The sequence below is a fragment of the Oncorhynchus gorbuscha genome, linkage group LG10 (genome assembly GCF_021184085.1).
Source record: "Oncorhynchus gorbuscha isolate QuinsamMale2020 ecotype Even-year linkage group LG10, OgorEven_v1.0, whole genome shotgun sequence".
NCBI lineage: Eukaryota > Metazoa > Chordata > Actinopteri > Salmoniformes > Salmonidae > Oncorhynchus > Oncorhynchus gorbuscha.
This window is the reverse complement of record NC_060182.1, coordinates 28,318,840-28,606,219: the sequence shown is the minus strand read 5'-3', so window position 1 is coordinate 28,606,219 and position 287,380 is coordinate 28,318,840. Positions and strand designations below refer to the sequence as shown.

Here is a 287,380-nt window from a genome sequence, read left to right as displayed (position 1 = left end):
AGAGGAAACTGCATGAATCAGGCCTTCATGGTTGAATTTCTGCAAAGAAACCACTACTAAGGGACACCAATAAAAAGAAGAGCCAAGAAACATGAGCAATGGACATTAGACCGGTGGAAATCTGTTTTTTGGTCTGATTGAGTCCAAATTTGAGATTTTTGGTTCCAACCTCCATGTCTTTGTAAGACACAGAGTATGTGAACGGATGATCTCCACATGTGTGGTTCCCACCGTGAAGCACGGAGGAGGTGGTGTGATGGTGCTTTGCTGGTTACACTGCCTGGGATTTATTTAAAATCCAAGGCACACTTATCCATCATGGCTACCACAGCATTCTGCAGCAACATGCCATCCCATCCGATTTGCACTTAGTAGGACTATCATTTGTTTTTCAACAGGACAATCCCCCAAAACACACCTCCAGGCTGTGTAAGGGCTACTTGACCAAGAAGGAGAGTGATGGAGTGATGCATCATATGACCTGACTTCCAAAATCACCTGACCTCAACACAATTGAGATGGTTTGGGATGAGTTTGACAGCAGAGTGAAGGAAAAGCAGCCAAAGGTGCTCAGCATATGTGGGAACTCCTTCAAGACTGTTGGAAAAGCATTCTTCATGAAGCTGGTTGATAGAATGCCAAGAGTGTGCAAATCTGTCATCAAGGCAAAGAGTGGCTACTTTGAAGAATCTCAAATATAAAATATATTGTGATTTGTCTCACACTTTTTTGGTTACTACATGATTCCATATGTGTTATTTCATAGTTTTGATGTCTCACTATTATTCTACAATGTAGAAAATAGTACAAATGAAGGAAAACCCTGAAAAACCCTGAGTAGGTGTGTCCAAACTTTTGACTAGTACTGTATTTGTGAATGGTGTGTATAGACAGTATGTGAATAGAAAAGGTGTGTATAGAAGTAGTTATATAGGATAAGCCATGACTAGAATACAGTATATACATATAAAGTGGATAAAACAGTATGTAAACATTATAAAAGTGACCCTTGTTCAATGGCTCTATGTACATATGGCTGCAGACGCTAAGGTGCATGGTAGAGTACCGGATGGTGGACGGCTATTGACAGTGTCTGAACTTTAGGGCAGGGTACTGGGCGGCGGCCGGTTAGTCGTGACTGTTTAACAGTCTGATGACCTGTAGATAGATGTTATTCAGTCTCACAGTCCCAGCTTTGATACACCGGTACTGTCTCTACCTTGTAGATGGTAGTGGGGGGAACAGGCCATGGATCCAGGAGCCAATCCGAATTTCAGCCTCCTGAGGTTGAAGAGGCGCTTCACCATGCTGTCAGTGCAATGGGACCATTTGAGGTCCTCCTCAGTGATGTACACCCTGACGAACTTTAATCTTTTGACTCTCTCCACTGCATCCCTGTCAATGTGGATGGGGGCGTGCTCTCTTTGCTGTCTCCTACAGGGCATGATCAGCTCCTTAGTTTTGTTGACATTGAGAGAGAGGTTATTTTCCTGGCACCACTCCGCCAGGGCTCTCACCTTCTCCCTGTAGGCGGTCTCGTCGTTGTTAGGAATCAGGCCTACCACTGTTGTCGTCAGCAAACTTGATGATTGAGTTGGAGACGTGCGTGGCCACGTAGTCATGGGTGAACAGGGAGTACAGTAGGAGACTGAGCACGCACCTCTGTGGGGCCCCTGTGTTGAGGATCAGCGTGGCGGAGATGTTGTTGCCTACCTTCATCACTTGGGGTCAGCCCGTCAGGAAGTCTAGGACCCAGTTGCACAGGGAGGGGTTCAGACACAGGGCCCTGAGCTTAGTGATGAGTTTGGAGGGCACTGGTGTTGCGTCATCTGTGGATCTGTTGGGGTGTTATGCAAATTGTAGTGGATCTAGGGTGTTGGGTAAGGTGGAGGTGATATGATCCTTAACTAGCCTCTCAAAGCACTTCATGATGAAAGAAGAGCGTGCTATGGGTAGATAGTCATTTAGTTCAGATATCTTTGCTTTCTTGGGTACAGGAACAATTGTGGATATTTTGAAGCAAGTGGGGACAATATACTGATTGAGAGATTGAATATGTCCGTAAATACCATTAGTGGCTGTGATAGTAGAGAGGTCAGTGTGCAGGTGTCATTGTGCTATTTTGTGTTTTTTAATCTTCATATCACCGAAAAGAGGTTCTGAACATCAGAGCAACAGCTGATGTGCGAAGTTTCAAGGATCTGCTCGCCTGTGTTAGAATACCTCATGATAACTTCATGATAAGACTATATTATTTACCAAGAGAGTTTTCATCTATATTTTTCGAAGCTGTCTATTTACCACCACAAAACAATGCTGGCACTAAGACCACACTCAAAAAGCTGTATAGGGCCAGAAGCAAACAAGAAAATATTCACAAAGAGTCGGCACTCCTAGTGGCAGTGATTTTAATGCAGCAGAACTGAAATCCTTTTTACCTCATTTCTACCAGTAGGTCACCTATGCAACTAAAAACCTCTAGAAGCCATGGATTACAGGCAACATCCTCACTAAGATAAAGACTAGAGCTGCCACTTTCAAGGAGCAGGAAACTAATCTGGACACTTATAATAAATCCTGCTATGCCCTCTGACGAACCATCAAACAGGCAAAGCGTCAATACAGGACTAAGATCGAATCTTACTACACAGGCTCTGACCCTTGTTAGATGTGGCAGGGCTTACAAACTATCCCGGATTAGAACCAGAAACCCAGCCACGAGCTACCCAGTGACCCAAGATGAGGTAAATGCCTTCTATTCTTGTTTTGAGGCTCGCAAAACAGAACCATGCATGAGATTACTAGCTGTTCTGGACAGCTGTGTAATCACTCTCTCCATAGCCGATGTGAGTAAGATCTTTAAACAGTTTAACATTCAGACTGATTACTCAGATGCATGCTCAGAGCATGCGCTGACCAGTTGGAAAGTGTATTCACTGACATTTTAAATCTCTCCCTGACCCAGTTTGTAATACCTACATGTTTCAAGCAGACGACCATGGTCCCTGTGCCAAAGAACACCAATGTAACCTGTCTAAATGACTATCCCCTTAGCACTCACATCTGTATGCACCAATTTGTAAGTCGCTCTGGATAAGAGCGTCTGCTAAATGACTTAAATGTAATGTAATGTAATGTATCCATGAAATGCTTTGAAAGAATAGTCATGGCTCACATCAACACAGACACCCTGGACCCCCTCCAATTCTCATACCACCCCAACAGATCCACAAATTATGCAACCCACACTGCCCCAACTGGACATAAGGAACACCTACATGAGAATGCTGTTCATTGACTACAGCTCAGCGTTCAACACCATAGTGCCCTCCAAGCTCATACTTAAGCTAAGGACCCTGGGACTGAACACCTCCCTCTGCAACTGGATCCTGGACTTCCTGATGGGCAGCCCCCATATGGTGAGGGTAGGCAACAACACATCTGCCACGCTGACCCTCAGCACAGTCCCCTCCTGTACTCCCTGTTCACCCACGACTGTGTGGCTGCACATGACTCCAACACCTTCATTAAGTTTGCAGAAGACAAGAAGGGGGTAAGCCTGATCACTGACGAAGATGAGACGGCCTATAGGGAGGAGGTCAGAGACCTGGCAGTGTGGTGCCAGGACAACAACCTCTCCCTCAACATCAGCAAGGTAAAGGAGCTGATTGTGGACTAAAGAAAATGAAGGGTCGAGCAGGCCCCCATTCACATCGACAGGGCTGTAGTGGAGCGGGTTTGTGAGCTTCCTCTGTGTCATCAAATCAATCAATCAAATGTATTTATATAGCCCTTCTTACATCAGCTGGTATATCAAAGTGCTGTACAGAAACCCAGCCTAAAAAGACAAACAACAAGAAATGCAGGTGTAGAAGCACGGTGTCTAGGAAAAACTCCCTGGAAAGGCCAAAACCTAGGAAGAAACCTAGAGAGGAACCAGGCTATGAGGGGTGACCTCTTCTGGCTGTGCCGGGTGGAGATTATAACAGAACATGGCCAAGATGTTCAAATGTTCATAAATGACCAGCATGGTCAAATAATAATAATCACAGTAGTTGTCGAGGGTGCAACAAGTTAGCACCTCAGGAGTAAATGTCAGTTGGCTTTTCATAGCCGATCATTGAGAGTATCTCTACCGCTCCTGCTGTCCCTAGAGAGTTGAAAACAGCAGGTCTGGGACAGGTAGCACGTCCGGTGAACAGGTCAGGGTTCCATAGCCGCAGGCAGAACAGTTGAAACTGGAGCAGCAGCACGGCCAGATGGACTGGGGACAGCAAGGAGTCATCATGCCAGGTAGTCACGAGGCATGGTCCTAGGGCTCAGGTCCTCCGAGAGAGAGAAAGAAAGAGAGAAAAAGAGAATTAGAGAGCATACTTAAATTCACACAGGACACCGGAAAAGACAGGAGAAATACTCAAGATATAACAGATTAACCCTCCTAGCACCCCGACACAAACTACTGCAGCATAAAAACTGGAGGCTGAGACAGGAGGGGTCAGGAGACACTGTGGCCCCATCCGATGATACCCCCGGACAGGGCCAAAAAGGCAGGATATAACCCCACCCACTTTGCCAAAGCACAGCCCCCACACCACTAGAGGGATATCTTCAACCACCAACTTACCATCCTGAGACAAGGCCGAGTATAGCCCACAAAGATCTCCGCCACGGCACAACCCAAGGGGGGAGGGGAACCAACCCAGTGTCCACATCCCTAAGGATCTATCATGGTCCAAACACACTAATACAGTCGTGAAGAGGGCACGATAATGCAGCTTCCTCTCAGGAGCCTGAAAAGATTTAGCATTGGCCCTCAGATCCTCAAAAGGTTCTACAGCTGCACCATTGAGAAGATCTTGACTGGCTGCATCACTGCTTGGTATGGCAACTGCTTGGCATCTGACCGTAAGGCACTACAGAGGGTAGCGTGTACGGCCCATTACATCACTGGGGCCGAGCTCCCTGCCATCCAGGACCTCTAAATTAGACATAGTCAGAGGAAGGACCTAAAAATGGCCAAATATTCCAGCCACCCAAGTCATAGACTGTTCTCTCTGCTATCGCACGGCAAGCAGTAACGGAGCGCCAAGTCTAGGACTAAAATGCTACTGAACAGCTTCTACCCCCGAGCCATAAGACTGCTGAACAGTTAATCAAATAGCTGCCCTGACTATTTGCATTGACCCCCCCTATGTATTCATGTTTTTCTGACTCTCTTGCACCGGCTCAATGCACACTCACTGGGCTCTACTCACACATACTTACACTGACACACATACACACACAAAACACACACGCATATTGATGTCACACATTCACACACGGACACGCTTTCACACTCTAACATATACAGAGTAACAACAGTGTATGTGAACTCTGTATATTATCTATCATGATTGCCTATTCATTACCCCTACGTACATATTACCTACATTACCCCTGCACATTGACTCGGTACCGGTACTCCTTGTATACTGTATATTCTCGTTATTTTGTGTTACTATTTACTTTTTTATTTTATTCAAATGTATTTTACTTTTTAGCTCTGAATTGTTGGGAAAGGGCTCATAAGTAAGCATTTAACAGTAAAGTCTACACCTGTTTTATTCAGCGCATGTGACAAATAACATTTGATTTGACCTGGTAGAAGGGCTGTGCTTGCCAATGTAACACACACACACAATCCTCACCTGTAACAGGACTCTAGAGAATTCTGATGCATGGGTAGGATGACATTTTAAATTCTCAGAGTTAGTATAGCTTTACATGATTATAATTGCTGTCTCGAGCTACTAGCAAAAAATGTATTTTAAAATTGACTAGAATGAAGCATTTGCAAATGAAATTCTCCTGTCTGCAATGCACAGCAGACATATCCCAGAGACCGGTTAGGGTAGTAGACAATGCCTGGTTATACAGAATTATTGTTGATCTTAATGAACTTCAGCTCCTGGAGAGGGATATGTTGATGCTCCTGTCTCCCCGCCGGAGGGTCACACTGTGGGAGGGCAGAGGCTCTCTCTCTTTCTCCCCTGGGTAATGGACGAGGGGATATTGTGTTCCAGGTCTCTAAGTAACGTCTTAACCCACTGAGCATCAGCCCTTCCTCTGAGCGCTATCACACACACAAGCTGCTGCCTGCTGGTGATAATGAGTAGATGGATATTTTCCCCTACAGACAGAGCTGGGATAGCTAGGTCCCCTGACAATTTTTGTTTTCACTGGTACTTCTGTTTTCTCTATTAAAGTTCACAGGGTAAATTGAGGACTTTTGTGTGTTTATCGTGAACCGTGAACATATGAATTTGCCTAGGTCATGATGACCAACACCTGTAGAGCTACTTTGGATAACAAATGTGGAGGTGGTGAGCCTCCACTAATCTAGGCCCTATCAGATAACAGCTATCCAAGTCCAACCCAACACAAATCAAATGTTATTTGTCACATGTGCCACGTGTAGACTCTACTGTGAAATGCTAACTTACGAGCCCTTTCCCAACAATGTAGAGTTAAAAAGTAAGAAAATTAGCAAATAAGAAAAACACGAAAGGATATAGTAACACATTAAAATAACAATGATGAGGCTATATACAAGGAGTACTAGTACAGAGTCAATGTGCAGGGGTACGAGGTGGTTGAGGCAATACAATGAGCTCCAAAAGTATTTGGACAGTGACAAATGCTTTGATGTTTTGGCTCTGTACTCCAGCACTTTGGATGATACAATGACTATGTGGTTAAAGTGCAGACTGTCAGCTTTCATTTTAGGGTATTTCCATCGATATCAGGTGAACTGTTAAGAAATTACAGCACTTTATGTACATAGTCTCCCCATTTTAGGGGACCAAAAGTATTGGGACAAATTCACTTACAGTGCATTTGGATGGTATTCAGACCCCTTGACTTTTTCCACATTTTGTTACGTTACAGCCTTATTCTGAAAGTGATTAGGAAAACAACGTTTTAATCCATCTACACATAATGACAAAGCAAATTCTTTGCTAATTTATATATATTTTTTAACTGAAATATCACATTTCACATAAGTATTCAGACCCTTTACTCAGTACTTTGTTGAAAGACCTTTGGCAGCGATTACAGCCTTGAGTATTATTGGGTATTACGCTTCAAGCTTGGCACACCTGTATCTGGGGAGTTTCTCCCATTCTTCTCTACAGATCCTCTCAAGCTCTGTCAGGTTGGATGGGGAGCGTCGCTAGACAGCTCGCTGACCAAGGCCCTTCTCCCCCGATTGATAAGTTTGGCCGGGCGACCAGCTCGAGGAAGAGTCTTAGCAGGTCCGGATTCTCTGTACTTTGCCCGTTCATACTTCCCTCGAGAAGTCTTCCAGTCATCCCACAGCATGATGCTGCCACCACCATGCTTCACCGTAGGGATGGTGCTAGGTTGCCTGGTTCCAAACTTCTTCCTTTTAAGAATGATTTAGGCCACTGTGTTCTTGGGGACCTTCAATGCTGCAGAAATGTTTTGGTACCCTTCCCCAGATCTGTGCCTCAACAGAATCCTGTCTCGGAGCTCTACGGACAATTCCTTCGACCTCATGGCTTGGTTTTTGCTCTGACATGCACTGTCAACTGTGGGACCTTCTATAGACGGGTGTGTGCCTTTCCAAATCATGTCCAATCAATTGCATTTACCACAGGTGGACTCCAATCAAGATGTATTAACATCCCAAGGATAACAGGATGAACCTGAGCTTAATTTCGAGTCTCATAACAAAAGGTTTGAATACTTATAAAAATAAGGTATACCTTTTTTATTTTTGTAAATTTGAAAAAATGCCTAACCCTGTTTTTGCTTTGTTATGATGGGGTATTGTGTGTAGATTGAGGATTTTTTTTGTGATTTTAAACATTTTTGGGATGCATTTGCTGTTTGTTTTGGTTGTGTTACAGATTATTTTGTGACCACTAGAAATAAGTGGTAAATAATGTATTGTCATTTTGGAGTCACTTTTATTGTAAATAAGAATGTTTCTAAACACTTCTACATTAATGTGAAGGCTACAATTTTTACAGATAATCCTGAATGATTTGTAAATGATGAGTGAGAAAGTTACAGAAGCAGAAATATCATACCCCCAAGACATGCTAGCCTCTCACCATTACAATAACAGGCGAGGTTGGCATTTTTAAGGGGGTATGATATTTATGCCTCTAACTTTCTCATTCAATGTGGCGGTGTTGAAAGCTGAACTGTAGTCAATGAACAGCATTCTCACGTAGGTGTTCCCTTTGTCCAGGCGGGAAATTGCAGTGTGACAGAGATTGCGTCATCTGTGAATCTGTTGCGGCATTATGAGAATTGGGGTGGGTCTGGAATGATGGTGTTGATGTGAGCCATGACCAGCCTTTCCAAGCATTTCATGGCTACAGATGTGAGTGCAATGGGGCGATAGTCATTTAGACAGGTTACCTTGGCATTCTTGGGAAAAGGGACTATGGTGGTCTTCCTGAAACATGTAGGTAATACAGACTGGGTCGGGGAGAGAGTGAAAATATAAGTGAAGAGACTTGCCCACTGGTCAGCGCATGCTCGGATTACGCATCCTGATAATCCGTCTGACCCTGCAGCCTTGTAAATGTTAACCTGTTTAAAGGTCATACTCACATCGGCTATGGAGAGCGAGATCCCACAGTCATCCGGAACAGCTGGTGCTCTCGTGCATGGTTCATCAAAGCGAGCATAGAAGGTATTTAGCTTGTCTGGTAGGCTTACATCGCTGGACAGCTCACGGCCGGATTTCCCTTTGTAATCCATGATAGTTTGCAAGACGTGCCACATCAGACGAGCACCAGAGCTGGTGCAGTAGGATTCGAACTTGGTCCTGTATTGACCCGTTGCCTGTTTGATGGTTCATTGGGCGGTGTAGCAGGATTTCTTATAAGTGTCTGGATTAGTGTCCCGCTCATTGAAAGCGTCAGCTCAGTGCGGATGTTGCCTGTAATCCATGGCTTCTGGTTGGGATATAAACATATGGTCACTGTGGGGATGATGTTGTTGATGCACATGGTAATGAAGCTTGTGACTGATGTGGTAAATTCCTCAATTCCATCAGATGAATCTCTGAACATATTCCAGTCTGTGCTAGCGAAACAGTCCTGTATCTTAGCATCCGCTTCATCAGACCACTTCCTTATTGAGCTTGCCACTGGTACTTCCTGTTTTAGTTTTTTGTGGGTAAACAGGAATCAGGAGGATAGTTATGGTCAGATTTGCCAAATGGAGAGCTCTGTATGCACAACTATATTGCTGAAATCAGAATACTAGAACATTTAGAATACCAGCAAATCATGAAAACACAATTTGTTGTCCAGCCTGCCTGACCAGCCAGAGCCTTTATTGACTACTTCCCTAAATTGCCCAGCTGTACCGTCTTACTTTAGCTAGAGTAGACTGGTGGTTGTCAAGTAGTAGTCTATCTTGTTTGTTTTATCACAAAAATGCTATAAGGTTCATGAATGGAATTTCAGGGGAGTACAAACTAAAATATGAAAATACAATATTTTGAAGCGGGATATTCTTCTCGTATTAAACTACATCAATTTTGTACCAAATCCACCAAATGATCAGAATTTTTAATCGACGACGACCCTTTGTCGTACGCTATGACGTAGCCGTAACGTGGGGTTTCCTAGAGCTGAGAGCAGGGTTACCGCGCCCATCTCTGCTGTTTGATGGCCGGGGGAAGCGTTTGAGATACTGGTGGTGTGAAGAGAGAACAGGGGAACTACGGTGGGAAAGACCAGAAGGATAGTTAGAAGATTGGAACGAGACTGTTGTGAAATACAAGACCACCCATAGACTCTCAAACGCAGTATTTTTCCACAAAGCGTTGGTTTAGTAGGGTGAACATTTCCTCATCTTTGTACCGGTGTGTCTCCTCTTGGCGGATCGAAACCTCTGTTCGGGGAGTGCCACTCCTCGATAGCTTGCTAGATCTAGTCTGTGTATTAGCTAGGTGGAGAGGAGTAGATCTTCGCTGTTTCCAGTCAATGCGATATAAACAACGGATACCCTCGACTGAAACGGGTAAGTAAGTTATGAGTTGGGACGCATTAATGTCAACTTATTTTTCTAAACACGTAGCTAACTTCTGTAGCTAACATTGTCTGGGGTGTCTAGCTAGGAAGCTAGGCGGAAGGGGTTAAATTGAGTTGAGTGACTCGCTGGTTGAAGCTAACGGGGTGTGGGTAGGTAGGTAGTTGGAAAAGCACAAAACACACTTTCAATTATTCGATTTTGTACTTATTTGAGTTGTGGTTGTAGGTAGTCACAATATAACTAACTTTATGCAAAGTTTTTATTATGGTGTTGCTTAGCTATTTGCCATGGCTTAGGTTTTGCAATACCAGTGAGTGGGCTAGCTAGCTGGCAGCTAAATGTAAGCCTCAAAGCTAGTGGAACTTAGCTTCTTTCGTAAGATCACTAGCTAAAGCTAGTTAACAAAACTGTCAACGTCTGAATTTGAGTTGCACTGTTTTTTACGCATCTAACAAAATGGCAAACGTAGCTAGTTAACTAATATTCAGTCTAATTGGCTTTTGTAAATGAAGATGATTGTGTTAGACGTTTCCTGACATTCCTAGATAACGAGCTTGCTAGCAAATTAGCTACATCCAACCACCTTAAATACTAATTTAGTTAACTAAGTTATACCAAATGTCATAGATGGTGATGCATAATGTTTTAATGCATCTGACATTTTACCAATGATTAAGTGGTCATATAATGCATAGAGGATTTGTGCGTTATAATACAACTGTAGCAAGTAACGTTAGGTGGTAATAGGAGACGAAAAATGGCTATTTCAACATCACTGGAGCCGAAAGCTAACTAGTTAGCTATCAGTGCACCCCCACACACACTTTTTCGTAGTCCATAACACAGGCGGAGACGGTATAGAAAGCCATACTACTTCCTACGTTTGCAATTAGCAAGAAGCTTGACATGTTTCCGATTGTGCGTGTGAGCCTGCAACAGTAGCCAACCAAGATGGAGCTGCTGCTGTTGGGTTTAGGCTGGACACATTCGACACCTATCGCCTAGTTTGCTAGCTATCTGTTTACGTTGTCATTCGCTGAACAGCCATTATGTCAGCCAGCCACCAAATGATCTTGCGTTACAGTTAGCTATCATATCTGGCGTGATAATTATGGTGGTACAAGATTATGGCCTTAATACACCTAAAATCAGCAACAAGCTTGTCTATTAATGTATGACGAGCTAGCTATTGCATAAATCAGCCACCTAACGTTATATTGCTAACTACATTTACATTTAAGTCATTTAGCAGACGCTCTTATCCAGAGCGACTTACAAATTGGTGCATTCACCTTATGACATCCAGTGGAAACTAGTAAGCAGTATGTTTAGCCAGCTTGCTACTTTACGAGTGTACGGGCTGGCAGCATTTGATTGGCCTTAATTTGATATACAGAGGAAGTAAATTAACGTTAATTGGATTTCTACAATCCGTTCAACCTGGCCATAGGTTTTACTGTACAAGTGGTTACACCGAATAGCCATACCTCTGTCCGCTCCAGTGTGTATGGTCTTTCATGGAGTAGACTAGAGGAAATGGGTAACGAGGAAGCAGCTAATCCTGTTACTTTCTAGAACTGAAAAGAAAGTGTAGGGAGGGGATTTTTTTATGTCAACATTACAAGCGGTAAATATTCTAAACGGGGCTTTTAGTTTTGTCGAACCAGAAATTGTCGTCATGTTGAGAACGAGTAACAACAATGTTGCCATTTGTCAATCGCTGGTTGAAAGAACTCGCATATTTGTTACATTTTGAGACAAAATAGGACGCCACCAGGTTCAGTTTTCCAACGTAGTTATTTGATGTTCCATAATATCTTTGTCACGTTAAACATTTTCCGTTTTTCAAAAGGGATATTTGTAATTTCTGGTTCACAAAGATGAATTAATCTTGCTAGTTCGCTTCCCTCCTTGAATGAATGGGTTCCTGTATTCAGGGCCCAAGCAGCTGCAACGTACAAGATGGCGTTCAAAGCCCATTTCCACACTGCTTTTTTTTCTGGCTGAAAGACATCAGCCCAGCTTCGGCTGGATTCAGGGGTACCATAATATATATCGATAATTGTGATTAATAAACAAACATTTGAGTAAATATATTAGTTTCTGAATCATGTGTAAATTATACAAATGATATAAAACACAGGTGTTTTTCAACTGGGATGTGGGACAACATTTAGGTGGACGGTTAGTACATCTCGAATATTAGCCAGTGAGCAGCTCAATTCAGGAATCTACAAATATGTATTAAAATCTTATTTTGCTTGGTACACAAAAGCACTTGCGCTTTAGCTGTTTCATTTTGATGTAAACTATTAAGGTAGTACGAGTATATGGCAGCTTATATTCAAGTGTATGTATGTATCAAGGTAACAATTTAAGATATAAAGATTCATGTATTTTGTACTGATCAGCGAGCTTGTAGTTCAGGAACCTTGTTTTTATCTTGTATTTTTTATTTTATTTTATTCTTTACATGTATCCAAATGGAACCATAATACTTGCGGTTTCTGTGTACTTTAAATGTCAGTTTACTGGGGCTGGTCCTTTACCATTGTCACATTTTGAGTATAGGCTACCCACACTTACATTACATTACATTACATTTAAGTCATTTAGCAGACGCTCTTATCCAGAGCGACTTACAAATTGGTGCATTCACCTTATGACATCCAGTGGAACAGCCACTTTACAATAGTGCATCTACATATTTTAAGGGGGGAGGGGGGGAGAAGGATTACTTTATCCTATCCTAGGTATTCCTTAAAGAGGTGGGGTTTCAGGTGTCTCCGGAAGGTGGTGATTGACTCCGCTGTCCTGGCGTCGTGAGGGAGTTTGTTCCACCATTGGGGAGCCAGAGCAGCAAACAGTTTTGACTGGGCTGAGCGGGAACTGTACTTCCTCAGTGGTAGGGAGGCGAGCAGGCCAGAGGTGGATGAACGCAGTGCCCTTATTTGGGTGTAGGGCCTGATCAGAGCCTGGAGGTACTGAGGTGCCGTTCCCCTCACAGCTCCGTAGGCAAGCACCATGGTCTTGTAGCGGATGCGAGCTTCAACTGGAAGCCAGTGGAGAGAGCGGAGGAGCGGGGTGACGTGAGAGAACTTGGGAAGGTTGAACACTAGACGGGCTGCGGCGTTCTGGATGAGTTGTAGGGGTTTAATGGCACAGGCAGGGAGCCCAGCCAACAGCGAGTTGCAGTAATCCAGACGGAAGATGACAAGTGCCTGGATTAGGACCTGCGCCGCTTCCTGTGTGAGGCAGGGTCGTACTCTGCGGATGTTGTAGAGCATGAACCTACAGGAACGGGCCACCGCCTTGATGTTAGTTGAGAACGACAGGGTGTTGTCCAGGATCACGCCAAGGTTCTTAGCGCTCTGGGAGGAGGACACAATGGAGTTGTCAACCGTGATGGCGAGATCATGGAACGGGCAGTCCTTCCCCGGGAGGAAGAGCAGCTCCGTCTTGCCGAAGTTCAGCTTGAGGTGGTGATCCGTCATCCACACTGATATGTCTGCCAGACATGCAGAGATGCGATTCGCCACCTGGTCATCAGAAGGGGGAAAGGAGAAGATTAATTGTGTGTCGTCTGCATAGCAATGATAGGAGAGACCATGTGAGGTTATGACAGAGCCAAGTGACTTGGTGTATAGCGAGAATAGGAGAGGGCCTAGAACAGAGCCCTGGGGGACACCAGTGGTGAGCGCATGGTGAGGAGACAGATTCTCGCCACGCCACCTGGTAGGAGCGACCTGTCAGGTAGGACGCAATCCAAGCGTGGGCCACGCCGGAGATGCCCAACTCGGAGAGGGTGGAGAGGAGGATCTGATGGTTCACAGTATCGAAGGCAGCCGATAGGTCTAGAAGGATGAGAGCAGAAAAAAAAAAGATACTTCATATCTTTTTTACTTAAAGAACTTAATGTGACTTGGAGCAAAACAAGCTGTGTTGGCACTCGCCATGGATGAAAAGGGCATTGTAAGGATTTGTGGACACTTGATTTATAAAATATCATATTACTTTCAATAGAGGGATTGGCCCAATTGCCAACTCCATAACTAACCCTTTTTTAGCAGTTCTGAGTGCCTGTCTCTCAAAGTTGTAGGACATTATTTGCTGAACGTGGATGCGTTTTTCATTTGTTTTTGTGCACTTGAACATAAATTCATGAATCCTCCCCACATGTCTACACCTTTACACAGTACTGGCCATCCAGCAGATTGAAGAATGTATTCACTTTTATGGCTGTGCCAGGAGATTAAGTGATTTAACTGTAGTCCTGGAATAGTCGTCACCTAATTTCTCAGTCTTACTCACAGGAATCTGAGCTCCACTGTGGTTTCTCTCATCATGCAAGTGTGATTGAGTCTAATCAGTGACTACAGTATTCAGGCCTGCAGGCTCTCTCATCGCATAGCTCTCATCCCATTACTTGCTTACAGGTCAGAACACCACACTACACACAACACACCGGCAGTAGAACATAAGATTCTTTGCACACATCCACACACTACTGCCCCCTATTCAGTGTCAGTCTCAAGTAAGCTGTTGACAAAAATATTTTCACTCATGTCAATGTGCACATTTCATTTAAACTGTGACCCCACTGCCTCGTGTTGACATCTGGCAGGAACTGGGCCACTCTGTAACACATGACATCTCACAATGTCCAGGAGGGTGAACAGGGAGTATGTCTATACATATAGTGCCATTCATGGAGACTTCAGTCAGTGTCTCCCAGACTAGCAGAGTTGACACTTCAGATGACGGTCATACTCACTAACATTCACCTTTACAATCAGGTTCCAGAAGCACAATCAGAATGTGGCATTTGGCCCCCTGGCCAAACTTGTTCACCTGAGAGATGACACTAGAATGAGCATCACTATCAGGGGATGAGCTGAATTATCTGTCCTTTGTGAAGGAGGGATATTTAGTTTTGTTTTATACAGATTTTCATCCCCCTGGATTTCTGTGAGCGCATGGTATGAATGGGATTAAAATCTTAGTTTTTGGATTTCAGCTTTTGGGATTATGGGGCTTGGTCAGTGATAGTGCTGATTTTCCTCTTTTCCTGTGATCCTGCTTTTAGCCATATGGAATTTCTTACTATTACAATAACATGCCTTCCCTGTTATGACTGGGGCTGCCACAACCAGACTAGTTGGGATCATCTCTCGGTGAAATGTTGGTTTCTTACTTATTTACACCCTTCATTTGACCATACAGTTGTTGATTTAGGATATCTGCTTTGCATAGCTATATTGTGAGTTGTCATATCATTTGTGTTCTTTGTGCTTTATAACAATGATGACACTCATTACATTAAAAGATAAACATACAAGTCTTGGTATGATTTGTTTATATTAAAGGTAGACTCGGCGATATGACGTACTTTATATGCAGAAAGTAAACAGCGTAGTGGGTCAATTTCCGCAACATCTAAAAGCTTTGAAGCGCGAGGCTCAACTTCTCCACTGTTTTGGTCCCATGGTTGCCATGCTGTAACGGCGTGAAACGAACCCGTGCACATGCGCAGATACTGTGTGACTTTGTGAGTGAAGTCTCATCTCGCTCGTTTCGATATCTGCGGTGCTGTTCACGGCAATGTTATTTAGCTGAGTCTACCTTTAAGAATATGTTCTTATTGGGGAAATATTTAAGGGCCCAGTGCAGTACCTTTTTTCTTCCTGTGTTTTATATATATTTCTACACTGAGGTTTGGAAAAATTACCAGGTGGTAATTTAGTTAATAGACCAATAAGAAAGTTCCAAACCCCTCTGTCAATAACAGCCAGTTTTCAGTTTCCCCCAGACCACCCCCACACTGTCCTAGCAAAGATTTGCTTGAGAAATGTATCTTTGCTAAGAAGCTATTTTTGTTTGTTTTCAATTAAAATTGTGAAAAATAATCAAATTAAAGTACTTGATTCTTACCCAGAACTGATTTTATATTAAGATAAAGACTCCATTGGACCTTTAATTTAGCAGCACAGTACTTGGGATTGAGAAACTCCAATGGACATTAACATCCCTCGGTAGGCAGGACACCGCTCATGAGCAGAGATTTCCTGTCAGACTAGACTATTCTCTCCTGCTGTGTCTTTCTGTCCTCCATGTTCCTCACTCCATCATTTTAGCACAGTCGAACAAGATCACCCAGGACAGGCAGCAGCTGTTTGACTGCTAATATTGGGCTCACTTTCTTCAGCGGCCAAACTGCCAGAACCATGTAATTCCAATAGATTTCCCAGACAAATCCTTTTCTTTGCTTGTGGCCTTACCCCCTCCTCAACCCCACCTGCAGTGCAGGTTGACAGCCCGTCTTTACTTTAGGGTTCAAAGGTGAGCTGCCTTGTCCTGTTTGGCCAAATCTGATCCATTTACACCGGTGCTGATGATTCTGAGATTCTATGCAGTCGAATATCTCAAGTACCACCCAGTCTTTTGCACTCACTTCCTGAATCCATCTCCTCCCTCCATTCCCCGAAGGGTCACAACACGGCCAACCTAACGTAGCAGGCGTAAAAGAAACGCCTGAGCAGAGTTAATTTCTCTTTCTGTTCCTGACTAGAGGGGAAAAAACTGTCGGGGGGGTACTCTTCAAACAAGCTCTCGCTCTCCTCTTTTCTCTCTCTCTCCTGCCTCTCTTCTCTCTGCTGTATGACGTGGCCGGTTCTGTAGGGTGTGCCCAGAGAAAGGGACAGCCTGGTTATTCTGGGCAACCCAGGTGTCTTGTTGTGACAGCTGATTTATGGAATGTCCAGTGACTGAAAACAAACATGGATTTACTAGATTGACTAGTGTGACAACTACGTTGTGTTATATCGTTTTAGTTGTCAGCAACATAATCTGCAATTCTGTCCTATGTTTTACCCAAGGACTAACATGTCCTTTGTCAATATGTTTCCTCTTCTATTTGTATTGCTAGTGCTCCCACTGTGTCTGATAACCTCTAGCAAATCCAAGCCACGTAGTTTCGATTAGCCGTACACCAGTAGAACTGTTGTGGTAACTGTTCCGCTCAAAGCTAGTTTGGTTGAAGGTCCACGCTGTATGGCCCTGGCTTATCAGGGATGACTGCACGGCTGAGGGCCACTATGTTTTGAATAGTCAAAGTGAGTGGCGACAGGACTGTTATTGACCCCTCTACTCCTATGTCGTTGGTCGTTCCACTGCTATGGAGTCCTGTCAACCTGAAACAGCACTTTGCATGGGGAACCTCAGGGCTCTGCTTCTTTGAATAAAGGCCTCTTGCTTTCTATTTACATTCAGCCCCATAGATTTGACTGCCGGGGGGAAATGTCACCAAACCAGAATTCTGAGCCTTTGATAGGAAGGCGGGGAGTGAGTTTTTATATGACAAAGAGACACAGTAAGTCGCTGGAATAAAAAGGACTGGCTGGCTGTCATGTGACACTTCACACATACACTTGTTCCTCTCTTTTTGGGAGAATCTGGGAGAGCGAGCGGGAGGAGGGGTAAATGTATTCATGCAATCAAAGGAGTATATTTTTCTTTTTAAACAGTCATGCTTTTGGCTTTGGGCAAGCTTGACCTGATTTTTTTGTTTTTCTGATATGGAAAAGCAAGTTGGGCATGTGTCACAAGCACAAACTACACATTTTTTGTTTATGTATGTTTGGATGTAAAAAGTGGTTGAGTTGTGTTTTTTTGTCTTTATCAGACCGGTCTGGCTGTTACCATGAGCATTTGACTGTTTTCCCCTAATCCTCCCTTAATGACTGCCTTCACGCCATGGCATTTGGAGTATGTCTGCCAGCACGGGCGCTATCCTGTGGAACCTGTTTGACTCCAGCCTCATGCTCAGGGACGATGCTGCAAGGTGGGGGGAGGGCTGGGAGGCCAAGGATGGGCCTGCCAGGCTGCAGAGGTGAGGGGTGCCTGAGAATTTAGGTGCTAGATGGCAGGTGAAGGGTTACGTACACTCCCAACAGCTCCATTTCTCACAAAGGAAGGGGTAACATATTTTTTATGTTTTTCTTTGCTTCTCAAGGCGTTGTTATATTGTTTCCCTGTGTTATTTAATGTATTCTTTTGTATTTGAACTATTTGCTGTTCAAGCAGGCAGAAATACAACCAGTATGAAACTTGTCATACTAGATGTTCACTGTATATACAAAAGAATGTATATACAGAAGACAACCCATCAAATAGTGAGTTTGGCCACATCTGTTGCGGACAGGTGTAGAAAATCGAGCACACCGCCGTGCAATCTCCATTGACAAACATTGGCAGTAGAATGGCCTTACTGAAGAGCTCAGTGACTTTCAACGTGGCATAGTCATAGGATTCCACCTTTCCAACAAGTATGTTTGTCAAATTTCTGCGCTGCTAGAGCTGCCCCGGTCAACTGGAAGTGCTTTTATTGTGAAGTGGAAATGTCTAGCCACAACGGTTCAGCTGAAAGTTACAGATTGTAATGCAACAAAATAGGAAAAACGGCAAGGGGGGTGGGTACTTTTGCAAGGCACTGTATCTGCCTGCTTGAATGGCAATAGCACACCTACCATTTCCTCCTGCCCCAGCCTCCCTTCCTAGAAACGTGTGGCATCATGGTATGTTTCACGAATCAGTCAATTAAACTTTACTGCCACTCCCATCAACGTGGTGTACACCTTCAGGTGTTTTCCACAGAAAGCAGAGGTTTGCATTGATAGCTAAAAACATAATTGTATACCATTGCTTATCTGCATTTAGGCGATTTCAAAAGCCATTAGTATTTTTAGGCCTAATGAAGATAATGCCAACCTTCCAGCCAACTGACTGAGGATGGACAGCTTTTCTATGCACGTGCATCATATAACAAACATGTGCCTAAGTATACAGTATGTGTGCTGTCATATGTTGGACCTCCTAATGCTTTAATTGAATTGCTTTAATTGAATTGCGTTATCCTCCCCAGATCTGTTCTGAAGTCAGCCCCACGGTTCAACAGCAGAGGATGCTTGTTTATCGAAGCCACAATTCTAACCGTAGTGGGGTTCTTCGGCCCAGTTGTCAGGGAATTTGCAAGGGCATGAATTGCTGTACACGTGTAGCTGCTGAGGTGGAAATGCTTTTGTGTAGACTGTATGGGGTCCTGATGCTAGTGTCCCCTGTGAATGGGACCTTATATGATGGCCAACCCATCCCCTCTATCCCCATCAGTCAATCAACCCTGAGGTCCTGACTTACTGACTTCAATGGGACTCATTTCACATGTATTATTATTATAATATGTTCAAAGGATACTTGTGCTGGGCCCTTGTATCAACGTGCACACAAGTAAAAGCATTGTGTGACCATCTTTAATGTTATGCTCTCAATTGTACCAAGACTCTCGGTCAATTAATTATTAAGTGAATGAGAAAAGTTATATTTGGTGCAAACAGTCACAAAACTCTGAATCACCATTAGTGAGGCTACCAGCATTGGTAGAAGTGCTGATACTGTAGTCTAGGCCTAGTATATATTGCAGAGGCAGGCCATAAGACTGATTAACACTAACACAACTCTGAATATATAGATTTATACAATCAACATCCCAAAAAGAGGAACCCTGTCACAAAATGTATACATTTAAATACAGCTATATTATTTTGGATGCTATATCGATATTTTGAGTCAAAGTATTGGTTAACATTTTTTAAATATATACTACCAGTCACAAGTTTGGACACCTACTCATTTAAGGTGTTTTTCTTTATTTTTACTATTTTATACATTGTAGAATAAGAGTTTGTCTTCTATGAAATAACACATGGAATCATGTAGTAACCAGTGTGTTAAACAAATCCAAATATTTTATATTTGACATTCTTCAAAGTAGCAACCCTTTGCCTTGATGACAGCTTTGCACTCTTGGCATTCTCTCAACAAGCTTCATGGGGTCGTCACCTGGAATGCATATCAATTAACTTATGACTACAATCCCGTTAACGGGAGCGATATGACAACAGCCAGTGAAAGTGCATGGCGCCAATTTCAAAACATCAAATCTCATGATTAAAATTTCTCAAACATACATGTATCTCATACCATTTTAAAGTTAATCTTGTTGTTAATCCCACCACAGTGTCCGATTTTGAAAATATGCTTTACAGCAAAAGCACCGCAAATGATTGTTAGGTCACCACATAGCCACAGAAAAACACAGCCATTTTTCCAGCCAAAGATTTTCCAACCAGTCACAACCACAAATAGAGAAAATGAATCACTAACCTTTGATCGTCTTCATCAGATGACACTCATAGGACTTAATGTTACACAATACATGTATGTTTTGTTTGATAAAGTTCATATTTATCAAAATATGAGTTTTGGCGCATTTACATTCACTAGTTCCAAAAACATCCAGTGATTTTTGCAAAGCCACATCATTCAACAGAAATACTCATCATAAATGTAGATGATAATACACATGGAATTATATATATATATACCTCTCTCTCAATCGCTCTCAGATTTTTAAAAAACTTTAGGGATAAAGAAACGCATGCAATAATCTGAGACGGCGCTCAAGAAGTAAAAATCACTCGCCGCAATGATTTCGTCAACATAAACAAGAAATTACATGATAAATATTCCCTTTGATGATCTACATCAGAAAGCACTCCAGGAATCCCAGGCCCACAATAAATGTTTGATTTGTTCGATAATGTCTGTTATGTCCAAATACCTTCTTTTGTTAGCGCGTTTGGTATACATATCCAAACGCTCATTCTGGTCAGTGTTACATCGGACAAAAACTTTTACAAATATTTCAAACTAAGTACAGAATCAATCATTAGGATGTTTTAACATATAGCTTCAATAAAGTTCCAACCGGAGTATTCCTTTGTGTCTTCATGAGTAATGGAACGCAAGTGGATACCATGAGTAATAAGCGCGATCAGAAAATTGCTGACTGCCAGACACCTGACAGATTCTGCACTCATTCACTCCCACAACACCATAGAAGTCTTATTCAAGTTTCTATTGATGGTTGACATCTAGTGGAACCCCTAGGCAGTGCAACATTCATATCTCAAGGGGATTTCATTGGGAACTCTGGTGAATACATGCAAAGCTCAGATTTCTCACTTCCTGTTTTAATTTCTCCTCAGGATTTTGCCTGCCATATGAGTTCTATTAGCGCGCACCCCGCTAACTAGCTAGCCATTTCACATCAGTTACACCATCCTAATCTCGGGAGTTGATAGGCTTGAAGTCATAAACAGCTCAATGCTTGAAGCACAGCGACGAGCTGCTGGCAAAGCGCACGAAAGTGCTGTTTGAATGAATGCTTACGAGCCTGCTGGTGCCTACCACCGCTCAGTCACACTGCTCTATCAAATCATAGACCTAATTATAACATAACCCACAGAAATACGAGCCATAGGTCATTAATATGGTAGAATCTGGAAACCATCATCTCAAACGAGACGTTTATTCTTTCAGTGAAATACAGAACCGTTCCGTAGTTTATCTAACGGGTGGCATCCATAAGTCTAAATATTCCTGTTACATTGAACAACCTAAAATGTTATGTCATAATTACGTAAAATTCTGGCAAATTAGGCAGCCCAAACTGTTGCATATACCCTGACTCGGAGTGCAATGAACGCAAGAGAAGTAACACAATTTCACCTGTTTAATATTGCCTGCTAACCTGGATTTGTTTGAGCAAAATATGCAGGTTTAAAAAATATATACTTCTGTGTTTTTATTTTATGAGAGACATTGATGTTTATGGTTTCGTACAGTCGTGCAAAGATTGTGCTTTTTCACAAATGCTCTTTTGTTAAATCATCCCCCATTTGGCGAAGTTGGCTGTCTTTGTTGGGAAGAAATAGTCTTCAGAGTTCGCAGGCAATTTTAACTAAAAATGTAGGTTTAAAAATATATACTTGTGTATTGATTTTAAGAAAGGCATTGATGTTTATGGTTAGGTACACATTGGAGCAAGACAGTCGTTTTTTGCAAATACGCACCACATCGATTGTATGCAACGCAGGACACGCTCGATAAACTAGTAATGTCATCAACCATGTGTAGTTAGTGATTATGATTGTTTTTTATAAGATAAGTTTAATGCTAGCTAGCAACTTACCTTGGCTTCTTACTGCATTTGCGTAACAGGCAGTCTCCCCGTGGAGTGCAATGTAATCAGGTGGTTAGAGCGTTGGAATAGTTAACTGTAAGGTTGCAAGATTGAATCCCGGAGCTGACAAGGTAAAATTCCTTAATTCTGCCCCTGAACAAGGCAATTAACCCACCGTTCCTAGGCAGTCATTGAAAATAAGAATGTGTTAACTGTCTTGCCTAGTTAAATAAAGGATCAATAATTATGAAGACCTAGTGGCTATTCATTTCAGTATATAGTTTCCTATAGAATCTGGAGTTCACCCTTTCCTCTGACATGTTGTAGTCAATCGGTCTCTTCCCAGTCCAGTCCCATAGTGCAAAATTGTGAAATGTGTTGCCTCACATGTAAGCATGCCAATGACTATATGTAGTTTAGGTCCAGGCTGTAGTGTGTGTGTGCTGTCTCCAGAGTGAGTTTCAGCAACAATCATGCATGTCAGTTTCTGCTAATGTCTCCAGTCATAGCATGTAGTAGAATTGCAATGCGTTTATAAAAAGGACAACATTTTCCTGTGCAAAGAAATAAATGTAGCCTCTATAGCCTACCCAGTGTTTTTTGCTAACAGTGGGTGATTTAATATTAGCCTAAATTGACTATCCAATAATCACATTTGGAATAGTAGGCCATCTTGCATAAGTTTGCAAATGTGAGGGTGCATGGAAATTTGTTTCCCAAACCTGGAACCCACATGCCGTCTGTTAGAATAAATACCCACATGAACTTTTTTTCAGCCAACAAGACAAGTAACGAAGAGCTAAATCACTAGCCTGTCAATCTACTATCCCACATAGTAGAAAAGTTGACCTATTCTATTGGTCAGCTTGTCGTTCTGTGCGAGACAGAAATAGCCTATTCCAAACAGACTGTTGGACAGTTGAGGGACGATCAATCCCAAATTCATACAACCAGTAGGCCAAGGATAAAGCAATGAGGCTCATGCAATACATCAGAACGTTTAGCATAAAATGTTGATAACCTATTATTTCTTTACATTGTATGCGTACAAGGCAGTAGGCTACACCCAAATGTTCATCCATAATGCAATTAGCGGGAGAACACCCTTGAGCGGTTTCATGTGACCAAGATAAAAAATCATCGGCAACACATTTTTCAATTGATTATATGACTAAGATATTGCCTTTACCCGGTAGCCAATGAAAGAAAGTTGATTTGAAAACCAATAGAACATGAGAGAGCGAGGTTACTGGTTTCAATTGCATATGGAAGTCTTTATAAAATGTCCTGTACGTTTGTTTGATTTTGGCTAGGGTACTTAGAATGTAGGTAGCCCAAGACATGCCTCATATGTAGTAAAACATTCAAGTTTCAAACAATTAAGTAAACTCAGCAAAAATAGAAACGTCCCTTTTTCAGGACTGTCTTTCAAAGATGATTTGTTGTTCAATTACATTTACATTTACATTTAAGTCATTTAGCAGACGCTCTTATCCAGAGCGACTTACAAATTGGTTCATTCACCTTATGACATCCAGTGGAACAGTCACTTTACAATAGTGCATCTAAATCTTAAAGGGGGGGGTGAGTTATTACTTATCCTATCCTAGGTATTCCTTAAAGAGGTGGTTTCAGGTGTCTCCGGAAGGTGGTGATTGACTCCGCTGTCCTGGCGTCGTGAGGGAGTTTGTTCCACCATTGGGGGGCCAGAGCAGCGAACAGTTTTGACTGGGCTGAGCGGGAGCTGTACTTCCTCAGTGGTAGGGAGGCGAGCAGGCCAGAGGTGGATGAACGCAGTGCCCTTGTTTGGGTGTAGGGCCTGATCAGAGCCTGGAGGTACTGAGGTGCCGTTCCCCTCACAGCTCCGTAGGCAAGCACCATGGTCTTGTAGCGGATGCGAGCTTCAACTGGAAGCCAGTGGAGAGAGCGGAGGAGCGGGGTGACGTGAGAGAACTTGGGAAGGTTGAACACCAGACGGGCTGCGGCGTTCTGGATGAGTTGTAGGGGTTTAATGGCACAAGCAGGGAGCCCAGCCAACAGCGAGTTGCAGTAATCCAGACGGGAGATGACAAGTGCCTGGATTAGGACCTGCGCCGCTTCCTGTGTGAGGCAGGGTCGTACTCTGCAGATGTTGTAGAGCATGAACCTACAGGAACGGGCCACCGCCTTGATGTTAGTTGAGAACGACAGGGTGTTGTCCAGGATCACGCCAAGGTTCTTAGCGCTCTGGGAGGAGGACACAACGGAGTTGTCAACCGTGATGGCGAAATCATGGAACGGGCAGTCCTTCCCCGGGAGGAAGAGCAGCTCCGTCTTGCCGAGGTTCAGCTTCAGGTGGTGATCCGTCATCCACACTGATATGTCTGCCAGACATGCAGAGATGCGATTCGCCACCTGGTCATCAGAAGGGGGAAAGGAGAAGATTAATTGTGTGTCGTCTGCATAGCAATGATAGGAGAGACCATGTGAGGTTATGACAGAGCCAAGTGACTTGGTGTATAGCGATAATAGGAGAGGGCCTAGAACAGAGCCCTGGGGGACACCAGTGGTGAGAGCTCGTGGTGAGGAGACAGATTCTCGCCACGCCACCTGGTAGGAGCGACCTGTCAGGTAGGACGCAATCCAAGCGTGGGCCGCGCCGGAGATGCCCAACTCGGAGAGGGTGGAGAGGAGGATCTGATGGTTCACAGTATCGAAGGCAGCCGATAGATCTAGAAGGATCAGAGGAGAGAGAGTTAGCTTTAGCAGTGCGGAGCGCCTCCGTGATACAGAGGAGAGCAGTCTCAGTTGATTGAGTAGTCTTGAAACCTGACTGATTTGGATCAAGAAGGTCATTCAGAGAGATAGCGGGAGAGCTGGCCAAGGACGGCACGTTCAAGAGTTTTGGAGAGAAAAGAAAGAAGGGATACTGGTCTGTAGTTGTTGACATCGGAGGGATCGAGTGTAGGTTTTTTCAGAAGGGGTGCAACTCTCGCTCTCTTGAAGACGGAAGGGACGTAGCCAGCGGTCAGGGATGAGTTGATGAGCGAGGTGAGGTAAGGGAGAAGGTCTCCGGAAATGGTCTGGAGAAGAGAGGAGGGGATAGGGTCAAGCGGGCAGGTTGTTGGCCGGCCGGCCGTCACAAGACGCGAGATTTCATCTGGAGAGAGAGGGGAGAAAGAGGTCAGAGCACAGGGTAGGGCAGTGTGAGCAGAACCAGCGGTGTCGTTTGACTTAGCAAACGAGGATCGGATGTCGTCGACCTTCTTTTCAAAATGGTTGACGAAGTCATCTGCAGAGAGGGGGAGGATTCAGGAGGGAGGAGAAGGTGGCAAAGAGCTTCCTAGGGTTAGAGGCAGATGCTTGGAATTTAGAGTGGTAGAAAGTGGCTTTAGCAGCAGAGACAGAGGAGGAAAATGTAGAGAGGAGGGAGTGAAAGGATGCCAGGTCCGCAGGGAGGCGAGTTTTCCTCTATTTCCGCTCGGCCGCCCGGAGCCCTGTTCTGTGAGCTCGCAATGAGTCATCGAGCCACGGAGTGGGAGGGGAGGACCGAGCCGGCCTGGAGGATAGGGGACATAGAGAGTCAAAGGATGCAGAGAGGGAGGAGAGGAGGGTTGAGGAGGCAGAATCAGGAGATAGGTTGGAGAAGGTTTGAGCAGAGGGAAGAGATGATAGGATGGAAGAGGACAGAGAGCGAAGGTTGGGACTGCGCGATACCATCCGAGTAGGGGCAGTGTGGGAGGTGTTGGATGAGAGCGAGAGGGAAAAGGATACAAGGTAGTGGTCGGAGACTTGGAGGGGAGTTGCAATGAGGTTAGTGGAAGAACAGCATCTAGTAAAGATGAGGTCGAGCGTATTGCCTGCCTTGTGAGTAGGGGGGAAGGTGAGAGGGTGAGGTCAAAAGAGGAGAGGAGTGGAAAAGGAGGCAGAGAGGAATGAGTCAAAGGTAGACGTGGGGAGGTTAAAGTCGCCCAGAACTGTGAGAGGTGAGCCGTCCTCAGGAAAGGAGCTTATCGAGGCATCAAGCTCATTGATGAACTCTCCGAGGGAACCTGGAGGGCGATAAATGATAAGGATGTTAAGCTTGAAAGGGCTGGTAACTGTGACAGCATGGAATTCAAAGGAGGCGATAGACAGATGGGTAAGGGGAGAAAGAGAGAATGACCACTTGGGAGAGATGAGGATCCCGGTGCCACCACCCCTCTGACCAGAAGCTCTCGGGGTGTGCGAGAACACGTGGGCGGACGAAGAGAGAGCAGTAGGAGTAGCAGTGTTGTCTGTGGTGATCCATGTTTCCGTCAGTGCCAAGAAGTCGAGGGACTGGAGGGAGGCATAGGCTGAGATGAACTCTGCCTTGTTGGCCGCAGATCGGCAGTTCCAGAGGCTACCGGAGACCTGGAACTCCACGTGGGTCGTGCGCGCTGTGACCACCAGATTAGGGTGGCCGAGGCCATGCGGTGTGGAGCGTTTGTATGGTCTGTTCAGAGAGGAGAGAACAGGGATAGACAGACACATAGTTGACAGGCTACAGAAGAGGCTACGCTAATGCAAAGGAGATTGGAATGACAAGTGGACTACACGTCTCGAATGTTCAGAATGTTAAGCTACGTAGCAAGAATCTTATTGACTAAAATGATTAAAATGATACAGTACTGCTGAAGTAGGCTAGCTGGCAGTGGGTGCGTTGTTGACACTACACTAATCAAGTCGTTCCGTTGAGTGTAATAGTTTCGACAGTGCTGCTATTCGGGGGCTAGCTGGCTAGCTAGCAGTGTTGATTACGTTACGTTGTTTTAAAAGAACGACAATAGCTGGCTAGCTAACCTAGAAAATCGCTCTAGACTACACAATTATCTTTGATACAAAGACGGCTATGTAGCTAGCTATGTAGCTAGCTACGATCAAACAAATCAAACCGTTGTACTGTAATGAAATGAAAATGTGATACTACCTGTGAATGCGACCGGGTTGTTGAGTTCTATTCAGAAGACGTTGGCTAGCTGTTGGCTAGCTAGCAGAGTCTCCTACGTTAAGGACGACAAATAGCTGGCTAGCTAACCTCGGTAAATTAAAATAATCACTCTAAGACTACATACACACTCTAGACTACATACACACTCTAGACTACATACACACTCTAGACTACATACACACTCTAGACTACACAATTATCTTGGATACGAAGACAGCAAAGACAGCTATGTAGCTAGCTAACACTACACTATTCAAGTCGTTCAGTTGAGTGTAATAGTTTCTACAGTGCAGCTAATCGGTGGACGTTAGCTAGCTGGCTAGCTGCTGGGCAGAGCAGTGAAGACTACGTTAGGACGGCGAAATACGATAATTACGCAATTATCTTTGATACAAAGACGGCTATGTAGCTAGCTAAGAAGAAATTGCTAAGATTAGACAAATCAAACCGTTGTGCTATAATGAAATGTAATGAGAAAGTTATACTATCGGCGAAGTGCCGATGCGACTGCACCATAAACAATTAATGAACATGCACCTGTGGAACGGTCGTTAAGACACAGCTTACAGACGGTAGGCAATTAAGGTCACAGTTATGTAAACTTAGGACACCAAAGAAGGCCTTCTACTGACTCTGGAAAAACACCAAAGGAAAGTTGACAGTGAGAGGACTGGTCAGATAGTCGTCTAGTCACCTGTGAGACTCTTTTGGGAGGATGCGCTGTCGCCTCTTCTGGATGTTTCGACAAGGAGAGCCAAGTGCAGCAAATGAAACACCCTTTGAGAGGAAACGCTTGTTTTAGAAACTCAACACTGCACTTCCTGGGGTAGAGGCAGTGTGCTGACATGCAACAAATCAGTGGCTGCATAATCAATGCTTGGAGTTTGTCAATTTGTGGGTTTTTGTTTGTCCACCCGCCTCTTTAGGATTGACCAAGTTCTCAATGGGATTGTTTGGGGAGTTTCCTGGCCATGTATTGATTATTTGTTCTCCGAGCCACGTAGTTATCACTTTTGCCTTATGGCAAGGTGCTACATCATGCTGGAAAAAGGCATTGTTCATCACCAAACTGTTCCTGGGTGATTGGGAGAAATTTATCTCGGAGGATGTGTTGGTGCCATTCTTTATTCATGGCTGTGTTCTTAGGCAAAATTGTGAATGAGCCCACTCCCTTGGCAGAGAAGCAATCCCACACATGAATGGTCTCAGGATGCTTTACTGTTGGCATGACACAGGACTGATGGTAGCGCTCACCTTGTCTTCTCCAGACTAGCTTTTTTCCGGATGCCCCAAACAATCGGAAAAGGGATTCGGAGAAAATGACTTTACCCCAGTCCTCAGCAGTCCAATCCCTGTACCTTTTGCAGAATATTAGCCTCTACCTGAGAGAAGTGGCTTCTTTGCTGTCCTTCTTGACACCAGGCCATCCTTCAAAATTCTTTGCCTCACTGTGCGTGCAGATGCACTCACACCTCTCTGCTGCCATTCTTGAGCAAGCTCTGTACTGGTGGTGCCCCGATCGCGCAGCTAAATCAACTTTAGGAGACTGTCCTGGAGCTTGCTGGGCTTTCTTGGGTGCCCTGAAGGCTTCTTCACAACAATTGAACCGCTTGAAGTTCTTGATGATCTGATAAATGGTTGATTTAGGTGCAATCTTACTGGCAGCAATGTCCTTAACTCACCAGGCAAGGAGGTCATTAATCAGAGAGGCAACAAAAAGACCAAAGATAATCCTAAAGGTGTAAAGCTCCACAGTGGAGATTGGAGTATCTGTCCGTAGGACCACTTTGAGCCGTATACTCCACAGAGCTGGGCTTAACGGAAGAGTGGCCAGGGAAAAAAAAAGAAAAAAGAAAAAAAATAAGCGAACACGTCTGGTGTTTGCCAAAAGGCACGTGGGAGATTCCCCAAACGTGTGGAAGGAAGGTACTCTGGTCAAATGAGACAAATCGAGCTTTTTGGCCATCAAGGAAAACGCTATGTTTGGCGCAAACCCAACACCTCTCATCATCCCGAGAACACCATCAACAAGGTGAAGAATGGTGGTGGCAGCATCATGCTGTGGGTATGTTTTTCATTCGCAGGGACTGGGAAACTGGTCAGAATTGAAGGAATGATGGATGGCGCTAAATACAGGGAACTTCTTGAGGGAAACATGTTTGTCTTCCAGAGATTTGACTGGGATGGGGGTTCACCTACTAGCAGGACAGTGACCCGAAGCATACTGCTAAAGCAACACTCGGGTGGTGTAAGGGGAAATGTTTAAAGGTTCGGAATGGCCTCGTCAAAGCCCAGACCTCAGTCCAACAAAGTTGTGATCCTTAAAATTCAGAAAATCCCTGAACAATTTTTTTTACAATTAAAATCCCAATTCAGTTATTATGAAACTTATTTTCTGTGTTATAGCTGATAGGCTGTAAAGGATTGGGGAAGATGTGTAATTCAAATAAAACCAGAAAGTAAGAGGCAAACTTTAGGTTTCCTTGGTGAATTTGCAAGACTTGGCGAGATGCAGATTACCAAAACATATGAGCATGCTTCTGCCCCGCTCTCCCTAACGCTAGCTGACAGGGGAAAAAATGCAGAATATTTTACGCCTGAGCAGAATTCTGTCGAAGGGTGAAAACCTGATGTGGCACTTTGTTTAACAGTCTGAAATGTTATCTATTGTCACTATCGTCACGTTACTGTACCTGCGTTCTATGTCTGTAAAGGATTGTGGTACACTACCGTCTGGCCATGGAGTGCTGCAGAGATTGTTGTCCTTCTGGAAGTTTCTCCCATCTGAGAGGAGCTCTGTCAGAGTGACCTTCTGGTTCTTGGTCACCCTGACCAAGGCCCTTCTCCCCCGATTGCTCAGTTTGGCCGTTCGGCCAGCTCTAGTAAGAGTCTTGGTGGTTCCACACTACTTCCATTTAAGAATGATGGAGGCCACTGTGTTCTTGGGGACCTTCAATGCTGCAGAATTGTTTTGCTACCCTTTTCCAGTTGGATCTCTACAGAAGTTTTGGCTTGGTTTTTGCTCTGACATGCACTGTCAACTGTTGGACCTTTTATAGACAAGTGTGCCTTTCCAAATCATGTCCAATCAATTGAATTTACCACAGATGGACTCCCAAGTTGTAGAAACATCTCAATAGAAACAGGATACATCTAAGCTCAATTTTGAGTCTCATGGCAAAGGGTCTGAATACTTATGTAAATAAGGTATTTGTTTTAATTTGTAATACATTTGTAAACATTTCTAAAAACCTGTGTTCACTTTATCATTGTGGGGTATTATGTGTAGATTGAGGAAATTACAAATGTAATCCATTTTAGAATAAGGCTGTAATGTAACAAAATGTGGAAAAGGTGAAGGGGTCTGAATTCTTCCCAAATCCACTGTATAGCTGGCAAACAGTTGTGAACTTCAAACAAGTGTAACTTGATCAGCTCACATAAAAACGATTTGGGATCGTTGTCCCTTCCACGGGGCGGTTGAGCTAACGTAGGCTAATGCGATTAGCATGAGGTAGTAAGTAACAAGAAAATTTCCCAGGACATAGACATCTGATATTAGCAGAAGGCTTAAATTCTTGTTAATCGAACTGCACTGTCCAATTTACAGTAGTGATTACAGTGAAATAATACCATGCTATTGTTTGAGGAGAGTGCACAATTTTGAACGTGAAATTAAGAACAAATTCGTACTTACAAATGATGCCCTACCAAAAGGCCTCCTGCGGGATGGGGGCCGGGATTAAAAAATAAATAAAAATGTAGCACATAATACACATCACGATGAGAGACAACACTACATAAAGAGAGACCGAAGACTACAACATGGCAGCAACACATGGTACTAACATTTTTGGGCACAGACAACAGCACAAACGGCAAGAAGGTAAACAATACATCATGCAAACCAGCTACAACTGTCAGTACGAGTGTCCATGATTGAGTCTTTGAATGAAGAGATTGAGAGAGAACTGTATACAGGTAAGCATAGAGGGCAGTGGTGTGTCCTGTAAGGAGCAATGGTGGCAAATCTGATGGCCGAATGGTATAGAACATCTAGCCGCTCGAGAGCAACCTTACCTGCCGATCTATAAAATACATCTCCGTAATCTAGCATGGGAAGGATGGTCATCTGAATCAGTGTTAGTTTGGCAGCTGGGGTGAAAGAGGAGCGACTACGACAGAAGAAACCACGTCTAGATTTAACTTCAGCCTGCAGCTTTGATATGTGCTAACCATACTCCTAATTACTTGTATGAGGTGACTACCTCAAGTGCTAAACCCTCATAGGTAGTAATCACACCTGTGGGGAGAGGTGCATTCTTCTTACCAAACCACATGCCCTTAGTTTTGGAGATGTTTAGAACAAGGTTAAGGGCAGAGAAAGCTTTGTTGTAGAGCATTTAACACAAAATCCGGGGAGGGGCCAGCTGAGTATAAGCCTGTATCATCTGCATATAAATGGATGAGAGCGCTTCCTACTGCCTGAGCTATGTTGATGTAAATTGAGAAGAACGTGGGGCCTAGGATCAAGCACTGGGGTACACCCTTGGTTACAGGCATTGGCTGAGACAGCATATGTTCTGACTTTATACACTGCATTCTTTGAGAGAGGTAGTTAGCAAGCCAGGCCAAAGACCACTCTGAGACGACACCAATACCCCACAAGAATAGAATGGTCTACCATATCAAAAGCTTTGGCCAAGTCAATAAAAATAGCTGCAAAACATTGCTTAAAATCAAGGGCAATGGTGACTTCATTGAGGACCTTAAAGGTTGCAGTGACACAGCCATTACCACTGTGGAAACCAGATTGCATACCAGAGAGAATAACTACTATAGACATCAAGAAAGCCAGTCAGTTGATTATTGGTAAGTTTTTCCAACGCTTTTGATAAACAGGCAAAATAGAAATAGGATCAGCTTGATCTCCCCCTTTAAATAAAGGATGAACCTTGGCTGCCTTCCAAGCAATGGGAACCTCCCTAGGGAGAAGAGACAGGCTTAGCGGTGATATGGGCAGTGACCTTAAAGAAGAAATGGTCTAAACCATCTGACCCAGATGTTTTTTTGGGGGGGTCAAGTTTAAGGAGCTTCTATAGCACCTTGGACTCAGTGACCGCTTGCAGGGAGGAACTTTGTAGCGGGGCAGGGTAAAAAGAGGGAGGAGCATTGGGGGTTGTCGCATTAGAAGGTGTGGAAGATAAGGAAATGTTGGACAGGTTAGGAGGCATGGCTGAGTCAAATAGGAATCCTGACTTAATGAAGTGGTGATTTTATAAAGCGCATCCATGTGCTTAAGAGTAACAACCACATCAAAATGAAGGGACATGGGCAGCTGTGAGGAGGGTTTGTTCCCCACGTCTTTAACCGTTTTCTAGAACATTTTGGGGTTAGACCCACAGTGAACTGCTCCTTAAAGTAACTAACTTTGACCTTCCGTATAGCCGGAGTACACTTTCTCATTTGCCTGAACTAGAGGCAGTCAGCCTGGGTGTGTGTGCCAAGCCTTTCGCCAAATGCAACTCTTGAGCTGGAGTAACTCTGCAAGATCACGGTCAAACCAGGGGTTAAACCTGTTTTTTTTCATGGTGTGTTTGTTAACAATATGACTGAAAATTTCTAAAAATAAGGTCCAAGCGTCTTCGACAGAGGAGATCAAGCTGATTCTATACCAATTTACAGAGGCCAGGTCATGAAGGAAGGATTTCTCATTAAAGCTTTTTAGCAAACGTCTGACAAATCAGGACCGGTCATTTCATAGAGCAGCCATTACAAACACAGGCTGTAAAACAGTGATCACTAAGGTCATTACAGAAAACACCAGACTGAGACCTTTCAGAATTATTTGTGAGGATAACATCGAGGAGTTAGCCTTTTCTATGTGTTTGAAGTCGAACCTTGTGGTATTGGTAATAATATGAGAAAATGTCGGGAGTCCCATTGCTTTAGGGCTTGGTCGGGTGGTTTAAAAATTCCCCAGTTTGTCACCTAGCAGGACGAATCCAGACTTAGTGTCAGGGACCAGGAGAGAGCTTAGGGCAGGTAGGGTACAGGCCGGTGCTGATGGAGGATGGTAACACCCAGCAACAGTCAACAAAGAGCTGTTTGAAAGTTTTTAATGCTTAAAACAAGCAAATCAAATTTTTGGGGGACAGACTTGGTGGAGACAACTAAGCACTGAAGGTGGTCCTTGGTAAAGATTGCCACTCCCCCACCTTTGGAAGATCTGTCTTGCCGAAAAAGGTTATAACCAGAACGGTTTTCAAAACACTCTTTCTTAACCATGTCTCAGTTATGACCAACGCATCTGGAATGGAGCTGTGAACCCACACTTTCAATTCATCCATTTAGGTAATAAGCTTCTAGTGTTAAAACCTCTCTGGGATCTGTGAGACGGTAGCGTCCCACCTGGCCAAAAGCCAGAGAAAATGCAGTGCGCCACATTCAAATAAATCACTATAAAAAATCAAACTTTCATGAAATCACACAAGCAAGATAGCAAATTAAAGCTACACTTGTTGTGAATCCAGCCAACATGTCAGATTTCAAAAAGGCTTTTCGGCAAAAGCAAACAATGATATTATCTGAGGATAGCACCATAGTAAACAAAGAGAGAAAAGCATATTTCAACCCTGCAGGCATGACACAAAACGCAGAAATAGAAATATAATTCATGCCTTTGAGCTTCTTTTGTTGGCACTCCAATATGTCCTATAAACTTAACAAATGGTTCTTTTGGTCGATTAATTCAGTCAATTATATATCCAAAATGTCCATTTATTTAGCGTGTTTGATCCAGAAAAACACCGGTTCCAACTTGTGCAATGTGACTACAAAATATCTCAAAAGTTACCAGTAAACTTTGCCAAAACATTTCTAACTACTTTTGTAATACAACTTTAGGTATATTTTAATGTAAATAATCAAAAGAAAATTGAAGACTGGATGATCTGTGTTCAATACAGGAGGAAAACTAACTGTAGCATGCTTTCTGGTCACGCGCCTCTAACAGTACACTTCAAGTTACCCTCGTTCAAGATGGCCGTACTTCATTACACAAAGGAAAAACCTCAGCCAATTTCGAAAGACTGGCATCCAGTGGAAGCGATAGGAACTGCAAGAAGGTCCCTTAGAAATCTGGATTCCCAATGAAAACCCATTGTAAATAGTGACCTAAAAAAAAAACATCTCAATGGTTTTCCTCTGTGGTTCGCCTGCTAAATAAGTTCTGTTATACTCAGACGTGATTTAAACCATTTTAGAAACTTCAGTGTGTTTTCTATCCTAATACTATGCATATCTTCTGGAGATGAGTAGCAGGCAGTTGAATTTGGGCATGCATTTCATCCGGACTTGAAAATAATGCCCCGTCACCAAGAAGTTAATGTGCAAAAAACCCAGGCTTTTATGAGAGCAAATATCAGAGCACAAATCAGAATTGGGGCTAGCAACAGTAGACGGGCCAGGGTGTACATGCACTATTCCAGATATCATCAAACGTAATACAATTCATGCACGGCATAGGACAGGGAGAGCTCTGCAGTGTTGATTTATGACTTTTGAATGTGCATCAGATGGCAGAAAGATCATATAGAGCAATTTCATCAGGTAACATGAATACAAAGCCGGCGAAAGGTGGTTAGATAGGGAGGCCAAGAGTCCGTGTAACCAATAAAGAGTCCCGAGTGTGGGAAGAGTCCATCCCACGGGTTGGGTAAACATCTACTGTGTGAAATGATGGACGCAATCTGCTTTATTGCCTAGTGCACAAATTGAATGCATGTGTTTATTTACAAAGTACTAATATTCAAAGCCCAAAAAATGTCACTTAACAGAATGTAACAAAATGCTAACTAGTTCTAATGAATCATCAGAATGCTAATGAAATGCTAACGAGCGCATTGGGAACATTTTGTACAGTTTCTGACCTAAACTATACAAGTAACTCATTCTACTCAGTTTGCTGCAGGCACAAATGAATATTCGCCAGCAAAGCTCTTGATCCAGGGTGTGATCTTCTGCTGTTACCAAGCAAATGCTTGATTTTTGTTAGAAGCTAACCACTTAGATAGATAGCTAACTAGCTACTTATTTAGCAAACCAAACTACGGAGCTTTTAGCACATTTTAGACAGTGAATTTAGTAGTTATAAGATAACTAGCTGGCAAACATTTAGTTGTGAATTCCATACTGTAATTAGATAACCTGGTGCATGCTGCTCGACAGTGTGAGTGACTCACACGCCTATGGTCTCTCGTGGTTGTGTGCTTGTAAACAAACACAGCGTGACTGGGGACAACCGTAAGCTACATATTGTGACTGGTGAAATGAAGAACGCAATGTTCTTTTATCTCCTAACGTAATTGCGCAAGTGGACTGCAGGTATTTGCTTCAAGTATCTACAAATATTCAAATGTATTAGATTTCAAATAAATAGGTTCAACGGTATTGAAAAATCATCCTGTGGATTTATCCATATAACCCTGTATACTGCCAAAGCCTAAATAAAATCACAGCTAGCCAAACAAGTCTCTTGCTTGGTGCACATTTTAAAGAGCAACTACCCCCTCCAAATTATTTATTTATTATCTGACCTGAAAAGTGGTCTCCTGATTAGGTTAAGAATTGTTGTGGGCTTTTGTAGGTTTTCCATTAAAGTAAATGATATTGTCAAGTTAAAATGTAATTATTATTTGTGTATGTAGGGTAGGTCATTATAGGGTGGTGCTGGGCGGTATACCGTAATGTATGATATACCGGTATTGATACACGGACCAGTTTTTACTTTACCTTATATAACAGTATTTTAATGTTTGGTTTGTAAATGTGATACGCCATGTGTAACATCCATTTTTATAGTTCACTACTTGAGTCATCTCTCTCTCGTGCCTCTTTCCACACAGACCTAGCCCTGCTCCCTGTAACTCAATGAGAGTGCTTGTGGTTCTTCTACCACGACACACTTGCGTTCAGTCTGCATGGACAATGCAGCATATGCAACAATGTTAATGACAACGTTGCTTTTTTCACTTTGCTTCTTAATATATATCCACTAGCGTTGTAATATTACACAGTTTGTCTTTTCTTAACAAGTTCGACCTAAATCATGTTAGCTGCTAATGCTAATCACTAGTTTTTAATAATAATAATAATAATAAGTTTTTCAGAGCAAACGTAATTAGCTGTACAGCCTGATAATACCAGTGATGGTGAACCAGTATCTTCTAAATCGAATTGGAATACGTGAAGCATGAATGTTAGCTATATGAAGTAGCTAAGAGAACATTCAATTTAGCTAAAGATTATAGTCCCCTAGGAAACGCGTATCCACACTTGGTTCCTACCCAGTTACAATAACATTTTCATTAGTGACCATGTCAAATAAAACGGTCTTCAAAGTGCCCGCAATTATATTTCAATGCAAGAATTATAATAATAGTTTCCATGATTCCAACAGTTCACCAGAAGGTTTTGCTCTAAACTTTTGGTTAAAAATGAACCTAGATTGTTTTCCCATACCGTGCAAACGTAAGTGGCGGTGTGGAAATTCTCAAATGATTGCAGAAATTGATGAAAATGTGTGAAGTATTTTTGCTTCATTTGAACAGTATAAAACAGTCAACGACCTATTGAAATCACTTAGAATTTGTGTTGCCACCCTAGGGTCACGCACTACTCATAAAGCAAATTTTTGATCTTTTGTATTTCAAAACATAAAACACCATCATACCATCCAATTAAAAAAAAATATATATATATATATATATATAATAATAAATGCTGTGATATGATATTTGTCATTTTGCCCAGCTCCATTATAGTCTAAAGGCTATTTGCTCAGCCCACAAATTTAAAGAACATTTAAATAATCCCCCACCATCCGCTTTCCCTGGCCAGTATTCTTTTCATTCGTATGCCACTGCCAAATTTACCTGAATGCCAAGCCCTGCAAGAGCATGCTCATTTAAAAGATGGCTAATCATTATTAGCTTGGTTCTGTATGGAATGCAAGTACATTATGGGACACAGGTCAAGTCATTATCGCCGGGCAGAAGCGAAACATTGGTGCGACCAAATCATGTGCTGGGGCCATCAACTGAAGATGTTTGTGCCACCAGTGGATTAACTTACTCTACAGCCTTACATGGTCCAGTATTATTATTTTTTATTTTTTTAATTCACCTTCTATTTAACTAGGTAGGCTAGTTGGAAACAAGTTCTCATTTACAACTGCGACCTGGCCAATATAATGCAAAGCATGCGACACAAACAACAGTTACACATGGAATACAACGAACATAGTCAATAACACAATAGAAAAAGTATATAGTGTGTGCAAATGAGGTAAAGGCAATACATTTCCTACAACGATTTTAACCAGAACAGAACCAATTCTAGTTTGTTGAAAAACATGGATAAGAAGTAGCATAGGCGAGATCTAATAGTTGTGGCTATGATATTTTCTTTCAGACCTAGCTAATTTTGTTATTTTCTTAGAATACAGTTTTTGTTCCCCTACAATCAAAATACATTGACTACAACCAATGTATAATATTTTTTATGTAATTGCAATTAATGGTAATTATTTTGAGAACCATGCGATTAACTCAACAAGAGAAAATATTTTTGGACAGCCATGTCTTGAATTGATCCATATCAGGTGAGCGCAAACCTTTCAAACCCTGAAATTGAAATTCACTGAAATTTAATTTCACCTTTATTTAACCAGGTAGGCTAGTTGAGATCAAACCCATAGAAATCATTGGCTATGTCCGCGTAACTTATTTATGAGCATTTGGTTGAATCTCTGTTTATAGTCTATAATAAAGGATGTATGCCAAGATAAACTTTGGAGTCAATGACTGCAAGGCAAATGGAGTTATGTCATGGCTGGTTTTGGGTTAAGTGAATGGCCACAGTGTGTGGCTCATCTGTAGTAGCACCGATCTCTTAGGCTGCGAACTTAAGAGGCTCCCAGCAGCAGCAAGGTGACTGGGTGTGTGCGTCTGCTCCACCGGGCTCTTAATGCCTTGAAGGTTACCACACCCTGTTCCCCTTCACCAAGGGGTTAATTAGCCACTCTCCTCCCTATCATCCTCTGCTTGTTCACTCTCATTAGGTTAATCTGTCTCTGTCCTTCACCTCCCTTCCCTGTATCTTCCTGTGCACTAGAACATCTCCCTGCCTACCCGCCCGGCCTGCCTCAGTCCTCTACCTCATGCCATGGGGAGGAGCTTCCCTCTTCTTCCCGCCCCTCTGCGGTTTACACCACAATAGCCCACCAACCTCCCACATCAATTCATGTTGAGTCGAGCCTTGTTTTACATTTACGTTATTTTAACAGACACTCTTATCCAGAGCGACTTACAAGGGCATTTAGGTTTAATTGCCTTGCTCAGGGGCATACCGGCAGATTCCCCCCCCCACCCACCTCGTCCGCTCGGGATTCTAACCAGCGGCCTTTTGGTTACTGGCCTAATAATTTCATGCCACCTTTTCATGTGTATGTATGGGTTCTGATTCATTTTTCCATTTAGAATAAATCAGGTCTGTTTTTAATGGTATTGTTAATATGAATAACGTTAACATACATATTGGGGGTAGGAGGAATTGGGTTCTGAAAGATCAATTCATTTGACTGCTTTGTCTCTGAGCCAATAATGTGATTGAAAAGGAGGCCTAATAATATCTTATTCACTTTTACTCTGATCAAATCTATAGCTGTTATGCTATGGAAGTAATCAATTGCTACTAGATGCTTTTGAAAATGAAGGCATTCCTCAGCGTTTTAAGATTTTTAGGCTTCCCTGTGTCAAATGGCCGTACAATGTGAAGTCAGGGCTTGATACAGAACTAAATGTTGTTTTGCTTTATAGGAAGAAATGTCTTTAAAGCTCTGGTGCAGAGTCTAATTTCACTTCCCTCTCCTCTTGTCACTGCGTGTGCTTGAGATGATGGAACTGATAGGACTGGCTGGAAAATATGAAGTCTGCTTCCCTCGTCCTCCACCTCTCTAAAAATAGCTGGCTGAGAGTGAAGGCAGCAGTGTAGAGACACACTATCAGTGGGGCTGCCAGATGTTTCAACACACTCCCACCACCGGAACAGAAAAAACCCTCCTGAATTAGGCTTGGGCGATATACCGGGGTATTTTGAAATGCCTACGTAGTTTTTCAATACCAAAAATAATGTATTATTTTGGGGTTGGTGGCACCACTGCCTCGCCGGGGCTGCAGTGGTATGTGCTATGCTTACTGCTTGTGGATAAGATTCTTGGTTACAGCAGATGCATTCAATCCCCTTCTGGATCAAGATCCCTGTTGCTTTAATTGTTTGGTGTGCCATTTATAGAGCCCCACTCATATTTCTGCCACCATGGTTGGGTTAATTGCTGTCAGTTCGACTAATTTTGCTGGTACTTATTCCATCTCAATTTGAATATTAACGGCACTTTGTTTGCATTTATCGGACTATTGTAAGAGGATTTACAAATGTATTTTGTCCACCAGCTTCCAATATGGTCCAATTACTGCAGCCTAGATATCCCTAAGCCTATTCAAGGCATCATGTAGTTTAGAATACTCACCGTAGGCCCTACTACTCACTCCACTGTTTCTTGTAAGTGTATTTAGTTAAAATAGCGACAGGTTTTTATGTAGATTTTGGAGGCCCATGTCTGTATAGCATTGGTTCTGTGAAAAGGCCACACGCAGTTCCTGCTAACTGGCTCTGACACCAAGGCTCTCGTCAAGGAAAATACTAGAAGAATTAGAGATATTACCATGACACATTTTTATCAACAAGATTAGTGGGCTAAGTCGCATTGCTTAGAATCAGACGTAGTTAGCCCCACAGGCCAATCAGGTGGCAGGTAGCTGATGAGATGTCAGGTGTTTAAAGGAAAAGGTCTTGTCATTCAGAAGGTCTCCAAGCTCTTAGGACCCGCAACCTGTACGGAAAAGACAGAGCAAAAGGGAGGTAAGGAAAATCCAGACAGGATGGTAAATGTTTTGTACAACTGTGATAGTCTACACCAGCAATACTCAATAGGTGGACCGCAGTCCATATCCGGACCTAGAATTGGGCCAATACGGGCCGGGCTGCCCCCCCACAAAAAAAAAAAATTAGGGTTGGTGTTGCTTGGGTCGCTTGGTGGGATTTTGTTACAATGCCGATGAATTATAATATCTATCCAGACTTTTGCCACCTAGGAAGTTTTGTGACCGGTCCTTCTCAATTAGAATTTGAGTACCGGTGGTCTACATACAATTCAGAAATGTGGATATTAATAGTGTTTAGCCAAGTGTTTCTTTAACTGTGAGTTGTTAATGACAAAGGTGGATGTAATGGTTGGCACAAAAGTTTAAAGGAATGCTCTACTTTATATCTTTTACCTACGAACATTGGAGATTGTCAGCAATTTCCTCCATTGGCTGAATTCATTTACCCATATCGAAGTCAAACCTGTGACTCGTAAAGCTGGAAGGAAGCCTGTCATTGTACGAACACAGAAGACTAGAATTTGTCTTGTAAAAATCAATGGCAACTGGTTGATATTGACAATGATCTCTTTTATTTTTGTGAACCGTTTGGTAGAAATGTAAGATGAGCATTGTTGTGTAGTGCTCGTGGTAGCATTAGTGGTTAGCAGTCTCCATCAGCCAATAATGATCTTCAACCCAGACAGTCAATATGCAGAACTTTCAACTTGCAGCATTTATACCTACACTAATTAGCCTATACGTTTGTTTTTGTATTTCCTGTTCTTTCTCCGGAGAATGTGTCAGGGATAAGCCCGTTGACCAAAGGATTGGGGTCAGCGGGATAGCCACTGCTTTTAGGATCATCAGCAGGTTTTGTCTTAACCGGATTTAGCTGGAGGAGCTGAATCAACTGTGTCCCAGGATTATAGGGATGACATTGGAAGGAGAGTTCTGAGCCCAATGACCAGGGCCAGAGCATCTGAGCGCTGCACTAGTGCCTGCCCTTCTTACCTGAGCACCTCTGGGCTAGAACTAACTCACAGAACCCACTCGGCTCCTCTCGTTTCACGCTCCAGCACTCTCTCCGTTCGGCAAGCCACAGGAGGGGTATGTTCTCAAGGGTTTCGCAGACTGAATGGATTTCCGCCAATGGATTTTAATTTAGCCTTAGTTGTCCAGGAATGGCTACCGGCCGCCAAGTGCCAGATGTTTGCCTTGGGTTGGCCAGTGTATAGAGAGGGGGAGAGATTTTGCATAATAAAAAAAAGTGATCTTTAGCACAAACTAGCTGCAGAATCCTGTTGCTAGGTAACTGTTTCAGGCTGGCAAGGACACATCTTGGGTTCTCTAGAAAGGGTTGCGATTCTGTGATTCACAGTGAGTTTGTGTGTGCCTTATGGATCTTTCAGAGGGATGTTGTGTGATTCTGAGCAGGAATATGCTTTGCTGTGTATTTTACTGAAGCTCGTGTTTGCCGAGTCCAAATGGTGAACAATTTCTTCTCTGCAGTTATTTTCTTGGATGTTACATGAACATCGCTTCAGTTTCTCCTATCTTTCACAGCACTAAGGTATTAGCTTGAACATCTAAAGGCTACTATTTAGAACATTCAACCCTACTTTCTCTGAGCTTGTCCTTGCTGTTTCAGGAATTGCGTCTCAATCATATTGAGCCTGTCTCAGGGATTTGGACCGTCACTTTGAACTGATGGCCGTGTTAGGGCCCCTGTAACAGCTGTTTATTGAGCTGCCTGTGTGTACCAGACCTGGGTTCAGAGAGCATGAGCTTGTACTTTTTAGGGCTTTATCAGATTTCATATACAGTTTGAACCCTGATCTGGTGAGTACCTCTAATTGCTAATAGGAGAAACTGTGTGTGACCAAGGTGTTGAGTTTGTTCCTCTTTCTTGCCCCTCAGATCAGCAGGAGTCCCGGCGGCGGAGCGAGGCACACCATTAGCAGAGGAAAATGAGCGAACTGGACCAGCTACGCCAGGAGGCCGATCAGCTCAAGAACCAGATCAAAGTATGTCCTCCCCAATCGTCCTCTCCCTGCTTTCTTCTCATAAATGCATTGGGAATGTCTGTGCAGTGATTTTACATGGCACCACTAGAGGGAACTACAATTCACCAGCTGTCCCGAAAGTCTAACAAAAACATTGTTCTCAGTTGAACAATACGATTTAACATTTCTGCACTTTAAAATGCTTCAAACTATAACTACTACTGCACCTATTTTAGTCACAGCCAATTCTCTCATAACTCGCTAGCTGCTGTGAAATCTCTCTGCAAGATACTAGTAGCAAGCTGGATGGCAAAAGTGAGTACGGTTTAATGTATTTTTGCGATTCAGTACTGTGGTTTTATTGCAGTTCCATGGTCCAATCATATTGCTCACTATGTCTGCTGCAAAGGGGCAATAGAGCCTTGAGGAAATACATCTTGATCATTCATGGAAAATAAAAGTGGCGTAAACAAATTGGCTTCCTATTTAAAATGCAGATGGTGAACAACCTATGAAGGAAGAAGTCTGGAGTTTTGGTGCAGGAACAGTCAACTAGCGCAAAATTAGTATTGCAATATTGTCAAACCGTGTCAAACTCACATTGTTTTCATATTGTATCCTAATTCAGCCGAATGAACATAAAGTTAAACTCACAGGGCCTTGTGCCCCACCTTCCTTGCTTTTCTCATGCGATTGGCCCCACCTTCCATACAGAGTGATGACAGCACTATGCATGTTTGATCAAAGAATAAGGAATTAGAATACTAATTTAGTTAGAGCTGTGTTTGAGGCTGTAGTATGTTTGGCTTAGCTCTTACCTCCCTGCCTTTTTCCTTATCCCACTAGGATTCAAGGATACAACAATGCAAACACAGATTCAGCATGTGTGTGTATATATCTAGATTTGGGTAGTGTGCTGTGGGTAGATTTAACAGTGAGTTTGTTGAACAAGTTGGAGGAATGTATATTATGATTTTTCAATGCCGATACCGATTATTGGAGGTCCAAAAAAGCCGATACCGATTAATCGACAGATTTTAAAATATATATATGTTTGTGTAATAATGACAATTACAACAATACTGAATTAACACTTATTTAAACTTAATATAATACATCAATAAAATCAATTTAGCCTCAAGTAGATCATGAAACATGTTCAATTTGGTTTAAATAATGCAAAAACAAAGTGTTGGAGAAGAACGTAAAAGTGCAATATGTGCTATGTTAGAAAGCTAACGTTTCAGTTCCTTGCTCAGAACATGAGAACATTTGAAAGCTGGTGGTTCCTTTTAACATGAGTCTTCAATATTCCCAGGTAAGAAGTTTTAGGTTGTAGTTATTATAGGACTATTTCCCTCTACCATTTTGTATTTCATTAACCTTTGACTATTGGATGTTCTTATAGGCACTTTACTATTGCCAGTGTAACAGTATAGCTTCCGTCCCTTTCCTCACTCCTTCCTGGGCCCGAACCAGCAACACGACAACAGCCACCACATCGAAGCAGCGTTACCATTGCAGAGCAAGGGAAACAACCTCCAAGCGAGTGAAGTTTGAAACGCTATTAGCGTGCGCTAACTAGCCAGCTGTTTTGACACACTGAATCACCGAATCGCAACCCTTTCTAGAGAACCCAGCCTCATGTCGGGAGTTGATAGGTTTGAAGTCATTAATAGCGCAATGCTTGACGCACAACGAAGAGCTGCTGGCAAAATGCACGAAAGTGCTGTTTGAATGAATGTTTACGTGCCTGCTTCTGCCTACCACCGCTCAGTCAGATACTTAGATACTTGTATGCTCAGTCAGATTATATGCAACACAGGACACGCTAGGTAATATCTAGTAATATCATCAACCATGTGTAGTTAACTATTGATTGTTTTTTTATAAGATAAGTTTAATGCTAGCTAGCAACTTGCCTTGGCTTACTGCATTTGTGTAACAGGCAGTCTCCTTGTGGAGTGCAACGAGAGAGAGGCAGGTCGTTATTGCATTGGACTAGTTAACTGTACGGTTGCAAGATTGGATCCCCCGAGCTGACAAGGTGAAAATCTGTCTTTCTGCCCCTGAACGCGGCAGTTAACCATTGAAAATAAAAATGTGGGGTTTTTTTGCAAATCGGCGCCCAAAAATACAGATTTCCGATTGTTATGAAAACTTGAAATCGGCCCTAATTAATCGGCCTTTCCGATTAATCGTTCGACCTCTGTGTAGTATGTTCCTGAGATTTATGTAAATGTTTGCTGAGCGTGGTCTGTTCAAGTATTGCATGTTTGTATCCTTGAGGTGCTTTTCCGTTGTGTGTCTCATGAATCATGCAATAGCTTGAAATATGTAGCCTTTAGCTAGCTAGTGTTCTTTTGTACACTAAGTGTACAAAACATGAACACCTGCTCTTTCCATGACACGGAATGACCAGGAGAATCCAGGTGGAAGCTATGATCCCTTATTGATGTCACTTATTAAATCCACTTAAGTCCGTGATTTCAGCATCGAGTCTTTTGGGGTATGATGCTACAAGCTTGGCACACGTGTATTTGGGGAGTTTCTCACAATCTTCTCTGCATATCCTCTCAAGCTCTGTAAGGTTGGATGGGGAACGTCGCTGCACAGCTATTTTCAGCTCTCTCCAGAGATGTTCGATCGGATTCAAGGCTCTGGCTGGGCCCCTCAAGGACATTCAGAGGCTTGTCCAGAAGCCACTCCTGCATTGTCTTGGCTGTGTGCTTAGGGTTGTTGTCCTGTTGGAAAGTGAACCTTCGCCCCAGTCTGAGGTCCTGAGCTCTTTGGAGCAGGTTTTCATAAAGGACTTCTCTGTACTTTACTACGGTCATCTTTGCCTCAATCCTGACCAGTCTCCCAGTCCCTGCTGCTGGAAACATACCCACAGCATGATGCTGCCACCATGCTTCACTGTAGGGATGGTTCCAGGTGTCTTCGACCTCATGGTTTGGGTTATTCTCTGACATGCACTGCCAGCTGTGGGACCTTCTATAGACAGGTGTGTGCCTTTCCAAATCATGTTCCATCAATTGAATTTACCACTGGTGGACTTCCAAGTTGTAGAAAAATCTCCAGGATGATCAGTGGGAAAAATGATGCACCTGAGCTCAATTTCTAGTCTCATAGCAAAGGGTCTGAATAGTTAGGTAAATATTTTATATTTGTTTCAATAATCTAATCCTGTTTTTGCTCTGTTATTATGGGGTACTGTGTAGGTTACTGGAAAAAATATTTAATCCATGTAAGAATACGGAGGTAACCTAAATGTGGGAAAAGTCAAGGAGTCTGAGTACTTTCCGAAGACACTATATTCAAAGGTATGTGGACATACCCGTTGCTGACAGGTGTATACATTTGAGCACACCGCCATGCAATCTCCGTAGACAAACATTGGCAGTAGAATGGCCTTACTGAAGAGCTCAGTGACTTTCAATGCGGTACCGTCATAGCGTTCCACTTTTCCAACAAGTCAGTTCGTCAAATGTCTGCCCTGCTAGAGCTTCCCCGGGCAACTGTAAGTGCTGTTATTGTGAAGTGGAAAGGTCTCAAGGAGCAACAACATGAAATTGGTTTTCATGGCTTAGCAGCCGCACACCATCCTGAGATCACCATGCGCAATGCCAAGCGTCGACTGAAGTGGTATAAAGCTCGCTGCCATTGTACTCTGAGCAGGGGAAACACGTTTTCTGCCGTGATGAATCACACTTCACCATCTGGCAGTCCAACGGACACATCAGGGTTTGGCAACTGCCAGGAGAACGCTACCTGCCCGACTGCATAATACCAACTGTAAAGTTTTGTGGAGAAGGAATAATGGTCTGGGGCTGCTTTTCATGGTTTGGGCTAGGCCCCTTAGTTTCAGTGAACGGAAATCTTAACACTATAGCATAAAATTGCATTCTAGATGATTCTGTGCTTACAACTTTGTGGCAACAGTTTAGGGAAGGCCCTTTCCTGTTTCAGCATGACATTGCCCCCGTGCACCAAGCGAGGTGCATACGGAAATGGTTTGTCGATCAGTGTGGCCTGCACAGAGCCCTGACCTCAACCCCATCAAACAATTTTGGGGTGAATTAGAATGCCTACTGCGAACCAGGCCTAATCACTCAACATCAGTGCCTGACCTCATTAATGCTCTTGTGGCTGAATGGAAGCTAGTCCTCGCAGCAGTGTTTCAACATCTAGTGGAAAGCCTTCCCATTAGAGTGGAGAAAGTTATTCCGTCAAAAGGGGGGACCAACTACACATGATTTTGGATTGAGATGTTCATCGAGCAGGTGGCCACGTACTTTTGGTTGTGTAGTGTTAGTAAGTAGTAATGTTTATCCGGTCAGTGGGAATGGTAATTGTCTCCGTGGTCACTGAAATTATTGGCTCACCACTTTGATTATTGAGGTGGATTTTATTTTATTTTAAATGTAAATATTGTTACACTATCAAAAGCGTTTATGGGATAAAATTAAGACTTGGCAATTTCGTTTTTTTGAAAATGAAATGTAACTTTTTCTTTCTTAACCTCCAGGATGCCAGGAAAGCGTGTGCGGATGCTACCCTGTCTCAGGTAAGAAACCTTTCCACCTTCATCACTCTGTTGAAACAAACAGATCCCTTAGAGTGCAGTTCAGACACGGGATGGGGCACCACTGAAGTCAACTTCATTATTCAGGATACAGGTAACGTGTCATGTTAAACGTTTTGTCAAAGCTGAGTAATGTTTAAATTGCGATAGGCGAGATGCACTGGGGTTCAATGAGTCTACAGCTCAAAGGCTGAGCGTAACTAGAAGCAGAGATAGCTCACAAGAATAGAGACTGCTCTCGCTTGGCTCCATATGTGTCATCCAGCCAACAAATCCTGGAAGCAGCAGCACCCACTCTATATTTCTGTAAATGCAACATCATGGGAGCTGATAAAGGCAATGGTTTCACAGTATAGAACCTAGTAAAGGGCATCCCCATTTCCCATGGAGATACACAGCCTATTGTGTCGTGGTCATTGACTGTTTCTCTCTCCCTTCCCTTCAGATCACAGCAAACATCGACCCAGTTGGCCGAATTCAGATGCGCACTAGACGGACACTGAGGGGGCATCTGGCAAAAATCTATGCCATGCACTGGGGCACTGACTCGAGGTAATCTTATTTAGCCACTTTCTGCCACTAAATACCCCCCCCCCCAAATCCAGGAAGTGACCATAAAAGGTTGTCTCTTGTAGTTTTCCTGTATAAAACTATTCCAAGATGCCCCCCCCCCCCCCCCCCCCCAAAAAAAATAACATTTGTAATGGTGTTTTTTGTGGAAAAAAGTTCTTACATGTCTTTGTGTGCGTACTCTACAGTCACCTCTGAATATGGTCACAGGTGTGTTTTTGTGTGCGCTTCTATGTTTGTGTCGCATGTTTGTGCCGGTACCATTGTGTGTGTATGGGGTGGGATATGTGGGTAGGGAAAACATTCAAAATGGAGTCGTCCTTTGTACGTGATGTTGCTGGCTACTCTTCCCTGAGTGCCAGTCAGTACTGGTGACTCCCGTGTTCCTGAGCATAGGGGAGCGTCCTAGGAGCCCCCAGCCCAGTCCTGCAGCTTTCACCTCACCTCAGTAACCAGCAAACTAATTACAATACCGCAGGTGTGCCGCTTCGCTCCGCAGAGATGCCACACCCCACACACCAAACTGCTTTGTCATCTCGCTTTGTTGCTCCAATTCATTTTTATCGCCCCACCCTAATTAAAAGAATAGACCATTCTTAACCGGTGAGCTCACAATGATGCAACAGAAAAATTAGTAAAATAATTAGTCCCCAACAGTCACCCCTCCATTTCATATTAACGTGTATTATGGCTGTGACTGTCATGTAATTTTGGATGATGGTAATTCACCGTAATAACAGTTAGAATAGCAAAAAATGTAAATGTACGCACAGTGTCTCCTCTCCTGTCTGCATGTGCTGCCATAGAAATATGAGTAGAACGGGATTCTCATTCAAGTCAATGATGGCATAATGGGTGGACTGGCGGTCATTGCAAGTGTACCCATAGGAGCAAAGCAGAAAGTAAAATATGTGCTGTGATTTGTTGACTCAACTGACATTGCAAAAAAAATAAAAAATCCATTGCATGATTCACATTGAAATTAACATTCTACATTACCACAAAGTATTGCATCACAATACCAGGCAGCCATTGCGAGTGTACCCATGAGTTTACCAGTGAAATTGCCAGGGTTAGAGGTACCCAGACCTATTCTTCTATTCATTCTTGTTCTGTGCTGCTGCTGCTGCTGCGTTGTCGGGAGCATTGCCCAGGCAACAGAAGACTCATTTGCTTATTTCAGCAAGGAGTAACAAGGGAAAGTTTCACGTTGTTGAAAAGTCAATGTTATTGCAGAAACGGACTCAACCTCACAAATGCCCAGTTGGCTGTTCGTTCCACACACACATTTTTCATGACCGTCAGTTATACGTTAATTGTGCCAGCCCTAATGTTTGTCTTTGCTTTGGTGGGTTAAATAATCTAATTAGTCTACCTGTAGCGAAGTGCAGCTGTCCAAAGAGAAGGCATAATGAAAAGAAGTATTGACCCGGAGTCGGGTGCTATTCATGCACATGGTCTGTGTTCCTCCCACTGCTATTTATAGCCCCGTGCCCTGTGGCTCTCATTTAATTGACTCAGTTTATAAAGAGGGGGGGGGGGGATTCCGACTCTCGTTATGCATGCGTAAATGGAACGTAATTTCCTTTTTTTTAAATGCATCTTTCTCTCAATGCGTATTCTGACCTTGAAGTTAAGCATGAGAATAGTATGCTATTCACCTGCTATTCGTTGGGGGGTGGAGATGTGTCTACAGATACGCCGTAATCTGACCTTGACTTAACACCTTTACGCGTGACAAAACCATAAATAAGGTCGTGCGAACCTGTTGTTCCAAGTTTAAAGCGCGTCTACTTTATTTTTTCCGATAATCTCCATGCACTGAAATTTATAAATTGATAAGAGCTAGCTACGTAAGTAGTCTGTTAGAAAGGAATTTTAAATATACACAGTAATTATTTTAGATTTTACCTTTATGATCCCTATAGATGAATGTGTCATATGGAATCAAACCGAAAATCGTAACATGACATGTTGGCCTATCCGGAGCCACCGTCAGCAATACCCACATACATTTATAACTGTCATGTTAGTGTTCGCTTCCTTCAATATATAGTCTTTACCTTTCCTCTGTGATGTCCGTGTAGTTGTTCCTGAGGGTTGCTAACAATAATGGATCATATTAGACAGGGCATAACTTTTTTTTTTGTACACTTTCCTGTTTGCGTCAGGTAGTTTTTAAAAATCTACCAGCCACTCTTTTTTTACCAGACAAAGTATTTATCCCCCTCTAAAATTACACCATCAAAACACAGGGAAAAAAACAGATGCGCAACCCTTGTAATGTTTCTAAAAGAAATGTATTACTAGTCAGAAGTAATGTGTGACTTTCAAAATACAGAAATCGTACAGGGATGATTTCTGTATTTTGAAAGTTACATATAGTATCTTTAAACTTGAGTGCTGACAAGCAAAACATTTTGTGACTATGTCAACAGCGGACTAATGAAACAAATACCAAAATATAGTTTTTGGGTGGAGTTTTCCTTTAAGATAAATGTGCTGAAAACACTATTCAATGCAAACTCCAAGATAAAATCGGTTGGCCAGCAAGTGGGAGGGTTTTCAGAGTTTTAATTACATTTATTCAGCACACACAAGGGAACCACGCCTGTAAAACCTGTTACACAACGATATAAGGTAAGTCTGAATACGAACTACTGAGAAGTACGTAGCAAAGGCGTACATTTCCTAAGTCTGAATTGTGTTTGTCAGAGTGGGAGTGCTGATCTAGGATCAGGTCAACTTGTCTGTTATTGTTTTCATTGTACGTTTCATTGGTCTGAAAAGGCCAAACTGATCCTAAGTCAGCACTCCTACTCTGAGGGTTTATGAATATGAGCCCAGGACTCCTTCAGGTTTACACCATAGATTTATAAACCATAGACTTGGTGAAGAGGAACGCCTTCTAAAGCGAGAGTCCGTCTCTCACCCATCCCCCTCAATGATGACCCTCAATGAGACAATCTGTCAATCACCAAACCATCTCATTTCCAGTTACCTACTATAAGGATTATCTTGGACAGTGAGTTTTAACTGCTGCCTTTCAGGTTGTGCAATGCAGCAGACAATATTTAGTATTTGTCAAACTGCGTCAACAAGGTACATCTCTGATTCCATTTGTTTGTTTTTCATTCACAACAAAGCCTCAACAGTCACTTGAAATGCCTCCATTTGCGTCGAGGTGCGGTAGCCTAATGGAAAAGCAGAAGTAATCCAAATGCCAATGTATAATAAGTAAATACAAGTGAACGAACCGGCGCTAAGCTAGCAGAAGAGAGCTAGTTAATGTTTTCCACTTATTGCAGGTGTGTTTAAAAGGTTAGATAATGCGCTGCAATCTCGGTTAAGCATTTTACTCACTCTGGAGAAACAGAGTGGACACTGACACACACAACTTGGTTCAAAGTCAACATTCTTTCACAACCCTCCCAAAAGCAAAAAATAAATCGACACGAGCTTAATTAATTTAGACATGAACATAATCTCCCCCCAAACGCACTACTTCGACAAGCAGTCAACAGTTTAGTGTGCAAGAGTTGTAAGGCAAGTGTACCGGAGGTTCACGAAGGCTGTGTTGTCACTGTTACATAAGATGTAAGATGGATTTCATCGGCCTCCACTAACAGCACATGATTTCTAACCACATAGACAGGAAGTGTATGACTCTAATTACTGCCAGAGCTAAAGCTAGCAGCTTTCTCTTTTTTAACCCACTTGCATTTTGACATCCACCACATCCATAATATAGGCGTTAATACATTTTTACACCGTATAACTTCAATTAAATGCACTCTCTCAAATAGCCGCCTGTCCCTTTTTTTAATACCCAGACAACATCCCAGATTTCAGCAAATAAATTCCAGTTTCAAATAAGTGCCGGGTCAAAATGAATTGTTTCCAAAGTTGCCATGTCCTATTATGATGATGGGGATGTTGTAGAGTACAGTGGTGGGTGTCTGTCTGTGTGTGTTTGTGTTTGTGCATTGGCATGTGTGTGTTAGCATGTGTTTATTACTGTGCGCCTCAGGTAGGTAGGATTTGCATAAGCTGAGCAGGTCCAAAGGGAGCCAATGTGCCCCAACCTCTGTGCATCGGGTGCTGGCTTCCGTGGCGACTCTGTTTTTGATTTGCCCAGAAAGCAGCAAGATGCTCCCCGGCCATAAAAGCGCCTGGAAACCACACCGCGCCTAAAATGCAACACGTTTCCACTCTGTGTTCACTGGTTTAATCATTGCTATCCTTTTTCCCCATAGGCTTTTAGTCAGTGCCTCCCAGGATGGTAAACTCATTATTTGGGATAGCTACACCACAAACAAGGTAAGGCTGGCCACATCTTGAAGAATTAAAAGGAATCTATCACATTTGAATGCATGTTCTTTTTAGCCTTAAGACAAAAAAAATGAAGTTTTCCACCATTTGTTTCATGACTGTGACATAGGATGTATGTGGACACGCCTTCAAATTAGTGGATTCTGCTATTTCAGCTACACCCGTTGCTGACAGGTGTATAAAAATTGAGCACACAGCCATGCAAACGCCGTAGAAAAACATTGGCAGTAGAATGGCCTTACTGAAGAGCTCAGTGACTTTCAGTGCTGCACCACCATATGGTGCCATGTTTCCAACATGTTAGTTATTCACTAGGTTGACAATGCCCCTGTGTACAAAGTGAGGTCCGTACAGAAATTGCTTGTCGTGATCGGTGTGGAAGCCCTGACCTCAATCCCATCAAACAACTTTGGGGTCAATTAGAACGCCCACTGCGAGCCAGGCCTAATCGCTCAACATCAGTGCCTGACCTCACTAATGTTCTTGTGGCTGAATGCATGTCCTCGCAGCAATGTTCCAACATCTAGTGGAAAGCCTTCCCAGAAGAGTGGAGGCTGTTATAGCAGCAAATGGGGGGGGGGGGGGGGGGGACCAGCTCCAGTATTAATGCCAATCATTTTGGATTGAGATGTTCGAGCAGGTGTCCAAATACTTTGGGTCATGTAGTGTATGATATAAGCTTGGATACCTAGTAAATGTAGTCCTTGCGAGAGTCAATTAGACCCAGAGCCATGCTCCCTCTAACTCTCTGCCCGCCTGGTCTCCCTCAGGTCCACGCCATCCCGCTGCGCTCCTCCTGGGTGATGACTTGCGCTTACGCCCCCTCTGGGAACTACGTGGCCTGTGGTGGCCTGGACAACGTCTGCTCCATCTACAACCTCAAGACCCGCGAGGGGAACGTGCGTGTCAGCCGTGAGCTGGCCGGACACACAGGTACGATAGTCACCCCTTGTTTCCACAAGGCTACCTGTGTGTGTGTGCGCACACACACACACACACACACACACACACACACACACACACACACACACACACACACACACACACACACACACACACACACACACACACACACACACACACACACACACACACACACAGCCTACAAAGTACATACCCCTTGATTTAGTCCACATTGTTGATACAGCCTGTATTCAAAATGGTTCAAATGTATATATATTTTTCCCTCACCCATCTACACGCAATAACCCATAGTGACAAAGTGAAAACATATTTTTACAGAAATGTTTTGCTAATTTATTGAAAACTACATTTTAAAAAAATATCTCATTTACGAAAGTTTTCACACTTTTTGTAGAAGCACCTTTTGGCAACGTTTACAGCTGTTAGTCTTTCTGGGTAAGTCGTTGCCTTTTCCACACCTGGATTGTGCAGTATTTGCCTATTATTCTTTTCAAAATTCTACAAGATCAACAACCAATTTAACAGATCATTGCTAGACATCTATTTTCAGGTCTTGCCATAGATTTTCAAGTAGATTTAAGACAAAATTGTAATCGGACACTTAGGAACATTCACTGTCTCTTTAGGAAGCAACTGCACGGCCTTGGGTTTTAGGTTATTGTCCTGCTGAAAGGTTAATTCATTTCCCAGTGTCTGGTGGAATGCAGACTGAACTAGGTTTTCCTCTAGGGTTTTGCCTGTGCTTGACTCTATTCCGTTTATTTTCTATCCTGAAAAACGACCCAGTCCTTAACGATTACAAGCATACCCAAAACATGATGCAGCCGCCACCACTATACTTGAAAATATGGTGAGCGGTAGTCAGTAATGTGTTGTATTGGATCTGCCCCAAACAACACTTTTTGTTTTAAGGACAAAAATGTAATAGCGTATTTATTAAAAAAAATGTTTAAAAAATGTCACCCCCTTTTCTCCCCCATTTTGTGATATCCAATTGGTGGTTAGTCTTGTCCCATCGCTGCAACTTCCCTATGGACTCAGCAGAGGAGAAGGTCGAGAGCTGTGCGTCCTACAAAAAACACAACCCAACCAAGCCGCACTGCTTCTTGACACAATGCTGCTTATGCCGGAAGCCAGCCGCACCAATGTGTCGGAGGAAACACTGTACACCTGGCGACCGTGTCAGCGTTCATTGCGCCCGGCCTGCCACAGGAGTTGCTAGTGACAAGAACATCCCTGCCCGCCAAACACTCCCCTAACCCGGACGACGCTGGGCTAATTGTGCGCCGCCCCATGGGTCTTCCAATCGCGGCCGGCTGTGACAGAGCCTGGACTCGAACCAGAATCTCGAGTGGCATAGCTAGCACTGCAATGCAGTGCCTTAGACCACTGTGCCACTCAGGAGGCCTAAAAAGTTAATTTCTTTGCCACATTTTTAGCAGGATTACTTAACTGCCTTATTTTTACTGTCAATTAGGTTATGACTGGAGTAACTGCAATGTTGTTGATCTGTCAGGTTTCTCTTATGCCAGCCATTAAACTGTGTAACTGTTTTAAAGTCTCTATTGGCCTCTTGTTGAAATCCCTGAGCGGTGTTCTTCCTCTCTGGCAACTGAGTTAGGAAGTGCGCCTTTGGTGACTGGGTGTATTGATACACAATGCTCAAAGGGAAATTCAATGTCTGCTTTAAAAAATATATATATTTAACCTATCTTCCAATAGATGTCCTTTGCGAGGCATTGGAGAACCTCCCTGGTCTTTGGTTGAATCTGTTTGAAATTCACTGCTCGACTGCGGGGCCTTACAGACAATTGTATATGTGAGGTACAGAGATGAGGTAGTCATTAAAAAACCATGTTAAACACTTATTGCACACAGTGAGTCCATGAAACTTATGTGACTTGTTAAGCACATTTTTACTCCTAAACTTAGTGCATTTGGAAAGTATTCAGCCCCCTTTTCCAAATTTGGTTACGTTACAACCTTGTTCTAAAAAAGGATTGAAATGTTTTTTCCCCTCATCAATCTATGCATAATACACCATAATGACCAATCAAAAAATTCTTAGACATTTTTGCAATTTTTTTTTTTTTAAATCTAAAACTGATTTACATAAGTATTCAGACCCTTTACTCAGTACTTTGTTGACGCACTTTTGGCAGTGATTAAAACCTCGGTCTCTTGGGTATGATGCTTCGAACTTGGCACACCTGTATTTTGGGAGTTTCTCCCATTCTTCTCTGCAGATCCTCTCAAGCTCTGTCAGGTTGGATGGGGAGAATCGCTGCACAGCTATTTTTAGGTCTCCAGAGATATTCGATCAAGTTCAAGTCAGGGTTCTGGCTGGGCCATTCGAGGACATTCAAAGACATATCCCTAAGCCACTCTTGCCTTGTCTTGGCTGTGTGCTTAGGGTTGTTGTCCTGTTGGAAGGTGAACCTTCGCCCCAGTCTGAGAACCTGCTCCAAAGAGCTCAGGACTTCATCAAGGATCTCTGTACTTTGCTATGTTACGCATTCCCTCGATCCTGACTAGTCTCACAGTCCTTGCCGCTGAAAAACATCCCAACAGCATGATGCTGCCACCACCATGCTTCACCGTAGGGATTGTGCCAGATTTCCTCCAGATGTGATGCTTTGCATTCAGGCCAAAGGGTTTCATCAGACCTGAGAATCTTATTTCTCATGGTCAGAGTATTTAGGTGCGTTTTGAGAAACTCCAAGCGTGCTGTCCTGCCTTTTTACTGAGGAGTGGCTTCTGTCTTGCCACTCTACCATAAAGGCCTGATTGGTGAAGTGCTGCAGAGATGGAAGTCCTTCTGGAAGGTTCTCCCATCTCCACAGAGGAACTCTGGATCTCTGTCAGTGACCATCGGGTTCTTGGTCCCCTCTGTGACCAATGCCCTTCTCCCCCTATTGCTCAGTTTTGCTGGGCAGCCAGCTCTAGGAAGAGTCTTGGTTGTTCCAAACTTCTTCCATTTAAGAATGATCGATTCCACTGTTTTCTTGGACCTTAAATACTGCATAAATATTTTAGTACCCTCCCTCAGATCTGTGCCTCGGCAATATCCTGTCTCGGAGCTCTACGGACAATTCCTTCGACCTCATGGCTTGGTTTTTCCTCTGACGTGCACTGTCAACTGTGGGGCCTTAAATAGACACGTGTGTGCCTTTCTAGATCATGTCCAATCAATTGAATTTACCACAGGTGGACTCCAAGTTGTTGAAGGGGTCTGAATGCTTTCCGAATACACTGTATTTAGACTTACCTTGACAAAGGGATTGAATACTGATTGACTCAAAACATTTCAGCGTTTTCATTTTTAATTGATTTGTAAAAATGTTGACAAACATAATTCCACTTTGACATTATGGGGTAGGCCAGGGACAACAAATATCTAAATATAATCCATTTTAAATTCGGGCTCGAACAACACTGTGGTAAAAGTCGAGGGGTGTGAGTATTTTCTAAAGGCGCTGTACATGCAAACGCACACAGCTAGCGCACCTGTGACACATGATAGACCATGGTTAACCACCACTTTACAAGACAGGTATTGTTTATGCACACTATTTTTTTTTTATTAACCAGTGCCTTGGAAGTCTTGAATGCTTTCAATACCACTGATTTTAGTCTCACATGACAGGACCCATGTCTGTCAGCTCACTGTGAAAAGTTGTTTGTGTTATTGAGTGGGTTCTGTTGTACTTGCACACGTTCATTTCCTATAGTCTTCATTTATATTGTACCATTTTGGTGGTAAGGCTAATATAATGTACATACTGGGTCAAGGCCTGTAATGTAGTTCCTCCTTGTATCTTTAGATCATTTCCCCTGTTTTGTGACTGCTTCTCAGTGCTGACTGTCTCAAATCAAATCATGTCTGATGACTGACTTAATTCTGCTGTGGCCTCCAGGTTACCTGTCCTGCTGTCGCTTCGTGGATGACACCAAGATCGTCACCAGCTCTGGAGATACCACATGGTGAGTGGGGGAACTGTGCCTGCCTGCCTCCCCCTTCCCATGTTCACTGAGTGGATATGCCACCTCTACACTGTTTGTTAAAATTGAGGTTAAACGCAACGGCGAATATCTGAATGCATCCCAAGAGTATGGCGGAAAACAGTCACTCCAAACGCCTCAAACTTTTTTTTTTTTTCTGCCTCTCCTTCCCCCAGTGCTCTCTGGGACATTGAGACGGGCATGCAGACGACCACGTTCGCCGGCCACACCGGCGATGTCATGAGCCTGTCGCTTGCGCCCGACACGCAGCTGTTTGTGTCCGGGGGCGTGCGACGCTTCCGCCAAGCTCTGGGACGTCAGAGAAGGAATGTGCCGACAAACCTTCACCGGGCACGAGTCGGACATTAATGCCATCTGCGTAAGCCAATCACACGATCAGACCACCGGTCAACCTGTGTAGCTACACTTCCATTCAAAATGGAGCCGCACACTCTAACCTACGGCGTCAGTATCTTTTGTCACTAGCTTTTCGGCAGAAAGCCTACCACGTCAGCGGTTTTCTTTTGCAATGAGACATAGACTTCAATATGGACATTGTATATACACTAGCATGCTTTAAGGGATGATTCTGTGATACGTGTAGAAGCGTGAATGTGGACATGCTACATCTGTATCTATTGTCCCTTGTGTATTTTGTATGGATGGTCACTTGGTCAATACCAAGCACTTTACATTATGAAAGGGTGAAGTCACTACCAATGTGTAGCACCCACCTTGATAATGCCATGGCAACCATTATGCACTAGCTCATTACACACTGACACATACACTGCACGTAGAGTGATGAGGAAGATCTTATCGGACCTAGCCTCATACCATCTCTCCCCTCTTTCCCATCCCTCCCAGTTCTTCCCCAATGGTAACGCCTTTGCCACGGGCTCAGACGACGCAACCTGCAGGCTCTTTGACCTGCGCGCCGACCAGGAGCTGATGGTCTACTCCCATGACAACATTATCTGTGGCATCACCTCAGTGGCGTTCTCCAAGAGCGGCCGCCTGCTGCTCGCCGGCTACGACGACTTCAACTGCAACGTGTGGGATAGCCTAAAGGCCGACCGTGCAGGTGACCAGCGGGCGGGTGTGAGGGTTTTTTTTTTTTTACGCCCAAATCACAGGTCTAGGATCAGAGCACAGTACTCCCAAACCTTAATGGTTAATAACTGACCCTAAATCTATGGGCCACCTCATCATTGGGGCGGCAGCGTAAGCCTAGTGGTTAGAGCGTTGGACTAGTAACCGAAAGGTTGCAGGTTCAAATCCCCCGAGCTGACAAGGTACAAATCTGTCGTTCTGCCCCTGAACAAGGCAGTTCCTAGGCCGTCATTGAAAATAAGAATTTGTTCTTAACTGACTTGCCTAGTTAAATAAAGGTAAAATAAATTTAATACACATTTTTTAAAATCATACTTTGAGGCCACCATGATGATGACGACAGTACAGTGGAGTACAGTACAGTGGTCAAGCTAGGTTCCTGATGTTATTGCGAAGGCTATACACATATATTTGACGTCATCAGCCAAAACGCTGTAGGCCTGTACAGCTCCCTGTAGTGGAACAGGGTGGAATGTAGCTAGAGGAGCCAGGGCTTGGTGGAGGGGGGTGGGTTGAAATGGACTAGATGTGGGGAGTCCCTGGGGGACATTGATTTAGAGCACCTAGTGGTCTCTTGTGGTACAGAAATTACTGGGGTTCAATGGGTATCAGATGACAGCAGGGTTACTTTAGTTGAGCACATCGGCGGTACCGTCTGCAGCCACGCATTTGATCAGTTTTGTAGCCAGGCTAGTTCCTCAAGCACAGCAGGGATACTTCATACATGCAGCATTACTAGACAAGATATAAAGCAGATTGAACAGGAGAATTCCCAATTATCCACCCTTTTCCAGAATTGAGCACTTAGACTTCCTGTCATCGATTCAAAAGCATAGGACTGATGTAAGCATTGGCTAGAGGGAGTTTTCACTGTTAAATCCATGACAGCCATTGTACACGTGAAGGCTAGTTTGTACAGCAGCAGGGTTTGTGGATATAGCCCCTGCTGTTTTGCTTGCTCCAGCAGTTGATCTGGTCCCACAGGGGCATGAATTGCTGAGTTCTATTGATTACATATGTGGTCTGGATAAGAGATGGGTCTGCCACACACACACACACTTGTACTAGCAACATTTTCTATTAACTGAGTTTACCGATGTACAACAGAATAGAACTGGTACACAGCCACGTCTTTAATGGAATCTTTTATAGAGTGGCGTTGGCTAAGCGTGTTGTGATATATCATGGCCTGACTTCTAACCGCTGACCCTGCTCTGTCCCTAGGTGTCCTGGCTGGACATGACAACCGTGTCAGCTGCTTGGGTGTGACTGATGACGGCATGGCCGTGTCAACAGGGTCCTGGGACAGCTTCCTCAAGATCTGGAACTAGAGTCTGAAGGTAACTGCACAGCGTAGCCGCCCTTCCACCACAAGTGTGCCCGACATGCCATGGCACTCTAAGATGAATTTCTGATTTGCTCCACACTTATTTATTGATGCTTAAAGGGATACTTCTGTATTTTTTCATGTACACTCTATATACGAAAGTATGTGGACACCCCTTCAAATTAGTGGGATTTGCTCTTTCAGCCACACCCATTGCTGACAGGTGTATAAAACCAAGCACACAGCCATGCAATCTCCATAGACAAACATTGGCAAAATGGCCCATACTGAAGAGCTCAGTGACTTTCAATGTGTCACCTTTGTAGGATGCCACCTTTCCATCAAGTCAGCATGTCAAATTTCTGCCCTGCTAGAGCTTCCCTGGTCAACTGTAGGTGCTGTTATTGTGAAGTGGAAATGACTAGGAGTAACAAGGGCTCAGCCGCGAAGTGGTAGGCCACACAAGCTCACAGAACGTCTGTCCTCCGTTGCAACACACTACCGAGTTCCAAACTGCCACTGGAAGCAACGTCAGCACTGTAACTGTTTGTCGGGAGCTTCATGAAATGGGTTTCCATGGCCAAGCAGCCGCACCACAAGCCTAAGATCACCATGCGCAATGCCAAGCGTCGGCTGGAGTGGTGTAAAGCTCACCGCCATTGGACTCTGGAGAAGTGAAATCACGTTCTCTGGAGTGATTAATCACGCGTCACCATCTGCGTAGTGCCAACTGTAAAGTTTGGTGGATGAGGAATAATGTTCTCGGGCTGTTTTTTATGATTCGGGCTAGGCCCGTAAGTTCCAGTGACTAGAAATCAACACTACAGCATACAATGACATTCTTTGACATTTCTGTGCTTCCAACTTTGTGGGAAGGCCCTTTCCTGTTTCAGCATGACAATGCCCCCGTGCATTTTTTTTGTCAAGATTGGTGTTGAAGAACTTGACTGGCCTGCACAGAGCCCTGACCTCAACCCCATCGAACACCTTTGGGATGAATTGGAACACCGACTGCGAGCCAGGCCTAATCGCCCAAAATCAGTGCCCGGCCTCACTAATGCTCTTGTGGCTGAATAGATGCAAGTCCCTGCAGCAATGCTCCAACATCTAGTGGAAACACTTCCCAGAAGAGTGGAGGATGTTATAGCAGCAAAGGGGGGACCAACTCCTCGAAGGTGTCCACATACATTTGGTCATGTAGTGTATGTCTCGGTGTCCAGTATGAAGGAAGTTAGAAGTAGTTTTGCTAGCCAATGCTAACTAGCATTAGCTCAATGACTGGAAGTTAATGGGTATATGCTAGCATGCTAGCAGATATCCATGGACTTCCAGTCTGCGCTAACATTAGTTAACAATTGAGCTGGTGCTAGTTAGCAACTTCCTTCAAACTGCACGCAAAGACATAACTGTATCCACAAGTTAATCTGACTCAGGTGAAGTAAATAAAGGGCTTCATTGCCAAGTATCCCTTTAAATGTAATATGTGTATATTGCTGTGGTTCTACTCTGGATATCATTTTTCAACTGGAAAGGTTCCAAAATATCTGGAGGGGGACTTACTTCAGTGCATATAAACATCTCTATGATTTACAGTAACATAGACACCGTAAAGTAAGGCATGAATGCATGGTTGAGTTGAATACTAATGTATTTGTACTTGCTCTGTTTCTCCTGGTTGTTTCATTATGTCCTATAGTTCCTCTATAAATGCCATCTAGTTCCTGTACAGCTATGTCAGTAACCAGAATGAGATAATTACTCCGCTGAACACTATGCAGATACGCTATATGAAACTATAAATATACTGAATGTAAACTGGACAAAGTAGCCTGTGGTTTCAAATGAGTTACTTTGTATTCACATGTAACACCAACAAGTAAAGATGCCATGTAGTTGCACTTCATAAAGTGGGAATGCAGTCTGAGAATGCAGTCTGTCAGTTGATGGATAAAATGGGTTTCTCTATAGGGAACCATTTACCAGTTTAACTTGGATGAAGATAGCTGAGGAACTGTCAGCTCTGTTATATCGAGGCGAAGTTGAGTTTTGATAACTGGTCATGGGATTTGGTAGCAACAACATTGAGTCACAATCAGTTGACTCTTGTAAAAATTTCAATTCTATAACCGCTTACTGTACCTATGTTTGTTTGTCCTGTACAACTGTGGTCCTTCATACTTTTAATAAAAGCTTTTAGTGAATGTATGTGTGTGTGATATCTATATATATTTAACCATTTAACCAGGCAAGTCTGTTAAGATATTCTTATCCGGTTGTGATACAGCCTGGAATCGAACCAGGGTCTGTAGTGACGCCTCTAGCACTGAGATGCAGTGCCTTAGACCGCTGCGCCACTCGGGAGCCCAATACATCCACCAACGTCTTCCTCATTTGGGTTGCTTTTACTCCGTATGCTGAGATTCAATTGGGTCCGTGCCATCCGGGATCCTTAGGACGTCCCAATTCCATTTAAATTTAAAATTGTCATGGTAAGGGTTAAGGTTTAGGGTAGGGACTAGAGGCCGACCGATTATGATTTTTCAACGCCTATACCGATTATTGGAGGACAAAAAAAAGCCAATACCAATTAATCGGAAGATTGATTAATTTTTTATATATATTTTTGTAATCACAATTACAGCAATACTGAATGAACAATGAACACTTATTTTAACTTATATAAATTTAGTCTCAAATGAATTAATGAAACATGTTCAACATGTTCAATTTGGTTTAAATAATTGATTGATTATATGCAACGCAAAACAAGCTAGTTAACCTAGTAATATCATCAACCATGTGTAGTTAACTAGTGATTATGTGAAGATTGATAGTTTTTGTATAAGAAGTTTAATGTTAGCTAGCAACTTACCTTGGCTCCTTGCATACACAAGGTAATTTTGATGCTGCACTCGCTTAACGGGTGGTCAGCCTGCCACGCAGTCTCCCCGTGGATTGCGACGAAATCGTCCATAATCGGCATCCAAAAAGGCTGATTACCGATTTGTTATATGAACTTGAGATTGGCCCTAATTAGTTGGCCGTGCTACTTTTAATCGGTCGACCTCTTCTAGTAGGGACGTCCCAAGGACCCCAGATAGAACGGACCGATTTAAGTCTGCACATTCGCCCTGAGATGAGTTGGTGGTTGTATTCGATTAAAAAAATATTATAAGTATAGATTTCAGCACCCACACACAGGAACAGCAGTTGTACCAGACAAACATAGGTACAGTGCTTTCAGAAAGTATTCATACCCCTTGACTTATTCCAAATTTTGTTACAATCTGAATTCAAATGGGATAGATTTGTATTTTACACATATACAAATCAAATTCAAATCAAATGTATTTATAAAGCCCTTCTTACATCAGCTGATGTCACAAAGTGCTGTACAGAAACCCAGCCTAAAACAGCAAGCAGTGCAGGTGTAGAAGCACGATTGCTAGGAAAACTCCCTAGAAAGGCCAGAAACCTAGAGAGGAACCAGGCTATGAGGGGTGGCCAGTCCTCTTCTGGCTGTGCCGGGTGGAGATTATAACAGAACATGGCCAACATGTTCAAATGTTCATAAATGATCAGCATGGTCAAATAATAATAATCACAGTAGTTGTCAAGGGTGCAACAAGTCAGCACCTCAGGAGAAAATGTCAGTTGGCTTTTCATCACCTATCATTCAGAGTATCTCTACCGCTCCTGCTGTCCCTAGAGAGTTGAAAACAGCAGGTCTGGGACAGGTAGCACGTCCGGTGAACAGGTCAGGGTTCCATAGCCGCAGGAAGAACAGTTGAAACTGGAGCAGCAACATGGCCAGGTGGACTGAGGACAGCAAGGAGTCATCATGCCAGGTAGTCCTGAGGCATGGTCCTAGGGTTCAGGTCCTCCGAGAGAGAGAGCATACTTAAATTCACACAGGACACCGGATAAGACAGGAGAAATACTCCAGATATAAGACTGACCCTAGTCCCCTGACACATAAACTACTGCAGTGTAAATACTGGAGGCTGAGAAAGGAGGGGTCGGGAGACACTGTGGCCCCGCCCGACGATACCCCCGGACAGGGCCAAACAGGCAGGATATAACCCCACCTACTTTGCCAAAGCACAGCCCCCACACCACTAGAGGGATATCTTCAACCACCAATTTACCATCACGAGACGAGGCCGAGTATTGCCCACAAAGATCTCTGCCACGGCACAACCCAAGGGGGAGCGCCAAACCGGACAGGAAGATCACGTGACTCCACCCACTCAAGTGACGCACCCCTCCTAGGGACAGCATGGAAGAGCACCAGTAAGCCAGTGACAGCCTCTGTAATAGGGTTAGAGGCAGAGAATCCCAGTGGAGAGGGGAACAGGCCAGGCAGAGACAGCAAGGGCGGTTCATTGCTCCAGTGCCTTTCCGTTCACCTTCACACTCCTGGGTCAGACTACACTCAATCATATGACCTACTGAAGAGATGAGTCGTCAATGAAGACTTAAAGGTTGAGACAGAGTCTGCGTCTCTCACATGGGTAGGCAGACCATTCCATAAAAATGGAGCTCTATAGGAGAAAGCCCTGCCTCCAGCTGTTTGCTTAGAAATTATAGGGACGGTAAGGAGGCCTGCGTCTTGTGACCGTAGCGTACGTGTAGGTATGTACGGCAGGACCAAATCGGAAAGCTGGGTAGGAGCAAGCCCGTGTAATTCTTTGTAGGTTAGCAGTAAAACCTTACCAGCCCTTGCCTAAACGGAAAGCCAGTGTAGAGGCTAGTGCTGGAGTAATATGATCACATTTTTTGGTTCTAGTCATTCTAGCAGCTGTGTTTAGCACCAACTGAAGTTTATTTAGTGCTTTATCCGGGTAGCTGGAAAGTAGAGCATTGCAGTAGTCTAACCTAGAACTGACAAAAGCATGTATTAATTTTTCTGCATAATTTTTGGACAAAGTTTCTGATTTTTGCAATTTTACATAGTTGGAAAAAAGCTGTCCTTCAAACAGTCTTGATATGTTTGTCAAAAGAGAGATCAAGGTACAGAGTAACGCCGAGGTCCTTCATAGTTTTTATTTTAGACGACTGTACACCAAGATTAATTGTCAGATTCAACAGAATATCTCTTTGTTTCTTGGGACCTAGAACAAGCATCTCTGTTTTGTCTGACTTTAAAAGTATATTTGTCACCACTTCCTTATGTCTGAAACACAGGCTTCCAGGGAGGGCAATTTGGGGGCTTCACCATGTTTCATCAATGTACAGCTGTGTCATCCACATAGCAGTGAAAGTTGTCATTCGGAAACATAATGTTATCACCAAGAGGTACAATATATAGTGAAAACAGTAGTGGTCCTAAAACGGAACCTTGAGGAACACCGAAATGTACAGTTGATTTGTCAGAGGACAAACCATCCACAGAGACAAATTGATATCTTTCCGACAGATAAGATCTAAACCAGGCCAGAACTTGTCCGTGTAGACCAATTTGGGCTTCCAATCTCTCCAAAAGAATGTGGTGGTCGACGGTATCAAAAGCAGCACTAAGGTCCAGGAGCACGATGACAGATGCAGAGCCTCGGTCTGACGCCATTAAAAGATCATACACACATAATACCCCATAATAACAAAGTGAAAACATGTTTTTAGAAATGTTTGCTAATATTTTGAAAATTAAACACAGAAACATCTCATTTACATAAGTGTTCAAGACTTTGTAAGAGCACCTTTGGTGGCGATTACAGCTTCTTTTTTTTTGAGTGTCTGTTTATCAGCTTTGCACATCTGGATGTGGGGATTTTCTCCCATTCTTCCTTGCAGATTTGATCAAACTCTTAAGTTCAAAGGGAGCGGTGGTGAAAAGCAGTCTTCAATGGGATTCAAGTCAAGGACTTGGGGCGGCAGGGTAGCCTAGTGGTTAGAGCGTTGGACTAGTCACCGGAAGGTTGCAAGTACAAACCCCTGAGCTGACAAGGTACAAATCTGTCTTTCTGCCCCTGAACAGGCAGTTAACCCACTGTTCCTAGGCTGTCATTGAAAATAAGAATTTGTTTTTAACTGACTTGCCTAGTTAAATAAAGGTAAAATAATATAAAAAGGACTTCAACATTTTTGTTCTGAAGCCATTCCCGCATTGCTTTGGCTGTATGCTTGTCCTCTTGGAATGTAAATCTTTGCCTCAGTCTAAGGTCCGTTGCACTCTGAGGCAGGTTCTCATCAAGGATTTGCCTGTATTTGTCTCCATTCATTGTTCTCTCAGTTCTTACCAGTCTCCCAGTCCCTGCTGCTGAAAAGCATCCCCATAGCATGATGCTGCCACCATGCGGTAGGATTGGTTTTAGACGGGTGATACGCTGTGCCATTTTTTTTTCTAGACATAGTGCTTTGCAAAAAGGACCGTTTATTTTTTGTCATCAACCCACATATTTTGCCTTATGCTTATGAGTCTTTCACAGGCCTTTTTGTAAACTCCAGGTGTGCTGTCATTTGCCTTTTTCTCCTGGGTGGCTTCAGTCTGGCCGCTCTCCCATACTGGGTTCTTGGCTACATCCCTAACCAGTCCTTCTTGCCCGGTTGCTCAGTTTGGTCAGATGGCCAGAGCCAGAGTCTGGGTAGTTCCATATTTTTACGACTAGGACTCAAAGTTGCAAAAAAGGCATTGTTTCTTATGCTGGTCATCATTCAAAAGTGATAAGCTTATATTGTCACCCATCAGACAATTTTTTTAAATGTATTATTGTCTTTACATATACTAAATAATGTGTGAAATTTGTTTTAATTTAGAATGGACCATTATCATGCACTTGTATCAAAACGGGGACAGAGGGACAAATACATGTCATCTGTGCACTTAAATAGCAAATGGATGCTTTCCCTGTAGTTTATTTTCATGCCATAGGCTATACCCCTGTAAATATAAGCAATGTGCTTAATTAAAATTTTAAAAAGATGAGCTATAGTAGGCCTAGCCTATAGAAAGCTGACCCTATTTTTAGTAGAGGCCATCATTCTGTTTTCTCATGCAATTGCATAGCCTATTGAAATGTTGCACAAGTGTTTGATTAGATTTCCAAATACTTTTGCATTCATGTCAGTGATAATAGATTACTAATGACCATGAGCAACACCAGAGCTTGGAGAAGCCTAATTACCGTGACTGCCTTCATGACTTGTGACCACCGCTGTGGCAGTAATACGGTCACCGCAACAGCCCTAGCCCCAGGTAGACACCCAATATCTCAAGGATGATCAAAGGAAATTGGATGCACCTGTGCTCAATTTGGAGTGTCATAGCAACGGGGTGTGAATACTTATATAAATTAGATTTCTTTATTACATTTTAGTACATTTGTCAAAATATCTAAACACATTTTCACTGTCAAGGTATTGTGTGTAGATGGGTGAGAGGAAAAAAAATTGATATCCATTTTGAATTTAGGTTGTTTCCTTTCTGAAGGCACTGTGTTTCCAGAATTGACATTTTTTTACAGGAAACGACTGATGGTGACTCAATGTTATTGCTAGCAAATCCCACGACCAGTTATCAAAACTCAACTCCGCCTCGATACAAGAAGCGGAGTTGATCGTTTCTCAGCTAGGATATAGATTGATCTCATCACCCTTGCCAAATGTATTTCAGAGGGGAGTGTATATATTTAGTAGAACTGAATATTATGTTCTCTACAGTCGTGGCCAAAGGTTTTGAGAATGACACAAATATTAATTTCCACAATATTGGCTGCTTCAGTGTCTAGATATTTTTGTCAGATGTTACTATGGAATACTGAAGTATAATTACAAGCATTTCATAAGTGTCAAAGGTTTTTATTGACAATTACATGAAGTTGATGCAAAGAGTCGATATTTGCAGTGTTGACTCTTCTTTTTCAAGACCTCTGCAATCCGCCCTGGCGTGCTGTCAATTAACTGCTGGGCCACATCCTTACTGATGGCAGCCCATTCTTGCATAATCAATGCTTGGAGTTTGTCAGAATTTGTAGGGTTTTGTTTGTCCACCTGCCTTGTGGATTGATCACAAGTTTTCAATGGTATTAAGGTCTGGGGAGTTTCCTGGCCCTGGACCCAAAATATCAATGTTTTGTTCCCTGAACCACTTGGTTATCACTATTGCCTTATGGCAACGGGCTCCACCAAACTGTTCCTAGATGGTTGGGAGAAGTTGCTCTCGGAAGAATGTCAGCTGGTCTTTTTTTTGTGGCAGGGCTGAAATGTGGTGGATTGTTTTGGGGGGGGGGGGGGTTCAGTTCATTTGCATGGCAAAGAGGGACTTTGCAATGAATTGCGATTCATCTGATCACTCTTCATAACATTCTGGAGTATGTCAATTGCCATCATACAACCTTAGGCTGCAGACTAATATTAATATATGTGTAATCCTAAAAACTTTTGGCCACGATTGTAGTCTGAATGTGTCTGCTGCATCCTGGAGGTGAACATGGGAGTTGGCCAACAATGAATTGTAGCTCACCATTGACGACGAAGTTTGGAAATTTAAGAGGTTAATTGTCTACAATTACTATGCACTTTTAGGAGGTACATTTGTTGCAAATAACAATAATGCACATTTTCTTCTTTGTGTCCCGCCTTTTTTCAGATGGCATCTGGACTCCGAAGTTGAGTGGAAGACTATTCCAAAATGTTCAATTTTATTGCATATCCAATCTTCTCAAAACCATGAAACTGACTCCAACCCCCAAAAACTACCAAGGGAAAAATTATCTCCTTCTCATTTAAAAGAAGAGCACAATTGTTTCACTCAACTAAAAAGATGAGGAATTTCAGTGGAATGGAATGGGGGAGAGAATTGTGCATTCGTCCTGGGACCATTTTCTGATATTGTGTCATAAGAAAATACATTCACCCCATGCAAATGTGTAATCCATCTTCAATACACAGGTTTGAGTGAAGGTAATCTACACATCGGTGATTTAACTCTTGATAGCTTTTTGGTCATGTTTATTTTTCCCCCACCTTTATTTTTGGTTCAGGGAACTAGATCAGTGACCTGTTGGTAAAATGAGGATTGAGAGCTTTGTTTTGTCAGTCTTGATATAGTTTAGAGTCAAGTTTTGTAGGTTGGAAATAAAAATGACAAATTATCGTCATCTTAATCACATCAGAAAAAAAGGCAAGAGAATTGAGCTTCAGCAGGGAGTCGAGTCCATGAGCCACCAACAGGAGGATCTGGCCATTCTGTATATTTAGTCCCAAGATACTTCACTATTTGTTTATTTTTTTCTGTTTAGTCACAAATGTTTGTTTGCACAAATTTAAACTTTGCATGTATAGAATAATGTTTCAAGAAAAGTTAACTAACCAAGCATATTCTGTTTATGATAATGAATGCTCATTTTCAAAATGAAAACAAACAACATTTTAACCATTCTCTTCACCTTTTGTTGGGCGACAATGTAGAATAATTAAATGAAGATTAACCCATTGGTTCACTTTCTTCGTTTTATTTCTGTTTTGTTACCCTTTTGATGACCGTGGTTGCGACCGGAGAAGTGATTTCGTTGGGTAGGGAGGCCTCTACTTATTACCCCGGTTTCATTCAACAGAGGTGCCCATTCCGTGCTTGGAAATGCAGTGACTACTCTATGAATGACATGTTGTATAAATCAATGTTTGAAAATAATGATAATGAAGCTTTTTAAGTTAAAAAATAAAATAAAAAAATATTTTGGCTTTCTGCCATGGGTGGGTTAACTCTTAGAATCGCATGCTGTAGAATTGCTTAAAAAGAGGTGCATATAGAACTAAGTCCTTTTGATGTTTTTCTTTAAGAAAATAACCTGTTAAATATATCATTACAATGGTATTTATCTTGTTTTTGGCTACTCTGTGCATACATAATTCAATTAAAATGTCAATCCTATGCACTTGAGAGAAGCAAACACCACAGCATAACAAATGGTTACCTGGTCTTACAATATCCATTATTGGGATGGATTCCTTGATAAAAGTAATGTAAACATTTAAAACATATGCACACACAAATGGAACAAATACATTTTCATTCCTTCTGTAGCAAACAAATTCCAGGGACAAAGAAAATAAACATTTTGTAACAAACAGGTTTTTCTCTGTCCTTTAATAATAAAAAAGAAAAAACTTGCAGCATTTGAATGACAGAATTTTCTGTTCCCCTCCTTGTGTAAACACTTTCTTTAGCAGTAGTGGCATTTTTACCCCCATTCTGTTTTTTCTTTGCAAAATTCTGTACAAAAATGTGCTGTATTTGTGCGTTAGGCCTGGAGTTGGCAACAAAGAAAATCAATACAGAAATATTAAATAAAATTCCTTTTTCTTTTCTTGCCATGAAATAACTGTAGATCTCTGCACCCAGCTGTTCCCTTCTCACCTTTTGTATTTAAAGTCAGTCAGTGTACAACCGAAAGCTGGCTGCAAGATAGAAATTATATTAAAATGTACTGTTATTTAAGATTAAATAAAAAGCAGTTTGAGATCTGTTGTGTTCTGAGTTTAATTCTGCAAATGTGTGATTATGCAAGTAAAAATGTTAGTTATTGTAATTACATTGAAGTCTTGTCATTTCTACTTTTAAAATACACTGTCATTATAGTTATTGAGGCCTAGCAGTTAGAGCATTGGGCCAGTAACCAAAAGGTTGCTGATTCGAATACCTGAGCAGACAAGGTGAAAAATCTGTTCTCTGTGCCCTTGAGCAAGGCATTTAACCCTAATTTGCTAAAGTGGTGGCGTCCAACTATGGCTGACCCTGTAAAACAATACATTTCACTGCACCCTATCCGGTGTATGTGGCAATAAAACATATATTTAAATATATATATATATATATTTACTATAGCAAACACATGCAGAATAATTTATAGTAAGTGCATTAAACTAAGGACAAATTTGTTGAACCACCTACAATCCCAACTCAGGAGATGCGCATTTCACTTATTAGAACATGGCAACTGATTTCGGAAGGGCGCCTCTCCTTGTTGTGGCTGGCTGCATTGATACACCATCCAAAGTGTAATTCATTACTACACTATGCTCAAAGGTAAATTCAATGTCAACTTTTGTTTACCATCTACCAAAACAGGTGCCCTTTGTGAACCATGGAAAACCTCTCTAGTCTATGTAGTTAAATCTGTGCTTGAAATTCACTGCTCGACCGTGTGGGGTGTAGTGATGAGGTAGCCATTTCAAAATTGTTAAACACTTATTGTACAAAGTGAGTCCATGCAATTTGTGACTTTAAGCACATTTTTATTCATAACTAACTTAGGCTTGCCATAACAAATGCAGTGAATATTAATATTCATTTTTTTATTCTGTTTTTAGAAATGCCTATAAATTAACTCCACTTTGACACTATTGAATATTGTGTGTAGATCAGTGACACAATTGCAAATTAATCCATTTTAAATTCCGGCTGTAACAAAACAATGTAGAGAAAGTCTAGGGGTCTGAAGTCACTATGTGGTATGGATTAACCAATGATGTATATAAACCCTGACTTGCTGATGCTATGTATGGGCTACTGAGATGCTTTGAAGCAACCAGCCAGACATTGGCACTCTCCTGAAGAAGCAGTCCTTCGTGTAGATTGGTTAGCTGACAATGTCATGAAAACAAAGTGTACGTTTATGTGTTGTGATTCTGGATGGCCAGATAACCCACATGGCAGTTTCTTGTCATTGTTGCTATCTTAAGTGGCTCATTTCATCTTGTTCATGATACCATGCCTTGTTTTGAGGTGTTTTTACTGATTTCATGTCAATATGGCTAAAATTCACTAGCTAGCTAACCAACAACTGTATCAATGTATTTGAGAGAAAAGTGCTCTATGCCAACCCTTTCTGTTTTGCTGCTAAACAACCAACCACTCTATTCATGTATGTGGTAAGGATTAACCAATGAATATAAACCCTGGATTGCTGACCTTATGTATTGGCCAATGAAAAGCTTTGAAGCCACTCGTCGGCCATTTTGGCACTCCATCAAAAAAGCAGTCTCCCTGTCAGTCTAGTCAGTGTATATACAAATTATGACAGCGCCACAGTATGAGTCGTAATACCTAAAAACCTAGCGGTCAAACGGAAATGTTCCAATTGTTTTTCCACCATTCCCCATAGGGGATTTTGAAAACTATTAAAATAAGGGCTGTGTTTCATGTAGACTTACCCTGGTGTGATATTTTGATAACCATGTAAATATCTCTAGGACAAGGTAAGTTTTATCAGTATATTCACCTCCCAAAAATGAAATGCTGATTTCCTGCTAATGTGGCTATCATAAAGAACTACAAATGCCATGATGATCTGGACGAGCGTGCCAAATCAAGGCAAAGTTAAGAATCTCTGGATGAACTATCTAATGTTAGGTAAATGTAGTATTGAATACATTGGCAACATTTCTTTAGTAGACAATTCTGTGAACTGTCTTGTGCAAGTTTTAAATTGACACAATACATGTTAGCAAAGGCGTCAGCTAGAGATGGCGTGCAGGGATTTTGTAGTTTTGCATGATGTCTACTTTGATGCTAAGCATTTTCCAGTCAGAGTACATTTAAAAATATATATATCATTTTTATTTAACCTTTAACAAGGCAAATTAACTAAAAAGCGCAGAATATATTGATAAAAATCACCATTTTCGAAAGAGATTTACATGCCTATCAAAACCTCACGCCAGGGTAAGCCTACACGAAACAGCCCTGATTTAAAGTTTTTCTAAAATCCCATATGGGAAAAACTATTTGAACCATATTCCTGTTCAACCGCTAGAGTAGTTGAGGACTTGGTGGACTGTATATTCATTTGGGTTACGTATTACTTGGCACTATGTGTTCTCTCCCAGGTGCTCTCTCAGAGTACAGATGACAGACCGGTAGGATTCCAGTTGAGGTGGTTTAATGATGCTGATTCACATAGAGCAGCACAGTGTATGGCTTGACAATTGTGTTAACCAAGGGGGTGTGGTTTTGAAAAGGGGGAAATTAAATACAATAGTAAATGGCAGGTATAGGCTTAATACAAACTCAAATTACATAAGCTATACATAATATGGCTACAATAGGTTATCTGCTGCACAGGGCAACACTAATATCTACTCTAACTAATATTTACTCTCAATAGTCTTTCGTACAGCCGCCCCCAAATTGCGACGTCAATTTTCTCCTGAGAAAGGCTAATGGCTTTTGAGACTACAGGCGTACTGTCATCGTCCTTTATGTCCGGGAGAGCTGGGAGGTCTACCAACCGGACAACAGGAAGGGTGTATGTTCTATCCTTGATCTTGACCTCGGCAGTACTCACATGACCATCTGCGCTTGGGTGAACTTTAATGATCCGTCCGATAGGCCAGAGGGCTCTCAGAAGCTGGGAGTCCAACAACATAACCACCACATCCCTTTTGAGGTCGGCAGGTATGGCATGCCACTTCTGGCAGGCTTGCAGGCTGGTTAGGTAGTGCCTGATGTAGCTGGCCCAGAAGTGATCCATCAGGATCTGGCAGTATCTCCATTGACGTCTGCTGAGGAGCTCAGTCTCCGTGTACACCACTTACGGCAGGGATTTGTCTGGCTGCCCCATCAACAGGAGGTTAAGAGTCACGGGGTCCAGGTCTGCGATACTGCAGTACATGTAGCCCAAGGGCTTCGAATTCAGGATACCCTTCACTTCAATGAGGACAGTTCTGAGCACTTCTTTGGTCACTGACTAGGCACCCACTGTAGTTATGAGGGTAGTGGTAACGGAGCCAATCTCTCTCTCCAAAACTACTCCGAAATGTGGACTGCAGGGAGGTTAAAGCGAACGTTTTGAGAATGACACAAATATTAATTTCCACAAAGTTTGCTGCTTCACTGTCATTACATATTTTTATCAGATGTTACTATGGAATACTGAAGTATAGTTTCAAGCATTTCATAAGTGTCAAAGGCTTTTATTGACAATTACATGAAGTTGATGCAAAGAGTCAATATTTGCAGTGTTGACCCTTCTTATTCAAGACCTCTGCCATGGCATGCTGTCAATTAACTTCTGGGCCACATCTTGATTGATGGCAGCCCATTCTTGCATAATCAATGCTTGGAGTTTGTCCAAATTTGTGGGTTTTCGTTTGTCCACCCGCCTCTTTAGGATTGACCAAGTTCTCAATGGGATTAAGGTGTGGGGAGTTTCCTGGCCATGGACCCAAAATATAGATGTTTTGTTCCCCAAGCCACTTAGTTATCACTATTGCTTCATGGCAAGGGGCTCCACCAAACTGTTCCTGGGTGGTTGGGAGAAGTTGCTCTCGGAAGATGTGTTGGTACCAATCTTTATTCATGGCTGTTCTTAGGTAAAATTGTGAGTGAGCCCACTCCCTTGGCTGAGAAGCAACCTCACACATGAATGGTCTCAGGATGCTTTACTGTTGGCATGACACAGGACTGATGCTAGCACTCACCTTGTCTTCTCCGGACAAGCTTTTTTCCGGATGCCCCAAACAATCGGAAAAGGGATTCATCAGAGAAAATGACTTTACCCCAGTCCTCAGCAGTCCAATCCCTGTACCTTTTGCAGAATATCAGTCTGTCCCAGATGTTTTTTCCTGGAGAGAAGTGTCTTCTTTGCTGCACTTCTTGACACCAGGCCATCCTCCAAAAGTCTTCGCCTCACTGTGCGTGCAGATGCACTCACGCCTGCCTGCTGCCATTCCTGAGCAAGGTCTGTACTGGTGGTGCCCCGATCCCGCAGCTTAATCAACTTTAGGAGACGGTCCTGGCGCTTGCTGGACTTTCTTTGGCGCCCTGAAGCCTTCTTCACAACAATTGAACCGCTCTCCTTGAAGTTCTTGATGATCCGATAAATTATTAATTTAGGTGCAATCTTACTGGCAGCAATATCCTTGGCTGTGAAGCACTTTTTGTGCAAAGCAATGATGACTGCACGAGTTTCGTTGCACATAACCATGGTTGGCAGAGGAAGAACAATGATTCCAAGCACCATCCTCCTTTTGACGCTTCCAATCTGTTAATCGAACTCAATCAGCATGACAGAGTGATCTCCAGCCTTGACCTTGTCAACACTCACACCTGTGTTAATGAGAGAATCACTGACATGATGTCAGTTGGTCCTTTTGTGGCAGGGCTGAAATGCAGTGGAAATGTTTTTTTTGGGGGGGGGGGTTTCAGTTCATTTGCATGGGAAAGAGGGACTTTGTAATTAATTTTAATTCATCTGATCACTCTTCATAACATTCTGGAGTATATGCACATTGCCATCATGCAATCTGAGGCAGCAGACTTTGAAAATTAATATTTGTGTCATTCTCAAAACCTTTGGCCACGACTGTACACCCCTCATGGTGAGACACTTGAAGATTATCCCCCTCTCTTCTCGTCACGCCATGTGGTATACTGGCTCACATCTGGGTCTTGGGGACCAGCAACTGCAGTGACACGACAGAAGGTGGGCTTCTGGAGTTCAGACGTGTTCTCTTTACAATGAACGTTTGGCTTAGCTGGCCACTCGTCTGGACTTTGAATGAGAAACGATGGTCCTTGGCTCCATCTGTTGGGCTCCGCAAGGTCTTTCAGAGTCTTGCCTCTTGTGATGTCATCTGCGGGATTCCTCGCCAAATCCACATAGAGCCATGCACGGAGGTCTGTAAGTTCTTGAATCTCAGCCACCTGTGTGCCTAAAAAAACTTGAAAGCGGTAGGATTTCCACTGCAACCACATCAGCAATGTTGTGGAATATGTCCACAGCGTGGTCGGGTCTATCTTCAAGGTAAGCTCTTTCTCTAGCAGCTTTGCAAGCTGGGTTCCAGTGACGGCTGCACAGAGCTCCAGTCTTGGCATGGAATGTAGTCGCTAAGGAGAAACTCTGGACCTGGCCATCAGGAATGACAGGTAGGTCTTGTTGTGACTCATCTGTCCTCAGCTACGCACCAAACCTGTAGGCCTTCTCACAGAACATCACAGAACACATGGACCTCTCTGGTGACACTCGACTGGTAGACATCTGCAGGTACGTAACACCTAGGTAGAGTGATGCGTGGCAGGATCTGTAGCTCTCCTTCCCAATTGTTCCAAGCCTGGAGAAGATCTTGAATGAGAAAAGGGTCATCCCAGTCCCAATGTTTATGCCAGAGGTGCTGGACCAACACTTTGGCTCAGGTGGTGTACACCAGGAGGATCCAACCTCACTGGTTTGATGGGAAGATCAAATGAGGATGATCTTCACCAATGAGGACTAGAGGGTTGGCTTTGATGAACAACTGTAGGGGGAGACCAACCAAGTGCTTGTACCTCTTCTGAAGTTGGTCTTGGATTGCGAGGCAGGAGAGTTTCAAAGGGTCACTGATGCACCACAGAGGGTTTGGATGTCCAGGCGAATGGTTCTGAGGGCTAGTTATTCTGTGTTCCCCTGTAACCCAAGCTTCTGTGCAACATCTGGAAGGAGCATGGTTTGCTCGGACCCGTCGTCCAGAATATTGTAGGTGTCTAGGGTACACTCTCCATGGTGTAGGAGCACCCCGATCACCTTCAGTAGGACGTGATTACAATCAGCTGGTCTGTCCAAGTAGAGCACCTCTGTGACTGCTTACCAGGCAACTCTCCTCTTTTGGTGCCACTTTCGGGGTTCTGGCAGTGACCTTGTGAAAGACTTGTAGATGTGTTTCCTTGCAGAGACCGCAGGGCTTGTTGTGGGTGCACTAGGACGCCTGATGGCCCCTTCCACAATGCCAGCACTTCTTGTTGGTCTTGATCATCCACTCTGTTACTTGCTACTTGGTGAGCGTCTGGATGGCTGAGCACTGGTTGAGATAGTGCTCAGGGTTGTTGCAATAAGGACAGTATATTTCTTCTTGCAGCCAAACTTTGAGATGCTGAGGCAGCGGATCCATTCTCCGGGTTGTCTTTAGCTCCGTGAAGGATGGATGTTGCACGTTTCGCCCTTCTGACTTCTGCCCAAGTCTGTCCTTATGCACTTTTCTTGATGACTGGCCATCATATTATTGACACCAGGACATACTGTAACCACTCTGAGAACTCAAGTAAGGTGTATGTAGTACCTGGCTGATGAAACATGTGACAGTGGAAGTTTGACCTCATCTCGGATGGTAGCTTGCTGAGTAGGCATGCCACATGAGACTCACACATCAGCTCTATGTCGCCATCTGGACCCAGTGTCCGGAGCATGCCCACTGAGGATTAGACCTGTAGTTCAAACTTCTTGAAGGCAGCTGTATCTCCAAGGCATACATCGGGAGAGTCCATGACACTGGCTATCTTCTTCAGAGTGACATGGTGTGGCTGTCCAAACTTGAGTTGAGATATGAATCTACCACGAGGCAGGCTTCTTCTTGCTTTAGGTGATCCACTAGGATCTGATACGTGAAGAGCTTGTTCCCGTCAGCTGGCAGGATCTGACTTGGGTCTCGGCTGTTGAAATTAGTTGGTTGGCCTAGGCCCACTGCTGCTGCGGCAGTGGAGCCTCTAGAGGGCTGCGGATGGAGTTGAGATTATGGCCCAGGTATCCATGGAACTTGACCTGTTCAGTGACCTGGTGGGTGCTCTGGTTGCCTTTGGCTGGCATCGCTTCATGGCTCATAGGCTGCTGCATGAGGGTGAGCCCTTGGATGAAAAGGGTCACTGTACCGACGTTACGCTGTGAGGGTGCAGCACTGGCCTGATGAGGAGGTTGGCTATAGTCCACATCTGGGTGGTAGCTTGACTCTCTGGGACACGGCAAAGGTGTAGCCACTCTTTGAGGGTGGCCTGGAGTCTTGACTACTGATGATGGTCTGCTCTGCTTAGCAGCAGCAGAAGTAGCCTGATCCCTAATGACTTTGAGCTCACTCATCATCTTATTCCCTCGTCTACCAGCAAGCTCCTCGCGCAGTGGCAAGGGCTGAACCTAATCGGGAGGAAGATGGGCCCGGTGACGGACGAGGTGCTGCACCCGGACAAGGGTAAGGAGAAGCAAACCTACCATGTGAACCTTCCGGTTACTAGTCCAACGCTCTAACCACTAGGCTACGCTGCCGCCCCGGCCTTCATGGGGCCCCTGCAACTTTCCAGAGGCTGATGGACAAGGTCCTCCAGGACTGTGACGATTGCTGTGCTGGCCACTTGGACAACGTGGTGATCTACAGCCATTCCTGGGAGGGGCACATACAGCATCTTAGCAGACTCCTGGAGAAGATCCATGATGCGGGCCTCATGCTTAACCTCCTGAAGTGTCAGTGGGCAAACCAGGTATTCAAAAATCAAGAAGGAGTGCCTGGCTATAAAGTGGGCACCAGATAGCCTCTGGTACTACCTTCTTGGGATAACTGTTTACCTGCACATGGACCACAGAGCCCTGACCTGGATCCAGACCATGAAGGACCGGAATTCTCGCGTGACCAGGTGGTATCTGGAGCTCTGGCCCTTCCAGTGCTGTGTCCATCAAAAGGGAGGAAAATAAAATGTCAAGGTGGACTATCTACATTTACATTTAAGTCATTTAGCAGACGCTCTTATCCAGAGCGACTTACAAATTGGTGCATTCACCTTATGACATCCAGTGGAACAGTCACTTTACAATAGTGCATCTAAATCTTAAAGGGGGGGGGTGAGAGGGATACTTATCCTATCCTAGGTATTCCTTGAAGAGGTGGGGTTTCAGGTGTATCTATCCCGGCTCCCGAACTTGGCCGCTTCACGAGTGGAGGAAGGTAATGTGACGGAGAAGTCTGTCACTGACCGCGAGCAGCATTTGGTAAGCTAACACAGCCACACACACTCATCTCCCCGTCCTTGCTCCGTTTTCAGCTACATTAGCAATGTGGGTCGACACACAAGTTAACTTAGCGATCTTAGTTCATACATTACACACATTATTCTTACCTCCCTTCAGTAACAAAGTAAGCTTTAATTTTTAATTTAAGTGCCGTTTATTGTACTTATCAATGTTATGGATGAGCGAGCTGTTTGTTTGTATCTGTTCCTCTGTCTTTGTAGATTCCGGGTATGCTGAAATAAGGATTTGAACTATCAGCAATCGGGCTGGCTTTGTAGTGCCTGTCCCGAATGCCATTCATGTGAATGGGCGTATAAGATGCCACCATGTCAGTAGTGATGGGATTCTGTAAGTGTGTTATTGTGCTATATTGTATTATGATAAACCGATTGCAACGGTTCAATTAAGATAATTCCTGATATGTTTAGCTGGGTGGAAAATGTAGGCTACAAGATTACGAGGTAGGCTATGTGAGCCATAGACGGCACTCTTCACCACACCATAGCACAGCGTGGTATGATGTACAATATTACTAAGACATCAAAACTATGAAATAACACATATGGAATCATCTAGTAACCAAAAAAGTGTTAAACAAATAAAAAAAAATATATTTTAGATTCTTCAAAGTAGTCAACCTTCGACTTGACAGCTTTGCACACTCTTGGCATTCTCTCAACCAGCTTCACCTGGAATGCTTTTCCAACAGTCTTGAAGGAGTTCCCACATATGCTGAGCACTTGTTGGCTGCTTTTCCTTCACTCTGCGGTCCAACTCATCCCAAACCATCTCAATTGGGTTGAGATTGGGTGATTGTGGAGGCCACGTAATCTGATGTAGCACTCCATCACTTTCCTTCTGGGTCAAATAGCCTGTACACAGCCGAGAGGTGTGTTGGGTCATTGTCCTATTGAAAAACTAATTCTAGTCTCACTAAGAGCAAAACAGATGGGATGGTGTATCGCTGCAGAATGCTGTGGTAGCCATGCTAGTTCAGTGTTTCTTGAATTCTAAATAAATCACTGACCATGTCAGTTGGTAGAGCATGGCGCTTGTAACGCCAGGGTAGTGGGTTCGATCCCCGGGACCACCCATACGTAGAATGTATGCACACATGACTGTAAGTCGCTTTGGATAAAAGCGTCTGCTAAATGGCATATATTATTATTATATTATATTACACCACCTCCTCCGTGCTTCACAGTGGGAACCACACATGTGGAGATCATCCGTTCACTTACTCTGCGTCTCACAAAGACATGGCGGTTGGAACCAAAAATCTCAAACTTGTACACATCAGACCAAAGGACAGATTTCCACCGGTCTAATGTTCACTGCTCATGTTTCTTGGCCCAAGCAAGTTTCTTCTTATTGGTGTTCTTTAGTAGTGGCTTCTTTGCAGCAATTCGACCATGATGTTCTGATTCACACAGTCTCCCCTGAACAGTTGATGTTGAGATGTGTTTGTTACTTGAACTCTGTGAAGCATTTATTTGGACTGCAATTTCTGAGGCTCGTAACTCTAATGAACTTATTCTCTGCAGCACAGGTAACTCTGGGTCTTCCTTTCCTGTGGTGGTCCTCATGAGATCCAGTTTCATTTTGGTGCTTGATAGTTTTTGCGACTGCACTTGAAGAAACGTTCAAAGTTCTTGAAATGTTCCGTGTGACTGACCTTCATGTCTTAAAGTAATGATGGACTGTTGTTTCTCTGCTTATTTGAGTTGTTCTTGCCATAATATGGACTTGGTCTTTTGCCAAATAGGGCTATCTTCTCTATACCACCCCTACCTTGTCACAACACAACTGATTGGCTCAAACGCATTAAGAAGTATAGAGATTTCACAAATTAACTTTTAACAAGGCACCTGTTAATTGAAATGCATTCCAGGTGATTAGCTCATGAAGCTGGTTGAGAGAATTGCAAGAGTGTGCAAAGCTGTCATCAAGGCAAAGGGTGGCTACTTTGAAACATTTCAAATATATTTAGATTTGTTTAATGCTTATTTGGTTACTACATGATTCCATGTGTTGTTTCATAGTTTTGATGTCTTCACTATTATTCTACAATGTAGAAAATAATCAAATAAAGAAAACCCTTGAATGAGGTGTGTCCGAACTTTCGAGTGATACTGTGCATAGATAATCGGTTTTATTTGTTTTTATGTACAGATGGTTCAAAGGATCCATGCAGTGATAAGGTGGGGGCAGGGAAGTATATACACAAACAACAAGGTGTAATGGGTTCACACTCAAAAAGATGTCACATAAAGCTTACTTCATTATTCGATGTTAAAGATCATGTTGAATATTGGACCCACTATATAGACGATTGCTTTATGATCTGGACGGGTTCCTAAATTAAATTAATTTCTTAATTACATTAACTCTAGAGTACAATCAATTTCCTTAACTATGGAAAATAACTATACATTTCTTAGATTTGTTACAAAGGGACAATATCTAAGTACTAGAGTTTACAGAAAACCTACAGGTAAAAAATACTATATTGACAGCTGATAGTTATCACCCTCCCCTAAAAATAGGTTTACTAGTAAACCAACTTCATAGACTGCGTCGCATTTGTGACACAGAGGAAGAATGTGATAGACAATCAGATTCTCTCCTTGAGCGTTTTGGCTTGAGAGGATACCTGATACCTGGATTAATAAAGCTCAAAAACAACTTAAGCTTGAACAGAAGCCAGTTACTTAATAAATCCCAACAAAAACACACTTTTCTCTATAAACTGTATATTTACTCTCAATGATCGCCGTCATAGCATTATCTATTATCAATAAACATTGGCACATATTATCAACAGACTCCTCTTTAAATTCTGCATTCCAGAATCCACCTTTACTTATAAAGTATCAAGAAATCTATCAAATATATTGGTTAAATCCAATGTGGTCAGAGACAGAAAAGAGGTATTCAGAAAAGGATGCTTCCCCTGTAGATCTTGTACCTTTTGTAGCACCATAAGGAAATGTTCTAACTTGTGGATAAGTGCTGTGAGGAGAGAGAGGAGAGAGAGGGAAGATATTCAGGTCCCGCTGGGCCGCATGGAAGTCAAATCCTTGATCTAGGCAGAAGCGATTGATCTTTGACAAACAGACTAGGAAGTTAGTTGTGAGGGGAGGCAATTTTATCAGGTGCACAGGTCAGTAAAGGAAGAGATAAGGAGTATGGGATTTAGGAGAGAGGAAGTTGTGTGGAGTAGACTATGGGTTGGGCACACAGGTTTGAATGGCACGTTGTGAATGATGAGACATGAAACATGTCTGTGTGATGAGTGGTTGGTGGAGGAAACAGTGTGTTGATATTTTGTGAACTGTATGATGTAGAAAGGGTTATAGAGGCTGGTTTGTGTGGTGTAGTGGGGGAATGGAAGTGGTGTCTTGGACTTTTTTACTTAGAGGAACAGGACTAATGAAGATATTTTAATGTTGGTTGGTCGTGGCTGGCCTCACACTCCAGTACAGTAGGTGGCGGTGTATGCACCTTAAAAGTTGGATGCGAACTGCCAATCCAATCCCAAAGAAGAAGAACTACGGCCAGTAGATGGCGAAAGCATTGTTGTTAATGACAGGGTAGTTTTCATCACAGGCTGGGAGAACAGACAGCTGTTGTAAAGATGGCGTTGGAGAGGTTGCACAGGGAGAAATGTTTGGTGAACATGAGTGATTGGAGAAGGTGGCGGAAAAGGAAATAAGGAAAGAAAGTGGAGCATATTATGAGTAATCATGTGTGGGATTACACAGGCCTTCTGAAAGATCTGGTGAAGGAGAAGATGCTGGACAAGAAAAAAGGAGGACAGTGGAAATGGTTATGAGGGAATTTGGAATGATGGATTTCACAGAACTCTTGGAAGAACTTGAGGAAATTGAGTGACGAGAGTGAGGATGAATTAGATGTGGTGGCAGATGCAGTGATGACTGTTGAGAAGAAGTTGAGTGTAGAGGGAAGCAATATGGTGAGGAAGGTTGGTGTCTAGTGCAAAAAGAGGGATACGTGTTCCAGTAGCTCAGCTATGGAACCTGACAGGAGTGTGGATGAAGTTCCTGCAGTGAGGACCGCTGAGTTCGGGCCTCGGTCCGAGGATGTAAAGGATGATTCTGACCAGAGTTTGATTTCTAAACCATATTATTTGTCATAGTAATTGCCCAATACCAGGGCTGGGAATTTCCAGGAAGTAAGATTTGTGGAGAGAATGGACCCTTGCATTTTGGCTGATCCATAAATGGTGGTAGGTTGGGTGGAGAAGAGGTTTGGGACGATTTATTGTGTTTTTTCAGTCCAGAGGGAATGGGCACCACGGATCGCACGATTTGGGACAATAAATGTGACTTGCTTTGCTCTCCAGCGCAGGGCACCATTAAAAGGAGTGATAACTGGGGTGGCATTAAATGTTTAGGAAGATCAGCTGAAAGTGAAGATTTCCGGTGTCTGTGATGCTTGCCGTTTGATCCGGTGGAGAGTGTGGGGAAACGGAGAAGACATTGTCTGTCGTGTTGAGGTTTGATGTAAGGTCTTAACAGCAGGTAGCCTCGTGGTTCGAGCATTGGGCCAGTACCCAAAAGGTTTCTAGATCGAATCCCGAGCTGACAAGGTAAAAATATGTCGTTCTGCCCCTGAACACTGTTCCTAGGTCTTCATTGTAAATAAGAATTTGTTCTTAACTGACTTGCCAGGTTAAATATATGTAGGCCGTGAATGGCCTCACACTCCAGTACAGTAGGTGGCGGCGTAAGCAACTTAAATTTGATGCGATCAGCCAACACTATCCCGAAGAAGAAGTCACAGGCTGCTGCGGGGATACAGCTGGATACTATTGAACGCCGAAGACCGTATTTTTGCCAGGCAAGTCATAGACCGTATAAGTGGAGAAGAGGCAGTTCGAGGCAACAGTAATGGAGAAGCTTTGATCCAACGTTTTTCACGCCACTTCGATACGAAGTGATTTTCATAGCAGGTTAAGAGAGCCTTTTCGGTAGTGCGGCCCCAATTTTTGTGGCAAATCATAACGACGTGTTACCTCAAACGGTGAGCTGCCTTGAAGGCGTTGACGTAAAGTAGATAGCTAGGCTATTTTGCTTGCTAGCCATCAAACTCGCTAGCTAGCGCTTAAAAGTTGGCTTGGACAGCTAGTCCGGGTTTCTCTGTTGAAGCTGGTTAGTTAGCTACATTTTTAGCCTGACAGATTTGCTATCAGATAGCTCACGAGATAGTTATCTTGATAACTAGTTAGGTAGCATGCTTAGCTAGGTACCTGTTGTGTTGCTGTTAATTGAACTAACATTTAGGTAAATACAGTAGGTTGAAAGCCGACGCCGAAAACATTGGTTGCTCGACCTACGCCGAGGAAGGAGAGTAACTGTTTTGTCATCGACAATGAAATATTCTTATGGTTACTGTTGAATTTGTTGGCACCTTTAAATTATTGCACATTTTCTCATAATAAGTAACTGTTTCAACACTGTCTGCTCAGGCAAAAACGTCTAAACTTGGAACCAATCAGTACTCCTGTACGTACCTCTCATGATGAACGCAGCCAATGATCTGCTTCTACCTAGCTAAAATGTAAATACAGCCTCACATGAAATGGTGATCCGAATGTCTGTGTGTTAAGTCAGAGGGACTAACCTAACTTTAGCTCCGAAAGACTGAATGACGTAAGATAAATATTACTTTGAGTGCACTTGAAATATGCAGCATCCTATACGAATGGTCTTGATGTGCCTGCTTAGGATGCTAGTGTTTCATGAGCTATTTCTCAGTGAATTCAATTTTGAATCATGTTTTGGCATGATTGTTTAATTTCAATTAACTAGTTGCAAGCTTAAACAGTCAATCATATAAGTTTAATATTAGTCCAAACAAAATAATGTAGATAGGAAGATGGATGCTAGAATGGAGGTTTAAAAACGACAGCTGCATATGTATATTAGCCAATACATATGGCATAACATAAGCGTACCTTACAATGCGAACTTCTCTAAAAACAGTTGTACAATGTGCTCTGCAATTAAATGACCAGAGTTTGATTTCTAAACCAGATTATTTGTCATAGTAATTGCCCAATACCAGGGCTGGGAATTTCCAGGAAGCTCATGATATAAACACTGCAAAAAAAAGAAACTGTCCTCTCACTGTCAACTGCGTTTATTTTCAGCAAACTTAACATGTAAATATTTGTATGAACATGATTCAACAACTGAGACATAAACTGAACAAGTTCCACAGACATGTGACTTACCGAAATGGAATAATGTGTCCCTGAACAAAGGGGAGCGGGGGTCAAAAGTAAGTCAGAAGTACTGCAGTGCATCTCCTCGTGTTGCTGTGAGATGTTACCCCACTCTTCTACCAAGGCACCTGCAAGTTCCCGGACGTTTCTGGGGGGGAATGGCCCTAGCCCTCACCCTCCGATCTAACAGGTCCCCGAGGTGCTCAATGGGATTGAGATCCGTGCTTGTCGTTGGCCATGGCAGAACACTGACATTCCTGTCTTGCAGGAAATCATGCACAGAACGAGCAGTATGGCTGGTGGCATTGTCATGCTGGAGGGACATGTCAGGATGAGCCTACAGGAAAGGTAGCACATGAGTGAGGAGGATGTCTTCCCTGTAACACACAGCGTTGAGATTGCCTGCTATAACAACAAGCTCAGTCCGATTATGCTGTGACACACCGCTCCAAACCTTGATGGACCCTCCACTTCCAAATCGATCCCGCTCTGGAATACAGGCCTCTGTGTAATGCTCATTCCTTCAACGATGAGTGCAAATCCGACCATCAAAAAAAGTGAAGAGCACTTTTTGCCAGTCCTGTCTGGTCCAGCGATGGTGGGTTTGTGCCCATAGGCGACGTTGTAGCCAGTGATGTCTGAGGACCTGCCTTACAACAGGCCTACAAGCCCTCAGTCCAGCCTCTCTCAGCCTATTGCAGACAGTCTGAGCACTGATGGAGGGATTGTGCGTTCCTGGTGTAACTCAGGCAGTTGTTGACATCCTGTACCTGTCCTGCTGGTGTGATATTTGGATGTACCGTTCCTGTGCAGGTGATGGTACACATGGTCTGCCACTGCGAGGAGGATCAGCTGTCCGTCCTGTCCGGCAAAATAAATACAATATAGCAAGTAAAATACTGGAATGGTAGATTTGCAGTGGACTAATGTGCAAAGTAGAAATATAAATAATGGGGTGCAAAGGAGCAAAATAAATACAGTAGGGGGAGAGGTAGTTGTTTGGGCTAAATTATAGATGAGCTATGTACAGGTGAAGTAATCTGTGAGCTGCTCTGACCGCTGGTGCTTAAAGCTAGTGAGGGAGATAAGGGAGATTTTTATAGTTCGTTCCAGTCATTGACATCAGAGAACTGTAAGGAGAGGCGGCCAACGGAATAATTGGTTTTGGAGATGACCAGAGAGATACCTGGTGACCAGCGAGCTGAGATAAGGGGGGACTTAACCTAGCAGGGTCTTGTAGATGACCTAGAGCCAGTGGGTTTGGCGACGAGTATGAAGCGAGGGCCAGCCAATCAATCCACCTACAATAGATCAATCCACCAACAATAGGTGATTGTAGCCCAGGAGTGGCTGATGGAACTCTTCAGCTGGCTAGCTCTGGAATAATTAATGTTTGCTCCGAGATCGACGTAAGCCAATAGTCACACGGACAGCAGCTAGCTAGCTGCGAGATCCAGGTGTAAATGTCCAGAGCTTGTGGTTGAAATCCGGGGATATGGAGAGAGAGAGAGGTCCCGTATGTTCTGGTCATGTTGTATAAAACTGGCTATCACTTTTCGAGCTAAAGGATATCTGATGACCATCAACTGTGGTTAGCTGAATACTAACGCTAGCCAGTAAGCTGGCTAACTTCTGAGCTTCTGGCTAGCTTCTATTGTGGATTTCAGATTTGAGGTAAATACATTTTTTTTTAAATTGGTGAGGTGGGTTGCAGGAGAGTGTTTTGAAGTTGAGTTTTTGGAAAATAAAATATTTATAAGATATGCGAAGAAAGATGTAAATGTATATATACACGGGACACAACAAGACGTTGTATATCATTATGTATTTAATTAGTGATTCCTGCCTTGATGACTGTATTAGCTTTACAATACATGTCCTATAGATTTTTGTAGTCTTAAATTATTACTTGGAATAAACTGATAGCTAAAATGCTCCTTGTCCCGGAATGACATGCTAGCTAGTGATAAAACTATCTTCTCTTGCTAGCTAGCAACATATCTACTTGTTGTAATTAGCTAGCTAACTAGCAAGATAGTAAAGTAGCTAAGGTTGTTTGGAGTCATTTTACAGCTTGCATTGATGTTATAATGATTCTGTAACTACAACTAAATAAAATACTTTACCTGATAGAGCAATTTGTCAGACGGAGATCTCTCGAGCTGTCACCAACTGTCTACTGCCTTTGGTATGGATCATGTCATTGGCAGACGTGATTAGCAACAACCGTTCCATGGATAGTACAGGTGTTGTGATTGGTTTACAGTGTAGTACTCTGCAGTGTTTGTCTGTCCAGCTAGCTAACATAAAATGTACCTACATTTAGGAAAAATTTGGAAGAGTTGACATTGTCAACCAACAAATGTTTTCAGAAGAAATAAATATACACTATGTAAAAACCAGCTCCTCTGTCGACAGTGATCAATCATCTCAAAAACTAAAGCAGATGGCTTGTGCGGCCCACCACCTAGATTAATTGCCATTCGAGCCGGGTTTAATAACCTTGCCGTAGTAGGCTCCATGACAAGAGAATTACTAGCCAAGTTACTTGTCATACTAGCAGTGGTTAGACTATTTTGGAAAAGTGAGCTAGCTAACTTAGCTGTAACAGATAGCTAGCAAGGTAGTTATTGACTGGCTTGCAATCACACTTGTCTTTATATGTAACTAGCTAGATATCTAGCTAACGTAATGCTGACAGCATGATCAACGCAATATGATATGTAGCTAGTAATACTTCATGGGTAATGTAATTTGCACAGTCGGTGTTCCTATGCAATTTCTTGAGCCTCCATACATACATACAGATACAAGTTAAAGGTCTTTTCAAAGTGTGTCATATGCCACTGACTAGCTAGATACTTTGTATGCTAAATGTTGCACATACATGCTATAACTTTACCAAAAAGACAACATGCTTAAGTTTATCTTACTAGGTACTAGTTACGCTGACCTTGCGTTCTAAGCTAGCAACTGTATCATTTGGCATTTGTCAACAGTAGTCCAAAGCTGAAGCTTATAGACTCATATCATATAAGGTTAAACTCTGGGCTATGTAAACCGTAAAAGAGACACACTTTTGAAGGCAACCTGTTACCCTGCCTTGTTGACTGTGTAGACCTGACGCCTCCCTTTTTGTCCCTTCGTGGCCTGTTTCCTATCAGACTGTGAGCTGAGATGGAAACTGGAGAGCAGGTTGGAGTGGAGGCTGTCCCCTACTGCTGTTCTGACTTTGATAGTGGGGAGACCCCCGCCCGTGGCCTGGCCATCCGCACCAGAAAGACCCGCAGTCTGAGCACCTCTTCTGCCACTGCCTGCGACTACAGGTACCGTATTACATTTACATTTAAGTCATTTAGCAGACGCTCTTATCCAGAGCGACTTACAAATTGGTGCATTCACCTTATGACCTCCAGTGGAACAGCCACTTTACAATAGTGCATCTAAATCTTTTAAGGGGGGGGGGGGGTAGAAGGATTACTTTATCCTATCCTAGGTATTCCTTAAAGAGGTGGGGTTTTAGGTGTCTCCGGAAGGTGGTGATTGACTCCGCTGTCCTGGCTTTGTGAGGGAGTTTGTTCCACCATTGGGGGGCCAGAGCAGCGAACAGTTTTGACTGGGCTGAGCGGGAGCTGTACTTCCTCAGTGGTAGGGAGGCGAGCAGGCCAGAGGTGGATGAACGCAGTGCCCTTGTTTGGGTGTAGGGCCTGATCAGAGCCTGGAGGTACTGAGGTGCCGTTCCCTTCACAGCTCCGTAGGCAAGCACCCCGTTTTCACTTCACCGTGTGGAATACTAAAATAAACGATGGAACAATCAAATTTAAAGTCACTCTTGGTTTTCTCACTACCCTATTTTTTTGTTATTCACATGAACTTTTTCATTTTCAATGTGTATGTTCAAATTGTATATGCACACTTCTGGGAGTACCAGGTTTCTCCCCAGAGAATGTAACTGTGGTACTGCGCCACCCTGTGGATTGGCTACGCCACTATGTGATAAAAAAATATATACATCTCAAGTTGAGGGAGCGTGTAATTGGCATTCTGACAGCAGGAACGTCCACCAGAGCTGTTGCCAGAGAATGTTACTTTCTCTACCATAAGCTGCCTCCAACATTGTTTTAAAGAATTTGACAGTACGTCCAACCGGCCTCACAACCGTGGACCACGCCACCCCAGGACCTCCACATCCAGGCTGCTTGACCTGCAGGATCGTCTGAGACCAGCCACTCGGACAGCTGACGAAACTAAGGAGTGTTTCTGTCAGTTGTAAAGCCCTTTTGTGGGGGGAAAAACTCATTCGGATTGGCTGGGCCTGGCTCCCCAGTGGGTGGGCCTATGCCCACCCATGGCTGCACCGCAGCCAAGTCATGTGAAATCCATAGATTCGGGCCTAATGAATTTTAAATTGACTGATTTCCTTGTCTAAACTGTAACAAATTTTGTTTTGAGGACATTTTTGTACTTTTTATTTTAGGCCAGGCACCATATCCCAATAGGGTAAAAAAAAATGCTCAAGAATGCACAAAATACCAGTTACAAACTTTTATCCCTCCCCTGTGCCGTACTCAGCAGCACCATTACCTTGTTGGAGAATCCTGCATGCTTCAACCATGATTATGAACATCTGGTGTTGAGGTCGACCGATTTATGATTTTTCAACGCCGATACCGATTATTGGAGGGCCAAAAACGCCGATACCGATTAATCGGCCTTTAAATATTTTATTTTATTTGTTATAATGACAACCATACTGAATGAGCACTTATTTTAACTTAATTTAATACATCAATAAAATCAATTTAGCCTCAAATAAATAATGAAACATGTTCAATTTGGTTTAAATAATGCAAAAACAAAGTGTTGGAGAAGAAAGTAAAAGTGCAATATGTGCCATGTAAGAAAGCTAACGTTTCAGTTCCTTGCTCAGAACATGAGAACATATGAAAGCTGGTGGTTCCTTTTAACATGAGTCTTCAATATTCCCAGTTAAGTTTTAGGTTGTAGTTATTATAGGAATTATCGGACTATTTCCCTCAATACCATTTTGTATTCCAATAACCTTTGACTATTGGATGTTCTTATAGGCACTTTAGTATTGCCAGTGTAACATTATAGCTTCCGTCCCTTTCCTCGCTCCTCCCTGGGCTCAAACCGGTAACACAACGACAACAGCCACCATCGAAGCAGCGTTACCCATGCAGAGCAACGGGAACAATAACTAGAAGGCTCAGAGCGAGTGACGTTTGAAACGCTATTAGTGCAAGCTAACTAGCTAGCCATTTTACTTTGGTTACACCAGCCTCATCTCGGGAGTTGATAGGCTTGAAGTCATAAACAGCGCAATGCTTGACGCACAACGAAGAGCTGCCGGCAAAACGCACGAAAGTGCTGTTTGAATGAATGTTTACGCGCCTGCTTCTGCCTACCACCGCTCAGTTAGATACTTAGATACTTGTATGCTCAGTCAGATTATATGCAACGCAGGACACGCTAGATAATATCTATTAATATCATCAACCATGTGTAGTTAACTAGTGATTATGATTGATTGTTTTTTATAAGATAAGTTTAATGCTAGCTAGCTACTTACCTTGGCTTACTGCATTCGTGTAACAGGCAGTCTCCTTGTGGAGTGCATCGAGAGAGGCAGGTCGTTATTGCATTGGACTAGTTAACTGTAAGGTTGCAAGATTGGATCCCCCGAGCTGATAAGGTGAAAATGCCAATTTCCGATTGTTATGAAAACTTGAAATTTGCCCTAATTAATCGGCCATTCCGATTAATCGGTCGACCTCTAATCTGGTGTTGGCAAAAGGGTACTGTGTTTTAGCGACTGAGAAGGAGGCATCTGTCGTATGGTAGAGTATGACAGTTGAATCAACATAAGATATTTCCTGGTGAGCAATGCTTTTCAGATAACACACAGACCCATAATTGCCACTTTCACACTTAATTTATTCCGTTTTGGTAGGCCTAAATGTGCTAGCCTCTCCTTTGCAGTGTGGTTTGAGGTTGACAGAGAGTATATATACACAGCCCATTACGACATGTCCGTGGTTTGAAATTCCACCATCTCAAATGTGAAATACTGTACAGTCCCTCAGACAACCAGAGCAGGAAACGACACATCAAGTGTGTTTCCCCACGGTGGATGATGCAGGAAGTGGAGGGAGTGTGTGTGATGGCAACTACCAGCTGAGCCCTCCATAAATTATCATCGTCTTAAGCATCACACACACAAACACATTGTGTTTGTCTGCAGCCTGTAGTGTAGTAACAGATAGCAAACTTTTAGAACCAGACCGCTAATAGGATTTGCTAACCTGAGTCACATGACCTGATTGACCAGAGGGCCTTCTGAGAGGGGAGGAGAGGCAGTCCTCTTATCCAGCAGCGTCAGAGCAGGTGAACTCATTTAGCCCAATTGGAAATGGCCTTTCACCCCTAATACAATCTAAGTTCTAAAACAAGTACTGATATTTTAATTTTAATGAAGAAGCTGGCTTTCTATCTGTATTTGAGAACTTAGAAGATAACAGGTCACTGTGTGTGAAACTGAATGTTTCTTTGTTGCAGCCTAATTTATTATGTTCCTATTTCATTATTTGCTGTTGTAGTATTTCCAAAGCTGAGGTTGGACATAAAATTTTAATCAGATGAATAGTATTTCTCAATTGGTTAAGCTTAAATTTCAGATGGGTGATGAGGGTGTTGCATAATATCATATTTAATTTGACTTCCTTGCAAAATAATTTCTATTACCAGCCCTAAAAATGAATCATACCTATATCTGAAGACATGTTAATAGCTTCCAACGTCTCCTGAAAATTGCAGTAGAATTGTCAAAATATAATAATTAGTGCGGCAATTATTTTGCAACCTCTCATTGTAAATGAGGGGATATTGAAAATGTAGGCCTAGCCTATGCAGGATGGGTACTTTGTTTCATACCAAACGAACAGACCCAGGGCTTAGTATTCATTCTTCTCATGGTTTGAGGTTTCATAAATGATTTTGAAAAGGCATCCTGAGGTGTCTCAACACATTTATACTACCGTGCGAAAGTTAACACATACTCACCTACTTATTCAAGAGTTTTTCTTTTCTACATTGCAGAATAATAGTGAGGACATCAAAACTATGAAGTAACACACGGAATCATGTAGTAACCAAAAAAATGTTCAACAAATCAAAATATTTGAGGTTCTTCAAATACACTGCACCTGTACATAGCCCAAACAACTACCTCTTCCCCCACTGTATTTATTTATTTTGCTCCTTTGCACCCCAGTATTTCTACTTTGCACACTCAAATCTACCATTCATGTCTGAATTGCTATATTGTATTTACTTCACCACCATGGCCTATTTATTGCCTTCTCACCTCATTTGCTCATATTGTATAGACTTATTTTTCTACTGTATTATTGACTGTATGTTTGTTTTACTCCATGTGTAACTCTGTTATGTGTCAAACTGCTTTGCTTTATCTTGGCCAGGTAGCAGTTGTAAATGAGAACTTGTTCTCAACTTGCCTACCTGGTTAAATAAAGATGAAATAAAAAATAGCCACCCTTTGTCTAAATGGCAGCTTTGCTCACTTTTGGAATTCTCCCAACCAGTTTCATGGGGTAGTCACCTGGAATGCATTTCAGTTGATAGGTGTGCCTTGTTAAGTTGTGGAATGCCTTAATGCGTTTGATCCAGTCAGTTGTGTTGTGACAAGATGGAGGGGGGGGGGTATACAGGGAGAGCCCTATTTTGTAAAAGACCAAGTCCATATTGTGGCAAGAACAGCCCAAATAAGCAAAGAGAATCGACCGCCCATCATTACTTTAAGAGATGAAGGTCAGTTATACGGAACATTTCAAGAACTTTGACACTGGATGAAACTGGATATCATGAGGACCCCCATAGGAAAGGAAGACCCAGAGTTAATTCTGCTGCAGAGGATAAGTTGACAATCTCAAAAATTGCAGCCCAAATAAGTGCTTCAGAGTTCAAGTAACAGACACATCTCAACATCAACTGTTCAGAGGAGACCGCATGAATCAGGCCTTCATGGTCGAATTGCTACGAAGAAAGCACTACTAAAGAACACTAAAAAGAAGACTTGCTTTGGCCAAGAAACATGAGCAATGGACATTTTAAAAATTTGAGATTTCTGATTTCAACCTCCGTGTGTCTGTGTCTGTGTATTTCCCACCCTAAAGCATGGTGGAGGTTTTATGGTGTGCGGTGCTTTGCTGATGACACTGATTTATTTGACCAAGAAGGAGAGTGATGGAGTGCTGCATCAGATGACCTGGCCTCCACAATCACCAGACCTCAACCCAATTGAGATGTTCTGGGATGAGTTGGACTACAGAGTGAAGAAAAAGCAGCCAAGAAGTGCTCAGCATATGTGGGAACTCCTTCAAGAATGTTTGAATAAGTGAAGCTTTTATATTTAAATTTTTTACTTGAACTCTAAATGGTTCTCAAGAAAAGCTCATCCATTGTTTAATAATTGCCTTTTTGCCTTTGTACAGATTACCATGTCTTATTTTCAATAAATTGAAAATTATATACTTTGAAAAAAGTATTTTTCAAACAAGCTTCGCAGACCTGGCTCCAATTTTCAATTTCATCCCCCTGAAAAGAGAACAAAAACGTCCCTTTTGTTAGTCTTTCAAAGATAATATTTGTAAAAATCCAAATAACTTCACAGATCTTCATTGTAAACAATGTTTCCCATGCTTGTTCAATGAACCATAAACAATTAATGAACATGCATGGCTAGGGCCATCCCCCCCCCCCCCCCCATAAATGTCCGGGAACTTGCAGGTGCCTTGATGGAAGAGTGTGGTAACATCTCACAGCAAGAAATGGCAAATCAGGTGCAGTCCATGAGGAAGAGATGCACTGCAGTACATAATGCAGCTGGTGGCCACACCAGATACTGACTGACTTGATTTTGACCCCCCCCCCCCCCTTTGTTCAGGGACACATTATTCCATTTCTGTTAGTCACATGTCTGTGGAACTTGTTCAGTTTGTCTCAGGTGTTGAATCTTGTGTAAATATTTGTATGAATATAACATGTTAAGTTTGTTGAAAATAAACGCAGTTGACAGTGAGGGGACATTCCTTTTTTTGCTGAGTTTATTATGGCTCAACTCAAATGTGCTGGTTGACAACTGTGCCATACAGATTGCAAAATATTTGGGAAGAGATTTGATGTACGTAGTCCATGATACAGGGTGTATGAGTTGATATATAATACAACGCAAGATTCAAGACTTTGTGCTTTTCAGCTAAAATTATTACATAGAATTCTTGCCGCCAACAAAATGTTTAATATTTGGGGCATAAAATCATCGAAGCTCTGCAGATTTTGTTGTGAGGGTACAAAATCTATAGACCATTCATTTTGGTATTGCCCCCAGGTAGCCTGTTTCTGGTCTCAGGTTAAAAAAATTGACCCTAGAAATCGTACTGTTAGGAGATCTGGAGAGATCGGGTCAGTCAATTACTAATATTCTTAGTAAAAGTATTTATCTTCAACTCGCAATCTGTGGATTCGATTAGATTGGAATTGTACGTTAAACATCATAGCATAGTTGAAAGGTATGTGTTGCGTATAAATCTTAAGGTGGCCAGCAGAGAGAGGTGGGTTGGGACGTGGATTTGGAGACAAGTGGGAGTGGAGTTGCAGAGCTGGAGATGGAATGAACAAATATTTAATGTAAAGAATTACGTCAAAATAAAACAATTTTATGTTTGAATGACACTGAGGGGCAGTGTTTTTACAGCTAATGCCGGTTTGTCTGAGGCTTGATGCCGTGCAGGTGTTTGTACACATGCAAATACACACACACTCATTCAAATAAACTCATATTAGAACACACTGCATGTAAAAGTGCCAGACATGCACACAAACATAGAGTTGGCATTGCTATTATGATTTTAGTTGTCCTTGATGTTCTTTGTTATAAATGTTTTATATATACATTTTCTTTGCATTGTTTGCTGTTTTCTTCTGTCTCTTTCTTTTTTCTCTGTAGTTCATTTTCTTGGTTGTTGGTGCATTTGGGGGTTCTTGGGGGTGGGGAATGGATATTCTTATTTTTTTCTTCTTGGGGGGGCTGTGGGAGGGGTCTTGAATGGTTGAGGGACAGTTATTGGGGAACTCTGGGGGGATCTTGGGGGGTTAGGGTTAAAGTGTTTTGTCCTGGTGGGAGATCTTTCAACGTGCCCTTGAGCAGGGCATTGACCCTGGATGCTTCTGTGTGTCGCTCTGAATGGGAATCTGTTGGATGACTGGTATGGTGTAGTTGTTGAGCGGCTTCACTGCAAGTATATTGTATGTTTCGGATAATCAATATATAGAATTTAAACTCCAAGACAGTTGGAAAAGCATTCCAGGTGAAGCTGGTTTAGAGAATGCCACGAGTGTGCAAAGCTGTCAAGGCAAAGGGGGGCTACTTTGAAGAATCTCTTTTTATTTAGCACTTTTTTGGGTACTACATGATTCCATATGTGCTATTTCTTAGTTTTGATGTCTTCACTATTCTACAATGTCAAAAATAAAGGAACCCTTGAATGAGTAGGTGTTCTAAAACTTTTGACTGGTAGTGTATAGCTATTACTTTCTGACCTTTTTTTAAAAGTAGCTATTCTCACCTAAACACAGGGGAGGAACCAGAAGGGTTTGAATTGAGAAAGACCAGACTACTGGAATTATTTTCATTTAGGTTGTTATCGGTATAAAACTAATCACCTGTTTCTCTTTGTCATTCAAATGTTTCAGGAGAAATCAGTCTCTACATGGACCAAGTCCTGTGACCACTTTTGGACCGAAAGCATGTATGCTGCAGAATCCACACGCAGTCATGTAAGTCCCTAACAACGGATGTTTTTAAATTACACATGGTGCTTGTGATTCTTACCAACTTTTGTGGGGGAAGAGTCACTTATTTTCCACACAGTTAATTAGAATGTATTGAGTAATTGTTTTGTGCATGCTTTTTCGAGCAGTAGTTAAATCAATTATTAGCCATAAAAATCTAAAATTGACTACACTCCACCCTGACTTGATATTTCATTAACAATATTTTATATATTCTGGATAAAATCTCTTCCAGCTAAATAGTTATTGAAGGAAGTTGCCTTAGAAGGAAGTCAGAACCATGCCATGCTTTTGTCTGCTGCTATTGATTGGCGCAAGTTCCTGTGCTTAAGATTTATGATGTATAACATAATTGAATCCAAACCATAACTCAATATAAATTGCCTGATGTAAGAAACTTGGATCACTGAGGGTCAAAATAGTTTGAATCTCCCCATTGTCGGGAATGACTCCTAAATGGTATTTGGACTCAAGTGGAAACCTTTTTCATTTCTAATTACACTGAACCAGTCAGACAACATGGACTGTTCACCTGCATCCAATAAGTAAAGTCTTCTCCATTCCATTGGGGTCAAGCTAGGCTTTGTTTGTCAACCGACATAACATGGTTAAGGCTATACTCTGCAGCTTTCCCATGCTGAAGATGGATCTATGACAGAACAGAGAGCCGGTCAAGTGATTAGCCCGCTTCTATATAGATCTGGCCCTTCTTTGGCCATGGTTAATTAACAAACCTCCAAACGAGCTTCAATGCCATACAACACTCCTTCCGTGGCCTCCAACTGCTCTTAAATGCTAGTAAAACGAAATGCATGCTCTTCAAACGATCGCTGCCCGCACCTGCCCGCCCGCCCGACTAGCATCACTACTCTGGTTCTGACTTAAAATGTGTGGACAACTATAAATACCTAGGTGTCTGGCTAGACTGTAAACTCTCCTTCCAGACTCACATTACGTATCTCCAATCCAAAATGAAATCTAGAATCGGCTTCCTATTTCGCATCAAAGCCTCCTTCACTCATGCTGCCAAACATACCCTCGTAAAACTGACTATCCTACCGATCCCCTACCGATCCTTGACTTCGGCGATGTAATTTACAAAATTGCCTCCAACACTCCACTCAGCAAATTGTATGCAGTCTATCACGGTGCCATCCGTTCTGTCACCAAAGCCCCATATATTACCCACCACGACCTGTATGCTCTCGCTGTATACAGTGTGTGCAAATGGCGTGAGGTAGGCAATAAATAGGCCATAGTAGCGAACTAATTACATTTTAGCAGATTAACACTGGAGTGATAAATGAGCAGATGATGATGTGCAAGTAGAAATACTGGTGTGCAAAAGAGCAGAAAGGTAAATAAAAACAATATGGGGATGTGGTAGGTAGATTGGGTGGGCTATTTACAGATGGACTATGTACAGCTGTAGCGATTGGTTAGCTGCTCAGATAGCTGATGTTTAAAGTTAGTGAGGGAAAGGTAAGTCTCCATCTTCAGTGATTTTTGCAATTCGTTCCAGTCACTGGCAGCAGAGAACTGAAAGGAAAGGTGGCAAAAGGAGATGTTGGCTTTGGGGATAACCAGTGAGATATACCTGCTGGAGCGCGTGCTACGTGTGGGTGTTATCGTTAGCTGAGATGAGGCGGAGCTTTACCTAGAAAAATCTTATAGATGACCTGGAGCCAGTGGGTCTGGGGACGAATATGTAGCGAGGGCCAGCTGACTAGAGCATACAGGTCGCAGTGGTGGGTGGTATAAGGGGCTTTGGTAACAAAACGGGTGGCACTGTGATAGACTGCATCCAGTTTGCTGAGTAGAGTATTGGAAGCTATTTTGTAGATAACATCGCAGAGGTCGGATCGGTAGGATAGTCAGTTTTACTAGGGTAATTTTGGCGGCGTGAGTGAAGGAGGCTTTGTTGTGAAATAGGAAGCCGATTCTAGATTTAATTTTGGATTGGAGATGTTTAATATGAGTCTGGAAGGAGAGTTTACAGTCTAGCCAACCACCTAGGTATTTGTGGTTGTCCACATATTCTAGGTCAGAACCGTCCAGGGTTGTGATGCTAGTCGTGTGGGTGGTCTGGTGCCGGCAGCGAACGGTTGAAAAGCATGCATTTGGTTTTACTAGCGTTTAAGAGCAGTTGGAGGCCACGGAAGGAGTGTTGTATGGCATTGAAGCTCGTTTGGAGGTTAGTTAACAGTGTCCAAAGAAGGGACAGATGTCTATTCAAACAGCTCTTAAGTATCACAGTATTATTCCAACCTCAGTGTGGAAATATACACTGAACAAAAAATATAAACACAACATGTAAAGTGTTGGTCCCATGGGTCATGATCTGAAATAAAACATCCCAGAAATGTTCCATACGCACAAAAAGCTTATTTCTCTACAATTCTGTGCAGAAATTTGTGTAAATCCCTGTTAGTGGGCTTTCCTCCTTTGCCAAGAGATTCCATCCACCTGACAGGTGTGGCTTATCAATAAGCTGATAAAACAGCATGATCATTACACAGGTGCACCTTGCGCATGGAGACAATAAATATCCACTAAAATGTACTTTTTTCACACAACACAATGCCACAGATGTCTCAAGCTTTGAGGGAGCGTGCAGTTGGCGTACTGACTGTTGGATTGTCCACCAGAATTGTTGCCGGATTGATTGTTAATTTCTCTGCCATTAGCTGCCACCAATGTTTTAAAGAATTTGGCAGTATTTTTAACAGGCCTCAAACACAGACCACGTGTATGGTGTCGTCTGAGCCAATGGTTTGCTCATGTCAACATTGTGAACAGAGTGCCCCATGGTGGTGGTCGGGTTATGGGCAGGCATAAGCTACGGACACAATTGCATTTTATAGATGGCAATTTTAATCCACAGAGATACTGTGACGAGGTCCTGATACCAGAGTTCGACCGATTATGATTTTTCAACGCCGATACCGATTATTGAAGGACAAAAGAAGCCGATGCCGATTTAATCGGACGATTTAATTTTTTTTTTTTTGTAATCATGACAATTACAACAATACTGAATTAACACTTATTTTAACTTAATATAATACATCAATAAAATCAATTTAGCCTCAAATAAATAATGAAACATGTTAAATTTGGTTTAAATAATGCAAAAACAAAGTGTTGGAGAAGAAAGTAAAAGTGCAATATGTGCCATGTAAGAAAGCTAACGTTTCAGTTCCTTGCTCAACATGAGAACATATGAAAGCTGGTGGTTCCTTTTAACATGAGTCTTCAATATTCCCATTGTAATAAGTTTTAGGTTGTAGTTATTATATGAATTACAGGACTATTTCTCTCTCTACCATTTGTATTTCCTATACCTTTGACTATTGGATGTTCTTATAGGCACTTTAGTATTGCCAGTGTAACAGTATAGCTTCCGTACTGCTGCTCGCTCCTCCCTGGGCTCCAGCCAGGAACACAATGACAACAGCCACCCTCGAAGCAGCGTTACCCATGCAGAGCAAGGGGAACAACTACTCCAAGTCTCAGAGCGAGTGACGTTTGAAACGCTATTAGCGCGCACCCTGCTAACTAGCTAGCCCTTTCACATTGGTTACACGAGCCTAATCTCGGGAGTTGATAGGCTTGAAGTCATAAACAGCAGAGCTGCAGCAAAACGCACAAAAGTGCTGTTTAAATGAATTCTTATGAGCCTGCTGGTGCCTACCATCGCTCAGTCAGACTGCTCTATCAAATCATAGACTTAATTATAACACACAGAAATGCGAACCTTCGGTCATTAATATGGTCGAATCCAGAAACTATCATCTCGAAAACAAGACGTTTATTCTTTCAGTGAAATACGGAACCGTTCCGTATTTTATCTAACGGGTGGCATCCATCAATCGAAATATTCCTGTGACATTGCACAACCTTCAATGTTATGTCATAATTACGTAAAATTCTGGCAAATTAGTTCGCAATGAGCCAGGCGGCCCAAACTGTTGCATATACCCTGACTCTGCGTGCAACGAACGCAAGAGGAGTGACAATTTCACCTGGTTAATATTGCCTGCTAACCTGGATTTTTTTTAGCTAAATATGCAGGTTTAAAAATATACTTCTGTGTATTGATTTTAAGAAAGGCATTGGTGTTTATGGTTAGGTACACGTTGGAGCAACGACGGTCCTTTTTTGCGAATGCGCACTGCATCGATTATATGCAACGCAGGACACGCAATATAAACTAGTAATATCATCAACCATGTGTAGTTATAACTAGTGATTATGATTGATTAAGTTTAATGCTAGCTAGCAACTTACCTTGACTTCTTACTACATTCGCGTGAAGCAGGTGGTTAGTGTTGGACTAGTTAACCGTAAGGTTGCAATTTTGAATCCCTCAGCTGACAAGGTAAAAATCTGTCGTTCTGCCCCTGAACAAGGCAGTTAACCTACCGTTCTTAGGCCGTCATTGAAAATAAGAATGTGTTCTTAACTGACTTGCCTAGTTAAATAAAGATTAAATAAAGGTGTAAAAAAAAAAAACTCAAAAAATCTGCGTCCAAGTTACCAATTTCCAATTGTTATGAAAACTTTAAATCTGCCTTAATTAATCGGTCATTGCGATTACAACTTTAACTCTGTACAATCTTTAACTGTTTATTTTTGGTGTGTTTGTATGTGTATAGTTGAAGTCTGATGTTTACATACACTTTAGGTTGGAGTCATTAAATCATTTTTCAACCACTCCACAAATTTCATGTTAACAAAATATAGTTCTGGCAAGTCATTAAGGACATCTACTTTGTGCATGACACAAGTCATTTTTCCAACAATTGTTTACAGACAGATTATTTCACTTGTCATTCTCTGTATCACAATTCCAGTGGGTCAGAAGTTCACATACACAAAGTTGACTGAGCCTTTAAACAGCTTGGAAAATTCCAGCAAATTATGTTATGGCTTTAGAAGCTTCTGATTGGCTAATTTACATCATTTGAGTCAATTGGAGGTGTACCTGTGGATGTATTTCAAGGCCTACCTTCAAACTCAGTGCCTCTTTGCTTGACATCATTGGAAATTCAAAAATCAGCCAAGACATCAGATTTTTTTTGGGTAGATCTCGACAGGTCTGGTTCATCCTTGGGAGAAATTTCCAAACACCTGAAGGTACCACGTTCATCTGTACAAACAATAGTACGCAAGTAAAACACCATGGGACCACGCAGCCGTCATACCGCTCAGGAAGTAGAGGCGTTCTGTCTCCTGGTGCAAAAAGTGCAAATCAATCCCAGAACAAGAGCAAAGGACCTTGTGATGATGCTGGAGGAAACGGGTTCAAAAGTATCTATATCCACAGTAAAACAAGTCATATATCGACAACCTGAAAGGCTGCTCAGTAAGGAAGAGGCCACTGCTCAAAAAATGCCATAAAGCCAGACTACGGTTTGAAACTGCACATGGGGACAAAGATTGTGCAAAAAGTACCATGGTCTGATGAAGCAAAAATAGAACTGTTTGGCCATAATGACCGTCGTTCTGTTTGGAGGAAATAGGGGGAAGTTAAAGCTTGGTCGCAAATGGGTCTTCCAAATGGACAATGACCCCAAGCATACTTCCAAAGTTGTGGCAGAATGTATTCAGGACAACAAAGTCAAGGTATTGGAGTGGCCATCACAAAGCCTTGACCTCAATCCTATAGAAAATGTGTGGGCAGAACTGAAAAGGCCTGTGTGAGCAAGGAGGCCTACAAACCTGACTCTGTTACACCAGCTCTGTCAGGAGGAATGGGCCAAAATTCACCCAACTTATTGTGGGAAGCTTGTGGAAGGCTACCTGAAACGCTTGACCCAAGTTAAACAATGTAAAGGCAATGCTACCAAATACTGCTAAATGACTTAAATGTAAATGTAAATGTACTAATTGAGTGCATGTAAACTTCTCACCCACTGGGAATGTGATGAAAGAAATAAAAGCTGAAATAAATCATTTTCTCTATTCTGACATTTCACGTTCTTATAATAATAATAATAATAATAATAATAATAATAATAATATATGCCATTTAGCAGACGCTTTTATCCAAAGCGACTTACAGTCATGTGTGCATACATTCTAATAAAGTTGTGATCCCAACTGACTTGAGACATGACATTTTTACTAGGATTAAATGTGAGGAATTGCAAAACTGAGTTTAAATGTATTTGGCTAAGGTGTATGTAAACTTCTGACTTCAACTTTTATTTGTACACACACACACACACACACACACACACACACACACACACACACACACACACACACACACACACACACACACACACACACACACACACACACACACACACACACACACACACACACACACACACACACACACACACACACACACACACACACACACACACACACACACACACACACACACACACACACACAGTACCTTCGTGAAGTATTCAGACCCCTTGACTTTTTCCACGTTTTGTTAGGTTACAGCCTTATTCTAAAATGGATTAAATACATGTTTTCCCCTCAAGCGACACACAATACCCCATAATGACAAAGCAAAAATGTTTTAAAAAAAAATGTTTTTGCTATTTTATACAAAATAGTAAATTGAAATTACGTTTACATAGGTAGTCATACCCCTTACTCAGTAATTTGTTGAAGCACCTTTGGCAGTGATTACACCCTCGACTCTTCCTGGTTATAACACCACAAGCTTGGCACTCCTATATTTGGGGAGTTTCTCCCATTCTTCACTGCAGATCTTCTCAAGCTCTATCAGGTTGGATGGGGAGCGTCGCTACTCAGCTATTTTCAGGTCTCTAAGATGTTCGATCGGGTTCAAATCCCTCCCCTGGCTGGGTCACTCAAGGATATTCAGAGACTTGTCCTGAAGCCACTCCTGCGTTGTCTTGGCTGTGTGCTTAGGGTTGTTGTATTGTTGGAAGGTGAACCTTTGCCTCAGTCTGAGGTCCTGAGAGCTCTGTAGTAGGTTTTCAACAAGGATCTCTCTGTACTTTGTTCCATTCATCTTTGCCTCGATCCTGACTAGTCTACCAGTCCCTGCCACTGAAAAACATCCCCACCGCATGATTCTGCCACCACCATGCTTCACCGTAAGGATGGTGCTAGGTTCCCTCCAGATGTGACGTGTGGCATTCAGGCCAAAGAGTTAAATCTTGGTTTCATCAGACCAGAGAATCTTGTTTCTCATGGTCAGTCTTTAGATGCCTTTTGGCAAACTGTAAGCTGGCTGTCATGTGCCTTTTTACTGAGGAGTGGCTTCCGTCTAGCCACTACCATAAAGGCCTGATTGGTGGAGTGCTGCAGAGATGGCTGTCATTCTGGAAGGTTCTCCCATCTCCACAGAGGAGCTGTGTCGGTGTGACCATCGGGTTCTTTGTCACCTCCCTGACCAAGGCCTTTCTCCCCCTATTGCTCAGTTTGGCCGGGCGGCCAGCTCTACGGACAGTTCCTTCGACCTCATGGCTTGGTTTTTGCTCTGACATGCACTGTCAACTGATCTTTATATAGACAGGTGTGCCTTTCCAAATTATGCCCAATCAGTTGAATTTACCACAAGTGGACTCCTATCAAGTTGTAATAACATCTCGAGTATGATCAATGGATACAGGATGCACTTGAGCTTAATTTCGAGTGTCTTATCAAAGGGTCAGATTTGTTTTTTACATTTGCAAAGATTTCTAAACCTGTTTTTGCTTTCTCATTATTGGGTATTGTGTGTAGATTGCTGAGGATTTTTATTTATTTAATTCATTTTAGAATAAGGCTGTAAAGTAGCAATGTAGAAAATCAAGGGGTAGGAATACTTTTCCGAAGGCACTGTATACCGAAGTATGTGGACAACCCTTCAAATTAGTGGATTCGGCTATTTCAGCCACACCCGTTGCTGACCGGTGTCTAAAATTGAGCATCCAGCCATACAATCCCCATAGACAAACATTTTGGCAGTAGAATGGCCTTACTAAAGAGCTCAGTGACTTTCAACGTGGCATCCTATACCTTTCCAACAAGTCAGTTCGTCAAATTTCTGCCCTGTTAGAGCTTCCCTGTTCAACTGTAAGTGCTGTTATTGTGAATTGGAAATGTTGTTGCACCTAGACATCTCTGCTGCATCGTGGTCAGCCACACAGGCTCGAAGAATGGGACCACTGTGCTGAAGCAGTGCTAAAAATAGTTTGTCCTCGGTTGCAACACTCACTACCAAGTTCCATGCAAGGTTCATACAGAAATGTTTTGTCAAGATGTTTTGTGTAGAAGATCTTGACTAGCCTGCACAGAGCCCTGACCTCAACTCCATCGAACACCTTTGGGATGAACTGGAAAGTCGACTGCAAGCCAGGCCGAATCGCCCCCGACCTCACTAATGCTCTTGTGGCTGCTGTGGGGACCTGCCTCCATTCCAACATCTAGTGGGAAAGCCTTATCAGAAGAGTGGAGGCTGTTATAGCAGCAAAGGGGGGTGCAACTCCATAATAATGCCTGTGATTTTGCAATGAGATGTTCGAGGAGCATGTGTCCACTTACTTTTGGTCATGTAGTGTAAAACACAGGACAATTACTTTTTTGACTACACTGGGCCTTTAAGACACTGGTCAGACACTCGGAGTAAGAATCTATTCTTTAAAGTTTCTCAGCTGGTGAACAAGACAATTTGAGATTGTGGAAAATATTATTATGCTTTGACATTGGTTATTCCCCATAATTTGCAACAATCGTGAGGAGTCATCGCCGGCTGTAGATTTTGTGATTTTACGTTCCAAAGGGACAACATGGAATAGTGATACATGGTGTAGTTGAATTAAATCATTTACATTTACATTTAAGTCATTTAGCAGATGCTCTTATCCAGAGCGACTTACAAATTGTTGCGTTCACCTATATCATGTGAAATATACCTTCAATTCATTGTCAAAAGTGTGGGATATTATGTTGCATGTACACTACCGTTACAAAGTTTGGGGTCACATAGATATTTCCTTTTATGGGTTGATCATACAGAAATATACAGATATTATTCCAAATCAATTGCCTGTATGGTGTGTGAAACGATCACTTACTGCCTTATCGATAATCAAGAATTCTGCTGGTAACTCTTAATGGACAGCTCATGAGGGCTCCTCAATGTCTGCCGAATAGGCTTCAGGCTTAGTTTTTATTTTTACCCATAAGAGTATAATTAAAATATCTCTTCTCAGCACTTACGACTGGTTTTCAACTCTCAGGTGCTTTGTGGATACAGGCAAAGATCACACATTATGGGATAGTCTGCGTACAGCTCATGAAAGACTCTTATCAAAGCAGTTTGGCAGCCCCTTAGATTGGCCAGAGCCTTCCTTGACTCGGGCCATCATGTAACTTGGTTATTATACCGTCTGCTTTAAGCAACAATAATGGATGAAATGTGACTACGTACGTTCACACACACACATGCATATTGACTCCACACACTTACATATATACACTTTCACACTCTTTACGTACCATGCTGCTGCACTGTTTATCTATCCTGATTGCCTAGTCACTTTTATCCCTACCTACATCTACATATTACCTCAACTACCTTGTACCACTTCACATTGACTAGGTACCGGTACTCTTTGTATTTCGTCTCATTATTGTTATTTTATTGTTACTATTTACTTATTTTGTAGCAAATTTGTCTAAATGTTCTTAACTCTGCATTGTTGGGAGAAGGCTCGTAAGTAAGCGTTTCAAGATAGTCTACACCTGTTGTATTCGTCGCATGTGACAAATAGAATTAGATTGGATCAGCATCCTCAGGTGCAAAGCCTCTAGGCTGGCTATAAGTAGCAGAGAGCCTATAAAACTCATACAGCCTGCCTATCAGCAGTGTTGGGAAAAGTACTCAATTGTCATACTTGAGTAAAATTATAATTTACCTTGAGTAACTTTCTATTAAAAAGTTGAGTCACCAAGTAAAATACTACTTAAGTAAAAGTCTAAAAGGATTTGGTTTTACATTTACTTAAGTATCAAAAGTAAAAGTATACATTTCAAATTCCATATATTAAGCGAACCAGACTTCCATCATTTTCTTATTTTTACTTATAGCCAGGGGCACACTCCAACACTCAGACCATTATTTACAAAAGATGCATTTGTGTTTAGTTTGTCCGCCAGGCCATAGGCAGTAGGGATGACCACGTGTTCTCTTGATAAGTGCATCAATTTCAGTTTCTTGTCTTGCTAAGCGTTCAAGATGTAACTAGTACTTTGAGTTGTTATGGAAAATGTATGGAGTAAAAAGTACAATATTTTCTTTAGGAATGTAGTAAAAAATATAAATGAAGTACATATACCCCCCCAAAAAACTACTTAAGTAGTAGTTTTACTGAAATACTTTACACCACTGCCTACCAGTACTCCTTGATAAATACATAACTGAGTAGCAGTGTAGGTTTGATAGTGTGCTTTAGAGGGAAGACATACAAACATGAACATCAACCGTGCGCAGGTGGTCATCCTTTCTCCTCTGACCACAGAACATCGGCCTGCATTTTCTATTCATTTCCCGGCGATTCTACATGTTGATTAAACTCAAAATATGCTATTCTGTTATTTCGAAATACATTTTATTAGCATAATAATGTTTCTTACTTTATGATGGTGTAGGCCTATATTTAAATTGAATCATAAGATACTCCAAGGGTGTGGCTATTGAACTCGTTTAGGCCTGGCTATTCTAGTGTTAATTGGTTCTTCAGCCATGACTGGGAATGAAGAGGGGTTTTCTCTTGGAGAGGTGTGTGTGTGTGTGTGTGTGTGTGTGTGTGTGTGTGTGTGTGTGTGTGTGTGTGTGTGTGTGTGTGTGTGTGTGTGTGTGTGTGTGTGTGTGTGTGTGTGTGTGTGTGTGTGTGTGTGTGGTTTCTTCATTCACTATTTGACAATTGATTGTCACCCGTCAGACTTATTAAGGTAATCTTGTCTATAGATAACATCTGTTATTAAATGTGTGAAATTTGTTTAGGTTTAGTTTCGATGGGCCATTATCAGCTGGGCAGGCAACTGACTTCCTCCTAAAAATGTTTAACACATTCTGTTTGTTATTGAAATTCTTACAATGTCAGTGTGTTAAATAGACTTATTTAGGAAAAGTCCAGGACTGGGGGGAGATATGACTTAAAAAATGGCAGAGAAATTACATTTTAAAAATGGCATGAAGTTCAGAAGACGGTGGGTCTAGGATTAATTAGTCTGTTCATGACTCAATGCTATAAGCAATAACACCTTTATAACATTTCCCTGGTAAGCCATTTCCTTGTCTGGGTGGGTGTGTCCATTTAAACTACCCAACCCTAATTGGAAGGGCATTTTTCTTTGTGTGTGTGTAAGAGAGACCGACGGAGACACTGGGGACTGTGTAGTGATGGACTATAGAGAGAATCCACACCCTTAATATATCTGGTATGACAAAGAGCAGTCTTTGACAGGCTCTTGTTTTAGGATGGCTCCTTTTTCTTGTATTTAACAAAATACCAGTATGTGGTAGTTGAAAGTATTTAGCTCTTACTGTATATGCCCTAGGAAACCTTTTAGGTTGGCCTACCTGGGGAAAATCCGCTTGAACATTGTTCTATATCATAACACAGCTAGCCAATGAGAGGGTAGTCTTCCCTTAAAGGGGCAGGTCTGTAGTGGTTGTGGGCGTTACTTGTGGTGATGTCATCTTTCAGGTCTGTCTTAAGATGAGTGAGCGGTTTGGATGACTGGCAGAATAGAGATTTAACTTTTAGACGTTGTTGTGTGTACAGCAATCCAAGAAGAATTAGTGACTAGTTTGGCTTTCCTGGTGTTTTAATGAGGGGAAGAGATTGAATACAGCTCATGGGAAGACTACAGAGCAGAATGAATTGTTTTGCTTTAGATTGTGGAATCGGTAGACTGAAGAGCAGGTAGCAAGGCAACCTGGCCGTTAGTGCCTTCCACTCATCTCTACTAGAAGAAGCCTCATCACATGCAGGCAAACATGAAATTCAACCAGTGTGTGCAACAGCAAGCTCTGGAGAACAGCGACAACAAAGTGTGGAAATGGTAAGAATATTCTCGTTCCTCTCTGTCTCTCGGTCTGCTGACAGCGTTTCTCAACAGGAACATGGTGGTGCCAGCAATGTTTGACTGAATTTTTAACCTGCATTGTCTTCTATTGTTGGCAGTAAGTTTTGTTTTAACACATTTTCTATGTGAAACATTTATCTCAAAAGAACACTTTGATCTTACACAAGGTCAACAGACAGCCTAACCACAGAAAAATTGTAATTCACTGGCTGTGTAAATGTGAAGCATCCGCTTGGCGTTTTCACTTACTACCAAATATGGTAGTGAGAGGAAGCCCAGTGGTTGAAAATGGAAGGAGATGGATTTTGGCTGACCTATGGATGCATCAACTTAAACATTTTATCTTAATAGTTTTCTGTTCCCAAAGCTAGAATCTGTTATGAGCAGTGTGGACTAAGTTTTTTTTTTTGTAGGAGTGCAAAGGTGAATTGAGTTGTATCACACACGTACATCAGAGTAGTCATTCCCTAACAGAAATATGCAGTTGCATGCTAGAACGGGCCAACAGGATCTCGCTAGCTCATCCACCTCGTTTGTTCTGCACACTGACTAATTTGTTCCCATTGGAAACGACAGGCTGTGGTCTATCTTGGCTTAGTTATAAAAACATCTTTGGCCTAACTATGGTTTTCCCTAAATTAGGCTACTTGTGGATTAGTTTGGGTTTTTGTTTGAATTGGCCATTTGAGTTTTCACTTAAGGTAATGTCTAAACAGCTCATAAAGTCTACAATGACTGATAAAGCCAATCACAGGCAAGTGTAATGATACATTACAAGTAGCCTTACTTTGAATAAATGGCAAGTGCAAGTTCTACCGTGTAACAATTGATAAAGTATTTAAGTGCATCTGTAAACCTTCATAAATGTACACGACTTTGTAAATATGAAACGAATACAACAGTGGAAGTTGACAAGAAAAATACTTCCTTATTATGTAGTGATGGGAGAATAATTTTGACTATCGCAATATTATTTTTTAGCTTGTTGTCTGTACCTGCTCAAACTCCAGTATTTGTCCTTCATAGCTTGTTCTCCATTTTATTTTTTAAATAGGAAGCCTATTTGTTTTCAGCACTTATTTCCATTACTGATCAAAACTCGTTTTCATGGCTCTCTTGTCTCTCTGCAGCAGACATATGGTGCGCAATATGTTTGGACCATCGTATAGCAATATATATTGTATCAGCACCTTAGTATTGTGATAATATTGTATCGTGAGGGCCCTGGCAATTCCCAGCCCTAGAATTATGACACCAAAGCATTTACAATCTGTACCCTTAATCGGGGTGATATTCCTGCACCTTGGTTGGAACGCGAGGTCCCTGTGATGAGTATGTAAATGTACTGGTCCCTGTCTTGACCCTTTTGAACTCTGATGTTGCTAGACTAAGCCCTGGCCAATAATAGGATAGGTGTTAAGCAGCCTTGCCTCTTATCCAACTGGGCAAACACAAACCGTATGAAGTAACACTGAGCCAACAAGAGCTCAAAACATGGCTATTGAGAGCTCACCGTGCCCAAACCAGAAATGTTCCACAGCCACAACGCTTACATGTTACAGTAGTGAGCAACCATGATATAATTACAAATGTGTAAACTATTTATTTACATACTGTACCTCAAGATGTCAAGGTGAGCAATGACTTGTCAACTATTGCTCTTAGCTGTATGTTTACAAATGGTGCTCCACCAAAATGGTATAATTTTGGAAACCCCGATTGGGTCAATGAGTCATGCATGTCTCTATATTAAGGAACAACATTTCAATGTTTCTCTTTATTGCTGCAATCCCTTTGATCAAATAATGAGTGATCAAATTGTCCAGTCAAATATGACCATTTTGAAAAGGTATTGATTTAAATGTGGTCGTTCTCGCCATCCAGGCACATTCAGGACCCAGCCAGTCAGAGGCTGACGTGGAACAAGCCTCCCAAAAGTGTCCTTGTCGTCAAGAAGATCCAGGATGCCAGTCTACTGCAGCCTTTCAAAGAGCTGTGTGTTTTTCTCACAGAGGTAGGACTTTTGCACCTTTTTTTGCTGAGTCCATCTATTCTCATATTATAGCTTTCTGCACCTTAGCGACCTGTGTAGTATATTACTTCCGTTTCATTAGTCTGCAATGAAGTCCTTGAAAACAGAGGTTTTAGTGACTGAAAATTTGTACTTTTTTTTTTTTTACCCAATCCTGTCGACCCGTTCGACTTCTAAAGGGTGATTACATGTGCATGTTGCTAATGCATATGTTTATACTTGTGCGTTGTTCTAGCAGAAAAACATGATTGTTTATGTGGAGAGCAAGGTCCTGGCGGACACAGCCATTGCGGGTGATGAGAGCTTTGGGGCCGTCATCCAGAAGTTCTGTACCTTCAGAGAAGGTGAGGAGACCACTAGCCATCAGAGGACTGGGTTGTATTGATTAGTGCACACCGTAGCACTTTTCTTTACATCAGAAAACAAGTATGCATTATCTTATGGGAGAGGTTTAGTGGCGGCAAGTAGCCTAGTGGTTAAGAGTGGGCCAGTAACCAAAAGGTCGCTGGTTCGAATCCCTGGGCTGGCAAGGTGGAAAAATCTGGGTGTTGATTTAAGGCACCTCTGATTCAAAGGGGTTGGGTTAAATGCGAAGACACATTTCTGTTGAATGCATTCAGCCGTCCAACTGACTAGGTATGCCCTTTCCTTAGTTCCTCCCTATTTTAGTTTGTTTTCTTCCATTTGGTGCCTAGTGAATACAATCCTTATTGATGATAGATTGATCTGTGTCTCTCTAGTTAGTGATGTAGTGTCAGGATTGTCTATGGAACTCTAACTTTAAGTAGTATTGCTTTCTCTTACGGACATGATCCTAATGTGTTTGTATGCACTGTTCAGATCTCGATGACATTTCCAATCGAGTGGATTTCATCATCTGTCTTGGTGGAGATGGGACCTTACTTTACGCATCGTCACTCTTCCAGGTATACATTTACAATATTAACATCTTGTGGTATAGTAAACACATTGATTTATACATTTTTGAGTGTACTCTGTGTGAATTGTACTAAAATAATTTCTCAACTTGGTTGTGTATTGATTTGTCTCAATTTAGCTTATTCCATAGCGTGCATATGCTCCTATGTTTTCAGGAGAGCGTTCCACCTGTTATGGCCTTCCACCTGGGTTCTCTGGGCTTCCTCACACCTTTCAAATTTGACACATACCAGTCTCAGGTCACCCAAATCATTGAGGGTACGTTGTGTTTTCCTTTAGCCTCTGCCTTATCTAATTTCAATAACAGGAGCCGTGCTCTCATTTCTAGCAGCTAGGTTAACCTCTGTGCTCCTTTTGGTTTAACGTGTGTGTGTTATCACTTTTGGGGTGTGTGTTTCTGCTGAGCAGGTAACACCGCCATCATCCTGCGCAGTCGCCTGCGGGTGAGAGTGGTGAAGAAGGGCATCATCGTGACGAACGGTGACAGTGAGGGCAGCCGCAAATCCATGCAGTACCAGGTGAGCTCTACACCATACACCTGGCTGGTTATGTCATCCTAGTATTATGGTTCGTACCACAATAGGTTGCAAGCATCATGATGACTTGGCACATCTCATGCTTATTGTCTTTACTGTGTGGTCACTGGGTGTTCACCTATTGTTGCGACGTGTTGAACAAACATGCAGTCATCGGGTGCATGTAGCGGACATGAGGCGTTTCCTCTGGTAATATTCCCACTGCCACAGGCCTTGACCACAGATCCCAGTGGGGTGATGAAACACCAGGAAGTTTGAAATGTACCACCTTTTCTGGGGTGTGTAGGGTGGCAGCAATCGTTCAGGGCTTGTTTCAATTCCTCCTTAATTGCTTGATGTAATCCTTCACAAGGATTGGTTTCCCTGTTTTTCTGAAGGTTCTAACAATCCACGCTATTTGCTTCCATTTTGGCCTATCACACCATGGAGTTAATGTACGTGAGCTGCGTGGGATGTTTGAGTTGTGTCATCATACTTCCTACTGAGTAGACTTTGACAAGTCATAACATATGGCTGTGTTCAAAAAGGGTTCCCAAAGTGACTAACAACTTGGCTAGTGCAGTATCTCTGGTTAACATGGCTCTGGGTGTTTTGGTCCAACAGGTGCTAAATGAGGTGGTGGTGGACAGAGGCCCGTCGTCCTACCTTTCCAACGTGGACCTCTTCCTAGACGGACACCTCATCACCACGGTACAGGGAGACGGTGAGTAGTAAACTCCTCAACCTGCTGCTACTGGTTTAAAGGATTACACCCCATCTGTTTTGGCTGCTTCACTTTTATTTCCCACTTAGATGTTTCACTAATATAATACACTTTTATTGTTCATGCAGCTCTGATTTTAAGTATTAGAGTTTAGATGCTGTAACTGGTCGTCATACTGTTTGTGCTACTGCTCACTGCATGTGTACAAGCCCAGAGTGCAAACAAGCACCAGTGGTACTGATGGTCTATTTGTGCTGCAGACTGTTGGACTGCAGCTCGCCTTGTTAGTAGAGCATAGACCAAACTCTCCCATCTGTCCTTCACCACTGCCTAGTAATTCCCTCTCTGGAAGCCTCTCAAGGTCTGATGTATTTCCCTTGTCTTCGGTAATGGTTTACTGAGTTTTGGAAATGCTTTCAGCTTGTTGGTGTTTGTAGGCGTGTGTCACTTGAGTGTTTTTGGGGTTGTGCTCAAAGTAGTGTCTGTGTGTTGTCTCAGGTGTGATAGTGTCCACTCCCACGGGCAGCACGGCGTACGCGGTGGCGGCCGGAGCCTCCATGATCCACCCCAACGTGCCGGCCATCATGATCACTCCCATCTGCCCCCACTCATTGTCCTTCAGACCCATCGTAGTACCTGCTGGGGTGGAACTCAAGGTAAACACACACACACATACATACAGAACCAGTCAAGAGTTTATTTTTACTGTTTTCTTTATTGTAAAATAATTGTGAAGACATCAACTATTAAATAACACTTTTGAAATCATGTAATGACCAAAAGTGTTAAACAAATCAAAATATATTTAAGATTCTTCAAAGTTGCCCCCCTTTGTCTTGATGACAGCTTTGCACACACTTGGCATTCTCTCAACCAGCTTCACCTGGAATGCTTTTCCAACAGTCTTGGAGTTCCCACATATGCTGAGCATTTGTTGGCTGCTTTTCCTTCACTCTGTGGTCCAACTCATCCCAAACCATCTCAATTGGGTTGAGGTCAGGGGATTTTGGAGGCCAAGTCATCTGATGCAGCACTCATCACTCTCCTTCTTGGTCAAATAGACCTTACACAGCCTGGAGGTGTGTTGGGTCATTGTCCTGTTGAAAATAAATGATAGTTGGGATGGCGTATCGCTACAGAATGCTGTGGTAGCCGTGCTGGATAAGTGTGCCTTGAATTTTAAATAAATCAGACTGTCACCAGCAAAGCATCATCACACCACCACCTCAATGCTTCACAGTTGCAACCACACATGCAGAGATCATCCGTTCACCTACTCTGCGTCTCACAAAGACACCACGTTTAGAACCAAAAATCTAAAATTTGGACTCATCAGACCAAAGGACAGATTTCCACCGGTCTAATGTCCGTTGCTCGTGCTTGGGCCAAGAAACAAGTCTCCTTCTTATTGGTGTCATTTAGTAGTGGTTTCTTTGCAGCAATTCGACCATGAAGGCCTGATTCATGCAGTCTCTTCTGAGCAGTGGATGTTGAGATGTGTCTGTTATTTGAACTCTGAAGCATTTATTTGGCCTGCAATTTCTGAGGCTGATAACTCCAATGAACTTATCCTCTGCAGAGGTAACTCTGGGGCTTCTCTGTGGAGGTCCTCATGAGAGCTGTTTTCATCATAGCGCTTGATGGTTTTTGCGATCGCACTTGAATAAACTTTTAAAGTTCTTGACATTTTCTGGATTGACTGACCTTCATGTCTTAAAGTATTGGACTGTTTTTCTTTGCTTATTTGAGCTGTTCTTGCCATAATATGAACTTAGCCCTATTTGGTAAAAGACTATCTTCTGTATACAACCCCTACCTTGTCACAACACATCTTAATGCATTTGAGCCAATCAGAAGGAAAGCAATTCCACAAATGAACTTTAAAAAGCCACACCCGTTAATTGAAATGCATTCCAGGTGACTAGCTCATGAAGCTGGTTGAGAGAATGCCAAGGGTGGCTACATTGAAGAACCGCAAATATAAAATATATTTTCATTTAACACTTTTTTGATTACTACATGATTCCATATTTTATTTTTTATTTCACCTTTATTTAACCAGGTAGGCTAGTTGAGAACAAGTTCTCATTTGCAACTGCGACCTGGCCAAGATAAAGCAAAGCAGTGTGACACAGACAACAACAGAGTTACACATGGGGTAAACAATAAACAAGTCAATAACACAAACAAATCAATGACACAGTAGAAAAAAGAGTCTATATACAGTGTGTGCAAAAGGCATGAGGAGGTAGGCAATAAATAGGCCATAGGAGCGAATAGTTACAATTTAGCAGATTAGCACTGGAGTGATAAAGGAGCAGATGATGGTGTGCAAAAGGGCAGAAAAGTAAATCAAATAAAAACAGTATGGGTATGAGGAAGGTTGATTGGGTGGGCTATTTACAGATGGACTATGTACAGCTGCAGCGATCGGTTAGCTGCTCAGATAGTTGATGTTTAAAGTTGGTGAGGGAAATAAGTCTCCAACTTCAGTTTTTTTTTTTTGTTGTTTCTTTGTTGTAATTCGTTCCAGTCACTGGCAGCAGAGAACTGGAAGGAAAGGCAGCCAAATGAGGTGTTGGCTTTGGGGATGATCAGTGAGATATACCTGCTGGAACGTGTGCTACGGGTGGGTGTTGTTATCGTGAACTGAGATAAGGTGGAGCCTTATAGATGACCTGGAGCCAGTGGGTCTGGCGACGAACATGTAGCGAGGGCCAGCCAACTAGAGCATACAGGTCGCAGTGGTGGGTGGTATAAGGTGATTTGGTAACAAAAAGGATGGCACTGTGATAGACTGCATCCAGCTTGCTGAGTAGAGTGTTGGAAGTTATTTTGTAGATGACGTCGTCGAGGATAGTTATGATGTCTTCACTATTATTCTACAATGTAGAAAATGGTAAAAATAAAAACCTTTGAATGAGTAGGTGTCCAAACTTTTGACTGGTACTGTACATTCACGCAAATTCATACAGACACATTCAACAAAGACATGATCTATTTACCAGTCCTCTCCACAATCAATTAGCATTTACTACTCCTCTCCAGAACACATTTGCGTAAGACAACACAGGCAATGACCGGTAAGAAATGATCAGTCTGACACACAGCTAGCACAATGCATACCCTTCAGTTGTCACAGGTGATGGGAATTGCTTGTAATACACACACACACTTTAACAGAGCATTTCCTGCTGAAGACTTTTTGTTGTCTTTGACTGGTCGTTCTTCTGCTCCGTTTGTCACGCTCAGATCATGCTGTCACGTGACGCCAGAAATACGGCCTGGGTGTCGTTTGACGGGAGGAAGAGACAAGAGATCTGCCATGGAGACAGGTGGGCAACCTTTTGACCCCACAATCACTGCAACCCCTTAATTAAATCACCACCGAACATCAAATGCTGATGAACAGGGAAGATGGCCTGACACACTTCCGCAAGTCGCCTGAATACACACAGTTATGTAATTATATTGACCCGTTTCATGGACTCAAGCCAAGAAGGTCATGTCACACGATGTTCAGTACAGGGTTTCCTTTATGTAGGCAGAGAGAATTATTCCTTGTTGCTGAAATGCTTGCAGCCCATGTCATTGATTTAGAGATCCTTCTGTAGCTCAGTTGGTAGAGCATGGCGCTTGTAACGCCAGGGTAGTGGGTTCGATCCCTGGGACCACCCATACGTAGAATGTATGCACACATGACTGTAAGTCGCTTTGGATAAAAGCGTCTTCTAAATGGCATTTATTATTATTATTATTTACTAGTAACATTTTCAAGTAATTATTTGGATGATTGTGAATACCTGGCATGCCTCCCACTCAAGACTTGCGACTTGACGGTCTTTGCTCTTTATCTCCCCATTGTCATCTCCAGCATTACCATCACTACTTCCTGTTTCCCTGTTCCCTCCATCTGTTTCCGGGACCCCGTGAACGACTGGTTTGAGAGCCTGAGCCAATGTTTACACTGGAATGTGAGGAAGAAGCAGAACTACCTCAGCTCAGAGGAGGAAGAATTCTGAGGCCAACAAACTCGCCTCCCGGTGACGCTATGTTGACCCTTTGGGTGCGTTCCAGATATACAGATTCTGCACAGTTCACTGATGAAATCCGATCTTTATAATACCTGGACAAGTGTTTTAACATACTAGGATACGACGTCAACATGATATTTTGATATCCTATATCTGGAATGCACCCATTGATTTCAGTTGGATTCCATCAGGTAAATTTGCAACTAATATCCTCCAGAGATGGTTTGCATTATTTTGTTTTGGTTCTAGAATGAATCATCCCTTACTGTTAAGAATTTCACGCCCTTTGAAAAAGATTGTCGAAATTGCCTTTTTATGCCAACAAACAGTCTCACGGGTTAACTTAAACCTTGATTGTTTTCAGTCAGACATGAGACAAAGTAATACTGAGCTAGGGATCAAAACCATGATATCAATCCTCCTGATAATGATTGTTAAAGTTGGCCCATGAGATATGTGGTCTGTTTTAGCACTTTGTCTATTGTTTCGTGGCGTCTACAGGCTATCAGGGACAAACCTCGGCTCCTCTTAAACCATGGACGTTGTTTTGTTTAGCTTGAGCGACGTGAATGCTAAGGGGCTGCCAAGCTCCTCAACATAGAAAACAGATGTCGTGACTATTGTCAGTGTGGTTGTTCCAAGAACCAATGTTCTTGGAGATAATGAGGATAAGGAATTAAATGTATTTGTTTTTTATACAATCCCTAACAGAAAATGAGGTATTATTATTACTACTTCAGGAAAAGCAGAATAATTGCGTCTACTCTGCAATAACGAACTAAATGTGTAGATTGTGCCTTCAACTTGTAACTATTACATAGATAATTGCTTATTAAGGTTTACATAACTTTAATTTTCTTAATCATATTTACAGCTTAGTGCAAGTGTAGCATAATCATATCTTCAGTATTCCTCTCTCCGCAGTTTGTCTGCAGTACAAGCCATTTGAGAAGCTTCTGTACATGTTCATCTTACGTTAACTACTCTGTCTACAACAACGTTGTAGTGTCTGACCATGTAAAATGCCAGAACAGTATGGAACAAACGTTAATAACTAAAGTCCATTCCAGGTGAGATGAGACCACAACTTGATTGTATTCATTGCCTTTCACTGTAAAGCCATAGATCTACTATGTCATTCATTTCAAGGTAATTTCGTTGTTCACAATGAAGGCAGTTGTGATTCTACAGGGTTTTACCACCCAAGGCAGGGGTAGGGCAACCCTGGTCCCGGAGTGCCGTGGATACCTCAGGTTTTTATAGTTTACGTATTTATATTTGCTTTAGACTTGGGAGGACAGAGATGGAATTTAGCCCATCAATGATATTTAATAATTAGCTCAGTTGGTGAGATGATGAGTCTGGTGTGGTGCCTGGATGGACTTAAACCCTGCTGTGCCTGTGGCACTCCAGGACCAGGGTTGTCCGCCCCTGACCTATGGTGTCAGACTTTTTGCAGTATGATGAGAGATTGAAGGCATTCATATACCAGTTGTAGGTGTTGGCCTACCTTACCAAATGAGAATAATTCTCACCCCCTCTGACGGACCAGCTCTGAAATATCGACTTGATAATATAATAAAATATATGATGGTTTGAGGGTTTTTCTTCTTTCCTAATTGGCTTTTCGGGGGAGATACGATGTGATAAAATGTACATGTTTTTCATATAACATTTTATCAAGGAGTTATAATATAGTCTTTAACTATCAGATGTTCATTTTAGAGACAACTAATTATAGTTTATATGAATTTAATACTTTATGAATTTGCGTGTTAAATGTACTTGTTCGATGGGCAAGTGACATTTCCCCCAATGGAAAAAGTGGTTTACGCTCTGGATACCAGCGCACCACACTCTGCAAGAGGACCAGCTCACTCTAACTAGTCAATCAATCATTCCTTTATTTTCTCATTTATCATGCTTCAATAAGATGTTTTTTATATAGCCTATATGTTTATTAACCAGTTTGCACTGTATCATTGCTGAAATATAATTATCTTTGCTACTTTTTCTATATTGATATTGTCTTAAGGCTTCAGTGCAGGTTAGTTTCACAATCTATTCTTTTAAAGTAGAAAAATATTAATTTCCTCTAACAGTTGAGTTTGGAGTAGAGTCTGTTCATCAAGATTGAATGACAGTCCCTTCAGTTGTTAGGGGATATCGTTTTATAAGAGCAAACATTTGAAAGAAATGTGTTTATTTGCTACTATACTTTGTTTTTCAGTGAGTACAGTGTATCCTCTACTGAAGTAATGGCAGTCGTGGACTTTGCCTTACAAACCAGCCGATAGATAACGAAAGAACCAAGATTTTTACACTGAAATCATTTAAGCTTCCCCAATGTGATACCTTTATGGTTCCTTTTGGATGAAGGACCTTATTCCTATGATGCTTTCTATGTCAAGTCTAATCTTCAAGTGCTTCTCACTTTGTTTTGTAGACTTCTACAGCTCTGTGGTCCTATAACTCTTTTGTAATGGTACGTTTTGTAAATATTGTTTCTGAAATGAATTCTGCTATTTTTCCAGAGCACTTTAATAAACAGAGAGCCAATGAATTGTCGGGCAAGTGTGAATTTATTTGTTTGGTATTATTGGTATGCCTTGTTGAGACAATCAATTTGCTGCATGTTGGTTTCATCTGATGAATTTGAACCCTTTTGTAGGTGTCTAGGAACAAGGAAATAGACAACACAACCTATGATTTTATTACCCATTGAATATTTGAGGAAGTAATCTCTTTCCCAACAGTGCACTCCTCTTCCTGTATTTATTTTCAAAATGAAGCAACAAAGGAGTTTTACTGCAATGATTTTGTTTTGTAATTTTGAGAACCTGTAGTTTACAAGAACACAATGGGTGGTCAACCAAATCATTATCATAGTGCAGCAAAAAACCTAGATAGATCACGTCAACGGGCTATCAACAATGTGAGCAACTTTTAATTGATATAAGGATTAATCAACTTCAATTAAGATATTTCCTTTAAGTGCGTAGAAAATTGAAATGTCAAATAGTTAATACATTAATGTATATAAAAGAATAGGTCTTATTTACAAAGGATACATCTCAAATGCTAATAAAAAGTTGGCAGTATAAAACGTATCAGTCAATTACATAGATGGGGCTGTATTACAATACCACTGAATACTTGTTAATTATATTACTACAAGCATTACTAAGGTAAGTGATCATTTGCTAAAAGGTTTATGGTAAAAGCAGCAGACCCTAAAAATCAAATAATTGTGCTGAATAACTGCATTGATTTAGTATTTCTGTAATTCTTTCAGTGATCAAAAGTTGGATTGTGCATGCTGTGGCCGAGCGTCTCACTGTATGTGTTGTAGGCACACTGAAGGGTAAGCATCGGCCACAGTACTCCAGAAGTAGGCAAAATGTGGTGAAAAAGTAATCCTGTGTAGTACACTAGACTCGCGTAATAAATTATAACCAGTGGTGATGCTCAACAGCTATTATAAAATAATCAGTTTACAATGTTTTGCATGGCATTCTTATGTCTGACACAGGCAGTGGAATCATCCAGTAAAAACAGACCAGTCAGATGGCCATTTGAGTGCATTTCTCTCCAGTTCCTAACTTCAAACATTGGTTAGAACCAGAGTTGTTACAAAATTATTGGGAAATTGTTACAAACAGCTAATCCATCCTGTGTAACCGTAGCCATTACCTTCTCACAAAAACAATGTACTGCTTGTCTGTTAACACTGGAGAGAGAAACATAAGTACCCTGATTAGTTAGTCACACAATCCATTTTTCATACCCCAAATTTAAAAAATCACCACTGCTGTGAAGGAAACAGGAAGTGTCGGTACAATTTTCTAAATGTTGACAGAATTTGTTGTCCCATGAACATTGTGTAATTTACTGATGGTAACTTGTCACATAGGGATATCGAATAAATCAAATCAAATTGACCATGGGCATTACAATCGGATTGTGTGCAGCTGCACGCCGATTTTGATTATTACTTGGGTGCTGTGGACATGTGGAAAGGGTTGGAAGAAACTCAACCCAAGGAAAACTTACTTTACCCTTCATTCCGTGACCATTGTTTTTCCCATCTCTGTTTTGGACAAGACTGACTTTATGATCCAAATGATCTCATTTACACTTTGTGGTCAATTTTCACACTATTAAATGTTAATGACTCCAATTGATGCCATATAGACTGTTTTCAAAAAGAAGTTGCTTTTTAGGGGCAGTCGCTGTAAGCCAGAAGTGTTTATGTGCACAGCCTTTTATCTGCCACAAGTCAGTTTGATGGAAATAAACCAAAACAATCTGTTGCAAATTGGATGGAAACCTTCCAACAAAAACAAGTACTTGGTCCATTTTTCGATTTCAGTCAGAGGTTCTTGGAATGACTGTTATACTGTGCCCATAACAAAAATGTGTTTCTACAAATGATCCTTAAATGTGTCAAAATGATTGTTTGAAATCATGTTTGTGTGTCAACTATGAGCCTTGTTCTTGTCTAGCCTGAATATCCTGGACTTCCAGTGACTCCTCGTAAACAAGCAATGGAACAGGTGAAGGAAAAATAAGCTATACTCTACTCACTCCTGTCCAGGGCCTGGACAGAGCTGCGCGCCAATCAGAAGAGCACGTCCTTGATCAGCACTGAGATCACTGCTCCTGTCACAGCAGCGGTCTCCAGTGTGTACGTCTTGTCCTGCCACCAATGTGTACTGATCTGAAGTCAGAAGACTGGTCATTTGAAGTGGATCTCTGAAACAACCACATTTCCTCCAAAGACCTGATTTGGGATCAGGTCAACCATTGGCTTTACTCGCCATGTACATCAGGTACAGGAAGTAGGCTACCTCTGGCACATTCTAAAACTTGGAACAAAGGATGGATAAACCTGTTATTGCGCCAAACCTGTTTTACATGAAGTATGCGCCTCAAGTGAAACTCCAGTCTCCTTTTCACCTCTTAACACCTGATTTACTTAACAAAAGGCACATCTTAATAGGTGGTCCAGGTAAGTCATGACATTGCACAAGTGTGGGGGGTGGGGCTTTCCTCTTCTGTTCTCTATAGTGCTTCTATTGTTCCTCAAGCAAGGGAGGAGGCCGATGACATCATGGATTCCCATCAGACCAACTCCTTGAATCCCCTACTCCTTGAAGTTGCCTAAACACTTTTGCTCAAAATGTTTTTTTTAAACTCTTTAGTGGGTGTACTTTACTGTGTATATACTTGGAATATCACTGGAGGACATCTTTAAAGGTTAACATTCTTTTCACTACCCTTCCTTCTATTGAGTTCACATGCTTTATGCATAGTATTGCGTAATCTTGTATTGAGTTATTTCTGTACTGTTCTTTACATACTCACTGTTTATGCAATTGTAGCTACTCATAATATGTTCAATGCACGTACACCAATGATTAAATGTTTTTATTTTTTATTTTCTTGATACTTGTTACTCACTGCGAAAGCCCCCCATGACTGCGGTAAGGCAGGCCCAGACCACTCCAAAACCCAGGATGTGGTTTGTGAGGGACATGGTTGTGCCTGACATCATGATCAGGATGCAAAGGCACAGCTGACAGACAAATGTCAAAACCAGCCAAAGGTTAAACCAACTACCGATCCAGTACACCTCCATCCCAAATACCCAGCTATCCTGAAGTCAATCATATACATCTGCACCACAGATCAAGTCCACACCTCGTTAGAATGACACCATCTGTTGGAAGACAATGGCTATCGGGTGCCAGATGTGTTATGATTCATGTGGAATGTGGCAGTACCTGAGCCTGTAGTTAAAATGTAACCATGGAGGAGCACAGATTGAGCAGGAAGTACTGCTGCTGGATGGTCTCGAGAGCTCCGCCCACCCGGCAGACCATCATGTTGGGCCTCTGGATGAGCAGCGTGGCACACAGGACATGGACCACCACGACCACACACAAGATGCATACAAACCGCACCTTCCACAAAAGTGCACACACAGGCCTTTTCTTAATTGCATACTCCTTGAGTCATCACTCCTCGTCTCCTCAAAACCTATTGGAGGAAAAGGTAAGAGGGGCGGTACCTCTGGCTTTCTCATCCAATGAGTTTTTCAGAAGGAGATGAGAGGCCATCGAGTGACAACTGCCGCTACCAAAACAGTACCTGTGGCATAAAGACTTGCACAGTCGTATATCTGGTCATAATTGAACCATGTTCAGTAGGGAGAAACGTTTTGAAACAAGAAGTTACTACCTGAACTTGTCCAATGAGAGCTCAGATTGTTATTTTCTGTTGCAAAATGTTTTGCTATGGTGTACTGTACTGAACATGACCCTTTAAAAAGAGGTTGGTTTAATTTTGTACGTACACATGCAACATACCACAAGCAAGTTCTTTCTATCCTGGACTGGAAGCACAATGAAGTTGACCACAGAGTGCATCATGACCATCAACACACTGAGGACAAACACTATCAGCTCCTGCCTGTTATCCTGCAGGATGCCCCTGGTGATGTATATATGCAGAACGTTGGAGGAACGGAAAGAAGTCTATCACACAGTCTTTGGTGTTGGTGGCATAATCAGGATTTCACCATAGCACACAATGTTGACATGGGGGATGATCTGAGTCGGGGGTTGCATTTATTTTCCCTGGACTTTTCATCATGTGTTCATGTCTGCACACTTCTGCTTTCAGGAGGGGCGTAGGTGGCTGTTGATTAGGTCATAAGTTTCCAATCTGTTGCTATTGCCACTAATGTAAGTCACGCCACTTACAAATTCCAACCAGTTGGATGAGGGATACAGTGAAGTCGTCCTCATAGTTGTACTTTTCCTGTAGATGTTTGTCAGTGTGAGGGCCGGAGTGCCATCAAAGAGGCGATGAGGAGGGGAAGTAAAACTTCAAGCATGAGAGCTCTGACCAAGGCTTTATCTCTAGGGTCAAGAGAAAGCAAAGCATATTGGCTTTGGTCCCCTCGCCCCTACCCGGGCTCGAACCAGGGACCCTCTGCACACACAGACAATCGACACCCACGAAGTTACAGTACAAGAAGTTACAGTACAAGATGGTAACAAGTCCACATGTTTATTGTATGGCTGATGTATAATAATATGCTAATTGAACCACGATATTACTTAAATAAACATATGACTGTATGCTTTTATTTTGGTTTTGGAGAAATGTGCACTGATTTGCCCAATTTTGGGGGATTTTACTAATTAGCAACCCTAGAGCATAATGTGTTGCGGAATACACCTTCAAGGCCTTGATTACATCGTTAGTGTGTTTGTGCAAAATAGTACTCAGCATCATCTGGATATTTGTGCAACAAAAGTTCAACATTCACCTTCCACCATTTATGTCAAGCCGTCTACCATAGTTTGGCGCATACGTTCGATAAATCCAACATATGCCCCACACAGAGCGCGCAACAACTGTCTCTGCAACGCAATGCTGCAAGGCAAACGCAGGGTTCCTTTGGAAACGAATGTACCTCCGATGATCGAGGCTAACTCCGCAGTTTACATAGGGGTACGCGCCTTGTAAATAAAGCACACCTGTGTGCACATGACTGCAGTACTGTATGGAGGTGTAAAAAAAACTGTTGTGACTTGAGGACGCTGGACACAATTGCATAGATGTGATGTTAGTTTCATGTTGATAAGATGAGTATCGTCCATTTTTAAGTGAAACAGCAGCTAGAAAATCTTATCTTGTTCTTGATGTTTCTATGTCTCTGCAAGCACTCAGGCCCACATTTTCTTCTGAATAAAAATACATTTTTGGGGGGTGCTGTAGCACCCTCAGCACCGCTAGTACCCTCGGCTATGGGTGGGGGGACCACAACAACATTTGAACTCATCATGGAAGCTGCATTGGTTTGCAGGTCTGCATACCCACAACTATACCCACACATATATTTTGCCATGAGGCAGAGAAAAATGCAGCAATGTTATAACTAATTTCATGCAGTTCTACGAATTTTGCCATGGTGCAGAGAGAAAAATGTTCCATTTTACAGTAAATTTCCTGCAATTCTACATATTTTGTCATAGGGTGGAAAGAAAGGTTTGCAGTTTGTATTATGATATCTGACTGAGAGTGACTAACAAAATCAATGAGGGCCTCCTGGTTGGTAACTCGACCATGATTACAGCAAGTTTAGATAGCTGGCTACAAGATTAATTTACAATCTAAAAAATGTTAGCTGACATGGGCTAATTGTGTGACTAAGTGACTGACAAGGAAAAAACTGCTGAAGCACAACCAAATGTTGAAATTACATCTTGTGTATTCTTCTATTCTAACTCTCAATAAAAACTCCACTTTGTCCATGACAGCCAACAGATGCTCATCATAACACACCCCTTCTTACATGTGTCTCATGGATCAATGGACCTACAAAATGGGGGTCGGCCGACAGTACAATATATTTTTTTTTAGCACAACCACTTTGCTCTGTTCATCTTTCCTTCGATTCTGACTAGTCTCCCAAAATAAAATAAAAACTCCACAGCATGATTCTGCTACCACCATGCTTAACCATAGGGATGGTGCCAGGTTTCCTCCAGACGTGATGCTTGGCATTCAGGCCAAAGAGTTCAATCCTGGTTTCATCAGACCAGAGAATTCAGAGACCTGCATCTTGTTTCTCATGGACTGAGTCCTTTATATGGCTTTTGGCAAACTCCAAGCGGGCTGTCATGTGCCTTTTACTGAGGAGTGGCTTCAATCTGGTCACTCTACCATAAAGGCCTGATTGGTGGAGAGCAGCAGAGATGGTTGTCCTTCCGGAAGTTTCTCCCATCTCCACAGAGAAACTCTGGACCCTGTCAGCGTTACCATTGGGTTCTTGGTCACCACCCTGACCAGGGTCCTTCTCCCCCAATTGCTCAATTTGGCCAGGTGGACTCCAATCAAGTTGTAGAAACATCTCAATGATGATCAATGGAAACAGGATGCACCTGAGCTCAATTTCGATTATCATAGCAAAAGGTCTGAATACTTATGTAAATAAGGTATTTCTGTTTTTAACTTTTAATAAATTTGCAAAAAGGTCTAAATACATGTTTAGGTTTTGTCATTATTGGGTATTGTGTGTAGATAGATTAGGATGTTTATCTATTTAATTGGGGTGGCAGCGTAGCCTAGTGGTTAGAGTGTTGGACTAGTAACCGAAAGGTTGCAAGATTGAATCCCTGAGTTGACAAGGTACAAATCTGTCGTTCTGCCCCTGAACAAGGCAGTTAACCCACTGTTCCTAGGCAGTCATTGAAAATACAAATTTGTTCTTAACTGACTTGCCTAGTTAAATAAAGGAAATAAATGAATCCATTTTAGAATAAGACTGTAACATAACAAAATGTGGAATAAGTCAAGTTGTCTGAATACTTTCTGAATACACTGTATATATTTGTTGACAGAACGTAACATATCATACTTAATGGATGATGTTGTACAATAGAGAAGGATAGAGGCCTATAGTGGCCAAAAGGGGGTGTTAGTATGGGCAGCTTCCACCACTTTAAGGCAGTCAACTGGGTGGGACTTCCAATGACTTCCTGTTGGAGTCATGTCCAACCTGGTCATCAGGAGGGATCAGCCAATTTTGAAGAAGAAAATTGATTACTTAAAAAATGGTATCACCTTAATGGCGCTGCCTATGCTGTCACAGACACAAAGATGAGTCCTCGCTATCTCTGTGTGTTACACACTTTCTGGGGACCAGTTTTGAGTGGTAATTTCAAAACTACTGGCTGAAATTATATAAAACCTTTGTATTGTCTTTGTTTACATTGTCCAATGCACTGATCAGTGCATTGGGGAGTCATTATGCCCCCTTGTGGTCAAACATTTCCAGTGGAACCTCATCAGAGTTGTGTTCAAGATTAAACCAAAGCTTTATAACTAAACCAAGATAGACCACCGCCTGTCGTTTCTAATGGGCAGAACAAGTCTGTGTTTGCATATTTCATTAAGGAACGTCTACTCTGTGAAGTGCGCGTGTGTAGTAATATGTGTAGTAATAACTAAATTCGCCTTTGCACTCCTTCTACACAGCGCTTTTTTTAAACAACTTAGTTGAACATAGTTGATTCGAGTTTTGGGAACTGACAGCAAATGTTTCATCGATGAGAAAATGTGCAGAATGTCGGCCAAAATCCATCTCGTTCCATCTCCTCCCACCATATTTGGTAGTGAGTGGAAACGCCAAGCGGATGTTTCTTATTTATTCGTCCAGTGAATTATCTGTCTAATCGTTCTGTGATTAAACGTTTCGGAAATTGAGATGAATGCAGTTTGCAAATGCACGTTATTAACATAGAACACTTCCACTATTAACATGCAATTTCGCGGTGGTCCTTGTATTATCTATTCAAAACGATATTTTGGGGACACCTTTGTTATTTTTAAGGTTGGAAATGCTGCAACGGGAGTTGTGGTCTCGACAGTCGACTCGAACCAACGCTAAACTCCGTGAAAGTAATTGGAAGTCCAACAAGCCGGGGGTGGTGTTGGTTTCCACTAGATACCACAGCCACAAGTCAGATCCACAGCCAAAAAGTCAAAATTAGCTACAAAAGTAGCCTTGTGGTCTTCATTTAATGTTAGGCATAAGGTTAGCATTGTGGTTAAGATTATTTAAAAATATTTTAAGAAGATCAATTGTAGAAATGGGCTGGGTCTAGCCATAATTAGTACTTTGTCGCTGTGTTAACTAGTGACGACCGGTGGTGTCCTCATGCTAGCGATTGTTTTGAACTTACAGAAGCAACTGCAAATCGGAGTTGCCTAGGTGTGACCACTTGGTAAGGTAATTCCTAATTCTCATATTTACTGCATCTACAAGCTGATTTTTAATTATTATTTTTCCAATGAAGTACGCGTTCATTTAATGAATGAGTATGTTCACGAGCTGGCTATTTGACAGGCACAAGCGCATTCATATTTAAGCTAACGTTAGCTAGCATTAGCCAACTGGTTAATTTTGCTTGTCAACTATACTGAACAAAAATATAAACGCAACAATTTCAAAGATTTTGCTGAGTTACAGTTCATTTAAGGGAATCAGTCAATTGAAATAAATAAATTAGGCCTAATCTATACATTTCACATGACCGGGCAGGGGCGCAGCCATGTGTGCGTGCGTCTACCGTGGTTTGCGAAAGTATTCACCCCCTTGGCATTTTTCCTATTTTGTTGTTTTACAATCCGGAATTATTCTTTTTTGGGGAGGGGGGGGTTTGATTTACACAACATGTCTACAACTTTGAAGGTGCAAAATATTTTTTTGTGATACAAACAAGAAATAAGACAAAAAAATAGATAACTTGAGCATGCATGACTATTCACCCCCCCAAAGTCAATAGAGCCACCTTTTGTTAGAGCCACCTTTCGAAAGAATTATAGCTGCATAGCTCTTGGGGTATGATGCAGCCACTGGGATTTTTGCCCATTCTTGAAGGCAAAACTGCTCCAACTCCTTCAAGTTGGATGGGTTCCACTGGTGTACAGCAATCTTTAAGTCATACCACAGATTCTGAACTGGATTGAGGTCTGGGCTTTGGCAAGGCCATTTAAATGTTTCCCCTTAAACCACTCTAGTGTTGCTTTAGCAGTATGCTTAGGGTCATTGTCCTACTGGAAGGTGAACCTCCGTCCCAGTTTCAAATCTCTGGAAGACAAACAGGTTTTCCTCAAGAATTTCCCTGTAGTGCCATCCATTATTCTTTCAATTCTGACCAGTTTCCCAGTCCCTGCCGATGGAAAAACACCTCCACAGGATGATGCTACACTGTGGGGATGTTGTTCTCGGGGTGATGAGAGGTCTTGGGTTTGCGCCAGATATAGCATTTTCCTTGATGACCAAAAAGCTCAATTTTAGTCTCATCTGACCAGAGTACCTTCTTCCATATGTTTGGGGAGTCTTCCACATGCCTTTTGGCAAACACAATGTGTTTGCTTATTTTTATCTTTAAGCAATGCCTTTTTTTCTGGCCACTCTTCAGTAAAGCACAGCTCTGTGGAGTGTACGGCTTAAGGTGGTCCTATGGACAGATACTCCAATCTCTTATGGATTTGATGGTGCTCTGTGGGATGTTCAAAGTTTCTGTTATTTTTTTTATAACCAAACCCTTATCCGTACTTCTCCACAACTTTGTCCTTGACCTGTTTGGAGAGCTCCTTGGTCTTCATGGTGCTGCTGGCTTGGTGGTGTTGCAGACTCTGGGGCCTTTCAGAACAGGTGTATATATACTGAGATCATGTGACAGATCATTTGACACTTAGATTGCACACAGGTGGACTTTAAATAATTATGTGACTTCTGAAGGTAATTTGTTGCACTAGGTTTTATTTAGGGGCTTCATAGTAAAGGGGGTGAATACATATGCACGCACCACTTTTACATTTGTAGAATTCTTTTTAAAAGTTTTTCATTTTATTTTTTAATTTCACCAATTTGGACTATTTAACATGACATAAAATCCAAATAGAAATCTTTTTAAAATACAGGTTTAATGCAACAAAATAGGAAAAATGCAAAGGGGGATGAATACTTTCGCACTGCGCTGTGGGGTTATGTTGCTTCACAGTCCCCACTGTTCCTTAAGGTGTATTTTTATCAGGGTTTTAAAAAATCTAATTTTACTGCTTGCATCGGTTACTTGATGTGGAATAGAGTTCCATGTAGTCATGGCTCTATGTAGTACTGTGCGCCTCCCATAGTCTGTTCTGGATTTGGGGACTGTGAAGAGACCTCTTGTCGGGGTATGCATGGGTTTCCATGCAGTAGTTCAAACAGACAGCTCGGTCCATTCAACATGTCAATACCTCTCATAAATAGAAGTAGTTAAGAAGTCTATCTCTCCTCCACTTTGAACGAGGAGAGATTCACGTGCATATTATTGATGTTAGCTGTCTGTGTACATCCAAGGGCCTGTTGTGCTGCCCTGTTCTGAGCCAATTGCAATTTTCCTAAGTACCTTTTTGTGACACCTGACCACACGACTGAACAGTAGTCCGGGTGCGACAAAACGAGGGCCTGTAGGACCTGCCTTGTGGATAGTGCTGTAAAGAAGGTAGAGCAATGCTTTATTATGGACAGACTTCTCCCCATCTTAGCTATTGTTGTATCAATATGTTTTGACCATGACAGTTTACAATCCAGGATTACTCCAAGCAGTTTAGTCACCTCAACTTGCTCAATTTCCACATGATTTATTACAAGATTCAGTTGAGGTTTAGTGAAAGATTTGTCACAAATACAATGCTGTTAGTTTTAGAAATATTTAGGACCAATGTATTCCTTGCCACCCACTTTGAAACTAACTGCAGCTCTTTGTTAAGTGTTGCAGTCAGTTCAGTAACTGTAGTAGCTGATGTGTATTGTATTGATTTGATGTGTATAGTCATTCGCATACATAGACATACTGGCTTTACTCAAAGACAGTGGCATGTCATTAGTAAAGATTGAAAAAAAGGTAAGGGGCCGAGAGAGCTGCCCTGGGGAACTCCTGATTCTACCTGGATCATGTTTGAGAGGCTTCCATTAAAGAACAACCTATGTGTTCTGTTAGACAGGTTATGATCGACAATGGCAAAAGCCGCAATGAAGTAAAACCCCACAATCCTTTTTCTCATCAATTTCTCCCTGCCAATCATCAGTCATTTGTGCAAGTGCTTGTTGAATGTCCTTTCCTATAAGCGTGCTGAAAGTATTTTGTCAATTTGTTTACTGTAAAATAGCATTGTAACTGGTCAAACACAATGTTTTCGAAACATTTACTATGGGTTGGTAACAGGCTGGTTGGTCGACTATTTGAGCCAGTAAAGGGTGCTTTACTATTCTTAGGTAGCGGAAGGACTTTTGCTTCCCTCCAGGCCTGGGGGCACACACTTTCTAGTACAGTGGTTTCTCCTTTAAAAGTTGAGAGCTTGCACCGCGGGACTTAGAGGGTCCCAGTGTCACAGCTTCATTGCTCCAGACCACCACAAGGGGGAGTTGGAGCACTCATTATGCATTTGGGTCCCAAGGTTTTATATGACCAATCATATGGAGTGGTTCCAATGATAAATTTTGACACGAGCCACCCGTCTCTGGGTGAAGATGGCTGACAAAATGTACAATTGAGAGGAATATGTCAGTTAATGTAGAGACAAACGTTTGTGCATATTGTTTTTGTCATAAAGTTAATTTACGAAAATCGCTATTTAGCAAGTTCTCTGACTAGCTAACATTAGCCAGCTAGCTAGTGTTGGGAGAATTAATTTGTAATTCTTGTTGTTTAATGTTTTAGGGACTCCTGAGAACCAGCAAACCAGGCTGTCGTCTTGTCAAACAGTGGTTGTAAATAATCTAGCTAGCCAAAGCAGTTACTGCAAATTGAATGTACAATTGTGTAAACTTGCCTTGCAATGCAGCTGAAGTAACATAGCTAACTATGTATTTGCTTATTGTGTAGTGGAGGATAAAAATAACTGTATGCCTACAGCATGTAGCCAATCTGTGTATGGACTAGAGGTCGACCGATTATGATTTTTCAATGCTGTTACCGATTATTGGAGGACCAAAAAAAAGTTGATACCGATTAATCGGCCTATTATTTTATTTATTTATTTATTTATTTGTAATAATAACAATTACAACAATACTGAATTAACACTTATTTTAACTTAATAAAATACATAAATAAAATCAATTTAGGTTCAAATAAATAATGAAACATGTTCAATTTGGTTTAAATTAATAAAAAAGTGTTGGAGAAGAACGTAAAAGTACAATATGTGCCATGTAAAAAAGCTAACGTTTAAGTTCCTTGCTCAGAACATGAGAACATATGAAAGCTGGTGGTTCCTTTTAACATGAGTCTTATTCCCAGTTAAGAAGTTTTAGGTTGTAGTTACAGTGACTTGCGAAAGTATTCGGGCCTCGAACTATGTGACCTTTTGCCACATTTCAGGCTTCAAACATAAAGATATAAAACTGTATTTTTTTGTGAAGAATCAACAACAAGTGGGACACAATCATGAAGTGGAACGACATTTATTGGATATTTCAAACTTTTTAAACAAATCAAAAACTAAAAAATTGGGCGTGCAAAATTATTCAGCCCCTTTACTTTCAGTGCAGCAAACTCTCTCCAGAAGTTCAGTGAGGATCTCTGAATGATCCAATGTTGACCTAAATTACTAATGATGAAAAATACAATCCACCTGTGTGTAATCAAGTCTCCGTATAAATGCACCTGCACTGTGATAGTCTCAGAGGTCCGTTAAAAGCGCAGAGAGCATCATGAAGAACAAGGAACACACCAGGCAGGTCCGAGATACTGTTGTGATGAAGTTTAAAGCCGGATTTGGATACAAAAAGTTTTCCCAAGCTTTAAACATCCCAAGGAGCACTGTGCAAGCGATAATATTGAAATGGAAGGAGTATCAGACCACTGCAAATCTACCAAGACCTGGCCGTCCCTCTAAACTTTCAGCTCATACAAGGAGAAGACTGATCAGAGATGCAGCCAAGAGGCCCATGATCACTCTGGATGAACTGCAGAGATCTACAGCTGAGGTGGGAGACTCTGTCCATAGGACAACAATCAGTCGTATATTGCACAAATCTGGCCTTTATGGAAGAGTGGCAAGAAGAAAGTCATTTCTTAAAGATATCCATAAAAAGTGTCGTTTAAAGTTTGCCACAAGCCACCTGGGAGACACACCAAACATGTGGAAGAAGGTGCTCTGGTCAGATGAAACCAAAATTGAACTTTTTTGCAACAATGCAAAACGTTATGTTTGGCGTAAAAGCCACACCATCCCCACTGTCAAACATGGTGGTGGCAGCATCATGGTTTGGGCCTGCTCTTCTTCAGCAGGGACAGGGAAGATGGTTAAAATTGATGGGAAGATGGATGGAGCCAAATACAGGACCATTCTGGAAGAAAACCTGATGGAGTCTGCAAAAGACCTGAGACTGGGACGAAGATTTGTCTTCCAACAAGACAATGATCCAAAACATAAAGCAAAATCTACAATGGAATGGTTCAAAAATAAACATATCCAGGTGTTAGAATGGCCAAGTCAAAGTCAATACCTGAATCCAATCGAGAATCTGTGGAAAGAACTGAAAACTGCTGTTCACAAATGCTCTCCATCCAACCTCACTGAGCTCGAGCTGTTTTACAAGGAGGAATGGGAAATAATTTCAGTCTCTCTATGTGCAAAACTGATAGAGACATACCCCAAGCGACTTACAGCTGTAATCGCAGCAAAAGGTTGCGCTACAAAGTATTAACTTAAGGGGGCTGAATAATTTTGCACGCCCAATTTTTCAGTTTTTGATTTGTTAAAAAAGTTTGAAATATCCAATAAATGTTGTTCCACTTCATGATTGTGTCCCACTTGTTGTTGATTCTTCACAAAAAAATACAATTTTATATCTTTATGTTTGAAGCCTGAAATGTGGCAAAAGGTCGCAAAGTTCAAGGGGGCCGAATACTTTCGCAAGGCACTGTATTATATAGGACTATTTCTCTCTATACCATTTCTATTTCATTTACCTTTGACTATTGGATGTTCTTATAGTCACTATAGTATTGCCAGCCTTATCTCGGGAGTTGATAGGCTTGAAGTCATAAACAGCACTGTGCTTCAAGCATTGCGAAGAGCTGCTGGCAAACGCAGGAAAGTGCTGTTTGAATGAATGCTTACGAGTCTGCTGCTGCCTACAACTGCTTAGTCAGACTGCTCTATCAAATATCATAGACTTAATTATAATACACTGCTCAAAAAAAGAAAGGGAACACTAAAATAACACATCCTAGATCTGAATGAATGAACTATTCTTATTAAATACTTTTTTCTTTACATAGTTGAATGTGCTGACAACGAAATCACACAAATTATCAATGGAAATCAAATTTATCAACCCATGGAGGTCTGAATTTGGAGTCACACTCAAAATTAAAGTGGAAAACCACACTACAGGCTGATCCAACTTTGATGTAATGTCCTTAAAACAAGTCAAAATGAGGCTCAGTAGTGTGTGTGGCCTCCATGTGCCTGTATGACCTCCCTACAACGCCTGGGCATGCTCCTGATGAGGTGGCGGATGGTCTCCTGAGGGATCTCCTCTCAGACCTGGACTAAAGCATCCGCCCACTCCTGGACAGTCTGTGGTGCAACGTGGCGTTGGTGGATGGAGCGAGACATGATGTCCCAGATGTGCTCAATTGGATTCAGGTCTGGGGAACGAGCGGGCCAGTTCATAGCATCAATGCCTTCCTCTTGCAGGAACTGCTGACACACTCCAGCCACATGAGGTCTAGCATTGTCTTGCATTAGGAGGAACCCAGGGCCAACCACATCAGCATATGGTCTCACAAGGGGTCTGAGGATCTCATCTCGGTACCTAATGGTAGTCAGGCTACCTCTGGCGAGAACATGGAGGGCTGTGCGGCCCCCCAAAGAAATGCCACCCCACACCATGACTGACCCACCGCCAAACCGGTCATGCTGGAGGATGTTGCAGGCAGCAGAACGTCCTCCACGGCGTCTCCAGACTGTCACGTCTGTCACGTGCTCAGTGTGAACTTGCTTTCATCTGTGAAGAGCACAGAGTGCCTGTGGCAAATTTGCCAATCTTGGTGTTCTCTGGCAAATGCCAAACGTCCTGCACAGTGTTGGGCTGTAAGCACAATCCCCACCTGTGGATGTCGGGCCCTCATACCACCCTCATGGAGTCTGTTTCTGACCGTTTGAGCAGACACATGCACATTTGTGGCCTGCTGGTGGTCATTTTGCAGGGCTCTAGCAGTGCTCCTCCTGCTCCTCCTTGCACAAAGGCGGAGGTAGCGGTCCTGCTGCTGGGTTGTTGCCCTCCTACTGAGAACTGAGAAGTGGTCTGTGGTCACCACCTGCAGAACCACTCCTTTATTGGGGGTGTCTTGCTAATTGCCTATAATTTCCAACTGTTGTCTATTCCATTTGCACAACAGCATGTGAAATGTATTGTCAATCAGTGTTGCTTCCTAGGTGGACAGTTTGATTTCACGGAAGTGTGATTGACTTGGAGTTACATTGTGTTGTTTAAGTGTTCCCTTTACTTTTTTGAGCAGTGTATAATAAACACAGAAATACGAGCCTTCGGTCATTAATATGGTCACTTATGTCATAATTATGTAAAATTCTGGCAAATTCATTAGTCTTTGTCTTCACACAGTTCGCAAAGAGCCAGGCGGCCCAAACTGCTGCATATACCTTGACTCTGCTTGCACAGAACGCAAGAGAAGTGACACAATTTCCCTAGTTAATATTGCCTGCTAACATGAATTTCTTTTAACTAAATATGCAGGTTTAAAAAAATATACTTGTGTATTGATTTTAAGAAAGGCATTGATGTTTATGGTTAGGTACATTGGTGCAACAACAGTGCTTTTTTTGCAAATACGCTTGTTAAATCATCACCCGTTTGGCGAAGTAGGCTGTGATTCGATAAATTAACAGGCACCGCATGGATTATATGCAACGCAGGACAAGCTAACAGAAAGCAGAAAGCTCCACTCCATCCTGTCAAACGCCTTCTCAGCATCCAGTGAAGCCAGCAGGACAGGGGTCTTTTGTGCGTTTACTTGATCAATAATATCAAAAAGACTGTGAATGTTATCAGAAGAGTATCTGTCTCTAATAAATCCAGTTTGGTCCGCTTTTATTATTTTGGGAAGAAGAGTGTTTAGTCTTTTGGCGAGCAATTTGGTAATTATTTTATAGTCGAAATCCAACAAGCTTATGGGCCAGAAGGACGAGCAGGATAGGGGGTCCTTGTCCTTTTTTAGCAACACTAATGCGAGCTGTGTGCATTGAGTCTGGGAGAACTCCGTTTTTGCAAAAATCCTCCAGCATTGGCATGAAGATAGGGCTGAGCTGGGGCCAAAAAGCTTTGTAGAACTCTCTGGGGAATCCATCTGGGCCTGGGGACTTATTAGGTGGCATGGAGGTAATTGCCTCCAGGATCTCCTCATGAGTGAAGGGGGAGTTGAGATCTTCCTGGTCGGTCTCTGATAGTTTAGGTAGCGAGATTCCCTCTAGGAAAGAGTGGAGTTCTGCCTCTGTATGTTTTCTCTCAGAGGTATATAGTTTGCAGTAAAAATCATGAAAAGTTAAATTGATCTTTTTTGGGTCATATGTGACCTCGTCCTCTGCTGTTCGGATAGCCATGATTGTACGCTCTGACTGCTCCTTTTTTAATTGGTAAGCAAGCAATCTACTGGGCCTATTGCTATACTCATGGTATTTCTGTTTAGTAAAGAAAACTTATTTTTTTATCTCCCGAGTGTAGTCCAAATTCAGTTTGGCTTTGGCTGCTTTAAGATGACTCCAGAAGGTGCTGTCTAGGGATTGTTTATGTATTTTTTTCACAGCATTCCAGCTCCCTCTCAAGATCTAGCCTGTGTGCTTCCATTGCTTTTTTCTTAGAGGAAGCATATGCAATTAGATGACCTCTTAGTGTGGCTTTAGCAGCGTCCCACATTGTGGCCGGAGAAACAGGAGAATCTTTATTGTCTTGTGTGTAGTTGTCTATCCATGTAGTTACCAATGTATGGAACTCGTCATTTGATAGCATGGAGGTGTTGAATTTCCAGCTCTTTGACCTCGGGATGTTTTTGCAGAGGTCAAAGCGGAGGTGGACAAAGGCGTGATCTGATAGTGCTATGGGCCCGATTGTACAAGTGGCTGAATTTATGAAACTCTTTGGGATAAAAATGTAATCTATACGGGAGTAGGTGTTATGGACATTAGAGTAGTATGTATAGTCCATAGATGAGCCATTATTCTCTCTCCAGATATCTATCAGTCCCATCTCTTTAGTAAGAGAGTTCAACATCTTTGCAGATCTAGGATTTGTGGTGGGGACTTGAGATGATTTGTCTAGGGTTGGGTTAAGGGTACAATTAAAATCTCCGGCCACCACGCCAAAGGAGACACAATGCTCATTGAACAGGGTTATAATTTTTGACATGAAGGCAGGAGTATCTGTGTTAGGGGCGTATATGTTTAGTATAGTAATTGGTTGACCATACAGTGACCCAGTTATCAAAATAAATCTCCCCTCCGGATCAGATATGTTTTTGTCTATTATGAATGGAACATTTTTATGGATAAGTATGGCTGTGCCTCTACTGTTTGATTTGAAAGATGAGAAATACACCTGTCCCACCCAAGCTCTGCGGAGTTTGGCATGTTCAGCATCACAGACGTGTGTCTCTTGTAATAGCGCAATGTCTGCTTTTTCCTTTTTTAGAGCACATAGTATCTTTTTTCGTTTTATTGCATGCCCTAGACCATGGCAGTTCCATGTCAATAGATTTAAGGTACTAGTCATCGTCATCGAGCAGTAATCAAACTTTAGTGCAAGTCATCGCTGGGTAAAAGTGGATAGTAATTACAGCTGCGTTCACATAAAAGGAAAATAAATGGTGTACATAAAATAATAATCTCTGAACACCCCAGCCGAGTTCCCAAACAACTCAACACATCCCGTTGGATCTATTACCCCCCCGCTCAGTCTCAATTCTGTGTTCCGAATAAAACAAAAACCGGGAACAGTTAGCAACGCACAACGTCTCCCTCTCCCCACCAAAGAAATGCCTCATCCTCTCCACCCCGCATTGAGTAAATAACACAGTTGCCCTCGTCCAGACCACAGTAAAAGAGGGGAGAAAAATAAAATCAATAGCCCAGCCTACATATACCTCCCCCAAGGGACATAGGGAACCCCAAGTAATAATAGCCACAACAAAAAAACAGGGAAATAAAAGTAGGCTGAAACATTAGTAGGCCTAGGTTAGGCTATACAGCCCATCCCTCTCAGTTAAAGGAAAATAAATATAAATTGGACGGCTATAATGACATTTAGGGGGTGGGTCTCTGGATATCGGCTATATGTCGTCTTACCTCCTTTAGTAATGGCATTAATCACATTTAGTCATTGGTCTGTTTCTCATTGGCCAGGATTGTCTTTCAAAAAACGTTTTGCCTCTTCGGGAGTTTTGAAGTGTCGCAAGGCTCTTTGGTGAAGAATCCTGAGCTCGTTTGGGTATTTGAATCCCCTGAAGATGCCTCGGTCAATGGAGTATTTCTTCGCTTCGTCAAATTCTCGGCGCTTTCGGTGTATTCCAGCTGACAGGTCCTGGTGTAAAGCGAGTTTGGCGTTTCCCACTGTGATGGTGTTGTTTTTCGCCGCCTGTAGGACTCGTTCCTTGTCGGTGAATCTCAGGAAACGTATGGTGATTGGGCGCGGTGGTTGTCTGGCTGCTGGTGGGGGCCTCTGTGCTCGGTGAGCTCTCTCGAGTTCTATGGGCCTGTCGGTGGGCAGGTGGAGCCACTCGGGAAGTTTGTCTTGCAGGTAGCGGATCAGTGGCATGTTTCCCTCTTCTTTTTCGCCCAGATTGAATAGAACACAATTATTCCTTTGCCCCCTGTTTTCCAGGTCCTCTGTTTTCTCTTCCAGATGCTTGATTTTCTTTTTAGCATATGCTATTGTTTCCATGGCATCTGTCAATAAGTTTTCCATGGATAGGATTCGCCCCTCTGCCTCGTCCAGGCGCCCCGCGTTTATGGTTATCTTGTTGTTGATGTCAGGCAAAGCGTTTTCCAGGATTGTCACCTTGCCCCCTATCGCGCTGAGCTGAGAGTTAATGGCATCTAATTTGGTGTTTAGTTCTGTACGTCGAGATCTCAACTCAGAAAGGATGTCTTCGACAGAGTGCGAGGTTGGCATTCTCTGTGCCTCGTGGGGGAGCGGGTTCTCTTGCTCCTGGCTAATGGCGCTAGTTTTTTCTGAAGCTAGCTTCTTCTTGGAGGCTTTTTCCGTCGCTAATACTCGAGTCCGGGTAAAAATGTCACCTGTAGTGTCGCCTTTTGTAGCCGCCATGACTTTTTCTTACTAAAGCTAAATGCGTGTGAACTTGGAGTGGAGGTAAGATTAGGAATTGGAAACTACTTGTGCGGAGCTCTTAGTTCATGCGGCCATCTCGTTCAAGGGTCACGTGATCCCATCCGTGAAACGCTTTATTGAAAGAAGTTCATTATCCAGGTGTTATAAATGCATTATAATTATGATAATTGGTATATTATAAATACAAGTTCAATCTGTACTTCAATGCACATATAAATTGAGGAAGAAAGACGAGGTGGGGAGAGGGGTGTAGAAGACAGAAAGGGAAAGAGTTAAGAACAGCGGTAGACAGCATATGATTAATGAATTACAGTGCTACCCTAATATTCTCTCAGTTCTTCACAATTGCGGTGTCTCCTAACCAGCCTTGGGCCCCCAGTTGGCCCGAAGGTTATTTTAAGAGCAGGTGAGGTGGCGATGATGGGACTGGCTTTCTCTCGCACATCAAAACATACCTGCAGACAAGTGACAGATGAATACAGAGAGAGCATGATTTAAGCTTTGTTTTTATATTCTAACACGGTCAGTCACTCGGACTACTACATCTCTGTCTGTATTTCAATGTAAAGCATTTCTTTAATAATATTCCTGTTGACCCGACCAAGTGACATCTCACCTATGATCATGCTGTGCCGTCTGTGTCAGACAGTTCAGATGCGGGAGGGGATCACCAAAACAGCTGATAAAACCTAGAGGATTTAGGGAGAAGGGGGAGAGGGATGAAGTGAAGAAGAGAGACTGTGTGTGTGTGTGTGTGTGTGTGTGTGTGTGTGTGTGTGTGTGTGTGTGTGTGTGTGTGTGTGTGTGTGTGTGTGTGTGTGTGTGTGTGTGTGTGTGTGTGTGTGTGTGTGTGGTCTCACCTGGTGTCCACACTGAGTGGCTACAGAGTACTTTATGTTGAAAAACAGATAATGTCAATAGGTGTCTGCGTCGCATACAGTATCTTCTATCTGAGTGTACCTGAAACATTTAAATATAGAGGGCTATGTGTCTCACCACTTGGTTATTACAAGGCTAACCCCCAGGGAAATCATGACCTGGCAGCAACAGATAGCAGCAGATAGTCCAGTGAAAATGGCTGTGTTTGTGGTGTTAGCTGCTAATTTTCAGATTTACATCTTAAGGTTTTTTAAATGAATGCATGTGAGACAGGTTCCATGTACAACAAGACAGGCAGAGATGGGGAAAAAGAACACAGAGCAGTTATGGACACTTTGGCCAGCGATAAAGCTTCCACGGCCTGTTCCTCAGACAGTGAACATCTGGCAATATCTACATGTTCCACCTCTTGATCATCTCGCTCTCTGAAAGTAAAGAAAACAGCCTATTTATTTATAGATATGAAAACAATAACTGAGATATGACTGTTCAGTCTAAAGCAGCAGATGTCAATTTTAGAATATATCAAAACAGCCCAGTGCTGCTTCTCCTTTGTGTCGGAGAAAAGTTGCTTTCATAACAATTATTTGTGATTGGAAAAAAATAAAACTTTTTTTTGCTCTTGACAAAAATACACAAATGTACCTCTATAGCATATAACAATTTGCCTGTGAATAACCACATCTTCATACAAACGTGCTACTGTATGTAGAATTCTTGACGCACAACCGAAGATGCTGCCATATCCTGCCAGCACACCCGCAACGAGCCACTGAATGATGACGAGTAAAAGAGGGAAAGGAATGAGATGGGAACAACAATTTGTTGCAAATTGGGGTGGGGGGCTAAATAATTGAACAATAGACTATTCAACCTTTTACTAAAGAATAGTCTAATAGCTGAGCTAGGTGTGAAACCCCCCTCCCCCTATCACAGACCAGATTTGCCCTAACGACCAAGGGGTAGCTTGCTACTCAATGTAATAAAGTAATGACTTTTCAAATAAGTTACCTTACACGTTATGTTTGCTGTCAATTTGTTAGCTACGCTGTCCTTTCAAACCACATAGCATATTATTACAGCAGTATGTACCAGTATGTTAGCTAGCTACCTAACGTTAGTAGTTATACATCAAACTTACCAGTATACTAACTACAGGCTAACTAACTACCCAACGTTTATTGACGTGATTACTTTCGTTAATAAAATAAAGATAAAAAAATACTCTTTCAAAATGCAGATGTTGATTTAGTTATGGATCCATAACAAATTACTATGGGAATAAATGTCACTGATTTACAGAAATATTGGAACAAAGTTGTCTCATGAAGGTAAACCATTTAGAATCCTCCAATCCTGTAGCCTACTCCCGACAATCACGTTGTACAGGGCCATATTTTACCATTCTATCCTAACGGAAACCCTCAGGGTTTCGTTTTTTTCTCTGAATGGAAACACCATAATATGAATCAAATTAATTAAGCCACATTTCTTAAAATCAATCCCAAACTATGTTATTACAAAAAAGGTTTTACATTCTCTGGTAATGCCAATAAAAAATACTATCAAATGCTTCTCAAAGATGCCCTCTGGTGGTCAAACTAGCAATATATTGCAGTAACAGAAGAAATGGCTGAGAATGAAATGACGTGCCACAGAATGCTGCTGCAGCAGAACTCCGGGTGCGCCGCGGTATGACACAACTTTTAAAGGAGGAACCACTGTAGACTTAAATTGAAAATATGGCAAATAGGAGTGGTAATATTGTTCGCTATTATCCTAATTTTCAGATCCCAGTGGCTTGTAGACAACAGTTATTTCTTCACCTCTTCCACACGCACTTAAACAGAATTCAAAATTCCAATGCTTTGGTCAGATATACTTGGATTTGTAATGTAAGCGTTTGTTGCTGGCATGTCATGCCTATGTTTGCTAATCTTGCCAATGAAAAAATCATTAAAGTAGTTGGAAATATCAGCCAGTTTTGTGATGAATGAGCCATCTGATTCAATGAATAATGGAGCTGAGTTTGCTTTTTTCCCCAGAATTTCATTTAAGGTGCTCCAAAACTTTTTACTATCATTCTTTGTCATTTATCTTGGTTTCATTGTGTAGTTTCTTCTTTTTATTCAGTTTATTTTAGATGATTTCTCAATTTGCAATATGTTTGCCAAACATTTGTACAGCCAGGCTTATTTGCCATTCCTTTTGCCTCATCCCTCTCAACCACACCATTTTTCAATTTCTCATCAATCCACAGGGATTTAAACCATTTTCCACAACTTTGGAAGTATGCTTGGGGTCATTGTCCATTTGGAAGACCCATTTGCGACCAAGCTTTAACTTCCTGACTGATGTCTTGAGATGTTGCTTAAATATATCCACATACTCTTCCTTTCTCATGATGCTATCTATTTTGTGAAGTGCACCAGTCCCTTCTGCAGCAAATCACCCCCACAACATGATGCTGCCACCCCAGTGCTTCACGGTTGGGATGGTGTTCTTCGACTTGCAAGCCTACCCATTTTGATTCCAAACATAACGATTGTCATTATGACCAAACAGTTCTATTTTTGTATTATCAGACAAGAGGACATTACTCCAAAAAGTACAATCTTTGTCCCCATGTGCAGTTCCTCCATTGAGTAAAAAAAAACTTACAGGAGGACCATTAGCTGTTACTATCGATAAGGTGTCTGATTCATCATTTTCACCTCGAATAGATGTAGACTGACTTTTATCAGAGGTTGCTTGTTGTGAGCGTTGAGGGAACTTTATGCACTTGGCCTGATGATTCCACATCTTTGTTGCATTCTTCACATATGCTTTGGCCCAGTATCTGCAAATATACACCGCTTTTCCTTCTACATTAGCTGCAGTGAAATGTCTCCATACATCAGATAGAGACCCGTGGCGTTTTCCTATGAAGATTGGAAAAGTTTGATTAAACAACTCCTTTGTCAGATGCATGTTTTACAATGAAAAATGTATGGAAACAGGTGAATTAACACTCCTCAGTTAGCAGGCTCAAGCAAGCTAAAAACCCACATGGTAGCAAAAACTAACTAGCAGAAATTGTTAACAAATGAGGAATTATTTAAACACACTTTGCTGTAGGCTACAATTTACTAGTTAACAAAAAAATCATGTATGTCCTATAAAATATATTCACCCCAGCCAGTATTGTAATCAAAACTAACCAGAAAGCATGTAGTCCTTGGCTCAGACAGTGTAGTAGTGTGGGCTCAATAGCATCTCATTAGTGTGCAAGATCTTGAGAGTGCACTGCACATGCATAGGGTTGCAATTCCATTGAATTGGGGATAATTTAACCAAATTATGCCACAAGACCTAGAATTGCCTTAAATTTTTCGAAATATGTCCGACCCTTTGCAACCCTACTCACCACTCATGGCTTTTAATAGCCATGTCTTGTGGATCTGACTCTTGGTTTGCGCTGTTAGAAGTTTGTGCCCAGCAGTATTGCCTTCAATGTCTAGTGTATCGTTTAGAAAATCAGTAAAGACTGCATATGGGTTAAGTAACTTTGATCCCTTTTAGGATTATTTAAAAATGGCATAATGCTAGAAGACTGTCAACTATATTCATTCCTTGTGTTTTAGCTGTGTTGCAGAGACCACCAGTTCTACAGTCATGCTGAACACACCGTTGGATAGACTGACGATGGACTGACCGGTCCTCTCCACCAGTCCCCTCCCCCTCCTCTCTGTATTTGTGCCTGCTGGATCCTGGTCAGTGGATCCTCGGGCGCTGTGCTTCATGGCGTCCAACGGTTGGGCTGGGAGACATTCCCTGTGGCGGTTCCTTTCGCCGTTTCGAAGCAGGCAGGAGCGTGTGGTGCTGGCACGCAGCGAGAGCATGCCGGGAGAACACGTGCTGAAGATCACCATCACAGAGACCACGATAATAGAGGCAGATTCAGGGGTGTGGAACTCCAAGTCGCTGGTCTACCTGGGCCTGTGGTATTTCTTCAGCTTCTGCACACTTTTCCTCAACAAGTACATCCTATCTCTGCTAGAGGGGGAGCCAAGCATGCTGGGTAAGGAACAGGCATCCACACACATATATATACACACATACACACACACTCAATTTCAAATTGTCAATACTCCAATCAATAGAGGATAGTTGGTTAATTCTAATCAGTGTACTAAGGGCCTCAGGGGTAGATGACTCAATTCCTACATGTTGTTGTACCATGGTTTATTGGTTTTAACTGATTTGTAGGCGCTGTTCAAATGGTCTCCACCACCATCATAGGCTTTCTGAAGATGTATGTGCCTTGCTGCCTATACCAGCACAAGTCCAGGACTGAGTACCCCCCCAACTTCCTCATGATCATGCTGTTTGTGGGGCTCATGAGGTGGGTCTGTATGCCAATGACTCTATTTTCAGCTGCATTGTTTAAGTTATTTGGTTGGTTTGTTTCCTTTTGTTAAGTTGGACTAATACATAACTAGCTTTTATTTCCGTAATGGCTAATGTTAATTGATCAATGTTTATTTTGAGATCATTTGAGTGTTGTTTCCATAGTAGAAGTATCAGTGCTGCCAAAATGGTTGTTGAACTTAAATTGGCACTAAATGGGTATATTTTAGGGAAGTGAGATGCTGCACCTCAATATCAGCTCCTATCATTACAGGTAAACAGTTTGACAATCTGGAAAATTGAAACAGACTTTGTAGCAGAGGTTCAGGTTCAGAGTGGATGTAGTGTGTCATTGTCTTCTGGTCTGAATGCCACTGACCTGTTCCATTCTGTAGGTTCACCAGTGTGGTGCTGGGTCTGGTGAGCCTGAAGAATGTGGCCGTTTCCTTTGCCGAGACGGTGAAGAGCTCTGCGCCCATCTTCACTGTCATCATGTCAAGGCTGATCTTGGGGGAATACACAGGTAAAGGACATACACACACAGTGAAGTGCCTGGCTGAGTTCCAATCCAGAAAACCCTTCACTATCCCCTTATATGCACACTTCATTATGTTCTTAGGATTCTGTCAGGGTTTCATTCTGTAAACATTCCTTTCTCTAGTATCAAATTGTATTTGTCACGTTTCGTAAACAATTGGTATAGACCAACAGTGAAATGCTTACTTACGGGCCCTTCCCAACAATGCAGAGAGAGAAATTAAAAAAGACAATAACACAAGGAATAAATACACAATGAGTAAGGATAACTTTTCTATATACGAGGTACCAGTACCGAGTTGATGTTCAGGGGTACGAGGTAATAGAGGTAGATGCAGTGCATTTGACTTTTTCCACATTTTGTTACATTACAGCCTTATTATAAAATGGATTATATAAAAAAAAGCCTTATCAATGTACACACAATACCCCATAATGACAAAGCGAAAACAGGTTTTTAGAAATGTTAGCAAATGTATTAAAAATAATAAACATACCTTATTTGCATAAGTATTCAGACCCTTTGCTATGAGACTTGAAATTGAGCTCAGGTGCATCCTGTTTCCATTGATCATCCTTGATGTGTTTCTACAACTTTATTGGAGTCCACCTGTGGTAAATTTAAATTGATTGGACATGAACTGGAAAGGCACACACCTGTCTATATAAGGTCCCACAGTTGACAGTGCATGTCAGAGCAAAAACCAAGCCATGAGGTCGAAGGAATTGTCTGTAGAGCTCCGGGACAGGATTGTGTTCAGGCACAGATCCGGGGAAGAGTACCACAAAATGCAGCATTGAAGGTGCCCAAGAACACAGTAGCCTCCATCATTCTTAAATGGAAGAAGTTTGGAACCACCAAGACTCTTCCTAGAGCTGGCCGCCCTTCCAAACTGAGCAATTGTGGGAGAAGGGCCTAGGTCAGGGAGATGACCAAGAACCGGATGGTCACTCTGACAGCGCTCTAGAGTTTCTCTGTGGAGATAGAATCTTCCAGAAGGACAACCATCTCTGCAGCACTCCACCAATCAGGCCTTTATGGTAGAGTGGCCAGACAGAAGCCACTCCTCAGTAAAAGGCACATGACAGCCCACTTGGAGTTTGCCAAAAGGTACCTAAAGACTCTCAGACCATGAGAAACAAGATTCTCTGGTCTGATGAAACCAAGATTTAACTCTTTGGCCTGAATGCCAAGCAATACATCTGTAGGAAACCTGGCATCATCCCTACGGTGAAACATGGTGGTGTCAGCATCATGCTGTGGGGATGTTTTTCAGCAGCAGGGACTGGGAGACTAGTCAGGATCGAGGGAAAGATTAACGGAGCAACGCACAGAGCAGTCCTTGATGAAAACCTGCTCCACATCGCTCAGGATCTCAGACTGAAGAACACAGCCAAGAGAACGCAGGAGTGGCTTTGGGTCAAGTCTCTGAATGTCCTTGAGTGGCCCAGCCAGAGCCTGGACTTAAACCCAATCTAACAATTCTGGAGAGCCCTGAAAATAGCTGTGCAGCAACGCTCCCCATCCAACCTGACGGCGCTTGAGAAGATCTGCAGAGAATGGGAGAAACTCCCCAAATACAGGTGTGTCTAGCTTGTAGCGTCATACCCAAGAAGACTCAAGGCTGTAATCGCTGCCAAAGGTCTTTCAACAAAGTACTGAGTAAAGGATCTGAATACTTATGTAAATGTAATTTTTCTGTTTTTTTTATTTGAAATAAATTAGGGTTATTGTGGGTAGATTGGGGAAGGGAAGAAACAATTTAATACATTTTAGAATAAGGCTGTAACGTAACAAAAATGTGGAAAAGGTCAAGGAGTCTGAATACTTTCCGAAGGCTGTGTGTGGGTACACACACACACACACACACACACACACACACACACACACACACACACACACACACACACACACACACACACACACACACAGTGGGGAGACAAGTATTTGATACTCTGACGATTTTGCAGGTTTTCCTACTTACAAAGCATGTAGAGGTCTGTCATTTTTATCATGGGTACACTTCAACCGTGAGAGACAGAATCTAAAACAAAAATCCAGAAATTCACATTGAATGATTTTTAATGAATTAATTTGCATTTTATTGCATGACATAACTATTTGATCACCTACCAACCAGTAAGAATTCCGGCTCTCACAGACCTGTTAGTTTTTCTTTAAGAATCCCTCCTGTTCTCCACTCATTACCTGTATTAACTGCACCTGTTTGAACTCGTTACCTGTATAAAAGACACCTGTCCACACACTCAATCAAACAGACTTCAATCTCTCCACAATGGCCAAGACCAGATAGCTGTGTAAGGACATCAGGGATATAATTGTAGGCCTGCACAAGGCTGGGATGGGCTACAGGACAATAGGCAAGCAGCTTGGTGAGAAGGCAACAACTGTTGGCGCAATTATTAGAAAATGGAAGAAGTTCAAGATGACGGTCAATCACCGTCGTTCTGTGGCTCCATGCAAGATCTCACCTTGTGGGGCATCAATGATCATGAGGAAGGTGAAGGATCAGCCCAGAACTACACGGCAGGACCTGGTCAATGACCTGAAGAGAGCTGGGACCACAGTCTCAAACAAAACCATTAGTAACACACTACGCCGTCATGGATTAACATCCTGCAGCGCACGCAAGGTCCCCCTGCTCAAGCCAGCGCATGTCCAGGCCCGTCTGAAGTCTGCCAATGACCATCTGGATGATCCAGAGGAGGAATGGGAGAAGGTCATGTGGTGTGATGAGACAAATAGAGCTTTTTGGTCTAAAGTCCATTCGCCGTGTTTGGAGGAAGAAGAAGGATGAGTACAACCCCAAGAACACCATCCCAACCGTGAAGCATGGAGGTGGAAACATCATTCTTTCGGGATGCTTTTCTGCAAAGGGGACAGGACGACTGCACCATATTGAGGGGAGGATGGATGGGGCCATGTATCGCGAGATCTTGGACAACAACCTCCTTCCCTCAGTAAGAGCATTGAAGATGGGTCGTGGCTGGGTCTTCCAGCATGACAATGACCCGAAACACACAGCCAGGGCAACTAAGGATTGGCTCCGTAAGAAGCATCTCAAGGTCCTGGAGTGGCCTAGCCAGTCTCCAGACCTGAACCCAATAGAAAATCGTTGGAGGGACCTGAAAGTCCGTATTGCCCAGCGACAGACCCGAAACCTGAAGGGTATGGATGAGTGGGCCAAAATCCCTGCTGCAGTGTGTCCAAACCTGGTCAAGAACTCCAGGAACGTATGATCTCTGTAATTGCAAACAAAGGTTTCTGTATCAATATTAAGTTCTGCTTTTCTGATGTATCAAATACTTATGTCATGCAATAAAATGCAAATTAATTACTTAAAAATCATACAATGTGATTTTCTGTATTTTTGTTTTAGATTCCGTCTCTCACAGTTGAAGTGTTCCTATGACAAATATTACAGACCTCTACATGCTTTGTAAGTTAGAAAACCTGCCAAATCAGCAGTGTATCAAATACTTGTTCTCCCCACTGTATATACACACACACACACACACACACACACACACACACACACACACACACACACACACACACACACACACACACACACACACACACACACACACACACACACACACACACACACACACACACACACTACCGTTCAAAAGTTTGGAGTCACTTTGAAAGAAAAGCAAAAAATGTTGTCCATTAAAATAACATCAAATTGATCAGAAATACTGTGTAGACATTGTTAATGTTGTAAATGACTATTGTAGATGAAAACATATGATTTTAATGGAATATCTACATAGGCGTTGTTAGGTTATTATTTTTAGACTAAGTAACTCGACGGACACTAGAAAAGCTTAACAAGTTTAATTCTTCCCAAAGGGTCGATACAGCTGCATTCAGACATCACATTTCCACCACTCCAATTTAAACACTCCTCCTTCTCTCCAATCCTTATGTTTTATGGTCTGACAGGAAGATGAAGTGATAGAGTAATAAACTGTTCTGTCTCCCTTAAGGTGACCTGACCTCAACCCCCTTGATGTCTAATCCAAAGCTCTCCACCCGTATCACCTATAGCACTCCTGTGACTTCTTTCCGTCCACCCAGCACATTCCAAAGCCATCTGTCTCCTACAGATAACCATTAACTTCTGATGTAACAACCATGCTCTATCACCCCGCAGATACTATAGTATTACTTCTGATCTATCATGTCTCTGGTATAGTAATGTTCAAAGTTTACCCAGAATCCAACAGCGTACAGAGGCCCATTATTAGCAACCATCACTCCTGTATTCCAATGGCTCCCTGTGTTAGCTAATCCAAGTTTATCATTTTAAAAGGCTAATTGATCATTAAAAAACCCTTTTGCAATTATGTTAGCACAGCTGAAAACTGTTGCGGTGATTTAAAGAAGCAATACATTTGGCCTTCTTTAGACTATTTGAGTATCTGGAGCATCAGCATTTGTGGGTTCAATTACAGGCTCAAAATGGCCAGAAACAAAGAACTTTCTTCTGAACCTCATCAGTCTATTCTTGTTCGGAGAAATTTAAGGCTATTCCAAACGAGAAATTGCAAAAAAAAACCTGAAGATCTTTGAAAATTGCCAGGCGAGCCATTTAGCTCGTCTGGTTGGCTCGCATCACCGGGCTGCTGGGTTTCCCTTTGTATTCCTTGATAGTTTGCTATCCCTGCCACATCCGACGAGTGTAAGACTAGCACCACTACTCAAGACGGTTCTGACCTAGAATACGTGGACAACTACAAATACCTAGGTGTCTGGCTAGACTGTAAACTCTCCTTCCAGACTCATATCAAACATCTCCAATCCAAAATCAAATCTAGAATCTTCTTTTTATTTCGCAACAAATCCTCCTTCTCTCACGCCGCCAAACGTACCCTAGTAAAACTGACTATCCTACCGATCCTCGACTTCGGCAATGTCATCTCCAAAATAGCTTCCAATACTCTACTCAGCAACTTGGATGCAGTCTCACAGTGCCATCCGTTTTGTTATCAAAGCGCCTTATACCACCCACCACTGCGACCTGTATGCTCTAGTCGGCTGGTCCTCGCTACATATTCGTCGCCAGACCCACTGGCTCCAGGTCATCTACAAGTCTATGCTAGGTAAAGCGCCGCCTCATCTCAGCTCACTGGTCACGATAACAACACCCACCCGTAGCACGCACTCCAGCAGGTATATCTCACTTGTCATCCCCAAAGCCAACACTTCCTTTGGCCGCCTTTCCTTACAGTTCTCTGCTGCCAGTAACTGGAACGAATAGCAAAAATCACTGGAGCTGGAGACTTACATTTCCCTCACTAACTTTAAACATCAGCTATCTGAGCAGCTAACCGATCGCTACAGCTATACATAGTTCATCTGTAAATAGCCCACCCAATCTACCTTCCTCATCCCCATATTGTTTTTATTTACTTTTCTGCTCTTTTGCACACCATCTGCTCATCTATCACTCCAGTGTTAATCTGCTAAATTGTAATTACTTTGCTACTATGGCCTATGTATTGCCATACCTCCTCATGGCATTTGTACACACTGTATATACACTATTTTTTTCTATTGTGTTATTGACTGTACACTAGTTTATTCCATGTAACTCTGTGTTGTTGTTTCTGTCGCATTGCTTTACTTTATCTTGGCCAGGTTGCAGCTGTAAATGAGAACTTGTTCTCAACTAGCTTACCTGGTTAAATAAAGATTTTAAAGAGCCAACTTTGCAGGATTCGATCTTAGTCCGTTACTGATGCTTTGCCTGTTTGATGGCTCATCGGAGTTCGTAACGGGATTTCTTAAAAGCGTCCAGATTAGTGTCCCACTCCTTGAAAGCGGCAGCTCTAGCCTTTAGCTCAGTGTGAATTCTGCCAGTAATCCATGGCTTTTGATTGGGATATGTATGTTCGGTTAATGTGGGGATGACGTCATCGATGCACTTATTAATGAAGTATGACTATGTCCTTAAGTGTTGTGCAGATAGCTGACTGTGTGTGTGTGTGTGTGTGTGTGTGTGTGTGTGTGTGTGCGTGTGCGTAAACTACTGTAGGTATGTGGGTGAACCTGTCCCTCTTTCCTGTCATGGCTGGTCTGGCCCTCTGCACTGCAACAGAGATCAGTTTCAACATGCTGGGCTTCTCCGCAGCCCTCTCCACCAACATCATGGACTGGTAGACACACACACACACACACACACACAGTAACACAATAGTACCCACGTGCAGCCCTCTCCACCAACATCATGGACTGGTAGAGACACACACACACACACGCACACAATGGTACCAGCATTGATAACTTTTCTCACATTTCACAGTTTTGTCTTTTCTAAGGCAATGTAACACCACATGTTTTCATTGATCTCTTCATATTCCTATTTCAGTTTACAGAATGTTTTTTCAAAGAAGCTACTAAGTGGAGACACCTACAAATTCAGGTAAGTTGTTTTTAGTTCCTCCATATTTTAGTAAATGAATGTAGGCCTGTTATGCCAGTTGTATATCCTGTACTAGATTAAAATACCTGTTTAATTGTATCATAGGAATAAAAAAGCACAATACATCAGTGTGTATTAACAGATGTGTAAATAATGTGAGGAGTTGAGGAATTTGATGTTTACTGTAGATTATAGTATGTGAAACTGTACTGAATAAAATACTTGTTCCTGTGTCCTGTTTAGCCCTCCAGATCTGCAGTTCTACACCAGTGCAGCTGCAGTCATTATGCTCATTCCTGCCTGGGTCTTCCTCATGGTCAGTCACATATACAGTACAGTGCCTTCAGAAAGTATTCACATCCCTTGACTTTTTCCACATTTGGTTGTTACATCCTGAATTTAAAATGGATTACATTGAGATGTTGTGTCACTGGCCTTCACATAATTACCCCATAATGTCAAAGTGGAATTTTGTTTTTAGAATTGTTTACAAATTAATAAAAAATGAAAAGCTGAAATGTCTAGAGTGAATAAGCATTCAACCCTTTTGTGATGGCAAGCCTAAATAAATTCAGGAGTAAAAATGTTCTTAATACGTCACATACTAAGTTGCATGATTACCTCATCTCTGTACCCCACACACACACAATTATCTGTAAGGTCCCTCAGTCGAGCAGTGAATTTCAAACACAGATACAACCACAAAGAACAGGGAGGTTTTACAATCCCTCGCAAAGAAAGGCACCTAATTTGTAGATGGGTACAAACATTTAAAAGCAAACATTGAATATCTCTTTGATCATGGTGAAGTTGTTATTCCACTTTTGATGGTGTATAAATACACCCTGTCACTACAAAGACACACCTAACTCAGTTGCCGGAGAGAAAGGAAACCGCTCAGCAATTTCACAATGAGACCAATGGTGACTTTAAAACAGTTACAAAGTTTAATGGCTGTGATAGGAGAACACTGAGGTTAGATCAACAACATTGTATTTACTCCACAATACTAACCTACATGACAAAGTGAAAAGGAAGCTTGTACAGAATAAAAATATTACAAAACATGCATCCTTTTTGCAAATAAGGCACTAAAATAAAACTGCAAAACATGTGGCAAAGAAATTAACTTTATGTAATCGCTGCCAACGGTGACTCTAACATGTATTGACTCAGGGGTGTGAATACTTAAGAAGTGAATTAGATATTTCATTTTCAATAAATCTGCTAAAATGTGTAAAAACATGTTTTCACTTTGTCATTATGGGTACTGTGTGTAAATGGGTGAGGAAAAATATATTTAATTAATTTCGATTTCAGGCTGTAACACAACAAAATGTGGAATAAGGGGTATGAATACTTTCTGAAGGCACTATACTAATGTACTGTTGAGTATATTACATTTGTAAATGGCCTAATATAGAAGCTTGTCTGTTCTACGAAATATATTCCCAAATGTATTCTCAAATATTTTATTTTTTCTGTTACGCTGTGTGCTCTGAACTGATATGCATAATTGTTGCTGACACTCCGATGTTCAGAAGAGGAATTAGTCTATAATGCGCATCACCGCGCGACGCTCAACTCAACAGTGGTGTGTAGCTGCTGGCAAAGCAGTTCAAAGCCTATACTTCATCACTCAGAATGCAACTTTCCAGTGCTACTATTTTTCGCATGTAGCCTATTGTTATTAAAACTAAATCAGACAACTCCATAGTAGAATAGTTGACCTATTTACCTGGTCAGCCTGTGTGTTCTATGTGAGAGAAATACTCCAAGGCGGAGGAAAACATGTATTTTGACAAGCGGTCAATGCACAACAATTCTTAATGCAATCGTGGGAAAACACTTTTGAAGACTTTTGGCCATTTAGCCAATTTCAACTCTATTGCCTCTACTCACTTTTCCAATGACCAACGGCCCCACACCTTAAACAGGGTGACTTTCACTGTGACTGTATTAACCACACACACGGCTGCCAAGAGAGCGGAATTGGATTCTACTCAACCTCCTTTACTATTTCATTCCAATGAAAAATGTTTCAAACCTCCCGTCAAAGCATGCGTACAAATTTGATCAACATACTCACATACCCAAGCTGTGTTCGAATACAATTACATACCGGCCATGTTCCAACGGGTGTTGAGCATTAGTGAATACAACAGTTAATCTGCGCTCGGAGCAGATAGCCAGAGCAAGTTTACGAAGCACCTGATTTTACAATGTTCATTGAAACGCACAATGACTATACCATTTATCTAAGCTAAGAATGACATAAATAATGAACGTTGGGTAGTTGGCATATAGTTAATATATCAATTTAACACTCAGAGTGCAAAATTGGGGCCCACTATACATGTTCGTGCACAGTAGGCTGTCTTTGGGTATGGTCCCTGTCAGCCAATTCTGTTCATAATATACATCTCTTGTCAATGGTGAGAAATTTGCAGTGCAATGTAAGCCAGTCTGTGACATAACTGCCTTTCTGTTTCCAACAGCTGCCAGCAGTTGAGAAAATTTTGCCAATAGAGTCATAATGTGACCGCTCAATATCCTGTATGTCCCATGCATAGTACCAATCACATGTTGAAACCGTGTCGAACAGCATCATGAGATGACATGTCTCACGAGGCTGTACAACACTGAGGCCTTTTCCTTTGCAAAGAATATTAATCCCCAATTTACAGAAAGGTCTCTTCCTGACAAGTTTACAGGACAACATGCAGAGTAAATTAATTGATGTATGTGTTATCAACTTTAACAGGTAGAGGCATCGTGAGCAACTCTTTTATAGTCACTCCTGAGGCTCCCACAGTGCTGACTGATTCATTTGGCATTGGAGGTTCGGACATAGATTTAGAGTTTATGACGGACATTGCAGCGCCAGTATCTACTAGAAAATGGATTAACTCACCATTGACGAAAAAACAAACCATCGGCTCCTCACGGGGGTTTAAACAAATCTTGAAATGCTATCCAAGGGTGTCAATTGTCTCTACCTTGTGTCAGTCCATATGTGGGTTGAAAAGGGTTGTTTTCGGTGGAGGTCCAGTTTTCCAACATTCCCCCGCTGCCCCCTGTTAGTTAGATTCGTTTCAACATGTTCTGGCGAAATGTACCTCCTTTCCTGTTGTAACAAGCAGTTCCTACCCAGTAGTGGTTGTCGTCCAGCCTGTCCGTCAGCACTGGCTCCCCCCCTTTCTTCTACCCCTTCCTCTTCCCCTCTGTCCATCGTCCAAGCCAGAGTTGATGTGTATGGAACGGATTTCCACTGCTCATGGGCCACCTCCTAGCGGTTTGCTGGTCCCGCAATTGTATCAGGTCTTGTTGGGGGTAGAGCTGCGGCTGGGGTGACAGCTTAGCGAGCTGCTGTCGGACAACCAGGGCTGGTGCAGTGGATACAGGGGTATAATAGGGGGGTGGAAAGTCATTATCATCAACATCCCTGTTTCTTCTTCTTACTTTCTTTCACCAATATTCCTTTAACTTTCCTGTCTTTCGGCTTCCCTCTCCCACTTTCTAAACTTGCCCCAATCTATTTGACATTTCTTGCCTTTCTTGGTTTCCTCAAACTTCTCTAACTTGTTTCTACATTCTGCTAATAAAACTTCACTCAATGTGCCTTTTTATGGGAAAATATGCTACTTTGTGCCAGAGCGGTACCTGTACCAGAATGTCCCTGCCCCATTTATCTGCCAGTACCTTCACCGGTCCAATCAACGGAACGGGTAGACAAGGTTCTCCCTTACTGCTTTTGGCTCCCATTGTGAAACCTTGTCCAAACACACATACACACACAAAGCAATAGTGTTTAATTAGGAACGTCTTCCTTTCTTATAATTCAAATGATATACTACCGTTCAAAAGTATGTGGTCACTTAGAAATTACCATGTTTATCATTAAAACACACATGACATGAGTTGCAAAATGAATAGGAATATAGGCAAGATGTTGACGAGGTTATAAATAATTCTTTTTTAATTTAACTAATAATTGTGTCCTTCAAACTTTGCTTTCGTCAAATAAACCTCCATTTGCAGCAATTACAGCCTTGCAGACCTTGGGCATTCTAGTTGTCGATTTGTTGAGGTAATCTGAAGAGATTTCACCCCATGCTTCCTGAAGCACTTCCCACAAATTGGATTGGCTTGATGGGCACTTCTTACGTACCATACGCTCAAGCGGCTCCCACAACAGCTCAATAGGGTTGATATCCGGTGACTGTGCTGACCACTCCATTATAGACAGAATACCAGCTGGCTGCTTCTTCCCTGAATAGTTCTTGCATAGTTTGGAGCTGTGCTTTGGGTCATTGTCCTGTTGTAGGAGGGAATTTGCTCCAATTAACCGCCGTCCACAGGGTATGGAATGGCGTTGCAAAATGGAGTGATAGCCTTCCTTCAAGATTCCTTTTACCCTGTACGATTCTTCCACTTTACCACCACCAAAGCACCCCAGATAATCACATTGCCTCCACCATGCTTGACAGATGGCGTCAAGCACTCCTCCAGCATCTTCATTTTTTCTGTGTCTCACAAATGTTCTTCTTTGTGATCCAATCACCTCAAACTTAGATTTGTCGGTCCATAACACCTTTTTCCAATCTTCCTCTGAGATATGGCTTTTTCTTTGCAACTCTGTATAGAAGGCCAGCATCCCGGAGTCGCAACTCTTCACTGTTGACGTTGAGGCTGGTGTTTTGTGGGTACTATTTAATGAAGCTGCAAGTTGAGGACTTGTGAGGTGTCTGTTTCTCAAACTAGACACTAATGTACTTGTCCTCTTGCTCAGTTGGCCACTGGGGCCTCCCACACCTCTTTCGATTCTGGTTAGAGCCCATTTGCGCTGTTCTGTGAAGGGAGTAGTACACAGTGTTGTACGAGATCAGTTTCTTGTCAATTTCTCGCATGGAATAGTCTTATAGTCTCAACAAGAATAGACTGACGAGTTTCAGAAGAAAGTTACTTGTTTCTGGCCATTTTGAGCCTGTAATTGAACCCACAAATGCTGACGCTCCAGATATCTCAACTAGTCTAAAGAAGGCCAGTTTTATTGCTTCTTTAAACCATTTTCAGCTGTGCTAACATAATTGCAAAAGGGTTTTCTAATGATCAATTAGCTTTTTAAAATGATAAACTTGGATTAGCTAACACAAGGAGCCATTGGAACACAGGAGTGATGGTTGCTGTTAATGAGCCTCTGTACGCCTATGTATATATTCCATTAAAAATCAGCCGTTTCCAGCTTTATAGTCATTTACAACATTAACAATGTCTACACTGTATTTCTGATAAAATGTGTTATTTTAATAGACCAAAAAGTTGCTTTTCTTTCATTTCTAAGTGACCCCAAACTTTTGGTCAAAAGTTTTAGAACACCTACTCATTCCAGGGTTTTTCTTTATTTTTACTATTTTCTACATTGTATAATTATAGTGAAGACATCAGAATTATGAAATAACACATATGGAATCATTTTTAGTAACCAAAAAAAGTGTTAAACAAATTACAAATCTGAGGTTCCTCAAATAGCTACCCTTTATATATATATATATATATATATAGATATATACTTAACCCCTTATTTTTGGCACGAAAGGGTGTACATGTACCTTCAGATGAGTATTGTGAGGCCTGTGGGCATCCTAGAGCAATATACAAGTGACATGTTCGTGAGAGTCTCACCATCATATTAGTGTGTAGCCCAAACTGTTCGGACACTAGAGACGGAAGTTAGATCAGCTGTATCCACTTTAGAGCAAAACTGAGGACAACCATTGTGTTTGTGAGAGTCTAAATTTCCCATAGAGGGGTCATAATAGTTTGTAGGCCAAACCGATCGGATGCTACAGACGATTTTGTGAGAAGGCCGATTTTTGGGAAGTCTCATCTAGCTCTGTTACCCTTCACAGCAGATTCTGAAGTGCAAAAAAAAACATCTCTATCTTAAACTGAAAGATGTATTTTAATTTTTTATTGTTTGTTATTATTATGCTAATTTGTTTTTTGGGGGGAGTATGGACATTGACTTTAGGGGTTAAATAGGCAATGATGTCTTAAATGGCCAATGACAGGCCTACTTTATAATAAGAACCAAACAAATATAGTAAATCATAATTCAGAATTATATAACAATTATTAATAATAACAATCAGGATATCCAATTTTATTGGTCACATACACATGTTCAGCAGATGTTAATGCGGGTGTAGCGAAATGCTTGTTTCTAGTTCGAACAGTGCAGTAATATCTAACAATTTCACAACAATAGACACAAATCTAAAGTAACGGAATGGAATTAAGAATAAATAAATGTCAGAGCTGCATAGACTAAGATACAGTAGAATATAATACAGTGTATATACGTGTGAGTTGAGTAATGCAAAATATGTAAGCATTATTAAAGTGACTAGTGTTCCATTATAAAAGTGGCCAGTGACTTCAAGTCTATGTATATAGGGCAGCTGCTTCTAAGGTGCTAGTGATGGCTATTTAACAGTCTGATGGCCTTGAGATAGAAGCTGTTTCTCAAAAAACAAAATACTGCAAAGTTGCCTAGAGGCTAGAAGCACAGCTGCCCTATATTTTCATGTGAAGTTGTGTCCAATGGAGTAAATGCAGATGGACAAACACCATGCTTCAGCCGATGTACATGTTTTATAGCCACTATGCTGCATCAGTTGGGCTACAGGTGATAGTGATGGGGGAAAAATTGAAAGTTAAATATTGCAATATTTAAAAAGTGTGCTGTACCTGCGCCATCTTCTTTTGAAATGGTGAGCCAACATGTTTTCAGTGCTTTTACTTCCCTGACTATTGCTCTCATTTATCTCTCTGCAGCAGACACATATTGAGCAATATGTTTGGAACATCATCGCAATAAAATTGCAGTATCGAACCGCAATACATATAGAATTGTGAGAATTGCAATATACAGTGGGGCAAAAAAGTATTTAGTCAGACACCAATTGTGCAAGTTCTCCCACTTAAAAAAGATGAGGCCTGTAATTTTCATCATAGGTACACTTCAACTATGACAGACAAAATGAGAGAAAAATCCAGAAAATCACATTGTAGGATTTTTATTGAATTTATTTGCAAATTATGGTGGAAAATAAGTATTTGGTCACCTACAAACAAGCAAGATTTCTGGCTCTCACAGACCTGTAACATCTTATTTAAGAGGCTCCTCTGTCCTCCACTCGTTACCTGTATTAATGGCACCTGTTTGAACTTGTTAGCAGTATAAAAAGACACCTGTCCACAACCTCAAACAGTCACACTCCAAACTCCACTATGGCCAAGACCAAATAGCTGTCAAAGGACACCAGAAACAAAATGGTAGACCTGCACCAGGCTGGGAAGACTGCATCTGCAATAGGTAAGCAGCTTGGTTTGAAGAAATCAACTGTGGGAGCAATTATTAGGAAATGGAAGACATACAAGACCACTGATAATCTCCCTCGATCTGGGGCTCCACGCAAGATCTCACCCTGTGGGGTCAAAATGATCACAAGAACGGTGAGCAAAAATCCCAGAACCACACGGGGGGGCCTAGTGAATGACCTGCAGAGAGCTGGGACCAAAGTAACAAAGCCTACCATCAGTAACACACTACGCCGCCGGGGACTCAAATCCTGCAGTGCCAGACGTGTCCCCCTGCTTAAGCCAGTACATGTCCAGGCCCATCTGAAGTTTGCTAGAGAGCATTTGGGTGATCCAGAAGCAGATTGGGAGAATGTCGTATGGGAGAATGTCGTATGGTCAGATGAAACCAAAATATAACTTTATGGTAAACTCAACTCGTCGTGTTTGGAGGACAAAGAATGCTGAGTTGCATCCAAAGAACACCATACCTACTGTGAAGCATGGGTGTGGAAACATCATGCTTTGGGGCTTTTTTTCTGCAAAGGGACCAGGACGACTGATCCGTGTAAAGGAAAGAATGAATGGGGCCATGTATCGTGAGATTTTGAGTGAAAACCTCCTTCCATTAGCCAGGGCATTGAAGATGAAACGTGGCTGGGTCTTTCAGCATAACAATGATCCCAAACACACCGCCCGGGCAACGGAGTAGTGGCTTCGTAAGAAGCATTTCAAGATCCTGGAGTGGCCTAGCCAGTCTCCAGATCTCAACCCCATAGAAAATCTTTAGGGGGAGTTGAAAGTCCGTGTTGCCCAGCAACAGCCCCAAAACATCACTGCTCTAGAGGAGATCTGCATGGAGGAATGGGCCAAAATACCAGCAACAGTGTGTGGAAAACCTTGTGAAGACTTACAAAAAACATTTGACCTCTGTCATTGCCAATAAAGGGTATATAACAAAGTATTGAGATAAACATTTGTTATTGACCAAATACTTATTTTCCACCATAATTTGCAAATAAATTCATAAAAAATCCTTGTGCCTTGCAAAACTATTCAGACCCCTTGTTTTTTTTCACATTTTGTGTTACAAAGTAGTATTAAAATGGATTTAATTGTAATTTTTAGTCAACAATATTCACAATACTCTGTCAAAGTGGCATAAAAAAATTGCTTAAAAACAAAACATGAATACAAAAATGCATAACTAAAATATATTTGTTGCATAAGAATTCAGCCCCATTGTTTAAGCAAGCCAAAATTAGTTCAGGGGTAAAAAGTTACATGGACTCACTTAGGGTTTGACATGATTTTTAAATGACTCACCCTTCCTCTGTCCACAATACATTTCAAGCATAGGTTCAACTACAAAGACCAGGGAGCTTTTCAAAAGCTTCAAAGAAGAACAGTGATTGGGAGATGGGTAACAATAACACAATTGAATATCTCTTTAAGCATGGTCAAGGTAATAATCATGCTGTGAATTATGTATTAAGCTACCCAGACAGTGAAAAGAACACAAATGCACAGAATAAGAGTATTTTTTTTCTGGTAATTGAGAACACACATATAGGAACACTTGATCTCGCGCGCCCAACAAAAGATAAGAAAGGTAGAATACTGAACATAAATCAGCTAAAAGTAGGTTATTAGAGTTTGACTATTCCGTTTAATACAATAGATAATGAATAGCCTACAACAAAGACAAACGTTTTGAAATAATCTGGCATAAATTTGATAGAGGCGGGACAATTTGCAGGCAGACATGTGTTATCAATATTTACTTTCCAGTCAATGCTGGAGCCTAAATGATAGCCTATTATGTTTAGGAAGTTCGTGTCCATGGAAAAACGACTGTGCAGGGCCCACAATGCAGCTCTCTACCCTAGAGTATATTGTGTAGCGTAGTGTATTTATTTTATTTTATTTCACCTTTATTTAACCAGGTAGGCTAGTTGAGAACAAGTTCTCATTTGCAACTGCGACCTGGCCAAGATAAAGCATAGCAGTGTGAACAGACAACACAGAGTTACACATGGAATAATCAATTAACAAGTCAATAACACAGTAGAAAAAAATGGGCAGTCTATATACAATGTGTGCAAAAGGCATGAGGAGGTAGGCGAATAATACAGTTTTGCAGATTAACACTGGAGTGATAAATGATCAGATGGTCATGTACAGGTAGAGATATTGGTGTGCAAAAGAGCAGAAAAATAAATAAATAAAAACAGTATAAAAAACAGTATGGGAATGAGGTAGGTGAAAATGGGTGGGCTATTTTCCTATAGACTATGTACAGCTGCAGCGATCGGTTAGCTGCTCGGATAGCTGATGTTTGAAGTTGGTGAGGGAGATAAAAGTCTCCAACTTCAGCGATTTTTGCAATTCGTTCCAGTCACAGGCAGCAGAGTACTGGAACGAAAGGCGGCCAAATGATGTGTTGGCTTTAGGGATGATCAGTGAGATACACCTGCTGGAGCGCGTGCTACGGATGGGTGTTGCCATCGTGACCAGTGAACTGAGATAAGGCGGAGCTTTACCTAGCATGGACTTGTAGATGACCTGGAGCCAGTGGGTCTGGCGACGAATATGTAGTGAGGGCCAGCCGACTAGAGCATACAAGTCGCAGTGGTGGGTGGTATAAGGTGCTTTAGTGACAAAACGGATGGCACTGTGATAGACTGCATCCAGTTTGCTGACTAGAGTGTTGGAAGCCATTTTGTAGATGACATCGCCGAAGTCGAGGATCGGTAGGATAGTCAGTTTTACTAGGGTAAGCTTGGCAGCGTGAGTGAAGGAGGCTTTGTTGCGGAATAGAAAGCCGACTCTTGATTTGATTTTCGATTGGAGATGTTTGATGTGGGTCTGGAAGGAGAGTTTGCAGTCTAGCCAGACACCTAGGTACTTATAGATGTCCACATATTCAAGGTCGGAACCATCCAGGGTGGTGATGCTAGTCGGGCATGCGGGTGCAGGCAGCGATCGGTTGAAAAGCATGCATTTGGTTTTACTCGCGTTTAAGAGCAGTTGGAGGCCACGGAAGGAGTGCTGTATGGCATTGAAGCTCGTTTGGAGGTTAGATAGCACAGTGTCCCATGACGGGCCGAAAGTATATAGAATGGTGTCGTCTGCGTAGAGGTGGATCAGGGAATCGCCCGCAGCAAGAGCAACATCATTGATATACACAGAGAAAAGAGTCGGCCCGAGAATTGAACCCTGTGGCACCCCCATAGAGACTGCCAGAGGACCGGACAGCATGCCCTCCGATTTGACACACTGAACTCTGTCTGCAAAGTAATTGGTGAACCAGGCAAGGCAGTCATCCGAAAAACCGAGGCTGTTGAGTCTGCCGATAAGAATATGGTGATTGACAGAGTTGAAAGCCTTGGCGAGGTCGATGAAGACTGCTGCACAGTACTGTCTTTTATCGATGGCGGTTATGATATCGTTTAGTACCTTGAGTGTGGCTGAGGTGCACCCGTGACCGGCTCGGAAACCAGATTGCACAGCGGAGAAGGTACGGTGGGATTCGAGATGGTCAGTGACCTGTTTGTTGACTTGGCTTTCGAAGACCTTAGATAGGCAGGGCAGGATGGATATAGGTCTGTAACAGTTTGAGTCCAGGGTGTCTCCCCCTTTGAAGAGGGGGATGACTGCGGCAGCTTTCCAATCCTTGGGGATCTCAGACGATATGAAAGAGCGGTTGAACAGGCTGGTAATAGGGGTTGAGACAATGGCGGCAGATAGTTTCAGAAATAGCGGGTCCAGATTGTCAAGCCCAGCTGATTTGTACGGGTCCAGGTTTTGCAGCTCTTTCAGAACATCTGCAATCTGGATTTGGGTAAAGGAGAAGCTGGAGAGGCTTGGGTGAGGAGCTACGGGGGGGGCGGAGCTGTTGGTCGAGGTTGGAGTAGCCAGGCGGAAGGCATGGCCAGCCGTTGACGTGCTTATTGAAGTTTTCGATAATCATGGATTTATCGGTGGAGACCGTGTTTCCTAGCCTCAGTGCAGTGGGCAGCTGGGAGGAGGTGCTCTTGTTCTCCATGGACTTCACAGTGTCCCAGAACTTTTTGGAGTTGGAGCTACAGGATGCAAACTTCTGCCTGAAGAAGCTGGCCTTAGCTTTCCTGACTGACTGCGTGTATTGGTTCCTGACTTCCCTGAACAGTTGCATATCACGGGGGCTATTCGATGCTATTGCAGTCCGCCACAGGATGTTTTTGTGCTGGTCGAGGGCAGTCAGGTCTGGAGTGAACCAAGGGCTGTATCTGTTCTTGGTTCTGCATTTTTTGAACGGAGCATGCTTATCTAGAATGGTGAGGAAGTTACTTTTAAAGAATGACCATGCATCCTCAACTGACGGGATGAGGTCAATGTCCTTCCAGGATACCCGGGCCAGGTCGATTAGAAAGGCCTGTTCACAGAAGTGTTTTAGGGAGCGTTTGACAGTGATGAGGGGTGGTCATTTGACTGCGGCTCCGTGGCGGATACAGGCGATGAGGCAGTGATCGCTGAGATCCTGGTTGAAGACAGCAGAGGTATATTTGGAGGGCCAGTTGGTCAGGATGACGTCTATGAGGGTGCCCTTGTTTACAGCGTCTCCATTTTGTTTTGAATATACACTGAACAAAAATATAAACGCAACATACAACAATTTCAACGATTTTACTTAGTTACAATTCATATCAGGAAATAAGTCAATTTAAATAAATTCATTAGTCCCTAATCTATGGATTCACATGACTGGGAATAAAGATATGCATCTGTTGGTCACAGATGCCTTAAAAAAAAAAATAAAGGCGTGGATCAGAAAACCAGTCGGTTTTCTGGTGTAGCCACCATTTGCCTCATGCAGCGCGACACATTTCATTTGCATAGAGTTGATCAGCCTGTTGATTGTGGCTTGTTGAATGTTGTTCCATTCCTCTTTTAATAGCTGTGAGAAGTTGCTGGATATTGGCGGGAACTGGAACACGCAGCATTATCATGTTGAAACATGAGGTGATGGCAGTGGATGAATGGCACGACAATGGGCCTCAGGATCTCGTCACGGTATCTTTGTGCATTCAAATTGCCATTGACAAAATGTAATTGTGTTTGTTGTCCTTAGCTTATGCATGTCCATACAATAACCCCACCTTCACCATGGGGTACTCTGTTCACAACGTTGACATCAGCAAACCGCTCTCCCACACAACGCCATACACGCTGTCTGCCATCTGCCCGGTACAGTTGAAACCGGGATTCATCCGTGAAGAGCACACTTCTCCAGTGGCCATCTGCATTGCTTGCTGTTGGGGGCTTTTGGCTGGGTTTCTGTATAGCACTTTGTGACATCGGCTGATGTAAAAAGGGCTTTATAAATACATATTATTGATTGATCGAAGGTGAGCATTTGCCCATTGAAGTCGGTAACCAAGCCAAACTGCAGGTAAGTCAAGAACCTGGTGAGGACAATGAGCACGCTTCCCTGAGACAGTTTGACAGTTTGTGCAGAAATACTTTAGTTGTGCAAATCCACAGTTTCATCAGCTGTCCGGGTGGCTGGTCTCAGACAATCCCGCAGGTGAAGAAGGTGGCTGAGGTCCTGGGCTGACGTGGTTACACGTAGTCTGCAGTTGTGAGTTGGTTGGGCTTACTGCCAAATTTTCAAAAATGACGTTGGCCCATTGAACATTGGACGCTGAACATTCAATTATTTGGTAACCGCTCTGGTGGGCATTCCTACAGTCAGCATGCCAATTGCAAGCTCCCTCAACTTGAGACATCTGTGGCATTGTTTTGTGACAAAACTGCACATTTTAAAGTGGCCTTTTCTAGTACCCAGCACAAGGTGCACCTAATGATCATACTGTTTAATCAGCTTTTTTATATGCCACACCTGTCAGATGGATGGATTATCTTGGCAAATGAGAAATGCTCATTAACAGGGATGTAAATGAATTTGTGCACAACATTTTAGAGAAATACGTTTTTTGTGCGTATGGCACATTTCTGTGATCTTTTATTTCAGCTCATGAAACTTTTGACCAACACTTTACAAGTTGCGTTTATATTTTTGTTCAGTGTAGTATTGTGTTGTGCAGCCAAAGCTACTGATGGCAGATGCAAATTATAAAATACTATTACTATCATAATGATCGCCAAAACACTGGTATTATGTTGACAAATTGTTGCTTTAAAAACAAGCAATGAAAATGATAATTGCACTGAGTGTGTCAGCCTTTTTAAGTTGGAATGAAAGTGGTAAGTTAGCAACTTACCTGATATTTGGTTTGGGGGAGTGCCAACAGTTTGAAGATGTTCTCCCATGCTCCTTTGTGTTTCCAGGACATTTCAGTGATTGGGAAGAGTGGGCGTTCGTTCAGCTGGAGTCCAGACATCGTTCTGCTGCTGCTGTTTGATGGGGCCCTGTTCCACCTGCAGAGTGTCACCGCCTACGCCCTCATGGGACGCATCTCTCCCGTCACCTTTAGGTAAGAGTCTGACACACACAGGCAGGGGGCATCTCAATACAGTTAGCCATCATTCCCATCAGTTATTTTACCTCAGTACAGATGAAGGAAAGTAGATAAGGATAGAGAGCCACGTGAATTTATTGAGATGCCCCCCCCACTCACTCACTTTCAGGTGGGACTATTGCCCTTTCTGGTGGCACTATTATCCTTGACAGTCAATTGCATTTAGACAGGCAGACAGTCTGTGAGACAGAAGCCACATTCAATAAATATTTAGTGCGGCCTGGAGCATCGTCTAACACCCTCCCCTTGCCTCCACAGTGTAGCCAGCACAGTGAAGCACGCCCTGTCTGTCTGGCTGAGCATCATCTTGTTCAGTAACCACATCACGGTGCTCAGCGCTGCCGGCACGGCCCTGGTGTTTGTAGGCGTGCTGCTGTACAACAAGGCCAAGCAGTTTCAGAGACACACCTTAAAGGCCCTGGCCCACGCCCAGGCTCAGGGCCACAACTACAAACCACTACTGCAGGATCACAAGCTCAAAGCATCGGACCGATAGACTCCCCAGGAGACCAAGGGGGGAGAGACCAGAGGTCTCTTCTCTCTAACTTTGATCATGTAGAACCTGATACGCAGATGATTTGACTAGACCATGTTTTGACTCGCGCCAGCATTATTACGAATGAGGGAAGTCAATGGTCATCATAGCACAGTAGAAGGATCTGTCACTCAAGTGAGGTTTCGTTCAGTAGGAATGGTCCATTTGAGAGGCTGGTTTCTCTTGAGGTTTCATTCGGCCTCACTTTGATGCATTCTCTGATACCTATGTGAACTTGTCTTAGTGTGTGGTCTGACCACAGACCACTGTTTGACAGTGGACCGGTGCAGCAGGTGTGAGCAAACTTTTTGGCTTGAGGGCCACATCCGGATTTCTAAATTGAACGGGGGCCACACAGATTTATTTTTGACTGATATGTTTGTCAAAATCAATTTTTGTGCTAGAAACATGCCCGTTATTTTTTAAATATATAGGTCCATTTATATTTCGACGTACTTTCTATCTAGTTTTAGACGTTCAAGTGTGGCCTGGAGTGTTTTTTAAATATTTTTTTACCCAAAACAATTTCCCACCTCCCCAAAAAACAATTTATTTTAATTTGTTTATTTTTACCTCCTGTGGGTCGGATTGAATGGGCTCATGGGCCAGATCCGGCCAGGCCGTAGTTTTCCCAGCCCTGGGGCCTCATTTATCAAAGTTGCATGCGCACAAAAAAAGACTAAACTTTCCTGCGCCAGTTAGGCCTCAAAGTTTGGTGTTTATCCATTTTGAAGTTGAAGGGAAAGTGTGAGTATCTCCACGCAAATATCAGGCCAAGCGTACACACTACTTCTAATGGTTGATCAACTGTATTGAAAGCAAATATTCTTATTTCTTTCTCGTCTGAGTGTGCCAGAGCGCAGAATAACTGATGAATTTACGAACGCTAAACACCCGTTGAATATGGTCGGTGTCAGTAAACGTCGGCAAAAAAACGTAATTAAATTGTTGCCAGCAGCACAGTTAGTCACCAACCCTCTGGATAACAAGAAAACAGCCTAACAAGCTCTGCTTAGGACCAGTAAAATGGTTAGAGTGAGGTATTCTCTCATTTGTGTCTGGAAATAGTTAGCAAGCTAGCCAAAATTAGCCAGTTAGCTTGGGTGCTTGACTGCCATTGTGTGGTCAGAAAGCTCGGATCAACCCTACTGCTTGGCCAGAACGTCCAGTGTGCACTCTTGAGAGCGAAACATTTACGAATTTACGAACGGACAATCTGACAACTCTGAATTTACAATCGCCCTCTGAGCGCCCCCTCTGACACTCTAGATTGAATTTATGAACACACCCTTAATCTCCGAGCATATACCAAGGCAGGAGATAGAAACACAATCACGTATTTATAAACAAAATATTGAACAACAATTTGTATTTTTCATGGAAGTGTGGGCTGTAGGAAGCATTTAATTTTAAATTGTTCAATAGACAATAAATCTTGCAGAATGTGCGACTAGTGTTTGGCACTCGCTACAGGCGGTATGCATTTTTTGTAAAGAAACATTCTGCCCACACCTCTACAGAAATGTGATCACATTTGCCATTGAGCTTTCTTTTGCAACTATCATGGCCCAGTTCCAACATCACCAAATCAAACAGCAAATGAAGGCGTTGTTGTTACCATAAGTGAATCAATAAGTTTTACAGGCAGGGTTGTTCATGAACTCACAAATTATAGTGTATCAATGAAAACATGATTATGTTGATAAATCGCAATAATTTGTTGCACAGGCAAATCAGGGCCAGACTACTGCATTTGGGCCCCCAGAATTGTTATAAATAATAATAATTCTGTTTAATAATGCTAAACAAGTTTTAAAGCTAATTTCCTGCAATTCTACACTATTTGACATGGGTCAGTGATAAATGTGCTTTTCTATAGCTCATCTCATGCTCACATTTTCTCCATGAGGCTGAGAGAAAATGTTGCAGTTTAAAGCATATTTCCTGCAATTGTACATATTTGTTCTATCATATGCATATGCTATCTGGGGGGCCCCTGACCTCCAGGGGACCCACAACCCAAAAAAGTTTAGGGGCCCCTGGGCATGTGCCCTGTTTGACCATTTGGGAATCTGGCCCTGACGTAAATCCTAGAATCTCCCAAGTATGCCAGAATTGAATAAGAAATGTATGTATAGTTGATAAATGAGGCCCCTGGTCAAGCACTCGGCCAGATGGCCAGATCTTCAGACTTCACTTCACTGTTACACTGTCAATTCCTTTTGTTGTTTCATTCCTTCGCCTGTTTTCAAATAATGTGAAAACTCAGGATTTCTCTAAATGTTCATTGGTGGAAGTGGTTCAATACAATTCTATTTGTTTCTGCAAACTTGCCTTTTAGGATTTTATTTTTTCCATTGGTCTTTTAAAAAATTGGTTATAGGCACATATTCTCGTTGACAAAAGGGCTTTATTCTCCTGATTTCATTAGCCACCGTCCATCATAATGTAGAACAGTTAAGGCATTTATTAATTCCAATAGGGCATTAGCTCAGCTGTTTACCAACTAGTCACAAGTGAAAAGCAAATATTTGAGGCATTAGCCTGACTACAAAGGTGTGTCTTACCCTCAGGGGAGAAGAGGTAGGGAGAGTAATGTTTATTTGTTTTCCCAAAGCTCACTTTTGACACTGAACTTCTCACAGCAATGTGAAATATTTGAAAGCCTTGAGCGCAGTCGACAGAGATCATATCATCTGCAGTTCTTATAAATTCACCTATTTCTCTGATAATATTGTTTGTTCTTTTTCTTGCACGAAAACCTGAAAGGTTCCTTCAGTTCATTTATAGATAGATTGATTTGGTATGTTGTGGCATTGTGTAGCCTTCCACACCCATGTCTTACTTTATGTGCCACATTGAATCCTGTTATTCACTATGAGTCAGTTGAATATTTGGTTTAAAAGGGACTTCACTGTAAAGTGCCAATGACTTGGTGTACTTTATTTAAAGTGCTGTAATTCAAGTACTGTACATGAAACTGTTATTTGTCTTATACATTCCTTTGTCTTAACAGCGCATTTCATTTTAGTCATTCGGGTTTTGAAACGCCCAAGGTCTCAACCATTTTAACCATTTCCTCTGTAATTTCAATATATTACCATTTGGGTGATATAATCTCATATTTGCATTAAACAAGCTCAATTATATCAATTTTGTTGAGGAATCTACAAGTACTGGTTTACTCCACTGCCTGCCTGTAGACAGAGAATAAGCGAGCAGACAGTGGGTGCACATCTCCTGCATTCTATTCTGGTTCTCGTCCTTGCCTTATAACTGAATAATACCGGAGTATCCTGTACCCCAGAGTATCCTGGATAGATGGAGTTGCCAACTTAATTAGAACATGGCAGTCCTGTGGGTTGAAAGAGCTAGGTGCAATGCTTGAAATCCAACCTAATCTTATTCAACCTCTCTATTGAGCTTAGGTTTAGTGAAACTGGATCTCATTTTTGTCCTTTGTCTATAGTGAAAGTGTGGTCAGTTGGATAGGATAAAGTGAAACTACAGAACTGACTACATTTTGTAAGGGGAAGCTGACATAAAAAAGGAAATGTGTCTGTTTGCTTGAGTGAATGGCACTGGCATTTCCTTGGTTTTGTTATAGTGTGGTTCTTTTCTCAGACTAACAAGTTCAGCAAAGGAAAGTTCCCAATATGTGGATGTCTCAAGTTTGGACAGATCATTTATGTGAATTTGACTAGAATGTAATCTTATGTTCCCTGACTATTGTAATCAATCAATGTTTATAGCTACAAGTTGAAAGTTCTTTCTGACTCCTGTTGACTGATTTTGTTTACTTAATTATTTTTCAAGTGCCACTTTACTTGCACATGAATTGTTCCTTTAGGGCTGTTTCTCTGAATTCATGTTCTTGCCAAAATGTGATTTTCACTGATGGTCCAGTGTTGATATGATTACTGTAATTAAGATATTTACGGTAGACTTCAAAATGTTTAACCGATGGGGTATATCGAAGGCTACATAATTTCTACTGTTAAGTGAAATTCTTACCAGGTGACCTTTTTCATCTCATTCTCTGAGAATTTGCTCAGAACCTCGTTTTTTTGGTTGTATTTTCTAAGTACTGTATCACTCATAAAAGAGAGGCCTCTGTTGTTTTTTAAAAGAAACCTGTGGACTAAGATTTCATGTTGATGCATTCCCCAAAATGATTGTGTTGGTTGTCATATGAACCAGACATAGTTTTACACTGATTTATCACCACTTTTCTAATTTAATAGCAATATGTCACAATTCACAATATTATACCTCTCAATCTGTGAGTCACAAGGATGAAAGGGAAAAGTATTGTGTAGGAAGGAGTACTTAGAGATTGTCATTCAAGTCTGAAAGGCACTTAACCATCGGGCAAGACAGGAGTTTTGGCTGCCTGAAGGTTATGATCATTTGCCTGAAATGTAAATGAGCTATTTACTTGCAGAAATGCCATATATTGTCTGCCTTGCACCTAAACATAGGGTAGCAATCAAAAAAATAATAATCACCTACTCAATGGGGCAACCTCAGGGCAGGCTTGCACGACTACTCAATTCACTTGCCCCAGGCAATAGGGCAACCCTTAATTTCAATTCCTGGTAAGGGATGGAAATATATAAAAATAGACCTGCTAATATAACAAAAAATGTATTGTGAAAAGGGGAAATGTTCATTAAAATTGTCAGTGAGGATGCTAATTGTATATTTTGGGGAGCTGTTCATGTGAATTTTATCTGAGATGTAATGATGTTTAATAATCGATAATGTTGTCCACATGATTAATAAAATATATTTTTCTTCCGCATTTATATTGTTTTTTTGTTTGCTTGTACTGTATCTGTCGTTTTGCACATAGAAACAGTTGCAAGGCCTGTCCAGGTGATAGCAGTAAGGTGTTCTCTTAGCTTTAAAAACCAGCGAAGAAATATTAACTGGAAGTAATTGTATGACCTTTAGAAGAAGAAGAAGAAGAAGGAAGCGTTTGAGTCTTCCGGTTGTCCAAGATTGCGCGGAGTATATTTCAGGTTTGTTTAATAATTTGTAATGCAAAGGATTAAAATTTTCAGTTAACCCACTTCAGATTTATTGAGAGGAGACGGATTTCAATTATAATTTTCTCCTGGAAAAAACCTAAAACCTATTGTCATCAGCTCCTTAATTTCTCGCCAATGCTAATGTTAGCTTATTAGCATACGTTAGCACCTGACCAGAGCTTCTCTATATATATATATATGGCTCTGACTGCAACGGAATAGTTTACTAGTTACACGACGCATGCAGCTAGGTACACTTTCCGATGTTAACTAACGACCGCCACGGGTTAGTATACAGTAGCTACTAGTAATTGAGAATTTTGCTTACGCTAGCTACCGTTAGCTGTAAGATATAGTACGTTAATTGGTATCACGTAACGTTTAGAGTTGGTTTATTTATGTCAACGGGCCTAGCTAGATAACTAATGAATTAAAGTTAATTATGCTGTATACTTATAATGTAAGGAGTGTCGGCGAGTAATATTTCATAGATTCAGTTCACATTTAGCATTACACAGTGCGGTTTCACGCAACGTGTGTGTAGATCTCTCTATTTGACTTGGACGTATGACTTCTCTCCCCCTTCTATCACACCGACGTTTTCCTTCCATTTTGGGATTTTTTTTTATTTTGTACCAGTGAAACTGCTATGGATAAGATACGAGGCGCTACTCAGGTAACAACAGAAATTATAGGCTACAAACTTGAGCCTCCTCTCCCATACAACCCTTATACGATGGGACCTTTTTTTCTATATCCTGGGCAAGACCCATCTAGACTATTATATAACCCATCAAATTCTTATTCGTACAACCCTCTTGTCCCGAGGTGTGAAATAGTGTGTGTAGCTACGTACACCTTTGCGCAAATCATGAAATGCATGCATTGAACTGTGGAATGTATTGTCCAAAGGCTACATGCAGGCCTACATTACCTAATTAATATAAATGAAATATTTGCACATGAATACCACAGTTGCCACTAACATGACACCAGTGCACACTGCTCTTCCATTGCCCTCCGTGTTAGTCTGAAGCAGGGGGTCTCTGTCTCTGTAGCAGGTGGCGAGCGGGTGCTGATGGGGGACGAAAAGGACACCTGGAAAGTGAAAACACTCGACGAAATTCTGCAAGAGAAGAAACGCAGACGGGAGCTGGAGGAGAGTACGGAGCCCAAACGTCTGAAAAATGTAAACGGAAGAGAGATTCTGTGGTGCCCCAAACTGACCCTAGTACCCCTTATACACTTGGAGAGATCTGAAAAAAGATTGGGATAAGGAATGTGGAAATGGCTCCACCTTTCCCCCTGATAAACTAGGTGAAATGTTTGCCATATTGCTTACACACATCCGATAGCTCAGATCTCCACCTGACAATGGTCTAGGGTTGATTTGGGGCACATTGTTTCTCTTCCCCCATCAGAGGATGCTGGTTCCCATTTTGATTAGATCATGTTTATCGAAATGTATCACAGACTAGAGCTATACCTGTACCAGTGACTCAAACTTGATTGTAATCTTACCATATGTGCAATCAATCATTGTTATGGTTACCATACTGTTTTTTTCCCCTACATGTTTTTGGGGGGAATGCGTATAATGTCCCCTCTTTCTCATGTCTTGTCCAGTGCGTTCCGTGCCCTGTTCCACAGACGGATGATCGGGAAGCCAAACGGGACACTCCGGAAGAAGGAGAACTACGGGATAAAAAAATGGAAATAACAATCCGGAATTCCCCGTACATACGGGAAGATTCCACCGAGGACAGGTAAAGAGGATACGAAAAAAGAGCTATGGGAATTAGGGTCACGTTCAGGCGGGCCAGATAATGGAGAAAAAATGTGTTTCAAAACTGAACTTATTCCTTTTGAATACATTTTCTCCCATTTTTGTCCCAACTGAACGCCACCCTGCTATGCACAGGGGCAGCCTGTTTGTTGAGTCGTTGGCACTAGACAGTCTTCCCAATTCCAGGGGAGAAGAGGATGAATCGCTGGCAATAAAGCCTCCCCAGCAAATTACCAGAAAAGACAAATCTCATCACAGAAAGGAGGAGAAAAGAAAGGACAAGAGACGCCGCCGCAGTCACTCTGCTGAAGGAGGTATGTTGCCATCCTGGGACGTGTATCTCTGTAGAATGCTTCATAGGGACTGGATCATGTAGTGTTAAACTGTATTTATGCATATGTAGCACCCATTAGCACTCTATCACATTTTGTATTTATCACAGCAGCAGGGAAACGCATTCGGCCCAAAGACAAGGACAGGGAGAGTGAGCGCAGAAAGCGGCAGTGGGAGGAGCAGGACAAGGCCCGGCGAGACTGGGAGAGGCAGAAACGCAGGGAACAGGCCAGAGCACAATCCCGCAGAGAGAGGTGACCACCGACTACTGTGACCATACACACACACAGTTGGGTGTATTAGCGTGGATTGTATTAGCTAATATGTACAACAGAACAAATCACTTGTGTTCAAACGTATGAAGTTCTCAACATGTCTGTTAATCAGCGGCATCTCATACTGTACACCTCTATCAGAATATGACCCCCAAGAGTGGGGCAAGTTGGAACAAAAGTTTCAAGAGCAAAGACTATCCCGTAGTTCTCCATTAATGCATATCGCCTCACTGTCTTGTGATGTCATATTGCTTAGTCTACTTTTAAACTTGCAGATCTTCAAACAATCACTGCTCAGTCATCACGTTTACTGTGCAGTTACCTGTCACACTTTATACTGTACTCTTCCCTGAAGCAGACATTAACGGTGTGGGGTGGGTGGCTTTTGGGTTTCTGGAGAGCTCCTGACAGGATTCCCCCGTCTTCCCCGGACTACAGGGACAGGTTGGAGCAGGTGGAGCGCCAGCGCGAGAGGGACCGCAAGCTCCGCGAGCAGCAGCAGAAGGAGCAACGTGAGCAGAAGGAGAGGGAGAGAAGGGCAGAGGAGCGCCGGAAAGAGCGTGAGGTGCGCCGAGAAGGTCAGGCTTCACAAATGCATATTCGCACACACAAGGTTAAAGGTTTTGCTTTAGAGTGTGCGTGAATGATGTACGTCTTTTGACGTATGTAAGGGCACACTGTTGGTGAAGGAAGCTCAATCTGTTGTCCCCCTCTGACAGTTCCGTCCCACCACCGTGCGCTGCCCGATGAGTACGGTGACAAGCCCAAACAGAGCCACCGCAGTCGCAGTCCCAACCCCAACCAGACTCCCCGGGATAGACTGGAGCAAAACAGCGAGCCACACGGAACTGGTGGTGAGACTAACCAATCAAGTTGTTTTTAGAAAATATTGCTTTGGTGGTAGTTAGCTTCAAAATAAATTAAATCCATGACTTATAATGGGGTGCTCGTGTTTGTTGTCCAGCGGCAAAGGATGAGAAGCCCGAGGACAAGGACCTTCTCTCTGACCTCCAGGACATCAGTGACAGCGAGAGGAAGACCAGTACAGGAGAGTCCTCCTTAGGTAGACACACTCATTTACAGTCGCAACATACCCCACTGTCACTTTACACCAGATTGGCATAACAAAAAAGGAATGAAAACAAAGCACACTCTACTGATGTTTCATCAGTAATGGAGTTCTGTTATAGATATTCAGTCAAGACACTTCTCCTTGTGTTTTGTTAATGTGGGTAGTTTGGCGGTGACACGGAGTGGATTTTTCTTTCCTAGGTTCAGGGTCAGGCTCTGATGAGGAGGAGAATGATGATGGATCTAGCAGCGAGGGAGAGGAAGAGGAATCGGGTTCGGGCTCAGGAGAATCTGACCAGACTGCAGGTCTGCTGAATTTGTCTCTCTGTTATTGTGATTGTGTGTGTGATCGTGCGCATGTCTTATCCCGGACTACCATTACGGTGTTGTCACTGTGACATGGCTTGGACCCACCCATTGTCTGTGTTCCAGGTGACGTGAGTGAAGATGAGCGGTCTGAGGAAGAGTTTGAGGAAGAAAGAGAGAACAGCAACCATATTGCCCCAGGTAGGCATTTCGTACTCCATTTGTCTGGTGGCAGTCATTTGAACATGTATTATTATGTCATGTCTAAGAGTAAAGTTTGTTTTGACTGATCTTGAAGCTTGTTTATCTAAAAATGTTATGAGGTATTCTCAACCAGCTGCTATATGCTATTTTGTCCTGTTTCTATAAGTTATAACTGCCCCCTCATTAACCATCCCAGTGCCTGAGTCCCGATTTGACCATGACACTGAGGAAAGTGGAGAGGAGGAGGAGGAGGAGGAAGAGGACGAGGAGGAGGAGGAAGCAGGGGAGGGAGATGTCACCCCCCAGTCGGTGTCTCACTCCCACTCAGCCACCCCTGAACTTGAGGAGAACTATATCCCTGACTCCCCTCCCATCTCCCCGGTGGAGCTAAAGAAGGAGCTGCCCAAGTACCTGCCAGCTCTACAGGTCTGTGTTTGGCAGCACACCACACCTGGGTCAAATACGTGTTTGTTTTATTTCAAACACCTGAGGTGCGCTTGACCTAGCCTACCATGTATATTGGGGCCCATTAGAATATTCCAAGAAATGCTCAAGTATTTAACAGAAAACAAAAACATTTGACCCAGACCTGTACACACATGCAAATCGTATAGAGACGTATTGATTGACATTGGTTTTCCAGGGGTGTCGCAGTGTCGAGGAGTTCCAGTGTCTAAATCGTATCGAGGAAGGAACCTACGGTGTGGTGTACAGGGCCAAGGACAAAAAAACAGGTACAGTGCATTCGGAAAGTATTCAGACACCTTCACTTTTTCTACATCTTGTTACTTTACAGCCGTATTCTAAAATTGATTATATCAATTGTTTTCCTCATTCTACACAAAGAAATTGCAAATGTATTAAAAATTGAAGAACAGAAATACATTATTTACATAAGTATTCAGACTCTGCTATGAGGCTTGAAATTGAGCTCCGGTGCATCCTGTTTTCATTGGTCATCCTTGATGTTTCTACATCTTGATTGAAATTCAGTTGATTGGATATGATTTGACAAGGCACATACCTGTCTATATACGGTCCCACAGTTGACAGTGCATGACAGAGCAAAAACCAAGCCATGGGGTTGAAGGAATTGTCTGTAGAGTTCCGAGAAAGAATTGTCGAGGCACAGATCTGGGGAAGGGTACCAAGAAATGTCTGCAGCATTGAAGGTCCCCAGGAACACAGTGGCCTCCATCATTCTTAAATGGAAGAACTTCGGAACCACCAAGACTTTTCCTAGAGCTGGCCGCTCGGCCAAACTGAGCAATCGGGGAGAAGGGCTTTGGTCAAGGAGGTGACCAAGAACCTGATGGTCATCTGAAAGATCTCCAGAGTTCCTCTGTGGAGATGGGAAAACCTTCCAGAAGGCCATCTCTGCAGCATTCCACCAATCAGGTCTTTATGCTAGTGCACAGACGGAAGCCACTCCTCAGCGGCAGGGACTGTGAGACGAGTCGGGAAAGATGAACGGAGCAAAGTACAGAGAGATCCTTGATGAAAACCTGCTCAGGACCTCAAGACTGGGGCAAAGGTTCACCTTCCAACAAGACAACGGACCTAAGCACACAGCCAAGACAACGCAGGAGTGTATTCGGGACAAGTCTCTGAATGTCCTTAAGTGGCCCAGCCAGAGCCCGGACTTGAACCCGATCAAACATATCTGGAGAGACCTGAAAATAGGTGTGCAGCAACGCTCCCCATTTAACCTGACAGAGCTTGAGAGGATTGGCAGAGAATGGGAAAACTCCCCAAATACAGATGTGCCAAGCTTGTAATCGCTGCCAAAGGTGCTTCAACAAAGTACTAAGTAAATGGTCTGAATACTTGTGATTTTTTTATTACATTTGCAAACATTTCTAAAAACCTGTTTTTGCTTTGTCATTATGGGGTATTGTGTGTCAATTGATGAGGGGAAAAAACAAATCAATTTTAGAATAAGGCTGTAACATAACAAAATGTTGAAAAAGTCAAGGGGTATGAATACTTTCCGAAGTCACTGTGGGCTACCTTGCAATCGATTTTCAACCCTTGGACTCGGACACACACTAAAACACACCTTTCCCTTTCAGATGAGATTGTGGCCTTGAAGCGTTTGAAGATGGAGAAGGAGAAAGAAGGTTTCCCCATCACGTCTCTGAGAGAGATCAACACCATTCTGAAGGCCCAGCACCCCAACATCGTCACTGTCAGGGTGAGGAGCATAGAAATACATATTGGTATTCTATTTCTATGGTGAGCGGCACACACCTGATTTAGAGGAACCCCCCCCCTCCAATATTTAGACATTTGTTTTGTTTAGAAAGTGTAGCACAAATTCAAGTTAAAAAATAGATAAACAAGCAATGTATACTAGTGATAGCTGAACTCGTACTTCATCCCGTTTTCTCCCATGTTAGGAAATTGTTGTTGGAAGCAACATGGACAAAATCTACATTGTTATGAACTACGTGGAGCACGACCTGAAGAGCTTGATGGAGACCATGAAACAGCCTTTCCTGCCAGGTAATTTTGTGGGATACAGTTTGAGTTGGACTACATGCGGTATGCAAATGTCCACCAGCCATTTTCCCATATCATGTGGCTAGGTAAGCGGTACTCTGTTTGGAATAGAAATGAAACGTGTTCTCTGGTGGGTTCCCTTTGTTTACCTAGCAAATATTGTCATGCTTCTGTGGTGAGCATACTACCAAAAGGGTTAGTACTTCTTCCCAGACGATGTGGTCTGGGGTTTAAAGGATTGTTCTAATGTTTATGAACTCATGTCTCTTGTTTCCTCTTTTTCTTTGGCCTCAGGTGAAGTGAAGACCCTGATGATCCAACTGCTGCGAGGTGTTCGCCATCTCCACGACAACTGGATCCTCCACCGCGACCTGAAGACCTCCAACCTGCTGCTCAGTCACAAGGGGATCCTTAAGGTGCCATAGATGTTTTGTATTATGCTATGTCCCATTTATATTAAAACCACTGTGGGTTGGGAACTTCCGATAAGGATTAGGTCATCCATGGCTCGGATAAAGAAATTCTAGGCTCTAGGCTTGTTGATGACAACAAATAATGATGTTAATGTGCGTGAGAGGGTGTGCTTGCCTCATAGGCATCTTTGAAATGTTTCTTGCGCTCTTCTAGGTGGGGGACTTTGGTCTGGCCCGTGAGTATGGTTCTCCCCTGAAGCCCTATACACCTGTGGTGGTGACACTGTGGTACCGTTCTCCAGAGCTGCTGCTGGGAGCCAAAGTGAGTCAGAACTTGATCTGGAATAACTTTACCCTCCCCAAATCCTAATGATGAATGAGATTACACACCTGTATTCGGAGACACAAGAATACTGTCAGAATACAATTTGTAAGTCGCTCTGGATAAGAGCGTCTGCTAAATTACTTAAATGTAAATGTAAATACCTCTGGTCTACAAAGACTCAAAGCAACTGAGTTAAAATGTCTCAAACATCAAAGACCCTCTACAGTCAAAATGGTGCCATTCTAAACCCTAAACAAGTCCCTGCCTGACTGTGAACCTTACCACACCCAGACATCACAACACATACTTCGTACACCGTCAAATATTGTAGAAGTATGGTTCTGAACATATCCCAAGACTACATACACATAGCACCAAGTCAAAGCTTGTCCTCACCCAGACTAAACACTCCAACCCAGACTCATGTAGTGCTGTCTGTTCCTTGGAATACTGTGGTTTTGGCGTGTGTTTTTCTCTCCACAGGAGTACTCCACAGCTGTGGACATGTGGTCTGTGGGCTGCATATTTGGAGAGCTCCTTACCCAGAAACCTCTCTTCCCTGGAAAATCTGAAATCGACCAAATTAACAAGATATTTAAGGTTAGCTAATTTTGATCAAGAAGTCCCATTTTACTTCATACTGTCTGGAACGTAATAGCACTTTACCCCACTCCTACAGTACCAGTCAAAAGTTTGGACACTACAACTCATCCCAGGGTTTTTCTTATTTGTACTATTTTCTACATTGTAGAATAATAGTCAAGACATCAAAACTATGAAATAACACATGGAATCATGTAGTAACCAAAAAAGTGTTAAACAAATCAAAATATTTTTAAGATTCTTGAAAGTAGCCACCTTTTGCCTTTGACAGCTTGCACGCTCTTGGCAATCTCTCAACCAGCTTCACAAGGTAGTTACCTGGAATGCATTTCAATAAACAGGAGTGCCTTGTTCAAAGTTAATTTGTGGAATTTCTTTCCTTAATGCATTTGAGCCAATCAGTTGTGTTGTGACAAGGTATAGGTGGTATATAAAAGAGATATATTTGGTAAAAGACCGAGTCCATATTATGGTAAGAACAGCTCAAATAAGCAAAGAGCAATGACAAACCATCATCATTATTTTAAAAGATGAAAGTCAGTAAATCTGGAACATTTCAAGAACTTTCTTCAAGTGCAGTCGCAAAAACCATAAAGCGCTATGATGAAAATGGCTCGCATGGGGATCGCCACAGGAAAGGAAGACCCAGAGTTACCTCTGCTGCAGAGGATAAGTTCATTAAGAGTTACCAGCCTCAGAAATTGCAGCCCAAATAAATGCTTCACAGAGTTCAAGTAACAGACACATCTCAACATCAACTGTTCAGAGTAGGCTGCTTGAGTCGGGCCTTTATGGTCAAATTGCTGCAAAGAAACCACTACTAAAGGACACCAATAAGAAGAGACTTACTTGGGCCAAGAAACACGAACAATGGACATTAGACCAATGGAAATCTGTCCTTTGGTCTGAGGAGTCCACATTTGAGATTTTATTTTGTGAGATGCAGCGTATGTGACTGGATGATGTCTGCAAATGTGGTTCCCACCATGAAGCATGGAGGAGATGTGGGGGTGCTTTGCTGGTGATACTGTCTGATTTATTTTGAATTCAAGGCACACTTAACCAGCATGGCTACCACTGCATTCAGCGATATGCTCTCCTCTGGTTTGCGCTTAGTGGGACTATAATTTGTTTTTCAACAGCACAATGACCCAACACACTTCCGGGCTGTGTAAAGGCTAAGAAAGATAGTGATGGAGTGCTGCATCAGATGACCTGGCCTCCACAATCACCCAACCTTAACCCAATTGAGATAGTTTGAGTTGGACCACAGAGTGACGCTAAACTAGCCATCAAAATCAAGTCAAATTGTATTTGTCACATGCGTCGAATACAACAGACCTTACAATGAAATGTTTACTTACAAGCCCTTAACCAACAATGCAGTTTTAAGAAAATAAAATGTGTTAAAGTATTTACTAAGGAGAAACAATAAAATAACAGTAGCGAGGCTATACACAGGCTATATACAGCAATGGTTAGTCGAGGTAATATGTACATGAAGGTAGAGGTAAAGTGGCTGCATGGATAATAAACAGTAGGAGCAGTGTACAAAATGTAAAAATGGGGGAGGGGACAAGGCAAATAGTCTGGGTAGCCATTTGATTAGCTGTTAAGTCTTATGGCTTGTTAAGAAGCCTTTTGTACCTAGACTTGGCTCTCTGCCACTGCTTGCCGTGTGGTAGCAGAGAGAAAGTCTTTGACTAGGGTGGCTGGGGTCTTTGGCAATTTTTTGGTCCTTTCTCTGACACCGCCGGGTATGGAGGTACTGAATGGCAGGAAGCTTGGCCCCAGTGATGTACTGGGCGTATGCACTACCCTTCTGTAGTGTCTTGCGGTTGGAGCAGTTACCGTATCAGGCAGTGATGCAACCAGTCATGATTCAACGTGCAGCTTTATAACATTTTGAGGATCTGAGGACCCATGCCAAATCTTTTCAGTATCCCGAGGGGGAATAGTCATTGTCGTGCCCTCTTCGTGACTTTCTTGGAGCAATGTAGTTTGTTGGTGATGTTGCCACCAAGGAACTTGAAGCTCTCAACCTGCTCCACTACAGCTCTGTCGATGAGAATGGGGGTGTGCTCGGTCCTCCTTTTCTGTAGTCCATAATCATCTCTTTTTTTTGATCACGTTGAGGGAGAGATTGTTATCCAGGCACCACACGGCCAGGTCTCTGACCTCCCTATAGGCTGTCTCATCGTTGTCAGTGATCAGGCCTACTACTGTTGTGTTGTCAGCAAACTTAATGATGGTGTTGGAGTTGTGCTTGGCCATGCAGTCATGGGTGAACAGGGAGTACAAGAGGGGACTGAGCACGCACCCCTGAGGGGCCTCTGAGGATCAGCGTGTTGTTACCTACCCTTATCACCTGGGGGGAGGCCCTTCAGGAAGTCCAGGATCCTGTTGCAGAGGGAGGTGTTTACTCCCAGGGTCCTTAGCTTAGTTATGAGCTTAGAGGGCGCTATGGTGTTGAACGCTGAGCTGTAGTCAATGAATAGCATTCTCATGTAGGTGTTCCTTTTATCCAGGTGTGAAAGGGCAGTGTAGAGTGCAATAGATCTTCTGTGGATCTGTTGGGGCGGTATGCAAATTGGTGTTGCTTGACTCGAAGCCAGCATAGAAGTTATTTAGCTCATCTGATAGGCTCGTGTCACTGGGCAGCTCGCAGCTGTGCTTCCCTTTTGTAGTCCGTAAAAGTTTTGCAGTTTTTTTTATCTCCCCATAGGGTTGCTGAGTTAGGAATATAATATAGTCGGATTAAATGGATTTAATTTGACGTCACAATATATTTTTCAGAAAGGGACTGCGGTTCAATGACCCAGTCTCTTTTAGACAGTGTGACACAACCGTAAAACTCGGATTAAAAGATGTGGTCTTGACTGTGCTCCAGTACTCCTCACTTAGCAGTCCTGAACATACCAGACAAAATGGTGACCACCCCTCATATACACATAACTGTGTTGATGCGTGTTCTCACCAGGACTTGGGGTCGCCCAGCGAGAAGATTTGGCCGGGCTACAACGAGCTCCCTGCCGTGAAGAAGATGACTTTCACAGAGTACCCCTACAACAACATGCGCAAGCGCTTCGGAGCCCTGCTTTCAGACCAGGGCTTTGACCTCATGAACAAGTACGTCTACTCAACTTCAGACTTGCACTTACCCTTAACCATTTCAACCGCATGGTTAGTTACAACACCATTCATTACTAACCTATTTAAAAAACCTGACTTAACTCACCTTTACACCAAACCTCAGACTTACTTGAAATTCAACCTCAACTGAGCAGTGTATCTAAAGTGTGAGAATGCATTTTTTGTTGTTGTACCTAATTCTTAATTATCCATCAACCTGAAAGACTATTGTGTGTGTCTGCCAATGTGGTCTTTACTCTTTCAGCTGAGGGTTTAACTTCAGCATTGCTATGCCTTGATGTAATGTGTGTCTGCTGTCAGGTCTGCCCTGTGATATGCTCCACATGTCTTCTGCTTCAGTCACTGCACTCTTGGCAAGCTGACTATAAACAGGATGGAGAAGTAGCGTTTTGGCGTTGCATCAAAGTACCTCAGCCCTCCTCCAGACCTGTATTTCATTTCACAGCTTTGTTTTTTTTTCATCTTCGCTTGCGTGTGTCTCACAACTGCATTAAAGCAGGGCCTATCATAAATGAATATGCTAGGATATTTTACACGCAACTGACCGAAGACCGAACACACTCTCATCATCGGCAAAGAAAAGTAGCAGGTGAGCCAGCAAGATGGAGAGAGGGTGAGGGAGGCAGAAAGAACCGTGCGCATATGTCTTGGTAATCTGTATCTCGCATATTTACCAAAGTATCCTCAAGTTCACCTTTATTTAAATACACAACTTTCCCTAGGAATATGTTTTGTGATAACAGCACAGTGACTTAGTTTGTGAGAATTTTTTTCAGTTTTTCTTTCTTCTAAATGCTAACTATCTCAATTTAGTTTAAACATTCACACCCCTATTAGTTGCGTCACACACCTGTAATGGGTGGCCATGTATGGCCAAGGGAGGGGTTGGGGTCAGCTTTTGGGTGAACTTTGACACCAGTCCAACTGAGTGGAATGCTGCAACAGTCACATGACCCAGGAAGTGCAATGACCCTTGGCCAGTGGCTGCTAGCCGTCTCATTAGACCCTGACCCCCTGTGAGCTATGTTTGGACTGGAGGCTGGACCTCCTTCAGCCGCAGAACTGGACTGGCATAAGTCTATTCATTGAGTGTGTAGGCTTTCTGGGTGGACATGGCAGTCCTGTTTCAGTTTGGAACATCACACTCCTCCATGGCAGGCTGTAGGGGGGAGTTTAGTGCTGTGACCTGAATGTTGACCTTGCAGATGAAGTATGCATCTCAATTAAGGATGTCACTGACAAAAAAAAAGTTATTTTGACCAATCCATTGGTATTTTTTCATATATTGACACATCCTATGTGTTTTAATCAAATCAACTATATTCACTGAGCTTGTCTGATGCTTTAAGCACACTGTTTGATTAAATAATTAAGACACACAAATGACTAGAGGGAGTCCAACCAGCAATTGATTTGATTGTGCTGGGCTTGCTGTGTAAAAATAAGACAGTGACTGACCAGCACCCGTTGTCTTTCTCCTCCCTGTTGCAGTGACCACCATTGAACATCAGTGTTTATCACGCTGTCCGTGTTACTGAAGTTGCAACATAATTAGACATTTCTGACTGGGAAAAAAAAATCTAATTTGTTTAGGAAAAATATTTCTTATTCCCTCAACCCCCGCTCTCTTTTACGTGACATGTGTATGCATCGTGTGCATGTGACCGACTAGCTATTCGCACAGGATAAGTATTACTAGAGAATGTTTTATGTAATTATTACTCCAGAATGTCCATTATTCCAGAGGACAATTCAGACGTGATTCTATTTCCAAATTGCCCCCTGTAATTATTTTTTTTCAATATATTGACAGTTATGACGGAGGTTTTTATTCTAGCCGTGAATATACAGTATTTCAACATGTCCAGGTGATAACTCAAGCTTGGTTTGGTTTAGAAACCATCTTTTGTGTGATGTCGCAATAATATTTAAATTGAGGAAGTGTGATCATAATCTTTAGGATATTTTAGCATTCCGCAGTACGTTCTAAATGCCTCCCAGCCTTCCGATGTGAGCTGAACAGTGCAGCTGCACTTGCGATGCATTTTAAATCTATGGATGAGAAAGTCTTACGCTTAGATCACACCTAGAGTCACTGCGCAATAGTATGCAGCATCATCTGGATATGTATGCAACAAAAGTTCAACATTCACCTTCTGCTACCAGTTCTGTCAAGCCCTATAAGCATACAGTTTGACGCATACGCTCGATAAATCCAACGTACGCACCACACTGAACGCACTGCAACTGCGTCTGCAAAGCAAACACAGCGTTTAATTGGAAATGAATGTAATTCTGGTGTACCAAAATGTAATGACTTTGGCAGTGTGATTTTAAGGGTGAATTTTAACATCAAGGGTTGCATTAAATAGGCACAATTTTGATGCATTTGGCAATATTCAATTAATATGCACTAAACATATAAACAAAAGCATTCACTGTAAACATTGATAGGCTACATGTCGGCCGTTTCAAAAATAATTTATGTGAACTATTTAAATTTATCGACTCAGTTATTGTTTTCATGCGCAGAACCGCAAGCAACACCTGTCAAACTTTCTCACCTGTCAAGACATTTCTCTCAAAACGCAAGGATGTTGATTAGCACAGGTCTAGTATTATATGAGAGGACTTTGGAGTTTGACAAAGAACAGTAGGCTATTCTGGCTGGAATTGTTACTCTCCTGCCATGTAAAAATTACTGACATGGATTCAAACTGAATTAAAATTACAGATGTGGTGTTTTGTGCGCGTGCACAATTTGTTACCCGACCTCCCCATTAAAACTAATCCAGTCCGAATAGGGCACAATGGGGCCTGACCTATATCATAAAATCCTAATAATAATAATACTAGTAATAACAATAAGGAGATCAAGAAAAAGGAGCGATATTAATATTTATAATAACATTTTGGAACCGTGTAAACACAATGATAAATAATACCATAGAGGCTGTTCTAAGGGAAAGTGTAAATCCTTTATTACAGCAAATATTTTTATTTTATTTTTTTAAGCTGAATTTGTGAAATTGTTTACTTGATATGTTGCATGAGGGTTGGCGCTCACGGAATCAGTAGGCTATTAAACAAACAGGCAACAGAAGCAGGACCTGTCTTATTTCTGTAGATATATAGGCATATTTAACAGATAGGTCTATAATCAATAACCTCATTAAGTTGGGGCTTTCTCTCATTTTTCATCGACAAGTCAAGGGCTGTTTTCTCGTCTCATTCTGCTGCTGCCTCCGCCTCATTGTTCTCAATACCAATATGCTGGTTAACGTTGCTATTAGGCACATAGCAACATGGTCTAGGGAAAGGCGCCAATTCCACAGCGCACAGATGTGCTTCTGAAACGAGGACAGCGACCACTATCCAACGCGGGAGAAGGCACATTTTTGTTCTAAAATAATATTATTTGTGTTAGTACCATTGTTCTTATGTAATGTAACTGTATACAGTTTCAGTAGCATATGTTGTAGACTGATGCGACTGTGCCATCCTCACAGCCTCCACAATAGATCAGTCCACTCACAGGTGCAAATCAGACAGGTGTGTTGTACACAATACTTTATTTAAAACATTTTTGCTACTGCTTAGCTAAATAAATCATGGTCGATCAAACAATCAACCAGTCGACTAAATAGGGTCAGCCCTAATCTCGAGTTTACAGGGGACTTATTCTCATCGGCTTCTCTCCAACTTCTCCGATGTAAAATAACTCTTGGAAGGCGTTCAATTCAAAACAACTTTATTAATCCCGGAAGGTCAATTTCATTGTCAGGCTTGTTGCTTTCACTTACCCTATGTGTTCAGATGAGATGAGGGAAAGGACGCTGCTTTAGACTATGGAGAGGGGCCCCATGTGCTCTATGAAAGCTTTAATGCAGAAGTGTTTTGAGTGACCTCTGCCACCCCTGGCCTTGACTTTTTCCCTTTCCCCAAGGTTCCTCACCTATTGCCCCAGCAAGAGGATCCTGTCGGATGAGGCACTGAAGCACGAGTATTTCCGGGAGACGCCGCAGCCCATCGACCCGTCCATGTTCCCCACCTGGCCCGCCAAGAGCGAGCAACAGAGGGTGAAGAGGGGCACCAGCCCGCGCCCCCCCGAGGGAGGCCTGGGCTACAGTCAGCTGGTGAGGCTGGGTTGAACTCTACATCCATATGTTGACCAGGGTTTAACATCTGAGCTCAGTTTCTGTCATACACAGATTATAGACCTACAGCACTCTAGTCGAGACATCCTCCCACTGCTTACTACTTCTGTTTTCAAGAATACATTATTTCCGTGGCATAACAGCAATGTACCTCATCAGCTAACGTGTGTGGCTTGTCGTCTCTCCAGGGTGACGATGACCTGAAAGACACCGGCTTCCATCTGACCACCAGCAACCAAGGGGCTTCTGCTGTGGGCCCAGGGTTCAGCCTCAAGTTCTGAGCTGCACATGGAGGACAGGACACCCTGTGTATGCAAAAAGAGAGACTAGCATGGTCACCTGACCAGACAATGAATCATGGGACATGTAGGTTTTAATGTGGCTGGGCTTATTGTGGGAATGACCTCCGGTGTCAGAGGTCAGCTTACTGCCCTCACTGTGAACCTCTGAGGGTACAGACTGGTCATGACATGAACAACGGACAAATCCGCTTAATGTCTCTTTCCGTATGGATGAATCCCAACAGTTAAACAGTCACTTCTTTTAACATTCTCGACTCTTGACAAGTGCATCGAAACCAAACTACAATTTGTCAGTAGCTTAGCTCATGTTGGCTTTTTGTTTTGTTTTCCGTCTTTTTTTTACACTGCGGAAAAGGACCAGATTTTAAGTGGTTGGTATTTTTTGAGTACTGGAGCTCTACTGTATAATAATGAAGCAGATTTAGATCCATGTCAATCCATCATATTGTAAGGACTTAACTGTGTGACTGATGGCTAACATACCAGGACATGTTTTTGCTAGAAATAAAATGTAAAACTCTTTTGCTGGCATTTATAAATGCTGTCTGAGCTAAGCAAACAGCACCACACACTGCCTGCCAAAGAAAAAAAGAAAGGACGTCGAGTCCAACAAAAATTCCAGCCTTGAACCCGGCTCTATAGTAACCATCCAAGAGTGATGTCCTCCTTTGCCCTGCACACTGTCTCAGTACATTTCAGGGGAAGGAGCCCCTGATTGTCTTTGTTATTGAAGTGGCTCATGATTTTTAGGACTAAACCATCAAGTTATTTGATTTCTAGCTAGAGGAAAATAAACCTTACATTCTCGTTCTTGGGATACGGCTGGCTGCTCGGACTGGAACAGTTGAAAAACTTTCCCTCGTATGGGTACTCCTTAGAATCAGCAGAAATTGACATGCATTAATCAGTTTATCTGTGAGTCCCCTCAAGCCCTTCTGTGGAGTATTACACCTGATGTGTCAAATGAGTAGGCAAAGCATTGTGGCCACCTAATGGATAACTAAACTAGCTGGATGTCGTAGGTGTTTCATATCTAAATAAAGGTCGAAACAGTTCATATGACTGCAAACAATGTTTTTGGTTTACGCATTTTTGATCCAGAGCATCCCAAATATGGTGACATGTCTGGTGAGTATGCAGGCCATGGAAGAACTGGGACATTTTCAGCTTCCAGGAATTGTGTACAGATCCTTGCGACATGGGACTGTCCATTATCATGCTGAAACATAAGGTGATGGCGGCAGATGAATGGCACAACAATGGGCCTCAGGATCTCCTCACGGTTTATTTGTGCATTCGAATTAATGTAATTGTGTTTTGTTGTAAGTAGCTTATGCCTGTCCATACAATAGCCCCACCGCCACCATGGGGTACTCTGTTCACAACGTTGACATCAGCAAACCGCTCTCTCACACAACGCCGTACATGCTGTTTGCATCTGAAACCGGGATTCATCTGAGAAAAGCACACATCTCCAGTGTGCCAGTGGCCATCGAAGGTGAGCATTTGCACACTGAAGTCGGTTACGGCGCCGAACTGCAGTCAGGTTAAGACCCTGTTGAGGACGACGAGCACGCAGATGAGCTTCCCTGAGACTGTTTCTGACAGTTTGTGCTGAAAGTTTCCAGTTGTGCAAATCCTCAGTTTCATAAGCTGTCCGGGTGAAGAAGCCGGATGTGGAGGTCCTGCGCTGGCATGGTTATAAGTGGTCTGCGGTTGTGAGGCCGGTTAAACGTACTACTAAATTTGAATAAATTACATTGGTGGTGGCTTATGGTCGAGAAATTTAACAGTTCTGGTGGACATTCCTACAGTCAGCATGCCCATTGTACGCTCCCTCAACTTGAGACATCTGTGGCAGTGTGTGTGAGACAAAACTGCTCATTTTAGTGGCCTTTTATTGTCCCCAGCACAAGGTGCATCTGTTTTAATGATCATGTTGTTTAATCAGCTTCTTGATATTCCACACCCATTAGGTGGATAGATTATTTTAGCAAAGGAGAAATGCTCAAACAGGGATGTAAATAAATGTGTGCCCAAAATTTAAGAGAAATTAGCTTTTTGTGCATATGGAACTTTTCTGTGATCTTTTATTTCAGCTCATGAAACATGGAACCAACATGTTTATACTGTAGGTGTCATGCATTGATGCAGTAGCTTTTAGAATGCATTACCCATGGCATAAAGTAGCCAGGCTAGTTACATTTATTTGAAATTCCTGGACAAAATATAGAAAGGTTTGAGGCTACCCTGTGCTACCCTGTGTCAGTGAGCTCTAACTTCAATGAAAAGTATATTGTTCACATAATATATAACAGAAACAATGCCAGCAGTGTATCGAATATTCCCTTGGACACAATGTAGTTTTACATCTAGATTCTATATACTACTTACCACAGAACAAAAGGGTTTATTGTGCACATATGAAAATGCATTACAAAAAAACAGACCTAAAACATGATTGTTTTGAGGGTATTGTTTAGACAATGTACATACATTAAAATATGTGCCCAAGTGAGTGAGGTCCCTGTTTTGAACAAGCAATGTTTGAGTGAAGGTGTGCTTTGAAATATAATTCCTAGAATGGACATCCCATTCAAGTCTGTGTGAAAATGCAGTTGTCTAAGGGCTTTTCATCTTCTGGTAATACTGTTTCTATGGTTGTGTGTTCTCTGTGCTAATACCCAGTGCTTCTATGTGCGGATGGGGGCATCACCCTCAGAAGCGCACTCGTACCCTCCAGGAGTAGTTGGTGAGGACCTTGTTCTTTTTCCTCACGATGCAGGTGTATGTGCCCTCGTTGATGGCGTTGGCCACGATACTGATGTGGTCGTCTTTTAGGGAGATGTAGCCAGGGTGGGAGTACTCCAGAATCTCTCCGTCCTTGTACCAGCTACAGAAACAGTAAAAATACATTTAAATTCAGTCCATTGTTGGTATATGATTTATTTGAAGTGATATTGGGATAAGACATACTCACTATACTTTGCCTGCCTTTGCTGCAATTTTCTTCCCACATCGGAAGGTGAGCTTCTTCCCCTCAGCCACCAGCTTGTGTTTGGTCCGTTGGGGGGTGGGGGTGGGGGCCACAGTGGGGAAGGGGAACTCTGAGGAAAGTTAGGGAACACAAGGTTAAAGGCTGGGGTATCCACTTCTGTATAGTCTTCGTCTTAACCAGACATGACTCGGTGTGGTATGGCTTTCATTTCACAAAAGGATGTCAATGTCTTTTCATGCAATGTTTACTCCAAAAAGTAAACAAAGAAGCGCCCAGAAAATGTCTTCTTAGTTATTGTTTCATCTGATCTGGATCATACTTAAAATTATCCTCCAAGACACTCAAACTAAGCATAAAAGCTATCTGCCTACATGTGCATCAAAAAACTTCATGGCAACTCCATTGTAGATGTTTAAGGACATTCTCTATCTAGTTAATTTACCCAAGTGCTACGGCCATTTGATGAGTGTAAACACGATGTTGTGCCTCATGATCAGTTGGAAGTCTGTTTAAAAGGCAGCCACTAGTTTGGGCCGCAGAAATCCCAAATTGACCTTCCACGTCTAACACTCAAGCCACAGTCTGAAATTCCAGTGGTTTGGAGTCATACTGGAATTTTCCACAGCCGTACAACGTCTCCCAATCAACAATGAGGAACAGATTAGGAGCCAGGAATGGTATCCTTTCTCCTCTCCACATTCTCCCTTGTTACGCATATAAAACGGACAAACCCACAATCTATGGCTGCCATGGCGAGGAGGAGTCATATCCTGTTGTGCAACCGGAGGCCTCGGCCCTGATGAGACTGGTTGCGGAGGTTATGGGGATTTAAGCTGTCGAGGTGCTTCACTAAGACGCTCTGCTCGCTTGCTATAAAGCAGACCAAAATCCATCCAGAGGTAATTATTTCTGAATGAGTCTCATCCAGTGGCGCAAGTATCTAATCTGACTTTAAATCCGAAGGGCTGCAAACCCTCATCATGGTTCTGCATGGCTGGACTTTGTTGGCTGCGTTACAATGCATTGACAAATGGTACAGATGCTATTCCTTGCACCAGTAGATTGGGAGTGATCTTTTTTTCCTTTGCAGTGCTGCTCTTACCGTAACAGAAATCACAGCTCGAGGGGCAGTGCTTCTGCATTAGCTTGCGCTTGCTGTCGCAATAGCCTTTCCGCGCCCAGGCTGGACAGATAAATAATCTATCCAAACATCCTACAGGGGAGGAGGAAAGAGGGATGAGAGTGCTAATTTCAGTCTACAGAAAGGAATTTGGGATGACAATCTGACTTCACATTTATAATGACTCTGACACTGTATTAAAGGTTCAACAATACTCATTAAGGCCACGTTTACTTGCAGCAGGTAGTAAATCAATTATTTGTGAAGCATCTATATAGTGCTTAGGAAGAAATCATGAATAGTCAATAAAGTCTGTATGAATTGGTTGTTTAAAGTGGGACCATTATTTTAAATGAAGATTTATTTAATTTGAAAAATATGCTACCGCTGATCGTTTTGTGCTACACAACAATATGACACGGTTTATTGTCTGTTTTACAGGGCACTTTGCTTGTGGGTGCTTGGCTTTACCATAGAGTCGGTGCAGGCCCCACACCTCGTCCTGTGTGATGAGCTTGCGCCCCGTTAGAGTTGCGTTCAGGTGCATGATGGCCTTGGGGTTCAGGGAGTGCATGAGGCCCAGGACGTGGCCAATCTCGTGAGCCGCTACATGGACCAAGTCTGTCAGCCACACCCCTGCACAAACCAACAACACAAAACAGTTCATTCTGTCTTAGTAATTGGGGTGCATCTCAATAGTCGAAAGTAGCTAAAGTCCTTTCCCTCATCCACTGAACTATACACATGAAAGCTAGTTCAAAGTGGCATAACAACATATGGCTTTCACCTATACCTGTCTTTTCAGATCAGTGTCGATGAAGCAGACGGCTACTGAGACACAGTTAATCTAACAACGGCAAACTCAAACTACGCTTCTAAATTCACAGTATCTTCCAACCATAACACAATTAGGCACAGTATTACACTGTGGACTATTCCAGCTTCAAGACATAATTACCAACTACAGTGTCCATGATTTTCACTTTACAACCCTGTGCATTTGACTAATTCAACTGGACATCCAGCAAGTAGCTTTGGTGCCGAGGGCACAACAGCAGCTTACAAAAATCAGGAAAGAGATCAACCAAAGTGCCTGCCTTTTTTCCAGCTGAAGCGCATGTTTCCCAGAATCCAATACTCATGGTCGTCAAAGTGGATCTCGCCCGTCGGAGGGAAGAAAGCATGTGCCAGTTCGCCGGTGATGCCGTCGAAACAGTGGTGCAAGTAGGACTGCAGACAGTCTGTGTGGTTGATGGGGTAGAAGCCTGCCAAAAAGAGACAGAGCTGTGCCTCAGACACAGCAACCAAGAGGGGAACCTCTCCAGCCTCTATCTCATTCTACATACAATAGAGTCTAGAAGATGATGGATTTCAAACTTCTTAGCCCACTGAGGATGACTGTCATTTTTCACACTTGCATGAAGTATTTATGCTGGAACAAGACTCCCAGATCATGGTACTCCCACTCTGATGGCTTCAGCATGATTTAGATCATTTAAAAATGATTACACATGCTTGGAAGGTGTACAGGACTCTTTATCATACAAATAGAGCCATGAATCATGCTGAACATAGATAACTAGACAGTAGAGGGAGATTTGTTCATTTCAAATGCTTAAGGCATTTCAAACACATGTCACTGTATAGTCCTACTATATTATATGCCAGTCATCATGCCTGATATACTTTAGGTGGGGGCACAACAACATATACCTATCTTGATGTCTGCCTCCTGGTCAGCGGGCACCTCTCTAAAGCTGAAGGGCGAGACATCACTCCACATAGTGAAGGCTTTGGCAATGCCACGGCGCGTGTCACTGGCATTCATCAGGTTCCTTGGGAAAGAGAGCAGCCTGCACAGACACAATGCCATTATCTGGGGAAACCACTTGGCATATTACAACAGCAGAAATCAGTAAAAGCAATTGGAGCTATCATAAAGCTCTAAGACAGCTGTCCCTTGTAAATATGTCTGAAGTCAATTCAAACAGCATTTACTTTTGTTTTTAGACAGTCAATGTTTGGTAAGAAAGGAGGGTGAAATAAAATAATCTCCAAACTTGTAAGTGAGCTTGAACTTGTCCCATTTGAGTTTCTCAGGGGTGAGGGTGTAACGCTTGTTCCTGGAGAGGTGGAGAACCTGCGTGCGGGCATCTTTGCGAATCCCAATCATTAACACACCAGAGGTGTGAACTTCTTCCTTGGACAAAAGAAATTGTAGATTAACCACCAGAGATTTGGCGCTACCAGTTAGGAGCGAGGAGAGGAGTTTCAACCTACTGGACATGTCACATCAACATCCAGATGTAATTTATATTTATGATCGGGATCTGGATTCCCAGCAAACAAATGTTGGTTTCCAAAACTTTGTGTGAAAGTTATTTTTCAAAGGATAACCTTTAGGAAACATTACAGATAAATTCTGTGTTCACTGGGTTGGCCTTAAGTGAGCCTTTTTAAATGTTTTATTATACTGAACAAAAATATAAACGCAACATGTAAATTATTAGTCCCATGTTTCATGAGCTGAAATAAATGATCCTAGAAATGTTACATACACACAAAAAGCTTATTTCTCTAAAATGTTGTACACAAATTTGTTTACATCCCTGTTAGTGAGCATTTCTTCTTTGCCAAGATAATCCATCCACTTGACAGGTGTGGCATATCAAGAAGCTGATTAAACAGCACGATCATTTACACAGGTGCACCTTGTGCATGGGACATTAAAAGGCCACTCTAAAGTGTGAAGTTTTGTCACACAACACAATGCCACACATGTTGCCAGAAAAATTTATGTTAATTTCTCTTCCTCCAACATCGTTTTAGAGAATTTGGCAGAAAGTCCAACTGGCCTCAAACACAGACCACGTGTATGGTGCCGTGTGGGTGAGAAGTTTGTTGGTGTCAACATTGTGAACTGAGTACCCCATGGCGGCAGCGAAGTTATGGTATGGGCAGGCATAAGCTACAGGCAACAAATACTATTGCATTTTATCTATGTCAATTTGAATGCACAAAGATACCGTGACAAGATCCTGAGGCCCATTGTCGTGCCATTCATCCGCCGCCATCACCTCATGTTTCAGCATGATAATGCATGGCCCCATGTCACAAGGGTCTGTAAACAATTCCTGGAGGTTGAACATTTCCATGGTCTGCATACTCACCAGATATGTAACTCATTGAGCATGTTTAGGATGCTCTTGATCGACATGTACAACAGCGTTTTCCAGATCAACTTGTACGACAATGTTTTCCAATTTCCACCAATATCCAGAAACTTTGCACAGTCATTGAAGAAGAGTGGGACAACAGGCCACAATCAACAGCCTGATCAACTCTATGTGAAGGAGATATGTCTCGCTGCTTGAGGGAAATGGTGGTCACACCAGACTGGTTTTCTGATCCACACCCCTACTTTTTTTTTATAGGTGTCTGTGACCAACAGATGCATATCTGTATTCCCAGTCATGTGAACTCCATAGATTAGGACCAAATTAATTTATTGCTTATTTATTGCTTATCCTTATTTGAACTGTAACTAAGTAAAATAATTGAAATTGTTGCATGTTGCGTTTAGATTTTTGTTCAGTAGGTAATTAACCTAGTGTTTGCCTTTGTGTTTATGAACTACACATAAGCTAGTGCTTAGTATTTTATCATTCTTAGTGTTCCTGTCTTCGTGGCTGACTGACCGATTATTAAGATATGACTGACTTGATCCAGTGTCTGAACCAGACCACAGAACCAAGGACCAGGAGAATATTGCTAACAACATGAGATGGAATAACAGAAGTATTCATGGAAGGAACTTGAGAAACTGGACAAAAACATTGGAGATCCCCGATAAGTAAAACGTAGTAACACTTTACTTGAAGGGGGTATATACATAAAGCATGAATAAAACCTTTATGATACTGGTCATTACACCTTTATTCATGTGTCTGCAGTATCATTCATTAAAAAATGCATAACACATTTATTCAACGTCATTTGCCTTTTTACTGCCACAGCACCCAACCCTCTGACACACTTCAAATAGCAGGCTGAGAGCAGCACAGAATGAACGTTGTACTGTAATCTACTTACACTGTTAGTTGAACTGACAGTTGTGATTCATGGCGTTAATTTATAGTTATAGTTAGCATTTATAGTTATAATGTTCAAAATCTAAACAATCAACAGTTCCATGCTGCAAGGGTTCTGGTTTGACGAGACCAGCTGAGGACACTCAACTCTATTGTGATTCTGCAGTGCCTTGCATGTGAATGTTACATGTTACATTTTCATGCAAGGGCATTCCATTTTGTAGAAAAGGAAGTGGTCAGCAGTAAAACTGCTTTCCAAACTTTAAGTATGATACATTTTGCAGGTACAATATGTCTGATGTCCCTTTGGGGAGGGGCAAATGAGACTCTCCAAATAATAACACAAGGATTCTATTCTTGTTTTACAGCTGTGAAAGGCCAGCTATAGGTGCTTACTGTTTAAGAGTGTTTAGAAATATGTTGTGACTTTGTTTTTATATAATACTAATAGAATGTCAAATGTACAGTTACAGTATACACTACCGTTCAAAAGTTTGGGGTCACTTAGAAATGTCCTTGTTTTTGAAAAATAACATCAAATTGATCAGAAATACAGTGTAGACATTAAGGTTGTAATTGACTATTGTAGCTGGAAGCGGCAGATTTTTTTATGGAATATCTACATAGGCGTACAGAGGCCCGTTACCAGCAACCATCACTCCTGTGTTCCAATGGCACGTTGTATTAGCTAATCCAACTCGCCAGTCTAAACACCAGTCTCAACATCAACAGTGAAGAGGCGACTCCGGGATGCTGGCTTTCTAGAAAGAGTTCCTCTGTCCAGTGTCTGTGTTATTTTGACAATTTTAATATTTTCTTTTTATTGGCCAGTCTCTGATATGGCTTTTTCTTTGCAACTCTGTCTAGAAGGCCAACATCCTGTAGTCGCCTCTTCACTGTTGACGTTGAGACTTGTGTTTTGCAGGTACTATTTAATGAATCTGCCAGTTGAGGACTTGTGACGTGTCTGTTTCTCAACTAGACACTCTAATGTACTTGTCCTCTTGCTCAGTTGTGCACCGGGGCCTCCCACTCCTCTTGCTATTCTGGTTAGAGTCCGTTTGCACTGTTCTGTGAAGGGAGTAGTACACAGCGTTGTACAAGATCTTCAGTTTCTTGGCAATTTCTCGCATTGGAATAGCGTTCATTTCTCAGAACAAGAATAGACTGACGAGTTTCAGAAGAAAGGTCTTTGTTTCTGGCCATTTTGAGCCTGTAATCGAACCCACAAATGCTGATGCTCCAGATACTCAACTCGTCTAAAGAAGGACCGCTTTATTGCTTCTTTAATCAGAACAACAGTTTTCAGCTGTGCTAACAATAATTGCAAAAGGGTCTTCTAATCATCAATTGGCTTTTTAAAATGATAAACTTGGATTAGCTAACACAACGTGCCATTGGAACACAGGAGTGATGGTTGCTGATAATGGGCCTCTGTAGTCTTTGTAGATATTCCATTAAAAAATCTGCCGTTTCCATCTACAATAGTCATTCACAACATTAACATTAACAATGTCTACACATCAATTTGATGTTATTTTAATGGACAAAAAAATGTGGTTTTCTTTTTAAAAATAAGGACATTTCTTTTTTCTTTTGAATTTTACCCCTTTTTCTCCCCAATTTCGTGGTATCCAATTGTTGTAGTAGCTACTATCTTGTCTCATCGCTACAACTCCCGTACGGGATCTGGAGAGACGAAGGTTGAAAGTCATGCATCCTCCGATACACAACCCAACCAAGCCGCACTGCTTCTTAACACAGTGCGCATCCAACCCGAAAGCCAGCCGCACCAATGCGCCGGAGGAAACACCGTGCACCTGGCCACCTTGGCTAGCGCACACTGCGCCCAGCTCACCACAGGAGTCGCTGGTGCGTGATGAGACAAGGACACCCCTACCGACCAAGCCCTCCCTAACCCGGGCGATGCTAGGCCAATTGTGCGTCGCCTCACAGACCTTCCGGTCGCAGCCGGTTACAACAGAGCCTGGGCGCGAACCCAGGGACTCTGATGGCACAGCTGGCGCTGCAGTACAGCGCCCTTAACCACTGCGCCACCCAGAAATAAGGACATTTCTAAGTGACCCCAAACTTTTGAACGGTAGTGTACACTTTGACTGATTATCCAATAACTTTAGGTGACTTCATTATCGGGGACTTTTATGACAAGTGAATAAGCTAATTTAGCCTATCCACAGATCTACTCCACAGTCCTTATCATCAACGATAAGGGATTTGACCAACATGATCTGACCAAGTTCAACATTTACATACAAATACAGTGGAAATACAACCCCCAAAAATGGCTTTTTCTAAAAACATGAATTTATACTATTAAAATATCTATATGAATTTTTTTTTTTTTATTCTCAGAGAAATAATGTAGATACTATCTGTAAAGGACGTCACGCTGCTTGCCACGCTGCTGATTCAGCCCATACCTGGCGCTAACTCGGGGCCTCTGCCATGCTAGCACACGTGACCGCCCTCCTGAAGTGTCTTACCAGTCGGAAAAAGCTATTCGCTGGCACAAGTGGGGACACTTCAGGCTGAGGAGTAAGTTTCACACATCCCCATGTGCTACATATGCATTCCTTTTTTAATGTTCCTCGATCCTCAGGAAAACAAGGGCTATGCCAAGAGCTGAGGCCTAGACACCCAGGCGAACACCAGAGGAGCCTCAAGTCTTCCTGCCACACTGATAACAGAGTCAAGGAAACATGCACTACAAAAGAAGAGGACATAGCCTAGAAGTTGGAGCAAGCATTCCACTTAAATTGGAGCAATGTGAGAACAGTCCATGATTTCTTGAAGCTACATGTTGTTCTAAGCTGTACCATTTGCTACACCATTTCTTCCTATGGAAAACAACTGAAAATGTTCCAAAACAAGTGCACTAGAGATAACATTTAGAACCTGATCATTCAGTGCTCAACCAACATGCTAAGCTCCTCTTACTGTGCTCTCCTTTGAAGATTCCCAAACTGTTTGCCCCTGGTTTATTAATCAAGGATTCTGAGAATTCTGAGCATTTGACTTAGTGTGAATTAATGAACAATATAAGATACTTTTAGAATAGCTAACTTGGTATAAGTGAGGGTTAAGACTTCATCCAGCCAGATTAAAAGCAGTTTTATTGTGGCTACAATGCAATAAGAATAGTTGGTTTTTCCTCAACTGGGACAAAAATCAGGGCAAAACCAAGAATTGCTCCAATTATATAATATGAATAGGCTACATTATAAATTATATGTATAATTACTGATTATATGAATGAATTTCTGTCTGATGAAGTTGAACCAAAAATGTGATTTATATTACAATTAAATTGTTTATTTATTATTTGCTCATTTGTCAACAATCAGGTGTCTTGGTAGACACTGAAAAAAAAATCGTCAAAATAAAATGAAAATATTGTTGCCCTAAACGGGTTTAATCATCCAACATCTTGATCATAATTTATTCCAGCATAACCTGTTCAGTATAGAAACTGAATGAAGTATTCAGCAGTGCAATTAAAGGAGGTATCAAGTTAGAAAGTTGAATTCTCACACCATACCTCTATTCTCCAGGTGGGACACGCCGTGGTTTCTTGCATCCCTTCAAACAGAATCCCAAGCACCGCCACAGCCAGCAGAAGAGCACTGAAGTCGCCTCTTTGTAAACTTCTGAACGTCTGACACACCATCGTTGCGATATCACCTTCCATTAAAAAAATCCCTACACAAAGACAGACTGGTCAATTTCACCACCATATATCCGCATGGATATCAATGGCCATCCAATGCATCCTTTTATTTGACAAATTAATTTTAAATTGAGGATAACGGAGGATAACGGTGTTAAACGTTGCAGCTTTCTATACAACCTTCGGCCGCAGCGCTATTCCGCAGTCTGCCAAATGGTTTCACATTACTTTAAATGGAGGTCAGAGTTTGACAAGTTTAAATGGAAAGGATACCAGTTGCACGTAGTCGACAATCTTAAATTTTGATTGAACTATTATTTTTCCATGCTTATTAATCCAGAAGTTCATAACAGAGATTTGATCATGGATTTTAAAAAATGTAGGGCTGCTCAAATACCTATGTGTGGGTCTCTCATTTTAGCTGAGGAATACGCATAGGGCAATAGGTTGACTTTCATTTTTATTGAACCTTATTTAAATATTTTCTGACTCTTAATTAAAAATGCAATATTTTTTTGCTCTAATTTGCATAGGAAACGGGTTTATCTGTGACAGGTGCCTGATGCAAGCAACAAATATTTCTCAAAGTATATTTTAATTTGAGTAAATTACCTACATCAAAATAATTGTGAAAATGTATGTCAGTAGGCCTATGCTGATAGGCATATATTCTACATATCTGTGTAAAACTCGTGCGTTTGTGAAGGCCCAAAACAAGCAATTTGAGTCTGGGCTGCATTCGTATTCAGCAACGTTCAAAAGTGATTCGAAAACAAATTGCTTCACAAGTGTTTTTTAAGAGAGTATGGCACATATGTCAGAGTCAAGGCCCGCGGGCCACATCCGGCCCGCGAGAAGGTTTTTTACGGCCCCTGGGATGATCTTGATTTGTTATTAGAACCGGCCCGCAGACCGCAGCAAGCCGGCAGCCCGCAGATCTTTTACACGCACCAATACTACATTTCCCACAATGCAACGGTGACGCACCGAGCAGTAGGCTGCTTCATTTCAATATTTATTGGCACAGCAGTTGTCAGCATCACAGTAAAATTAACTTTCAGATACCCATCAAAAATGGCAAAACGGAAGGTGGACACTGAGAACCGGGGGTTTCAAACAAGGTGGGAGTCGGAGTATTTGTTCACGGAGGTAGCTGGAAAACCTGTGTGTCTTCTGTGTGGAGAAAGTGTGGCGGTACTGAAAGAGTATAATCTGAGACGACATTATGAAACGAAACACGCGGACAAAAACAAGAATATGGACATGGAACAAAGGCTACAAAAGGCAGAGGAATTAAAACGAGGCCTCAAATCTCGACAGGCTCTGTTCAAAAAAGCCAAATCACAAGGCCAGGCTGCTGTCAAGGCCAGTTTTATTTTGGCAGAAGAGATCGCTAAATCAGCCCGGCCATTTACGGAGGGGGATTTCATCAAAAACTGCATGATTAAAGTTTGTGACGAAGTTTGCCCAGAAAAAAGGCAACTCTTTTTAAATGTGAGTCTGAGCAGAAACACCATTGCCGAGAGAGTAGACCAGTTGTCCATCAATCTAAAAGAGCAGCTTGTGAAAAAGGGAAAAGATTTCATTGCATATTCCTTGGCTGTGGATGAGAGCACCGACATTTCTGACATTGCCCAGTTGTCAATTTTCATCCGCGGAGTGGACTCCAGCCTAAGCGTGACAGAGGAGTTTTTGGCTTTACGTCTTATGCATGGCACAACTACGGGGCATGATTTGTATGAAGAGGTGTCAAGATGTGTAAATGAGATGGAGCTGCCTTGGGAAAAACTTGTGGGTTTGACAACCGACGGAGCACCTGCGATGTGTGGACACAGGAGCGGACTGGTTGCGAAGATACGGGAAAAGATGCAAGAGGAAAACGCGACAGGTGAGCTGACAGCTTATCATTGTATCATACACCAGGAAGCGTTGTGCGGTAAAGCCTTGAAAATGGAGCATGTAATGAGCATCATCACGCGCACAGTTAACTTTATCAGAGCCAAAGGTTTGAATCACCGCCAGTTCAAGGCATTTCTGACGGAGTTAGAAACGGAGCATGGTGATTTGCCTTATCACACAGAGGTGCGATGGCTAAGCCAGGGAAAGGTGCTTCAAAGATGTTTCGAGCTTCGTGAGGAGATTTGTCTGTTCTTGGACAGCAAAGGGAAAGACACAACACAACTCCGAGACGAAATGTTTCTGTGTGAAATGGCTTTTCTGTGTGACATTACGAGTCATCTGAATGCAATGAACTTGCAGCTGCAGGGTCGGGATCGTGTCATCTCTGATATGTACAGTACAGTGAAGGCATTTAAAACCAAACTGACTCTGTGGGAGACGCAGATGCGGAAAGAAAATTTGAGCCACTTTCCCAGCTGCCAGACCATGAAAGAGAAGCTCTCTACCAGTGCGTTCCCGAGCGCACAGTTGGCTGATAAAATAGGTATGCTTGCCGCTGACTTTCGACGCCGATTTGCTGACTTTGAAGCACAAAAAAGCAGGTTGGAACTGCTCGGTAACCCATTTGCTGTTGACGTGGAAAGCTCACCACCAAACCTCCAAATGGAGTTGATTGACCTCCAATGCAATGATGCACTGAGGGCAAAATATGCGGCAGTGGGTGCTGCGGAGTTCGCCCGTTTCCTCCCCGACACAATGCCCCAGCTGCGCATCCAGGCTGCTCAAACGTTGTCTATGTTTGGCAGCACATACCTGTGTGAACAACTGTTTTCTTTGATGAACTTGAACAAAACATCACACAGAAGTCGACTTACTGCTGAACACCTCCACTCAATTCTGAGGATTTCCTCAGCTCAGAGCCTTACCCCGAACATTGATGAACTTGTGGAAAAGATGGGACACCACCAAGTATCACCCTCAACCTCAAACAAGTGAACATTACTGTGCAATCACATATTTAGAGTTTTTACTCAGTTCAAGTTTAAAAGTTAAAGTTTAATATTTGTTTTCACTGCATGTTACTTCTCCTTAAACAAAGTGTTGTTTTTGATTAATAGATTTTTGCACTTTATTTTATTGTATTTCAATCCAATTATATTTTAAAAATATTTCAGTTGAGTGGATGATAGAAAATTGCTATTATTGTTTTTTTCTTTGAAGTAAATTTAGCCCACTTTTGCTAAAATAGAAAATATAGGCTACTGATGGTGCCTTGAATACCGGTTTCTTTCATTTAATGTTCATGTTATGGGGATTTTTATATAAAGGAAATTTGTCTTTTGTGTCTGTTGAAAATGAAAGATTACTGACAGAGCCATAAGAAAATATTGCTTTATTTATCTGATCATATTGGAATATATTTGTTAGGTTTTCAGTAGGTTCAATTAGGTTCACTAGACTATATGCGTAATTTAAAAAATTTTCAATGAACATTCGAACAGTCCGGCCCTCGGCTTGTAGCTAAATTTTTTATTTGGCCCTCCGTCCATTTGACTTTGACACCCCTGGAGTATGGTATTTGCCCTGCGATGATGGTCTGAATTTAGTTTAACGTTTTCCCCCGTTTACGAATCTGGGTGGGATAGTGAGAGATCGCACTGAACCACCACCAGAGAATCAATAACTTCCTGGCCTGCCTTAGTATTTCTAATACATCCGTTGGTGCGAGTGTAAAAATAAGCGATATTATAATCCCACATTTTTCAAGATATTTTTCTTATTTTATTTAAATGTTCTTATTGAGGAAAGGCTTCTTCTTGCACATGTCATCTACAACACCCGGAACGCAGATCACATTGAAGTGTGTTTCTAACGGCGCCTATTTACGTCTGCACTCACTCAATAGGGTTGGACGAAATGTCGTCCGTCAGGGTTAACTGTGATCAGCCAGTGAAATATTCTCGAAATTGACACGTAGCAAGTTTACCAATGGAGTAGGGTCAGCCCTGTGGTTAGGTAGCGGTTACATAAATATGTTGTTACATGGCGTGAAATATTTTATCAGATAACGGATACATAAAACAGGTAAAGTCTGGTTTAGGACATTTAATTTGGCCCTGGTTTTTGGCTTGCTAATAGCACACTGGACAGTTAGCTTTAATCCTTTAATCTATGTAGTTGACTATCCAGCAGCGCAATGCTTTAAATGCCAATTTTGCGAGGTTGTAGGGAGCAAGCAATGTGACCATCCAACAGGTGTGTTGTACAATTCACAACATGGTGCATTGAAATTCAGGTGATCCTACTAGCATATCTAGCTACTCGGGAACTACTGGAAATAAACAGACTCGTTTGCTACCTACCTTTTAGCATGTAGTAGCACGCGTTAATCCTGCTCAACAACAGCAAAACATTCTGGTCTCACGCTCTTGCAACCCTTCAATTATGACGGACCATACAAAAACTACTCCATACTGGTGTTCAATAACTTAAAGAGCCTGTATTCTGATGCACTTTTCATTAAATGAGATGTTCATTGTACATAAATTACATTCTATGTGTGACCTCTGTAATTTTGTTACAGGTTTACCTTCTGTTTCTTTGTTTTGTGGACCCTGGCAGAGGTATGGCTGTGGGGCAGAAACCAAGCAGTACAGAGACAATTGTTTTGGCTGGATTGAATGGACATAGTGAGACAAGGCACACCGGTTTGAATGACACTCTGCAGAATCACTCTGCCGACCAGCGAAGCTCGGGGAGGGCCAGAGTCAAACGCGACATGAGGTACAAGTGTGCTGCTTATGTGCTGGCCCTGCGGCCGTGGAGTTTCAGCGCCTCCCTCACACCGGTGGCTCTGGGCAGTGCCCTGGCCTACAAGCTGGAGGGCTCTGTGGACTTGGTCATCCTCATGGTGTGTGCCGTGGCAGTGCTGGTGGTGCACGGGGCAGGGAATTTGGTTAACACTTACTATGACTTCTCCAAAGGGATTGACCACAAGAAGAGCGACGATAGGACTCTGGTGGATGAGATCCTGGCGCCGCAGGACGTGGTCATGTTCGGAGCGCTGCTCTACTCTCTGGGCTGCTTGTGTGCCACCCTGCTCTACTTTCTCTCCACGTTGAGGATGGAGCATCTGGCCCTTATTTATTTTGGAGGGCTCTCCAGCTCTTTTCTGTACACGGGAGGTGAGCTTGGCATTAACCTGTTTCAAAATGTACTGACATTATTTCCCTCGCTTTATTTACAAGTACACACACTAATATCCAGATTCTTACGATACCTTCCTTGTCCTGTTTCCAGGCATTGGTCTTAAGTATGTGGCACTGGGGGACGTGGTGATCCTGATCACGTTTGGCCCCCTGGCGGTCATGTTTGCCCACGCTGTGCAGGTGGGTTACCTGTCTGTCCTGCCTCTGGTCTACGCCGTCCCACTGGCCCTCAACACAGAGGCTATCCTCCACAGCAACAATACCAGAGACATGGACTCTGACAAACAGGCGGGCATCGTCACTCTGGCCATTCTCATTGGGCCCACATTGTCCTACATCCTCTTCAACCTCCTGCTGTTTGTCCCTTATGTGCTCTTCTGCATCCTGGCCACCCACTACACCATCAGCATGGCCCTGCCCCTGCTCACGTTGCCCATGGCCTTCCCCCTAGAGAGGCAGTTCCGCAGCCAGTGCTATTCCAAGATCCCCCAAATGACAGCCAAGCTCAACCTCCTGATGGGACTTTTCTATGTCTTTGGGATCATTCTGGCACCTCAAGGCAGCTTACCGCTACTGTGAATGAATTGTAGCTTCTTTTATAGCTTTTTGTTGTTGTTGAAATGCAGACTAGTTTATGTACATCTTTGTATTTGTAATTATTTACTTGAGTTCAAAGGCTTTAATGTATTGTCTAAGAGAAACAGTTTAGTTACTCTTCTTTAATACTGACAGATATAACCAGATGCATATCTGGTCCAGTATTTTGCATAGTTCTGTGTATCGACTGAAGTCTGAGGTGCTCAGACTCATTTGGTATAAGACTACAGTACAGAGGACATTTCAAGTCCTGATGCCTCAAAATGAGGACAGACATTGTGGAAACGGTTGCCATGGGTTGCAGCCGGCCCTCAGACTGGTGATGCAATTCTTCAAAATGTCAATAAACAAAATCTAAACCATTTAATCTCTGTAAATTGAAATTAAATGTGTTTTTTTTGGTTAGGACAATAGCCTGATTTATTAGTCAGGGTTTGGGGTTAAAATTATGAATTGCAATGTTTTTATTTGAGGGGGTATGAGATGGTAGCCTTGTAATTATCAGGTTTTGCAGTCATGATTTGGAATTTCCATTTTACTTTGTTAGACAGAGGAGTGCAACCATTAATCGATCCAGTCTATAAACAAATATGAATTAATGTACATGGAAGTGCCCCCAAATGGTCCAAATCTCAGCCTAATTTGCATCGGACCAGTTAGTGATCTTTTAGGATTTTACTATTAAATGTATGTTTTGGGAAGTTATGGATTCATTAAGAAATTACATCTATTGTCTTTGTCTTGTTCCTCACATAATGACATTTAAAAAAAAATAGACTGCAAAAAATGTTTTTATTTATTTACTTCAGGTTCTTGCTGTCAGAATTTGATATTGAAATCCTTTTAGACTATTTCAGAGAAGACTATACTTTTACATTTTTTTAAATGGTTTTGAAATATGCATTGTAAATGGGGCCAGTGCCCATACTCTGCCACAGCTTTGTTGAGCTCCAAACTTCAGGTTTGAATAAGACCTAAATTCACCAATTGGAGCCAGTGCTTATCATTTGATATGCAAGCCCACAGTATTAATCCTCTGGAAGCCAGGAGGTTTTGCTCCCCCTTGGGCTTATGTGTTGGAGATCTTCATGGGCTATACTCAGCCTTGTCTTAGTGTAGTAAGTTGGTGGTCTGTTGATATCCCTCTAGTGGTGTGGGGACTGTGCTTTGGCAAAGTGGGTGGGGGTATTGTCAGATGGGGCCACAGTTATACTGCAGTAGTCTATGTGCCAGGGGGCTAGGGTTAGTCTGTTATATCTGGTGTAATTCTCCTGTCTTATCTGGTATCTTGTGTGAATTTTAAGTATGCTGCATCTAATTCTGCCTCTCGTCCCGGAGGACCTGAGCCCTAGGATCATGCCTCAGGACTACCTGGCCCGATGACTCCTGGCAGTCCCCAGTCCACCTGGTTGTGCTCCTGCTCCAGTTTCAACTGTTCTGCCTGCAGCTATGGAACCCTGACCTGTTCACCGGACGTGCTACCTTGTCCCGGACCTGCTGTTTTCGACTCTGCTGCACCTGCTGTCTCGACATCTGAATGCTCGGCTATGAAAAGCCAAGTGACATTTCCTCCTGAGGTACTGACCTGTTGCACTCTCTAAAACCACTGTAATTATTATTTGACCCTGCTGGTCATCTATTTATTTTTTCAACATCTTGAAGAACAATCTGGCCTTAATGGCCATGTACTCTTATCATCTCCACTCGGCACAGCCAGAAGAAGACTGGCCAGCCATCAGAGCCTGGTTCCTCTCTAGAGTTCTTTCTAGGTTCCTGCCTTTCTAGGGAGATTTTCCTAGCCTCTGTGCTTCTACATCTGCATTGCTTGTTGTGAGGTGTTTTAGGCAGGGTTTCTGTATAACACTTTGTGACATCTGCTGATGTAAAAAGGGTTTTATAAATACATTTGATTGATTGACTTGTATCCATTTGTAAATAACTTGTGTTTTCTATGGAACAGGACTGGGACATGACCATTGGACTTGTCAGCCAAACTACTCAGTCTGATGGTAATAATATGCATCATGTTAACTTATTAAATGTAGAAATGCCTTTATAGACGGTGTTGTAAAAAGCCATACCGGTATAACTTAAAAGAGCAATCTGTAGTTGCTACATAAATGTTTTCAAACTAATAATATTGTACCCATTGATTCTTGAAGAATATAACTTAGAAATGCCTCATGAGCTTAGTTCAATTGTTGTACCCCATCAGAAGCCAACATAAACCAATGTTTGTAAATAAAGTCAATGTAAACCAACACCATACACTGAGTGTACAAAACATGAACACCAGCTCTTTCCATGACAGACTGACGAGGGGAAAGTTATGACACTTGTTAAATTCACTTTAATCAGTGTAGATGAAGGGGATGGGACAGGTTAAAGAAGGATTTTAAAGCCTTGAGACAATTGAGACATGAATTGTGTGTGTGCCATTCATAGGGTGAATGGGAAAGAAATAATATTTAAGTGCCTTTGAACGGGGTATGGTAGTAGGTGCCAGGCGCACCGGTTTGTGTCAAGAACTGCAACGTTGCTGTTTTTTTCACGCTCAACTGTTTCCTGTGCTTCTTGATATTAGGAAGGTGTTCTTAATGTTTTGTACACTGTGTATAGCCTCACTACATGGGTAAAACTAATGTTGAAAATGTGGATGGTCAGCCTTGCATCCATAGCTCTGTCTATTAATTTGAGAGTGGTTACATTTCTCCTACCCCATCCCTCAACCTTTGACCTAAACTGGGGTGGGGATGAGCTTTGTTATTGTTTCAACTGCAGATTGCCTCTTTAAAAGGCTATTTATCGCCACACCCTACCATTTAGTATAGAACTTTAGTATAGAACTACCATTTAGTATAGAACCCCCTCTACTCATCGCCTATCTGAATAAAAGGTACAAAGGGAGAAAAAAATATATTTGTTCAACCAAACCACAGACAACTTTTTGCAGTTCTAATGCTTCAGCCTCACCCCACCAGGTGCATAATAGCCATCCACCATTTCAATGTTTTACAACTGAAGTTGTATTTAATAATGAATAACAACTTTACAAATACATAAATATGCCACTCAGCAGATAAATATGCCACTCAGCAGGCCGTCATTGAAAATAAGAATTTGCTCTTAACTGACTTGCCTAGTAAAATAAAGGTTTTAAAAAATTGCTAGCGACAAACTCTTATAAACTGAGCCACACTGGACAGAATGCTCTTTCCTCCATCTTTTCTTTCATCCTTGAGACAATTATTGTTCTGGTTAGGCTGGGGCCTGTTCGGGAATATCTAGTCCATCTCAATAAAATAATTATACTCTCCTTGAAAGAAAAAAGATCTAAACTCCATGATAAGAGAATCATCATGTCTCCTCTATTTCATTACATTTCTATCTGCACTGCTCAAAATGCTTCCACCACCTGAGTTAAGCCCCTGCTCTCATGTGGCTCTGTCATCATCCACTCATGAGCAGTTTGTCATATGCAAGTCAATTTGTGTGTTTGTACCATATGTGTTCCTGATGAAGAGGGCATGAGGTTGTTATGTTAAGGACAGGGATGGTTTATGATATAGGCCTTGCTAAGAACAGGCTGTCTAGCCTCATCAGCGTGCTCTGCAGCAGAGCGAGATATTTTTATTTCACCTTTATTTAACCAGGTAGGCTAGTTGAGAACAAGTTCTCATTTGCAACTGCGACCTGGCCAAGATAAAGCATAGCAGTGTGAACAGACAACACAGAGTTACACATGGAGTAAACAATTAACAAGTCAATAACACAGTAGAAAAAAAGAGTCTATATACATTGTGTGCAAAAGGCATGAGGAGGTAGGTGAATAATTACAATTTTGCAGATTAACACTGGAGTGATAAATGATCAGATGGTCGTGTACAGGTAGAGATATTGGTGTGCAAAAGAGCAGAAAAGTAAATAAATAAAAACAGTATGGGGATGAGGTAGGTGAAAATGGGTGGGCTATTTACCAATAGACTATGTACAGCTGCAGCGATCGGTTAGCTGCTCAGATAGCAGATGTTTGAAGTTGGTGAGGCAGATAAAAGTCTCCAACTTCAGTGATTTTTGCAATTCGTTCCAGTCACAGGCAGCAGAGTACTGGAACGAAAGGCGGCCAAATGAGGTGTTGGCTTTAGGGATGATCAGTGAGATACACCTGCTGGAGCGCGTGCTACGGATGGGTGTTGCCATCGTGACCAGTGAACTGAGATAAGGCGGAGCTTTACCTAGCATGGACTTGTAGATGACCTGGAGCCAGTGGGTCTGGCGACGAATATGTAGCGAGGGCAGGCCGACTAGAGCATACAAGTCGCAGTGGTGGGTGGTATAAGGTGCTTTAGTGACAAAACGGATGGCACTGTGATAAACTGCATCCAGTTTGCTGAATTGGGAATAGTGAGGCGCTCGCACAAAGTTTTGTCTGCATTTCTACCGTTGCTTATTACACCATTATCCAACTCTACTGTTGGATAATGGTGTCCCGTCATTTCATTACACCGCTCTCTGTAATTATCAATAAGCAGAGGTCTAAAGTAACAAATTACAAAGGCTCTTGTTACTGTTATTGAGTAGCTTTTCTTCTACTTTTTAAAGTAATTCTACTTCTTGATTGAAAGGAGCAGTACTTCTACTTGAGTATGATATTTCAGTACTCTTTTCAAATCAAATTTTATTTGTCACATACACATGGTTAGCAGATGTTAGTGCGAGTGTAGCGAAATGCTTGTGTTTCTAGTTCCGACAATGCAGTAATAACCAACAAGTAATCTAGCTAACAATTCCAAAACTACTATATTATAGACACAAGTGTAAGGGGATAAAGAATATGTACATAAAGATATATGAATGAGTGATGGTACAGAGCGGCATAGGCAAGATACAGTAGATGGTATTGAGTGCAGTATATACATATGAGATGAGTATGTAAACAAAGTGGCATAGTTAAATTCCACCCTTGTTGACAGGTGACACCATTGACTCAAGACATCAATATTTGTCTTAAATATCAAATAAAAATTATCATTTTGAAACACTGCCTCTCAAATAATTTTCATACATATAGGTAGGGACCAATGGCTCAATGTGGAGACATGACCATGTGTCGACATATATAAGCTTAAGATTAAACAGATAAGCTGCGTTTACACTAACGTGGTCTCAGTGCATTTAGTCTTATTTTGTATGTAAATCTGTGACACTCCATTTAGTATGAAATATTAGGTTACATTATGAATGGAATAGAGGTCGTACAATATCATACATCTTACCTGGACGTAAAATAGCATACAAATTGGATGAGGTAACTTTGCGGCTATAGAACCCTGACCTGTTCACCGGACCTGCTACCTGTCCCAGAATTGCTGTTTTCAACTCTCTAGAGACAGCAGAAGCGGTAGAGATACTCTCAATGATTAGCTATGAAAAGCCAACTGACATTTTCTCCTGAGGTGCTGACTTGTTACACCCTTGACAACTACTGTGAATATTATTATTTGACCATGCTGGTCATTTTTGAACATGTTGGCCATGTTCTGTTATAATCTCCACCCGGCACAGCCAGAAGAGGACTGGCCACCCCTCGTAGCCTGGTTCCTCTCTAGGTTTCTTCCTAGGTTTTGGCCTTTCTAGGGAGTTTTTCCTAGCCAACGTGCTTCTACACCTGCATTGCCTGCTGTTTGGGGTTTTAAGCTGGGTTTCTGTACAACACTTTGATATATCAGCTGATGTAAGAAGGGCTATATAAATACATTTGATTTGATTTCAATAAATTTGACTTACCATACATCTTGGAAGACGAGACCAGGTTCCTTGTTGTGCTTTAACAACAAAGAATTACAGGGAGAATTTACATTGGTGCTTAGGGGAACTAACAACAAAAGTTAGGATTATAGGAAAAGGTTAGAACTAAAATCACAAAGTTAGGTGAATTTACGTAGCCAATTAGGTGAATTGACCTAAGCTTAGAATAAGGGCAAAGGTTAGCTAAAGTTGTCCCCGACTCTCCTCGAACATGCAACCTTTAGATTGCTAGAAGATCGTCGATTACGCCCACCCACTCTCTTTAACCCTACTTTTGTTTCTGTCTATAGTAACCATTAGTAGGTATCAAGTCTTGGAGGGGCTCAGAAATGCATAAAGTGTTTCATATTGTAGGCTGTTTAAACAGGCAGCTCAATTGTGATCGATTGTCCAATTATTGGCAAAGGATTTGATCTGATTAGACAAAAGACCAATTAATGGAAAAAAAGATTAGGCTGCCTGTGTTAATGTAGTCATAATTATCTGATCTTGACCACATGAACAAAAATGTTTTTTCAAAAGACACTATATGAATTTAATCCTGGCCTGAATGAGGAAAACTCATTTGGGCAGAATTCCAGGGATCCTTCTCAATTATTCTTCCTCAATGACTTACAGAGGTGATAAGGAAGGCCTAAATTCAATTGGATCGAGCAATAACCAGCAACAGCTGACACCCACATAGCTGATGTTTTGGCGGTGTCGGAGTGGTCAAATCTGTGAGCAGCTGCTCTTGTGATCATTGTCAGAAATCTACACCCCTCCAACTCACAAAAGTTCCGAATTAGAAAGTCTAGGCTATATAGAAATGATGACGCTCAAATTGAAAAACATTAAATTGAGGATTATATCAGTTTAATTGTGTAGATTACATCTCACATTCCAGCGTTCAAACTTGTAAACAATGCTACAAGGGATTTCCGTTCAGCCAATGGCAATGTCCGCTTTAGGTATAATGCCGGGAGCCGCTTGTGGATTTGAAAATTAGAAAAAGTGACAATTTAACCTGGACCTCAGTCTCAAAATACACATCAGCCAATTAAAATTGTTGATTTACTCACGTGATAGAACGCTACATTGTAGCAGGTCCCATCAGATAACCTGGCACATGTTAGCCCTATGCCAACCTCACCAGGTGGCAGTGTAGACAATTAGGCCTAAGAACTGGCACACAGCAGCATTTAGCTGAACACACTACTACTGTGTTCAAGAGAAACACTTTAAATGTTGTCATTCAACGAGCATGAAACTTCAGTCACAAACCGTGGTTTAATTGAGCAGGAGTGACCCGGAGCGCGGCTCCTGCACCTTGGGCCCAAGGGAGAGCCAGGTGGATCCGAGCTCCAGCACATAACATTTCAAAATATTAAAGTATGATAAACCATCATGTCAATCAATCAGTTTAACTCAAAATAATACCTTTACCCAACTCTAATTACCCCAATTTACACTTATTGTGAGTAAACTAAATTTGAGTAACAATACATGAATATACTATTTGAGTTGGATAAACATATTTCAAGTTAGATGGTTGACATGCCAATTACATGTTGGGAGGAGACAGTGACTGATTAAGCACAGAACACAATCCTTATAAAACAGTTCCATATTTATTGCAAAATATTTTTGTACAGAATACAACTGAAAAAAACATTAACATAAGAATGGACAGTAAGGCCAACAGAACTCCAAGTGCTGTACTGTACACACACCAATAGTAACATTTGTTGCTAAAATATTATGTATGTACTTCTCATAGCAAACCTCTAGTGGTATATTTCAAAACCTCCTGGCTCTTCTAAAGTATTATTACCTTTACCTGTGCACAGAGACTACTCACATGACCCCAGATGACAATATTTGATTATCTAATTAATTCAATCAGAAATGCTCGCTATACTCATGACTAAAAAAAAAAATGTTTGGGCTCCATTTTTTTGGATTGATATACTTTGGATCAGAATGCTTTAATATCAGTTGTTAATCAGAAGCGCAGTCTCAAATGACATCCTATTCCCTATGTAGTGCACCACCTTTTACCAGAGCCACGCACATCCTTTTGAAGATTTGGCACTGGTGCAATGTTAGTAGTACAGTGCCTTGCGAAAGTATTCGGCCCCCTTGAACTTTGTGACCTTTTGCCACGTTTCAGGCTTCAAACATAAAGATATAAAACTGTATTTTTTTGTGAAGAATCAACAAGTGGGACACAATCATGAAGTGGAACGACATTTATTGGATATCTCAAACTTTTTTAACAATTCAAAAACTGAAAAATTGGGCGTGCAAAATTATTCAGCCCCTTTACTTTTAGGGCAGCAAACTCTCTCCAGAAGTTCAGTGAGCATCTCTGAATGATCCAATGTTGACCTAAATGACTAATGATGATAAATACAATCCACCTGTGTGTAATCAAGTCTCCGTATAAATGCACCTGCACTGTGATAGTCTCAGAGGTCCGTTAAAAGCGCAGAGAGCATCATGAAGAACAAGGAACACACCAGGCAAGTCCGAGATACTGTTGTGAAGAAGTTTAAAACCGGATTTGGATACAAAAAGATTTCCCAAGCTTTAAACATCCCAAGGAGCACTGTGCAAGCGATAATATTGAAATGGAAGGAGTATCAGACCACTGCAAATCTACCAAGAACTGGCCGTCCTTCTAAACTTTCAGCTCATACAAGGAGAAGACTGATCAGAGATGCAGCCAAGAGGCCCATGATCACTCTGGATGAACTGCAGAGATCTACAGCTGAGGTGGGAGACTCTGTCCACAGGCCAACAATCAGTCATATATTGCACAAATCTGGCCTTTATGGAAGAGTGGCAAGAAGAAAGCCATTTCTTAAAGATATCCATAAAAAGTGTTGTTTAAAGTTTGCCACAAGCCACCTGGGAGACACACCAAACATGTGGAAGAAGGTGCTCTGGTCAGATGAAACCAAAGTTGAACTTTTTGGCAACAATGCAAAATGTTTGGCGTAAAAGCAACACAGCGCATCACCCTGAACACACCATCCCCACTGTCAAACATGGTGGTGGCAGCATCATGTTTGGGCGTGCTTTTCTTCAGCAGGGACAGGGAAGATGGTTAAAATTGATGGGAAGATGGATGGAGCCAAATACAGGACCATTCTGGAAGAAAACCTGATGGAGTCTGCAAAAGACCTGAGACTGGGATGGAGATTTGTCTTCCAACAAGACAATGATCCAAAACATAAAGCAAAATCTACAATGGAATGGTTCAAAAATAAACATATCCAGGTGTTGGAATGGCCAAGTCAAAGTCCAGACCTGAATCCAATCGAGAATCTGTGGAAAGAACTGAAAACTGCTGTTCACAAATGCTCTCCATCCAACCTCAGAGATCGAGCTGTTTTGCAAGGAGGAATGGGAAAGAATTTCAGTCTCTCGGAGAGACATACCCCAAGCGACTTACAGCTGTAATCGCAGCAAAAGGTGGCGCTACAAAGTATTAACTTAAGGGGGCTGAATAATTTTGCACGCCCAATTTTTCAGTTTTTGATTTGTTAAAAAAAGTTTGAAATATCCAATAAATGTCGTTCCACTTCATGATTGCGTCCCACTTGTTGTTGATTCTTCACAAAAAAATACAGTTTTATATCTTTATGTTTGAAGCCTGAAATGTGGCAAAAGGTCGCAAAGTTCAAGGGGGCCGAATACTTTCGCAAGGCACTGTACTTCTGAGTAAACCTTACTTTCCTCTCTCCCATGCAGCTTTACAAGGCAGAGGTTACAGGTTACATTTTTCTGACATTCAAATGTTCATCTTAATTGGCTCTCCCAAAGTTGGGATCTAATGTTACAAAACCCCTGTCACTGGAAGTTTACAATAGAAAAATTAAATAGAAGATTAAAATATATCAATTTCTTTTAATGCATAAGCCCTTCGGAAACAAACCAAACATTACAAAGGATGATTAACGATAAAGTACAATCCAAAATGCTTTGCCAAACACAGATTGGGGAGGGTTTCTTCCAAGTAGGATGACTATGATGTGAGACAGACATCTGTTTGAGAGAAAAAAGATACATGACAAGAAAACAGTCCAAAGGCTGCCAAAATTCCACATAGTGACGAAATAAAGAAAAAGCAAATACATGCTCATTATTTTCTGGCTCAGCTTTGGTAGTTCACACACCTCGCTTGATCAATATATCGTTCCTGTTCTGTATTGGAGGATTGATTCATCATCGTGTACAGTATCAATGTTCTTCCTCTATTTAGAGGACACAAAGGCCTCCAGAAGTCAAGTCATTCTGTCCAAAAAGAGTCCAAAGTTGACCTAAACATAATGACAAACCTCTCTGCACCACCAAATGGGCTGAGCCCTGTCTGAGGCTGAGTGTGATGATGCTAGCAAGCAGGTCTGTGGGCTGTGTAGTACAACACTACACACTGAGGAGTATAACAGACGCTCAGGTTCAGATGAACAGACACAGGCTTCGATTATGCTTTCGATACATATCTATAAAGAACAAAGCCGATGGGTATCTGGGTGATGGTATAATGAAAATTAGTTGCACTTTGTCATCTGACAAAGTCTTTCCTTTGAAGCAGCACGCAAACCCCTCTCTACAATGGTGTAATTTAAACAATTTCATACCTAAAGCAGGAAAGGTATGTTGGACCGAAGTGAACTTATCCACAGGTCTATTCTGCTATAAAAGCTCTAGCTGTTGTGTTACCAGATCTCAACTACAAGTCCCTTAATGAAGACACACCAAATTGTCAGATGGCTCCAACGTAAAAAGGGTTGACAAAAAAAACATTCCGTAACCTTTGATACTAGAAGTGTTTCAATGAATCAGGACCCTGAGTAGAGAAGGACATAGGCTTGGGTGAAATTTCAGCAGAAATCCTTTTTTTACTGAGCAAACACCAAAAATAATATGACTTTAGCTAAATAGAAACACCTTTAGACATAAATAACTCAGTACTAATTACTGGTACTCTTAAAACCACACATCTAACCAAACCCACAACACAGTCTTCAGCTTAGAATATGCATATACTCATGCATATATAAAGTGTGTATTTTCCCCTTGTGTACGTACGGCAAGCGTGAGGGGCTATACAGAGGAGCCTTTAGTTATACCATCACCCTCAGGAGACTAACACTGATAACAAAGAGCTTCATACGAAGGAGAGCAAACATAATACACCGGATTCAAGACAGGGAGGGAGACATCAGCCAGTTCTCTGCAGCCTTGTAAACAGGGGAGGCAAGACAGGCAAACAGGGGGAACAGGGTGGGATGCAATCTAACAGGGAGTAACAGACATCCTCTTAGAGCAGCACAGGTGATGGACTATTCAGAGGGACTCCCTGGTTCGTAGGGATGTCCTCCTTGTGGACCAATGGGAATGGAGCTTGCAGCACTACTGCCTCCTCCTGACGCAACCCGCTGTGGCTGCTACACACTGGGAGCCACGGACAAAGCATTGCCGAGCATTTCAGGGGCCATGACTGGATTTGAAGAAATGAAGAAACAGGCAACAACAAAACAAAAAAAATCAGTACGACCACATCCAGCTCATTGACACTGCTGGGAACCCTGGGTGCAACGTCACGCAATGGAACACAACAAAGCACAGCAGCTGAGCCAGGATGGACGATCGAGTGGCTAATCCCAAAGGACTGAGGAGCAGACTGACTGGGCCACAGGGGGAGGGGAAGAGAGGAAGAAAGGAGGAGGGCCTGGTTCAGACAAAGAGCTGGATGCGCTCCCGGATGGTCTGCCTGCAGATGGGGCAGGTCTTGAGGGCGGCACTGCAGTCGATGCAGGAGGCGTGGCCGCACTGGAAAACCAGCTTGATATGGTTGTCGATGCAGATGGGGCAGGTGATGCGCTCCTCCATCTGGCGGTAGCGTGACTGCAGCTGCTCCAGCAGGTTGTGCTGCTCGGAGTTCTCCGAGCCCGGGCTGCAGTCCACCTCTGTCTGGTCTGGAGGGAGAGGAAGGTGATACACATCATTCACTTCAACATCACACAGTATTGTGATCTGTACTATTATTAGTATGACCCGGACAACTTCTATTTATCAATTTCTACCAATGCTCCTCACCGACACGCATCAATAAAAATCTGAAAACAAGACAGGCCTTCTACTCATCTGTGGTATCATTACCTTGTCTAATTTTCTTTGTGATCGTGACCTGGCACTTGATGCATTTCTTCATGCGATGAGCACACTCTGTGGAGAGATTAGGGAGAAGCACAAGGAGTTACCTCAGATCCCAAACATCAAGACCTCAATCCTAAAATAAGGTACCGAGTACAATTGTGGGAACATCAAAGGCCAGTTTCCCCAGATACAGATTAAACCTAGTCCTGGACTAAAACCCCTTTCAATGGATGCATTTTAGTCCAGGACTATCCTGAATGCTCCAGATGCCACCCCACACGCCACTCACACCAGGGCTTGACATACATTTCTTTTGCCACTTACCCTTCTGACAAGTAGGACTGATATTTTTACTTGTCCGAAAGCTGAAGTCACTTGTCCCAACAAATAAAAAAGGACCCTAACACCATCGGCCAAAAGGGTGACTGAAAATGAGTGAAGTACATCGGAGGAATCTGAAATAATGTCTATGCTTGCCCATAGACCACATGTCAAAGTTGTTCCATGGAGGTCAGAGTGTCTGTGGGTTTTTGCTTCTCCCTTGTAATTAATTGATTGAATAAAAGTCACTGATTAGTAAGGAACTCCCCTCACCTGGTTGTCTAGGTCTTAATTGAAAGATAAAACTAGCAGACACATGGCCTTCCATGGAATGAGTTTGACACCACTGCAATTAGATGACATTATTGTCCCCTATAGCTACCATCCAAAATAATCTACAAAAAAATTGATAAAAAGAAAGAAGACCGCTACACATTTGGCTGGCATGCTACAGGAGGGACAAGCGCAATCATGACATTGACCAAATATACAGTGGGGCAAAAAATATTTAGTCAGCCACCGATTGTGCAAATTCTCCCACTTAAAAAGATGAGAGGCCTGTAATTTTCATCATAGGTACACTTCAACTTGACAGACAAAATTAGAAAAAAAATCCAGAAAATCTCATTGTAGGATTTTTAAGGAATTTATTTGCAAATTATGGTGGAAAATAAGTATTTGGTCAATAACAAAAGTTTATCTCAATACTTTGTTATATACTCTTTGTTGGCAATGACAGAGGTCAAACGTTTTCTGTTAGTCTTCACAAGGTTTTCACACACTTTTGCTGGTATTTTGGCCCATTCCTCCATGCAGATCTCCTCTAGAGCAGTGATGTTTTGGGGCTGTTGCTGGGCAACACAGATTTTCAACTCCCTCCAAAGATTTTCTATGGGGTTGAGATCTGGAGACTGGCTAGGCCACTCCAGGACCTTGAAATGCTTCTTACGAAGCCACTCCTTCGTTGCCCAGGCGGTGTGTTTGGGATCATTGTCATGCTGAAAGACCCAGCCACGTTTCATCTCAATGCCCCTGCTGATGGAAGGAGGTTTTCACTCAAAATCTCACGATACATGGCCCCATTCATTCTTTCCTTTACACTGATTAGTCGTCCTGGTCCCTTTGCAGAAAAACAGCCCCAAAGCATGATGTTTCCACCCCCATGCTTCACAGTAGGTATGGTGTTCTTTGGATGCAACTCAGCATTCTTTGTCCTCCAAACACGACAAGTTGAGTTTTTACCAAAACGTTCTATTTTGGTTTCATCTGACCATATGACATTCTCCCAATCTTCTTCTGGATCATCCAAATGCTCTCTAGCAAACTTCAGACGGGCCTGGACATGTACTGGCTTTAAGTAGGGGGACACGTCTGGCACTGCAGGATTTGAGTCCCTGGCGGCGTTGTGTGTTACTGATGGTAGGCTTTGTTACTTTGGTCCCAGCTCTCTGCAGGTCATTCACTAGGTCCCCCCGTGTGGTTCTGGGATTTTTGCTCACAGTTTTCTTTCTTGTGATCATTTTGACTCCACGGGTGAGATCTTGCGTGGAGCCCCAGATCGAGTGAGATTATCAGTGGTCTTGTATGTCTTCAATTTCCTAATAATTGCTCCCACAGTTGATTTCTTCAAATCAAGCTGCCTACGTATTGCAGATTCAGTCTTCCCAGCCTGGTGCAGGTCTACAATTTTGTTTCTGGTGTCCTTTGACAGCTCTTTGGTCTTGGCCATAGTGGAGTTTGAAGTGTGACTGTTTGAGGTTGTGGACAGGTGTCTTTTATACTGATAACAAGTTCAAACAGGTGCCATTAATACATGTAACGAGTGGAGGACAGAGGAGCCTCTTAAAGAAGATGTTACAGGTCTGTGAGAGACAGAAATCTTGCTTGTTTGTAGGTGACCAAATACTTATTTTCCAACATCATTTTCAAATAAATTAATTAAAAATCCTAAAAGGATCTCATTATTACCTTAAAGGATCTCATTATTACCTTAGGCCTCACCTTAAACAATGTAAAACTTTCTGAAATGACTAATTCATTCTTTGATCATGAAATTGCAGGGCAGGACAGATCTAGCATGCATTAAACTGAAAGAGTGACTTAATAGGCCAAGTCATATTCATGTCAAATGGAGAGAAAATAGAACATTTGGGATCCTACAACAATAAGATACTGAGTGTTGGATATAGGCAATTTACTGAGAATGTCAACCATGTACGCCCTGCTGTGCACTGCAGCATCACCGCTGCCTTATCCAATTCTGATTGGACTAATTGTTTGATATTGTAATTTTTTACTTGTCCATTTAGACAACTGAAATCTATATTCTGGTTGTCTGACTATTTTTATTTTTTTATTTTACCTAGGCAAGTCAGTTAAGAACAAATTCTTATTTTCAATGACGGCCTAGGAACAGTGGGTTAACTGCCTGTTCAGGGGCAGAACGACAGATTTGTACCTTGTCAGCTCGGGGGTTTGAACTTGCAACCTTCCGGTTACTAGTCTAACGCTCTAACCATTAGGCTACCCTGCCTACAAGCCTTAATGTCGAGCTCTGTATACTATCCATCTACCTTCACAGGCAACAATGTGCTGGCAGGGGCAGAAGAGGACGAGCAGGGCCAGCTCGGAGCAGATGAGGCACTCGCTGGGCCCTGGCAGGGCGGGCATGGCCAGGTTGGTCATGGTGTTGGGCGTTGTGTGGACCCGCCGTAGGCTGGTGCTGCTCAGTGACGTGCCACACGTGATGGCCTGCAGCCGCTGCAACCTAAAAGGAACGGATGGATGGAAGACTGATTTGGTATACATACTGTATGATTAGAGGACAAATCCTATCTTCTTTCTTTTGGTTAGTTATTTGTTCTGCTCTTTTCTTTATCACTTATTTTAAAGCCCATTTATGTCTGATTGGGGCATTAATCTCCAGGCTGAGCCATCGGATTGAGGAGTGTGAGAGGTGTTGTTATAATAGTCACTGGCTGCTGTATGTACCGGTACTTCTCGGAGAAGCTCTTGATGAGCTGCAGCACGGCTGTATCCGCCACCAAGTCCAGGGGGCTCTTGCCCTTGTGGTTCGCATAGTTGATATCGGCGCCCTCCTGTGCCAGGAAACAGGCGATGGCCGCGCCCACGCTCAGATCTGTGTTACCCATCAACCCCGAGCTGCTCAGCTACACAGGAGACATGAAGAGGGAGGGAGAAGGAGGGGAAGAAGAAAGAGAATTGAGTTCTGATGAACCTTTAATCTGGTAAATTAAAGGAATCACATAAGTGAGCTTGAAAGCCGCACACATAAGATATAGCAGAGAGAGACAGACAGTACAGTGTACAACAACCACAACAAGAGTATAATTACTGGGGACATAAGATTACACTAAAGCTAGTAACTGATCATTAGTATAAATTCATCAATAATCTTCTATTAATTATAGTAACCAGTGGCATGTCAGAGATGCAAGCTGCACACCTGTTTACTAAATTCAAAGGGCATGTCTGGTCCTCATACACAGACTAGAGTACCGCAAGGGTGTGTTGTCACTAAACCCAATGCACCCCAGCTGGACAAATCCAGAACCCCCCCCCCTCCTTTGCTGACAATGTGAATACAGGGTACTAAGACTGGCCACCTTGAGATGGCCAGTTTGTGTTTGTTTACCCCATCCATCCACCAAGCCCCAAAAAAGGCTTGGCGGTTGGCCAGCATTGTTTGAGCGCTGCAGTGTTTGGGGTCGTGCCGATATGAGAGGATGCCCTTCGCCAGTGGCAGCTAGAACACAATGCTGATGATTTGCATTTACATAAAGCTCTTCTCAAAATAACAGTGCTTTATGTTGTAATTGTGCAGTTATTGGGGGGTAACTAATTCCTTCCACCAACAATCTGTTGCACCTACCTGGGGGTGTAGTCATACAAGGCTCTGTTGTTACCTTGTCCATATTGTAAAAGATAACCCAATAACCTACTTAGCTAATAGAAGGAACTATTTTTTTTTTTAAATAGAGGTGAGGAGTGATTGTACCTATATGAAGCTGGGGGAGAATATCTCACACCATCCTTCTCCTGGCTTGGGCTCCATATTTACATGCTTCAGCCAACTCCATTGGCTACCATTGTGAACAAAAATCAGAGGAGTTTGGCTAAAGCCCATTTGGGACCAGGCTGCCCGGTTAAGGATGTGATCAGGACAACATAGAAAAACGAGCCTGTTGGAACTAGGTAGGTCAGTTTCAAATGTATATGAATGGAGGACAATGTCAGAAATGCAGGAATTCCTGACTAATCAAGAAGGATCACACCCCTCCTCACAGTCCTACCTGACAGTAGAGCGAGGACGATGATGAGCCCGGGCCCCCCTCTCCTCTCTCCTGTGTGGTGGTTGTGGTGCTGGAGGTGGCCGGGGTGAGCTTGGCATTGGCCAGCTGCGGGCGGCTGAGGGCCACATGCATGGCCGTGTCCCCGTCCTCGTCCTCCACGTTGACATCGGCGCCCTCGGCCACCAGCAGCTGCACCAAGTCCCCGTGGCCCTGCGTCACCGCCAGCTGCAACGGCGTCTGGTTGCGGTTGTTGCGGATGTTGATGTCGCAGCGGCCCTGAGAGAAGGTGGGTGAGAGGCCAGGGAAAGTTAGTTGGTGTGGTCGTTTTGAAGCGTAAAGGTACACGTTGATTTAATATAACTTTGTGATCATCTTTAGGTATTGCTGTCATGTAAACAATTTTGGAAGGCTAAGGTACAAATGTTAGATTGTATGTGTTTGCTTTTTATGTCACTGTCCTGTGACTGCCTGGTATCTAAGTATTGTCCTGTGACTGCCTGGTATCTAAGTATTGTCCTGTGACTGCCTGGTATCTAAGTATTGTCCTGTGACTGCCTGGTATCTAAGTATTGTCCTGTGACTGCCTGGTATCTAAGTATTGTCCTGTGACTGCCTGGTATCTAAGTATTGTCCTGTGACTGCCTGGTATCTAAGTATTGTCCTGTGACTGCCTGGTATCTAAGTATTGTCCTGTGACTGCCTGGTATCTAAGTATTGTCCTGTGCTGTTTTGTTCCTATTATGCTGTACTGTACTAAGATTGTGCACGGAGGGGTCAATTGGCTGGAAGAATACAACATTAAGGACAAACGGCTGATTTCGCTTTTCTAGGGCAGAAAAAGGTTCAAATGCTTGTGTTTCTTGTCAGAAACATTTAGGTCTTTAGGCCTAAGACTTGGTAAAAACAACTAGACCTAATGGTTCCACATAGCACTTTTTTTATTTAATGTAGCCTATATTCAAATCCAGATGCATCTTATTTGAAAGACATAGCCTATAGGATGGGCTAAAATATATTATTTTGTTTAGGCTCCTTTACTTATTTTGTTACTTATAGTTCTTATTTTAAGATTTGTACAGTTAGATAGGAAAAAGGCATATCCTAATTGGCCTATTTGTTTTTCTTGGGATAAGCCAATGTTCATTCGTTACAAAGAAAGTTCCAAATAATAATTTTGTTTTATCTGATTGTCTATCTAGGATTTTTACAGTTCGATAGGCAAAAGGCATAGCCTAAGGATAATGGGCCTATTCGTTTTTAGCCCAATGTTCATTTAAGTGTTATAAAGAATATTATAAGCTAAATATTAATTTGTTTTATCTGATTGTTGTTGACTTTTATATAAATGCCAAATTTTTAAGCTATTGAAAATACAGACTCAGATCATTCATTTACAGTGCCTTGCGAAAGTATTCGGTCCCCTTGACCTTTGCGACCTTTTGCCACATTTCAGGCTTCAAACATAAAGATATAAAACTGTATTTCTTTGTGAAGAATCAACAACAAGTGGGACACAATCATGAAGTGGAACGACATTTATTCTAGTACTTGTAATGTTTAGTGTGGCATTTCTGTCCCAGTTTCAAAGGATGCTGTCAATGCAGAATTAAGGAAAGTTTCTTGGAAAGTTCATTTTAAGCCAACAAGTCGTTGAAAGTGTTGCATGGAAACAACAACTCTTCCAGCTGCTCCACAACCGAAAATGTCATATCTGTTAACAGCCACCAGGAGGAGGTCTCCTTCATAACTCTGGGGAGCAGTGAGCGAAGGGGAGACAGAAAGACACAGAGATATACAGGCTGGGTGAAACCCCTTTTTAGCCCCGTTCCTTACTTCTTTTACAAGGATCTCGGCCACGTCTCGGTGGTTGTTGAGGGCGGCCAGGTGCAGAGCCGAGAAGCCGTCCTCCTTCTTGACGTCCACCAGCTGACGCGCCCGAGCCAAGATCTTCTCCGTGGCCCTGTGGAAACAAATGGCCTTGAGTTCAGATGGGATATATAGTGCACGACTCATATAATGTACATGTTTCGTGCCTTGGGGACAGAAGAGTGCTTTATGGATTATAATCACACACACACACACGGAAACCCTGGAATCAGAGACTGTGTTGTGACGTAGGTCAATGTGTCACATCGGTAGCTTAAGGGGCATTTGGATGATGGCACAGACAGCTGCTTCAGGAGTTAGAACTAAGCCGTCATAAGAAGGAAAGGAAACGACACAGCCAGCGAGCCCCAACATTGGTCAGGGATTTCCATTAGGCAGTGCTAAGCGTTTTACTAAGGAGCAGCAGCTCTGAAAAGCATTGACCTCCAGCTCTCGGCTGAACTTGCATTAAAGGATTGCCGTTGTTCATTCCTAACACCCTCCTCCTCCCCCGTCACACATCTCACTCTACCATCAGTCACTTCCTCCACCATTCCCACACTCAGATAAATCTTCCTCAAGCACTCATCATAATTCACTCTAATTCACACCACACATTCATGCCACAAAATGTTTTCTATAACTACTTCCACAGACTTTCGCCAATCTCCATAGTGTGCAAAGTGAGAGGTGGTGGTGGTGGTGGAAAGACTGAGCTGGGGCTTTGAGGAAGAATAGGACGGGTGTATTGAATAATCCTGCTTTGTTATTCAAGCACTGGGTTTTGATATTGCAGTCCGTCGAGGGGCTGGCTGGCTGTAAAGCAGGGCTGTCCGTGTCCATCCTCTGCGCCGGCTGCTTTATGGCGTGTGAAATTGAACTCAACAGACCTTAGTTAGTCAGTGCCCCAGTCCCTTAGCCCCTTAGCCCTGGCCTGTACAGTATTATTCAGTTCTCGGGCCACTGCAGATAGGCAGGCTCCTTCCCATTAGTTAGTTGTTTTTAACTTGCATCTCAATTTTAATAATCTAATGTCAACATGAAGCATTTGCATCTCCAAGTTACTGTTAAATAATTTGAAATGTCATGAGGCATCTATGAATTATATTCTTCAAGAAAAATGTAAATGACCACTACTAAACAGCAAATTAGACATTTGAGTGTCGACTCGACTGGGTAACCGTTTAGTTTAAGTAATTACAGTAGTGTACAGTAAAAGCACGGTCAGAGGATGCATAGTCAAATTATTTCTGCTGCGGAGTGCAATAAGGGGGTTTAATGCAGCATTATTTATGATAGCAACAAAGTGCTGCTAATTGCCGCCCTCATTAACACATGCTCATCTATTTCAGATGCATTACTGTACACGACCAGCAGAGCTGGCTGGGACGAAACAAAAGGCCTGGGAATTGCCAGGGACCTCACGAAAATATATTATCATGATGCTTAGGTGCCGATACGATATGTATTGCGATTCTCAAGATACTTAGGTGCCGACACGATATCTAATGTGATTCTCATGACTCATGTACATGTATTGTGATTTGATACTAAGATTTCATTGCGATTTGATGTTCCATACATATTTCTCACTATGTCTGCTGCATAGAGATAAGAGAGCATGATAAAAGTTTGATCTGTCATGGAAATAAAAGTGCTGAAAACATGATGGCTCACTATTTTAAAAAAAGATGGGGAACAAGATATACAATGAAAAAAACCAGAGTTTTGGCGCAGGTACAGCATTGAATTTTTTTTATTTTTTACAAATCAATATAATATCGTCCAAAATAATGTTGCGATATGTAACTGTATAGATCACCCCCCCCCATCCCTAGGAAACAACCAGCAGATGGGCATGGTCAGCCAGCCTTGCTAGAAGCAGCTCACCACATACTGTACTACTGGTGGGGGGGACATCCAGGTCATTTGTACCTGCAGTACGGATCACATAGGGAGGAGGGTAGGCAAAATGGAGGGTGGATAGAGAGGTTGTCACGGCTGCCTCCCTCGCTCCTCCATCAAAACTGCATCTCTCAGATCCCCCCTACCCCTCCCCACTTCGCAAGCTCATAGTCCCGCCCCCTCCCCTTGCAGCACTTGGAAAGTGTTTCTGATTGGATTTTTGCCCAATCACTCCGTCGCATCTTACCTCGCCTCCCCTCGGTTTAGATTTCTGCATCATTTCCATAATAGCCCCTGCACATTCATGAATATTCCCATATCTACGAGGCATTACTGTCTTAACATGAGCTCAAACAGCACGACTTGAGGGCATTCCAATGCTATGATAATGACTACACTAGAGAGCAAATGTATTTTTGGGTTATCATCGTTTGGTATTAATCGTGGACTCATTGGGGAAATAAACATCGCTTCTAAGTGACATTGATTTTAGGAGGTGGAAAGAGATGTGTGTTCATTTGCTGAGTAACTATGTGACGCAGAGGGACAGAGGAAGTCATCTCAGATGTTTAATGTTGCTGTGGTTGGACTGTGTGTGAGGGATAAGACCTAGCTGGGGTAAGTACAGACAGATGGACTGGCCTTTGGCTGGGAGCCTGGCTGGGGACACGGGAAGGAGCACTGAGAGCCCAGGTCACCAGATAGAGAGATGAAGAGAGAGATTGAGGAAGATTGGAGAGAGGGAGGGAGGGTGAGAAGAGACAGCGGCGAGCGAGAAAGAGGGAAAGAGAGTGTAGGGAGCTCCAGTACTCCTCTGGCTGCCTGTGTCTGGGGAGCTCCAGTACTCCTCTGGCTGCCTGTGTCTAGGGAGCTCCAGTACTCCTCTGGCTGCCTGTGTCTGGGGAGCTCCAGTACTCCTCTGCCTTCCGAGAATCCTTTTAGAACTAGGTTCTTTCTCCATTTCCTCAGATAAACTAAATAAATACCTTCAACCAAATAAACAAATGCACATTTGAGAGGAGCAAGAGAAAAATTAGATAATTATGACTAAACTCAAAACCACTTTAAGGTTGCTACTTTGGGGTAAAAGAAACTCAAATAACTAAACAATGAAAGAAACACAGACACTTGGGCATCTTTCAGCAAAAAACCCTAAAGGCCAAAAGCTGAAACGAGTTGGTTCTACTTTTAACAATAAATACACTTTTTTTTATTCCGTTGTTCTCCACTATACCTCAGCATGCATGCATACATAACTACAAAAAGTTTGAATACCACTGCTGTAATACATGTACAGTGGGGAGAACAAGTATTTGATACACTGCCGATTTTGCAGGTTTTCCTACTTACAAAGCATGTAGAGGCAAATGAATGACTTAAAAATCATACAATGTGATTTTCTAGATTTTTAGATTCCGTCTCTCACAGTTGAAGTGTACCTATGATAAATATTACAGAACTCTACATGCTTTGTAAGTAGGAAAACCTGCAAAATCAGCAGCGTATCAAATACTTGTTCTCCCCACTGTGTGTGTATGTGACCAATAACATTTGATTTGATTTGGGGAGGAGGGTCCTGGCTTGTGGCACAAATCCCATACTGATAATATACTTTTTCGTGCTTCAGGTTCAATTCATCTATATGTGACTTTGTTGAGCTTCACAATCAACTGTAGAAACTTTTGGATTCCTTGGACATGATTGCTGCCAAACCTTGTCCATAGACTGCTTACAGGGTAAGGAAACCAATTTGTAATTTGGGTGAATTATCCCTTTAACAGTAACACAAGTGTCTTGCTATATGGTGTTGGGTTAAGCAAAGCCAGTTGCTCTAGACCCAACTCCAGTCCTCCAGTATCCCCAACAGCACACATTTTTGTTGTAGCCCCAGACAAACTCACTTGATTGAACTCATTGAGGGCCTGATGAATAGTTGACAACTTGAATCAGGTGTGCTTGTCTGGGGCTACAATAGAAATGTGTACTGTTGGGGGTATTGAGGACTGGAGTTGGGAACCACTGGTTACGCCATGACTAACAGACTGTTCTGATGCCAATAGAATGTCTAACAGTTGCGTTCTGATGTACTTCAATCACTTGTTGGGTCTATAAGCATTTGTTCTGACCTGTATTTCAGTCCTATCACCCTGAATAAGGCACAGTCTTTTTGGGGGTGTGCGCCAGCTCAAGCTTTCACTAGACTCTGGGGTTTAAAGGCCTGACGAAGAACAAAACTGAAAGCAATATTACGACTTTAAACACTGTTGGGCTGGGTATTCTAGTCATTGCCGAAACAAATGTATTTCACCCTGGCTTTGGTAACTAAACTGAAATCAGATCAAAGTCATTGTGGACTCTTTGCCAGCACTAGGGTTTTTTGTTTCTGTTTCTGAGATCTGCGCCTTCTGTCTGTATCTGGTATATACTTATTCAATGCAACACCACTACCCTGATTGTTTGAGCACAAACTACCAGTTCATCATCACAAACTGTATGGACAAAGAATGTAGCCTAGCCATGAATGTGTGTGGGACTTCTTGAGTGTCTTCTCTCTCAGTGTTAATAGTGCTGGTGGGAAGAGAAGGAGGGCGAGAGACAGGAGAGCCTGGCTGTTCTCAGTGCTGAGGCTCATGGGAACAGAAGCTGTGTGGGAGCTTCCCATCTCAGCCTGATGTGTGTTAGGGCTGGACTGTATACGGTATTTTATGATATACTGGTATTGATGCAGGGACCACTTTGGGTTTTTACTTTACCTTTACCTTTACTTTACTCTCTGCCCTTTCTTTCCGTGCCACTTTCCACACAGACCTAGCCCCGCCCCCTGTCACTCAAGGAGCGCATTTGTTGGTCCTCTACCACGAGACACTTGTGTTCAATCTGCATGGTCAATGCAGCACATGCAACAATGTTATTGACAATAATGCTGTTTTCACTTTGCTTCTTAATATAAATCCACTAGCGTTCTAATATTACACTATTCGTTTGTGTTTCTTAAATCAGCAAACAGCTATTTTTTATTTCCTTAGCAAGTTGCCCTAAATTTTGTGAGACGCTAATTGTTAGCCGCTAATGCTAATAGCTAGCTACCTAGCAAATAAATGTACTGAGTAAGAGCAAACGTAGCTAGCTAATACAGCCTGATAATACCAGTGATGGTGTAGACCTAAATCATCATGTTGTTTGTGCAACAGTATCTTCTAAATCAAAGAGGACTATGCAAAGCAAGAATATGTTAGCTACATGAAGTAGCTAAGAGAAAATTGCAATGTAGCCAAAGTTTATAGGGTCCCCTAAGAAACACTTATTAGCAATTCATTTCCTACCCTGTCACAAAAACTCCTCCCTGGGATTTTAATTCGTTAGAAGTCTTTATATTTTTGCTCTAATTCGCAAGTCAAATCGCAATTGCAACATTTGGTTAAAGATAAATCCTACATTATTTGCCCATATTGTGCAGCCCTACGTGGCAGTGTGTAAATGATCTCAATGGAGCAGTGGTGTAGAGTACTTAAGTAAAAATGCTTTCAAGTACTACTTAAGTAATTTTTTTGCTATCTTTACTTTACTATCTAAAAAATGTTTTTGACAGCTTTTACTTTTACTTCACTACAATCCTAAATAAGATACTGTACTTTTTACTCCATACATTTTCCCTGGAACCTAAAAGTACTTTTTCAATGCTTAGCAGGACAGGAAAATGGTCCAATTCACGCACTTGTCAAGAGAACATCCCTGGTCATCTACTGCCTCTGATCTGGAGGACTCATAAACACAAATGCTTTGTTTGTAAATTATGTCTGAGTGTTGGAGTGTGCCCCTGGCTATACATACATTTTTTTTAAACAAGAAAATGGTTAGCTTAATATAAGGAATTTGAAATTATTTATACTTTTACTTTTGATACTTAATTACATTTACTTTTGATACACAAGTATATTTAAAACCAAATACTTTTAGACTTTTACTAAAGTAGTATTTTACTGGGTGACTTTCCCTTTTACTTGAATCATTTTTTAATTAACACCATCTTTACTTTTACTCAAGTATGACAATTGGGTACTTTTTCGACCACTGCAATTGAGTGCATGCAGGAAATGCAGAAATGATAAAGTGCTGAAATTTGTTTTGGTTGAAGTTGAATTGAATACTATAAAACAATCGGAATGGAGAGACTTATTGATATCACTTAGAATGTATGTGTTGCCTTCCTCGGATTACTCACTACTCATAAAGGAAATGTAGAACTTGTATTATTCAAAAACTAAAAATACCGTCAAATACCGTTCAACTTTAAAAAAATACTTTGGCCATATCGCCCAGTCCTAGTTTGTGTGTGTGCGAAGAGTATGAGGGTTGTAGTGAGCTGTAGCTAGTATGTGTGTGTAGTGTATAGTCTAGTAGTATGTGTGTGTAGTGTATAGTCTAGTAGTATGTGTGTGTAGTGTCTAGTACTTACAGCTAGTTGCCTTTAAGGGTGGCGTGGTGTGTGTAGTGTGTATGAGGTAATGTGTAGTGTACAGCAGCAGTGTGGTACTCACAGCTTGTTGCCTTTGAGGGCTGCGTGGTGCAGCAGGTTGAAGCCGCGGTTGTTCTGCTGGGTGAAGTCGATGTTGGGCACCACCGCCAGGATCTCAATGATGTTCCGGAAGTCTTTGGCGATGGCGTCGTGCAGTGGTGTGTCTCCATACGAGTCCTGGTGGGATAGGAGGAGAAAGTAGTTAGCCCTATAATAAATTATATGAGGTTAGTTTAGAGGATGGTAGCCCCTAAAGGAGAGGGTTATAACTTGGGCAGGGAGAGCTGATCCTAAATCTGTACAGCATATTGTCCTAATAGCAGTCCTGGAGGGAAGTGAGATATGGCCGTAAAGGTACACATATTCGTACAAAACCATTCGGTACAGGGACCTCGGTTCAGTCAGCACTGTGAACCCAAATTGATTTAAAAATATATATATAACAAATAAATACACTAGGCTAAATACACTAGGCTATGCATACACTGCGTTGTATGCCTCGAGTAAATCTGAGCTGAAAAAAAATTATTTCTGACTTATTCGGTTAAAAGAACTAGAGCCTATGTGCAAGTTGTAATCTAAATTCAAATCTTAATTGGCGCACTTCAAATTGTCCTTTTGTGAGGCGCAGTTGGGAACTCGTTCTGTACAATGGCGAAAACTGTTTTTGTCGATAAACCAGAGCTGAAAACTCCATCATGTTAAATCTCCAGTTGGCAATAAAACTGGCCTTCTTTAGATTAGTTGATGGAAAGAGAGAGCATCAGCAACTGCTCCACGGGAATTCAATGCAGCTGTCAACACCTCAAACATGTTGCACATTTCTTCTGAAATCACCCAGTATCCTAGTTCTGAGAAATTAAAGAACAACTCCAAAATTCAAACCTGAGCATGCACACTGCACAAGCGGAAAAATGAAATCCTCCTCCCAAAACCAGAACTTGTTGTGAAACTGGCTGTTTTGACCAGAATAGAAAGACAGAATGGAGAGACATCTAAATGGCTTTAATGAGCTCAACAACTGGACCCAAGAGGACAAAAATCACATTAGCCCTTATCAGAAAAACAGTTTCAGGCTGTGCTAACATAATTGCATTTTAGATAACATAGTACTTTATTAATCACACAAAGGGAAAATTTCTAATGATCAATAGCCTTTTAAAGTGATAAACTTGGATTAAATGACAAAGACACTAAAAGCAGCACATACTTCAGAAAGTATTCAGACCCTTGACATTTTCCACTTTTTGTTGAATAATGGGTCTTCTATAATGTATTAACATAATATTCCATTAAAAAATCTCATAATGACAAAGTGACAACAGTTTTTAGAATTTTTTTGCAAATGTAACAAAAATCAGATACCTTATTTACTGATCAATTTGATGTTATTTTAAATGGACAAAAATCCTTTTCTTTAAAAATCAAGACATTTCTACAACTAATTGATCATTAGAAAACTCTTTTGAACAGTGTATAGCAGAGCTGAAAACTGTTTGTTAAAAAGCTCCAAAACTGGCAGAAGATAAATCAGCAATTGCTGTTTATTACAGGCTCAACATGGCCAGAAACAAAGACTTGTGAGATTGTGTTTGTGCGTGAACGTGTGTGTTTTATATGTATGGGCAGTGAGCCTGACAGGTGAAAGCATGAACAAAAGTAGTGAATTATATAGGGAAAAGGATGCCATTTCATGCACAGGTAATGTAAATCTTATTAGTCGGTACTGACCTGTACGTTGATGTCGGCCAAGTGTTCTGACAGCACGCGCACCACGTCGGTAAAGCCCTTGTTGACGGCTATGTGCAGTGCCGTGCACATGGAGTTGTTCAGTAAGTTCACATTGGCCCCTTTGCTCAGCAGCAGCCGCGCAATCTCCGCCTGGTTCCTGCACACACACACACACACACACACACACACACACACACACACACACACACACACACACACACACACACACACACACACACACACACACACACACACACACACACACACACACACACACACACACACACACACACACACACACACACACACACACACATTTAGGCCTAAGCATAATAATATCTAGTGAGCATATTCATTTCAATATGCATTACTCGATGCATTTTCATATAATTGTTGTGTTTTGTATTTATTTACTCATTCTGATAAATTAATTTCAGCTTTGGCAATATTTACCAATGACTTCCACACCAATGAAGCCTCACTGGATTGGACTGAATTGAAAATGGAGAACGAACCACTAAAACACGCAGGCCTGAATAACAAACCCACAGCACAAGGCTCATAACAGATCCATCCCAAAGCTGATCCTTGTTTACATGCCATGTAACCACCGAGAGACCCAAGGGATACTTGTAAATCCCATCGATGGCTCATTTTCTCATAGATGGAATCTAAAGCTGCCTATCTAATCCCTGTTCTGTCGTGTGGAGGATTAGGGACAAAAGTAATGCCTGTCTGTGTCTGTTTCTGTGTGTGTGTGTGGAGTGATTTCACTGAACCCAATGCACCCCAGCTGGAGAAATGGACAAGCCCAAATCCAATTAAATCCAGATAACCCCTCCCCATAACTTGTTTGCTCACAATGTGAATACAGGATTTAGACGGCCACCTTCAGATGTCCCGTGGGTCTGTGTGTGCTCCTCTCACCCAAAGGCTGTGTAGTGCAGGGCGGTGTCTCCGTCCTCATCCTTCACCTTGATGGAGCTGTTGGCCTGCAGCAGAGCCAGGACCACCTCCATGTGGCCCTGGTGGGCTGCCACCTGCAGCGCCGTCTTGCCCTGGTTCTTTATATCCACCTGGAGAGATGTAACACACACAATCACATTAAGAAATGTAACACACACACACAGTCTGAGGTGGGGAGTGAGCGCACCTTGTCAGGGTATTTCTGCACGAGCTCTCTAACTTTGCTGGCACTGCCATGCGCCGCCTCGATGACCAGCCGGCTGGGGTTGTCCTGCTCTGTAGACTGAGACAGCAGCTTTTCCAGGACTGAAATGACTGTGTCTGGAGATGAGAGGGAGAAAGAAAGAAAGAAAGAAAGAAAGAAAGAAAGAAAGAAAGAAAGAAAGAAAGAAAGAAAGGAGGGAGGGAGGGAGAGAGAGAAGATCGGGAATAGAGGCCAACGAAAAAAGGGGGAGCGGGAGAGTGAAAAAAGACAATGTAGAGGAATAAAGAACAAGGGAAGGAGAGAAAAGAGAGTGTGTGACATGTTAGTGATGGATTCGAGAGCGTGGGAAACAGTTTGTGCTGTGTTGCCCTCCAGGCCCCTCTAAACCCAGAGAGCACATACATACACACAGAGTTACCAAGACGGTTTGTAAAGTCAAGTCAAAGTACAATCATAGGAATGAGTCAAAATGTCCTCGTGTACCCTAACCCAGCATTATGAGCCTCTCGTCCCCACTCTGTGCCATCATTATGAATATGACAGACATAGAAAGAGGGGGATTGAGTCAGGGCACTCAAGACTGGTAGGAGAAGCACACATTCATATACACACACGAGGAGCAGTAGAGGCACATATGTTGATGAGGCCTGTGGAGCTTTCCTCCAACATTTGTTTTATTTAAATGTTTTATTTGACCTTTATTTAACTAGGAAAGTCAGTTAAGGGGGAATAAGGAAGGACAAAAAGCAGAGGTCGCTGGAAGACTGTTGGATAAGAGGCCCCCTTCCTCCTTTTTGCAAGGTCTAAGTAGTCCTTACTTCCGGATTCATTGGGGTTTTCAGCAGTCATGAGATTGGCATCCACCTCCATGGTTTGGGCTGAGAGGCACGCCGGGTTAAAGGTCCACGTCTGGCCGCCGAAGGCCACTCGCAGGTCCCCATCTGCGTACACCTTCAGCACCTTGCCCATCTGCCCCAGGGCCTGATCGGAGGAGAAAGGAGGGGGTGTAAAAAACAGGAGGAGGAAGAAGGGTGGGAGGGCAGAGGAGAGAGAGGGAGGAGAGTGAAAAGACAGTGGTATTGACAGTGTTAGGACACCAGATAGGTAAGCAGGCCTATGGATTCTTTCCCATTACACTTTCCTCACTTTGTCGCCTTTCCATCACGACCATTGATATGACAAGATTTTAGGTACATTAGGTATAAACACTAATCACTGGCCACGAATGAGAGGAGAAGGAGCGTTTCAAAGAACCTCCATCCAACCATGATTCATCTTGCCATCTCAAATACACTCTTTTCAGTTAACCATGCCACCCAGGGAAATTCTCAGGGCTTTTATTTATAGGTAAATAATCAAGATGCTTTGTTTTCGCAGAAGCCTTAAAGGCCCAGTGAAGTGAAAAACTAGCTTTTCCTCTGTTTTGTACTATATATTTCCACACTATGAGATTGGAAAAATACTGTGAAATTGTGAAAATGATAATGCCCTTTTAGTGTAAGAGCTGTTTGAAAAGACTGGCTGAAATGTTAGCCTGTTTTGGTGGGATGATGAGATACACCAGGCGGTAAATTAGTTAATAGACTAAAGGCATCTGCATGCTTCCCAGTCGAAACAGTTAGGTAGAGTTTGTGCATATATTATGACGACATTTTGTGACGTTTTGGACTTTGGTGAGGGTAATGACAATTTTTTCTGGAGGCAAGCCCAAGTTCGAAGTAGAAGTCTATGCCCCAAGTCAACAGTAAAGACTCTTCAATAAAGTTTTTGTTGTCATTCAACAAGAGATGATTCATTTTCATGCACATTTCTTCATAAAGAAATACTGCACTAAACATCTTAGATGTAAAATTGCTAAGATTGACTAAGATCTCTTCTACAAAAACGTCAACATTTATAAGATTTCTTGAGTTATCTTAGATTAATTCTGACTATTTTGAGGAAGTGTATACTGGCTATGGCATCTCAAAATGGACAAACAGTAACTATTGCCGCTTTTTTCAAGTGAAGAGGTTGGCTAGCTGAAGGTTCGGCTAGCTGAGTTTGGCTAGGTACTTTAACTGAAGCATATTGATGCCTAATAAGAAAGAGAGTTTGAAACCTCTCTGCCAATAACAGCTAGTTTTCAGTTTCCCTCTCCCCACTCAGTTAGGCTACCGGAAGTTAGCGTTAGCCTACAGATAGTTAGCCTCAGCCTATGTCAACGTACTGGTGTCATGCTGTCTGTCCATTCTCCGTGGCCAGCCTGAAGCCTCTTTACACAGTCTATGTCTTCCAGTACTCGCACCAGCTCGCCCACACCAAACGTGTTGACCTACGGCAAGAAAGGGGAAGAAGACAGCAAATTGTTAGCGATGTGATGCTAATGCTAATCTGTCAGCATCCAGGACACCTACAGCACCCGATGTCAGAGGAAGGCCAAAAAGATCATCAAGGACATCAACCACCCGAGCCACGGCCTGTTCACCCCGCTGCCATCCAGAAGGTGAGATCAGTACAGGTGCATAAAAGCTGGGACCGACAGACTGAAAGACAGCTTCTATATCAAGGCCATCAGACTGTTAAATAGACATCACTAGCTGGCTACCACCCCGGTTACTCAACCCTGCACCTTAGATATGGTATCACTGGCCACTTTAATAATGGAACACTAGTTAATAATGTTTACATACTGATTTACTAATTTCATATGTACATAATGTATTATATTATTGTATTTTAGTCAATGCCACTCCAACATTGCTCATCCTAATATTTGTATACTTCTTAATTCATACTTTTACTTTTAGATTTGTGTCTATTGTTGTAAATTGTTAGATACGACTGCACTGTTGGAGCTAGAAACACAAGCATTTCGCTATACCCATTATAACATCTGCTAAATATGTGTATGTGACCAATACAATTTGATTTGATTAGCATCACATCGCTAGCTAATGCTAACCTACAGTATAAGACCATGCTGTGAGCCTGTATTCATTTCTCACTGGTAGAGCTAGAGTACCTTGGTCAGGGCACCTGGGTGGAAAGTCCAGCGGATGTTGTTGCTGTACTGGACTCTGACATCTCCCCGGTCAGTGATTCTGTGTACCGTCCCGATTTTGCAGATGTACTGTAAACACACAAATCAGATTTGATTTGCAGTTGCCGATTGTGGCCGGCCTTGGCATTGTCATTTCGCCGGGCTCCATTGATTTGAAAGTAATACGTGCTTGTTGATTTTGTTCTATTGCACACCAGAGACCATTCACGCCGGCAACGTTACATAAACCTGGGTTCAAAGGTTCAAAATGGGGATACGGTACTCAGAATTTGAACCAGTACTTGCCTAACATAGCACATGCAGTGACAACATGGCATACACTTCAAAGTAGTTCTACGACTGGAGAAAGCTTGGAATGAGGTAAGACTCTTTTGATAAGATTATGTCAGAGAAATTCCACCAATTGACTTGGAGGGAGTTTAGTTTAGTACCTCTGCCATTTTGGGGTTCCATCCTCCGTGGCCCTCTTGCATCTGTCTGAGGATGTCTACTTCCAGGAGACACTTCACCTTGTCCCCCTGGTTGAAGGTGTGGCCTTCTGCACTCTCTTGCCTCTGCAGTTTTGCGTGCTCACCTGTGTACACACAAACCATAGATAAAAACACACACGTGACAACATACTCTACTGCAGTGCTTTCATATTGATCTGTAAGATACATACACTTCCAGTCAAAGGTTTTAGAACACCTACTCATTCAAGTGTTTTTCTTTATTTTTTAAAACTATTTTTATTATTTTCTACATTGTAGAATAACTGTAAAGACATCAAAACTATGAAATAACACACATGGAATCATGTAGTAACCAAAAAAAGTGTTAAACAAATCAAAATATATTTTAGATTCTTCAAATAGCTACTCTTTTCCTTGATGACAGCTTTGCACACTTTCGGCATTCTCTCAATCAGCTTCACCTGGAATGCTTTTCCAACAGTCTTGAAGGAGTTCCCACATATGCTGAGCACTTAGACATGGTGGTTGGAATCAAAAATCTTGTGTTTCTTGGCCCAAGCAAGTATTTTTTTTCTTATTGGTGTCCTTTAGTAGTAGTTTCTTTACAGCATTTCGACTATGATTGCGTGATTCACCCAGTCTCTTCTGAACAGTTGATGTTGAGATGTGTCTGTTTCTTGAACTCTCTGACGCATTTATTTGGGCTCCAATTTCTGAGGCTGGTAACTCTAATGAACGTATCATATTCTCTGCAGCAGAGGTAACTCTGGGTCTCCCATCCCTGTGGCGGTCCTGATGAGGGCCAGTTTCATCATAGCGCTTGATGATTTTTGCGACTGCACTTGAATAAATGTTCAAAGTTCTAGAAATGTTCCGTATTGACTGACCTTCATATCTTAAAAGTAATGATGGACTGTCATTTCTCTTTGCTTATTTGAGCTGTTCTTGCCATAATATGGACTTGGACCTTAACAGATAGGGATATCTTCTGTATAACCTCCCTACCTTGTCACAACAGATCGTCTGATTGTTTCCAACACATTAACTTCTTGGATATAGGGTGCGCTATTTTAATTTTTGGATGAAAAACGTTCCCGTTTTAAACCAGATATTTTGTCACGAAAAGATGCTCGACTATGCATATAATTGACAACTTTGGAAAGAAAACACTCTGACGTTTCCAAAACTGCAAAGATATTGTCTGTGAGTGCCACAGAACTGATGTTACAGGCGAAACCCAGATAAAAATCTGCATTTTTTGAAACCGCCTCATGCCAATGACTCCTTATATGGCTGTGAATGGGCCACGAATGAGCTTAGGCTTTCTGTCGCTTCCCCAAAGTGTCAACAGCATTGTGACGTATTTGTAGGCATATCATTGGAAGATTGAGCATAAGAGACTACATCTACCAGGTGGTCGCTTGGTGTCCTCCGTTGCAATTATTGCGTAATCTCCAGCTGCAGTATTTTTCCGTTTGCTTCTGATGAGAAACCAACTGTCACGACTGATATATTATCGAATAGATATGTGAAAAACACCTTCAGGATTGATTCTAAACAACGTTTGCCATGTTTCTGTCGATATTATGGAGCTAATTTGGAAAAAAGTTTGGCGTTGTAGTGACTGAATTTTCTGTCTTTTTTTTTGTCTTTTTCTTAGCCAAATGTGATGAACAAAACGGAGCTATTTCGCCAACACAAATCATCTTTTTGGAAAAAATGAACATTTGCTATCTAACTGAGAGTCTCATCATTGAAATCATTCGAAATTCTTCAAAGGTAAATTATTTTATTTGAATGGTTTTCTTGTTTTTGTGAAAATGTTGCCTGCTGAATGCTAGGCTTAATGCTAATGCTAGGCTATCAATACTCTTACACAAATGCTTGTGTAGCTTTGGTTGAAAATAATATTTTGAAAATCTGAGATGACAGTGTTGTTAACAAAAGGCTAAGCTTGTGTTTGAATATATTTATTTCATTTCATTTGTGATTTTCATGAATAGGAAACGTTGCGTTATGGTAATGCGCTTGAGGCTATGATTACGCTCCCGGATACGGGATTGCTCGTCGCTAGAGGTTAAGGAAAGACATTTTTAAAATGTACTTTTAAGAAGGCACACCTGTTAATTGAAATGCATTCCAGGTGACTACCTCATGAAGCTGGTTGAGAAAATGCAAAGAGTGTACAAAGCTGTCATCAAGACAAAGGGTGGCTATTTAAAGAATCTCAAATATAAAATACATTTTGATTTGTTTAACACTTTTTTGGTTACTACATGATTCCATGTGTTATTTCACAGTTTTGATGTCTTCACAATTTCTCTACATATAGAAAATTTGTAAAAAAGAAAGTAAAAACCCTTGAATGAGTAGGTGTTCTAAAACTTTTGATCGGTAGTGTATACAATTTGATGAATTATGAAAACAAGCATGCTTCCTTAACAACAGACAGAAACTTAAAATCTATCCCCCTTGGTTCATACCAAGCTTTGGTAGGTGGTCTTTGTAGTAGAAGCCTCCCTGGATGTCTGACACGTATTTGAGGTCTACCTTGCCCTTGTGACCCAATCGGTAGACGTTGGTGGTGCCATTGGACCAGGTGACACTGGCCACACTGCGACCAGACTCTGTGTCCCAGCCACGGATGTCCACCACCTTTCCAACCTTACCCTCTCCTCCTGCACACGCACACACGGTGTAGGAGTATGAGAGCAGAGAAAAACCGAAGAGAGCAAGTAAAATAGGCTTATTGGGGGAAAATTAGGAATAATGAGAAGATAGTTTGGATGAATATATCAAGCACAATGGAAACAATTATATTTTGTGTAGTTTGATTCTGTGCACAGGCAGGACATTACCCCTTCAAAGACACAATGGGTATATTCGTAAATGCATTTTGGATTGCCAGACTGCGATCAGAGTGCACTTTGGGTGTTTGTAAATTCAGAGCGTTGTCAGACTGTAAGTTATTAAATTCAGAGTGTTTCGCTCTCTGAGCATTCAAAGCGCACACTGGACACTCTGGCAGAGGAGTAGGGTTGATCCGAGCGTTTTGACCTCAACGGCAGTAAAGCACCCAAGCTAACTGGCTAAAGTTGGCTAGCTTGCTAGCTACTTCCAGACATAAATGAGAGAACACCTCACTCTGACCATTTTACTGGTCCTAGCAGAGCTGGTTAGGCTGTTTTTATGTTATCTAGAGCGTTGGTGACTGTAACTGTGCTGAAGGCAACAATTTAGTTATATTTTTTGCTGACATGTACTGACACCGGTCATATTCAATGGGTGTTGCGCGTTCATAAATTAATCAGTTATTCTGCGCTCACTGACGAGAGTGCTCTGAAATCGGAGTAAATAGCCAGGGTGAATTTACAAACACACCCAATGTTAAAACAGGAGATGGTGCCCATCACTGTTTCACATCCACATATTCACCCTTATTGCAGCACAAAGACCATACTCTGGTACAGGAATCTTGTCAATTATAGACTTGGCTAATTCAACATCACATACTGAAAGTAAGAAACAACAAGTAGGATCATGACTCCAATCTGTGCTCTGGATGCTGAAAAGTTTTCAAGGACCAATCTAAATGGATCATCTAAACAAGGTTTCTCCAATCATCCCTTTGACTCTGGTTAGAAGTGAGAGATCAAACAAAGAAGAACACAAAACAAAGCACACTTAGAGGCTGTGGCTAGCACCCCTCACATTCTCAACTACTGTACCGGACACAAGATACAATACATTGATTTACAACCACGACGATACGCATCTACTTTATTACATAATGACTTGCTTCAAGGTCAAATGTCATCAAATACCTCATTCAGTTTCCACCACAAACATAGAGAACCTGACATTGTATAGCCTAGTTTATGCAGGTTAACAGTTACATCAAGGATTACACAGCCTGCCAGGTAACCTCAGTTCAGGACAGGACTCAGGTAAGGGACAGCCTCTCTTCTAAGCATAGCCAGACTGTCCCTATGCACTTACTGCATGCTGCTTAAAGACTGATGATGACTGACTTAGACCCCAGGGGTTCACTTTCGAAGACACCATAGGACATTTTGACTCATTGGCCAGTGCTTTAACACAGAGAGGACCCAATGCCATTCCCGGTTCTGACCCCACATGAGGTAATACAAAGAGCTAATGACAGATTTCTCCAGCCCTAGAGGCAATGATATTGAAGGGTTTTGAAATTGAAAGGAACGATTATCAAACTTTCCGCAGATGGAGATCCTGCAAAGAGTTAATTTAGTACTTGTATGGAAAATCTGGTTTCTTTCATGATAATTTGCCATTGAGAGGCAAATTCTCTTGACTCTTGATTCGAAATGAAACCCAACAGCACAGGACAGCACATGTCCCAAAATTAACTTAACCACAAAGACAATTTTTTCCTCCCCGGAGTTGCAGCACATTCTATAATTAGAATTCATGTGACTTCTTGGTATATTCCACTACACTTGAGGGGAAACGGTACAAAAGGAAAAATAAACCTGATCGTTCAGAAATATCTGTTAAACAGACTCGATGAGATACTTTTGGGTTGGGAAAGAATCTTGAAGCGCAAAGACACCAGTTCAAACCGTCACTTTGCAGGGTAATTAGAGAACATTAGAGTATAATGGAATGAGGTTAAGAGGTCATGGTGAAACAGTTGAAACAACAACAACATTTGCCAGGCCCTGGTCGGTATGGATGGATTGCTCCGCTCACTCCCTCACCGTCTTGGTTTCCCCAGTCCCAGTCAGGTCCGCGTACCACTTTCACCCCTTGAAAGATTCCTTTGAGGGTGATCCGTGGGAGATTCTGCCTCGGGGCCAAGCACACTCTGTGAAAGGCAAAAAGTACAAACCACATTCTCAATGAAACACTATGGCAAGAAGATAGCATTATGACTTGTGATACAACATCATGGAGTGTATCCAGAATGTTCTGTCCAAATAACATTGTGCAGTTTCAGAAACATAACCACTGACTGACAGAAGCTTGTTCGAAATGCTTCTCTTATCGGCCACCAGAAAAACCCAAGCTAAAACCCTTTAAAACGTATAGCTATCTTGAATAAGTAAGCCAACCGTCTGGCCTACATTATAATCCAACTAAGTGGCACAAGCAAACAGCCCAGATGTAACAGCTCTCTGGTTTAGAGACACGCTATGTCACAGACACTAGCCTGAAAATCAGAGAGGGTTATAAGATACAACAATGATGGGGCTATGTTACTGAGACACACTCAGTAGACACTTGAATCAGTAAGGGTAGTGGGGAGACAAAGGGGAGTCTATTCTGTGGTGGATGCTTGCCAAGGGGAGATGACATACATGTGCACGATTGCTCATCCAAATTAGGGGGAGGTCTTTGTTTTTGATGGGTCGTTCAGCATAGCTGAGGGCTGAGCGAAACATGCTGCAAAACCCTTAAATTACTCAACAGGGGACTTCAATGTCATCACAACCACAAGACTGAGCAGAATATGGCTGCCAAAAACCCAGACCTGTTTGACAGGTTCAAGCAGGCAGTTATATCAAATTCATCAGAAGGGGGGAGGGGTCTATGAGGAGCCGTACCTTATGGTAAAGATTTGGTCAGATCTCAAAGGGGCAAATTAACTGCCTATTCCCATTATTTCTCCACGAGGTCAGCATTAAGGATTCATTCTGCCATGCAGCTTGGGGAAAGACTGGAAACTTGACTTGAATTTTTCTCAATCCACTATAATCAAAGTAAAACAATCCTCCCGTGGGTGGTCTTCCTCTGGGATGAAGAGAGGCTTTGCTACACCTACGCGTCACTCTCCCTTCGGCTGCGAGTGGTGTCCATCAACGCAAACGTGTGGGAAAAACGAAGCTAGCCCTGGTTATCTTCTGAACTAATCAGGTCAGATTGTGATGCACGTTGGCCTTAGAAGAAGAAGCCGGTGGCACCTTTGCTTCTTGGAGGCTTACTGTAGACTGACAGTAAATCCTGGTGTGGGCTGTGTAGCCATGGACAATGGGGAGGCGAGGTGGCATGTGTCTAAAATCAGAGACTTGAGGACTAATCCCTAGACAGCAGCGCAATCAGGAAGTACAATGTCAGACAGCACAGCTAAGAGAGTGCGTGTTACAAAAATACATCCGCGTCACCACGGAGATAACATATGGCCCTTATTAAGCTTTCTGTGCCAAATGGTCCTGTGAGCATACAAGTGTGCATATATACAGTTGAAGTCTGAAGTTTACATACACTTAGGTTGGAGTCATTAAAACTCATTTTTCAACCACTCCACAAATTTCTTGTTAACAAACTATAGTTTTGGCAATCTACTTTGTGCATGACACAAGTCATTTTTCTAACAATTGTTTACAGACAGATTATTTCACTTATATTCACTGTATCACAATTCCAGTGGGTCAGAAGTTTACATACACTAAGTTGACTGTGCCTTTAAACAGCTTGGAAAATTCCAGAAAATGATCGCTTTAGACACCTCTGATAGGCTAATTGACATAATTTGAGTGAATTGGAGGTGTACCTGTGGATGTATTTCAAGGTCTACCTTCAAACTCAGTGTCTCTTTACTTGACATCATGGGAAAATCAAAAGAAATCAGCAAAGACCTCCTCAGAAAAACAATTGTAGACTTCCACAAGTCTGGTTCATCCTTGGGAGCAATTTCCAAACGCCTGAAGGTACCACGTTCATCTGTACAAACAATAGTACGCAAGTATAAACAACATGGGACCACGTAGCTGTCATACAGCTCAGGAAGAAGACGCATTCTGTCTCCTAAAGATGAACGTACTTTGGTGCAAAAAGTGCAAATCAATTCCAGAACAACAGCATAGGACCTTGTGAAGATGCTGGAGGAAACAAGTACAAAAGTATCTATATCCACAGTCCTATATCGGCATAACCTGAAAGGCCGCTCAGCAAGGAATAAGCCACTGCTCCAAAACCGCCATAAAAATGGCAGACTACAGTTTGCACCCCCACATGGGGACAAAGATTGTATTTTCTGGACAAATGTCCTCTGGTCTGATGAAACAAAAATAGAACTGTTTGGCCATAATGATCATCGTTATGTTTGGAGGAAGAAGGGGGAGGCTTGCAAGTCGAAGAACACCATCCCAACCGTGAAGCACAGGGGTGGCAGCATCATGTTGTGGGGGTACTTTGTTGCAGGAGGGACTGGTGCACTTCACAAAATAGATGAGGGAGGAAAATGATGTGGATATATTGAAGCAACATCTCAAGACATCAGCCAGGAAGTTAAAGCTTGGTTGCAAATGGGTCTTCCAAATGGACAATGACCCCAAGCATACTTCCAAAGTTGTGGCAAAATGGCTTAAGGACTACAAAGTCAAGGTATTGGAGTAAATCACTCTACTATTATTATGCAGTTTCACATTCTTAAAATAAAGTGGTGATCCTAATTGACCTAAGACAGGGAATGTTTACGAGGATTAAATCTCAGGAATTGTGAAACACTGAGTTTAAATGTATTTGGCTAAACTGTATGTAAACTTCTGACTTCAACTGTAGGCCTTTGCTGTAGACACTGTGTTTACTGTGTACGGCCACAGGCGGGGAAAGGGTTGGTACGCAACATGATTTTCAGAGAATTCCATGCAAAGATGATGATGCGGTGGGGATAATACCTGAATAAAACAATGCTGGTTTATACAGCAGGATTTCCTGATTTGGTAGATTAGGGTGGAGGTTTTTAATGGGCTGCTTTCAACAATAGATTTTAGCCAGATTAAAAACACCACTTTAAGGAATTTATGGGTCGAGATACCATTGGGCAAAATATGTAAAGGGTGGGGGCAGAACTATCCAAAACCGATCTAGTAAAGAGTAAATATAATGATGCATGAATGGTACAGATTGCATTAGTGAAGACAGCAACTGTTTTGACATATTACTGTTGTTGGTGTTGTCGCTGTTAAACACTCATACTTTGAGAGAGAGAGCGAGCAGCTCTTTAAAAGGACCTGGACGTCTCATCCTGACGTCTCATCCTGCCTGACCAATGGTCTCTCTGAGATAGAGGATGTGAGATAGAGACTGAGAGAGGATGTGGTGAGCTGAAACATGACCAGTAGGAGGTAGAGAGGTGCTGAATTGCCAGATATGCAGGATAAGGATTAAACTGAGCCTACTTGACAGGGCCTGTGTGTGTGTGTGTGTGTGTGTGTGTGTGTGTGTGTGTGTGTGTGTGTGTGTGTGTGTGTGTGTGTGTGTGTGTGTGTGTGTGTGTGTGTGTGTGTGTGTGTGTGTGTGTGTGAGCGACGATTAGCCAACCGCAAAGTTGTTGTTGCATTTCCACCCCCCCTCAGTAAACATATGGACACCCATATGCTGCACAGGGCACCGTCAACACACCATAACCTACACACACACGTCAAGGCGATACACACCACTTGCCATGAACAACGGTGACCAAACGTCATTGTGAACACGTGGTTATTATACACACGCACGTGACAAAACACATGTGACTAAATTATTAGAGAGTATCCAGATGACCCAGCCTCTATCCAGATGATCACAGACACACACATGGTAATGAACATCCTGTATTAAGGAAAATCACAGCACATCCACTGGCACCTCACTTCCCCAAATCTGTATTCACACTTAGCCACTATTAATGACATAACACACTTCAATGAGGAGGAAGGTGAGACTTGTGAGGGAAAAAAACATGTATTTGCAGGATCTAGATGTACCTATATAATTATCTGTAGCTTCAAAATAGGAGCTTAGTATAGGAGCTTAGTGATCTTACAGAGCTTTCTGCTTAAAGGAATAAAGAAGGCATATTGCTGTGCACATATGGAGGGGCGAAACTACAAGATAGTTTCACCACTCCCCCCAGGGATGGTTCCTCTCTTCCACGTTCACTCACCGCAGCTGGTCTGGGCGTGTAGTTAAGGACATTGGATAGAGATAAACTTGAGGAACTGAATAGACCTGTATTGTTTCCAATCATCTTTGTTTCTGAGTAACTTGGTCACAAGGCATAAGACAAAGAAGAAACCACAGTAGCTTGTGATGCCCCAATCTGCTGGGGAGGGGTGGAACCAACCATGACTAAGCAGTTTTTGGGGTTTCTATATAAACCTCTTGCGTTTTCTGTATTATTGGGCTCTCACTGATCACCTACGGGTGGTCGTTGAACAGCTCCATTATTGCAATAATTAATCGGTATTAAAGGTTGATTGTTTGAAGAAATTGAAAGTCCTTTCTCCCTTGCTTGATTAGAATTTACATGACATTCTGCTAACATGCTAATCCCATTAATAAGTGGGTTAATTACAATACAGCAAAACTCTGGCACTGCAGGTCCTGTACTAATCAATAAGAACCCCCTGACCCCATGGCGGTGTGTGCCTAACAGTGGCTCTCTCTCTGCTTTAAGCCCTCAGCTGAGCCACCTGCTCGGCTACTCTCTCTGTCTCTGACATTAAATGAATCCCATTAGTTGTGCTGCTGAGCCCAGATCCAATCCCTCCATCACAAATGATCAGCAAAATAAAGCAGGGCCTCTCTCATCATGGAAGCCAGCCAACTTCTCGGCTCCCCCAATATCAATTTGGGACAGATTGAATGCCTGCATTTTCTTAAGACGGACCAGGTCTTATGAGACGCGAGACAGACTGTAGCGCTTTGGATGACATCACTGAGGACTCACTCACTCCAGAAAGTATTCATACCCCTTGACTTATTCCATATTTGAATGTGTTTCAGCCTGAATTCAAAATGGATTCTACCTACATGTACATATTACCTCGACAACAATGCTCCCCGCACATTGACTCTGTATGGGTACCCCCTGTATATAGCCCCGCTATTGTTATTTACTGCTGCTCTTTAATTATTTGTTATTCTTATCTCTTACTTTTTTGTGTATATTCTTAAAACTGTATTGTTGGTTAAGGGCTTGTAAGTAAGCATTTTACTGTAAGGTCTACGACCTGTTGTATTCGGCGCATGTGACAAATACAATTAGACTTTACTTGATTAAAAACTCCATAATGAAAAAGGGAAAACATATTTTTTGAAATCTTGGCAAATTTATATAAAATGAAATACAGAAATATCTAATTTACCTAAGTATTCACACCTCTGAGTCAATACTTTGTAGAATCACCTTTGGCAGCGATTATAGCTGTGAGTCTTTCTGGTTAAATCTCTAAAAGTTTTCCACACCTGGATTGCACAACATTTGCCCATTTATCTTTTCAAAATTCTTCAAGCTCTGTCAAATTGGTTGTTGATCATTGCTAGACAACCATTTTCAGGTCTTGCTATAGATGTTCAAGTAGATTTCAGTCAAAACTGTTATGCCACTCAGGAACATTCACTGTATACTCACTGGTCTTTGTGGTTGAATCAGTGTTTGAAATTCACTGCTCGACTGAGGGACCTTACAGATAATTGTATGTGTGAGGTACAGAGATGAGGTAGTCATTCAAAAATCAACACTTATTGCACACAGAGTGAGTCCATGCAGCTTATTATGTGACTTGTTAAGCATATTTTTACTCCTGAACTTATTTAGCCTTGCCATAACAAAGAGGTTGAATACTTACTGACTCAAGACATTTCAACTTTTAATTAATTTGTAAAAACAATTTAAAACATAATTCCACTTTGACATTATGGGGTATTATGTGTAGGCCAGTGACAAAAAATCTCAATTTAATCCATTTTAAATTCAGGCTGTAACACAACCAAATGTGGAAAAGGTCAAGGGTGTGAATACTTTCTGAAGGCTCTGTATAGAGGGGCTCTGTTGTGTTTTGCCCCATGCACAACAAGCATGAAGAAGAACGAGGGTTTGCGGGTGTGACTTTCATATGATGTTTTTCCCCTTTGCTTTAGAGGCTGGGTCTTGGAGCAGCAACAGTCAATGTTCTGTTGAATTTATCTTCACTGTGTGTAATGAATGACATCAAAACTACATCTAAACCAGAATTGTGATCAAATGGTTGGATATAAACATTGACTAATTTATTCACCATTTCCCTACTTTGATCTACTCCTGTATCTCATAGAATAAGGCTGTAGCGTAACAAAATGTGGAAAAAGTGAAGGGGTCTGAATACTTTCTGAATGCACTGCATTACAAACTTGCACAATTTACAATATGTTACGAATTTGCAAGACGTATGATATGTTACGAATTCCAATTTTTTGTGGTTAACGTTAGCAACCTATCCACATAGCCAGCTAGTTGTGCCTAAAGTTAGCTAACGTTAGCTAGTGGTTAGGAGTAAGGTTAAAGGGTTAAAGTTATAGGGGAAGGGTTAGCTAAAATTGTTGCTATACGTTCGCGTTATACATACACCCCGACCAACCACCCTCCTTTAGTTTTTGCCTTCATTAACCGTCTGTCTTTTATAACCATACCAAACGTGACATATCAAACTAACTTGAGTGTCCCAGATTTACTATGAGACCAAGCTGATCAAAAACTGTTGGATTCATAATGAAACCTTATACGCACACGCTTATTGCAACGGACGAGTGCAATGTTTTGTCATCTTGTACGGTAAAGATGGAATGTTGTGTGTGTAAGTATGTCTAAAACGCTAATGGCATGATCTAATGTAGTATGGATGAGTGTTGGTATGACGAGCTGTAGAAATATAAATGACTGGCTATATTTCATGCATTTGGCATTTTTGGTCAAAGGAGAACTGAAACTGACTCAGCCTCCTGCTTGACACCAATCTAGCGAATTCAAAACAACCCCAATGGGATTCATAGTTCAAATAAACTAATTACGATTCAGTGGGTTTCTCTAAAGACGTCTGCTCTACCACATGAGCTGTGTGACTACAAAATTAGGCTAAGTAGCGAGGCCTAAACAGAACTGAGAAAGACCATCAATGGCTCTTTGTATCATCCATTTCTCCTAATCTCAGTTACCAAGAAGTAAAACTGTCCATGTGAGATTAGTTTCTCCAAATCCTCAGTGGTAATGGCGGGAAAACATTAGTAGATTCATCTTCATGAATGTTCTGTCGGGATGAGGGTTGCGTAAGAGCCCGTCTGTTCACTCAGTGGTTTTCCTCGTCACGTCTGCCCTACATTCATCACGTTACTTACTGTATGTCCTCTCTAGCCAAGGCCAGAGATGTCTAAAGGGTCCATCACATCACTGCAGGCCAACTGACTTCAGCTGAGTCACATTCTTTCATTCCACTTAAGACTAAATACTCCATTACTTAAAGATGTCTCAGAAAGATGTCTCTGAGGTTCATAACGTGTTAGTATTGGGGTGACAGAGCTCCCTCCAATGAACCCCTTCATATTCAAACAATTCCCTGCATGGACCACACGCACTAAACATGTGTTGACCATCAGCCATTTAGGGTTAAAAAAAAACATTATCATTCATGCACAGGACTCAACTACTGAGATATCTAATCCTGCATTTGCCTTAACCTGGCTGTACTGTTTGTTGATATAGAGAAGTTAATGTGTGTGTGTGTGGGAGTAATTTCATAAATAGTGAACTAACAAAATAATAGGCTTTTATTTCCCTCACCACAAAGTGGCAGCGTGGTGGTCTGTGTGTTTACTACTATCCCATCACCACACCCACCATACGTATCAATCTTCTTACTTGTAATAAGTAGAGGATATATATTTTAAAAAGGTAGAGATTTGCAGTCTCGTCAGGTAGCTAGCGTAAGTCCTACTCTGGGGTTGAGTAGTTTGTAAACAACCTGCAAATAACAAGACCAATAAGATGATTAGATCTTATAGTGGTCTTATGGGACACACTGCTGTCCCATAAGAGTGTTTTCAAAGGACAGAAATAAAACATTTGGCCTTGTGTTTACTCTCTGGACAGCTTTCAGGCCCTCAAGTCCAGACTTAACTCTTTATTTGAAACAAAGTAGTTAAGTATAAATCCGACCTTGTAACTTTTTTACTCCAGACTTAGCCCATCTCTTTATGTGATAACGCAAAGTAATTACATTCAAGTTTAAATCAAACAACCTTGAACATTTTAAAAACCAAACAACCTTAATCAAATCACATTTACCACAATAGGAGAAATTAGTAAATGACAAGCATCCCGTCACTGAAACTACAAAATGTATCTTTACTCGATCAAGTGAGTGGGATGAATCCCTGCCTTCCACTAAGAAAGCACTAGCCACTGTTCTTGGCCTGAAGTCTCCAGGAACAGCAGAGCCATCCATCCTGAGGACTGTCTGAAGGGCTCTCTTCTAATGAAGGACTCTTCTAATGAAGGTTGCTGAGCCAAACAGCATACATGCCCAATGTTTAATCAATACCGTAGAGAAACTGAGGTGGGAGTCAAAGTGAGAGGGGGAAGGAGTCTCTGTCAGACTGTATTGTACTGCAGTAGTTTCCAAAATGGTTATGGTACCACCAACTGAATTTTGCTCTGCCCCCAGAAGTACCCCCTCATGTGCATTTCACCAGTAGGCCTATGGTCTCATGAGTCTTCCCAAGTACCCCCTGTGGATAGGCTGAGTACGCCCAGAAGTCCTAGTACCCCTGGTTGGGAACCACTGTTGTACTGTATTTATATATATTTCCCCCAGTTTTTGCAGGTTTTCGTTCTCAAAATGGGATGTTCGAAGTCCATAACAATGCTTAAACCATATTCTGTTGTTTTGTAGTTACCATTTAATTCAGGTGTGCACCAGCCAGACAGTTGTGTTTGGCCAGCAGTGTTTCTGTAGCACACTTGTGTGGGAATTTTCAAAAGAAAATGGTCACTGGATTGACGCAAATTATTATTATGCCTGGTAGACATATTCTACTTTGTAGTTGCCTTTCAATCTGCCTGAAAACTGTTATCATTAGCATCGCTAACAGCTACACAAAGTGGTAGCTATATAGGCCCTATGCGCACTGCACACATCAGGGCTCAACATTCAGGTAAATTTGCCAGTGTCACACCGGGCCAGTGCCAACTGAAAGCTACTGGCTCGAATGAAAAAAATACTGGCCCGGGTCAAGAGCTGACAGGAAAGCAAATTATGCTTTCATTGTTTTAAGAATATATTAACTTTCATTTACAGGCTGAGCAAGTAGCCTTTACAGGGTCAAATTCAAGGACATTTCCAAACACTTAATTGTATTTTTCAAGGACCAAGATTGTATATTTGTTGTAATAGTCAGAAAAAACACCCTTCAATTGAAATGGCGGGAAGTAAATGAAAGTGCCTTCATCTCTCATTAAAACGGATCAGAAATGAAATCATGGAATAATTATATTGGAGCAGTAGAACTTCTAAATCAGCTACCATAACTTCAATGACTTTTCAAAAGACCAAATAGCCAAGAGGAAATGTATGATTTTGAAGGTACGCCATTCCATGATGACTGAATTGTACATCGCAAATATTCAACCAAGACTTAGAACTTTTTAAATACCTGGTTTGCACACCCATTCTTGCCTCATAACTTGGAACATCTTTCCTACTGCTGTAGTTCTTCATTGAGTTGCTCTATTATATAGCCTAGGTTAAAAATAGCATTATTGCAATATTTCTTTCACTGGCCCAAGTGGCCCACTGATGGGGATGATCGACCTCCCCTGTAAGTCGATCTCTGATGCTTCATACAGTTGGGTTAATCTTTGGTCAATTGCACATAACTGTTTGAATAAAACATGATAAAGAGAGCAAATTATGATCCTAAAACGAACATGACCAGGTAAAAAAGGTTTGCTGGCACCCTTGCGACCAAATAAAAAATGTGTGTTGCAATGCCAAGTCAAACAGTTGCAAATGCGACTGTTTTAGTTGCAGTACTGAACCCTGGTACAGAATATGAGAGCTGGCCAACAGTGTCAAATACATTTGATCCATTCTCTCGTTATGAGAGAAAAATGTAAACCGGGGGTCCTACTATCTAAACTGCTTATGGGGTTTGTTTGAATTTCAAGATGAAAACTAATTCTTACAGGCTTAGTTCAGGCTACTCTAACCCTAAGAACAGGACAACCAGTTTTAATTGAATAGCCCTAAACCTAAGCAGCAGGGGCATACAGCCATTGAAGGGTTGGTAAGCTTGTTCTCTGACACAGTACCTCTATCTTCACCTAACGTCTTTCACAATGTCTATGATCTCCAAAAGGCTTCACTCATTTGAGGGAACTAATTATGTGATGAAATGTGTGCCGATCACAGGTAAGAGGGAATCGGTTCCACATAAGGAATTACTGTACTATTGGCCAAAAGTATTCTGCATGGCATCACTGAACATATTTGCTTAAGTGTTGTTCTCCCATTTTGAGTTTTAGCTCCTGGCCAGATGATCAGCCTGTGTCTGTGTAATACTAAGTGTATTATACTACATGAATGGAGAATTCTTGAGAAATTCAGTCTCAAGCTTCAAAAAGCCCAGAAACACATTCACCAGCGAGCACACAAAGGAATACAGAAGTTTGAGCTGGCTCTTCACTGGTGGACTAGAAGAATGTATGCACACATGACTGTAAGTCGCTTTGGATAAAAGCGTCTGCTAAATGGCATATATTATTATTATTATATATTAGAAGAATTCTGTGCCCCATTTTAAAGTCAGTGTGCCATGAGATTCACCCAATATTATAAAGGGAACTGTCCACCCAGCTGACTTTCAGACAGTGGCTGTAGGGGCTGGGAGCTTTACTGTGAACTGATACAGAAGACTGGATGAGGAGAGAGGAGGGGATAATTCACGTACTTGTATAAAAGTGATAATTCCCTCAAAGCCATTGTTTGGAGGATATATTGGCACGGTCTTCCGGCCCTCGACATCGTCTCGGCCATAAAAACAGCTATGCCAATATATCCTCCAAAGATTGGCAATTCTCTGGCATGATCACTTAATTAGAGAAGGCAGGCAGAGGAGACAATGGGAATCAACTTAGGGGAGTCAGGGACACAGGGACAATTAGAACGGTTCCTCTCAAGTTAATCTGGCACAAGTTATTATTTGAAAAGTAAAACAAATTGTAATCAAATTCAGCAAATCACACACTGTATTTTGAAGCGAATTTGAACAGAAATCAACCCAAGTGAATTTGGAGACAGGGTTTTGAAGGAATGGAGAGTTTGGGGGGGTATGGTACTCACGGTTGGGAATGGGCTGTCTCATAGCGCTCAAATGCGTGGCACAGGTCGTGTTTGTTGTTCATGTAGCACTGCGTGCACAAGTCGTAGTCAAAGCACACCTTGCACTTCCAGCGCATCCCCATGATGCCATGCTTCTTGCAGCTGTCACAGATGATGTTGGAGTGGCGCACACCTGCGACAGAGAAAAGGGGAGAGAGAGCGAGAAAGTCAGAGCGAGGTTGAAGGAGGTTAAGACAAGCCAGTCCAGAATTAGTTCACATTACAGCAAATGAGAAGAGTAAACTGATGACAGAGATGACGAGAGATGCAAATCTTCCTCCCCCTTCTCACTCTCCTTCTCTTTGCTTTCGCTACATTAATTGAAGCCTTATTGACTTCTGAGGCAGAACAATTCTGTTTTAATTGGGAAAATGTAGATGAATCCTGCATTAGCACTTGGCATTCAATTCTAATACAGCCGATTCTAAAACAGGCCTGTATTGCCTGTCTTCTGCTTGAGTCGAGAGAAACGGAGATGGAGCGAGATGCCCTTTGCTCTGCAATGCTGAGTAAACATGAGCTTGAGGAACCTTGCTTGAGTCACAAAGATGAGACCAATACCTAAAAATAACAAATGATATACAAACAGTACATTAGATACAGTGCATTTGGAAAGAATTCAGACCCCTTCCCTTTTTCCACATTTTGTTACGTTACAGCCTTATTCTAAAAATTATTACATTCGTTTTTTTTTTCATTCATCAATCTACATACAATACCCCATAATGACAAAGAGAAACAGGTTTAGACATTTTTGCACATTCATAAAAAAACAGAAATACCCTATTTACGTAAGTATTCAGACATTTTCTATGATACTCCAAATTGAGCTCAGGTGCATCCTGTTTTCTGTTTTTATGTGTGTTCCCCTATTCCTACCACCCCTCCCCTAATTGGAGTAAACCAATGGACAACAACACTTAGGCTTCTACTTCCAGCTTAGTCATACTATATACATTTTACGGACAAAATGTATTTGACAACAGTTCACTTTTTTTCATTTTGATCCCCTCTGTCAGCTACGCTCAACCCCTCCCATCTATCTCTGAAGACCATCCAGATTTGATTTCTATTTGCAATATATTTTTAACTGTGCTGTTTCACAAAAGTTCTGAACCAATAAACATTTTACGGACCAGTATATTTTACATTAGTTATCTTGTTGTTTTTAGTCTCCCCCTTCAGCTCCACTCAACCCTTCCCATCTATCTCTAACACCATCCAGTTTTGATTTCCATTTGCAATATATTTTTCTAATCTGCTATGATGTTTCACACAAGTTCTGAACCTTTCTATTCTCATAGTTTCTACAGATTGTAAATTAAAGATTTTTATTCTTTCTAAAAGTATTATATTATTGATCGATTCACCCAGCAGTGCGATTTACAGAGTTAGCTCCAGGTAAATGTTGCAATTGTCACGAATATTACCGAAGGTGGCTCCCCTTCTTGTTCGGGTGGCGCTCGGCGGTCGTCGTCGCCGGTCTACTAGCTGCCACGGATCCTTTCCGTGTTCGTTTGGTTTTGTCTAATTGGTTTCACCTGTTCATTGTTTGGTTGTTAGGGTGGGGTTATTTAAGTTCGTTCAGCCCGCTTCTGTTTGTGCAGGCTTGTTTTTTCTGTATTTGTGAGAGGTGTTATTGTTTGTTGGGTTTTCTCGCTGTCCTGGTATTTTACCTAAGGGTACTATATTGTTTTTATAGTTACGCCTGTTTGGGTATACTATTTTGTTCCTTTTATTTTTGGACATTAAAGTGTGTTTTTTCCCACTTCCTTTGCTCTCTGCGCCTGACTCCACACCCATTCACTCATTGAGCGTTACAGTAATTCTTCAGCCATTCCTGAACCTGCAACCAAAAGCGATATCGGTCTCTTCGCAGCAAATATTTATACACACACAGTTGAAGTCGGAAGTTTACATACACTGGAGTCATTAAAACGTGTTTTTCAACCACTCCACAAATTTCTTGTAAACAAACTATAGTTTTGGCAAGTTGGTTAGGACATCTACTTTGTGCACGACACAAGTAATTTTTCCAACAATTGTTTACAGACAGATTATTTCAATGATCATTCACTGTATCAATTCCAGTTGGTCAAAAGTTTACATACACTAAGTTGACTGTGCCTTTAAACAGCTTGGAAAATTCCAGAAAATTATGTCATGGCTTTAAGAAGCTTCTGATAGGCTAATTGACATAATTTGAGTCAATTGGAGGAAACCTGTGGATGTATTTCAAGACCTACCTTCAAATTCAGTGCTTATTTTCTTGACATCATGGGAAAATCAAAATAAATCAGCCAAGACCTCAGAACAAAAATTTCAGACCTCCACAAGTCTGGTTCATTCTTGGGAACAATTTCCAAACGCCTGAAGGTACCACGTTCAACTGTACAAACAGTAGTACGCAAGTTTAACCACCATGGGACCACCGAGCCGTCATACCGCTCAGGAAGGAGACGCGTTCTGTCTCCTAGAGATTAACGTATTTTGGTGCGAAATGTGCAAATCAATCCCAGAACAACAGCAAAGGACCTTGTGAAGAATGCTGGAGGAACACAAAAGTATCTATATCCACAGTAAAACGAGTCCTATATCGACAAAATTAAAGGCCGGAAGCCACTGCTCCAAAACCGCTCCAAAACCAAGGAACTGCTCCAAAACCAAGGAAGAAGCCACTGCTCCAAAACCACCATAAAAAAGCCAAAGCAACATGTAAAGGTGTTGGTCCCATATTTCATGAGCTGAAAAAAAATATTCCAGAAATGTTCCATACACACAAAAAGCGTATTTCTCTCAAATATTGTACACAAATGTGTTTATACCCGTTAGTAAGCATTTCTCCTTTGCCAAGATAATCCAACCACTGGACAGGTGTGGCATATCAAGAAGCTGATTAAACAGCATGATCATTACACAGGTTTTGGAGAATTTGTCAGTACGTCCAACCGGCCTCAGAACCGCAGACCACGTGTAATCACGCCAGCCCAGGACCTCCACATCCGGCTTCTTCACCTGCGGGATTGTCTGAGACCAGCCACCTGGACAGCTGATGAAACTGTGGGTTTGCACAATCTAAGAATTTCTGCACAAACTGTCAAAAACCCTCTCAGGAAAGTTCATCTGCATGCTCATCGCCTCACCAGGGTCTTGACCTGACTGCAGTTTCACTGACTTCAGTGAGCAAATGCTCACCTTCGATGGACACTGGCACGCTGGAGAAGTGTGCTCTTCATGGATGAATCCTAGGTTCAACTGTACCGAGCAGATGGCGTGTATGGCATCGTGTGGGTGAGTGGTTTGCTGACGTCAATGCTGTGAACAGAGTGCCCCATGGTGGCGGTGGGTTTATGATATGGACATGCATAAGCTACGGACATTGAACAAAATTGCATTTTATCAATGGCAATTTGAGTGCACAGGGATACCTTGACGAGATCCTGTGGCCCATTGTCGTGCTATTCATCTGCTTCCATCACCTTATATTTCAGCATGATAATGAACGGCCCCATGGAGCAAGGATCTGTACACAATTTCTGGAAGGTGAAAATGTCACAGTTTTTCCATGGCCTGCATACTCACCAGACATGTAACCCATTGAGCATGTTTGGGATGCTCTGGATCGATGTGTAAGACAGCATGTTCCAGTTCACACCAATATCCAGCAAATTCGCACAACCATTGAAGAGGAGTGGGACAACATTCCAAAGGCCATAATCAACAGATCAACTCTATGCAAAGGAGATGTCGCGCTGCATGAGGCAAATGGTGGTCAGACCAGAAACGGACTGTTTTTTTTTATCCATGCCAACCTTTTAAAAAAGTTATGTGACCAATGGATGCATCTGTATTCCCAGTCATGTGAAATCCATAATGAATTTATTTTAATTGACAGATTTCCTTATATGAACATTAACTCCGTACAGTCTTTGAAATTCTTGCAAGTTGCGTATATATTTTTGCTCAGTGTATTTTTACCCATCTACCAGTAGATGCCCTTCTTTGTGAGTCCATGCAACTTATTATGTGACTTGTTAAGCACATTTTTACTCCTGAACTTATTTAAGCTTGCCATAACAAAGAGGTTGAATAATTATTAACGCAAGACATTCCAGCTTTTCATTTTTTATTAATTTGTAAAAATTTCATGAAACATAATTCCACTTTGACATTATGGAGTATTGTGTGTAGGCCAGTGACACACAAAAAAAAACAATTTAATCCATTTTAAATGCAGGCTGTAACACAGCAAAATGAGGAAAAAGTCAAGGGGTGGGAATACTTTCTGAAGGCACTGTACAGTATATTCACCGCATTCAGAAAGCATTCAGACCCCTTGACTTTTCCCACATTTTGCAATGTTACAGCCTTATTCTAAAATGTATTCAACCATTTTCCCCCCTCATCAATCTTCACACAATACCCCAAAATGACAAAGCAAAAACAGGTTTTTAGACATTTCTGCAAATGTATAAAAAATATATTTAAAAAACAGAAATATCACATTTACATAAGTATTCAGGCCCTTTACTCAGTACTTTGTTGAAGCACCTTTGGAAGCGATTACAGCCTCAAGTCTTCTTGGGTATAACGCTACAAGCTTGGCACACCTGTATTTGGGGAGTTTCTCCCAATCTTTTCTGCAGATCCTCTCAAGCTCTGTCAGGTTGGATGGGGAGTGCTACTGCACAGCTATTTTCAGGTGTTCCATCGGGTTCAAGTCCAGGCTCTGGCTGGGCCCCTCAAAGACATTCAGAGACTTGTCCCAAAGCCACACCTGCATTGTCTTGGCTGTTTGCTTAGGGTCGTTGTCCTGTTGAAAGGTGAAGCTTCGCTCCAGTCTGAGGTCCTGAGCGCTCTGGAGAAGGCTTTCATCAATGATCTCTCTGTACTTTGCTTAGCTAATCTTTCCCTCAATCCTGACTAGTCTCCCAGTTCCTGCCGCTGAAAAACATCCCCACAGCACAATGCTGCCACCACCATGCTTCACCATAGGGATGGTGCCAGGTTTCCTCCAGACATGACGCTTGGCATTCAGGCCAAAGAGTTCAATGTTGGTTTCATCAGACCAGAGAATCTTGTTTCTCATGGTCAGAGCCCTTTAGGTGCCTTTTGGCAAACTCCTGATTGGCATACCTCCATGACCAACGTCCTTCTCCACCGATTGCTCAAATTGGCCGGGCGGCCAGCTCTAGAAAGAGTCTTGGTGGTTCCAAACTTCTATTTAAGAATGGAGGCCAGTCTGTTTTTGCTACCCTTCCCCAGATCTTTACCTCGACACAATCCTGTCTCGGAGCTCTACAGAAATTCTTTTGACTTCATAGCTTGGTTTTTGCTCTGACATTCACTGTCAACTGTGGGAACTTATATAGACAGCTGTGTGCCTTTCCAAATCATGTGCAATCAATTGAATTTACCACAGGTGGACTCCAATCAAGGATGATCAACGGAAACAGGATGCACCTGAGCTCAATTTCGATTCTCATAGCGTCTGAATACATATTTGTTTTTTTATTTTTAATACATTTGCAAAAAATTCTAAAAACCCATTTTCACTTTGTCAATATGGGATATTGTGTGTAGATTGACAAGGTAAACAATTTAATCATTTTTAGAGTAAGGCTGTAATGTAACAAAATGTGAAGGGGTCTGAATACTTTATGAATTCACTGTAAGTACATAGTCTATATGTGTGTAAACAGCTGAGGTGGGGTGCTATGCTCACCGATCTGGGCATTGTCGTAGAGCAGCAGGTCATGGGAGCCTTGGTATCCTGTGCGGTAGTTGGTGCGCGTGCCGCTGTCCCACTGTACCACCACCGTCTTATCGGGCGTGGTGGTGCTGCCTTGCCGCCCGATCTCCACCACTGTGCCCAAGTGACCCTCACTGTCATCCTGGTTCCCCCACTTCCAGTCCAGACCGCGCACCACGCGCATGCCCACCTCCATGCTGCCTCTCGGGCCAGCCGGGCCCGAGGGCCGCGGCCTGGTGGGGTCCCTTCTGCTGCTGCTGTTGTTGCGCCTCCGGGGCCTGTGAAGGGCAGGACGGACCCGCACAGAGGGCAGGGAGGGCACCACAGGTAGCACCAGGGGCTCCGGGACCAGATCAGGGGTGACTGACGGGAGAAGGAGAGAGAAAGAAAAAGATGTCTAATCAATTGTGGCGCTGTCTACGAGCAGAGATGTGAATGAAAACCGGCATGAGTTTTCATTTTGTGACAAATAGTTATTGCAGCCAAGCATCTTTTTCTGTAAATAGGCTAGCTCAGATTGGCCATTCACTGGCACTTCTTCATTGGTAAACAATTTCATGATCTTGACCATTTTTTAAAAAGAAGTCAGCCTAAGCCCTAAAACAATGGTCTCAATCATAGAATTAGGAAATAGAACACTAGAATGGACATGGACCGTCTTATGTCAGGGAATTGGTAAACCATGGTTTGCCAGTGCTGTGATAAGATCACAGAAATATAATGGGCTTGGAACCTCTAACCCTGGCAATTTGACTGGTAAACTCATGGGTACACTCGCAATGGCTGCCTGGTATTGTGATGCAATAATTTCCATGGTAATGTCGAATGTTCTTTCAAATTATGCTAACTGATGTGGCTCATGCAATGGAATGTAATTTTTTTAAATGTCAGTTGAGTTGATTCAACAAATTACATTCCAGATTGATGGGTACACTTCCTGCTTTTACATCTGGCTTTTCTTCTAGGTAAAAAAAAAAAGGTTAAGACAATGTAATAATTCCATGGGACCAGTGTCATTGATAACTATTAGCTAACTAGCAACGCTAGTCCCATGAATTGCAAAGAGTTATAGGAAATTATAACCACGTTGTCTTAACCTTGAAATCTTTAACCTAGATGTTGTTGTCTACGGGTACACTAGCAATGGCCTCCAGTCCACCCATTATGCCATATTTTTTTCGTTGGTAGTTTTCACCACTTTTTCTCCCCAATTTCATGATATCCAATTGGTAGTTACAATCTTGTCCCGTCGCTGCAACTCCCGTACGGACTCGTGAGAGGCGAAGGTCGAGAGCCATGCGTCCTCTGAAAAACCCCGCACTGCTACCGTGCCCGCCACAAGAAGTCGCTAAAGCGCAATGGGACAAGGACATCTCAGCCAGCCAAACCCTCCCCTAACCCGGACGACGCTGGGCTAATTGTGCGCCACCTCATGGGTCTCCCGGGTTTGTACTGATGCAGTGCCTCAGACCGCTGCGCCACTCAGGAGGCCATCCATTATGCCATCATTGACTTGAATTCCATTCTATTTCTATTGATAAGATAGTAAAAAATAATTAATTAAGAATATGGTTGTGTTAGTAAATTCATTTTGGAGTGCCAGAGTGCTCTCAGAGTGCGCTCTGGGTATTCGTAAATTCAGAGCATTGTTAGATTGTCTGTTTTTAAATTCAGAGCGTTTCGTTCTCGGAACATTCAGAGCGCACACTGGACGCTCTCGGAGGAGTAAGGTTGATCCAAGCATTCTGACCTCACAACGGCAGTCCAGCACCTGAGCTAACTGGTTAACGTTGGCTAGCTACCAGACACAAATGAAAAAACAACTCACTGACCATTTTACTCGCCCTTGCAGAGCTGGTTAGGCTGTTTTCATGTTATCCAGAGCATTGGTCACTGTAACTGTGCTGCGGGCAACAATTTAATTATGTTTTTTTGCTGATGTTTACCGACACCGGCCATATTCAACAGGTGTTGAACGTTCGTAAATTCATCAGTTATTCTGTGCTCTGGCACACTCAGATGAGAGCGCTCTGAAATTGGAGTAGATGGCCGAGTAAATTTACGAAATGCACCTTTAATCTACACTCTGTTAGCTAGCTAGCTAGCCAGACAGTTTTAGAGTTATGATTCCATCATTTTTCCTAATTAACTGCCAATATGCTAACACTCCATTCAAACAATGCAGTCAATCCACAGCCATTTATTGGCTGAAATCAGTTAATTGGACTTTGACAAGTTGTAAATGCAACAAGTACTGATATTGTATCATATAATAGCTTTTCAAGAAAACAAAAATGTTGAAATGTATGGTCTTTTTACATATATTTTAGAGGCTATATATACACAGTACCAGTCAAAGGTTTGGGCACACCTAGTCATTCAAGTTTTTTTTTGTGTGTGACTATTTTCTACATTGTATAATAGTAGTGAAGACATCTAAACTATGAAATAACGCATATGGAATCATGTAGTAACCAAAAATGTGTTAAACAAATCAAAATGTATTTGATATGAGATTCTTCAAAATAGACAGCTTTGCACACTCTTGGCATTCTCTCAACCAGCTTCACCTGGAATGCTTTTCCAACCGTCTTGAGGGAGTTCCCACATATGCTGAGCACTTGTTGGCTGCTTTTCCTTCACTCTACAGTCCAACATATATTGCTCCCCCACTAAGATGAAGATCAGATCAAAGGCGAAGATCAGATCAAATTTTATGACAAATTTATGTAGAAATCCAGGTAATTCCAAAGGGTTTACATACTTTTTCTTGCCACTGTATATATCACAGAACATTTGTTTAAAACCCATATTTATAATTATATGACAATATTATTGGGTAACAATAATTCTATTACACATTTTCTGATAGATCACATGCCTTACTTACATGTTCCTGTGTAAATAAAATCCGGATTATGCCTCTTCTGCCATTAATTCCAATTAAATTGGTTTGGATTTCTCCCTGACTAATATGGATGCTATTGTCACCACATTCTGGGACTGACAGTTTATTACATAGCCAGGATCTCTATGGTCTCAATAATCAGAGAGCTTTACACCACTCCCAGAGATACTGTCAGTGACACTGCAGCAGCAAGCCTTTTGTCTCATTAACCCATGTACTGAAGCCCTGTGATTTTATCCTGTCCCTTCAACATTCACTGAGCCCCATGCTGTGTGACATGGGCTGACTCATAGAGGAGCAGCTGGACATTAGACTCCCCTAACACGCTCACTGCTTTCCTCTGTACCCCTGACATGACACAGCAGCCACAGTCTGCCACACAGTCATGCCCTCATCATGACACTATGGCATGTAGCATTAGTGCCCAGCAGCCACTTGAAACCCAACAAACGCAGGAAGGAAGTGCTTATTCATGTGGAGGACTGAGTTGGCAGAATGGCAGGAACTTTCACAAATAAGAGAGGTATGCCAATCAGACAGCCCACCAGTCAGACAGCCAGCCAGTCAGGCTGCATATATGGCCTACTTTAGCATAGGGAAAGGGGATATCTAAACTATATATACACAAAATAACGTGGACACCCCTTCAAATTTGTGAATTTGCTGATAGGTGTATAAAATCGAGTACACAGCCATGCAATCTACATAAGAGCTTACTGAAGAGCTCAGTGACTTTCAAAGTGGCACCGTCATAGAATGCCACCTTTCCAACAAGTCAGTTCATCAAATTTCTGCCCTGCTAGAGCTTCCCCAGTTAACTGTAAGTGCTGTTATTGTGAAGTGGCAACATCAAGGAGCAACAACAGATCGTCCACGAAGTGGTACACCACACAAGCTCACAGTAGGGGACCACAGAGTGCTGAAGCACGTAAAAAACGCCTGTCCTCAGTTGCAACACTCACTACTGAGTTCCAAACTGCCTCAGGAAGCAACGTCAGCACAAGAACTGTTTGTCGGGAGCTTTATGAAATGTGTGTCCATGGCCGAGCAGGCGCATACAAGCCTAAGATCACCACACGCAATGCCAAGCGTCAGCTGGAGTGGTGTAAAGCTCACCGCCATTGGACTCCGGAGCAGTGGAAACGTGTTCTCTGGAGTGATGAATCACGGTTTACCATCTGGCAGTCCGATGGATGAATCTGGGTTTGGCGGATGCCAGGGGAACACTATCTACCCGAATGCATAGTGCCAACTGTAAAGTTTGGTGGAGGAGGAATAGTGGTCTGGGGGTGTTTTTCATTGTTCGGGCTAGGCCGCTTAGTTCCAGTGAAGGGGAATCTTAACGCTACAGAATACAATGACATTCTAGACGATTCTGTGCTTCCAACTGTGTGGCAACAGTTTGGGCAAGGCCCTTTCTGCCTGACAATGCCCCCGTGCACAAAGTGAGGTCCATACAAAATCAATTGAGATTGGTGTGGAAGAACTCTACTGGGCTGCACAGAGCCCTGACCTTAAACCCTTCGAACATCTTTGGGATGAATTGGAACACCGACTGAGAGACAGGCCTAATTGCACAACATCAGTGCCCGACCTCACTAATGCTCTTGTGGCTGAATGGAAGCAAGTCCCCACAGAAATGTTCCAACATCTAGTGGAAAGGCTTCCCAGAAGAGTGGAGGCTGTTATAGCAGCAAAGAGAGGATCAAGTCTATATTAATGCCCATGATTTTGGAAAGAGATGTTCGACGAGCACGTCCACATACTTTTGGTCATGTAGTGTAGTCAGTTGAATCCATTCATAACGGAATGTATTCAACCAAAATATGTCTTCCGCTTTTAACTCAACCCCTCTGAATTAGAGAGGTCCGGGGAGCTGCCTTAATCGACGTCATCAGCACTTGGGGAGCAGTTGTTGTTGGGGGTTAACTGCCTTGCTAAAGGACCTTTTTCCACCTTGCCGGCTTGGAGATTCAAACCAGTGACCTTTTGGTTACTGGCTCAATGCTCTTAACCACTGGGAGGAATGTCTCAGTTGACCGGTTGTTGAAACACTGTCTGTCTACACAGCCACAACAAGAGGCTAAAAAGCACAGTCACCTTTTTTAAACTGCTGAGTTAACCACCGACAATGACCCTACCGTTGTTGAGGCAGGGGAGGCCTACCTCAGTTGTCCCTCGGCCAACAAATGCTTGGCTTTGGTTGATTTACGTTGATCATGTTGGTGATGGCATTCCTGGATGCAGCTTCGGTCTGTGTCTACCGTACACAGGGGAATCGAGGGGGAGCTACTGCATAGATAGAGGCAGGCAGTCCAGCCGCCTGTAGATGTGGAGCACACTAGATCAGCCTGTCTCTCTGCATCCTCCTCATCTGCCTGCCTGGGCTGCCTACTGTGGGCTTGCAGACTTTACGTAACGGCCTACAGAATTTTGTTTGTGCATTTGTGTGAGGACAAGAAAAAAGTAGAGACAAATCCAATAAAAACCTGTCACAAATTGATCGTAAAGTGAATCACACTCAAATTTGACATTTTCCCTTGTTAAAACCAGGCATGTAGCCTAATCTACAGAAGTTCTTAACTTTTTACAGCTCTCCCTTTAATTGTCACTTCTCACTGGAAAGAGTATTTAACACTCCCAGCTTCCAATAACAGACAGAACCTGCAACTATTATCAACCCATGCATACAACACTACCTATGAAGCTTTATGCTTACAAACAACATTTATTCACCCTGGTTGATACAACTGACAATGTAGACCAAATGCATTTTTTGTTGGTGCCTAATTTAGTCTTAATCCCATGATAAGTATTCAGATACTTGGTTTAGTGTAGGCCTAAATCCATCTTAATCCAGCAGCAATAGGCCGACTTAAAATTACTATACTACTTTTGAGATTATATTTGTATGTTTACAGAGATTACTGTGTCATTTGTGTGTTAAAGGTATCTGCTTAAGCGTGAAAACATACGGAGTGGGGGGGGGATCAGAGAGAGAGAACAAGCAGGCTGCTCATACTCTCTTTCTCCAGCCCTAAAATCACAGTTTAGCCTGCCTTCACTGGATTAATAGCTCTGGCCAGTCATCTGACACTGTGTTTAAGGGGAGCCTCCGGGTGAGTATCGATAGTCTAAAGTAGCTTCCTATCCTTGGCTCCTCTTCTCCATTTGCTCTGATCTACCGGTGAGGTGAAAACAATAAATGAGAAATCCTAGCAGTTGTTTCAGATCACCCTTGATTCAGGAAAATAAACTAGGATAAAGAGATCGTCTAGGCCAGTTGTTTTCTACTGCAGGTGGTCCGAATGTTTTTAACATATGTTTCTTCCAAAAAGAATAGGCCTCACAGTTGAGACATGGGAGTATTAGGCTAATGGAATTATAAGCAATTTTACATTTACTTTTCACAATGCAAATTGTTTATAACAATATTAAAACCTTTAATCTGTTACAGTATATTCACTGATAAATTTGACTGGTTGTCCTAAAGACATTGACAGTGATTTGTTGGTCCCTGGAACAGAAAAGGTTGGGATAATTGAAATGACTGAGATGCACCCTTTTGGATGGAGAGATCTATGGAGATTAGGGAAAGGAGACATTTGCCTACCAATCTCCCTCCATGCTTGTGCCTCTTGATCAGGCAGGGATTTCACCATCCTGCCAGAGCATACTGAAATCTAATCAGAATTCAAATTGGACTAGGAATGACTGTGCCAAGTACACTCCCAGCATGGATGAATCTGGGGGTGACTACCTACACAACGAACCTACACAACGAGCCCTTATCCTGGCTTTAGAAGAACACTGTTCCACAGTGGGAGCTTAGCTCAACCCAGTATGATACAGTGGCTAGTTGGCTGACATCGGACCAAAGAAAAACTGGGAATCGAAATTCACAATCAATGGGTTACATTTGTGGCATGCTAAACGGATCTTCCCACAAAGGTGTACAGCAGACTTCTGGGTGGACCACGTTTAGAACCTAAATAAATCAACATGAAAAAGGAGTAGGGCAGCCATAAAGGACAACCAGGTTATTCAAAAGAATTCTCAGCCACCAAATTGTATCCTCCTATAATTACTGTAAGCAAGCAAGAGCGCAAGCAAGCCCAAAACCCAACATCACCAACACAGCAGAGGTCCATATTATTTTGTGGGCCATACAGGGGCCTGTGGTTGGGTGAATCAAATCAAATCAAATTTATTTATATAGCCCTTCGTACATCAGCTGATATATCAAAGTGCTGTACAGAAACCCAGCCTAAAACCCCAAACAGCAAACAATGCAGGTGTAAAAGCACGGAATCGCATGAAACCAGTTTCATCCATGGCAGTAATAAATCGTTAGAAAACCATGATGCATCTGCCACAATCAACTATCATTCTGAAGACTAAGATGCTTAGTTTTTTTTTAAATCAACATTTCCCTAGAATTTTGTACATTTCACCCCAAAATTGTCATTACCGAAATGCGCCCAGTTTAAAATCTTGGGTCACTTATAAAATGTTACTTTAGAAAAATCTAAATGATTTGAATAAAACAAAATATGTTGCTGTAGTTTTGTCATGTTCTGACCATCGTTCTTGTGCGTTTTCCTTGTTTTAGTGTTGGTCAGGACGTGAGCTGGGTGGGTATTCTATGTTGTGTGTCTGGTTTGTCTATTTCTATGTTTGGCCTGATATGGTTCTCAATCAGAGGCAGGTGTTAGTCATTGTCTCTGATTGGGAACCATATTTAGGTAGCCTGTTTTGTGTTGGCTTTTGTGGGTGATTGTTACTGTCTCTGTGTTTGCACCAGATAGGGCTGGTTTGGTTTTTCACATTTCTTGTTTTGTTAGTCTATTCATGTATAGTTTCTTTATTAAAGAACCATGAATAATAACCACGCTGCGTTTTGGTCCGCCTCTCCTTCGACTCAAGAAAACCGTTACAGAATCACCCACCACAACAGGACCAAGCAGCGTGGTTCCTGTGCTTACCGGGGGGCTAGAGAGACCGGGCAGGCACCGCGTTATACTGTGGAGCGCACAGTGTCTCCAGTGCGGGTGCATAGCCCGGTGCGGTACATACCAGCTCCTCGTATCGGCCGGGCTAGAGTAAGCATCAAGCCAAGTGTCGTGAAGCCGGCTCTACGCATCTGGTCTCCAGTGTGTCTCCTTGGGCCGGCTTACATGGCACCAGCCTTGCGCACGGTGTCCCCGGTTCGCCTGCATAGCACAGTGCGGGCAGGGCGACCGGGAGCATTCAACCGGGTAAGGTTGGGCAGGCTCGGTGCTCAAGAGCTCCAGTGCGCCTGCACAGTCCGGTCTATCCAGTACCACCTCCACGCACCAGCCCTCCGGTGGCAGCTCCCCGCACCAGGCTTCCTGTACGTGTCCTCGGCCCAGAACCACCAGTGCCAGCACCACACACCAGGCCCATAGTGCGCTTCGCCTGTCCGGCGCTGCCAGAGCCCCCGCCCCTCATTCCAGAGGCGCCAGAGCTCCTCAGTCCAGCGCTGCCAGAGCCTTCCTCCTCTCCAGAGCAGCCGGAGTCTCCCGCCTGTCCGGCGCTGCCAGAGCTCCGCCCCTCATTCCAGAGGCGCCAGAGCCCCTCATTCCAGAGGCGCCAGAGCTCATCAGTCCAGCGCTGCCAGAGCTTTCCTCTCCAGCGTTGCCGGAGTTTCCCGTCTGCACAGCGCCATCAGTCGCTAGTCTGCCCAGCGCCGCCTGAGCTACCAGTCTGCCCAGCGCCATCAGTCGCCAGTCTGCCCAGCGCCGCCTGAGCCGCCCGTCTGCCCAGCGCCAGTCTGCAAGGAGCCGCCAGTGCCGCCAGTCTGCAAGGAGCCGCCAGTCTGCAAGGAGCCGCCAGTCTGCAAGGAGCTGCCAGTGCCGTCAGTCTGCAAGGAGCCGCCAGTGCGGCCAGTCTGCAAGGAGCAGCCAGGAGCCACCAGTCAGCCAGGAGCCGCCAGTCAGCCAGGAGCCGCCAGGATCCGTTAGATCCGCCAGTCAGCCAGGATCCGCCAGTCAGCGAGGATCTGCCAGAGCTGCCAGTCAGCCAGGATCTGCCTGAACCACCAGTCAGCCAGGATCTGCCAGAACTAGGTAACTTGAATGATTTACTAGGACCACTACTTATACATATTTTTTGTGAAACATCAGTTATTGATTAAATAGGGATTGTCAGGAAATATGGGTGTATAAACCCCATTTTAAATTAACTTAAAGCCACAATCTGGAGTTTAGCACTAAAAGGAGGATATCCTTAATTTTGACATGTGTACCTGTTTTTGGTCCATACCCCACATACAGTACAAGTCAAAAGTTTGGACATTTACTCATTCAAGGGTTTCTTTATTTTTTTAACCATTTTCTACATTGTAAAATAATAGTGAAGACATCAAAACGATTAAATAACATGTAGTAGTAACCAAAAAAAGTGTTAAACAAATATAAATATTTATATTTGAGATTCTTCAAAGTAGCCATCCTTTGCTTTGCACAATCTTGGCATTCTCTCAACCAGCTTCATGAGGTAGTCACCTGTAATGGATTTGAATTAACGGGTGTGCCTTGTCAAAAGTTAATTTGTGTAATTTCTTTCATTCATAATGCGTTTGAGACGATCAATTGTGTTGTGACAAGGTAGGGGTGGTATAGAGAAGATAGGGCTATTTGATAAAAGACCAAGTCCATATTATGACAAGAACAGCTCAAATAAGCAACAAGAAATGACAGTCCATCATTACTAAGACATGAAGGTCAGTCAAACCGGAAAATGTGAAGAACTTTGAACATTTCTTCCAGTGCAGTTGTACGACAACGACGAGACAGCGACGAGACAGCCTATAGGGAGGTCAGAGACCTGGCCGGGTGGTGCCAGAATAACAACCTATCCCTCAACGTAACCAAGACTAAGGATATGCACGTCCCCATTCTCATCAACGGGGCAGTAGTGAAGCAGGTTGAGAGCTTCAAATTCCTTGGTGTCCACATCAACAACAAACTGGATTGGTCCAAACACACCAAGACAGTTGTGAAAAGGGCACGACAAAGCCTATTTTCCCTCAGGAAACTAAAAAGATTTGGCCTGGGTCCTGAGATCCTCAATAGGTTCTACAGCTGCAACATCGAGAGCATCCTGACCGGTTGAATCACTGCCTGGCACGGCAATTGCTCGGCCTCCGACCACAAGGCACTTCAGATAGTGCGTACGGCCCAGTACATCACTGGGGCAAAACTGCCTGCCATCCAGGACCTCTACACCAGGCGGTGTCAGAGGAAGGCCCTAAAAATTGTCAAAGACCCCAGCCACACACTGTTCTCTCTACTACCGCATGGCAAGCGGTACCGGAGTGCCAATTCTAGGACAAAAAAGGCTTCTGAACAGTTTTCACCCCCAAGCCATAAGACTCCAAATGGTTACCCGGACTATTTGCATTGTGTGCCCCCCCAACCCCTCTTTTACACTGCTGCTACTCTCTGTTTATCTTATATGCATAGTCACTTTAACTATATATTCATGTGCATACTACCTAAATTGGCCCAACCAACCAGTGCTCCTGCACATTGGCTAACCGGGCTATCTGCATTGTGTCCCACCACCTGCCAACCCCTCTTTTTACGCTTCTGCTACTCTCTGTTCATCATATATGCACAGTCACTTTAACGATACCTACATGTACATACTACCTCAATAAGCCTGACTAACAGGTGTCTGTATATAGCCTTGTTACTCTTTTTTTCAAATGTATTTTTACTGTTTTATTTCTTACCTACTACACACTTCACCATTGGTTAGAGCCTGTAAGTAAGCATTTCACTGTAAGGTCTACTACACCTGTTGTATTAGGCACACGTGACAAACAAACTTTGATTTGAGTTGCAAAAACCATCAAGTGCTATGATGAAAATGAAATGAAGGACCCCACAGGAAAGGAAGACTCAGAGTTACCTCTGCTGCAGAGGACAAGTTCATTAGAGTTACCAGCCTCAGAAATTGCAGCCCAAATAAATTCTTCAGAGTTCAAGTAACAGACACATCTCAACATCAACTGTTCAGAGGGGAGTGTGTGAATCAGGCCTTCATGGTCGAATTGCTGCAAAGAAACCACTACTAAAGGACACCAATGAGAAGAAGAGACTTGCTTAGACCGGTGGAAATCTGTCCTTTTGTCTGCTGAGTCCAAATTTGAGATTTTTGGTTCCAACCGCTGTGTCTTTGTGAAACGCAGAGTAGGTGATCATCCTGATCTCCACATGTGTGATTCCCATCGTGAAGTATGGGGGAGGTGGTGTGATTGTGTGGGGGTGCTTTGCTGGTGACACTGTCGGAGGGTAAATTATTTACGCCTTCCCATCTGGTTTGCACTTAGTGGGACTATCATTTGTTTTTCAACAGGATAATGACCCAACAAACCTCCAGGCTGTGCTAGGGCTATTTGACCAAGAAGGAGAGTGATGGTGTGCTGCATTAGATGACCTGGCCTCCACCATCACCCGACCTCAACCCAATTGAGATTGTTTGGGATGAGTTGGACCACAGAGTGAAGGTAAAGCAGCCAACAAGTTCTCAGCATATGTGCGAACTCCTTCAAGACTGTTGGAAGAGCATTCTAGGTGAAGCTGTTTGAGAGAACACCAAGAGTAGGGAAAACTATCAGCAAGGCATAGGGCGGCTACTTTGAAGAATCGAAAATCGAAAATATATTTTGATTTGTTTAACTTCTTGGTGACAGGGGGGGTCCAGAAGAAATGCATGCCCAAATTCAACTGCCTGCTACTCACCCCCTGAAGATAAGATATGCATATTATTAGTAGATTTGGATAGAAAACACTGAAGTTTCTAAAAACTGTTTGAATCATGTCTGAGTATAACAACTTATTTAGCAGGCGAAACCCCGAGGACAAACCATTCAGATTTTTTTTTGAGGTCACTCACTTTTCAATGAGTTTTCATTGGGAATCCAGATTTTTAAGGGACCTTCTTGCAGTTCCTACCGCTTCCTCTGGATGTCAACAGTCTTTATAAATTGGTTGAGGTTTTTCCTTTGTGTAATGAAGTAGCACTGTTCAGAACGAGGGTCACTTCAAGTGTACTGTAAGATAGAGGCTCGTGACCAGAAAGCTAGCTACAGTTTTTTCTTCTTGTATTGAACACAGATCATCCCGTCTTCAATTTGATTGATTATTTACGTAAAAAATGCCTAAAGTTGTATTACAAAAGTAGTTTGAAAAGTTTACAGGTAACTTTTGAGATATTTTGTAGTCATGTTGCGCAAGTTGGAACCAGTGTTTTTCTGGATCAAACACGCCAAATAAATTGACATTTTGGATATATATCGACGGGATTAATCTAACAAAAGGACCATTTGTGATGTTTATGGGACATAAATAAGCTCGTCAAAGAATAAGCTCGTCAAAGGTAAGGCATGAATGATGTTTTTATTTCTGCATTTTGTGTCGCGCCTGCAGGGTTGAAATATGCTTTTCTCTCTTTGTTTACGGAGGTGCTACCCTCAGATAATAGCATCGTTTGCATTTGCCGAAAAGCCTTTTTGAAATCTGACATGTTGGCTGGATTCACAAGTGTAGCTTTAATTTGGTATCTTACATGTGTGGTTTGATTTTTATAGTAATTTATTTGAATTTGGCGCTCTGCATTTTCACTGGCTTCTGGCCAGGTGGGACGCTAGCGTCCCACATATCCCAGAGAGGTTTTAACAGTTTTTTTGGTTACTATGTGATTCCATATGTGTTATTTCATAGTTTGATGTCTTATTATTATTCTACAAAGTAGAAAATAGTACAACTAAAGAAAAACCCTTGAATGAGTAGGTGTTTCCAAACTTTTGAAAGTACATGCAAGTAATTACAGTACTTATTCTAAAATAAGGTATTTTAGTCAATTGCATTAAAATCAGTGATTTTAGAATTATGCTAGTCATTTGGCATTAACAAATGACACAGTTTGATGATGTATTGGGTTAATGAATCCCTAATAGAGCTCAGTACAGTTTTTCAATGGCAAACTACCAAAAGATACATTCTCATTTCAGAAACCTGCCAATCATTACCATAATGCACCAATATTTAGGACACATTAGGAAACATAAAATGTATACTTTAGTAATTTTGACTTAATCTGAAAGTGTGTCTTTTGTTCTTTATCCAAATATGTGTACATAAAAATAACATGTAGGCTATACACAAGTAATTTTGACAAAAACAAATATTCAGAAAAGGTTTGTAATGAGAAATATACACTACTGTTCAAAATTTGGGGTCACATAGAAATGTCCTTGTTTTTGAAAGAAAAGCTAAATTTTTTTGTCCATTAAAATAACATCAAATTGATCAGAAATATAGTGTAGACATTGTTAATGTTGTAAATGACTATTGTAGCTGGAAATGGCACATTTTTTAAAATGGGATATCTACATAGGCTACAGAGGCCCAATTATCAGCAACCATCACTCCTGTGTTCCAATGGCATGTTGTGTTAGCTAATCCAAGTTTATCACTTTAGAAGGCTAATTGATCATTAGAAAACCATTTTCAATTATGTTAGCACAGCTGAAAATCTGTTGTTCTGATTAAAGAAGCAATAAAACTGTCCTTCTTTAGACTAGTTGAGTATCTGTAGCATCAGCATTTGTGGGTTCGATTACAGGCTCAAAATGGCCAGAAACAAATAACTTTCTTCTGAAACTCGTCAGTCTATTCTTGTTCTGAGAAATTAAAGCTATTCCATGTGAGAAATTGCCAATAAAACTGAAGATCTCGTACAACGCTGTGTACTACTCCCTTCACAGAACAGCTCAAACTGTGTATAACCAGAATAGAAAGAGGAGTGAGAGGCCCCGGTGCATAACTGAGCAAGAGGACAAGTACATTAGGGTCTAGTTTGAGAAACAGACGTCTCACAAGTCCTCAACTGGCAGCTTCATTAAATAGTACCCGCAAAACACCAGTCTCTACATCAAACGTGAAGAGGCGACTCCGGGATGTTGGCCTTGTGAAGCTAACGTCACCAACACACACACACACGTAAACAGACGCTCGGACAGAGACCGAAATAGCATACCGCCAAGGTAATACTCTCTAGGTGCATAATAAGAGTGTAAATTAAAGGGCATTTTCTGATAACAGTGCATAAGACACATAGCGTACCCAAGTCTCCAACCCTGTATAGGTGGATTAATCATAAACATTACTAATGAAAATCACTCATTTCAAAGAGTGGCCCTTCCCCACAATTCTAAGCATTATATATGAGGCAAGGTGCATGGGCTGAATGCAAGTTGACTCAGATTTATCAATAGCGAAATATTCAAAGTTACCCAAGCCTAAATTAATTTTTTTCTGATTCTTTGCCAGTCTGTAACAAATATCGGGGAAAAAATGCTATCTGACCAATACCTTACTGTGAACATTTGATTGACTTGACTAAATTTCAGTGTGATAAAATGCTTCACATTAAGTTCCCACACGGCCATGTTATCATTTTCTATCACACTAACATCTGATGCCCATCTACATCTTATCTGGATAATAATTTATTTAATCATATAGGCCTATGCTAGGGCTAGACATACACACATTTTGAAGTATATTTTTATTTTACCTTTATTTAACTAGGCAAGTCAGTTAAGAACAAATCTTATTTTCAATGACAGCCTAGGAACAGTGGGTTAACTACCTGTTCAGGGGTAGAATGACAGATTTGACCTTGTCAGACCTTGTCAGCTCGGGGATTCGAACTTACATCCTTTCAGTTATAAGTTCAACGCTCTAACCACTAGGCTACCCTGCCGCCCCATATAGGCTGTGTGTATTGCTAGAATTAGGCTTGGTACTTGGTGGAATCTTGATGGAACTGACGCATGTCAGAAACATCTGGTGATGCAGGGTTTTCTGAAAATTAATATTGATACTGGATAAACAACCCATCTGGCAAGATTGCATCACGTAGCTCACCCTGGCTAAAACATTGGACCAACTTAATTTGCAGTTTTCCATTTCTGGCTCATGACTTCCCTGGTTTTGATTTGATGCAACTTGCTGTACAAGGTATATATATATATATATATATTTTATAATTTGGTGTGTAATTAGGCCTAAGTCATATTGAAAATTGCAAGAATGTGGCAAAAACTCAATGTACTCTCACTGGACACCCTGTGACTGAGAAAGAAGCAATTTTCGCATCCCAGAGCCTCTGAACAATTATCACAAACCACATAACAATCATAAACACAATATCTGAACAGAAGCCTGAACAGTACCCAACCCTACTGAGTATTATATTTCTGTATTATATCAAAGCTCCAAATAATGCAACATTGAGTCAGTATATCCACTGGTTTGTAAAAAGAGAGAAGTAAACTCACTCCCAATGAACTTCATCCCACTCCTGAACATCTCAAAGAGCTCTATTCCAGAGTCGCAGGACACCATGAGCAGCTTTGTGCTGTGTCATTGCCTTGTCAATGTGACTGTCTTGGCACTATGAACCAGTCATCCTGCTATCAGAGGAATATACATGTTTAAGCCCTTTCTATCCTACAGTATTTGCTTTGGGGTGAAGTTTGCTCTTTGTTTTTGGAACGGAACATGCTGGACTCACTATCTGTGACAAAAAAACAAGGTAAAGAAAGTCTGTCAAAGGGTTGTAGCAATAGCCCCATGGTAGTCCTGTATCACTAACTGCATTCATATCACTGATGACTTACAGAAGTACGGTCTACTGATGATAGCTTTGAATATTTAGAGTAGGCCCTTAGATCAATTCACATTTTGAGGTAATTTAATTACATGTGTAAAATTATTCTCATAGCTGGGCACATGTATGATCAAATAGCATACCTTTCACGTGAGAAATTAGTCTAACTCATAATTTCTAAACAGTTTTCTGAGATTTTCCACCTCAATCTCAAACAATAAAATAGTATTATTAATAATATATAATATTAAAATATTTCACTTGTCCACCATTCCTTGTGCCCTACTGGAAAAGAGACAGTCCTGTCCTATTTATCAATAAATAAAATAAATCTAATAAGATGGTCACCATGCTCCATTTCAAAGTTTTAAAAAAAATACAAACGTTTCCAGGATACAGCCATGTTTTCAAAAGACACTCCAAATTTTAGTGATCCTTCAAACCGAAACAATTAAATAGCTATAGCAACATTAAAAGCAACACATGCACTGCATTACCAGAAGTGTGATAAGGCACAACATTACTGTCTGAATTTCCAAATATCATTCTCATTGAAACTAGCGCCAATTTTGTGAAATATTGTGTCACGGCTACAAATTTGTGGCTCGGTTCGCAGGTTTACCTGTTGGAATAGACTCGTGCGGCACAGTCAGCGAGAGACAAAAAAACAGGGGAGGAGGAGAGGAGGCAGCGGCGACAGCCTCCTCAGATCAGCGCAAGATGGTGAGGAGAAAGAGACCATGCAGCGGTTCTACCAGCAGCGTAGGAACACACCTCCAGTGAGAGATTGAGAGGGGGGAGGATCCTGGGTCTAGAGCGCTGTGCTGTGGTGGAGGGGGACTGGACCAGCAGAATGGACCAGCAGAGGAGAAGGTGAAGGAAGGAGGTAGCAGCCCAGTAACAAGAGGTGATGTAGCAGCAGGCATACAGCGTTACGGCAGCAGCATCCTCCCTGTAGCCAAGCCTGGTAGTGGGTAATCGGAACGAGACAGATAAGCAGAGTGAAGAGGGTCTTTCTGGAGGATGCGGCCAGCGTTTAGTCCTTTGTGCAGTGTCAGCAGAGATTATCAGAGGAGGAGGGCAGTGAGGAAATTGGCTGCCCAGGCAGGCCATTCGGGTTGGCGTGCATGCATGCACACACCCACTCTCACACACAGGCGGACGGGATTCTCTTCAGCTGCTAAATCCGTTGTTACTGTCGAACACCGGTGACACACACGGGTATGCGTTGTCTCCCTCACCAACACACTATGCCTGTGTGCGTATTTTACACACTGCACTGCACAGCTTCCTTTCCATACCCAGGGACACCTCTCTCTCTCTTTCTGCTGCCAGTGAACAGACAGCCGGAGAACCGAGATGAGGGGGAGGGGCAGCGAGAGCTGGGGGAAGGGAGGGGCAGTGTGTTTGGAGAAAGGCTGTGTTTTTCTGTGTTAGAAAAGGGGCAGGATGGATGGGGACTTGAAGAATGAGCACCTGGCATTGGTTCCAATTTTCAATCACGGACTCTGAGTAGACCTGAGTGTGTTTGTGTGTGTGCGTGTGTGTGTTGAGGTATAGCAAGGGAAGTGGAAGAGAAATGGGGGTAGTGTGTGTTCTCACAGCCTTGAACAGCACAGTAATACAGTAATGGGCACAGCTGTGGAGGGCATGGACCGGACAGAGCAGTGCATTTTGCAGCCAGCCATTCTAACAGTCACTGGCTCATGAACAAGCTACCTAATATGCAGCTGACATTTCTACTGCCAACTAGCCAATGAAAAGGAGGAGCAGGGGGTTGTGGTGCGCCACACAGCAGATTGAGATCGACGGGGCCGGAGTGGAGAGGGTCAAAAGCTTCAAGTTCCTCAGTGTGCACATCACTGACGACCTGAAATGGTCCCTTCACACAGACAGTGTGGTGAAGAAGGCGCAACAGTGCCTCTTCAAATTCAGGAGACTGAAGAAATTTGGATTGGCCCCTAAGACCATCACAAACTTCTACAGATGCACCATTGAGAGTATCCTGTCTGGCTGTATCACGGCTTGGTATGGCGATTGCACCTTCCGCAAATCGCAGGGCTCTCAAGAGGGTGGTGCGGTCAGCCGAATGCATAAGGGCACACTGCCTGCCCTCCAGAACTTAAACAGTCCCTTGTGTCACATGAAGGCAAAGAAAATAATCAAGGACCCCTGTCACCCCGCTACCATCTAGAAGAAGAGACAATAAAGGTGCTTCAAAGCTGGGACCGAGAGACTGATTGAAGCTGTTTATCTCCCGGCCATCAGTGTTAAATAGTCACCACTAGCCGGCTTCCGCCCAGTGCCCTGAACCTTAGTCACTGTTACTAGCCGGAAAGCTCTCGATACTGGTCCCTTCAAACGGACGCACCCCAGGGGTCTCGTTAATGCAGAGTTCTGTGTTTTTCACACAGAAAAAAATATATAAAAATATACCTTTTCCCTCAGAACAGCCTCAACTCTATAAGGTGTTGAAAGTGTTTAACAGGGATGCTGGCCCATGTTGACGCCAATGCTTCCCGCAGATTTTTTTCAAGTTGGCTGGATGTCCTTTTGGTGGTGGACTATTATTGATACACATGGGAAACTACTGAGTGTGAAAAACCCAGCAATGTTACAGTTCTTGGCACACTCAAACGGTGTGCCTGCTACCTACTACCATACCCCGATCAAAGGCACTGAGATCTTTTGTCTTGCCCATTCACCCTCTGAATGGCACATATACACAATCCATGTCTAAATTGTTGCCAGGCTTAAAAATCCTTCTTTAACCGGTTCCCTCCCCTTTATCTACACTGATTGAAGTGGATTTAAAAGTGATATCAATAAGGGATCATTTGGACAGAACTTTAATAATTTTTTCAAGAATAAATGGGCAAAATGTTGCCCAATCCACATGTGGAAAGCTCTCAAGAGACTTACCCAGAAAGACTCACAGCTGCAATAGCTGCCAAAGGTGATTCTACAAAGTATTGACTCAATGGTGTTAATACTTATGTAAACGAGATATATTTCATTTGGAATACATTTTGCAAACATTTCTAAAAACCTGTTTTCACTTTGTCATTATGGGGTATTGTGTGGAGATTGGTGAGAGAAAATGTTTTCATCCATTTTGAATTCAGGCTGTAACATCAAAATGTGGAATAAGTCAAAGGGGTATGAATAGTTTCTGAAGGCACTGTATGTATGTATGTACAGTGGGGAGTATTTGTACCTATTTGATACACTGCCGATTTTGCAGGTTTTCCAACTTACAAAGCATGTAGAGGTCTGTAATTTCTATTATAGGTACACTTCAACTGTGAGAGAGAATCTAAAAACAAAAATCCAGAATATCACATTTGTATGATTTTTAAGTAATTAATTTGCATTTTATTGCATGACATAAGTATTTGATACATCAGAAAAGCAGAACTTAATATTTGGTCAACTTTATCAAATACTTGTTCTCCCCACTGTATGTATGTATGCGTGTGAAGTCGTAAGTTTACATACACTTAGGTTGGAGTCATTAAAATTGGTTTTTCAACCACTCCACAAATTTCCTGTTAACAAACTATAGTTTCGGCAAGTCGGTTAGGACATCTACTTTGTACATGACAAGTAATTTTTCCAATAATTGCTTACAGACAGATTATTTCACTTATAATTCACTGTATAACAATTCCAGGGTCAGAAGTTTACATACACTAAGTTGACTGTGCCTTTAAACAGCTTGGAAAATTCCAGAAAATATTGTCATGGCTTTAGAAGCTCTGATAGGCTAATTGATATCATTTGAGTCAATTGGAGGTGTACCTGTGAATGTATTTCAAGGCCTACCTTCAAACTCAGTGCCTCTTTGCTTGACATCATGGGAAAATCAAAAGAAATCAGCCAAGACCTCAGAAAAACAATTGCAGACCTCCACAATTCTGGTTCATCATTGGGAGCAATTTCCAAACGCTTGTACGAACAATAGTACGCAAGTACAAACCCCATGGGAACAGGCAGCCGTCATACCACTCAGGAAGGAGACGCGTTCTGTTTCCTAGAGATGAACGTACTTTGGTGCGAAAAGTGCAAATCAATTCCAGAACAGCAAAAGACCTTGTGAAGATGCTGGATGTAACAGGTACAAAAGTGTCTATATCCACAGTAAAACGAGTCCTATATTTACATAACCTGAAAGGCCGCTCAGCAAGGAAGAAGCCGCTGCTCCAAAACCGTCATTAAAAAAAACAGACTACGGTTTGCAACTGCACATGGGGACAAAGATCATAGTTTTTGGAGAAATGTCCTCTGGTCTGATGAAACAAAAATATAACTGCTTGGCCATAATGACCATCGTTATATTTGGAGGAAAAAGGGGGAGGCTTGCAAGCTGAAAAACACCATTCCAACCGTGAACCATGTTGGTGGCAGCCGACCTCAATTCTATAGAAAATTTGTGGGCAGAAGTGAAAAAGCGTGTGAGAGCAAGGAGGCCTACAAACCTGACTCAGTTACACCAGCTCTGTCAGGAGGAATGGTCCAAAATTCACCCAACCTATTGTGGGAGCTTGTGAAAAGCGACCTGAAACATTTGACCCAAGTTAAACAATTGAAAGGCAATGCTACCAAATACTAATTGAGTGTATGTAAACTTCTGACCCACTGGGAATGTGATGAAAGAAATAAAAACTGAAATGTATTATTCTGACATTTAACATTCTTAGGATCACCGCTTTATTTTAACTTCCCTAAAACAGGGATTTTTTTACTAGGATAAAATGTCAGGAATTGTGGAAAACTGAGTTTAAATGCATTTGGCTAAGGTGTGTGTAAACTTCCAACTTTAACTGTACATGATTCCATATGTGTTATTTCATAGTTTTGATGTCTTCACTATTATTATACAATGTAGAAAATAGTCAAAATAAAGAAACCATTAAATGAGTAGGTGTGTCAGAACCTTTAACTGGTCATGTAAAATTTGGGGGATTTGCGTGCCCATGAAAACTGTTTTCACCCCATCACATAAGGAGACACGCAATGTAGTTACACTTAATTTCTGAGATCTCTATACAAAAAAACTGTCCAACCTCTAGAGCCAGAATTCTTAGTGTTAAAGTTCAGTGTCTAATTTAACTGATTAATGCTTAATATATGCTATAACGACAACTTACACGGTCATAAATGCTAGGACAGAAAAGTAATGTTTTATGTCACACGATTTTGGACAAATCCGTCAAGACACCAACCATGAGAAAGGGTTAAACAGGTTTTAAATCAACTGGTGAATTTGATTGAATATAGCTATGTTTCCCCCTGAAATCTTAATGTAATGTAATGACATGAGAAAAATCAGATTATTATAAATGACTTATCAGCAGCTGTAACAAGTTGTCCAGTGTAGGAAATCCTCACTGGTACCCTAGTTTATAGAAAGACCCACACACAAGTCATATTCTGCACTTCCAAGTTTCAGACAACTTTCAGCAGCAGCATCTTGGCAATACACATAAACTGGAGGCATAAATTAGGCATAATGCCTGTGATTTTTCAACAATCAACAAGATCAATGTCAATAAATGAAAAAACAGCTTAAATGTATACTAGGCTAGAAGGAACACTCAAACAAACCCATGAGGCATAGCTCAAGCGTAGGGGCACATATGATTCATTTTTGAGTAATACAGAGCAAATTATCACATATCCTGTATGGTAGGATAGACAGTGATAACCTCATTGTCCCAAAACAGCCTTAAGAACATTAGCCAAGCTAATTGTTTTAAACCTTTATTTAACTAGGCAAGTCAGTTAAGAACAAATTCTTATTTTCAATGGCGGCCTAGGAACAGTGGGTTTAACTGCCTTGTTCAGGGGAAGAACAACAGATTTTTACCTTGTCAGCTTAGGGATTCGATCTTGCAACCTTTCGGTTACTTGTCCAAAGCTTTGGGCTAACTAAAGGCATAGGCCTACTTATTATGTAGTTGACTTCATTTATGCAATACAACCATATTGAGGCTTTGAGGCTATTATTTGGCGGCAGGTCTAATATTGCTAGTTTAGCCAATCAGCCTACAAAAATGTAATTAATGTGTCACCAAATTAACATAAACTACTTCACTGACACACAATGTAAACACTTTGGCTACTCCTGAATTTCAGGAGGTATAGGTTTAACGTTAGACCCACGTGGGTTTTAAATGTGTGAAAGTAAGTGGATATACATTAAAGTGCAATCCACACAGCTGCTTAAAATGTCCGGAATTCTATCCTTTTCAATGGCCATAATGACATTAGGCGACAACAGCTGCCATGCATGGACTGAGGTTTATTGATTACGTCGTGAAAACGTTTACCGTTTAAGATCCAAACAGAACCAACCTGAACGAAACGGGGAGGGACATACCTGCATTTATCCAATAGAAATGTTTTCCGTTTGGAGTAAACGGTTTCTGTTGCAAAACGTTTACGAACAGACGAAACGTTTTGCAACAGAATCGCCTTAACGGATCATTTACACCCCTGATATGCATTACGTTAGCTACATTCATTGGTACAGCTGGTAGTCCTGATAAGCTAACGTTAGCTAGCTAGCACACATTTAGCTAGCTAACTCTAAAAACGTTTAGCTAACATTTTAGCTAAGCTACTAGTTCGAAAAAATGTTTTGTCGTGCTTTCCTTACCCGACTTCAAATATTTAATCGGTGTTAACGTGTAACTCCATATGGGTGTCTATGGTCATGGTTAACGTCTGCTGTGCTCAGGACGGAAGTTGATTGGCTAACTAGCAAGTTGCAACCTAGCCAGTGGGCCACACGCCCATACCAAAGATTTCTTATAACTAACCCAAGATAGACCACAGCCTGTCGTTTCCAATGGGGCAGAACAAGCAAGGAGGTGGGCCGAGCCAGGCACTAGCTAGCGTGATCCTATTGGCATGTTCTAGCATCTATTTGCATATTTCGGTTAGGGAACTCTGAAGTGGGCGTGTGCATTAACTCAATTTGCCCTTGAACTCCTTCTAAACAAGCAACTTTAAAAACTTTGACAAAGGGTAAAGTCTACTAAACTTAGTCCACTCTCCGTAACAGAGTCTAGTTTGGGGAACAGAAAACTGTACTGAGATCAAATGTTTCATAGATGAGAAAATAAGCAGAACATCGGCCAAAATCATCTTTTTCGCTTTGAAGAGATACATAAATGTGTTTATTCTCTTGTTTTGTTGCATTTATGATTGTTTTTTATTTTTAAATATATTTATTTAAATATTCAAATGACTAAATATGGACACGTTCCGTTTAGATTGTTCTTCTCCTTTTCAGTTCTGTTTTAATTTGTTTAAAAGCTGTCTCAGTGGAAAACAACATATTTTAAATTGACATTTGACAACGGGTTTTCTATATTTGTTCTCCATCTTCTCCCACCGCCAGCCACTGGGCTTCCTCTCATCACCATATTTGGTGGTGGGTGAAAAAGCCAACAGGATGCTTCAGATTTGCACATCCGGTGAAACATCTGGCTCATTGTTCTATCTGTGCTCATACAATGAATTGTGGAGGAAATACAGTGCGTCACTTCTTGTTTTCTCATGCACAGAAATAGCTGGGTGGCTAACCCCTCGCATAAAATGTATCTATTCATGTGTTGAATGTATTTATGTTTCCTATAAACATTAAATAACAATAGCCTGCTCAGAGGACATAGTTTGTCACCTATCCAGTAACGTAATTTAACTAGCAGATTGACTCTTTGATCAGACCGACAGCGTCATTGATTCAAGGCTGGGTAATCAATTCTGCAGTCAAATTTTTTCAACATTAGTGCTGAATGATTAACCGAAAAGTTTATTTTTATTTTTAATAACTAATTGACCTTCATTGGTGAAATGATTTGAATTCCATTTCGTAGGTTTTTTTATTCGGTGAGCTTGATGCTCCGTTTCTGTAAAGATAAATCAGATCAATCCCAAACCGTGCGATGTAGTAAGGAGTTGAAGTTTCAAACAGAATAAATATTCAACATAGTTTAGCACAGAAACGTGTTAATCCACTACAATGACCGTAATCCATTGCGTGCTCACTTACTGTTGGGTCTGTGTGGAGCAAACAGAAAAGAGAAAGTTTGAGAGACAGAAAACAGTTGCTTTGCATGGTATCAGTCAGTGGTGGAAAAAGTACATCATTGTCATACTTGAGTAAAAGTAAAAATACCTAGGTAGAAAATTACTCAAGTAAAAGTGAGTCACTCAATAAAATACTACTTTAGTAAAAGTCAAAGTATTCGGTTTTAAATACTTAAGTATCTAAAGTAAACGTAATTGCTAAAATATACTTAAGTATCAAAAGTAAAAGTATAATTTTACATTCCTTATATTAAGCAAACTAGACGACACAATTTTCTAGTTTTTAGTTATTTACGGATAGCCAGGTGCACTCAAACACTAAGACATAATTTACAAATGAAGCATTTGTGTTTAGTGAGTCTGCCAGATAAGAGGCAGTAGGGATGACCAGGGATGTTCTCTTGATGTGTGAATTGGACCATTTTCCTGTCCTGCTAAGCATTCGAAATGTAACGAGTACTTTTGGGTGTCAGGGAAAATGTATGGAGTAAAGTACATTTTATTTACAGTGGCTTGCAAAAGTATTCACCCCCTTGGTATTTTTCCTATTTTGTTGCCTTACAACCTGGAATTAAAATGAATTTTTGAGGGGATTTGTTTATTTAAACAACATGCCTACCACTTTGAAGATGCAAAATATTTTTCATTGTGGAACAAACAAAATATAAGACAAAAACAGAACTTGAGCATGCATAACTATATACACCCCCCCAAAGTCAATACATTGTAGAGGCACCTTCTGCAGCAATTACAGCTGCAAGTCTCTTGGGGTATGGCTCTATAAGCTGGGCACATCTAGCCACTTGGATTTTTGCCCATTCTTCAAGGCAAAACTGCTCCAGCTCCTTCAAGTTGGATGGGTTCCACTGGTGTACAGCAATCTTTAAGTCATACCACAGATTTTAGATTTTATTGAGGTCTGGATTTTGACTAGGCCATTCCAAAACTTTTAAAACGTTTCCCCTTAAACCACTCGCGTGTTGCTTTAGCAGTATGCTTAGGGTCATTGTCCTGCTGGAAGGTGAACCTCTGTCCCAGTCTCAAATCTCTGGAAGATGTAAATAGCTTTCCCTCAAGAATCTCACTGTATTTAGCGCCATCCATCATTCCTTCAATTCTAACCAGTTTCCCAGTCCCTGCCGATGAAAAACATCCCCACAGGGATGGTAGTCTCAGGGTGATGAGAGGTGTTGGATTTGCCCCAGACATAGCGTTATCCTTGATGGCCAAAAAACTACATTTTAGTCTCATTTGACCAGAGTACCTTCTTTCATATGTTTGGGGAGTCTCCCACATGCCTTTTTTTGAGAACACTAAACGTTTTTGCTTGTTTTTTTCTTTAAGCAATGGCTTTTTTCTGGCCACTCTTCTGTAAAGTGTACAGCTTAAAGTGGTCCTATGGACAGATACTCCAATCTCAGCTATGGAGCTTTGCAGCTCCTTCAGGGTTATCTTTGGTCTCTTTGTTGCCTCTCTGATTAATGCCCTCCTTGCCTGGTCCGTGAGTTTTGCTGGGCGGCCCTCTCTTGGCAGGTTTGTTGTGGTGCCATATCCTTTCCATTCGTTAATAGTGGATTTAATGGTGCTCAGTGGGATGTTCAACATTTCAGATATGTTTTTATAACTCAACCCTGATCTGTACCTCTCCACAACTTTGTCCCTGACCTGTTTTGAGAGCTCCTTGGTCTTCATGGTGCTGCTTGCTTGGTGGTCCTCCTTGCTTAGTGGTGTTGCAGACTCTGGGGCCTTTCAGAACAGGTGTATATATACTGAGATCATGTGACAATCATGTGACTCTTAGATTGCACACAGGTGGACTTTATTTAACTAATTATGTGACTTCTGAAGGTAATTGGTTGCACCAGATCTTATTTAGGGGCTTCATAGCACAGGGGGTGAATAAATATGCACGCACCACTTCTCTTTTTATAATTTTTTGAAATAAGACATTTGTTTTATTTCATTTCACCAGTTTGGTATATTTTGTGCATGTCCATTACACAAAATCCAAATAAAAATACATTTAAATTACAGGTTGTAATGCAACAAAATAGGAACAACGCCAATGGGGTGAATACCTTTGCAAGGCACTGTGGGAATGTAGTGGAGTAAAAGCTGTCAAAAATATAAATTGTAAAGTAAAGCACAAATAATCCCCCCAAAAACTACTTTTTACTTAAGTACTTTACACCACTGGTATCACTACCTGAAAATACATGATCTAAGTGTTTGATACTTTGGCATTCATCAGTTATATAAAAAGCATGTTTTTTTACTTTTAAGAACTACTCAAATAGTGAATTTGTCAGACAGCATAGGCAGCAGCTCTATAGAGATGAGATGACTTGGAATGAAAAAATAAATGTATCAAATAAAACAAATAATGTGAATAAATTATGGTTAATAAGTGATGAGCAGTAATGGGCAGTCACTACTTTTGTTTTATTTTGTTATAGCATTCAACCCACATAATGCATAGTGCATTTACTGTCTACAAAATTATCGAAATTGAAAAGTGATTATTTTAATAATTGAACATAAACTACCACAAAAAGCACCAATTGTTCAGCACTATTCATTATGTAATCCAACATTTTACTGAATGTGTGCCCTCCAAGGACCATTCATGGCTGCACCCCTGCCGAGTCATGTGAAATCCATAGATTAAGGCCCAATTTATTTAAATTGACTGCTTTGCTTATATGATCTGTAACTCAGTAAAATCTTTGAAATTGTTGCGTTTTTATTTTTGTTTAGTATACTTCTGGTGTACCAAACAAAACTCAATGACCCTGTCGGTGTGATTAACAGAAGATTGAGGCAGCAACTAAGCAAGCCACCTAGCTAGTCAACCTCGGTAGGTAGCTAGCTAAACGCTGCATCAACCTTTCGCTTGACTTTTCTCTTTAAAACAAAAGTGGCATTGAAGCGTCGTCCTCACAACTAAACAAAATAAAACATCAAGTTGCGAAGAGCGGCGGTCCAGGCCAGTTGAGGTTAGTGGAAATGGCGCTCTCTGCTGGTGGCAGAAAAACAGACCATGTGTACTGGATGTTTAAAAATCATTCGTTTTTTTTGTCAACAAATGACTCGACAGAAGTTGTACTCCATTCCATTCTCTTGTCATGTTACACCAAATCTGTTTATTTAAAAAAGGTGCATCCAGATCACTATACTATTCATTACCACTTTGTTGATTTGGTCTGTCTATAGTTAATATACAGGTACTCAGTTACAACTGAGAGAGAATTAGTCGTTTTCAATGTTATTATGAACAATGCAATGATGTTCAAACAATGTTTTTTCAGCAACAGTAACTGAGTGATGCAAGTGCTTTATCATAGGAGTCCAACAGAGGGAGTATGTGTTGCTTGTGGCCATGGTCCCTAAAATGTTTTTGCACTATGACCCACCCAAAGGGTGCCACAACTGAGTCTTTATTCTCATCCATGCTTTCCCACTCTACTGCATATATTAAGCATTTAAAAAAAATGTTTTTAATAAATTATGTAAAATATAACATCTCATCTTGTACAATGAGTTCCATGTTTTTAATAAATTATGTAAAATATAACATCTCATCTTGTACAATGAGTTCCAAATATTTGCACAGCTTTGGCATAATTGCTTTATAGCATATTTTATATGCACAACAGGACACCAAAAATGCATAGTATTTTAAAAAAATACATTAACAAGAGCAGAACTACAGCCCAATACAGTAATTAAAGATAAGTTTAGGTGGGATGCACAACCAGTACATTTATGCACTTACGCTAATCTCCATATAACCCAAGCCCACTCATGTGGTTTTGGAATTGTGTGCCAAGCTGAAGCCCACCCCTCATTGTGAGGGACCTGCTGTTGGGTTGGCCCAGTCAGTCCCTGACGCTCTGAGGCTTGGTTAAGGAGGTTACTATGGTGAATAAGTCCCATCTGTAGAGTCTACAGAGGATATCTGAATGTCTAGCATCTGTTTGATGCTACAGAGCCCTGTACAGTTTTAATATAAATGTCTGTGAATTCATAAGGGCAGACAAATTTGAAAGACTAATAGAACATATCTATATTTATTTGATGGTGGTTCTAAATTATAGGGCTCTCCAACCCTGTTCCTGGAGAGCTACCATCCTGTAGGTTCACTCCAACCCTAAACTAGCACACCCGAGTCTAATAATTAGCTGGTTTTAAAAAAGGAACTAGGTTAGTTACAACTAGGGTAGGAGCATAAACCTACAGGAGGGTAGTTCTCCAGAAACAGGGTTGGACACCTTAATTGAGGATGACGGGCTAGTGGTGATGGCTAGAGTGGAACGATATCAAATACATCAAACAGTTTCAATGTGTTTGATACCATTCCATTTGCTCCGTCCTGGCCATTATTATGAGCCATCCTCCCCTCAGTATCCTCCAGTGTGTTCTACATGATCTTATGCTGAATCACACTGTCTGCGTTTACACACACAGCCCAATTCTGCTATTTTTTTCACAACAGATCTTTTTCAGAGCTGATCTGATTGACCAAAAGACCCATTAGTGAAAAAATATCAGAATTGGGCTGCCTGTGTAAATGCAGCCATAGTCCTTTATCTGGCTTCGGTACACTGGCAATTGTGTTTGGCATGGTGCACTGGGGAAGCGGAGACTCTTTGTGCTATGGCGATGGGCTTGTCCTGTCTGCGGTGAATGGCCAACTGGATAAGGCTCTACCGAAAGTGGTGTAGGGCTTCTTAACCACCAACTGTTTGGTCCTCTTGAAGAATATTTCCTGGTACTGCACATCTCCTAGAAAAGACATGGTTGTGGTGTTAGCATTTCACACTCTGTGGAAGGGATGTAGGGCAACACAGCCTTTGGTGGTAAAGGTATCAACGGAATGGGACCGGCTAGCATATTGTTTAGGGAACATTGGGAGCTGCTTTTGAGAGGAAAGTGAATGTGCTGGGGCGGGCTCAAGGAAGTGTGAAAAGTCTTTGAAAGGCAGTATTCAACACAGTATGAATTGTTGTGTATGGGAGATTGAGGAGAAATGGTACCTCAATCGCTCTCGCTTTGTGGGGTATCTGTACTTTACTATTTAGATTTGACAGCTTTTACTCCACTACATTTCTAAAGAAAGTAATGTACTTTTTACTCCAAAATTTTTCCCTCACACCCAAAAGTATGTTACATTTCAAATGCTTAGCAGAACTGGAAAATGGTCCAATTCACACACATCAAGAGAACATCCCTGGTCATCCCTACTGCCTCTGAACTGGCAGACTCAAACACATGCTTCATTTGTAAACATTGTCTGAGTGTTGGAGCGTGCCCCTGGCTAACCATAAATAAAAATTGTGCCGTCTGGTTTGCTTAATATAAGGAATTTGAAATGATTTATACTTTAACTTTTGATATTTAAGTATATCTAAAACACTTTCTCAGGTAGTATTGTAAGCACAACCAAAAACCTCTTCCTCATCTCAAAGTAGTGTCTGTAAACATCCCCCAGCCCATTGACTTTGACAAATCATTCTTGTCAATAGTAGCCCTTTGTAGACATGTCTTTGTATTGTATTTTCTGCAGAGAGAAGAATGAGGTGGTTGTGTCGTTACTGTTGTCACTCCCTCATGCTTGTGTACCCAAAATGCCCCTGCTTTGGGGTATTTTAACAGCAGGACACTGTGGAATGACTCCAGATAACCGGTTTTACAAAAATAAAAAAGGTCAAAGGAAAGGAGGGGTAGACTATGGTCTGGAAGGTACTCTGTGGTCCTCAGGCTACCTCTAACCACCTGTAACCCCATAACACAAACACTACCCAATTCATGTTAATACCATACTTACTGTAAATTGAGCTATCTTAGCAAACTTACCTTCACCTTGTGCTGAGCTGGGGGTTGGACGCGAATCATGGTGTAAGATTCTATACCACCTGCAACAAAATATAGAATACACAACTTAACCACCCCACCAATTGTATTGATCTCTATTAGACTGGCTAACTAAGCATACCTAACATGGACATTTCAATATTGTCAGTTTGCTGTTAGCTAACTATATTGGCGACACTAAATTGGCACCACGAGTGTTGGCCAACTATAGACTGTTTATACACATTCATCATTAATACCAACACGCAAACAAAGCGCGAGTTAGCTATATCGACAATTCTATTTTTAATAACATAGTGTTTACCACACAAGGGTGAATGGGTCGCTACCAAATAAAAATACAAAATAAGAGTAACATTAGCTAGCATCAGAACGAACAAACATGTTCACCCCGCTGAAGGTAATTTAGCTAACTACCAGTCTAGCAGTGATTACCATGGCAGCCATACGCGTAATTGATTGACAATGTATACCAAAAGAGAACTTAGCGATATGATTTAACGTTAGCTGATGACTTCCAGAGTTCAATAGGACTGTAACGTTAGCTAGCTAACTTACCCAGCTAGTCCAACTAGGCTAGCTGACGTTAGGTTACTTCTAATTGAGAATCTTCCATTTTGTTGTGAAGGAAAGTATATCGATGGTATCGCATCACTTCTCAACTGTCGTCGAAATACATCACCCATCAGTTCAGCCTGAAAACCCATCTGATAATCGTTGGTCACATCATTATTGATAACCGTAACTACTTGCAGAATCTAATTAGCACAACAGCCAGCCACATAACACCACACGGACATGATGAATATTTACAAATGAATATTTACAAATGATATATATATTTTGTTTAGAGAAATTGAGATTACTGTGTGGTGATCTTCTTCTATGGTATAATGGCGTTCGCAACAATTAAATGTGCATTCTGCCACCTACAATGCGGGTGGATAATGATTTACAATTTGGGTAAAAATAAAATATCATACTAACTACCCAAAAAATAAATGAACCAAACAAAATCATACTAACTACCCAAAAAATAAATGAACCAAACAAAATCAATCTGCTTTTCTGTAAAACCCTCATTCTAATCAGGTCCCAACCCCGGCTCAGTATCCTACTGTGAGGGCGGGACATTTCCTAGCGACAAAGGTCATTGTAGTGTTTCTGTCTTGGAGCCCCAAAACGTATTGGCCGCAGCTTTTATTTTTTTAAATTTTTGTTCTGTTTTGGGACAATGAGGTTATCACTGTCTATTCAACCATACAGGATATGTGATATGTTTTTATTTTTACACATTGTATAGTAATAGTGAAGACATCAAAACTATGAAATAACACATATGGAATCATGTAGTAACCAAAAATGTGTTAAACAAATCAAAATATATTTGATATGAGATTCTTCAAAGTAGAAGAATCTTGCAGTAACCAAAAAAGTGTAAAACAAATTATTATTATTATTTCACCTTTATTTAACCAGGTAGGCTAGTTGAGAACAAGTTTTCATTTACAACTGCGACAAGGCCAAGATAAAGCAAAGCATTGTGACTAAAACAACAACACAGAGTTACACATGGGATAAACAAACGTACAGTCAATAACACAATATAAAAATATATCTACAGTGTGTGAAAATGTAGAAGATTAGGGAGGAAAGGCAATAAATAGGTCATAGTGGTGAAATAATTACAATTTAGCAATTAACACTGGAGTGATAGATGTGCAGATGATAATGTGCAAGTAGAGATACTGGGGTGCAAAAGGGCAAGAAGATAAATAACAATATGGGAATGAGGTAGTTAGGTGTGCTATTTAAAGATTGGCTGTGTACAGGTACAGTGATCGCTAAGATCGCTCTGAGCTGCCCAATGCTTAATTTTAGAGGGAGATATGGGTTTCCATCTTCAGTGATTTTTTTTTTTTTTTTTTTTTTTTGCGATTTGTTCCAGTCATTGGCAGCAGAGAACTGGAAGGAAAGGCGGCCAAAGGAGGTGTTGGCTTTGGGGATGACCAGTGAAATATACCTGCTGGAGAGCGTGCTACGGGTGGTGTTGCTATGGTGACCAGTGAGCTGAGATAAGGCGGGGCTTTACCTAGAAAATACGTATAGATGACCTGGAGCCAGTGGGTTTGGCGATGGATATGGAGCATGGGCCAGCCAACAAGAGCATACAGGTTGCAGTGGTGGATATAGTATATGGAGCTTTAGTGACAAAACGGATGGCACTGTGATAGACTACATCCAATTTGCTGAGTAGAGTGTTGGAGACTATTTTGTAAATAACTGCTTAAGTCAAGGATCGGTAGGATAGTCAGTTTTACGAGGGTATGTTTGGCAGCATGAGTGAAGGAGGCTTTGTTGCGAAATAGGAAGCCGATTCTAGATTTAATTTTGGATTGGAGATACTTAATGTGAGTCTGGAAGGAGAGTTTACAGTCTAACCAGACACCAAGGTATTTGTAGTTTTCCACATATTCTAATTCGGAACCCTCCAGAGTAGTGATGCTAGTCGGGCGTGCGGGTGCAGGCAGCGATCGGTTGAAGAGCATGCGTTTTAGTTTTACAAGCATTTAAGAGCATGGCATTGAAGCTCGGTATGGCATTGAAGCTCGGTTGGAGGTTTGTTAACACAGTGTCTAAAGAAGGGCCAGATCTATACAGAATGGTGTCGTCTGCGTAGAGGTGAATCAGAGAATCACCAGCAGCAAGAGCGACATCATTGATATATATACAGAGAAAAGAATCGAGAATTGAGTCGAGAATTG

General features: G+C 42.1%; 6 protein-coding genes, 1 long non-coding RNA gene and 1 pseudogene across 31 annotated transcripts; 5 read left to right on the top strand and 3 right to left on the bottom strand.

Moving 5' to 3' along the window:
- The first annotated feature begins 41,029 nt into the window (after nucleotides 1-41,029).
- LOC124045835 lies at nucleotides 41,030-69,401 on the top strand (annotated as a pseudogene). The gene is made up of 11 exons (XR_006840911.1): nucleotides 41,030-41,188; nucleotides 41,999-42,105; nucleotides 46,613-46,651; nucleotides 47,115-47,221; nucleotides 51,496-51,559; nucleotides 52,342-52,504; nucleotides 56,413-56,479; nucleotides 56,674-56,876; nucleotides 57,365-57,581; nucleotides 58,835-58,950; nucleotides 67,525-69,401. The product of XR_006840911.1 is annotated as a guanine nucleotide-binding protein G(I)/G(S)/G(T) subunit beta-1-like (transcript).
- A 13,012-nt stretch (nucleotides 69,402-82,413) lies between these two features.
- On the top strand, nucleotides 82,414-117,708 carry nadka (NAD kinase a). 5 transcript variants are annotated; one of them, XM_046365534.1, is made up of 12 exons: nucleotides 82,414-82,546; nucleotides 87,098-87,259; nucleotides 94,728-94,811; nucleotides 108,786-108,915; nucleotides 109,169-109,277; nucleotides 109,774-109,859; nucleotides 110,028-110,130; nucleotides 110,281-110,390; nucleotides 111,012-111,111; nucleotides 111,610-111,767; nucleotides 114,364-114,446; nucleotides 114,986-117,708. In XM_046365534.1, the coding sequence occupies exons 2-12, from the start codon at nucleotides 87,111-87,113 to the stop codon at nucleotides 115,131-115,133; spliced, it is 1,260 nt and encodes a 419-aa protein (XP_046221490.1). In that variant the 5' UTR covers nucleotides 82,414-82,546; nucleotides 87,098-87,110; the 3' UTR covers nucleotides 115,134-117,708. The 5 variants fall into 5 exon arrangements, with proteins under 5 accessions (XP_046221490.1, XP_046221489.1, XP_046221491.1 ...); XM_046365533.1 differs by having other exon boundaries at nucleotides 82,482-82,729; XM_046365535.1 differs by having other exon boundaries at nucleotides 82,483-82,729; nucleotides 109,172-109,277.
- An 8,074-nt stretch (nucleotides 117,709-125,782) lies between these two features.
- LOC124045833 (solute carrier family 35 member E2A-like) lies at nucleotides 125,783-168,579 on the top strand. Of its 2 annotated transcripts, none has more exons than XM_046365531.1 (9): nucleotides 125,783-125,947; nucleotides 141,594-142,030; nucleotides 142,219-142,354; nucleotides 142,755-142,882; nucleotides 148,965-149,085; nucleotides 149,298-149,351; nucleotides 149,595-149,667; nucleotides 163,050-163,195; nucleotides 163,499-168,579. In XM_046365531.1, the coding sequence occupies exons 2-9, from the start codon at nucleotides 141,751-141,753 to the stop codon at nucleotides 163,734-163,736; spliced, it is 1,176 nt and encodes a 391-aa protein (XP_046221487.1). In that variant the 5' UTR covers nucleotides 125,783-125,947; nucleotides 141,594-141,750; the 3' UTR covers nucleotides 163,737-168,579. The 2 variants fall into 2 exon arrangements, with proteins under 2 accessions (XP_046221487.1, XP_046221486.1); XM_046365530.1 differs by having other exon boundaries at nucleotides 125,783-125,952.
- Nucleotides 168,580-168,668: 89 nt separating this feature from the next.
- LOC124045830 (cyclin-dependent kinase 11B-like) lies at nucleotides 168,669-184,759 on the top strand. 11 transcript variants are annotated; one of them, XM_046365523.1, is made up of 21 exons: nucleotides 168,730-168,799; nucleotides 169,448-169,484; nucleotides 169,867-169,997; nucleotides 170,435-170,574; nucleotides 170,730-170,908; nucleotides 171,037-171,181; nucleotides 171,602-171,780; nucleotides 171,922-172,056; nucleotides 172,167-172,265; nucleotides 172,475-172,579; nucleotides 172,706-172,780; nucleotides 172,980-173,209; nucleotides 173,427-173,517; nucleotides 174,856-174,977; nucleotides 175,183-175,288; nucleotides 175,580-175,701; nucleotides 175,913-176,020; nucleotides 176,507-176,623; nucleotides 179,607-179,755; nucleotides 183,726-183,915; nucleotides 184,125-184,759. In XM_046365523.1, the coding sequence occupies exons 3-21, from the start codon at nucleotides 169,887-169,889 to the stop codon at nucleotides 184,215-184,217; spliced, it is 2,496 nt and encodes an 831-aa protein (XP_046221479.1). In that variant the 5' UTR covers nucleotides 168,730-168,799; nucleotides 169,448-169,484; nucleotides 169,867-169,886; the 3' UTR covers nucleotides 184,218-184,759. The 11 variants fall into 11 exon arrangements, with proteins under 11 accessions (XP_046221478.1, XP_046221477.1, XP_046221476.1 ...); XM_046365525.1 differs by having other exon boundaries at nucleotides 168,760-168,799; nucleotides 169,870-169,997; XM_046365522.1 differs by lacking the exon at nucleotides 169,448-169,484 and having other exon boundaries at nucleotides 168,669-168,799; nucleotides 170,781-170,908; nucleotides 171,040-171,181; nucleotides 171,641-171,780.
- A 1,873-nt stretch (nucleotides 184,760-186,632) lies between these two features.
- Nucleotides 186,633-196,287, bottom strand: LOC124045831 (matrix metalloproteinase-23-like). Of its 2 annotated transcripts, none has more exons than XM_046365528.1 (8): nucleotides 196,007-196,287; nucleotides 190,417-190,556; nucleotides 190,070-190,209; nucleotides 189,454-189,621; nucleotides 188,828-188,992; nucleotides 188,339-188,449; nucleotides 187,219-187,345; nucleotides 186,633-187,131 (listed from the first exon to the last, which is right to left on the bottom strand). In XM_046365528.1, the coding sequence occupies exons 1-8, from the start codon at nucleotides 196,154-196,156 to the stop codon at nucleotides 186,957-186,959; spliced, it is 1,176 nt and encodes a 391-aa protein (XP_046221484.1). In that variant the 5' UTR covers nucleotides 196,157-196,287; the 3' UTR covers nucleotides 186,633-186,956. The 2 variants fall into 2 exon arrangements, with proteins under 2 accessions (XP_046221484.1, XP_046221485.1); XM_046365529.1 differs by having other exon boundaries at nucleotides 190,417-190,552.
- A 3,615-nt stretch (nucleotides 196,288-199,902) lies between these two features.
- On the top strand, nucleotides 199,903-202,202 carry LOC124045080 (ubiA prenyltransferase domain-containing protein 1-like). Of its 2 annotated transcripts, none has more exons than XM_046364312.1 (3): nucleotides 199,903-200,119; nucleotides 200,657-201,219; nucleotides 201,335-202,202. In XM_046364312.1, exons 2-3 carry the CDS (start codon nucleotides 200,661-200,663, stop codon nucleotides 201,820-201,822), a joined length of 1,047 nt encoding a protein of 348 aa, XP_046220268.1. In that variant the 5' UTR covers nucleotides 199,903-200,119; nucleotides 200,657-200,660; the 3' UTR covers nucleotides 201,823-202,202. The 2 variants fall into 2 exon arrangements, with proteins under 2 accessions (XP_046220268.1, XP_046220266.1); XM_046364310.1 differs by having other exon boundaries at nucleotides 200,619-201,219.
- A 9,320-nt stretch (nucleotides 202,203-211,522) lies between these two features.
- Nucleotides 211,523-277,435, bottom strand: LOC124045828 (E3 ubiquitin-protein ligase MIB2-like). 5 transcript variants are annotated; one of them, XM_046365513.1, is made up of 19 exons: nucleotides 277,303-277,435; nucleotides 254,999-255,388; nucleotides 249,235-249,406; nucleotides 237,853-237,959; nucleotides 235,600-235,794; nucleotides 233,096-233,238; nucleotides 232,626-232,733; nucleotides 231,831-231,935; nucleotides 230,440-230,602; nucleotides 229,604-229,737; nucleotides 229,378-229,526; nucleotides 228,451-228,607; nucleotides 226,742-226,896; nucleotides 220,266-220,392; nucleotides 218,433-218,708; nucleotides 217,111-217,289; nucleotides 216,693-216,886; nucleotides 213,802-213,867; nucleotides 211,523-213,617 (listed from the first exon to the last, which is right to left on the bottom strand). In XM_046365513.1, exons 2-19 carry the CDS (start codon nucleotides 255,219-255,221, stop codon nucleotides 213,376-213,378), a joined length of 2,895 nt encoding a protein of 964 aa, XP_046221469.1. In that variant the 5' UTR covers nucleotides 255,222-255,388; nucleotides 277,303-277,435; the 3' UTR covers nucleotides 211,523-213,375. The 5 variants fall into 5 exon arrangements, with proteins under 5 accessions (XP_046221469.1, XP_046221471.1, XP_046221470.1 ...); XM_046365515.1 differs by lacking the exon at nucleotides 277,303-277,435 and adding an exon at nucleotides 271,416-271,943; XM_046365514.1 differs by lacking the exon at nucleotides 277,303-277,435 and adding an exon at nucleotides 271,264-271,409.
- Nucleotides 277,436-282,222: 4,787 nt separating this feature from the next.
- On the bottom strand, nucleotides 282,223-285,728 carry LOC124045079. Of its 3 annotated transcripts, none has more exons than XR_006840776.1 (4): nucleotides 285,482-285,728; nucleotides 285,174-285,322; nucleotides 284,598-284,656; nucleotides 282,223-283,526 (listed from the first exon to the last, which is right to left on the bottom strand). It is a non-coding gene; the product is annotated as an uncharacterized LOC124045079 (long non-coding RNA). The 3 variants fall into 3 exon arrangements; XR_006840777.1 differs by having other exon boundaries at nucleotides 285,174-285,310; XR_006840775.1 differs by having other exon boundaries at nucleotides 285,174-285,486.
- Between the last annotated feature and the right edge of the window lie 1,652 nt (nucleotides 285,729-287,380).

Excerpts from the sequence above, each read along its gene's own strand:
- nadka (XM_046365534.1), top strand. The coding sequence starts at position 87,111 with ATGGAAACTGGAGAGCAGGTTGGAGTGGAGGCTGTCCCCTACTGCTGT. Across the intron at positions 94,812-108,785 it reads CAGAATCCACACGCAGTCAT|GCACATTCAGGACCCAGCCA; the intron begins GTAAGTCCCTAA and ends CTCGCCATCCAG. Across the intron at positions 111,112-111,609 it reads CACCACGGTACAGGGAGACG|GTGTGATAGTGTCCACTCCC; the intron begins GTGAGTAGTAAA and ends GTGTTGTCTCAG.
- LOC124045833 (XM_046365531.1), top strand. The coding sequence starts at position 141,751 with ATGGCGTCCAACGGTTGGGCTGGGAGACATTCCCTGTGGCGGTTCCTT. Across the intron at positions 142,031-142,218 it reads GGGGGAGCCAAGCATGCTGG|GCGCTGTTCAAATGGTCTCC; the intron begins GTAAGGAACAGG and ends ACTGATTTGTAG. Across the intron at positions 149,352-149,594 it reads GGAGACACCTACAAATTCAG|CCCTCCAGATCTGCAGTTCT; the intron begins GTAAGTTGTTTT and ends TGTCCTGTTTAG.
- LOC124045830 (XM_046365516.1), top strand. The coding sequence starts at position 168,721 with ATGACCTTTAGAAGAAGAAGAAGAAGAAGGAAGCGTTTGAGTCTTCCG. Across the intron at positions 174,978-175,182 it reads CCAACATCGTCACTGTCAGG|GAAATTGTTGTTGGAAGCAA; the intron begins GTGAGGAGCATA and ends CTCCCATGTTAG. Across the intron at positions 175,702-175,912 it reads GTCACAAGGGGATCCTTAAG|GTGGGGGACTTTGGTCTGGC; the intron begins GTGCCATAGATG and ends GCGCTCTTCTAG.
- LOC124045831 (XM_046365528.1), bottom strand. The coding sequence starts at position 196,156 with ATGGAAGGTGATATCGCAACGATGGTGTGTCAGACGTTCAGAAGTTTA. Across the intron at positions 188,993-189,453 it reads GCGCTTCAGCTGGAAAAAAG|GGGTGTGGCTGACAGACTTG; the intron begins GCAGGCACTTTG and ends TGGTTTGTGCAG. Across the intron at positions 188,450-188,827 it reads GGGCCTGCACCGACTCTATG|GATGTTTGGATAGATTATTT; the intron begins GTAAAGCCAAGC and ends CCTCCCCTGTAG.
- LOC124045080 (XM_046364312.1), top strand. The coding sequence starts at position 200,661 with ATGGCTGTGGGGCAGAAACCAAGCAGTACAGAGACAATTGTTTTGGCT. Across the intron at positions 201,220-201,334 it reads CTCTTTTCTGTACACGGGAG|GCATTGGTCTTAAGTATGTG; the intron begins GTGAGCTTGGCA and ends TCCTGTTTCCAG.
- LOC124045828 (XM_046365510.1), bottom strand. The coding sequence starts at position 270,376 with ATGGTGTCCTGCGACTCTGGAATAGAGCTCTTTGAGATGTTCAGGAGT. Across the intron at positions 231,936-232,625 it reads ACCCAGGTGCCCTGACCAAG|GTCAACACGTTTGGTGTGGG; the intron begins GTACTCTAGCTC and ends TTCTTGCCGTAG. Across the intron at positions 230,603-231,830 it reads GGACAGACAGCATGACACCA|GCCCTGGGGCAGATGGGCAA; the intron begins GTACGTTGACAT and ends TCCTCCGATCAG.